Source organism: Pezoporus flaviventris, unplaced genomic scaffold (genome assembly GCF_033815535.1).
Source record: "Pezoporus flaviventris isolate CSIRO_AGI_PZ_B2104156 unplaced genomic scaffold, CSIRO_AGI_Pfla_v1 ptg000007l, whole genome shotgun sequence".
NCBI lineage: Eukaryota > Metazoa > Chordata > Aves > Psittaciformes > Psittacidae > Pezoporus > Pezoporus flaviventris.
In genome coordinates this window covers 21,916,995-22,205,352 of record NW_026892555.1, presented here as the reverse complement: position 1 = coordinate 22,205,352, position 288,358 = coordinate 21,916,995, and the positions used below count along the sequence as shown (strand labels likewise).

At 40.8% G+C, this 288,358-nt stretch overlaps 7 protein-coding genes, 1 long non-coding RNA gene and 1 other non-coding gene across 18 annotated transcripts; 5 read left to right on the top strand and 4 right to left on the bottom strand.

The window, feature by feature from the left end:
- The first annotated feature begins 26,249 nt into the window (after positions 1–26,249).
- Positions 26,250–63,070, top strand: MTDH (metadherin). Of its 3 annotated transcripts, XM_061448049.1 has the most exons (13): positions 26,251–26,763; positions 32,521–32,625; positions 36,921–37,002; positions 37,465–37,644; positions 38,781–38,849; positions 41,301–41,552; positions 43,647–43,733; positions 46,681–46,779; positions 49,072–49,196; positions 49,736–49,855; positions 52,654–52,773; positions 58,367–58,523; positions 60,178–63,070. In XM_061448049.1, the coding sequence occupies exons 1-13, from the start codon at positions 26,359–26,361 to the stop codon at positions 60,246–60,248; spliced, it is 1,872 nt and encodes a 623-aa protein (XP_061304033.1). In that variant the 5' UTR covers positions 26,251–26,358; the 3' UTR covers positions 60,249–63,070. The 3 variants fall into 3 exon arrangements, with proteins under 3 accessions (XP_061304034.1, XP_061304035.1, XP_061304033.1); XM_061448050.1 differs by lacking the exon at positions 43,647–43,733 and having other exon boundaries at positions 26,250–26,763; XM_061448051.1 differs by lacking the exon at positions 52,654–52,773 and having other exon boundaries at positions 26,250–26,763.
- A 16,458-nt stretch (positions 63,071–79,528) lies between these two features.
- Positions 79,529–141,161, top strand: LAPTM4B (lysosomal protein transmembrane 4 beta). Its single transcript, XM_061448048.1, has 7 exons — positions 79,529–79,639; positions 96,091–96,202; positions 103,101–103,174; positions 103,773–103,895; positions 112,910–113,008; positions 120,592–120,687; positions 138,888–141,161. Exons 1-7 carry the CDS (start codon positions 79,544–79,546, stop codon positions 138,960–138,962), a joined length of 675 nt encoding a protein of 224 aa, XP_061304032.1. The 5' UTR covers positions 79,529–79,543; the 3' UTR covers positions 138,963–141,161.
- LOC133266633 (uncharacterized) lies at positions 100,253–115,284 on the bottom strand. The gene is made up of 4 exons (XR_009742467.1): positions 114,202–115,284; positions 111,402–111,502; positions 107,913–107,975; positions 100,253–100,933 (listed from the first exon to the last, which is right to left on the bottom strand). It is a non-coding gene; the product is annotated as an uncharacterized LOC133266633 (long non-coding RNA).
- Positions 141,162–153,397: 12,236 nt separating the features above from the next.
- On the top strand, positions 153,398–224,796 carry MATN2 (matrilin 2). Of its 5 annotated transcripts, XM_061448029.1 has the most exons (27): positions 153,398–153,509; positions 162,509–162,676; positions 178,249–178,818; positions 183,008–183,130; positions 187,177–187,299; positions 191,622–191,744; positions 197,103–197,225; positions 201,125–201,247; positions 203,292–203,414; positions 205,136–205,258; positions 205,435–205,557; positions 205,899–206,021; positions 206,115–206,237; positions 206,451–206,573; positions 208,983–209,105; positions 209,200–209,322; positions 209,428–209,550; positions 209,723–209,845; positions 210,042–210,164; positions 210,304–210,426; positions 210,590–210,712; positions 212,886–213,299; positions 215,682–215,834; positions 219,796–219,867; positions 220,401–220,511; positions 220,757–220,852; positions 224,459–224,796. In XM_061448029.1, the coding sequence occupies exons 2-27, from the start codon at positions 162,523–162,525 to the stop codon at positions 224,509–224,511; spliced, it is 3,837 nt and encodes a 1,278-aa protein (XP_061304013.1). In that variant the 5' UTR covers positions 153,398–153,509; positions 162,509–162,522; the 3' UTR covers positions 224,512–224,796. The 5 variants fall into 5 exon arrangements, with proteins under 5 accessions (XP_061304013.1, XP_061304011.1, XP_061304014.1 ...); XM_061448027.1 differs by lacking the exons at positions 220,401–220,511; positions 220,757–220,852; positions 224,459–224,796 and having other exon boundaries at positions 219,796–220,291; XM_061448028.1 differs by lacking the exons at positions 153,398–153,509; positions 220,401–220,511; positions 220,757–220,852; positions 224,459–224,796 and adding an exon at positions 154,146–154,179 and having other exon boundaries at positions 219,796–220,291.
- Positions 224,797–226,214: 1,418 nt separating this feature from the next.
- Positions 226,215–232,343, bottom strand: RPL30 (ribosomal protein L30). The gene is made up of 5 exons (XM_061448045.1): positions 232,247–232,343; positions 232,109–232,159; positions 231,014–231,159; positions 227,597–227,727; positions 226,215–226,380 (listed from the first exon to the last, which is right to left on the bottom strand). The coding sequence occupies exons 2-5, from the start codon at positions 232,127–232,129 to the stop codon at positions 226,331–226,333; spliced, it is 348 nt and encodes a 115-aa protein (XP_061304029.1). The 5' UTR covers positions 232,130–232,159; positions 232,247–232,343; the 3' UTR covers positions 226,215–226,330.
- LOC133267393 (small nucleolar RNA SNORA72) lies at positions 226,606–226,740 on the bottom strand. The gene has a single exon (XR_009742758.1). It is a non-coding gene; the product is annotated as a small nucleolar RNA SNORA72 (small nucleolar RNA).
- Positions 232,344–243,320: 10,977 nt separating the features above from the next.
- On the top strand, positions 243,321–251,288 carry ERICH5 (glutamate rich 5). 3 transcript variants are annotated; one of them, XM_061448003.1, is made up of 3 exons: positions 243,321–243,971; positions 246,860–246,973; positions 250,593–251,288. In XM_061448003.1, the coding sequence occupies exons 1-3, from the start codon at positions 243,698–243,700 to the stop codon at positions 250,625–250,627; spliced, it is 423 nt and encodes a 140-aa protein (XP_061303987.1). In that variant the 5' UTR covers positions 243,321–243,697; the 3' UTR covers positions 250,628–251,288. The 3 variants fall into 3 exon arrangements, with proteins under 3 accessions (XP_061303987.1, XP_061303988.1, XP_061303986.1); XM_061448004.1 differs by lacking the exon at positions 250,593–251,288 and adding an exon at positions 249,018–249,734; XM_061448002.1 differs by lacking the exon at positions 250,593–251,288 and having other exon boundaries at positions 246,860–247,357.
- Positions 251,289–253,032: 1,744 nt separating this feature from the next.
- Positions 253,033–262,795, bottom strand: RIDA (reactive intermediate imine deaminase A homolog). The gene is made up of 6 exons (XM_061448005.1): positions 262,686–262,795; positions 258,990–259,095; positions 258,388–258,442; positions 257,532–257,600; positions 256,370–256,425; positions 253,033–255,499 (listed from the first exon to the last, which is right to left on the bottom strand). The coding sequence occupies exons 1-6, from the start codon at positions 262,748–262,750 to the stop codon at positions 255,437–255,439; spliced, it is 414 nt and encodes a 137-aa protein (XP_061303989.1). The 5' UTR covers positions 262,751–262,795; the 3' UTR covers positions 253,033–255,436.
- Positions 262,796–263,069: 274 nt separating this feature from the next.
- POP1 (POP1 homolog, ribonuclease P/MRP subunit) lies at positions 263,070–285,512 on the top strand. Of its 2 annotated transcripts, none has more exons than XM_061448000.1 (15): positions 263,070–263,247; positions 265,719–265,898; positions 266,707–266,882; positions 267,841–268,089; positions 268,649–268,736; positions 269,043–269,218; positions 270,872–271,122; positions 271,256–271,349; positions 272,130–272,241; positions 273,228–273,347; positions 279,046–279,161; positions 280,548–280,739; positions 281,602–281,756; positions 282,621–282,965; positions 283,790–285,512. In XM_061448000.1, exons 1-15 carry the CDS (start codon positions 263,127–263,129, stop codon positions 284,448–284,450), a joined length of 3,036 nt encoding a protein of 1,011 aa, XP_061303984.1. In that variant the 5' UTR covers positions 263,070–263,126; the 3' UTR covers positions 284,451–285,512. The 2 variants fall into 2 exon arrangements, with proteins under 2 accessions (XP_061303984.1, XP_061303983.1); XM_061447999.1 differs by having other exon boundaries at positions 265,716–265,898.
- The last annotated feature ends 2,846 nt before the right edge of the window (positions 285,513–288,358 follow it).

Below are 288,358 nucleotides of genomic sequence, written 5' to 3'. Positions count from 1 at the left end.
TCCCAGTGAGTGGTGCCGAGCTGACAACAATCAAGGTCCGTGTCCGTCTCCCCCCCCCCTGCACCGGGGCTCTCCCCTTCCCCGCTCCCGGAGGAATGGGGAGGAGGATCGAGAGAGTGCAACTCCTACGGGTTGAGACAAGAACAGTCCAGCAACAAATCACCACCGCTACTATCAGCTAAAACAATGATAAGAGAAAATAACAAGGGAAGAGAATACGATACCACCGGCCAAGAAAACGAGTTCCACCCGGAAGCTCCTGTCCTTCCGGGTAACTCCCAGTTACCCCCCACCCCGGGCATGACGTGCTGTGGTATGGAATACCTCCCCGGCTAGCCTGGGTCAGGCGCCCCGTCTCTGCTTCCTCACAGCTTCCCCTCCTCCCTGGCAGAGCATGAGCCTCACAGAGTCCTTGGTCAGGGTAAACATCACTTAGCAACAACCGAAAACATCGGCTTCACCAACGCTGTTCTCAAACTAGAAGTCAAAACACAGCACTGCACCAGTTAACACAAAGGAAAAAAAAAACATGACTGCTACTGCTGAACCCAGGACATATTCTTAAATGCAGAGCAATCCTACTGTATTTAAGAACACTGGATCCTATGTAATATGTTCTCTGTGGAAAGCTGTGAAAAGTGTTACGTTTTCACAAATCAAAAAAGAGAATTCAGAAACAAGATGAAAATAAAGAAATTAGAGTTTACAAAATAGAGTACAAAGTGGAGTAGCTTTGGATTGTAATGTGGTTTGTGCTAGTCCTGTAGGTGTTGGCTTCTCTTTGTTTACATTACGAAGGCTGTGTATACACTTCCCCCCATGTTACACATAACCCAAGTTTAAATGAAGCTGGATTCAATGTTAAGCATTGAAGTATTTAAAAAGGTTTCTCAGTTTACTGTATTAAAGTTTTTCTTGCACTAATGCAATTAATATTACCTTTAGATTGGAGTGTACATAAAACCACATATTTTAATTTTATTACTTTGTACTCAATTACATACAAAGAAGCTGGAGTACTGAAATCAAGAAAGTGAAAGAGAGAGGGACAAGAAGACCATAAACAACACAGGAGTTGTAGCAGGAGGATCTTGGAAATAAATTATCAGTAGCTTAAGAAGGTGAAGCAGTAACAGTACAGATGTACGGATTTGTGGCCATCTGGGCAACTTAATAGAGAAATGCTGAATACCACAGTTCTCTGTATTACCTCAGTAATGTAAACAGAGCTGTGGGTTTCAGAAGTGCAGCATGTGACTCCAAAGTTGTGGGCAGGCTGCTGTCAGAGACCATGGGAGGGCAGCAGCTCCAGAGAGCTGGGACTTCAGAAGTTCATCCAGATGCTGGTGGCACAGAAGGGGAGAGGACACTGGGCTCCAAGTGGGTCTCTAGTCATCAGAAAACATCCAAGGTGAGAAGCAGTCTATGTGGTTTCAGTGTTTTGGGGGTTTATTCTGATTTCTTCATGTTGTGATTCTTCACAATTTGTTTGTTTCTCCCTTCAGCTCATTTCAGAGAGCCTGTACATCATGGATTTCTGGAGAAGCCCATTTCCTTAATATTTATTGTTTGAAGGTTGGAGATCTAACCATAATTACTAGTGTTTCAGCCACAAAAGATAGCTGTAACTTCAAGCATTAGCCACGACCACCTCATCAGCTACAGCAGAAAGACTCACATCTTCCCCACCTAGGAGGAAAATTCAAATGGCAGCTTTAGCTGACTCAGGTCCTATGACAAAGACAAATATTAAGAGCAAGGGAGTCTTAAATCAGATCTAAGTACAGCAAATGCAAGAGAATGCAGTTTGTTTCTATTTTTGTCAAGATGTGTTGCATCTGACATAAAAGCTGTGTGTTGTCTATATGCTACGCACTGAGAGAAAGCATTCATGCTGTGCAGTTTGAGGGGGAGGCGGGGGTGTTAAGATCCCTGCATACAGGACAAATGGGGTCCCCTGGAGGGTGATAGACCATGCTGTAAATTCCCCACAGCTTCAACATCTGTGAAGTACATCTGGCCAGGTGATGCCAAACAGGGCAAGGTCCTCTCATACCACTCAAATGCCTGGAGCCGTGTTTTTCATACCTTCTCTTACACTTTCACTCGCACTGCATTGACACTCTCCACAACACCATAAGGAATCAGGCTGGGGAGCTAAAGCAGCACCCAGATATCTGCTTTTTTCCATTGCATGTTTTCTCTGAAACTGGCTGCCTGGTTTCATTCCCTCTGAGAGGGCAAGGGATGTCCCACTGCAGTTGTGCTGAGCCTCTGACAGGCCATCAGGCTATACACTGCCTGCAGCACTCTGGGACCCTGCCTCTCCAGCCTCTCATGCTGCATAAAGGCCAGTGCTCCCACCAAGATGTCTCAAGGGCAGCAGAACTAGTGCAAATCTAGTGAAAACTAGACAAAACTGTACAGTGACTGAGGGTAGCTCATTCCCACCAGCAGCTCCTCCAACTCTGGAAGCCCTGGAGTATCCTCAGTCCACACCAGAAACCCTTCATCAGTACGCTACAGAGTCACAGATTTTTGGGTGCTGTAAAGTTGGCTATCCCTTCTGCAGGTATTGTTAGTTCTTGCTTCCACTCTTTCCCCCTCCTCTATTTGTGTTTTTCAGGTAGTAAAAGGAAACAGCTCTGTTTCTGAGATGCAGAGGGATATGCAAATAGGAAGAGGGCCCCAGTTCTCACTCGGGTAATTTGGCAGGGTCAGGAAGGACTTCTCAACACAGTGTCAGGATTTTCTGCTCTGACAGAAATGTGGAGCTTTGATGTGTCAAGTGAAGAAGAAAGCCACGTTTTATGAAGGTTCAGGACAAAAAATTGACATATTGGCTCCCTATACAAGCATTTAAGACTTTATGATAAGCTGAATTGTACCATAGGCTGAGTAATGCTGCTGTTGTGCTTGTGACTCAGGATCCTTCTGAAGGATCTCTTCACTGCAGAGGTGACTCTTTGTTATAAGAGAAAGTGTGATAGCAGCAACAGCTTACCAGGGGTAAATGTTTTGGGTCCAGACACTTAAGAAGTCTTAAGCTGTGTATACACAGCTATAGAAACTTATGAATCTAGTTGTAGCAGGCTGTGCAGAAACAAAGCCAGATGCTGCTCCTGCCCTAAGAGGTTTACAACCCAGTTCAGGAGAAGACCAAATGGAAAGGGAGAAAGGAAAAATATTAAATAATAAAAGCAAATATTTATATAGCAGCTAAAGTCTTAAAGATTCAAATAAGATTAAACATTAAGAAGAAACACTTTATAAAGGTATGGATAATCTGGGAAAGATTGCTTGTCGAGAAATAGTATTTCATGCTTTTCAGTGATTCTGCAGATTTGTATCATTCCCAGCTGTCCCACAGGTTTCGTATCTGAGATCCTCTTCCAGAGAGAGTGTAAAAGAGAAGAGTAGTTTCCTGCAAGTCAATTCAGAAAAGATAAAGGGGTATCTTTAAGGCACACGCAGCAAACAGGCAGCCACAGCACAGTGGACGGCTGAAGGAAGAGCAGTGTTACAAGAAACTCGGTTACAAAGTGCTTTCACAGAAACTTTGCAACTCAATAAGGACAAGTTTTACAAATCTGTTTTCATGATCTGCATTTATACCTAGGGTTGATTTAAGCATTTATTTCAATTATAGCAGTTGTAGTACAAACTCATTCGCACAGTTTGGTTCCAACTGTTCTATTTTGATTAAAAAACCCACCATAATGAATGAGAAGTATCCATCTCTGTTATCTAAATAACAGAACTCTGAGACATCACAGTTACACTCTCAGCCTTGTTAATTAAAAAACTGCTGTTTTAATCCTCAGTACCGTGAGAAATAGAGTTACTGGTAGATAGACCTTTAAAGCTTTGAGGTACCTACCTCCCATGGGAGTTCCCAATGAAAGAGAATGTGGGTGTCTGATGATCAAAGTGCTTTGTGGCATGGCTGAGAAAACTGAGCCTGCCTCTTTGCACCCTCAGGTATTTGAACGAGACTGGCATTCTTCCTGCAAGCACTCAACTTGATGCAAATTCCATTGTTAATATTATGTGTTGAGTTGTGTGAGGGTATCAGACTGTCTTTTCTTCATCTTTCCTTGCTTCCATTTACACCCAACCTGGGAAATACTGTTCATTAAGTTCCAGCAATGTGGGGATATAGGAACTTTCTGCTTTGGAGATTCCATGCCTAAATAAACTGTCTAGACTTGACCAAATTCCAATTTAATTTTATGTATCAGATAGTATAAACAACTCCATGTAAAGTAATGCTGATTATAATCCCACAGTGAAACTGCCAGCAGTGCTAAATCAGATTTAAACCTCAATAGTTTCTCTTATTTACTGCTATTTTCCTGCTATATTCCTTCATGCTTTGGTCTGTATAGATGTATAGAGGTGAAATGATACATATGCTAGATACACCACTATTTATGTCACATCTCACTTATATGCTTTGATTCAAGAAGAAAGAAAAATAATGTTTCCTAAAGTCAAGACTGTAAAAAGAGGATTGTTTTTTCACTTGATGCATAAAAACTTCTATGTTTCGCCTCCCAGCACCTACAGCAATGAAGAGGGCAGAAGAAAAGAGAAGCAGATGTGTTTGGTCATTTTTCCCCATTTTTCTGTTTCTTTCCTTCCAGATACATGAAAAGGAAAGAGCCCACAATGATTACCTCTTAGCAAACCAGGCTAAAACCCAGGCAAATCTTGTGATCCTTATCAGGGCAGTGGCACAGAAGTACAGCTTTTCAGAAGAATGGACAGTAAGATTTTGCAAATAAGTATGGAATACCCCTTTGGCTAGTTTGGGTCAGGTGTCCTCTCTCTGCTCCCTCCCAGCTTCTTGTGCCTCTTCTCAATGGCAGAGCACGAGAGACTGAAAAGTGCTTGATAGGAGTAAACATTACTTAGCAACAACTAAAAACATTGGTGTTATCAGTGTTGTTCTCAGGCTAAAGTTGAAAACACAGCACTGCGCCAGATACTAATGAGAAAAATGGCGGCTACAGCTGAACCCAGGACAATGCTCCTAGACACTTATTTATAATCATCATTTGCTTCATATTCTTGATAGAAATTGTATCATGCAAGAAATTGTATCATGCAAGAAGACCTATGTTGCATTCACTGCCACTTGGGTCTCCCATCTAACTGCGCAAATAATTTAAAAGTGCTAAATACTAAATTCTTCTTCTTGAGATTTGAAGTCTAACCGTCCAATGATGTTACATATTGACATAAGTGCTACCAAACACTTCATGCTGTATTTCACACTGGCATGAAAGCTAGACTTTGCAAAGTGTTACATTTTCTCCTAGACATGCTTATCCCTGTTAGTTATGAAGCAGGAGACAAGACTAGCTAGTGGACAGTTTCAATACTTTACCTTTGGCATACACCTCATAGGAAATTTCCTTCGTTCTGAAACTCCCTAATTCTGAAACTCTTATGCCTTCAACATATATACTTCGTGTGTCACTCAAGTTTATGCTGGGTAACCAATGGAAAAATGGTCCTACGATCTGTCTGTGATACCTTCTCTATGGAATGGCTTCAACATTAAGCGTAATAATGTCAATAGTAATAATAGGAATAATATCAGTAAAGCATCATCTGGCATAGTCTAGTTTTGCCAAGAGACTTGCTATCATAATAAAGAAATTATACAGCTGTTCACAGAGCATTTAAATCTGTATTTACAGAATGATATTAAGCAGCTATGTAACATTTCCTATTAAGAGTGAAGATGCTGCCTGGGAATAATTCCTGTCCTGGCACAAGCCGATCAATCTCTAAAGAGTGTTTCACTGAAGAAAAGATCAGTAACAGGACTGAAGAATGTTTAAAACAATACTGGAAAGAGATGGCCTCCTAGAATACCCTCTAATCAAAACAACCCAGCCAGCTGGGACAAAAGAAACCCAACTCCCCCCCCCCCCCCCCCAAATTGTAAAAATCATTCATTTCTTTTGTATATCATTTTTAGGGTACCAAGGAAGAATTCAATTCTCATCTGAATGGCTAATGAATAAAAGCCTATGACGGGAGCTTTGATTCAGAAAGAGCCAAAGACAAATTAGTATGGAAAGCAAATTTGACATAATTCGTACAGAAGAGGGTCTTTCCTATCACACACCCCAGATCTGGAAAATAATTTACCATCTGCTAAATTGTGACTGTTTCCAAATATTAAGCTATTTCTTACTATTTCTTTTGTTTTTCTTTCCCCAGTTGGCATTTTTCTTAAGCAGCAGACAAAAAAATATTAGAATGAAGAACAGAGCTGTAACATTAGAGATCTCCATCAACTAATGTATTTTATGCTTCTTACACCATGAGGTGAACTTTACTGTAACTTCTCTGACTGTGGATTTATATAAAGGACAGAAGAAACTAATAAGTATGGTAGGATGAATAGCAGTGAAAATAGAGCAGATTTCAAGATTTACTGTGAAGTATTTCAGGGCTTTAAATCTGCTATACATTGGTCAGACTTGCATGAGTTGCTCCTGTTACAAAATGCCCGATTGACTTCAAGTCTGAAAGAATTCTGATTCGTTAATTCACATTACTGGTGGCAATTCATGTGATTCAGTAATGGGAAATATTAGTACTCAAATGCCATAAACACATGCCCAACTGAGAACAGTTTCCCCTAATTTTGAACAGCTAGATTACTTATCGTTACTTCACTTCTTTCCACCCCCCCCCCCCCCCAAAAATGCTTTACTAAAGAAAGCATATATACAGTGAAAAAGAAGCACACATAAGCATACACTTAGGAATTCTGTACTAACTAAAGACGTAAGAAATAAGGCAAATTTTAATCGTGCTACCCAAGATCGTTTTGAAACATGTGTCTTGAGGATTGTTATTCAGGTTTTAGCTCCTGTTTTACTGGTGTTTCAGGTCCCACAGCAGTCGTACGGATCCGAAGGATTACATTGGATAAGCAATATCTGCCATCTGCTGGAAGGATATTGTCTAGCATTAATGAGGCTGGCGTTACTTGTTTTGGTGGCCCAATACAAGAGAACTGAACTAATAGCATTCTAGAAGTTAAGAAATTGAAACTTTAGCTGCAGCATACCAAAGACCTTCACATGCTGTTTAACAGTGGAGAAATGAGTCACAGAAATTATTTACAGAGAGACCTAACAGAAGAGGTCTAGAGATTTGATCTAAGTCCCAATCCACTTTTCTATACAGTATCTGACATTGCTCCCATTTCAGCTCATAAACCCCACTAAAAACAGTTTTGTATTCATATTATTTCGACAGAACAATCTTCACCTAGCCACTCTGCACTACTGCACATTCAAACAGAAAAGGGTCTCAGTCTTCTTATTTTACATAAGAAGTAAAGCGTTAAGCTAACCTTGATGATAAAACATTTTAAAAAGAGAATCAAACCTAGTGTTCCTGTAATGGTATTATTGATGGCTACTGTTACACACATACATGCTGCATACTATTCACATTGAATAACTTTGGGATTTTGACAGAACCCTCTTATTTGGCTGTGCTTCATAATGCTCTTGAATACATTCCATTAGGCTTCAAATTCATATTTCCATGACGTGAATGAATGGAATGAAATGTTATAATCACCTCTGAACTAAAAGAAATTGCACACTGCTCTTGCTACTCTTTGGTAAGCAGTACTATGCTCTCTGATTTGGTTAGTACATTAGTGTGTTGCAGTTGGACCGGTCACACTATTATGACAATTATCAATCTCTTCTGAACCCAGAGCGCTGTTACCAGCTGCATGTAATTTTGCCACACATGAATTCTCAGTCTGGAATTTCCCATGCTGGATGTTTGCCTCTGGACAATTTTTTAGAAAACTTCAGTCAAAAGCTTTCAGCTGTTTCTGAAAACACAACTAAGAAAAAAAAAATACATTGTTTCGACCATGCTAAAAACTTCTGGAAGGCTTTTCTTTAAATAGCTTTAACACATTCATGCTTTGGTACAGAGACTTCCTGTTTGCAAGCTGGGTGGTCTATTTATCAAGTATTAACTTCTTGCTGTTCTCATGAAATTTCATCAAAATTTGGTCACGTTATAGACCTTAGAGCCTGTGCAGAACAGATGCTTTCAGCAGAGACCCAGTCCCAGAGACCATCCGCTGAGGCAGGCTGCAGCCTCAAGCTGAGCTTTACTTTCCCCACGTTTCTGACTCCAAGCTGTTGATGTTGCTGGATGAGGTCTGGGTGTGTGATCTGAGAGCAACAGTCACAACACCAGGTCTTGTTGGTACAGGAGAGAGGAAAGGGGATCTGGCCAGGGCAGGAATGCCATGGTTAAGTGTGGGTGGTGTGGAAGCTCCAGCATGAGAGAGGAAAGCTGGAATGGGCTGTCAAGGTGCTGAGAGCAGTAGGATCGGAATAATCAAGAGGAGAAAAAAGGCTGGGGTGGGTATCTTAGGATGTAGTTTGAGATGGGATTGAGATGAAGCTCTATAGGAGTCTGACAGTAAACAAATAGGTTGGTAGGAATGAAGTATGAAAGGGATACAGGTTTAATTAGTGATCCGATATGGTGAAAATGGTGGGAAATGCCTAGGAAAAAACACTGGAAAAAGAACCTAAGATCAGATGACAAATCTAAAGGAGAATATCAGAAATCATTGTGAATGGGGAAGCTGAGGAAGAAAGACTAGGTGAGGAGTTGTTAAGTAGAGAAGAACCACAGAAATAATATGGGTGAGCCAAGCATGGAAACATAAGCTGAGGAATGCAAAGTGGCCAGTGAAGGAGACAGGAAGGGAGTAGAGCTGGGGTTTGGTTGGATCAATGAATAATGCTAGCTTGAGAAGCCTGTCAGACTGAGTATTTATTCACAGGCATTCAAGGCCAGGTTGGACAGGGCTTTGAACAACCTGGTCTAGTAGAAGGTACCCCTGCTCATGGAAGGGGGGTTTAAACTGGTGTTCTTTATGAAGATGGGGTTCCACCCCAAATCATTCTATGATTCTATGATCATTTATTCTAAGACTCCTTGAGCAATATGGACATATGTCTTAGTGGACTATACCTGAGGCATGGGCTTGGCATCCATAGCTGATGTCACTACACACACTCTTTTCCTCCTGTTTCATTCACTGACCTGCTCTGATGATGCGTTTACTGCTAGGGTAGTAAAGGAAACCATGCTTGATGGCCAAGAGGTGCTGTGAGCAGAGGAGGCTGAAGTCTTTCATTTCAGTAAACATACCACCTATTAAAAACATTATGTTTTGACTTGGTTATATCACTTCCTTCAGAAAGGTTGTTCATGTGTGTGTATGCATGCATTTCTGTTTGCTTACCTTTTCCTCACTGAGTGGGAGGGAGATGAAGGAGGAGACATTGTGGTTTATCACTTCAACCTACTGTAGAGCTGCCTCCCTCGTTCTTGCATGCTGCTTTAAAAATGAACCTCAAGTATTTTCATGTTTTTTGTGCGAAGAGAGCTGAAAAGCATAAGCTCATGTTTAGAGAGTCAACACATTGGGAACCACAGGCTGGAAAGGCCAAGAAGAGTGGGCAGAGCTGTGGGCAGCTGGCAGTGAGCACCAACAGCTGACTGGAAGTCACTGCCTTTCTTGCACTGGATCATGTGAAGATTCCACTGTGTCCCTGGCCATACACTAATTTTGTTGGGAAACCTAATCTCAAGAATTCTCAACCCGTTTCCTCGTAATTTTCGAAGACCACAGTGGTCTCAGGGGCACTCTACTGATAGACAGTTAGCAATCCATCGGTTTTGGATTTTCACTATCATGGTTAGAAGTTATGTTGTGACTTCAGAAATAAACCAAATGCCATTCTCTCATGTGACAGAGGAGCAGAGGAAGGAAGTAACGCAGAGACAAATAGAAGCTTTGCCCCTATCCATTGAGGACCATAGTGAAAATGCCTGTTTCCATGACAGTAAGAAGAAATACAAAATATATATAAGACTACAAGAAACTCAGTCATTTGTAAAATATTAGGGATGAGTGGATTTAGAATTGGTACTAACTTGTTCCACCCTAAAAAGCCACACATAAAATCTCTAATGACCTGTAAAAAGTGTGCGTTCTGCTAACTAGGAAAAAAAAAAAAAGGAAAAAAAAAGAAAAAAGGATTCAAGTATTTGAAAATTTAAAATATTTCATGTGTATCTGGAGTATAATTTTAAAAGAGCCTCAATAAAGCTTCCACAACTGATCTTCAGTCTCCTTAGACTGGATTTAGAACAAATAACAACCCATGTTATTCAGTGACAGACAAGGAAGTCTTTTAAACCAAGTGGGTGATGTGTGTACTTAAAGGCTTCCATTGCTCTCTGGTGGCAAAGGTTCCCAGGCACCAAACCTTTCCTGAGTGGTTAAAAACAGCTTTTTCAACTTTCTCTAAATTCTAAGCTCTTTTCTTTCATCTTTCTCAGTCCACACTCGCCTGTTCCCGTCTTGGGTTCATGTGAGTGCAGAGTCCTGTGGTATTGCTGCCTAGTGCCCACAAAAAGCTATGCTGTGCAATAGCAGCTCGGTCTTATGTGCTTCAGCTAATTAATGTCAGGAGGAACAAAATCAGAAAGGAAGAAAAAAGTCATCTTGAAAATACTATTTTTTTTTTTTTAGGATCAAAAAATTATTTCACTCTGCTGTACTGGTGTCAGGAAGACAGAATCCAAATCAGGCAAATACACTTCAAATGTGGGGTGATGTATTTTATTCCCCAGGCACAAAATTTCTCCCTCCCCCTTTTAGCTGGCAACATCGAGGCAGAGTAAAAATAAAATCTTTTGAGAATCACTTGGAACTTGCTGCTGCCTCTCTGTAGCCGTTTCTGGATGTCTGAGCTTCAATTCACAAGCACATGTCAATACAAAGCCCCATATTGAGCTCAGTGGGATCAGTGGTGACACTTTTCTACTGGATGTGATTTCATGGTTTTGGCAAGTCTTTATGCCTCTCCACCAAGAAGTATTTCAGTTCCTTGGTCTCTGGGTAGTTCACCTTTGTTTTAAACTCTTCCTACTTGTTATCATAAGGCCAAATTTCCAAAGCTGCAGAAGTGCTAAGTTGGGAGGGAGGCACAAAAGGAGCAAGGGCGTGGCAAGCATTTCTAGAAGAGGGCACCAAGTACCTGTGTAGAGGACTAACTTGTGCACAGGACTCAAGCTTTCTGCATGCTGTACCTGTGACCAAGGATAACATGACCAAAGATTATACCTTTAACAAATACTTTTGAACCAAGTAGAGGGGATAAGAGATACTGCCAAGATTCATCATGAAGACAGTAGGGTCTCTGGGACAGGAACTGTCTCTTTGTTCTGCTTGTACACTACACATCTTAGTGGGCTCCTAAAGAGAACTCACTGCACAGTACAAATAATGAGCAGCTGAAGAACTTGGTCAATCCAAAGATCACTTAAGCAGTTAAATCATGGCCCACTTTTTGTTCCTTTTCTACTTTTTCAGCAACACCTAATGTTCAAAATGTGCAAGTCTAAAATGAATTTTATCTAAAGTCAAGCTGAATGGAAAAGACTACATGTTTTCAACACTGTCAGAATTGTTAATGCAGAATGAAAGCACAAGCATAATCAGCATGCTCCTCAGAATGCAGAAAGTGTTGTGTAGTCCTGCTATTGTTTTTGGTGGCTTCTGGCTGAGAGGATTAACGCAAGGAAGGCATGGAGAACTACACCTGTCCAACACTTTGGTCTTGGCATTTTTCTCCAGACCCTGCTCGCCTGGTTTTTCTACTTGACATCACAGTGCAAAGTTTTCTAGGTGATCAGCATACATTTTTCAGTGCTGGATAACTGTTGACAGTCTTGCAGCAGACAAAATTCATTAACTGTGTGCAAGTTTGGAAATCCTGTTTTCTAATGCTTTACTACAGCATCTTAACCACATCCAATGTTCCTAGTCAGTGACTTCTCATCAAACTGTCACATAATTGAGTAGGAATCCTGCTAATACAAGGCAAGGAGCCATTTTTAGTGTTATTATTGTGTTAATGCACATCTCACTTTTCCCTTGTACCCTACTATATTGCAAGTAATTGCTACCATAGCTGATGAGGGGACTAGATAAAACGTTTCCTTTTAAGTCATCCCAGCCAATTTCCTGACAGATTATGTCTCTGACTACCCTTCCTTCTTCTGATCTGCCCTTTTGCAGAACCACAGCACCTTCTCTTTCCTGAGAATTAAACTACTCTAGTTTTCCCTTTCTTTAGAAGACGGCTCCAAAAGCTGATTTGATTTCTGCTGTAATTTTTGAGGCTTGGATAGTTATCAGCCTAGACCGAAAATTTAACCAGGATGGAAATGAGCCAGGTGCTCCCTATCAGCTAAGACAGATACAAGATCTCTAAGGAAGAGCCAAAAATGGAGTACATTAAGTCAAATTCTCTTTATTTCAGGATGTTTTTCTTGTCTAACACATGTTAGCAGATGGAGCCTCTTTCATACTTTTCCCAGCCAGACTGATCCATTTAAGTGTTTGGGTCCTTACAGCAGTAACTAAAAGCAATGTTGCAGAGGTGCCCCAGGGCACCTCATGAAGGGGACACCAGTGTATCTGACACCAAAAAAAAATTGTAACGACACACCAAAAAAAAAGAATTGTCTTGCCCTAAAATATTTGCACTCTAACACAGACAGGATAAAAAGATGTAAGATACAGATGGAGTAACTGGAGTAAAGGCTACCAAACTTTTAAACTATATTATATTTTAGTTCTTGTTTCTTGTTCAGTTATATATATTCTAGTAGATTATGTTTAATTAAAAAAAAAATCCGAGAATTATTTACAAGGACTACAGAATTAGAAAAGGACACGAGTGCATGCCTAACTGGAATGAAAAATGTGGCAGGATCCGGGGGAAGTGGAAGGGCTAGGAAGAAGGCAAGTCAAACAGATGAGTTTGCAGAAATGGCAGCAAAAGAAACAAGGCCAGTAAGAACAAAAAAAGAGCTAACATCCACTCTGGAGCACACAGTATGCCATTTGTGCCCTGCTGAACAAATGAACCATCCACTGGCCTTTTCAAAAATCTCCTCTCTTCATTACTGCTTGAATGCTACTGCAAGAAATGCATTGTTTCAGAATGATTTAACCAAAAGAACTTTGGAAAAAATAGTCACCATAGTAAGAAATGCTTTAAAAGATTATCCAGACATCAGCATTAGGAGTTACATGTAACTGCTGGAGGCACTTTGGCATCTGCATAATTGTATCACCTTGGATTTTAATAGGAGTACACTGTCTTGTAAAGATTTTTAGGCATTTGTTATTTCTTTCCTAATGCACATGGACTGCTGATATCCTGAGAATATTTTTTTTTATTGTTCACTATAATTCCCTAAAGAATACCCCACACTTTATGAGAAGATTTGAGAGTATGATTTTAATACAGGAAATAGAGTGTCTATTTTAGACACAGTAAAAATGAAGCATCAATTGTTGAATGGTCTTCATAAACATCACATAATAAACCTAAGTATCATAAAAGTTAGTCCTTATGTTACAGGACTGCTTTTTCATTATTATTTTTCTTTTACTTCACAGGGACTTTACAAACAAAATGGAGAAAATGAAGTCAAGGGAACATGCAGAATTTTCTTAAAGTCAAAGGCCGTAGGCCAGTGAGACGTGCTGATAGCACGGAGACAGCACAGCTGCATGCAGAAAACTGGGAGGCTGCTCAGAAATTCAGTGTGCAGTCTGCTGTGTTTGCAGCATACTGGTTCATAATCATGAACATGCTTGGAAAAATATGTGGAATTAAACAGCTGGGAACTTTTAGATCTTCATTTTTTTAATGAAACACTTAGGCCTGTTCACCTTTTTGAAGCCATAAAATGCTTCTTAAAGTTCAACATACAGAAGAATTAATTAATAGTAGATACGGTAAAATCGAACTAAAGGGGAGTGTTCATGAATTTGAGTCAAACTGCTGACTAGCAGTTCTACCTAAAAGACAGGATGGAAAATCCATAATAGGTTGAAACAGTTCAACTTCTCCTCAATAAAATATTTCTGTTCTGAAATGTCAAAAGGTTTCAAATACAAATTTTTGTTTCATAAGAACATTTTCTAATTTTAAGAATAGCCTGAGTTAAAACAAGAAGACAACTAAGCAAAAGACCTAACTCTAAGTGAAACAGGAAAAAAAGGCATGTCTCACAGTTTGGACAAAATTGTTTCTGCCTTCTCACACAGGAATTTTTGCTATTGTCCCCATTGCTCTGGTTTAGCTTTCAGCCAAAAATACCTGTTACTTCCTATCTTTCTGTTCATTTACATACTGATGTTCAAGCTCTATAATGTATTTTGTCAGTGTAAAATTAACTGTTTTCTCATTATTTTTTGATACTTAGAAGGCTGGAGCATATGGCATAGAAAGAGAATTGGCTTTGGTTAGCCTGGGGAAGAGAAGGCTACAAGGAATTTAATTGCTGTCTTCAGCTAACTAAAGAAGAGTTATAAAGAAAACAGGGCCAGGCTTGTTTCAGATGCGCACACAGAAAGACAAGAAGCAATGGCTGCAAGCTGCATTACAGGAAATTCCAGCTGGATATAAAGATAATACTTTTCACAACAAGAGTGTGGCCAAGCACTGAAACTTGAAAATAGAGAACCTGAAAAATCTCCATTTTTGGAGAATTTTGAAACCTGACTGGGTAAGGCTGAGCACCACAATCAAGCTTCAAAGTTAGCCTTGCTTTATACAGTGGATGGGAATAGATGGGTCAGTCTAACATAGTTTACTCTGTAATTCTAAATATGAATGTTTTGCATAGTAGTGCTCTGGTTTAGATCAAAACCATGCACAGAATGATTGAGTAACAACTACATGATTACCAAAATGTCTGCCAGCTAATGCACAAAACTTCACAGAAATCTAGGTGGTCTTTCACACTTTACTTTAGACTTTCAGGTTGAGCTTGGCTACTGTTTAGGAGGAAATTTTCAAAAGGGAACACTTCTAACACATGTCTACCTTGTGTTAGACAATTTAGATAGGTCTATTTATATAAATAAAAGAGGGCAAAGAGAATATTTGAATCATTTATTCTGAGCATTCACAGTCCTTAACCACTAGTTTGCATTCTGGGTTTGTTTTGGACCACTCCAGCCAACTTCCTTACCAAAATTCAGGCAGCATAATCAGGGTAGTTTACTGTAAGCCCTGCTGACAAGGCTTGGCTTTGCCTGACCTACATTATCTTCATGTGTTGAAACATCTTCACAGACCTTATAGTGCACAGCAAAGCATACACCCATTAAAAACCTCACTCTGGCAAGCTGTAAAACAGCCTTCACATTGTTTCAGACAGTTTGACCTAAAAAAAAAAAAAAACTATTAAAAAAAAAATAGTTATCTGTTAGGGTCACAGGAACACCACATGGTACCCAAGTGAAACACAGAGGAGGAACCTTGGGTCATTTGCTGACGTGCGTAGCTCGAGAAAGGATGCCTTCAACACCGGAGCTGGGGGGGGAGATCAGCGTCGAAGAGCCTCAACTCAGAGCAACAAGAGCCACCGAGGGAGCCTCAAGTCCTCGACAGGACCTGCCCAGGAGCCGGCAGCTCAGCTGACGAGAGCGAGCAGCTGACTCACACGGGGCGGAGCCTGAAGCAGCGGCACCAGCCCTGACTGGGTAAAAACCTGCCCCAGGGAGCGCGAGCGATGAATCAGGAGCGTGAGCCCCCAGAGCGGGTGGAGGCAGTTTGCGCGGGCAGGCGAGCGGGATGGCGAGCACTCGTCGTATGAGCAGGGCCCGGTCCGGGAGCTCTGCTCTGGCTGCCCCGGCATTGGCCGGTGTAGGCACCCAGACAGAGCCGGTGAGAGGGGAGGCTGCAGTGCAGAGCTCGGGGTGTAGAGAGTGTCTGCACTGGTCTGGTGAGGGGAGGGTGCGCAATGGGCAGGGCTGCACTCGGTGCTCCCTGGTGGAGGTCCTCCTGCAGCAGGGGCTGAGCTGCGGGATGCTGTTAATAGACTGCGAGATGTCAGGGAAGCTGAGAGGAAGCAGGAATGCTTGCTCCTGGCCCAAACTGTGCAGGGGCCTCGAGCTTCCCCTCTAGCTCATGAAGGAAAGAAGGAGGCCGTTAACCTGGGAAGCTGGGAATTAGTGACAAAAAAAAAAAAAAACAACAAAAAAAGGAGGAAAAGGACAATTAAAAGCAAGAGGCTTCCTCCTAAATCTGTTGACCCCACGCAGAACCGCTTTCCTGTCCTGCAGGGGGCTAATGAGGAAACGCACTCGCGTCAGAAACAGCCGGCTGATGCACTGGTAAAGATTTCTACTGGTGCTGCCAGGAAAAAGCGGCGGGTCGTAGTAGTAGGGGACTCTACACTGAAAGGGACAGAAGCACTCGTCTGTCGGCCTGACCCCGTTTCAAGGGAGGTGTGTTGCCTAAAAGGGGCACGGATCAGGGATGTGGCAGAGAGGCTGCCTGCTCTAGTAAGTCCCACGGCCTATTACCCACTTCTGGTGACACATGTGGGTGATAGGGATATAGACAGCAGTGGCCTGGAGAACATAAAGGACTACAGAGCCCTGGGGGAGGTGGTTAGGGGCTCTGGAGCTCAGATAGTCTTTTCGTCAATTCTCCAGGATACAGGGGAGGACCTAAAAAACGCTAGGAGGATTAGCCAGGTTAATAAATGGTTAAAAGGGTGGTGTCATAGTCAGGGGTTTGGGTGTCTTGAACACGGGACCCGAGTTTGTAGGCCAGGTCTAGTGGGGGCTGGTGGAGCTGGTCTAAGGAAGGGAAAGAGCAGTTTCGGTAGGAGGCTTGCCAGACTGGTCAAGGAGGCTTTAAACTAGATGTGTTGGGGAGGGGGACATCATTCCATCCCAACACACCCAGTCAGTTGCCAGCACCTATAATAAATGCTTGGAGCAATGCAGATATACCCCAGCCGCTCCAGCCAATGAGGCAGCTTCAGTTGGAGCTCAGCTCAGATGCCTCTGTACAAATGACCATAGCATGGGGAACAAACAGGAGGAATTAGAGATGTGTGCACATCTATGGGGGTATGATATAAAAAACATTGCAGAAACATGGTGGGATGGCTCCTATGACTGGAGTGTTGGAATGGAAGGTTACAGGCTCTTTAGAAAAGACAGGCCTGGCAGGCGGGGAGGGGGGGTTGCCCTTTATGTTAGGGATAGGCTGGAGAGTATGGAACTCTGTCTGGGGACAGGTGAGCAGTCCACAGAGAGTTTGTGGGTCAGGGTTAAAGGGAATATAGCTATGGGACACATTACTGTGGGGATCTATTACAGACTGCCTGATCAAGGAGAACCTGCGGATGAAGCACTCCATAGACAGATAAGAAAAGCCTCATGATCGCAGGCCCTTGTTCTCATGGGTGACTCCAACCACCCTGATATCTGTTGGAGGGACAGTATGGCCCTGCACAAGCAACCCAGGAGGTTCCTCGATTGCGTGGAAGACAATTTCCTTCTGCAAGTAACAGAGGAGCCAACAAGGAGAGGTGCCATGCTTGACCTCGTGTTCACCAACAGGGAAGGGCTCGTTGGAAACGTGACGCTCCAGGGCAGCCTTGGATGCAGCGATCACGAGATGGTCGAATTTGAGATCCTCAGGACAGTGAGAAGAGCGTGCAGCAAGCTCACTGCCCTGGACTTCAAAAGAGCAGACTTTGGCCTCTTCAGGAACCTGCTTAGTAAGGTTCCATGGGATATAGCCCTAGAGGGCAGGGGGGCCCAAGACTGTTGGTTGATATTCAAGGATCACCTGCTACAAGCTCAGGAAGTGTTGCACCCCAACTAGAAGGAAGTGCAACAGGAGGTCCAGGAGACCTCCTTGGATGGATAAGGAGCTGCTGAGGAAAATTCAAATGAAAAAAGAGGCTTATAAAAGGTGGAAGCAAGGACAGGTGGCATGGGAAGAGTACAGGGATGTTGTCAGGGAAGCTAGGGACCGGGTTAGGAAAGCTAAGGTCCAGTTAGAATTAAACTTGGCTAGGGATGTTAAGGATAACATGAAGGGATTCTACAGGTACATAGCAAATAAAAAACAGACTAGGGAGAACGCAGGCCCCCTCAGGAAGCTCTCAGGAGAACTGGCTACACAGGGTTTGGAGAAGGCTGAGGTTCTGAATGACTTCTTTGCCTCGGTCTTCCCTGGCAAAGGCTCTGACCGCACCACCGAAGTCTTGGAAGGCAGACGCAGGGACTGTGAGAATGAAGACCTTGGGCCCACTGTAGGAGAGGAACTGGTTCAAGACCATCTTAAAAATCTGAACGTGCACAAGTCCATGGGACCTAATGAAATCCATCCACGGGTCCTGAAGGAGCTGGCGAATGAAGTTGCTAAGCCACTGGCCATCATATTTGAGAAATCATGGCAGTCAGGTGAAGTTCCCGATGACTGGAAAAAGGGAAATATAACCCCCATTTTCAAGAAAGGAAAAATGGATGACCCAGGGGAACTACAGACAAGTCAGTCTCACCTCCGTGCCTGGCAAAATCCTGGATGGCATGCTAAGGCACATGAAAAACAACAAGGTGCTTGGTGACAGCCAGCATGGCTTCACTAAGGGGAAATCCTGCCTGACCAATTTGGTGGCCTTCTATGATGGGGCTACAGAACTGATGGACAGCGGTAGAGCAGTTGACATCATCTACCTGGACTTGTGTGAAGTGTTCGACACTGTCCCACATGACACCCTTGTCTCTAAATTGGAGAGACATCAATTTGATGGATGGACCACTCGGTGGATAAAGAACTGGCTGGATGGCCGCATGCAAAGAGTTGTGGTCAATGTCTCTGCGTCTAGCTGGAAACCAGTAACGAGTGGTGTCCCTCAGGGATCGGTGTTGGGATCGGTCTTGTTTAACATCTTCGTCGCTGACGTGGACAGTGGGATTGAGTGTGCCCTCAGCAAGTTTGCCGATGACACCAAGCTGTGTGGTTCGGTTGATACCCTGGAGGGAAGGAATGCCATCCAGAGGGACCTTGACACGCTTGTGAGGTGGGCTGATGCCAACCTCATGAAGTTTAACCATGCCAAGTGCAAGGTCCTACACCTGGGTCGGAGCAATCCCAGGCACAGCTACAGGTTAGGCAGAGTAAAGATTCAGAACGGCCCTGCAGAGAAGGACTTGGGGGTGTTGGTCGATGAGAAAATGAACATGAGCCGGCTTCAGTGTGCACTCGCAGCCCAGAAAGCCAACCGTATCCTGGGCTGCATCAAAAGAAGCGTGACCAGCAGGTCAAAGGAGGTGATCCTGCCCCTCTACTCTGCTCTTGTGAGACCTCACTTGGAGTATTGTGTGCAGTTCTGGTGTCCTCAACATAAAAAGGACATGGAACTGTTGAAACAAGTCCAGAGGAGGGCTACGAGGATGATCAGGGGACTGGAGCACCTCCCGTATGAAGATAGGCTGAGAAGGTTGGGGCTGTTCAGCCTGGAGAAGAGACGGCTGTGTGGAGACCTCATAGCAGCCTTCCAGTATCCGAAGGGGGCCTATAGGGACGCTGGGGAGGGACTCTTCATTAGTGACTGTAGTGACAGGACAAGGAATAACAGGTTAAAACTTAAACAGGGGAAGTTTAGATTGGATATAAGGAGGAAATTCTTTCCTGTTAGGGTGGTGAGGCACTGGAATAGGTTGCCAAGGGAGGTTGTGAATGCTCTGTCCCTGGCAGCGTTCAAGGCCAGGTTGGATGAAGCCTTGGGTGAGATGGTTTAGTGTGAAGTGTCCCTGCCCATGGCAGGGGGGTTGGAACTAGATGATCTAAAGGTCCTTTCCAACCCTAACCATTCTATGATTCTATGATTCTATTCAGGATGAACACAGCCCATAAGTTAAAGGAGAGTCTTAAGCAGTGTGGATGTAAGGCACCTCAGGACCAGGAACTGAAACAACCCCTGGGATTATTTCACTGAGCACTATGGATATACATACCATAGACAGTGTGTTTTTTCAGGGAGTCAGATTTCAGTGAGTTTTAAATGAGACTGTGGTTTTTAGTTTGTATAGGAATAATTTCAATCTTAGTTTTAGTAGTAAACTTAGAGGTAGATTTTAAAATCTGGAAACCTTTTTTTCCTATTTGATTTTCTAAAAAGACTAATTGGCATATAAATTCTCACATTAAGAATAACTAAGAATGCCAAATCAAGTACCCAAAAGTTAGGAAATGCCATCTCTAGCACTGACAGTGCAGACGGAATTCATGTATGTTCTACGTATTATTCATAGTTTTATAACTGACTGGTGGGTTGGTTGTTGTTTTGGTTTTTTTATCCTCCCATGGGACTATACAGCTTTCCATTTACTAAAAAGGGGACTGAAAAACCATGATATCCTAGCTCAGGCAAGGGTTTGGATTTTCTGGGTTTCCAAGAGTATAGCTGCCCAGAACAGGTCTTCTCTTCGGCAGACCTCACAGCCAAGGGTGCTCAGGCTTAACAGCACCCTGCTATGTGAGCCATGAGGAAAGCAGGACTAGATGAGGCTTCCTGTGGGAGCTCCAGGTGTGCTGCATCAAAAGCTCACTGAAACAGAGATGTTTCCCGCTGTGACTGTAATTTCCCTGAACTGTAGTTTTCTGAGAACATTTGGTATTTTGGAATATTCTTATCTACCACTAGGTCAGAATGACAGAAACTAAGCTTATAGCAAAATTATTTAGAACATACAGGAATAACTGAAAGAGCTTGAATATCTCTACACTTATGTCCCTGCTGTTTCTGTCACTAGATACCTCAGGTACTAACAGTGCAGGGAGAGCCAGCAACGTAGACTGCAGTGCAAAAGGCTAAATGCCCAAATAAGATTGCAGACTTGGATTCTGTAACTGTATTGCTAATAAATGAACCACTTGGTGCCATCTGTATGAACAGCAACCACCTCTTGATTAAAATGCTGTATTAGGAAAACTGTCTCGCCTACCAAATAAAGCTGTGAAAACTCTCCAAAGAGAAACGTTAGAAGACCTATCACAGGAGATATTTCATGTACACTTGAAAAAAATACAGAAAACAATTTCATATAACCAGTGATATGAGCTAATAGGCTCATAATTTCGTGTTTGCATTCAGTTAATATAAAGGGGATTCTTCTCAGCTGGGTAGCAGGTCTTTGCATATTTATTTTTCTCAGTGCTTAGGGCTGATTGATAGAAATTTGAATGTGAACAGTCTGCCAAAGTGTTCTTCACCTCCCAAGACACTCAAGAGCTCTATCAGTCATAACAACAATTTAGCTTTGATGACTAAACACTATTTATGTCAAAGGTTTAATGAGAACAGACATCCTTCGTACAGAGAATTAAGTTTAAGATTTTTGTCAGAATGTTTCTCTATTTGAACTACATGGTTATGCACAAGAATGTGAACTATAATGAAAAATTATATAAAATTAAGAGATACTTTGAAGAACATAGTATTCCTTAACAGTGAATTTTGATTTAGGATTCTGTGTCACCTCATAAAGCTGATCATGTCAACAGGAAAAAAAAAACGAAGTGAACTTCCAAGGTTAAAGCAGGACCTGGATTATTCATCTAACTGAACTGTCTTCTTCCTTTCTCCTTACTTGAGCAAGAAATCCTTCCTGAAGCACTGCATCAGAGAAACTAAAATTGTTCAGTGACTTGCTGAAATCATTTACTACTCTGATAACAGAAGGTTACTGAGCATTAGCCCAAGTCCCCCAGCCACAGCCCAGATGAACAAGTCCTCAGGGGACAAAGTGTTTTTTGCAACCCACACATTCCCTCAGCAACCCCCAACATGGAACTCTGCACTTTGTCTTTCTTCCAACCCCAAATTCCCCAGACATTCCCCAAAATATTCTAGCCATGACAAGTATGTCCTCATGTCACCTGAAGCTCAGGACAAGGTCTCAGCCATGGCCTAGGTAGAAAAGATCTCAGGAGAGAATTCTTTTGAGACTCCACTCTTCCCTTTGGCAGCCCCTTTCTGGACCACTAAAATGGAGCTCCCACTCTTTGTGTCTTTTCTAACTTTTACCCCAAACCTAGGTGTCAGGTGAGGTCTAGCCCAACATCCCCAGCCACAGCACAGGCAGGTCCTCAGGGGACAATCATTTCCCTGTGCAATCTCTTTCCAATCCCAGACCAAATGAAGCTCTAGGCTTTCTCTCTTCACCCAAAGCTGAACGTAACCAGATCCCTAACCACAGGTTTGGGCTGAGACTTAGCCCAAAGCCCCTAACCAATAACCAGATAAGAAACTTCTCAGAGGATAATACTTTTTGCATCTCTTTTCCTATCCCATTCCAGATGGGGGTCCAAACTTTGCCTGTTCCCTGTCCCTAAGCCTAACTGTAGTCTCAACTTTAACAACTGATACCAACAGAGATACCAACTAGCCCAAGACCCCAAGCCAATGATGATCAAATTCTCAGAAGGCAATTCCTTCAGCAACCCTTTCTCAGGATGACTCAAGATGGGGGTCTAGGCTCTTCCCTGGTATAACTCTAATTTAGTCTGAACACTGGAGCTTTAGCTCCACGCCCTATGCTAGCACCCAGATTAAAAAGATCTCAGGGAAGAATTATTTTTGCAGCCTACCTCTTACTGTGATCGCTCCTTTTCTATCCCACGCAAGCTGTAGTTCTGGGCTTTCTTTCTGCCCCAGCCATGTGTGTAATATTAAGATGAACCCTAACCCAGACATCAGCTGAGTGTCCCCAACATGCCCAGACATGGCCTGGCTGAAAAATGTCACAGGGAAGAATTCTTTTCATGACCTACCCCTCTCTGTCCACTCTTACTAGCTCCACTCTAACTGAATCTCTATGCGTAACCACTCTCTTGCTCCTAATCCAATCGTTGACTCTGAATCCAGTCCTCAGCCTGGGCTGAGTCTTAGCCCAAGGCACCCAGCCATGACCCAGATATTAATAATTTCTCAAGGAAAAATCTGCCTGCAGACTACTCATTGCTTTCCTGGCTATTTGTTGACATTGCCAAGGATTGTAGAGTCAGGGATTTGTTGTTGTTCCCTCCTTCAGGATAAATACCGAGTATCCACCCTAGTATTTTCAAAGGCTTATGTACTGAGTCCACCTTAAAGCAATTTAGAGTCATGATCTGTGTGACACATTATAACTGCCTATTTGTTCAAGATTTTTCAATTTCCTGACACAATAGAAACACTGAATGTGTTTTGTTGGGATTCTCCTTATTTAAATGCTTAATGGGGCTTAATTTATTTCTGCTGTACCCATCTGACTTCTAAAGAATGTCTAAAGCTGCAAGATACATGGCTTCAATATTTTTTGAGATAATCATGAAACCATGTGGAATAGGTATTTTGAGATCTATGAAACAATAGTTCCTTTTTTGTCATGCCATGCCAAATGGAAGGTGCCGAGTTTCAAATATGGTTGTGGAAAGGTATTATACAGGGCATGTCTAATAGTAGTTGTGGTAAAATAAGGAATGTTCACAGGGACAAGAGAGTTTACATTAAAAGTAATAAAAATAAAATTGAAGCTTTGTCTTCTCTCTTTTTGGTTTTGTCATTAATTTCTCTTTTGTAATGTGTCGTTCAACCTTTTGCTGTAATCCTTGGGAAAATGGCATGAGAAAGATATTTTATGTTCAGCACTGGCAGAAAGAGACCCTGGAGTAGCTTTGATCAAATCTATCAAAGCATTTGAAGATTAACACTAGACGAATCATAGAATCATAAATTCATAGAATGGTTTGGATTGGAAGGGAGCTTAAAGCTCGTCACGTTTTCACCCCCCTGCCACAGGCAGGAACACCTTCCACTAGGCCAGATTGCTCAAAGCTCCATCCAACCTGGCTTTGAATAATATCAGTGTTGAAATTAGTATGACATAGAACGTTTGCTTTATTTGATGAGTACTGCCAGTGACACGTTTATTCCACCATTTCTAATGAGTCAAACTTTCTTCAAAATATTTCGATTTTCTACAAATCAGATGCCTATTTATGGCTCTCATTAGTTCAGAATAAGAAGATATTTATTAGTTTCAGATTATCTTGCTCCAGCAGCCGAATCAAAACGAAAGTAGCTATTTTCAAGTGGGCACCTGCTGCCTTTTGGGATTTTCCCATGTAAAACTGTTTCCTACAGCCGCTCGCCTGTTCACGAAACTGCCACTCGGTGGTGCCAGGGTGCTGTATTTAAAAAGCTTCAGCGGGTCTTAGTCATTTGTATTGTGGAATTCAACCCCCCTTGGTTCTTGCTGTTTCTTCAAAATTAACAATATCTATTGTTCAGTGGACTCGGTTTAAAAAAAAGTAAAAAACTCCACTGTAGCTGAATGATGCTTTCAAATTTGTTAGGTTTTTTTCAGCTAATGTATTTAGAAATGAAAGTATGTGGTCACTGTTTCACCAACTCTATCAATATAGAGCAACATCTTAAACAAAGAAACTACTTATATAATAATTTATTTGGCATGTTAGGGTAGCTGAATTGTGCAACAACCAGTACAATAGTAATTAATATTTCCTGAGAAATGTGCATGGTCTATGCTAAAGCATAAAAGGCTTAATAACAACAACAAGTATTATAAGTATTATGGCTTTGAATAAAATAACTAAAAAATCTTTTAAAATATATATATATGTCTACCAGTAAAATGCTCAGCCCAAGCAGAGTTGTTGTGACCACTACTTCCTTTGTCCAACTGAAGTAAATTAGAAAATCAGGACTTGTCTGCCTTGTGGCATCACCAAAGATATTAGAAGCAATTTGAGAGTACTTTACTAAAATACTTTGAAAGCAGTAAAAACATACAAACACTTGTATGTGAAACTTGACTTTTGCCTTCACAAAATAAAGCAGTTATAGGAAAGCAGTGCAAGCAATCACTGTGCTGTTTAAACAAACTGATTTTATCTTACATGTTGAATTTCAAGTATCCCATACAGATTTCAATCCACTAAACCCAGATATTTGTCTAGCAGGCTGAGAGGAGTATTTTTTACAATTGCTCATGGAAAGCACAGAATACATTACTTTCCAGCAACGCACCACTGCAGAAGCCCATGGTCACTATGAAGCCACTCAACAATGCCAGCTCTGAGGTTCTGATAGCTCAAATTCTGCAGGAACCCTGGATGCTGAGGCTGGATTGATGAAAAAATCAAGACAAAATCTTGCGGGCAAATTTTTTTTGACTCATTTTTAAAGTACGTGGAGAAATATCATTTTGGAGTTCCAGATGTCAAAAGGCTTCCCATCGTGATACACAGCTGTATTTTTCATGCAGCTGTTTAATTTGACATATTCATACAGTTTGTGGAAGTTAAGAACTTACAAAATATGGCTTGTAAATAAAAATCTATGTAGTTCTATTACCTTGCAATAAGCAAAAGTACACTGGGGTTTTGGGTTGGGGTTTTCCTGGCAACATTTTCAAACACCTCTGCAGAAGGGATGACCTCTGGCAAGCCCTGGTCCCGGCCTCTGAAGCCTGACAGGAAGGGTTATCTACCTGCAAGTCCCGAAGCCCCTGCTATGGCCCCAGGGCTGCTCCTGGAGTTACACGGCGGCTGAGAGCACCCACAGACCAACGGTTACCGTGTCCGCACCGCAACCGCCCCTCTGGAGCAACCGCAGGCTAAAACAGAGCCGAGTCATGACCGTTACTGTGGCGATACACCCACGCTGATGCGGGTGCAGCAACGCCCTGTTAGGGCAGGGACGCGGATCCGAGGCAGTCCCAGGGCGCCGCGCCGGGCGGACCGGGGGCAGCCCGCTCCGCGGCACGCGCACGCTTCCGTGGGGAGTGCCCCCGAGGGAGACACCAGCGTCTGCCGAGAGGCGCTGACCTCCGGCCAGCAGCCACCTCAGCCCGCCGGGAGACGCCCCGGGGTCTCCCGCCCCGACAGCAGGGGCCACGCAACCCCCGGCCCTCGCCGCTCCCTGGCTGCCACGTCGAGGTTGCCCCCAGCGCCCCCCCTCCCCTTTCCCCGCACCGCTCTTCTCCTTTCCCCGCGGCCGGCGCCGCCCTGGGCTGGGCTGGCAGGGGGAGGAGGAGTAGGAGGAGATGGGCGTTGGGGAGTTCTATGTCCGCCCTTCAGGCGTCAGCCTCGCGGTGATGGCGGCGGCGGCGCGCTGCGGCGGGGCGGTGACGTTGCGTACATAGGCGGAGGGCGGGCAGGAAGAGGAGGAGACCCGGGCTGAGGCAGTTGCGTCCCGCCGAGGCTGTGCTTGTGTCCTGTTGTTTCCACCCCCCGTCTACACACGCCCCCGGCGGCTCCGGTTCTGGGCGGGCGAGCGGGACTCTCCTGAGGCTGCGATGCGGTCAGCCTGAGCGCTCCTTCGCCGCCCCGCCCGGTTTGAGCCTCTGCGGGGCAGGGGACCGCGATGGCTGCGGGGAGCTGGCAAGAGGCGGTGGCCCAGCAGGCCGAGGAGGCGGCTGCACGGGTGCGGGACGTCCTGTCTGGCGGCCTGGGCCTGCTGCGTGCTGAGCTGGGCCTCGAGCTGGGCCTCGACCCGCAGAGCCTGCCCACCTGGCTCGCCCTGGTGGTACCGGCTGCGCTGGGGCTGGGACTGCTGGGGCTGCTCTTGGCTGTGGCCTGCGGTGGCGGCCTCCGTAGGAAGCCAGCGCGGAGCGCGGCGGAGAGGAAGAGTAATGAGGCGGCCGGCGCGGGCCTGACAGCCGGCGGAGGCCAGGGCAAGGCGGTGGGGCCGAGCCCCGGGCAGCTGCACCTGAAAGGCGACGAGCAGAGGAAGCGAAACAGGAAGAAGCTATCGGAGAAAACGGCGCGGGTGAGGGGGGCTGCGGGGGCCGCGCCGCTCCGGCGGAAGGACGCGGTGGAGTGCGGGAGGCGGCCGGGTCCGGGCGCCCGGAGGGAGGGGGCATGAAAGGTTCATTGACGGCGACAGGATGGGGACGGCGGCGGCGGCGATTGTAGTGGCACCGGCCGATCTCGGTGGGTCCCTTGCGGGAAGGCGAGGGGGAAGTCGCGTTTGGCGAGCGACGCCGAGCGCCGGGTGTGCCTCTCCCCAGGCCTTGTCCCTGTGGCCCCTGCTCGGTGAAACTCCTGCCGGGCAATAGGCACTGGTGAGAAGAGCTGGAGGCCTGGCCGCAGGGTCTGGAGGCTATAGAGCTCCTCCCCCTGAACCGCTGTGCTGCTCACCTGGGTGCTCTTTGCCCTTGGAGGCGATGGGGGGGTCTTGACCGCTCTGGAGCTGTCATGTGTCGTCTGGGTTGCTCTGTTGCTTTGAAACCTGGAGGAGCAGCGCGCACATGCAGAAATTATATGTTAAGAGTCCAGGGTGATGAGAGAAAAGCTCGTTTCTTCTTAGAGGCTTGTTAATGGAAAGACTAATTACACGAAAATCATAATTTTTTTATTATTATTTTTCATCGAATGCTTTCAGGGTTAGGAGCAAGTAGTGGAGACCTTAGCATGGCTTAGAATTTCAAGCCAGGAGTTGCAGTCCAGGCAGGTGTAGACTATTGGAAGCATCATTGTAAAGCTCCATAAATGCTGTGATGATTCAAACTTGAGTAAGGCTTTTCACTGTGTCTTCTTGGTGGAACATGTTAATGTCAATCTTGTGAGCTTGCCTCAGTAGGAATATGTCTGATTTAGTTGTTCAGTAAGGATCATCTCTTTTAATAAGGAAATCTGTGTCTTAGCAGCCCTGCAGAAACAGATCATTCCTGACCTTTTTTCTCAATCCTCGGCACGTTGTGTGGGAACTTTTCTTCTTTGACAGTATGCTTACACTTCATGAGAAAATTAGTAAAATGTAAAAATTATCAACTGCCTTACTGTATTATAGTCTGGGGGCTCAAAAGGATTGCTTCTATAGCTTTTGTATTGTTAGTATGTTTGTAATCCTATTTATGTCCAAATGGATTATAGGAATGAAAGTGCAGCAGATGTCTCCTGCCTGTTACAACTGCATCTTTTAATTATATCTTGCTCTATAAAACATGGATTGTTTCCCTAATGACCAGAAAAGGCAGAGAAAATGGGTTTGTACCTTCATTTGAGTTTGTCAGTGTTAAGACTTGAGAAGTTAGGGTATGTTTTTTAGTGAGAATTTAAGGCTAGAGTATCTTACAAGAAGAGAAGATGCCTGTGTACAGCACCAGTCTGTCTTTGAGCAGTGAACTACTGAAGTTTATTCTGGAAGTTGCAAGAGCCTGAATGCAGAGTACCAAGAAGAGGAAGCATTGTGAGTCAATCTTTGCAGTGTAGCTAGGTCTCCATTTTGGAGAAGGCATGTTGAAGATGCAATTTTTTTGGCCACCTTTACCAGCAAATTCTTCAAGATTTAGTAGATCTATTATGCCTTCTTGAAAATGAAGACTAATCCTAGAAACAGTTTAATTTTCCTTATTTTATTTTCTTTAAACTCCAGTATGAAAACAAAGCATGAGCTCTTGCAAGTCATCATTGAAGATGTTAAAAAAAACCCGCCTCAACAGAAGATAAAGACATAGATACACAAACTTGACAATGCTCTGTAGTGCAGGGCTTCATAAAAGCAAACTTTGTATTAATTTTATATAGAAATTAACTGACATTTTGGTGAATATGGATACTCATGCACTTTCAAGCTTGGTTTGTTCAAGAATAAAGGTAAGTAAGTCTATGTAAGAGCAAATCTTTCCATAAAGAGTAAAATAGTTTTTCAGCTGTCTGTGTTGTTAATATGTTTATAGCTGGTTTTGTAGTACTCTGTTCATTATTTCTGTGTTAAAAAAAAACAACCTGTAAACAAAAAAAAAAGGTACCAACTGAAATCATTAACTGCGGTGCAAATAAGTTTATATGGGTGGCAAAATTTAATAGACTTGCCTTATGCTCATTTTCCAAAAGAAGTTCACAGAGACCTATATTAGCATGTTTCCCAACCTTCACATAATAAATTCTCAAAATAATATTGGAAATCTGAAGATGCAGCAAAAATTCATACTGATTGCTGCCTAGTCATTTTTATCTTGTGTTTCTGTGCACTTACTGAGGTTCTGTGAAGGGAAAAGAGTAAGCCTGTTATCAGTAGATTTACTACAAGGTTTGATGTGCCAGGGTCTAAATTTCCATTGTGGGCACTTCAAAAAGCTTAGAGCAACTGGCCTGTAGAATTAAAGAGCATGCTACAGATGTCTAATTAAAAGCTGTAGGGTTACTTTAATACAGAATTACTGAGCTCATCGTATGGCAGGTAATGCGTAACTCATCAGGATCAGAAGTATTCTTCATTGTACCCTTTCTGAGGAAGAGTATTACTGCTTTGTTTTGCATGTGGCTTTATTCAGTTTCTGTATAGGTAGGGTGCAACTCACCTAATATTTTTAGTAAAATAAGTTTAGTTGAATAGCATTGCATTGGATGGGTACAATAGCAACTATGAGATCCTGTGTTTATTTGCTGAGGAAGGCGGGGAAAAAACTGAAATGGTTTAGCATTCATTTAGACTTCTTTTTCTTTCAAAAGTTTACTTTAGCTTTAATTTTAATTCCTCTCCATTCTGAATAATTGCTGTGCTTCTCAAACCTTCAGTAGATAAACGTGAGACTGCTTTTATGTGCATTGTATTCAATCTGCAAAACACCACAGAAATTTGAGAGTGCCTGTTTTGCATACTGTACTAATGCTTTAGAAAGCCACTCATGCCATCTGTTTGTGGATCCAGAAAATACCAAATTGACTATGTTCTTGCTATGGTTTGGAGCACACCTGGACAGCAGAGGCTACACTTTTTAGTAAAAGCATTTTCATTCATTTGAGAGTTTTCTTCCAAGCAGACCAAGTAGCGCTTTTCAGGCTATGACTGGTTTATGCTTATTGCACTTCAAAATAGACCCCATAAAGACTCTTTCATACTTCCAGCTGATACTCACGTGTTGGGTTTACATATATGTTAATTGTCAAATTGCAGGAGAAGCAGGGCTGTAGCATTCTTCACTGCTCAGAGAAAAGTTTCTTCAGAGAAGCTTACAGAAAATAGTACTGGTAAACAGAGTCTTTCATTTGCCAAAGATGTTCTAAGTAAGCATATCTTTATAATGTGTAACTAAGGACTTTAGTTAATACAGCCTTGTAAGACTCAAACGCTAGCAATTTCATTACTGCCATTTGAAGTTGTGAAACTGAGGTATCTGTTGCACTGTACCATATTTAAAGAACAGCGGTTTTTGTTTTAACAGTCTAAGCAAAACTTATTTTACTTCTGGATTATCTTAATGCCTTCAAGTGAATGTGTGTGAAAATGTTTTATTTAAATACTGGGATTTTAAGATCAGCAGACAAGAAATGTGTTCAAAAATCAGTTAGTGTTATTAACAGCACTATTTCTGCCTTGTTGCACCTTCCCTGTAGCTTTTGGGTTGAGGAAATTAAAATGACAAATAATAAGTTGCACAATTTGAATGAATTCATATTGCCAGTGGATGTTTAAGATATTACTATCAAGTTTTAAACTTAGTCTTTTTGGCTGTAGTTGTTTTTTAGAAGAAATGTTTCTGAATACTATAGCAAGCTTTTTTTCTTTCCTGCCTCTGTTACTATAATTTGTATAACCAAAAATGGTCATATGAATTTTTGTTAAAATTCTGTGATTCATCTGTGGGCAGAAAATGGATGTCGAAAGCTTCCACTGAAAAGGAGACTGCTACAATTCAGGGATACATTTGGGGAGAGTTGTCTCAAAGTTCAAGTTTTTAAACCTATTTCTAATGGTTGTTTACATGATAGATGATCAGACAGCATTTTAAAAGAGTCATGTGGATGAATTTTTCCAGAGGGTTCTTAATGGACATGAATTAATTTATTGTTTCAGAGAGAGAGCTGAGGGTTATTTTTTGTTTTGATTCATTTTTAAATTAAAGATTAAAACTTTAATCTGTTGAATTTATGAGAGTAATTAAAAAAGTAGTTTTCGATTTAATATATGTATGTAAGAACAAAACAAGGTACAGAATTAAAAAGGTTAGTTGGCTATAAAGATTTTTTACACAAGTCCAGTATTGGATGCAGCAATCTGTTATCTAACTCTATGGATAAATAACTTAGAAATAGTCTATCTCCAGCTTAAGATCTTAAATGTCACAGGTATCAATGTGAATTGAAAGACATCATGCTACTAATAAAATTGCTATGCAGAATCTGGAGAAAATAGACGGGTTCCAGACTGATTTTTGGCAATGCATTTTTTTCAAGATTGAATTATCAGGTCTTCAGTATTGCTGTGGAATCAACTACTGTGAGCTTTCTTTGAGGGGCGCTTTTGGAGTTTTGGGACCCAGATCTGTAAGATACGCTTCATTTCAGAGCGCTCATGGAAACGTGCTGCATCTTAGATACGAAAAAGTCTAGTTTAAACTGGTTGTTGCAGAAGAAGAAGGTTTAGGTGACCTGATCTTTCAATTTCTATTAATAGTTAGAAAATAAGAAGTTGGCATGCTGTCTAACTTCAGTAAGCAATACTATGCTACGCAGCGGTGAAGTCGTGCCAAGTCAAGCATAATATAACATGGCAAAACTTAAAAACCTGTACTGGTTAAATTGAGGATCAGATCTGGTATTTGGAGGAGTAAGTCACACAAATTTGTACATGGCCTTTGTTTTAATTAAAGGCAATCAGGTTCTTGTGATGCAGAGTTAAAATAACTTTGAGGTTTTTAATAAGAAGCGTAACTAAAGACAGTTTAGGCTTTATTTTAAAAGGAACTGCAGAAATTAAAGTAACTATGAAGTAGTTATGTATGCTTAATGTCTTAATTTTCAATCTTATCTGAATCATCATGAATGGGATTCAGTCATAGCTTTTTGTTAACAATAAACTTTACTTAAAATATTATTAATATTTTTGCATAGGGAATATGTGGGTTAGGGTGTATGCCTTTGTTACTAAAGACTAATTTAATAACTGCCCAGAGTTTTAACTTTGTATGTTAATTAATACATGTTAATTTTCTTTCCTTTATTATGTGAGGGGAAAATGGTAGACTAATGTAATACCTATAATCAACTCTGTCTGAAAAGAACAATGGGATGTCATGCTTAGTCATGCTTCGTGTTTGATTACTATGAAGTTCTACTATGAAGTTTAACTTGTGAAGGTAATGAGCTCTGAGGGATATGCATAGGTAGAAATTGTTTTAAGAATTCTGCCCGTTGCTGAACTGCTGCAGTGTGGTAAATGTGTTCATTTAATTAGATAATTTATGGCACATACCACTGTAGCTGTTCTGAATTGGTTTTCAGAACCATTGCAGTCCTTTGTAGCTGTTCTGAAAGCTGGTAACTCCAGAAATTTACCTTTTGAGAAGCAATTCCTGTGTTGAACAGTGTTGAGGTGAAATGGGGAGACCTCTTTTCTTTTGTTTCTCATTTCTGTCTTTGGTAAATACAGAAATGTAGTAGATATTTTGAGCATCAATCTGTGATTCTGTCTGCTTTACTCATTAATCTTGTAAGCATTTTTCAGTCATCAGATAGTTGCACTTCAGTGAGAGTCTGCTTTCTCCAGATTCATTATTATTCACACTTACTGTTTACACAGCCTAATGGACGGTCTTTCCTTGATGTATCTGAGGATGAAGTAATACATGCTGTCCGTAAGGAAAATATAAAGCAGCCTGTGGACACAGAAAAGAAGAATGAAAAGGTCAGTTATGGATATGAAATGACAATGTCAAAGTTTATTGCATGTTATTTCAATAGCTAATAATTCTGTTTTTGGTTTGAAATCTTGTTACTGACATGAGTGAAGAGGCATAGCTCTTACTGTGAAGAGTACTAATCTGATTTAGTGCTGGAAAGAGCTAAAGTAGTATTTTCTTTTAAGTCATGCCTTATCATGGAATGCTTGCATGAAGCAAACCCACCTTCCCACCCCCCCCACTAAATACTGATACCCCTGTTCACCTTGTGAAGATGTTAAGCCTGCAGAAATAAAGTTTGTATTTCATCTTGTGAGCTTCTCTGGAGGTGCAATGTAATGCTAGTATTGTTAAGTGGCTTGTAGTCTAACAATTGGGGACTGCTACTCAAAGGATTAAGACCATGTGTCTGCTTATTTCTTTTGTGAGATGTATCCATTAGTGATTAGAGTTCTTAATTTCTGATGACAAATACAGGCTTTGAAGTCTGGTGTGAACTTTTTGTTAGGCAAATTTAATAGCTACATGAAGAACCTTTTTTAAAAGCTTGGTCTGTAGCTTTAAGAGGTAACCATACTAATGGCAGTGGTTTGGGTTTTTTTTTCACTGTGAGGACTTGTATCTCCTGGCCTTATCATAAATGCTATCATTTGTAGGCAACATGAATATATTTATGATAGGCCTTTGACAATAATTTCTGGTTTTGTCCTTTTGCTAACGTTGTGCATGAAATGTTCCTGCTGTCACAGATTTCTGATTTATTTTCTTGAACAAAATGGGTTTGTTCTAACTGTACTGAGGAGTATTGGAAAAATAAATGATTATGCATAAACAGCCAGAAAACAGTAGTTGCATGATGTAATTTGTTTAGGTTATTTGAGCTTTGAGTTGACTATTCTATAATAACTTCTTCTGGAGATAGTATGTTGGCTAAAAGACTGTATCCTGTTACTTGGCTATAGGGCTCTAAACATTTTTAGCACTGGCAAATAGACTTTTCTGTGAAATGGGTTTGCCTTAAAATTTCATGCTGCACATTTCTTTCTCTCCTCCATGTGTCACACATCAGATGGATTTTGTGGTTTGTTTTGCTTTTGGGTTTTGTTTTTCAAGATCATAATGAAATTTGATCTTGACGGATTAAGTATATTTTTCCTTTCAACTTTGACTTTATCTCAAGCAGGTTTCCAAATAGGTATGGTGTTTAAATACTAAACTTGAGTTTTACTTTAAAATTGCAAACATAGTGACCTGAGTTTAAAAATACTGAGTTGAAGCTGCAGCTCCAGGAAATCAGTATCACTATATGGATAGGCAGCTTCTTTAACTAATTAAAGGGTTTGTATCACTTGGGGAACCCTGGGCAAGCATGATTGTTACCCTCCAATTAAAAGCATGCCCAAGAACTTTCTTTAAACAGGTAACTTCACAGCCATTCAGTTATTTGGTTAAGCCTCTCAGGGCATCCATTGCATTTGTAACATTATAAACCTACTAAGAAGATTATAAGGGGTTCTGTGTGTCTTTGTGGGACAAAGAGCTTGGAATGGGTGCTATAAGTCAATGTGGAGTTTAATTAGTATGTGCATGTGCGTAGATCTGTGGATATATGTATAATCTATAACCTGAAGAGTATGTTGGGGTTTTTTTTTGTGCTTGAATATATGCTTTTAATGAAAATCGCACTCCCTTTGTGTTTCCCTATTTCTTAGCTGCTTCAGGGGTATGAATTTCATGCATGTTTTTCAGTAATTTGTGTCTTCTTGTTTCACTTTGGGGGGGGGGGGTGGGAAATTTTGGGTAATACCTGGATTGTGACTGTGGGCTTATGATTCTCTTGACACTGAATAGTCTCTTTCCTTCTTTCCATTTTAGTGACTCGCACAACTTAGGGTTTCTTGGTTGGGTTTTTTCTGGGTTTTTTTTGTTTTCTTTTAGTGCAAAGGACTGTATCTAATAATTAATTCTGCATGAGATTTGGGATGTTAAAACTATTGCCCGTTCCATTTGCAAACACACAATTGCTTGAATACGAGAAATAAAACAGACTATTAGGGATGAGGAAGAAAGGTGGTTTTTTTCCCATTGTTTTTGCATAGAGGACAATGCATCTTAACGACTGCGGAGTTCCTCATGTGCTCTTTGGCTGGTGGCAGGGCCAACACTGGCAGCTTTCTGTGTTGCAGAAGGTGACACTGAGTATGCTTCTGCAGAATCACTGATATCTTGATCAGTAACCTTTAACATCTCTTGCTGGTTTTGTCAGTTTTTACAGATAGTGACTGTTAACAACACTAAGTTTGGTAGGTGGAAATAAATTGGATAACTAATTAGGGTTCTGTGTTTTTTTTCAGGTAAGGTTCTAGTAACTCAAGTTAGGAAAAGTAAATGTATTTTCAAGATTTGAATTCCTTATCTTTTTAATAAGTGTTTGTTAATAAAACTTGCTTTTAAAACTGTTAAGCTTCCATGTTTTGTGAGAAGCGTACAATTTAATGTCAATACCTCTGTAGGAGCTACTTTAATTGTTTAAGAAACTGGAGGCATAACTGGGAGGAACAGTCATCTTAAACTGCTACCTGAGAGACTTCTGAAGTAGTTTCAGTTGTTCTCTTGGTGCCAGAGGACAGTTGGGTAGTTTACAGCTTTGTGGGTGGGAGATTCTAAGAGGTCAGTTTCTGTTCTCAATGTAGCTGAAAATGGGAGACGTAGGTACAAACTTGGTAATCTTTCCTCTGCTTGAGCTTTGAGAAGCAATTTGTAACTGTTTTTCATGTTGTTTTTTGTTTCCTCTTTTAATTCTTTCCTTATAACGTGTTCTGGCAAATAGTGTGGCTTGTTCATATTCTTAGAACTAATTTTTATCAGAGTGCTTTTGAAACTGTCCCTCCTCTTTTGAGGACTTTCTGCTTTCTCAGAAGTTAGGTTGCTGGTATGTTGGTAAAGGTACCCTACTGAGCAAATAAGATAATTCAGTTTGTGTGCATCTGTATTGTGGGTCTCTTAGTAAACCATGAATTAAGACAGTTCCCTAACTGTTGTAGGTGTGCTGGCACAGGATTGCATATAAGCAGTGAAATTATCTGTGGTGCTGCACTATCAAGCTATACTGCTTTCAGTACTTACATTGAAGCTACATGATACTTTCGGGGCATGCTAACTCAAGAGGCATATGAACTCCATGCAATTGTAGGCCCATTCGTTATCAGCTGCAACTGGAGTAATAATTTAGCTTTTACCAGTTCTGAATTCTAGAAAGGTTGTTACATTCTTCTTGGACATGTAAGACTAGAATATCATACAGTTTGAACTCGGGTGTAAAGCTGACAATTACTAATCTTACTCTGACAAAAGCATGGATTCCAGAAAGACATCCAGCCATCCTTAGAATATCCTTATTTGAATATTCCAGATACAGTGAATCAGTGAATAGTTCCCCTTACAACGTTTGAACGGATAACCATCTTCCTTTTAAAAGCCTGGGTTTTTTCTCATTCAGGTTTATCTGATGGTTCTTACATCTTTATACAATAGTGAAAAGCTGTTGAGTCTAGTTCTTTGGTAGTCAGGTCAATTTGCTATCACTTAGCTTATCAAAAGATTAAACTCCAAGGTTTTCTGTAATATACTCTCTCCCAGTATCTTTGGTCATTTTTCATCTTTTTTTCTCAGTGTTATCTTTATAACACTTTATATTGCTAACTGTTTGCAGAAGTAGTCATCTCTGTTCCTCTTTATTTATCTCTGCTTGTATAGCCAAAAAGCCATAACTGGCAAAACCTTGGAAAAAAATCGTGTGTATCTATTGCATGGACCCTAATCATTGTTCCTGTTTAGAAGTCATTTTCCAAGCTGGAATTCTCTTACCCACTGTTTTTTAAATGAGTCACTGACATTATTTATTTCTCCATGTATAATTTTATACTTGCTTCTGCACAAAACAGATTTTGCCAGGGTGGGATCTGCGTGCCAAAGAGTCCATTTTCCTCTGTGACTGCGATTCCCTCAGCATAACTTCTTCCACCAGGCTTTATGATCTGTAGCATAAGTAGTTGTTCCATCCGCCTGCCATTTTTGCACTGCACAAGTCTTTCATGTTGATTCAGTGGTATTATGTTTAGCAGTTAGTATTGTTTAGTACTCCTTTCAAGGGGCTGTCCGTATAGAGAGTTGTTCAGGAAAATGTTTCAAGTTTACTCCTCTGTTTTTTTGGGGGGATTAGGGGAAAGAAGGAATTCTAAATCACTGTGATAAGTGATCACTAAGTAATTATTAAGATAATGTTTTATTTTTATTCTAGTCAAAGAAAAAAAAGAAATCAAAGGGAGATGCTAAAACGGTTCAGGATATGTCACGTCTAGATGGAAAGGAAGTTGATGAAGGTACTGAAAACAAATGCACAAAAATGCAATTAGACATCTTTTGGGTTAATTGCTAAATAAGATTTACTTGTTTGTGCTATATAAAGAAACAGTTTTATCATAATATCATAGTTGTATATTATATCTGGAAATATGACCTTTCAAACAGCAGTATTTAATAGCTTCAGTTGATTTTTCTTTTTTTTTTTTTTTAACTTACAAAACCTGAGGAAAAACTGTGAATAGCAGGGCCCTTGTTCATGTTTTGCTCTGTGAAGCGAAGTATTACCGTACTGCACCCAGAAAAACTTGCTTTTGGCCAGTTGTTCATGTTTTCAAGCTAATATTGAAGCTGACTGCCACATATGTGGTTTTTAAACTCAGCCTATACTCAGACTTAAGCTTGATATGAAACAAGCTAAAATTCTTTCTTTTTTACTCTCTAACATATTTAGTGATGTTTTCATTTGGGGAATGTTTTAGGAGCCTGGGAAACAAAAATCAGTAACAGAGAGAAACGACAACAGCGTAAGCGAGACAAGGTGCTGACCGACGGTGCCTCAGCAGAATCAAATCTCCAAGGGGTGGAAAATACAGTTACTGTATCCATTGAACAGCTGATGCCTACAGCATCACTTCCGGTTGGTCTCAGAAAAAATAAAGGTATGGTGGTCCATAGGTCTGTGAATGTGTTCTAGAAAAATAACTTTACTTGAATGCTTAAATAGTGACTCTCTTTGGATGTGTGGTTAAGTATATTTAGAGGTGTAGCTGTTGAGGCAATTATTTCAAGCTGTATAAAGCTGCTTTTCATTGTGCAAAACTCCCCCTTTTTTTTGAGCCACACTTACAGGGAGTCTCAGGAAAGAATATTCTGGAGCAAGTGGCTGAGACACTGGCCTCCGCGCTCAACCTCTGTCAGTAGCTGCACAGCTGCATGGGCCCATGTCCCCATTCCTTCCCTTCTGTTCTGCTGGCTCTGCCCTTTATGTTTCTGGAAACTTCAAAGGCACCCTCAGCATGACTGCAGGCAGCCAGCTAAAAGTTTCAGATGCTTCCTTGTGGGAAGGTTATGCCCATGAGTTCTCCTTAGAGTTCATTTACTGCTTAACATGTAGACAATTTTTTTCCAACATAGATTTAGTAGTACCTATACAAAACCTGTTCATACTGGTGGAGCCCATCTGGCTGAGAATTGGTAGATCAATTACTACAGCCAAGGATTCAATGAGGAAATGTTGGCTTTAGGCTCTGTGGTTGCTACTATTTCAGAAAAAAAACTGCATGGGCTCATTTAAACTGTGTGTAGGCATAGGAATTCATATTTGGCTGCTAGTGAGAAATGGTTTAAGAAGCTAAAACAATCTGAAAACAGTGTAGCTTTCTAACGGCATTCAGTTGTTTCTAGTGTTTTCATGGTACAGTAGAAATTAGAAATAGCGATATATTTCTGAAATACGTAGAGCTGCCCTTTGCTTGAAAATGACAACCTCTGTTTTAGATTTGTGCTCTTCATTCTTGGGAAACTAGCTAGAGTTGTTTGAAATCTGTGGTTACTTCGTTTATAGGGCCTAAATCTTTTTTGAGTTCATTCTGTGTACAAATAATAAAAATTGGATAATTTATTTTTATCGCTGAGTTTTCTGGAAATGTCTTGATTTACTTTGATGTATGCATAGTTTGGGCTTGTTTGGGGTTTTTCTTAAAGTATCAGTAATTATGTTCTTTTTAGAAGATTTTTTCAGGTGTTGCCATTTGGGAGGGGGAATAAAACCATTCTGTTTCCTTCTCTTAATCAGGTGATGCTCTTCTGAATGCGCAAGTTAGCAGTTCTAAACCTGCAAAGGGGGAGTCATCAATTCCACAAGGTAAAGGCTTTCATTATTAGGCATCCATAATAACTGGAAAAGTGCTTTACAGAAGTGAAACACAAATTGTTAGTGCAGGGTTTTGCGCAGTTGCTGATCTGGAACTTTATTATGCAGCTGGCTTTTTTGGTTATTCAGACGTTATACTTCTAAGTTGTGGTTATTTCTTAACAGATTGAACAGTCTTATGTGTAGGAAAAGGATTCAGTATCTAGAATTTTAAGACAGATCATTTATTATACAAATGGTTACCTACGGAACAGCAAAGCTTATTCTCAAGCTCTGCTTAAATTCTTTATACTAGCTTTTCAGATTTTTTTTTTTGTGTTAATGAATTATTTGCTCAAATTAAAGCTTCAAATATTGATAACTGCAAAGAGCTCAAAAATACCAGTCCTGACTATTGCAGACCTTGTGCTTGCTTCAGATTGTATACATGGGTAACTCAGTTCTTTGCGTGCTCCTTTTGAAAGGCACACTAAATATATTCATTTTGAAAGTACTTAAATGTATGTTGATAAATACACATGACATATATATCATACACACATGTGAAAATATTTGGCTATTTTTAGATTGTGATCAACTGGTGAATCTTAGCTGTTCTCTAATAAAAGATATTGCTGTAGTAATACTTGAAGTTAATTAGCTTAGTTAATAAATCAAGATGGTTGCTTCTTACTCATAGACAACATTAATGGTGATGCTGTAAGGAAAAGTAGTTAGTATAATTAAGTCAATAAATGAGTTATTGAAAGAACCCAGATCCAGAAAGTGAATTGCTTTTTGCTAGTTTTTCAGAGCTTCTACTTTATGTGCAAACTTCCTGGACCATAGTACAGAAGGAGGAACCTGTATTCTTCAGGCATGCATAATGAGAGGGCAGGAGGCAATAATGAAGTTTCAGTACGGGAAATTGTGGCTAGCCGTGAGGAAAAAAAATTCTACATAAGATTGCTCAGAGATGCTTTGAATTATCAGCCTTTATGATTTCCAGAGCTTCAATAATGTCAGTAGGATTTTGCAGCCAGCTATGCTTTGAGCAGAAGGTGGAATTAGGTGACTTCTGGACATCCCTTCCAATCTCAAGTTTTCTGTGATTCTGTGAAAACTTGCTTATTGCATAGAAGGTAAATGTACGTGACGGGAGAGTAGTATGATAAACATAGGATGATCAAGCTTCAAGATTTCTGCTGTCTTTTTGCAAAAATGCAAAAAGGTATTTTTCTACCAGCCGTGGTTTGGTTTCTGTCTCTTTTTGCTATTTTTATTGTTGCCATCCGCTGAGACATCATATTGTCCTTAGAGGATGTTTATTGACACAATGTTAGTGCTGTAGAGAAAGGGCAGTGCTTTTAGCTGCAGCAGTGCTGACCTTATAGATGCCTGTATTTGGAAGTGATTTGTTTTGAGAAAATCTAGGGATATTTCACCTCAGCAATTAATTCCTTGCCAGTGAGGCTGCCGTCAGTGTGGCATGTTCATGCTGCCTGAGCTATGAGTTCATTTGAGGAAAAAATACGTGGTATGTAATTTTTGTTGGCATATGATACGTTTTGGCTGACTATTTAAGTGTGACCCTTGCAGTATGCAGATATTCTTAATTATCTGTAAATCAGCAGTTTTTCTATTGTTTACACTGCATCTATAAAAATAGAGAGGATTTGATGATATACAAAGCCCTTTGAGAAAGCTTTGGGATATATAGGAGGTCAGGCTGGGTGCACCACGCGACCATTAGGATATATAATATTAAAAAAAGTTTTATAATGATCTTCTGACTTCTCTCAAAGTATACTTTAAACTTGTCATGGCTAGTAAATTCTTGTGGTCTTCTACCTTAGTGTAATGTCAAATATATTGCTTATAAATTATTTTGAGTGTTACCATGATTTTGTAAACTCTAATCTTGTTGGATGCTATGGTCAGTATGGTAGCTGTGCTCTTTGTAAATCCTGTGTAGCGTTTAGAAAGCATTTTCTAATCCTTGCTCATTTCTTCTACTTCCTGCTTAGAGAACAGGAAGTATGCAGTTACGGAATAGAAATTTCTTTCAATTTACTGCATGGGGGTATTCACAAATCATTGCCATACTCTGAGATAAATTACCTGTCAGTGTTGAAAGCACCCCCACCCCTTTTTTTTTCTAATGTAGAGGCACTGGTTCACCAAGATACCAGCCATATAAAAAAAGGGATGCAGGAAGGAGAATGCAGTTTAGTGCTGTTTTTTCCTCACCCTTCAAGTTAGTAGACAGATGGTGCATGTCATCTGAACTGGAAAATCAGCTGAGATAGAGCAGCAGCTCTTCTGTATCGCACTGGTGTAGCAAAGCTGCTGTTCATTTGTACTTTTTTTTTAAATTTTTAAGTGTATATGCATATAAGTCATGTTTTCATTCTTCATCCAGTTCTTATTTTATATAATGCTTTCATTATGCCTGTATTTAAGTTTCTCCAGGATTGAGTGAAAGCCATACAGTAAATGGAGGAAGCTGGAATGAGAAGTCTGTAAAAATCTCCTCACAGATTGGTGTAGGGGAGGAGAAATGGACATCTGTTTCTTCAACTGGAGCTGGGAAAAGGAAGACTGAGACATTGGCTTGGGGCCAGGACACTGGAGATGCTAATGGAAATGGAAAGGATTGGGGTGTAACCCTGGTGGGCAGGCCCTGGAAAGAACGTTCTTTGTTCACACCTATTGGTAAGCTATTCCAAAGAAAATGTTTTTCACTTAAACATTTTTAGATAAGTATATTTTTTTAGTAGTGAATCTCTTAAAATAGTTTAATGTTTATATATTGTAGAAGTATCATGGAGTGGTTTTGTGAACTAAGCAGCTTTTTGTTTACTGTTAGTTCTAATGGCTTAATATCTTTACAGTATAACTGTAAAATAAATAACTAAAATAAAATTATTTCTGAGAAGGAATCAGACTTTTTATACCCCTTTACTAAAATTCTGAAAGCGATTACTAAGTAATTTTGAAGTGTAACTTTCTTCTTTAATTAAAGCCTTAAAACCCAGGTTATAAGTCTGTTCTGTTGATCCAACATGGTCAAATCAACTGTGTGTGTTTCTGGTGGGTGTTTATTTAGGCTCCAGTCACAGATTGTTCAGCTCTCCTGATATCTAATGTTACATTGTTTTTCTCATTAGAAATTGTTTTCAGTGTTCTCTGGTACAATTTTTTGCCTTCATAACTTGTACTGTCCATAATAATAATGAAAGGAGAAGTCTTTGTTTTTCTTTGGGCAGCAGTCCTGAACGTAATAGTAGATGCTGCAGTATGGTCCCTCCCACTGTTCAGTGTAAGTGATCCTAGTGTCTTATGGAAAGCACAGTTTCTCTGTAGTCAGCAGTGTTGCTTTAATCTAGACCTCTCTTATTTGTCTCGCATATCTTGAAATGGGTTTCCAGAGACTGAACTGCTGGAAGTAGATGTGAACTGTTGCCAAGTAGAGGGAAAGGGCTTTATTCATATTCCAGTTAGCTGTATTCTGCTGTATATTCTAATAAGGTAGTTCTTGGTGACTTTGACAAGCCCGTTGTTGATTTTGTTACCAAGAATACATTGTGCCTGACCACGCAGACTTGCTTCTGGTAAAATGGAGAGTTTTGTGAGTGAGGGGAGAGCAGTGGATGTCTTGTATGATGACTTCAGTAATGCTTTCAACTCTGTCTCTCACAATATTGTTGTATCCAAGTTAGGATGGTCAAAAAACTGGCTCAAAGGAAGTTTTTGATGAGTTCTGTTCTACCTGGAGGCTGATAACAAGGGGGATATTGCAGGGATATGCAGGGCTGTCCTGTCTATGTCCATCCTTATAAATGACTTTGAGAAGACAGCAAAGTGTCATTCACATCAGATTCCCAGGTTACACCAGAATTGGAGGTGCAGGGGAGAGCAGTTGATGCCGTCCAGATCAGGGGTGCCATCCAGAGGGATCTAAACCAGGAGGAATGGGCCAACAGGAACTGAGGAGGGTCAACAAGGACAAATGTGAAGTGCTGCACCTGGGTAGGACTGTCTGGAGAGCAGCTCGATGTATAAGGGGTCGTGGTGGACACGAAGCTAGACATGAACCAGCCATAGGCCCTGGCAGCAAAGGACAGCAACAGTATTTTGGGCTGTATTAACAGGAGTCAGTAGCTTGGGGATAGCGATTGTCTAGTTCTTCAACCTCATCTGGAATAGTCTGCCCAGTTTTGAGCACCTGCCCCTCCAGTTAAATAAATCCAAGTTATTACTCTAACCCATTGTTACTTTTGACACATTAGTGCTACTGATTATTTCTGCTTATTTTTTACCTTGCACTTAACAGGCAGGTGTATCTTAATTTTTAAGCAGCATCTCCTATTTGTCAGAAGTTGTTCTGAGCTCAGTTGTGGTTTTTAACATATGTCCAGTTTGCTTCAAGCTAGGTTTCATCTACAGAGTTAATAAATATGCTTTTCAGTAACTTAAATTATTACAGTAATGGAAAGAATAGTTATAGTGTGGGGCTCAGAACACGATTTATCTTTCCTTTGTGAGAAATTTCTGTATGCAAAATGCTGTAGAGGGAAGATCTTAGAAAGCTTGAAAATTGTTTTAAGCTGAGCATTCATACAGTCACATCTCTCTCAGCACTGATTATCTGATGTAACAACCAAAATAATGCCCTCGGTTGTGTGAAATGTTAAAATGGCTGGAATGTCCACTTTGGTTCTGACCCTATTCACAGTTAAATAACTTTTTCAGCATTGCCAGCAGTGTCAAGTTTGTTTTGTTTTTGTTTTTTCCCTTCCCCCACAGCTGCTTGGAATGTGGATGCAAGGATTAATACCTCTGAACAGAATTCTACTTCTTTCTCTTCCTTTGGATTAACTCCTGGAGTTTCTGGTATGTATGCCATGCCCTTCCAAAGATTTTTTTTTTTTTTTTTAATTTCCACACACACGCACTTTCTTATACTCCACCAGGTGGAAATAGAATTTGCCAAGTGTTACTGATGTGCATCTTTCTCATTGTTATTCAAAAATCGTACTGGTAGCTGGAAACAGGTGGAAAACATGTTCTGTGGAAGTCCAGAAAGCTTTTTTGTTATGTTGAAATTACGCAGTAAAGTAACTGTTGTAAATTAATAATCAATAGGTAGATCAATAAGGAGGTGATATTTCGTACTTAGCCTTCCTGTTCGTGTGTTAAGTCTAAATAATGGGTATAAGAGATTGCTCAGTGTTGCTGTGTCTCAGTTTGGAGATCTCAAGATTGCTTTCTAAGACACTCTTACCCTGATCTTCTGGGAGATTTGTTATTTTATGGTTGGGTTTTTTCCCCTTCAAGAAACCTATTTTGAAAGTAATGCTTCAGTTTCATAGACAGGCTTTGAAGTCTTCAGTTTCTGTATGTCGGGTGGGAAAGCTGAGCTCTGGGGTTTTCTTATTTGCAGGGTGAAATTGCTACAGAGTGCAAACCTGGCTTTATAACAAATCTTGTGTGTTAAACTACTGACATAAATGCTGCAGTGAGTTATTATACGATAAAGGGATCATACGTCAGGTTTTTTGCTCTTGCTTATTCTAGTTAATCTAATGATCTTGGCGTGGACATTTTCTTCTAGTAAGTAGCTGGTCCAGTGCTGTTGCATTTAGTCTGTTTACTTGTATTGCACTTCACAGTTTTAACTGTGGAACTCAATATCAGTGTCCTGGCTCATGCGTGCTTCATTCTTTGGGCACATATGAGCCATGATAACAAAGAAGTTATAAATACATGCCAAGGTCCAAAGAACTTAATGAAATCTTACAGACGCTCTCTTAAAGAAAAAGATGAAACAGTGTTTTATAATAAAATAACATATCATAGAATAGTTAGGGTTGGAAAGGACCTTAAGATCATCTAGTTCCAATCCCCCTGCCATGGGCAGGGACACCTCACAGTAAACCATGTCACCCAAGGCTCTGTCCATCCTGGCCTTGAACACTGCCAGGGATGGAGCATTCACAACTTCCTTGGGCAACCTGTTCCAGTGCCTCACCACCCTCACAGTAAAGAACTTCCTCTATATATCCACTCTGAACTTCCCCTGTTTAAGGTTTATCCCATTAGCCCTTGTCCTATCACTACAGTCTCTAATGAAGAGTCCCTCTCCAGCATCCCTATAGGCCCCCTTCAGATACTGGAAGGCTGCTATGAGGTCTCCACGCAGCCTTCTCTTCTCCAGGCTGAACAGCCCCAACTTTCTCAGCCTATCTTCATATAGGAGGTGCTCCAGCTCCCTGATCATCCTCGTGGCCCTCCTCTGGGCTTGTTCCAACAGCTCCATGTCCTTTTTATGTTGAGGACACCAGAACTGTACACAATACTCCCAAGTGAGGTCTCACAAGAGCAGAGTAGAGGGGCAGGATCTCCTCCCTACCTGCAAAGGGAGCCACTTGAATTCACCTTCGGTCTTGAGGCTAAAACTTAAGAAAGTGTAGTTAATAAAGTGGGACAAGGCTGAGCTGAGTTTCATCTGCAATATTACCATTTGACTTTAATTGAAAGAGAAGTGTGAAAGCAGTGAAATATATTCAGCATCTTTGGTGCCCCTTAGCCAACAATGTTGTAATGCAAAGTGACCACATGAATAAATATTTACTACTTACTTGTGGCTGGCTAGCAAAAAAAATGAGAACATGTCGAGGCTCATGTCATCTGAGGTATATTTTCATAGAATCATAGAATAGTTAGGGTTGGAAAGGACTTTTAGATCATCTAGTTCCAGCACCCCTGCCGTGGGCAGGGACACCTCACGCTAAACCATCTCGCCCAAGGCTTCGTCCAACCTGGAGCATTCACAACCTCCCTTGGCAACCCATTCCAGTGCCTCAACACCCTAACAGGAAAGAATTTCCTCCTTATATCCAATCTGACCTTCCCCTGTTTAAGTTTTAACCCATTACCCCTTGTCCTGTCACTGCAGTCCCTAATGAAGAGTCCATCCCTGGTTGACCTTAAGATCACTTAGCTCCAATCCCCCTGCCGTGGGCAGGGACACCCCACACTAAACCATGCCACCCAAGGTTTTGTCCAAATTGGCCTTGAACACCGCCAGGGATATTTTGCAGAGGTGGTTTATAAAATAAAGACCCAGGTAGTTATTGCCCTATTTAAACTTCACTTCCAAAGTAAGTCGCAAAGTAAGAAAATGACTTTTTTTTTTCTTTTCAGTCTCACAAGTAATGTTTTTTGGTTTATTTTTTTATTTTAATAACATTGTTTCTATTTGGGAATGTTTCTTGGTTTTTTTTTTTTTCCTCAAAATAATGGTGTTAGATGTCTTTAAATCTTTCTGTTATCATGGCTTTTATTGGCCTTAGTGTTATTTGTCATGCTGCTTTTATGTTCCTGAAAACCTGTATCTGAAATGACAATTGGATTCTTAGTAATGAATAATTTAATTGCTATATCTGCAATGTAATTACTGGGGTTTCTTTCTAGTACTGTTCATTTAAGCTCCCTGTAAGTGTTCTTACTGATACGGGGTAGTAATATTTCATTGTATTTTTTTCAGTTTGAGGAGACTGCTGAAAGCCTTATAGACTGTTATTATTCACCCTTACCTCTTTTTTTTCCATATTCTTCTCAGGACTTAATTTTGTCTTCCTTCTTCAGTTTCCTTGTTTTCTGAATATATCTTAATTTTCAAAAGCTTTGTAGTTTTCCTGTCCTGTGCTGTTCATAGAAGCAGATTTTTTTTCTTTGAGCCTTCTGTCTTCTTTTCCTACTTTGATTGGATTTTTTGTCCAAGAAAACTCGGGGAGCTTGTTAACATACAAGTACAATTTTATTTATTCCTTTTCAGGATCCAACAGCGAGTCAGTTTCTCAGGCTGGTACTTCTGATTTCCAGTGGGATTTAAGTCATGCTCAAGCTCCTGTTGATGACGAATGGTCTGGGTTAAGTATGTTCCTCTAAAATGTTAATTAAGAAAATTTTGTTAATTACCATTACTTTGAAGTGTAGTTTCTTATATTAGTTACTTGTATTTAGCCAGTTGTGAGCATCTGAAGAGAAACCTGGAATGCTTTACTGCTTTAAAGCTAATCGACTGTTTGAAGAAGCAGGAAGAAGTGTTTTGATGAATGATAACAGAAAATGGTTAATTTTTAGGAAAAATATTTAGGTATTGAAATGCAGAAGTGAAAGAGAGCTCATGCATTTTAATGTGCTTCTGGCTTTTGCTAGAAAATCTTAGTAATCACTTAAAGCAGTCTTACTGCAAATGATAAGGAAAATTTACTGCAAGTCTGCAAAAGACATATTTAGCAGATTGTATTTGAGTCACACATTTTGCTTTTACATGCTTGTACCTTACTGAAAACTTATGTGACATAAGACTCTTGTAATTGATCGAACTTACTTTCTTATTTAGCAAAAGTTAGGAAGCTATTATATGTATGGAAAGCATATGCAGGTTAGAAATCACTAAAATTACTTGGGAATTGTAGCAAATCAGTGTTTACTCTCCCTTTCCCCCTCCCTGCCAATTTTAAAATATTCCTGTAGTTCTTACCACAGTCTCTCCATAAATTGGGCTGTAGTGTCATAAAGTTATAGCCATTCCTAAGTATTTGTTAAGGAAACATTACACGTGGAGAAAGCTTTTAGCCTTAAATTCACTTTTTGTTCTGCTTTGTAATTGACAGCTTCTTTTCAGTCAGATCTAAGAGTGTTCGAGAGAAACTATTTAGTGCCTCTCATTAGGTCATTGACCTGAAAAATTGTTCAAGAAGTTGGCCAGAAAAGCCACCTTGCATGTTACCTTCTCGGAGAACAGCTTCTTGTTTAATGACTGCAGAAGTGGAATGGGTTGATGCAGTCCTTAACTGCACAAGTTTTGGCATGCCTGCTCAGATACCAGAACACTTTGAAACTTCTCTTTTGTCTTTTATCCTGCTTAAGGATAAGGGAAGCATATTTCAGTTAATAATTTGAAAGCAGTCAGTTTTGCATATTATCAAAAGCATAATTCATTCACATTTCTGAACATAGAGTGTTTATGGCTATAGCTTCTGTTAATACAGTAATTTGGTCATAGGTGTCAGTTAATTAAGTGTACATGAATAGAAATAGGGAAATAATGGATGTTTAGGCCGATGTAATGCACAGATTAACACCTTGTTGCACTAGCTGGTTCAGACAAGGAAATTATGTACAAACACTACTAATTTTATTAGTTTTTTTTTTTTTATAAGCAAGTAGTGAAAGAGCAGTAGCTGTGAAGTGTTATGTTGGGCAGTAATTGGCTTCTTTCAAATCGGTGAATTTTAGTGTCCAAAGTGTAATTGAAGTAATATTTTTATATGAAAGCAAGAGGTGAAAAAGGCTAATAAGTAATCTTAAGGTCTCTTAATGTATTTTTTGTTTCATAATGCTTGCCAATAGATTTAATTGGTTTTATTACTGCTTTTCATTTCGACTTAGTTTTCACATGTTTAATCTGAATCCTACTGTAGTTGGCAGACCAGGTTTGCTGCTTCTCCTTCAATCTGGCATAGACTGAGGCTGAGAAATATTAGTGATGTTAATGTGAAATGGTGTTCTGTTTTTAAAAGTGGCTTGTACTTTCTACTAAACAGAGTCTAAGGCTTAGTTTTTCCCTTCAGATATTTTTTTTTACGTAGATGACACTTTAGATCTGTCATTCCTGTGTGACAACATAGATATGTGCCATCATAAATGAATGACAGCAGAATGAAAGGGGGACTTAAATGTTTTAGTTGGAGAATAAAGGTTATTAAAAATGGAAAGTGTTACCGAGTCAAAAGTCATCTTGTAAGCTTTCCATTTCCAGATATGACTTGTAAAGAATTCTTACGAAGGTAAGATTGATCAGTGTTATAGCTCACCTTAATTTTTTCACAAACTAGGAACGTTTAAGAGAACAACCCTTAAATTTGTCGCTCTTCACATAGTCTAGAAAAATATCTCAAAGCGATTGCATCTAGCTAGCTGCTGCTGTTTGTAATAGGATAGCTCTGTAAAGTAACTGTTATACTCATTACTTACAAAAGTCTTCCACCTGTCATTGAAATCTAGTATTTTTCCCTCATAAATACAGGAAATTAATCTTTATACCTTGATACCAAGAAATTATTTTATGCATAGATTCTCTTTTTTTCATTTTTAAACTATCAAATAGCACCTGCTAAAGTAAGGAGACATTCCTAAAAAATCTTTATAATCTTTGTAGATGGACTTTCTTCAGCTGATCCCAGTTCTGATTGGAATGCACCTGCAGAAGAGTGGGGAAACTGGGTAGATGAAGAGAAAGTTGCTTCTGTTCCTCAAACTGAAGAGATCCCTGATGTTCAGAAGGTAAAAGGTGATATTTTCTCCTTAGCTCCAAGTGTTTGACCTCACCACTGCCATTTCTTAGTAATTTAATGGTGGTGATAAAGGTAATCTCTCATCTCTTTTACACTGATAAGAGCATCACAGTTCTGTTAATACGTACACAGAGAAGGAAAATGCTGAATGTTGTTATTCAGAAAATAGCCACTTAGCTCCCTATCATGTCTTACAGTCTCACCATATTAAAAGGATTACCTTATCATTGTAGACTAAGAGAGGGTTTAGATTTCTTTTCATAAATTCTTCATAACAGTATTTAACTCTCTGTATGAAAAACAGCTTTTCCATGCCACCAGTGCATGATGTTCTGTTCCTTTTTCATTCTCGGCTCCTGTACCTCTATTACCAGGTAGCATGTTTTCCTAAAATTAACTGAACAGATAAGATGGTATGCATTTATACTTTCATATGCAATTAAATTCCTTAGAGCTAATTTGTTTAGTCTATAAAAGGCATGTTTCATTGCCAGTTTAAAGGCTAATACTTTATATTCCCATATGAAGGCTTCAGATAATGAAAGAGAAAAAGCAGAGCCTGTTCTTCAGAGTTCTACAAGTGGCAAATCCAAGAAAAAGAAGAAGAAAAAGAAGAAGCAGGGTGAAGAAACTAACTCTCCTGCACAGGTAAATGGAATGAAATCTCGATAGTCTGAAATGCAATTGTGAGAAATTCATAAAATCACATTATTTTTGTATATTAGTGACTAAAGCAAAAATTATTTGGGGGAAATTAATTTCATTATGGTATTGGATTGTCTACTGTTGTTTCTTAAGATTTAATCCTTCTCTTGCTAGTATTTCCTTCAATTATCCCACATTTGATTCGTTAATTCGACATAGTTTTGCTGGATTTTGGGGAAAGTAGTTGGGATTCTGTACTGTAGGGTTACTTCCAGGAGGAACTTTCTCTGCATGGGAAACCTTCTTCTCATGTCCTTTGTCCAGCTGCCTTGGTGGATATAGCTAGCTAGGAGAACGAAGGAAATTTAAGTATTCTCTTAGGCTACCTTAAAGTACAGTTCTGGGAGAATATAGTGGTTTTCTGAAGTACTGTTGGAGCTTGATTTATACGAAATGGCAAGTATCAGTGCCGCAGGCTCAGTAGATGAAGCTGCTCTGTGAGTCAGATTTGAATTGGATAGTATTTGCAGACTGAGGATGGTTGGAGTTTTGTGTTACTTAAATAGCTTTTTAAGAATTATGTTGAAACAGATTTGTAAAAATAGGAAAAGCAGTTTGCACTTCATTCACTTGGCAATTGACTCATATTTGAATAGACAAAAACCAAGTACTTTCCTAGTAGGAAAAAGCTTTTAATAGCCCATGCTCAGAATACAGTCTGCTTCTGCTTGTAGTGACAGTCATTCATAATTTACATTATTTACAAAATATTAAATGTTCTGTTGAATCTATGTGAATTGGAGAGAGGCAGAAAGCGTAACTTCAGCTGTTCTCACTTTGAATTTGCTTTTTATGATTATCATGTTTTCAGTCTGAGATTTTTAATAAAACAGTTTTAAAAGACTAAATTCCTATTACACTCTTTTTAACTCTTTAGAACTTTTAAAGTTGTGTGGAGGTGGGTGCTGCTGTCAATTCAGAGTGAGATTTTTTTAAGCAGATTGAAACTGAGGGTACTAGGACTGCAGCTTTTTTTGTAATTGAAATCTGTCACATTCTAGTATTAGTCAAGATCAATAGGTTAGGATTATTTGTTATTTGTTATATTGTTAAGGTATTTGTGGATGTCTTGCATGGATGCTAAGGTCAGTGAGTGCATTCTGAAGTATTTTTTTTCTCCATTGCTTGTGAGGTGCTTTTTAGGTTGTATATGTCAAACGGAATCCTACTGTCCATATTAACATAAGCAGATTCATTTATTCTATCCATTGGTTTCTAATCATTCTGATTTTGTTGCTTTTTCCTTTAATCCATCAGTCTATGAGATCATCAGTTGAAATAAGAGAATTTCTCTGTATTAAATTTTTATGAAAGATTGGTTTTGGTTACTTGACAGGAGCAGACAGAACTGCTACTATTGCATACATTATCCTTGTTATAGTAGTTCAGTAATTTAACTTGCCACTTCTACTTCAGACTCACGTAAAACCTATATATTTATCCTCTGAAAATGGAGCATGTTCATTTAAACAGCATTGTCTATCTCACTGACACTGTTCACACTGACATTTGTTGAGTTCAGTGTTGGTAAAGGCAGTGGAAGCTACCTTCAGAGCTAGGTATAACGCAATATATATTCTTTCCTGTCAAGAATCAACAGACTGTGACTGCATTTTCACAAGGTTCCAGGGGAAGTAAGTGAAGGAACAAAGTTTCAGGGCTACTTCCAGCTTGAAACTGCAGATGTGTTCTATTTACTGTTTACCACCACAGGATTCTTCTGATGCTATAAACAAATACAACTATTTGCTCATCATCTGAAATGAAAACTTTTCACTATTAAGAGTGTTTAAGGGGTAAAGGTTGAAACTCTTGGATACTTTGGGTAATTCGAGTTTCTGTATCAAGATAATTTATTTTAAAGGCATCATGGCAAACTAAATAGGGTTGCAAGAATCTTAAAGCTTAATATGTAAAAAATGTACAGTTTAATATGCAGAGCTTGCATCCACGTATAAGAAAGCACAGAATTGGGAGCAGTCAAGTCTCATCACGATACTTTTGCAAAGTTTTTGGCATAACTTCCATTTAATTTTGCATCTTACAATTTCACAGGAGTGTGAAATGCAGTTAATTCACAGATTGGGATTTTTGCTAGTAAATTGCGTGAAGGGTATTGCTCTTGGGATATCACTGCATCCTATGGGTATTTTTGTAATGTGTTGTTCTATAAATTTTGAGTGTTAGCATGAGCTAATATTAGCCCACTACTTAAAATTTTTATAGATAGATTTTCTTAGTTACAGAAGCTGATTATGGCAACAGAACTGATGTGCAAGGAAGAAGAGTTAGAACTTAAGAAGAGAAGGCTCCAGGGAGACCTTGGAGGAGCCCTCCAGTACCTAAAGGGGACCTACAAGAAAGCTGAAGAGGGACTTTCTACAAGGACACGTAGAGATAGGACAAAGGGGTAGTGGTTTTAAAATGAAAGAGGGGAGATTCAGATTAGATACTTGGAAGAAATTCTTCACTGTGAGGGTGGTGAAACACTGGTACAGGTTGCCCAGAGAAGCTGTGGATGCCCCATCCCTGGCAGCGTTCAAGGCCACTGGGGCTTTGGATGGGGATGGATTGGATGGGGCTTTGAACAACCTGGTCTAGTGGAAGGTGTCTGTACTCATGGCAGGGGGGTGGAACTAGATGATCCTAAAGGTCCCTTCCAACTCAAATCATTTTGTGCTTCTATGAAATTTACTGTAAACACAGGCTCTTCCCCCCCCTCTCCCATCCCACTTTTGTAGGACCCTGAAGAACTGGATAGAGAAGCTGGAGAGGAATTTCAGGAGGATACCTCAAAAGTTCAACCACAGAAGGAAATAGCTTTTTCTCTGAAGACCATAAGTACTAGTGAACCAGCTAAGGTAGGGATACAGAATTGGATTTATGTTACAATTTCTGATTTGGAAATGCTCAAAGTCCATTGAAACATTAATTTGTGTATGTAGAGTTACAGTAAGAATACTGTTTCAGGCTGTATGTTTATGAATATAGAGGGGATTGAGAGGTTGGATTTTAGCTATAGGTCAGTTACAAATTTTAGAAAGGATGTCTGCTTTGAAGAGGAGTATCTTCTGAATTAGTAGTCATTTTTGTGACTGTCAAATTACTTTCTTGTTTGAAAATTCAAGCAATCTGGAAACCTAAGAACTAATAGGTCAAAGTGCAAGACTTAAGTGTATTTTATTGTTTCATTGCAACAGAATGAAGTGTTACTAACTTAGTATATTCTGAAATAAGTGCAGTCTAAATTTGATTTTTAATGGCTATGCTGAGATTAATAAATGTGTAAGAAAAGTTTCATCTGAATCAAAGCATAAACTGTTTGCTTCAGCTCACAATTTAAACAGATATTCTAGACAATAGAAGTTCTCTTTAATCTCTCTCCAACAAGCAGCTTTTAGATACCGTCATCCTACAAGCATCACATTATAGGAAGAAGTATCATTTAATTTTTCTAGTGATACTGGATTTGTGTTCCATAAAGAGAGAACAATACCAGTGTGACAGCAGTTTACTACCACAGAATATCTGTCAGAATATAGAGGTTTACTTTTTCATTGCTAAGCGTTTGCTTTGTAACAGTAATAAGGTCTTCAGATTCTAATGAAAACATTAGAACAGGATCTTTTATGAGAGACTTCAGGTTACCAAAGGAAACTACAGGAAGTGTTCATGGAGAACATGTGCCTTGAAAAGCACATTCAGTTGTACTTTTAGGTTATTCTAAATATCTACTTCTACATTGAAGTACAGCCTTTACTGTAATTGTGTTTAGGTCCAACCCGTATTCAAGGTTAGCAACAGCTGCCTCTTTTCTCTGACTAATGCAGAGGTGGGTTTTGTGGCTTTTTGAAGCTGTATCTGAAAAAACACCTATATGTGGAAATGGCCTTCTTCCTGGCCATGTGTGGGTTTTTTAAAACTTCAAATACACTGTTTTGTGTTGGAGGCCATATCTGAAAATGCATAGTCAGAAATCTCATATTTAAATTGTGATTTGAAGGTGGTTTCTTTGACATCTAGAAAGAGGTGTACTGGTGCATCCCAGAAGGCTAGCTGTTGCTTGTTTAGAAATGTAAATTGATTTAAGAAATATTCTTCAGCCACATGTAATGATTCCTTTTATCTGCAGTTTGATATTTTACTTTTTCTCACAAGGTGTCACTACTGCCAAAATACCAGTCAAGTTTTAGTACACTTTGCTCAGTTGTTTAGTGTTCAGAACCATTCCTAGTTAATTTGCTGGCATCAGCTTTGATGTAGAGCTGCTCTGTGCGCTACTTTTTGGAAGCTTGATTGCTTCTGTTACCCTTGAGTCTTAAATTCTGTTTGCATGTGTGCCTCTGTATAGCTGTGTTAGTAGCAATTTTGTGAAACAAGAAATTACCTGTGTGAAATTACTTGGTGTAGGGGCAAAGGACACATAAAATTTTTATTATCAACATTCTCTGGAACTTAGTTGGACTTGATAAAGGACAAATTGTGCGTTGTTGTATCTGGCAAGGCAGATGATCTGTCAGTCTTTATAAAGTATCTTTGCCAATAGATTGGGCTTCGTTGTAATTTCACACATGCAAAGATGCTTTCTGATATTGTTCAACTTGGCTGTTCCAGAAAGTTTTGGAAACTTTAGAAACTTTAGAAACATCTGTGACTGATGTGTGAAATGGGTGACTTATGTTTCCAAGGCAGATAATCTAGTCTTGAGCAAGTGCTCCAAAACTTGAGAACTAAATATGAGGAAAAAATAATTGAATGCAAATAAGTTGTAAACCAAAATATAAAGACCAGCAACAGCTGAATGTTGAACGCTTTTGGTGGTTTATCTGGCAGTTATATCATTCACATATATTGGACTGTGTGGCAACCTTTGCATTTTATCAGCAGGCCCAGGTTTTAAATTAAGAGATATCTTTGAAAGTCCTTTATTTCTGACAATTTCACAAGTCACTACTTCATTAATAAATTATAGAATTATAACTTTATATTCTCAAAAGGTCCCTTCCAGCCCAGACCATTCTCCGATTCTGTAAAAAAGGCTTTATTCGTCGTCTAAGTTTTCCTTTCTAAAATGCTTTGTTAGCACAAAATATCCTAGCAAAGAGTAGAACTCAGTTCTTAATGTTTGGTACCACAATCCACTTCCCTCCTCCAAAGTTCACACAGAAGTATGGTATTTGGGAAAATGTCCACATAATGCTGTAGATACCTGTATTGTTACATTTGCAGTAATACTGCATGCTTCAGTATTCAAGCTGCAACATGTTTGTTAGTCAGCAGTATGTCATTAAATCTTAAGTTTCTTTACTTGCAGTTGGAGAGTGACTCTGTCCTAATGAAACTATGGTGCCAGTGACCTGAACCAATTATCTTGCAGAACTAGGAGCTTTAAGAACTCCTCCTGTTCTACACACCACATCCATTTTGTTAGAGTTCATGTTAACAGGAAGGGGTTCTATGATAACAGGAAGGGATTCTATAGGTGCATTGTGAATAGAAGACAGATTAGGGACAATGTGGGCCCTCTCCAGAAGCTATCAGAAGAGTTGGCTACCCTGGATTCGGAGAAGGCTGAGGTTCTCAACGACTTCTTTGCCTCGGTCTTCACTGGCAAATGCTCTGACCACACCACCCAAGTCTTGGAAGGCAGATGCAGGGACTGTGAGAATGAAGACCTTGGGCCCACTGTAGGAGAGGATCTGGTTCAAGACCATATTAAGAACCTGAACGTGCACAAGTCCATGGGACCTGATGAGATCCATTCACGGGTCCTGAAGGAGCTGGTGAATGAAGATGCTAAGCCTCTGGCCATCGTATCTGAAAAATCATGGCAGTCAGGTGAAGTTGTCGACGACTGAAAAAAGGGAAATACAACCCCCATTTTCAGGAAGGGGAAAATGGATGACCCAGGGAATTACAGACCAGTCAGTCTCACCTCTGCCTGGCAAAATCTTGGGGCAGATTCTCCTAGAAGGCGTGTTGAGTCACAAGAAAAAAAAAAACAAAGTGCTTGGTGACAGCAAGGGGAAAACCTGCCTGACCAATTTGGTGGCCGCCTATGATGGGGCTGCAGAACTGATGGACAGGGGTAGAGCAGTTCATGTCATCTACCTGGACTCGTGTAAAGCGTTCAACACTGTCCCACACAACATCCTTGTCTCTAAATTGGAGAGACATCAATTTGATGGATGGACCACTCGGTGGATAAAGAACTGGCTGGATGGCCGCACACAAAGAGTTGTGGTCAATGGCTCAATGTTCGGCTGGAGACCAGTAATGAGTGGTGTCCCTCAGGGATCGGTGTTGGGACCGGTCTTGTTCAACATCTTTGTTGGTGACGTGGACAGTGGGATTGAGTGCGCCCTCAGCAAGTTTGCCGATGACACCAAGCTGTGTGGTTCGGTTGATACGCTGGAGGGAAGGAATGCCATCCAGAGGAACCTTGACATGCTTGTGAGGTGGGCTGATGCCAACCTTATGAAGTTTAACCATGCCAAGTGCAAGGTCCTACACCTGGGTCGGAGCAATCCCAGGCACAGCTACAGGTTGGGCAGAGAAGAGATTCAGAGCAGCCCTGTGGAGAAGGACTTGGGGGTGTTGATCGATCAGAAAATGAACATGAGCCGGCTTCAGTGTGCGCTCGCAGCCCAGAAACCCAACCGTATCCTGGTCTGCATCAAAAGGAGTATGACCAGCAGGTCAAAGGAGGTGATCCTGCCCCTCTGCTCTGCTCTCGTGAGACCTCACCTGGAGTATTGTGTGCAGTTCTGGTGTCCTCAACATAAAAAGGACATGGAACTGTTGGAACAAGTCCAGGGGGCCACGAGGATGATCAGGGGACTGGAGCACCTCCCATATGAAGATAGGCTGAGAAGGTTGGGGCTGTTCAGCATGGAGAAGAGAAGGCTTCTTGGAGACCTCATAGCAGCCTTCCAGTATCTGAAGGGGGCCTGTAGGGATGCTGGGGAGGGACTTTTCATTAGGCACTGTAGTTGATAGGACAAGGGGTAATGGGTTAAACAGGGGAAGGTTAGATTGGATATAAGGAGGAAATTCTTTCCTGTTAGGGTGGTGAGGCACTGAAGTGGGTTGCCTAAGAAAATTGTGAATGCTCCATCCCTGGCAGTGTTCAAGGCCAGGTTGGACGAAGCCTTGGGTGAGATGGTTTAGTGTGAGATGTCCCTGCCCATGGCAGGGGGGTTGGAACTAGATGATCTCAAGGTCCTTTCCAGCCCTACTAACTGTTCTATGATTCTGTTCTATGTGTAGCTGATGATTGCTGGTTGATTAGACATTAGAATTGGCTAAGCTTAGAAATCCTGCAGGATAGGAGTTGATTTTTACCAGCATGGTTGATCCTAAAAAAATTGATTACCGTATTTTCAGTAGATTAAAAGAAATACTGCAATTATCGTTATTAAAAAACATTTTTGGCTGATGTATGTCAAACTCCTGTACTCATGGAAGGTTAGAGAGATACCCTCCAGATTCCTGTGTGGTTTTAATAAAAGATTTTTGCTCTTTTTTTTCTGGTTTTGCTATATTTTTGAAATGTTTACTGCAAGGGAAACAGTACTAACTGGTGACTACAGTGTAGGATCTGTGTAGAGCCACATCCAGGGCTAGGTGTAGGCTTCACTGTTTTGATAGTTCCAGGTTCTGGCTGTTGCGGCACAGCTATAGCCATGACTTCTTAGTAACACTGTCAGGTTTGGGGTTTATCGCTTGACTGAGGCACTGTTTTCTAGTATTTGAAGGCTTCTAATATTTGAAACCTTTTTGTCAGTAGGTTACCTGCAGTGGAATCGTACGTTTATGTTCTGATTTTACTATTGGAATGTCAAAATGTTTTTTTTAAATTCTGATTTCTGGTTTACTGTACTTCAGTGCCATTAAGTGCCACAGAGTGAGCTACTGTTACATCTTGCCTCTGTTGTGGGAACGTTCAAAATAGGTTGACCAGATAATTGGAAAATACAAGTATCTTTTGGCAATTACTCCTCCAGTAGTTTCCACTGAAATACTTTTTTACTGCTCTTGCAAATATCTGGTATTCTAATATCAGCATACAGAGGGTTTTGAGCAGCGGATAGGAATGACTTTCTAAATGTTATGTTTAGAAAGCAAATGCTTTCTAAATATTACAAAATTTTGGGTTTGTATTGTCTATTTAGGCATACACAGTTTGCCTATTTGCCTTGCAACCCAGTGTGTAAGCTTCACTGTCTTGCATCTCTCCTGAGTATAAGTTCTAGAGTCTTTTTGACACTAGATGGCAGTCATAGTCTTGTGGCCTTGAGCTCAAGTTGTGAAGTATCTTAATATTGGTTTAATTTTTCAGTGCCATCTTTCCAGCAGCTACTAAGTATACTGCCAGAATAACACTGTATAAGAATGTTTTACTGCTGTATGACATAGTAAACCTTTGTCAACTTCTTTCTGCATTTCAAATAGCCTGAGGAGGCTCCTTCGCTTGCTGTTTCTACTGAGCCATCCATAATTGTATCAGAGAGCGAGTCTGACAAGATCGCTTCCCAAGTGCCACAGATGCTGCCAGAGACAGATGTTTCTAGTCCCAATATTAAGCAAAACAGTGTGCCTCCTCCACAGAGTAAGTATCTCTCGGTACAATTCATTCTTTTTAATGCAGCATGTACTTTTTGTCCCCACAGAGCATATATAGTAGGAATGCTTTGCACTGAGGTCTGGGGCTAGAGGGCCATATCAGGTACTTTTGTGCTTACGTGCTTTATGTGCTTCATTTATGTATCTTTCCGTATTTTAGCTTTTCTTGAAATAATTTGACAAATGTGTTTTCACTGGCTTCATATGCTTGAGTGACTGAAAATGTCTGTTGGCCTTGTCTGGTCCTTAACAGACATTTGGACTTACTCTTTGCCATCAGGACTGGGACTCCATGCAGTGATTAAGTAGTTCTGCCAGCGCTGTTTCTAAAGGCCTGCTTGCGAGTCTTCAGTGAAACAGATGGGTACTAACATAGCAGTTGACAGGATGTTTAGCTACCAAAATTTGGAAAACTTGGAAAAATACAAGCAGTTCAATATTCAACCTACTGGGTGTTTTTTTTAATTGTTTTTTTTTGGGTTTTTTTTTTTTTTTTTTGCTTCTCAGCTTATTAACATCTTTTTCCATATGCTTCCATGTCATAATCATGGAGGGAAACAGTTGCTGGTATGAGAGTAGAAAGATACTGGGTGATGCAGTTGTTTGTTGTAGCTTAACAGCACATACTTCAGATTGAACTACTGCAGGTAGATTGCTTTTTAAAAATATGTTGTGTCCAAAGATGTCAAACACATCCTGGTGTACTTAGCAAAAGGGCTTGTACCAGAGTACGTACCCCACAAGACAGAAAAATTAGGAAGGCAGGCAGGATGCGGAAAGTGTTGCTTAAAGGTAAAAGTCTTTGAATTAGACTTTTCAGTGAGGTTAATAAATACTGACATTTTGTAAGAACTTCCTGGCTAAGTGTTGAAGTACTGAATCAGTTTTTAATGACTGCAGAAGAAACTAGATGATTTTATAATATTAGTTTCATTCAACTGCACTAATTGGCTTCTTGGTTTTGAATATATTAAACAGAATCTTTCAAACCACGTGTTAACTTAAAACTTTTTGTTCTGGTTCTTAATATGAAGGCTTTTCTGATTGATTCATGCCTCGGCAATTGAAAAAACATCTTTTATGTTCAGCATATAAAATATTTTACCCCATTTATCACTTCTGGCAGACAGCATGTTTCAAGGCAGTCTATTTGAAAAAATAATATACGTCTTCTTGATTTGATTAAGGATTCCATGGAACAACATCCTCACGTAGTTCATTGTTCTTAAAAAACACTCTTTTGGAGTGTTACTTATTTAGTGGTTAAAACCAGCATAATCTGATAAAAGTAAACATTTAATGTCAACTGTGTACGTGTATGGTATTTCCAGTAAGCTGAAAAATAATGACTCTTATTGTCAATAATATTTACAAAATTAATTACCTTTGTATATCACTATATACTTGTGGCATAAAATAATAGGTTGAAATTAGCAAACATTGGTTTAGATGCGTTTCAAATTAGACTGTTTGGGAGAAACAGATGAGTATAACTCTCCTTCAAAAATCATGCTAGTTGATTGCTCTAAAGTACTTCATAAAATATATGGGGTGTACTATCCAGCATTTTTAAAGTCAGTTCTTTGTAAACTTTCTCAGACCTAACACTATAGTTATGTTGGTTTTTGGTTTTCTTTTAGCAAAGTCTGAAGAAAGCTGGGAATCCCCCAAACAAGTTAAAAAGAAGAAAAAAGCAAGAAGGGAAACGTGAACTTCCTGAGATGGACATGTGTTGCTGAATATTGTCATGAAGATTATGCTGTTTATGCAATAATTTGTGAACATGTACAGAATTTTATATAAATTTCAAACAATTTTTAAAAACAGAACTGCTGTGAACACAAACGTCTTTAAAAAGGAATCAAAGGAAAGTAACTCATATAGCAAACAGAACATGCTACATTTGAAAGACATGCTGAAGAGTCTGTTTTTCCAACTTTTGGAGAGAGATCTTGATTTAAACTGGTTTTACAACACAGTGCCCTGTTTACAACAGATTATACTCTCATCTACAACTGTGGAGAAAAGATTAATTTCAAGGAAGGGTATTCTGTAAAAATGTCTGTACAATAGGGGGTGTTTCTTGCCTCTCTTAGGAGTGATGCATTAGAAGCACAGAATGTCAACCATTTGAATTTGTTTCATGCCTAAATGAAAGTGCTTTGATTAAACATATAATCTGCCATATCTTTACAGTAAGTTGGTTAGCAAGTCTGCTAGCTATTGCAGCAGTCACAAGTGCAAATCATTAACCATTTGTACAGTCAGACCTTCATGGTTTATTATATGAAGTTAACACAATAAAACTGTTTTGGGTTAAAAGTTTGAGAATGTGATTTGAAACTTAAGTATGGTTCATGAAGTTATTTTTGATAATGTCTATTACCTTACTTGAATTATTGAAGATAACAGTATATTTTTAAGAACGCAGTAATGTGCATAAAATTGGGTTTCTCCTTCATTCCGTACAGTTCTTGGTTGAGTCAGACTCCCATCTAAAACTGTATTCTTTCAACTGGTAAACTCATGGAATCAATTGAAATCAGACGTTCCCTTCCCTCAACGCTTTTTGACTTGCCATACCCCGTTCTGTTCTGTCCTACCCAGTTCTGTTGTTCTCTATTACTAAAACTCTGAAGAAAGAAAAGTGATGGGTTTTCTTAATTATTTTTTTTTCACTTGCAAATTATTTGGTGTTTCAGAGCTCTGTTGGAGAACTGGAGTGGCTTCAGACAGCTTTAATTGACATTGTCAAGACCAGTTATCAGGAACACATTTTTTTTTTACTGCCTTAACCTGTAGTATGTAGAATGTGTCTAGACTTCTGGACAGGAGTTAGCGTTTTATATAAAAAAAATTAAAACTCGTGCAAGTATAGCAGTTATGAAATAAAGACCATTTCCCGCTTGAAACTGTTAATTAAAATGGTGTTTAAGATGTGTTGTCATTTTCAGGCACTGTGTAATTACATGGTATCAAACTGGCAGATGTGTTTGTGTCTGTAAGGTGCATGGTCAGCCATGTACACTGTAAATAGCCTATACAAAATGTGTTTGATAAGGATGGTAACCAACATCACCTGGTAAATGCAGTTAAAGAAGAGCCAAGATTTTTTTTCAGTGATTGGCTTCTGGTTTTGTGGCACAAACAGAATTGTTAGCAGCTGAAACACATGGTACTGATCAATGATTTTGTACTCTCACTGTATTTGACTGCAGTTCAGCAGTATTGCAAGGTGCAAATATTTAATGCAGCGAGCTGGTTTTAATTGTACTGAAAATGCACTTTGCTAATGGAGAGCTTTTCTACTAAATGGATACTAATGTGCACAGGAATTATCCCCTGTATATCAGAAACATAAGACACTCTACATTGATTTGTTAAAATAAATTGAGCATATTGACAGTATTGATTTATTCACTGGTAGGGAGTAATGCCTGAGACTGATACCTGTCAAGATTCATGTAAAATAAATTTAGAACTGAAGTACAGCTTTTCAAGGAGTATCTTAAGGCAAACACAAAAATAGGATATTACAAAATCATGCAGAGTCATTTGCATGTAAATAGTATTATAATTTTACTTGTCGTCTTCATAGTAAAGATGAAAAAGAATACCCTTCGAATTCAGGTTTGTAATGTATGTCTGAAATGTCTGTTTCCAATCTGTATGTTGTGCTATGAGCCTCTTTTGTAGAAAATACCAAGATTTTATGTAATGAGAGAGACTGCCCCCAGGGGCTTTCACTGCATAAAGTGTTTTTTGTCCTCTTGAAGATAAAGTTGGTGATATTTCTGGGTGAGTCAGCTTGAATAGTTTGTCATTCTGGAGAAAAAGAAACAAACTAGCCAACAGCATAGGAACTCTGCTAATTAACTGCTGCTATTAAGAAGGATCATATAAATACATAGCCTCCTTTCAAAATGTTGTTACCTATTTAGCAGCGCCTCTTACTCTTTTCTTAATGTGCAGTTTCAGTGTCTTAGAAAGCGAAACTTGCTTTATCTGACATTCATTAAAAGAGGTAGTAACTGTATAGCATATTGTCTATAAATAGAAGTTTGGTTATCTATGTACTGTCATGTTTCTATGACTCAAGCAGTGGTTAGTCTTAATGATACACTGAATCCAGACTTTGGTACTTGGATAGAAAGAGAACACCATTTAAAGAAACTTAATCTTTTTTTTTTTCTTTTTTTCTTTTTATTTGTTGTTGAATGCATGGAATGGTTTCATAAATCCAGTATGTTGGGCTCTGGAATTATTTGTATGCATAATTTAAACCTGTTGTGATGATGTGTAATTGGATAGTCATGGCATATTTTTATTTCTGTTGTGGGGAGGGAAAGGTGTACAGAATTCATATGTGTTTGTTACGAAGGTAACAACTGTGCATTGGTTTGGAGGGGGTTGAAAAATGTATTTCTGATGCCCTTTTAGAAGTCTAATGAAAAAAGTGCAAGAGAAAAGCACTACTTTAATATTTACTAAGAAAGAATGTACATATTAAAAACATTTCAAACTTTATAGAAATACTTCTGGTACTGTTGTGTTGTAACTGAATTGCATCTCTTTGGAAACTGCCTTATTAATAGTTCCTAGCCATGGGATTGTCCTGTGAGTAAGGCTTTTGAGAAATGCAGACCTCAGAATACATGGTATAGCAGACTTTCAGTTATTGTTAATCATAGTTTGACTTGAGTTGGTCACCAGTCAAGATTTCAGTTGTTAAAAATGCAAGTCTCTTGCAGCCACTTGTACCTGAGAGTCTCCTTCTGGTGACCACTGAGTGCCAACGAAGGACAGAGTTTCAGTTTTCTGGGCCAGTACTGAAAGATTTCTCCATTGTTCTGCTATAAATGAGGGGGAGGGAAGCACTACAAAGCTGAATTTCTTCTGAAGATACTACTAAAATTATCCTAATACTGTTAAAATGGCACATGAATTGATTCTTTAGGAACCAAGAGCTTCAGCTGAGTGACTTCAGGTGGGGAGAAGGACCAGAAAGGGCTGCCTGTTCTTAAAGTAGTGCAGTGTCACTATGGATTTTCTTCCCTGAAGGACTAACAGAACTGCTGTGAATTGGGATGGATGTTGGGAGCAAAGTGGAAGAGCATATATTTTTGTCTGATGGGTGGGAGTTATTGTTTCCTGTACTCTGTGTCTTGTTGCTGTTAGTGGTTCGCAGACTGTTCCTGTTTAAATTTGGTTGAATTGCTGAAATTGTCTGGTTTCCATAGTGGGACCTTCCAGTTTAAGAAACTCTTGAATTTGCATTCTTTTAAATATGTGGCTAGTTCTACCAAGCTGAAGGTTCACTGAAAATTCATTTCTTTACTGAAACTATGATGTCTTTAATTTTGGTGTATTCTGGAAAAGAAAACTGTATTTAAAACTCTTAACATGAAACTCCTAGTTTCAGGGTTTCCTACAGTGCTCTTAAAACACTTAGAACATCTGCAGCTCAAAGCAAGTACATTTTCTGTCCTTATTGTGGCATCAAGTAACCTCTTAGCTTGGCTCAGCATTTTTAATTCAGTTCACAGCAGAGGGTAAGGCATGGACCACTGAGAACTGGATCACCACAATGAACTCATAAAACTGACTTGTTTGAGACTGTTCCCTTTTTTCCTTGGGGATATCAAGTCTCTTACACAGTGTTTCCACTGCTGTTCAGTAAGCTCTGGTTCAAAGTGATTCCTCATTTCAGATATCTGATGAAGTATAAACTAAATACTTCACTGAGAACACTGTTTTCAGAGGGTGTTATGACTAAAGCTGCCACAGCTTGTTTTCATGCCTACTATTTCCTTGACCATCCTTATCTACGTAGCTAGCGAACAAAGCTGGGCCTTGAGCTACATCTGCAAGTGAAGCTCTGGATGGGAGGTAACTCCTCTCTGATGTGATAGGGTAACATGGGTTTGTTCGTGGACAGCCAGGCTTTACTGTCTCTCTTCAAGAGATGTGCTAGATTGGAGATGGGTGTCACCTCAGCGTTAGCCAAAAGGAGCTCTATGAACTGATGGTCCCTCTGCTGCTGTGGGTCTGAGTGGCTGGGTGTAGGTGTATATCCATGGAGATGCACAAGCTTTGCTTCTGCTCTTGAAGTCCCTGAAGGCATTATGAGAGACTGGTAACCTTGTTTCACCCATACACAAGGCAGTCACGTTTGAAATTACTACAGACTTGAGTTTTCCCAAGAAGGGATGGATTCCATGTGAAGCTTCCATGGAGCCTAGTGATAGGTGGATGTTGCCATGTTCCAGTATTTAAAGGGCGGCTACAACGAGAGCAATCAGCTATTGGAGTAATCTCCTCAGGAAAATGGTGGATTCTCCAGCATTGGACACTTAAGGTTTGACTGGTCAGGTTGCTAGGCCACTTTGTCTAAACTGTGCTTTTGCCACAAAAAGTTGGACTAGATGATCCTTGAGGTCCCTTCGAACCTGGTATTCTTTGATCTCTCATTACTCAAAGCAAGGCATCTTTCTGAAGAGCTGAGCTACAGGCTGGATTCTAGATTGGCTGCAAGAGTTAAATCATCCTGATTTAAAATTACTTATAGTTCAAGCTAAATAGCTAAAAAAGGAAAAGTAATTAGTTTGCTAACGAACAGCTATTCCCTATATGAATTCCCTATTTGTATACACTGATTAGGTATTTCCTTAAACTTTTTTTCATTGCCATGAAAGCTGGGAGAATTGCATTACAAAAGTAATCCATGCCTTGGGAGCTCAGGTATTTCAGAGAACTCTTGTTTTCCTCATCAAAACTGACAGACAAGTGATGATTGGCAAGGTAATCTCTTCCTGACTGTAAGATTGAAATATTCTGACATCAGAATCTAATTGGCCAAACTACTTTTGCAGCCAGAATGCTTTCCTTAGAGCTCCAGATCTTTATCCAGTCTTGGGGTGGGGAAAGCTTTTAAGATAACTGTGGAGCTCTCATCCAGATGAGTTGGAAGATGGTAAGTGTTCCTCATACGGACACCTGTTTTGCCCAGGTAACCAAGGGCCCACTCTGTGCCCGCTGAGTTTGGAGCTATATGTTCTGCTTTAACTGAGGAATCGTGAAGGCTCTACAGGAGGTATCTCAGACTAAGCATAAACCAGTTTACATTTGAATGAAGTGGGATTTCCCAGTTCCCATTTTTTCCAGGAAAAAAAACCAAAAACCCAGCTATACTTAAGTAAGCTATACTTAAGCTGGCCATTGTTTGAATGCAGTAAAATTATGAACTGTGGGGTTTTCTGTGGTATGCATAAAACACACCTCAATAGTTCTGTTTTCTGTCAATCAAATCCTGCATGGACTTACCAACCTGGTTTTCTCTAGAGTCTTGTTTAAGACTTTGAGAGGTCCATGTGTTCTCCTACTGCTTTAGACTAATGCAGTGTTAAACATCAGTACTCCAACAGTCCAGATGCTTCTGAATTATAGAAGAACGTAATCCATCAGTATTTACTTTTCTGATAGCACAGGTGGCAGAAAAAAACCTGTAAATTCAGTGAAACAAAGGCTGTAGTCTTGGCCCAACTGAGTTTTGCCAGGGCCAGTTTAGGACAGGGCAAGCTACCTTGGGTGCCTATTTCAGGTCATCTGTTAGAAGTAACCCTGCTGTGCCAGCATCATCTTTCATTTGACTCTTGAACTATTCTGTTCCAGTTCTGTCTCTCGGTTACCCTGGCCTTTAGCTTTGCTGCAGAGCTAGAGTCTTTCAAGTCCTTTGAAACTTTTTCAGATAAAACCCTTTCTCCATGCTTGCTGCACAGTCTGAGCAGCTACTTCAAGAAAAAACAGATCAGAGACTGTATGGTGACTCACATGCTCTTGCAGACCAACCAGCCAACATCCTACAGCATCAGTGCCCATTTGCCTGTACTTAACCTGGCCTGTCCCACTCACCTCCAGAAGGTGCAAGTGTAGCTGTTAAGTAAGGCTAAGACTGCAGTGGTACTTGACAGGTGTCCTTACGCCAGCTAGCTCTCCAGTATTTCTGCTATGAGTCAAGTCTGTGGCATGTGTAAAGTAGGGTTAATATTGGGGTCACTTTAAATATAAAGACTTTTGCAGTTGACCTTAACATTGGGGGAGTTCCCCCTTCATAGATACCTTTTTTTCCTGTCACTGTCATGCCTGGATGATTATTTCTAAAACCTTTAAAAATCTTAATTGTAGTAGAGATTTGCAATGTTTTCTTCCTTTTTGCTGGAATTCTCTTCTGCAGTTTCCAGGGACAGGGGTTCAAAGAGCTGTCTCCTTGGAACTAATATGATAATTCCATTAAAAAGAAAAAAAAAAAAGGAAAACTTGTCTCTTTCATAAGCAAAAATAATGATACTCAGACTTGACATGGGGATTGAGCATTTCTAAATAGTAGTAACAGGAAAACAGATTTAAGTGCTTTTCTGGAGTGGGCTCAGGATACTCAGCACTGGTAGAGCTGAGCTGGAAAATCAATACTGTGCTATTTTATATTCATGTACTACAGAGATGCAGTTCAAAGTCACCTAAGTCATGCAGCCTGCTGTTAACCATGGAACTTCTTTACAGTGCTTTAGGAATGTCTCTTTTACTGCAAGGCTTTGCAAGGCATGCGGAACAGCAGATTTAGTGATTGGTTTTGTGATGATTAAAACACTTTAATGTTGCCTTAAACATAAAAAAAATTCTTTGTTGGCTGTGACAGAAATGTGTAATTGAAGGTCTCCAAAGCCCGGCATTTTAGTGTCTGAGGGGCAGGTTTTACACCACATGGTTTGGATTTCTGCAGTCACATCATACAAACACTAGGCTATGAAAAACTTGGTCAGAAGTCATGTGTCACATCAGAAAATAGCTTTTTGCCTGTTCACTTCCAGGCAGAGCATCTGTCATGTAGCACAAGGTCAACATGCGGAAGCAGGATTGCAAGCACTTCACTTTGCATTAATAATTCTATCACTTAAAAATCTTGACTTTGTGCTAGTATGCCGCTGGGATTCATCACTCTGCTGTCAGAGAGCATTGTGCTGGAACATTTTCTTATGTAAAGACTTAATGTAATGCTAACATCTCTTGAGAGCACCACACGTTGCCTTTCGCACACTGTTTTACTTCTGCTTTCTGTTGCTGCTGTATGAAGGACATGATATGGTTTGAGGCTTTAAACTCTTTAGACTTAATCATTCAAGATACTTCTTGAGCAGTCCACCTCAAAGGAGGTATTTTGACGAGTTAACTGGAGAAAGAATTCCCAACTGCAAATTGTGTTCATTATTTATGGCAAACCAGTGGCTCAGCTCTGCTCCAAATGAGCTATTAGCAGGGTGTTCTGCCAGGGTTTTAAGGATGTCTTCATCAGCATGGTAAAACCTCTCAGTGAGGGGTGCTGACTATCTCGCAAATATGAAGGTGTACTGTGGCAGTTAAGTGGTTTAAGAGCTCATATACACTAAACATCAAAAGGAAAAAAAATATAAAGATTTACATCGTCAAAGTAATGCTTGGTTTTGAACAATGTCATGTTGGTGTTGTGGTTTAAACCCAGTCAGCCAGCTCATTCACTCCCTTCCCCCCCAAATTCTTTCCCTCCCCCTACTCCTGGAGGGACAGAGAGGAGAATCGAAAAGAATACAACTCCCACAGGTTGAGATAAGAACAGTTTAGTAACTAAGGTGTAACACAAATCGCTACTGCTACCACCAATAATAATAATGATAAAGGAAATAACAAGGGAAGAGAATACAACACCTCACATAACTCGCCCCCCCCCCCCCCCCCCCCCCCGGCCCAACCAAGCACCGACCCATGCCTCCTCCAACCCCACAGTCCCAGCCCTTCCGGGTAACTCCCAGTTCCCTCCTGGGCATGACGTGCTGTGGTATGGAATACCTCTTTGGCTAGCTTGGGTCAGGTGTCCTGTCTCTGCTTCCTCCTGGCTTTCCCTCCTCCCTGGCAGAGCATGAGGCTCACAAAGTCCTTGGCCAGACCAAAACATCATTGTTACCAGCTCTGTTCTCAAGCTGAAAGTCAAAACACAGCACTGCACCAGCTACCAAGAAGGAGAAAAATGACTGCTACTGCTGAACCCAGGACAGTTGGTGATCAGTTATTTTGATGTTGGAACTGAAAAATTCAGATGCTGAGAAGCTGAGCAGTGTTGGGTACTTCACTGAAGGAGTCTGCAGTAAGGAAGCTGCAGAATGCATAACAGCAGCATTGTACTGTTACATACCTACTGACTTGCCCCACCAAATTTTACTTCATTTCAGAGCACTCCCAGAATCACTTCAAAGATTGACTGAATGAGATGCTGAGTTAGTACTAAATGGGAGGTACTGCTCTTCAAAGTGACAAACATGTATGTATCAGTCTGATCTGCCATTTCTAACCACTTGTATTCCAAAGGTTTGTACACAGATGTTTGACACTGAGTTGCAGCAGAGATGATGAGTTAGAATTGTGTATTACTGCAATTAAAACTTCTCTGTGCTATTTACTGAATACCAATGAGAGTTGGGAGATCTCTGCAATGTTGGCTCAATCAGGATTTCCCAAAGTTGCTTCAGACTATAATCCAACGTGTTCAGATGTGCATGCCTATAATATGATTTACAGTCCCAATACAGTAATAGACTTTACATTGATAACCTGTATTGGAACACACAGCAGAAAGCAGTGTCATTGTGAGATGTGTTTTTGAAGTGATGTTTACACGGCTTTTGGGGATCAGTTGCTGAGTAATGCTATTTCAGTAGAATTATATTGGTATTTACGATGTCGTTTGCTATACAAAGTGGAGGATGAAAAGTTAGGCATATAATTTAAACTATCAATGTTACATGAAGTCAGGTCGACGGAGCAGTTTGCCTTAGTCGATGAGGAATGGGTTAGAGACCAGTTGAGCAATCTGGACATCCATAAATCCATGGGTCCAGATGGGATGCACCCGCGGGTGCTGAGGGAACTGGCGGAAGTCATTGCTAGACCACTCTCCATCATCTTTACCAAGTCTTGGGAAATGGGAGAGGTGCCTGAGGACTGGAGGAAAGCAAATGTCACTCCAGTCTTCAAAAAGGGCAAGAAGGAGGACCCGGGTAACTATAGACCGGTCAGCCTCACCTCCATCCCTGGGAAAGTGATGGAACACCTTATCCTTGGTACCATCTTAAGGCATATCAAGGATAAGAAGGTTATGAGGGGCAGTCAACATGGCTTCACCAGGGGGAAATCATGCTTGACCAATCTCTTAGCCTTTTATGAGGAAATAACACGGTGGATGGATGATGGCAGAGCGGTGGATGTGGTCTACCTTGACTTCAGCAAAGCATTTGACACAGTCTCCCACAGCATCCTCACGGCTAAAATGAGGAAGTGTGGTCTGGATGATCAGGTAGTGAGGTGGACTGCGAACTGGCTGAAGGAGAGAAGCCAGAGAGTTGTAGTCTATGGGGCTGAGTCTAGTTGGAGGCCTGTAACTAGTGGAGTGCCTCAAGGGTCAGTACTGGGACCGGTATTATTTAATATATTCATCAACGATTTAGATGAGGGAATTGAGTGAACTATCAGCAAGTTTGCTGATGACACTAAGCTGGGAGGAGTGGCTGACACGCCAGAAGGCTGTGCTGCCATCCAGCGAGACCTGGACAGGCTGGAGAGTTGGGCAGGGAGTAACTTGATGAAATATAACAAGGGAAAGTGTAGAGTCCTGCATCTGGGCAGGAACAACCCCAGGTTCCAGTATAGGTTGGGGAACGACCTGTTAGAGAGCAGTGTAGGGGAGAGGGACCTGGGGGTCCTAGTGGACGACAGGATGACCATGAGCCAACACTGTGCCCTTGTGGCCAAGAAGGCCAATGGCATCCCGGGGTGTATTAGAAGGGGGGTGGTTAGTAGGTCGAGAGAGGTCCTCCTTCCCCTCTACTCTGCCCTGGTGAGACCGCATCTGGAATATTGTGTCCAGTTCTGGGCCCCTCAGTTCAAGAAGGACAGGGAGCTGCTGGAGAGAGTCCAGCGCAGGGCAACGAAGATGATTGAGTGGAGCATCTCCCTTATGAGGAAAGACTGAGGGAGCTGGGTCTCTATAGTTTGGAGAAGAGGAGACTGAGGGGTGACCTTATAAGTGTCTATAAATATATAAAGGGGGAGTGTCACGAGGACGGAGCCAGGCTCTACTCAGTGGCAAACAATGATAGGACAAGGGGTAATGGGTACAAACTGGAACACAAGAGGTTCCACTTAAACCCGAGAAGAAACTTCTTCTCAGTGAGGGTGACGGAACACTGGAACAGGCTGCCCAGGGAGGTTGTGGAGTCTCCTTCCCTGGAGACATTCAAAACCCGCCTGGACGCATTCCTGTGTAACATTATCTAGGTGTTCCTGCTCCGGCAGGGGGATTGGACTAGATGATCTTTCGAGGTCCCTTCCAATCTCTAACATACTGTGATACTGTGATACTGTGTGATACATCTGTCATGAGGAATCCTAGAACGACATTGTGGACATTTGGAGGAGCCTATGATGAAGAGAAGCCAAGAGTGGCTTTGGTTTCTATAATTTGAAGAGCATCAGCAGCCTTGATCTGAGTCTCTTTAGAAGAGACAATATAAAATATAAAGTACTAGAGAGCTTCAGTCTCACCCCATGCACACAAACTCATGGTACCGGTGGGTTCATTTTATGCAGTTTTTAATCTGGGTTTCCTAGCTGCATTTCCCAGTACATACAAAAGATTTATAGATTGGAACAAACTTCATCCAATGAAATTTTCTGCACCATCAGCACCATAAAGTGTTTTCCTCACTCTTGAAGTCTGTGCTGCATCTCTGCACCTCATGAAGGACATACCATAGGCCTGTAATTATAAACAGTGTATATAGAAGGTATGCATATAAATATACAAAATGTTGCGTGTACAGTACTTGCAGTTTGCCTCTGCAGGGACTGCAGGAAAAGGCAAGTATTGGCTGTGTCTGAATTCCTATCATGTGCTCAGCAAAGCAACCATCAAGGGGATTCAGGACAGGATGCTGAAGGGTGCAAACACAGATGACATTTTTGCATTTAAAGCCACCACGTCCTGTGGCATATTCTGCAGGCTTGGCTGGCAAGGAAATGAACACCACTGGTGACTCCATATTAAGCAGTAGATGGGTGAATTGGTAGAGGATGTGGCACCTGTGAGAAAGTAGAGTGCTTTTCTTATCACAGTAAAAAAATATTACGGGTGGAACTACCAGTTTCTGTAACGCTCCTCTTCAAACCTCTGCCTGTGGTGAACACTGATGAGAAGTGCCCTGGAGTTTGCTCAAAAGTCCAGCAAACTTGAAAGAAAGCAGGAAAAAATAGCTCCACAGATATTCAGATTAATATCTAGCAATAGATGGTGATGCTATTCAGTTTCTTCAAAGTTGGTGATAGCTCAAAGCTCAGGTTTTTGGCTCATATGGCTTAATGCGCTAAAGAATAAAGTGCACCTGGGGAAAAGTCTGAGCAGGCCCCGAGTGAAATGGTGAGTTACCTCTTGAAACCTGACTAGCATCTAAAAATACAAAACTGGGAAGTGTTTGCTGTGTAAGTTACTGGCAGTAATAACCCATAAATCACAGTTATGGAAGATGTGCTGGTTTAATTCCTCTTGACTGTACTTAAAAATCAGTGTTGGTTCTCAATAGGTTGGAAGAAAATGATTTCTCACTAGACTGAGATTGACAGTAAAAGACAATGATTATGACTTTTCATAGATACAAGTAAAAAACTAATCTAAATATGTAAACAGATCATGTTCCATGAGCAAAACGGGGCGGGGGGGAATTATCTACCTTTTTTAAAATTGAGCTTTTAAAAGAAGGGGCAAAACTCATAATTGCATAATGAAAAAGGAAATAAAGTCTGGCAACATTCCCAGAGTTGAGCCATACTCAAATGAATCCATAAATTAAACATTAACTAATCTAACTAATGGAACTAAAAGGAAGTAAATGCTATTTGATGTATATTAGCTTTTCTTAGAAGGTCTGCCTCTTCTATCAGTCAAAGACCTGTGACCTCTCTGACCACAAACTCAACACAGTATTAAAATCTGTCACTGAGATTTCCTCTGCTCAAGCAATCTGGCAAGCAGTGAGACACTGCTGGCAATACAGCAGCTTATTTATCCAGCAGCTCCATCTCATCCTCATATGCTGTATTTCATGTTCTATAAATGGCTACAGACTATGGATAAAATGTCCCAGTCAGTTTAATCCTGTGTCCAGCATAAGAATTCAGGCAAAAAAAAAACCTCCAAGTGTGACCTTCCACTGGGTCTCTGTAGTAAAATGTCAAGTGTAAATCCTGGGATGTTTGAATCTGAGCAGTGGAGAGGAATGGGGGGTACAATCTCAGTACTGTGTCCATTGATTAAATAAATACTGTTATGCCTGATGCCTGCCATTTTAAACGCTTATACAAAACTGTCTAGATCCCCACGCTAATAAGAGAAGCAATAAACATACTTAAAGGACTGGAAGCTGTGTCTGATGAGTAGAACATTAATTCATGAGTTTACCCAAAAGACTTGGAGAAGACTTCATTGTAGAGCAGACGCTACTAGGATACAAGTTGCTAACGAGCTTATCAGCCTGATGGAAGGAAAGAATGAGTTTGAGTTGGATACAAGACACCTGTATTGTATATATACTGTGGTTATCAATTTGGTTGATACTGACTGGAACCAAGCTGCCAGGATCGGTGGTGGTATCTCTGCTTTTCAGTGTCTTTAGGCATGCTAAGCCAGTGGAGGGGAAAAGCCAAAGCTCTTCTGCTCCCCTGGGCATAAGGTGGGGTACAAGGTTCACTAGCTCTGTTCATCTGGGAAAACTGAAGTTATTATAGGAATTCACAGACTTTTGAGACAAAAGGGGAGAGAATTTATTGCTAAGGTACTGGTTAGTGGTGTAGAAATGCTACAGGGTAGAAAGTTTCAAAGAATAAATATGCTCTTAACACATCATACTCCATCTTCAGATGTACTTTTCACACTCTGACTTTATATAATTTCATGTATTCATCTCAAGCATTTTTACTAATATCAGTTCTCTTTAGTCAAACTTGCATTAGCACTTTTAAAATTTCCATTAAACCTGCACATTATTACTAACCAAAAATTATTTATGAGAGTGGGCCACAGGCAGTACCAGATGGCTCTAACTCCAGTGTAAATACCTTCTGCACACCAAAACTTCAGTGAGGGGAGCTTGTGGCAACCATGGCAAATGTGCTTAAGAAAAGAGCAGGAGCAAGGGAGATGAAAAAGGGAAGGGACACGAAAAAGTCACCTGAGGAGAAATGGAAGGAGACACTGCTGGCGATGTGATGTACTTTTGAAAGGAGGTGCTCCATGCTGGAGCAGGTACACCTCTAAGGAAACTGCAGCCCGTGGGTAGCATATTGCGTCTGACACTGAAGGAAGGTTTCCAGCACATGTTACCAAATTGCAAATCTGCAGCCAGGCAATTAGTGAGATAATCACCTCACCTATTTTTGAGGTTTCTAGTGAATGCAGCACAGATGGCTTCTTATTATCCAAAATGTTAACACTAACCTTCGAAGCTATCATGAATGGGAAGGCCAGAAGGAAAAAGAGCTGGGTCTCAGTGTACTTCAGAGTTCACCAGCCTTCTTGTGAGCCCTCTCCACAGGAAAACGGAAAGGCTTTCAAGTTAGTAAAGGGGAAAATGAAGGAGGCAATAAAATGAGCTTTTTCTTGGAGAACATTTGAGCTCTTGGCTTTTCCAGTTAACACAGGCAGCTTATCCAAATATTTTACTGATATGTTGTTTTAAAGTCAGCAACTTTAAAACAGAATTATGAAGCTGTGGGCCAAGGAAACTAGAGTTACAATTGCGGATTACTATCATGAAAACTAAAATGGGTAAGTATACCAGTTGTCTAAGAGATTAGAAGTGCTGTCTTCTATAAGGCAAATCATGACAAAATATCCCAGAAATGAGCTAAAAAGTCCAGGCATTTCTCTCAACAACTTCTTAAAGGTCAAAAGAGAATTGAGAAAGAAAGGGGGGGGGGGGGGGGAGGGGCAGGGGGAATAAATGAATAAATAAATAACCCAAAATCCACACAACAAAAAAAGACCCCAAATACACCACCACCACCCCACCCCCCCCCCATCCCAGTTTCTCATCCACTGTTTAGTACTGAAACATGAGAATTTGACTAGCTCTGTGTGAGCAGTTGCACACCAAGCTGAGTCTTCACAATGGCTCTTACAGGCTTCTCAGGCTTCTAAAGTGTGCTCTGACATGCTGGAGAAAAATACTATTCTCATCCTGATCTTCTTTACACAGCTCAGAAGAATGAATGACCTTGTGAACTCATTTTTACTTGTGGCAGTAGTCCTATTCTGTTGCTTGTTGGCCAGTCTTTGTGGCAGAGATAGCATCAGACGTTTACTGAAGGGTTACTTTTTTGAGAAAGCAGGATGTTTTTAAAACTTGCATTAAATGTTTCTGTAGCCCTGAATATGTGAAGCATTTGCAGCCATCCTGAAACACAGGCTCTGAAGCAAGCCAAACAACAACTTTGACTCTTAAAATGCCTCTTTGCTAAAATCACAGTTTCCCAATGTTGTCACCACCCTGTGCCCAAGGACAATCCCCAGACCCTGGTTTCTGGACAATGTTCAACCCTTTTCTTATCTTGTCTTAACCTGGCCAAATGCAAAGCAATTAACAACTTCTTTGCTCACTCTGGAGCATGCGGCTAATTCTAAAAGCAGATGTTTTCCCTTGAGCTGCCCTTTAGTGTATGTGCTGTGGGTAATGCTGGGCAACAGTGTAATTGAATTATTCAAGTCCAAATGAACTATACTCCACCACCTCTGTAAGTGCAGACAGAAGATGGGAATGATAGGCAGCTTCCAAGCCACCAGTCCTCCTGCCTTGGTTTCAGCCCAGCCAATAACTCAGAACCACACAGCCGCTCCCTCACTCCCCCCTTTTCTTCCTCCCCTGCTACCGGAGCGATGGGGAGGAGAATGTAACTCCCATGGGCTGAGATAAGCACAGTCCAGTAACTAAAGTATAACACAGATCACTACTGCTACCACCAATAATAATACTGATAAGGGAAATAACAAGGGAAGAGAATACAACTGCTCACCACCTGCAGACCAATACCCTGCCTGACCCGAGCAGCCCTTGGGGTAACTGCCCCCAGTTTATATACTGGGCATGATGTGCTTGGTATAGAATACCTCTTTGGCTGGTTTGGGTCAGGTGTCCTGTCTCTGCTTCCTTCCAGCTTCCCCTCCTCCCTGGCAGAGCATGAGACTCAGAAAGTCCTTGGTCAAAGTAAACATTACTGAGCAGTAACTAAAAACATTGGTGTTAATCAGCGCTGTTCCCAGCCTGAAAGTCAAAAACACAGCACTGCACCAGCTACTAAGAAGGAGAAAAATGACTGCTACTGCTGAACCCAGGACACCTCCTAAAGCCGTCTTGCTCAGATATGTATCAAAAAGGTTGGAAAGAAGAGTACCAATAACCAATTTTAATGAAAGCACAGGAAAAAGCCAAATGGATCAGAGCATCCTCTGGCAGAGAAGTTGTACCCTGGAGTGAAATCGTCATGGAGGATACATGAGCAGCACGGAGTACAGAGCAGCAGTGGGACACAGGATATAATTGTTTTTCTTAACAGCTTGCAGCACAGAGAATTAGCAACAGGCCAAAGTTGGGCTGGGTCCTTCCCCACCTGGCTAGCGCAGCTCTCGGGATGTGCTGCAGCTGTATGAAATAAGCTTGTCGATTTACAGCTCTGCTCTGGTAAGGAGGGGCATGGGCCGTGAGTCTGTATTTCTCTTCTGGATGCAGCCTGCACAGTGACCTGTGGCTGAGCAAGGGCTCTGGTGTTGGACTGCCACCTCCCTCTCTCTTCACCAGGAGTCTGCAGAGCTGTTGCTGTCACATATTCCCATTCCTCTCTCCAGCTGAGGTTGCTCCTGTGCATTAACTTTTCCCTCTCCTTAAATATGTTATTCCAGAGGTGCTACCACCATTGCTGAGGGGCTCAGCCTTGGGCAGCAGCAGGTCTATCTTGGAGAGAGGTGGCATCGACTCTGTTGGGCACCGTGGAAGCTTCTAGGAACTTCTCACAGATGCAACTCTGTGGCCCCCCTGGTACCAAAACCTTGCCACACATACCCAATACAGTTGGTTATAAATCAGGAGTGTTACATGAAGCCTGATGTTTCGTGATCTTTCCCATCAGTCTTTTTGAATGGAAATTAATAATTATACAGGAAACTGCTCTAGAGTAATTAGTGTTCACCTTCTCGTTCTTCCTTCCTTTTTCTTCTAAGGATATCCAAGTTAGTCATTTATGGGAAATAGTAAGCAAAAGAAAACATGCAGTTAATTTCTCCTTACAGAGATGAGAGCTGTGCTGGGGGATGTTACAAGCAGCTACTGCCTCCAGCAGCTCCAGGGCCCAGGGTTCCTCCAGCCTGGCTGCTGGAGCCCAGCTTGTTGTGCCCATTCCAGGCTAATGGATGTGGCCACTGTTTTCCTGTTTGCAGGCATAGGACACCAATGGGGATGGCTACACAGATGACCACAGGCATGGTGCTGCCTTCAGCTGGACTTGTAGAAGACTTAAGTACACACCAGCCAGTCCAGCTTGACCTTGGCACGTGAATACCACACACACCTCACCAGTTTGGGGCAGGTACAAACTCACACTGCCCAGCAGCCAGCCCCAGGCACACAGGCTATGTGTGACCTGTAGTCCCACTCCAGACACTGGCACTGAGCCCTTTGCTTGCCTCACACCAATGCCCGAGTAGCTAGCCCTTACTCCATGCAGCCGTCGTCCATCCATTCCCCACCCCCTCTGTGGAGAGTGAGACTGCACAGAGGGATAGTTAAGAAAGGTTTTATAAGAAGAGAGGGTGATCAGACACAGGGCTCCATCAAACAAGTGCACTTTACATGCAACTGACCCCTTTTATACCTCTTTCTGTCTGATTTCCTCCCTTGCTCCTTCCCCATTCTTTTCCTCTTATCATTCCTCCCTAAGTTTTGTACCGATCAAATATCTCCAATCCTCATGTTCCTCTTGTTTGACCCTTCTTATCAGACAAAAATTCCAGGTGACACTCTCCAAAGCTGAGCCTGGAGCTCTTCAATGGCCCATCAATCAGTAACCAGAGACTTTTGGTCTTTGGCATTGTCTCAATTGTCACCTGTCCAACAGATTTGCTCTGTGTATTCTTGTTTATCGCATCCCCCTTTGCCTACTATCCCCTTTGTTTTGAAAAGATCAGTTCCTTGGTCAGATAACCTTCATGAAGCACATTCTTTTACCTTCTGTGCACACTTACAAGGTGAATATACAAGGATTTAGTCTCTGACTTACTTACTTTCTGGTGTTACAGGACAAGGTCTCTCAAGGTTACCAGTGAGATAATCCGGACCACATTGCTTGGGATTTTCCTTTGGTCTCTTGAATATTTGCTTTGCCAATGTGGATGTTTCATTTTACTAGAATTTTATTGTCATTTTTGAATATGAATCTTAAAAATACAATATTTGGCTTATGCATACAATCTAGTCAAAATCGTAAATTCAGTGCCAAATGGCTTTTCTTTTTATGTACAAAAAAAAAAACAAACAACCCTGAAAGTTTTATAAGGACAAGCCAAGAAGAAAGGTTATGTAAAGTTGCTACTTAAAGTATTTTTAATTTAATTTACTATAGTGGCTTTATGTGTAGGGATAAGGCATAGTTAAAAATGCTCCTCTGTGCCAAATTAGCTTTTATCTTGGAGTTCCTGTTCTGTGCGGATGTATATATGAAACAACGAAGAGCCCCAAAGCAACCATATAGGGAAATATTTGAGTAATTTCAATGTTATATTTTGATGATAAACTCTGGGATTTGGTAGGAAGCCAAGATAAGACGGCAGTAAATAAATTATTCTTAGGGTCAGGCTGGGCATACAGATTTCCTGGGAGAATTTTCTTTGTTATTTCCTCTAGAGAACGCTACAAGTCTCAGATAAATAAAGTATGAAAAAAGTCAGCTGCTTGGGAGGAAGTTTAGCTTCTACCCACACACATCAGTGCTGGAACACACTGGAGAGTCCTTCCCCCAGTGCTGTTTCCCCACCTCCATCAGAGCAGTAACTGCATGTAGTAACAATGAGATTATTGTTAATAAATTTATCAGTTACATGAGGCAACTCCAGCCTCCTTAATAACTGCAACTTTGGGAATGGATTGGGAAGGCACTATGAAAGACGATAAATCACAGAATCATAAAATGCCAGGTTGGAAGGGATCTCAAGGTGGTCCAATTTTTCTAGGCAAAGCACGACCTAGACTAGATGTCCCAGCACCCTGTCCAGATGAATCTAAAGGTGCCCGCAGCTCATGACTTCAGACTATGGGGCAAATCCAAAGCATTCCATGATCTCCTCCACTATTACCTTTCTTTCTAGTGAAATGGAGTGTTATTTCTGTTGATTTGCCAGTCGAGTTGTCAGATGAGCTAGAAGCTTTCCTAAGGAAGCACTCTCTGGGTCCACTCTCACCACAGTAACTCCAGGCCCAGCGGTGCCTGGGAAGTGCGGTAGGACAGCGGGAGAACTGCGCCACGCCACTACCGCGCCATGCCGGGCACAGGCAGGCCAGGCTGTCCGCTCCCTCAGTTCCCTCAGCTCTGTGTGTTAGATTCCTTCCGTGCTTTGCTGTGACTGCTCCAGCGCTCCGGGGCCGGTGCCCGTGCTGCCACAACGGGATTTGGAAGCAGCACCTCCCCTGACCCTGCGAACCCCCCCGCCCACGAAGCCTCCGCCCGCCACCACAGCCTGGACCGGGTCCCTCCGCTGTCGGCCCCGCCCGCTGGGAGGGGCGGCCCCAGCCCGGCCTGGCCCCGGCCCCGGCCCTGCCCCGGTCCCGCCTCCGCGGAGCCGCGCGGTGAGAGGCGCGTAGCGGCGCAGAGTCCCGAGTTGCCGCGGAGATGCAGAGCTCGGCCTGGACGCGCTTCTACTCCAACAGCTGCTGCCTCTGCTGCCATGTCCGCACCGGCACCATCATCCTCGGAGTATGGTACCTGGTAAGCGCCCCCTTCGGCTGTGCCCGTCCCATGGGGGTCCCCTCTCGGCGCCGGCGGCAGCCTCCGGTGCTGCTCCGCGGAGGAGCTACGCGGGGGAGCGCCCTCGCTTCCGCGCTGCTGTCCCCCGGGTGTCCCCCGGCGAGGTGTTCGGCCTCTGCCCGAACTGGGAAACGAGCGGTGCGTGTGGTTAATGGCCGGGGGAGAGGGGCAGGAGGCAGAGCGCCGGCAGGCTCACCAGGGTGTCATGCGAATTGCTCTTTAGGGGAGGAAAATGTAAGGGATGGAGATCCCCGGAGAGAGGGGTTTCCCCCCAAACTTCGGAGCGGTGTTTGTCGACCGCAGCTCTGAGCCCCCGCTGCTGCGTGAGCCCCAGCAAGGCTGCCCGGACCCTGACCACGCTGCGCAGAAAATGTTGGTTTCTCATTTCTGACCGCTGCTTCTTGAAGTTGGGTGTTCTCGTCATTGCTGTCCCTTGGTTGTCAGATAACTGCTTGTCAGTAGTATCTTGGTCTGTCTGGCAGGGAGCTCTCAAACCTTCCAGGCAGCTGCTATTGGGTACTAGAAAGACTTCTTTCCTCTGGCAGGGTTATAGGACATGAGTGAAGAATGGACCCTTGAGGCACAGTTTTAATGTGTTACCATCGAGCCCAGGGGTTGCTCGACACCCTGTTATTCAGCCAGGGCAAAGACTCGGTGCAGAGAAGGCACATTAAGCCCTTGATTCTTCTCCTGTCTTTGACAATCATTTCCTCAATCCCTTGGGTGGCAATGCAGGAAAAGCAGCTTTCCCAGAGCCGGCCCTGCCATAGTCACAGGATTTGCAAGTGTGTCATGACAATAAAAAGAGTGGGTTCATGGCTGTGGGTTATGTCGATGCACTTCTCAGCCTGCTCAGTCTCTTGGTATGGGAAATCAGTCTCCCTCTGACAGCAAAGGCCATGCAGAGCTGTTTGCCAAGCATCATTTTTCAAACAACTGCAGATGGAAGCAGATTAGACCCGGGTTTATTTGCTAACTACTGAAATTCCCTTCAGAAGCAAGTGAAAAACGCAGGGCTGCCCTCCATTGTAGGACAGCTCATTAAATAAATTAAATCAGTGTAATAAAAAGGCTAGGTTGACATTTATGTCCTAGACATCATATAAAATCTTCCATGTCCTATAAAATACATCTTTCACCACTGAGAAAATGGTGCATTAGTTGAACGATTTCTTCCTCCTGGTTTAATAAAATAGGAGTTAGATGCAATATCCACAGCCTGTGGTATCTGGTATCAAAAAAGACGCCCCTCTTTGCCTGGCTGCAGTGAAGTTTCAATGAGTTTTAATACGACCTGAAAGGTTTTGAACATTTCTTCTAGGATGCTTATTATTTCTTTCTGCCTTCAGCTGAATGAAGCCCTTTCACGTTGGCTCCACAAAGGCAGGGATACAGATAATTCAGCTGTTCAGTGGACCTAAAGATATTTGAGAAGAGGAAAGTGCATCAGCTGGCCTTAGATAAAAAGAAGAGACTGACAGCTTTTTAGACTTTGTTACCTATTGCATTACTAACATTTAAATACCAGTGCCCAACTTGACACAGTATTTTTCTGCAAAATCTGCTTTTAAATTCTCTAGCTAGCAGGTATTTCCTGATTTACACCTCTTCCTACTTGGCTTCTTTTGCTTTCATAACTTCTTCAGGGCGGATTTCTCAATGACTTCAAACTGGCAATAACTCATAACACGTCAAGGTGCATGTTTCTTTCTGCACTTTCTCTACAATTACAAATGTTTAGATTTTCGAAGTTAACTATTAAGAATAGAAACTTAGATGCATATTGATAACAAAGGCTGAGTCTTTTTGCCAGCTTACAGAGTTAGGAAGCAGTAAGGAAGGGATAAGGGATAAGCAGTAAGGAAGGGATAGCTACTTGAGTAAATAGCTCCCCTGGCTGAAAGGATTGGTTTACAAAGTCACATACAAAAATATTGCTTTATCTCAGAAGAGCAATTATGATTTGATGCCATGTTCCATCAAGGGTTTACATAGAAATAGATGCCATTTTTTGCCTGCATTTTGGGTGGTTCTCTTGCCCCAAACCACATGTGAGCTATGAACATTGCCTCAAATAAAGTTCAAACAAAATACCCTTTGATTTTTCACCATGCATACGTGTATTCTTTATACTGTTTGACATTATGCTTTACAGGAAATTACTTGAGGAAAAAACATCCCTCTAAGAGAATGAATAGTTTTGGCAGCCTTTTAAAATAACATTTTCACACGTTGACCATTTTAGTATAATTTCAGGAGGCAGAATTTCATGTCTGAGTAAATGTGGAAAAAATAGTGCATCTCTCCAGGATGGTATTTTAGCTCTTTAGTTTTAACGTTTTAATTGGATGTTTGGGATCCTACGAATAGTGGAGAGAGTGGGGAGCTGAGTGCAGGGCTGCATGATGAGAGCACTTTCCCTCACAGGTAAGGGGAAGGAACACTGTGTGCACTTCCAGCACAGACCCAGCAGCTATGGACACTTACAATGGTCCTGTAAAGTATCAGTAGCTGGGAAATAAATATTTAACTTTGCTCTATTTTAGAACATAATGGACCTCAGAATGCTAATGTTTCTATAGCTACTGTGATTCAGTAGTTTCTTCTTGGTAGAGCCATAGCTACTCCATCTAGAATATTATAATTCAATACAGCATTGGATGATATTGCAATGTGGTATGCCAGAATACAACATACACGTTCTCACCGAGCACTGAGGTACTTCAGTGTCAAAAGTAACTTGCAAAGGGTGGGGAAGCCACGGGAAATTTCCTGAAAAGAATATCTCATCAGGTTGCAGGACAGCCCGCACTTCAGGAACTTGTGTGCTGCCTTGGGGAGGAAAGCTTAGAACGGGGTGCTATAATGCTGAATGCAAATGTTATGCTGAAGGTTAAAATAGCAGTAATAAGGCTGGCTGGGGTAATATTTATTTCAAACCCTGAGGACCAATTTGGTTTGGCTGGTTATTTTACTTTGGTCTGTAGCCCATTGGCATAGACTGTAATGTATTATAACATGAAATCAGAGGTCTCAAGTAATAACAGAGAAGGCACAAAAGTCTTACAAATGTCATATTGTTAAAAAAAAAGCCAAAACTGGAAAATTAGAAAGTCACTTCCAGCAGCTTAGGTTTTGTTCCAGACAGTTGTATCAGCGTGCTGTTCCAGGCAGGGACACCACTGAAATGAGCCAGCTTCAGTTCTGATCTCCCCTGGGTGCCACAGTACAGGAGAAAGCCAGTATTTTTGTCAGTTCCAAGTGACCCAGTCAGTACTGGTGAGTCAGAGCTACATCCCCATCGGTAACGGCATTTATAAACACAGCATGTCTTCTTCCTGAGGAAACGGGCTCCGCTCTCTTTATCTAAAATACAAAGAAGGAACAATGCCAGACATGCTGGCAGTGTTATGGAAGGATTTCCCACTCTCCTGACACATGGCAGTTATGCACAACCCAAGACCCCACCAGCACCACCTGGGATAATGGGAATTATATGCCATTGACTTGGGTGGGAAGAAGATGAAACTTTAAGACATCAGCTCAGAAAAAAACCCCAAATGTTACAAGAAGGAGCTTTCATTTTGAGCTCTATGTGCCCACTGCTGCTGGCTGCAGCAGTGCCCTGGGCAGGGGCTGCTCCTGCTCTGGTGCCCCAGGAGCATGGCAGGAGCCACAGGAGCTGTGCAGCCCCGCTGCCTTCCCCAGGGCCCTGGCAGTCAGGGGCTAAAAATAAAACCCTAATGGAAGGCCGAGAACCTTTTATAACCATGCGTTACTGCATCGTGCAGCTCCCTTGGAAGGACGTGTGGTAAGAAGGGAAGTGGAGTGAGCCGCAGCTCTTAGCCAGGGCAGCTTTAGCGTTTGAGCTGCTATTTGTGGGCAGCTCATCATCAATTGCTAGTAGTGGCATGCCAGTTCTGGGTTTCTCTGAACATGCAGTTGAAAGCACGCATAATCTCTACCTGCATCCCAGGCAATTTTTAATAGGAGAATTGAATCCTAATGGATGAAAAAATGTGCTGTCTGTAATGTAAAGTGAAGGAAAAGCACTGTTTGCTGTGGCCTCATTGATTCACAGGTTGAACACCTTGCTGAGATCAGTAGAGTACACTTGACCCGATGTCAGAAAAAGACTCAAAGTATATCTTTTGCAACTTATTTACCTATTTCAAGCCCTGTGCAAAGCAGCATTATGGCAATGTGCTTAAATACCAGTTAGAAGATTGCTGAAATACTGGCTTACTTGGCAGGGAGTAGAGATCAGCTCATGTAAGGAAAATACACCTACACTGGGGTCCTTCCAAGCTACTCTGTACCTCTTTCTGCAACCTTTGCACTGTCTGAGACAGCTCACATCAGGAAGGAGCTGTAAGTGGAGGACCCGTGAACAGGGGGGAAAGGCCCTTTCAGGGAAAACAAAGAAATTCTAAGAAAAGATGAAGTTATTACTTACTTTCAGACATGTGAGAATTGGGAGATTTTGAAAAATTAAAAAAGACCTTAAGTTGTGAAAAGGGAGAAATTGCAGCATAAGAAAGCCTGATGTTAGAGGGAATTGGAAACTTTGTTATCTGAGAGCCAGGTTGCGGGAATTTGCATGAACACGAGTATGAGGCCTTGTGTTTTACTTAGAAAATTAGTTTTCTTTGCTTTTATATAGAATGAAACGGGCTAAGAATAAAGGATCTCCAACTTTATCTCCATATGAATGATCATAGTATATCAGCCAACTCACTGAAGGCTCTGCAGTGACTGAATATTTATGTCCCAGTGCCATGTCTATAAAATTATCAGTAGTTTTTCTATTGTCTGTACTTCCTTTCATAAAATGAAAGCTGAGACCTTGAAAAAAACAGTAGCATTCTGAAGTAAGTCATTGGAGACTTCCTGTGCACATGCTTGCTCTTTAGGAGAGTGCAGAGAAAACTTGAAATTCATTATGAATAAAGAAAAATATGAATTCAACTTTCAAAAGCTTCCCTGTATAACTGATGTACCTGTTGAAATCCAACTGAGACTGAAATCAGAGGAAGTTCAGAGCATTTGCTCTTGCAGTGGATCACATCCATTTCATTATCTTCTTCAAGACCAGCAGGAAATAAATGACTGATCCTGCACAAATATCTGCTCAGGGCCTGCATGGTATTTCCTTAAGAAACTGAAAATATTTTAGGTGTGATAGAGTAAAGAATAAAGACCTGCACTGATCATTACCATGAGCACAATGTATCTTGTCTGAAGGACCTTCTCAATAACTACATTCTGATTGTACCTTATCTAGAGGGACAGAGTTAAATAACATTACAGTTAATTTCTTCAAGAATGGCTTCTGGAGAACTTAAAGAACTCCTCCCCACCATGCCCATGCCCATGCCCATGCCCAGGTTGGTTTCTGCAATACAGGATCTTCTCCTGCCTCCTTTCTCAAATTCATGCTTCAGGCCCTCTTCAGTTAAATTACAAAATACATGGGAGGAAGTTAAATTGCACAATCAATAAGAGAGCTTGCAAAGACTGTAAATACATCTGCATGACAGAATCAATCCATGAACAGCCCATAAAGATTATCTGGAAAAAAAAAAAAGGTGGATTCATTGGTACATATCCCAAGTTACGTTTGTGCTTTCTGTTCTGAATAAAACCAGCCAAGTTTGTGTCTGCTGTGTTGCAGAGAGGAGCAGAAACAGCACTCTGTCAGTCTCCAAAGACTCTGTCATGCAGCAGTGTTTTCACGAATGTTTTTCTTTTAAAAACTTTCTAAGTTGTTGAAGGCAAAAAAATTCTTGTAAGAATCTTCTGGACGCTCCATGCATCTACTGTTTATTAGTCTGCAGCACAACACAAGGATTTCTGTAAACATCTTTAAGCTTTAATCCACTTACATAGTCAGTTTTTCTTATATCCTCAAATACCGCACTGGGATTTTTCACAGAGTGTATGACTCTTTGCAGTGATAGCTGATAATCTGCATCAGTTGTCCAGCATAATGACACAGTTATCAATTTAGAAAATGCAAACCTTTGTTAAATACCCTTCTTTTCTCAGTAAGGCCTTCAATTGGATAATAAATTCACTGGGATTACAGGGAACAGTTGTCTCCCTCCAGTGAGAAAACAGATGGTTGGTTGTAAGAGGAGCAAAATTTACATAAATGCTTGTTAGAGGAAAGAAACCCATGAAGAGTCCAGTATGCTATAATTAAATTTGCGGTTTATACAAAAATCATGAATGTATTTATGGAAAGGAAAGGAGGTATTGCATTAATCAAGTAAAATGTGTTTAGAAGTTCTGTTGAAGGTTTAATACGTATCTCCTAGTGAGCCAAAGGAGAACACATTAAGCTTCATAAACTGATCATTGATTAGACTGACGTCAGTGAAAATGCAATTAGTCTTATATATTCCTGGACATATGTAACGGATGTTGCAAAATAGCCAGGAATTAATTTCCATGATTGCTTTCTTTTTCTCTGGTTTTATTGTGAGGCTTACACCTTGACTGTAAAACTATGCAGTTTAAAGTACCCAAGACTTGAAAACGTGCACAGGAGCTACTGTGCTGTTCTGCAGCTGGGCTTAAGGTTTAAAGCCCCAAATCTCCAAACAGCAGAAGAGGAAGAGAAAAACCATGCTTGTTGCTGAAGGTGCGAGAGAATGTTCCTTGTTGATCTGAGGTAGCGAATCTGCCAAGAAGGCATCACTGAAGAAGCAATCCAGACTTGAGCCTTGCACACTTCCTGGACCTCCTGTGAGTCTCTTTCTTTTGGATGTCTGCAGTCAGCTCTGACTACCCTCACCCTAGTCATCTGCCTTAGAAGAGTTTTTTTAAAGTGCTGTGGCTATTTCTCATTTCATTGCTGGCTTGTGCTGAGCAAGGCCTTGTTCTGTCAGGAGATATATTAAGCTACTTAAAACAGACAGGACAAATGCTTTGGCAGAAACAAAGGTTTGTGGAACATTTTCATCTTGCAGAGGTGTATTTCCCAACTGTGAAACAGCTGTGCCCAGAAAAATTGGATCCATGTGATCATGTTGTTTACTATTTCAGTAATTATCTGTACTGTACCATCCTTTGTGTGTGCCCACTTCTTCCTTGCATAACTAAATCCCTGCCTTGGGTTACAAAGTGATGGAAGGATGCAGTTTATTACTGACAGCGTGTTGTGGTTTAAACCCAGCTGATAATTCAGTACCAGGCAGCTGCTCACTCCCCCTACAACCCTGGGCAGGATGGGGAGAAGAATCAGAAGAATGTAAAACCCACGGGTTGAGATAAGAACAGTCCAATAACTAAGGTACTATATAATTCTACTAGTAATAATGATAAGTGAAATAACAAGGGGAGAGAATATAAAACTAAAAGAGGAAAGGAAAAACAAACAATAAGCCTAAGTGATGCACAGTTCAATTGCTCACCACCAACAGCCTGATCTGAGCAGTGATCTGCCCTTCCATGTAACTGCCCCCAGTTTATATGCTGGTCATGACATGCTGTGGTATGGAATACCCTCTTGGCTATTTTGGGTCAGGTGTCCTGTCTCTGCTCCCTCCTGGCTTCTTGTGCCCCTCCTCACTGGCAGAGCATGAGACTGAAAAGTCCTTGATCAGGGTAAGCACCATTTAGCTAAATCGTTGGTGTGTTATCAGCATTATTCCCAAAATAAAGCCAAAACACAGCACTGCACCAGCTACTAGAAAGAAAATAAACTTCATCCCAGCTGAAACCAGGACACAGCTCTGGTCCCTTACATGGCTTCTGTGGATCTTGGCTTGGTGACTACGTAAGAATAATTGAGCAAAGGTTTGGTGTGTTTTGGTGGTTGGTTTACTGTTTTATTTTTAATTCAGTGTGCATATGTGGCTTGTGGTCCAAAGGTGGGGCACACTCCTCTCTCACCAGTAACAATGTCCAAAGTGGCTAGAGGTGAGTCTGAGCCCATACAACATTGTGGGCTGGTGTGGGTAAGACGTGCTGGCCAGCGCCATCTGCCTTGGGCAGCCCAGCGTACTCACAGCTGTGTTGACTGGCCCTTCCTCTGTCACATGCCCCCACTAAGGTTGAGAGCCACGGAAACTGCCACAGCTCCCATCAACATCTGCCCTCAACCTTTCACAGTCACCTGCAAGACTCAAAAATCCCTTTTTGGAAGTCAAGGGCAAACACAGAAACCAAACAAATCCCAACTGACCAATCTGAACAACCCTTTTTCCAATGAGGTTTTAATGCATACCACTTCTTTGCTGGCTCTTCACAGAATCCTGAACCCAGATGTGCTTTGGTAGAAATTGTGAGCTGGTCTGGCAATGTTATAACTTGAACATGGGTACATGACTGTATTTCCCCAGAGCTCGGCAGAAGACCTCAGCAGTCATTTTCGGGACTTTGCTCAGATACAGTTTCAACTCTCTTTAAATACAATGTAAAAATAATGAAGTAACCACTGATTAATTTGCATAAAACATCTTATTTCCTCAAACTATTTAAGGGCAAAAATTAAGTATGTAACACATTAAACTCTATCTCTAGGGAGGCAGAAAACTCTAGTGGGCATCCTGCACCGTCGGTCCATCTATTTTTTGTCATATAAATGAAGTCATTACCGTGTTGCATTAATAACAGACCTCTTGTGGTTTGGGTTTTAGGACTGTTAAAAGGCTGGCAGTAGGCAGTAGTTGAGTCATTTGTATAGGGGAGTGCTGATAAATTATGCTGGACTTCCTATATCAATTTAATCAGGATAGTCTTTAAAGTTCAATGCCCAGTGTCATTTTAATAATCAAAGTTGAAATTATGTATAAGTATGATGAAAATATCTTATGCAGCTTTCTATTATACGCTCTCTGTAATATGCTAGTCTGAGCCTGCCTGGATCATTCTTTGACTTCTCATGAGTAAAGAAAAATAAGCAACAAGAATTGCAGACTCTAGCCTGTCTTCTCCAGATTAAAAAACACAGAAACTTAATTGCTGCTTCTCATCTGCCTAATGCAGACCCTATTCCAGTGCAGTATTTCAGGTAGCAGCCAGAAACATATCCTTTGAGAAGCCACACAGGGAAGTAAGACAGAACAACTTGTGTAGGAGCAACATTTTCTTTTATTCTCCTGTTATTTTAAGGCTGGGCAATAATGTGAAGCAGGAAGGCTTATGTTTTGTTTTTAAGATGCTTTGTAATACAGTTAAGCACTTGCATCTCCTGAATAAACAACTCACCCTTTTCTGTATTCCTCCAACCTTTTGGCTTCAGTAATAATGTCTGATCATGAATTTCACTGGTGAAAGGGATGAAGGATTTTCTTTTAATCCAACTTTATGTGGCTGTCTTTCTGTTTAGTCTCCAGACTCTTACGTTTCATTTGGAGAAAGATAACCAAGCATGGCTGGGTTTTCTTCATTGGACCATTCATTAATTTGTGTATCACTAACACATCTGCTGCTTGTCCCCCAGCACTGGAGAGTTGAAATGTTTTCAATGGTATGAGGCAGAAGGCTTACATAGCAGAGAAGAGGGGAGTATCTACTCTTGACAGCCAGGGTTCTCTTGCTCCTGCTTTCCAAAAGTTCAAGCCACTGACTGAGGTGTGCTCAGATGTAACTCAGGGTCCTAGCGCCCTGAGGAGGAAGGTGACTGAGTCATCGCCATGAGATCTGTAAAGAAAGTTGGGCACGCAGAGGGGACACCTTGTTCCTTCTCACATTGTTTGCCTACTCTCCACAGCAGTCAGACAGCTGGAAAACCTTCTTTGCTAAAATTGCCTCCTTGTTTCCTCTTTAATCAGAATTCAGGGGGAAAAAAAGGAATAAATCGATCAACCCAACAGACTTTGCCTAACAGAGAGAGAGAACAGATAGAAAAATCTGCCTATACAGGGTAATAGTTCATAAAGCTTAACTCATCATCAGTGCTAACAGAGAAGTTTGAGAAAGGCACCCCAGATAGTGCAAATCTGCTCTGTCTTGGGTTAAACCCTGAACTTGATATTTTTTTCCCTTTTGTAGGGTTCTTGTGTCTTTCTGATGAACAAGTGCTCTTGCTTCGATTAGCATCTCCTACGCTAAAAGAAAAAAAAGCAAGAAAAATGCAAAGAACGTGCCAAGTGGGAAGGCAAAGGTGCATGGGGAGAATTCAGGATGCTGAGATAGCTTAACTATATGTTTTCTGTATGTTTTATTTTCTCTAACAGGAATACTAACTTCAAATGTCCAAGTACTATAAAATATTCTTCTGTTGTTAATTTAGTTTCAAGGAGCAAAAATAGTTTAAGACTGGGCTTTTGTTTCTACAGTTTCTATAGAGAATGAGCGCCTACAGTCATAAACTTACCCTGAGTTTTTTTTAAGGGAGGTAGATGGCATGGGGATGTTGCTTGAGACTTTATTCAGTTTTATTGAAAACATTTAGTATTTCTTACTAGTAAAATTAATGCCCTTGGTGATTTGCTTCAATAATGACTCTATAGAGGACAACAAACTAAACACTGCCAGTTTTGTGGAGTATTAAAAACACATTAGTGTTGTGTGTGCCAGCTCACAACCTGGCCAAGGTTTAGGAGCCTTGGTCAGCAGCATCCCAGGATGGGTCACTGTTCAAAGTCCGTAGAGAAATCTGCTGTTATTTGATTCTCAGTCACAACTGTTTTTGTTCAGAAACATTATGTCATCTTTCATCTGGTAGCTCGATATGGACTACAGAGTAAACTCCATTGATGTTTTTGGTAACCCACTGGCCATATCAATCACAGTATTATAATTTACTAGTACAGATTACATAAAGTTGGCGGGGTAGCCCAGAATAACTGTGTTTTCATTACTTTTTTTTTAATTATTATTTGCTCTATCATTAAATCAAAGTTTATCTTTGCAGTTTTCTATTTTTCTCCCCTTATCTAAAAGTATCAGGGTTCACTGTCATTAAACCAGCTCTCCAACAAGGAGCAAAGGCTCCTTAGTTAGTTCTCTACCAGTGCAGAGATTTAAGGAGTGTGCTTAAATGGATTTATCTTGAGTTCAGTGAGGCTGAAAATAGACCCAGAATTGAAAGTGTGCGTAAATTTTTCACAACAGAGACAGCATCCAGACTGTTGGCTTCAGTTATAAGTTGAATCTTCAATATGAATAAAGCTAGGGGGTTTTCCTTACTTTTTCCTACAAATACAAGGATTTCACTTCACTACGTCGGGAAGTCTTGGGAGAACCATAGTAGAACATTTGTAGAGGGGACCTTCAATAGAAACATTGATGTATTTTTAGTACAGTGTGTCAAGTTAAAGTAAGCTTAGTATTTCCTCTTCCAAAACTTCTTTATCAGAGCAATTTTATTTCAGCTCTTGACTGTAAGCTGGAGGAAGGTAGGGGAAAATTAAGCCATTATAACTCCTGACAATCCTTCAGTATTTGCAGATATCTATGTAAGTTGCTGGCTTGAGCATTTCACTGCTTGAATTAGGAATTGCCTAAAGATCTGTCAATTGCATGTTCTTAGGAGATAGTGGAACTAATTTTATTTTAGATAAACTGGGATAAAGACCATGCAGCTACGTTCCTGTGAAGGGTCTGAAATTACAGTGGTACTCAGTTTCTCACCACTTGTTGATGCAGTGATTCCTGACACCTTCCTTCCCCTGCACTTTATCTCTGTGGATGACCACAGTTCACTTGTGATCTATGGAACAAATGATATGGAAAAGACAACTCACTTGTTGGTAGCAGAGGTTTGAATTTTAGTGCACAATACAGTTTCCAAATGCTGGATGCTGTCTGTGGAAGACATGAGGTTGCTTCCTTGTATCCTAAACACTACACATTCCCTCTAGCAGAGCTGCCTCATATCATACCTAAGCTGCTGGTTCTTTATTGTGGTAGAGATGGTAACAACAGCAGTGGCTGGGCGTGCCAGTCAAAGGCTCAGCACCTGCTGCCTGCATGCACCATCTCTCACACAGTTGTTGATGTTTAAAATATCTTCTACTCAAATCTGAAATGGTGTTTGTAAGCCCAGAGCAGGAAACCAAGTAATGCTCCAGTATTTGCACTACGCATCTCCTCCATAGTATTTCCTGTTTCCCCCTTTTCATTATACATTCTGGAGTCTCTACAAAGCAGAGTTATTTTCCTCTTCTATATTGATGAGAAGGTGGATGTTTTCCACCTAGTTGCCAGACAAGCAAGATTTGGGGATTTTTAAAATTATTATTTTACTTCTGTATCAGGATAAGAGGACAGTCGGGCATTTCTAGGGCTTTGTGTGGGATCTTTGTCCAGTCTTTTTTGGGGGCACTCTGGGCACCATTCTTCAGGGCCTGAGCCCAGGTGCAGGTCTGGGAGCTGATAACGGGGTCCACCAACAGCCCCCAACATGGCAGGTGATGAGCCAGGGCCAGGGGCCATCCAGGAGGCCCAACTGGTGCAAAAGGGGATGAGACAGGGGCACAGCTGTAGACAAGCTACAGCATGCATACAAGAGATCCATCCAGAAAGCTTAGCTGGAGACCAGCACTCTAGTGCTGCCACTGGGACAGTGACTGATGACCCCAGGCTGATCTGAAATGGGGTCCTGGACCATGGACAGGGGTGTGGGGAGGTCCATGGTGGGACAGGGTAGGGTCAGTAAGGCCTGTTAGTGCCCCCAGGCTCCTCTTCTATCACTCTGGGTAGCACCATGGCCCTAACCAGCAGCAGGACCCAATGGTTACCGTTCTGACTTGATTGTGCAAAATCTTGCATTTTATTCTTACCACTGAACACCACCCTGTTACATGTTTGTGATCATGCTTCTGTTTCTCCATCCATAAAAAGGAGGATGGCAGGTCTCATTGGGAAGGTATAGGGCTTAGCTGCTTACTGGAACTTTGCATAATAAAAATGCTTTCTAAGCATTGTTAATTAGTTATTACAGCATTTGTTGCTGATGGAATGTAAAGCATCTTGCAGAAATATCCCTTTCCTTTTCCTAGAACAGAAGTTTCAACTCATACAGCTGCATATATCTTCGGGGAATCTCTTTACACTCTTGTCCTTGATTATGTGTCCTTGGAAGATGCTCTATCTGTAAGTTTTTAGACATATTAGTTTTATGCATTAAAACATTTTTTAAAATTCAATGGTGGCATCAGTTTCAAAGCAAAAGGAAAACCCTAATAAATAGAATATACACAACGGTACACACATTTTTTTCTGGAGAAAGAGGATGAGAAATACACATGGTTTATTTCACTTGCACTGCTGACAGCATAGTTGAAAGGTGCTTAAAGATCATTATGAGGATCTCAAGAGAACAACCTGATAGAACAGAAAAGTGATGCACTAAGGAGCATTAGAGAGATTCCTACTGACTGCAGCAGGCTTCAGATCAGGCAAACACAAATCCGTGTCTTAAACAGAGACTTAGAGGCAATGCTGACAAACACGTAATCTGAGTCTGGACGTAGCCAGAGAAAGTAGAGTGCCTAGGTCAGTATTTTGTGAATCTTCCTGGCTGTGTCTGTACAAAAGATGCCTTTAAAATAGCAACACTATATATGTTTATAGTTTCTGATTGAAGGGTTATTTTCAGTACTCAAGTAACATATTTATTACTGACATATGTCCTCTAGCTTTCTGTAAAGCATATAAAGCTATGCATAATGTTAAATAACGTTGTTTGTTATTTTATGCATGTGTAATGTTAAAAAATGTAGGATTTATAAAACATAACTTTGAATATTGACAATCATCTGATCTGTCTTCAAAGACAAGATGAGCAGCTATGGCTGCAGTCTTCCCAGCACAAAGCCATTTAACTGTTCTGTGGAAAAATGCATTAATGAAGACCTCTAAGCCCCTCCAGACAAACTGTTCTGCTATCTGATTGTTCTTATTATGCAGCAAACTGCCTAACCTAGATTTCCTTTTGCTGTAACTTAAATCTGTTACTTCACTCATTTCCCAGCAGATCTGGAGGAAAGTCTATTGCCTCCTTTTCCTTGCCTTTCTGAACAAACAGACTGAAAGCATCTCCCTACGCCACCTTCTTGCTAATCAAGCCCAGTTTTTTCCCTGTCAGTCACACTTTCCAGGTGTCTCATCACCCTGTGTTCTGTGCAGGATCTTCCCCAGCGTTTTTCTTGGAACATTTTGAAGGACTTTGAACTGGACCCTGTCTGCAGAGGCCTTGTGGAGGGCAAGTGGGAGGATGAGTTGTGTGTCAAATACCTTTGTTTCTGCAGTACTGCCCACCACCATGTAGCTGCAAAGATGAGCTCAGGGGATGGCACAAAGTCACATTCAGTTTATTCATTGTCATACCCAGACTTTTTCTGGGGAATAGCTGAGGAACTGTTACCTATTCAGTTATTTCTTCTCTTCTGTAGCTGTCACAAACGTGATGCTCTATGCTTGTTGGTATTGAATTGTGCTCTACTGTCTGAATTCTGCCATACCTGGTCAATTTTACCTCCTAAAGTGCTTACAGTTTGGCATTGTCTGCAAATTAAAGAAAGGTACAAGTCACATGTGACTTGAAATACCAAATTTTTCAATGGTGCTGGAAAACCCTAATAGATACATCTTCCGTGCTGACTGTGAATCCTTGACAACTATGCTTTCATTACAACTATCCAGCTGGCTGTGCACTCACCTTCCTGCACTTTCAACTAAACCATGTTTTCATAGCCCATTTATGAGAATCTCATAATGTCAAAAGGCTTGCTAAGATGCAAAGAGATGATCACTACTGGTTTTTCCCTATCCACAAGGCCTCTGAGTCTGCCCAAAATGGAAAATAAAATGAATTTAATTAGAACTTGCCCTGAACAAGCCCATGGTGACTGTTGGTTATGACCATACAAATTTGAAGTACTAAAATGGGGATACTACTTGATTGTCTGTTCTTCGTCTTATTTTATGCTTAATTGTCATAATCTAGCTAGAAATTCTTTTACATGGCCTTCCTGCATTGAAACTAATAAACTGTGCTTGCTCATTCCCCATCTTGTGAACTCAGTCTATTCTCAACAGTTTTTCAATGACAGTTACTAACAGATCTGGGGCCAGGTAAACCTGATGGAATTTGTCTATCAAAAAGCATTTATCTTTATGAAATTCTCTACCCTGTTATGTCATATAATAGCCTGTGTTCCTTCACCTTTCTGTTGCTGTTAGTAATCTGTGAGAACCAAAGTAATGAAAATCCATCTTTCCCAACATACTCTATTATGCCAGAGAGAGACTTCATCAGGGACTGTAGTGATAGGACAAGGGGTAATGGGTTCAAACTGAAGCAGGGGAAGTTCAGGTTAGATACAGGGAAGAAGCGCTTTACTGTGAGGGTGGTGAAGCACTGCAATGGGTTGCCCATGGAAGTTGTGAATGCTCCATCCCTGGCAGTGTTCGGAGCCAAGTTGGACAGAGCCTTGTGTGACATGGTTTAGTTTGAGGCGTCCCTGCCCATGTCAGTGGGGTTGGAACTAGATGATCTTAGGGTCCTTTCCAATCTTAACTGTTCTATGATTCTATTATCAGCTTTCTTCTCTCTGTTTTTCTGTTCATCAGTTATCTTCCTAGTTCTGTAGAATAATCTTTCAGCCAGGCTGTGTTATTTCACACTGAGCAATCTTCTTTTCTGCAATTAGCCCTCTTTGCTTAAAGCGATATGAGCATTTTGTTCAGATTTGTTTTAAAATATAGCTCTTGGCTACATCTGTGTTCCTCTCACAGCTGATACTTGACAATCCGCTTCTACTGAATCACTTGATACTATATTCTTGTGTTTCATTCACTTATTTCATTTCATAGCCAAGGCCTCAACATATGTGATTGCCTGTCTTTGCCATATGACACAAGAGCATGTGCATCAGACATAGGGCTCACATTGCCACCTACTTCTGTCTCCACAAGGCCTCCTCACTTAGCAGCTCATGTGAATCAGCTCATCACTCATGGCCTCTTAAAATATAGCCTCTTCCATCAAATCAGGTCTTCTCTGATCTTCTCTGATCTTTCACAAGGTTTGTCCCCAATTACAGCTCTGCCATGCTAATAATCCTTGACTGCAGCACTCATTTGTAATAATCTCAAAATGATTTGTTTTGATTTATTTTAGTTTTTGCAACAGAACAGACTGAAGTGGATGCGTTAACATGTTTATAATCTGAAAGAGCAGCAGCATCTTTTATGATGCTGTGGGGAAAATAGGAATCAAAAGGGATAGTCCACATTTTGTTTCATTTTCCTGCCATGGCTCGGGGAATAAATAGGTCCTGTTTACACAAACCCAGAAAAAGTAATTGCAGCGTTAGTTAGATACTACAGTTGTACAGTTTGAAAATGGCATTTACTGTGGTTGGCATGGACTGCGGTGGGTATATGTTGCCCAGGGGTTTTTCATTTATAACTTGCACAACTTGACCCTTTTCCCTTTTTCCTCTCTGTAGATTATCAATTCAGTGGTATTGCTGATTCTGCTGAGTGCCCTGACTGATCCTGACCAGTACCATCTAACCAGTGCTGAATTAGGGGGTGAATTTGAATTTATGGATGATGCCAGTAAGTACGAATTGCCTGAATACTAGCACTCATTGCTTCAGTTTTATGCAACTGTCCTATCATTTCAGTAGTTACTGTCCTTTAATTATTGCTTCACCTTGTTATCTTAAAGATATTTTCATTGTGAAAGGTGTATTCATGGCAGAGTTCAAACTCATTACCTACTAGTAACCTTGTCTGCTACCTATTAGTAATCCATGTGCTCCCGGCTTGGCAGAGGCCAACCCTTGACATGGAGATGTTATCCCTGAGCATGATGCAAAAAGCCCCAGGGGACTTTTGCTAGACACAGCATGATATGGAGTCTCTGCACATCCCAGAACTGTGTCCTGAAGTGCCTGCACAGGCGTAAGAACCCATAGTGCTTCTTATGTAACTGGCTAAATATGTTCATTCATGTTGTACATATTTACACACCTCCCATGTACACATGGCAGACTTGCACAAGCCTGTTGTAATAGATGGAAGTACAAATATTAACTGCATGGTCATAAGCATATTAGAAATAACACAGGATGAATTCCTTCTCTCATCAAAGGCCATAATAGAAAATCTTCATTATAGTTTCAGGGCAGAGTGAAGTAGGCCATTTATGTCTCCTGAAAAAACTTCCTATCCATTGCAAATGTCTTTTTCTTCCATGACTGTTTCAGATTATTTGCTGATGTTTGGTCTGTTGATTTGCTTTAACCATTTAATTTGTATCCAGAAAAGTTCTCCTTCAATGTGATTTTGATATTTTCATTTCTGCTCTCAAGATTGTTACATTCAACATTTCTCACAGTAATATGAAACAAGGTCTTCTGCTAATTACACTGGTGTCTTCCTGCTCAGAATCACACCCATCCACAGCAAAAGGCTCTAAGTCCTTCAGTAAGAATATCAGTAAGAAAAGGAATGGCCCCACACATGAGAAAAATAATTGCACCCATAGTGGGTCAGAGCTGCTGGGTATTAGTTAAGGGATGCTTATTTCCACAAGGTCTTTATTGCAGATATGTCTAATTCAATTTATTAGAGGGCAGTTGCTACTTTATTGTGTCTTCATTGAAAAACCACCTACAATTTCCAACTAAAAATCTTTTTATATAACTGGATTTAAGAAAGTAAGGACCATAGCAGATACAGATGGGCTCCTAGCTGATTCTGACATATTAAAACTGACTGCCTTGTCCTAATTCTCAGAGATTAACCTTGGTAATGACTGTCTGTCAGTGTGGTTTTATATAGCCGACATCAGAGGCCTGCCAGTGCCCAAGGCTTTAAAATTGTAATTCTGTTTTGTAATGCAATAGCTGTCAGATCAAGTACGTTGGGGATTTCCAGCTACACTTGAAAATTTTATTTTCTATATTATTTTTTATCGAGGCTTCCGAAGTGAACCCTGCAAGACTGTAAAAGGATGGCTTGTGGGCCAAGTGACCTCATTTCTATTTGGTAAAGAGAACATTCCACAGGCGGTTAAATTATGAATGAACATTTGAATTAATGTCTCCTTTTATTTTTTGCCCCCCCCCCCCCCCCCGTTTTAATGCCTTACTGAGTAAAAGCAGCTGAATCAAGCGACTGGCTTTTATAGTTACTGGAAATAGCTGGCAGGAGATAATTTTGTTCTTTTTCAAGTATAACTATATTTGTTCAAATCTGCAGAAATGCTTTCTGATAAAAAACGGACAAACTTCCACTGTCCTACTTTTGTCTTTTTTCCAAGAGTTTCCCAGGTTAGCTGCATGTGCTGAAATTCTTAGATATGAAACCATGCGTATGAAATACAGGAAGATACATCTATTTTTATGATAATGAAGGTCCCAAAGTTGTTATCTATAGGTACTTGTGTTGACAAAAAATAATGATGGAAATATTAGTAACCATTATTACTAATTTTGATGCTCCTATCAATAGCAAGCAAAAAAATAATTACAATCGCCTGTGAAATTGTCTCTCCCTTTCCCTCCCTCCTGCTTCATAACAGAGCTGAAAATATGATCTGGAAATAAACTTATCAGCTGAGTCACAGTAGTGGAATTACAGCTAACTTGAAGTTTATGACAGATTTCTCTTGACTTCCAAGAAACCAGGATTCCCCCAGTATTTGTATTCATATTTATTTCTGGCTGTTCTCAGGCATGGTTTATGGAGAACAGTCAATTTTCTGTTTCAGCAGTGGGAAAAACTCCTGCCATGCATAGAGCCAGAGCCAGTGTAGTGTAAACTGCTTGAAAATGCCAGTGCAGCATCAGTTCTGCTAATGGCTGCTCAGCCTAAATTTCAGGATTTAGCGTGGTTCCCAGTATGTTGCCAGAGGCTCCAAAATGCCTGTTTGAATAAGGAGAGAAGGAATTTACCTCAGCACTTAAAAAGGCCTGTAGGTTATAGCTTTTCCCCTCTACTTTAGAAAAGGAAACAAGATGGGAGGGAGAAGTCTGCCAAGACCTGCCATACGGCAGATGGAGGTACTGGAAGACACCAGTGTGTGTGGTTTGGCTGGCTCTCTGAGATGTACATCTAGGAGCCAGGGAAGACGCTGGGTTTCCTCCTGTGCTGCATATTCAACTAAGCCCATTTAGTCTCATCTTTCTTTTTATTATTTCCTTAGGGCCTGAGGGAGTTTATGAACTAGAAGCTGGACTAGGAAGAAACAGAAATGTCTGAGCTGCCCAGTGTTAATACTGCTGCTGTTAAAAGACTAGTAATCTCTGGTCAGGAGATGGAAGAGCCCTATAAATTGTTTCAACTCCTCAGAGGGTTTCACCTGAACCTCCTGCTCAGCTTCTCTGGATTCTGACATGCCAACAGCCCAAACAAGCAGTGAATGTTGCTTAGTTATACTTACTGCCGTCACAGTTTCACACATGTGTGTGATACTTCATAAGCCATATGAAAAGGACTGAAATCCAATGTGTGCCCTATCCTATGTGTGCCCTATAGAAACTGAGGGGAACTTTGACACTGATGTCAGCAGCTGAGGCCAAAATCCACCCGTGTCCCTGCCCAGGCAGGTAAGACAAGCAGAGGTTGCAGGGCAAGGTAATGTGATGGTCTCTCTGCTGCATGTGACATGCATCCAGGGCTTAAAAAGATTAATCAAAGCAGATAAATTTAATAAGGAACCTACAAACAGGAGGCCTGGACTTGTGCTGGGGGTTAAATGGAAGTGGTAGAGGAGGTACCCTTCCTGCCCCAATCCATCACCACTACCCAGGTAGCATGAGCCCTATGTCACACACACAGGGAGGGGAAAAAAACTAATTCCATGCTCCAGTGTAACATGTTCAGGGCTGCATCTTCCTCTCTAGCTGTATCCCCTGGAGTAAACAAGCTGGGTTCAAAGGTGCAGCAAACCCTTTCCTTCTCATTGGCCTCCTTCCTTTGCTGGAGAGAAAATGCCACCGCCACACAGGTTGTGACCCAGGAGGCTGCAGGGTGGCTGGCAGCAGCAGGACTGAGCTTGCACAAGCAGTCTGGAGGAGAATGAGGCAGTATTCCTTAGCTGGCAGTAAGGAGGCCAGGCTGCTGGATAAGTAAGGCTAGGAAGGTGGGCAAGACTGCCTGAGGATTGTAGGCTGGTGATCAGCAGCTTTCTAGCCCCTGCTGTTGGAGCTGTGAGCCAGTGATTAACTCCAGGGCTAGGGCAGTTGACGAGCTGGAGGATTCGAGGTCTCCATCACTCCACACAGGTCCTGGCTCAGGGACTGGCCTCGCTGGCTGCTCCTCTCTGTCCCCACAGCACCCACCACCAGCCATCTCTAGACAAGGAAAGCGTAAGGCAAGGAAATGCTTGTGAGATGGGTTTGAGGGAGCTCCAGTTGCAGAGCTTGCTGTGCACAAAAGCACCCCATGGCAGCAGCTCTGCCCAGCCCCAATGTGGTAGGAAGGATCTCACTGCAAGGTATAAAAGGAAAAAACCCACCCCAAATGTTTTCTTTAAATCCAAGCAGAAAACTCAAAAACTGTCTAGGACAAGAGGCTGTATAACCATTGCAGTGGTCCAAGTACAGCCCTTCTAGCCGTAAGTGCAACAGACAGTACAGCATGGCTAGAAATCACACACCTCTGTTAGCTTCTCAATTAATGTGCTATGTATCTAGTTTTGTTCTGATCAACTGAAGCTGACACAAATCAAAAACCCAATGAAGCCTTAAATGAGAAAGAACCAGCTTAAGCCAACTAGGATTTGGCACAGCAGAGCACAGCTAGAGGGACAGTGGGGATGGAGAACATGAATATGTCAGACCAGAGCCTCAATGTCAAGTTTACTGCAGTTTGCTAGGTGCTGGCTCTGAAGCAGTACTGCTGTGGTCACAAGCAGGGTGAGGTCTGTGACTGCTGCATCTGCTGCAAATGACAATGACAGCAGCTTGGGTACAGTGAGTAGGTGGCTGGGATTAAGAAGGGACAGAATAAATACATGAGCAGTGCCTTCAAACTGGTGGTTAGAATGACAATATTGATCCAAAGAGCCTCTTTTACAGGTGGTTCAGTTGAGGTTGGTGGCTACAAGCAGCTATTTCCACTTCTCTCCTTTTCTTTCGTTACCGCAATTGTACTTGGTCTATTCAAAATCGTTTTGATTTCACAGGATGTATGTGGGTAACCAGAGTAAAAGACCACACAGTTATGTGAAGAGGCTTCAGTACTTTTAATTGATACAGGTTTCTTTTGTGGGTGCTTTTTCCTCTTGAGGGCAGAATTTAGATCACCTCTAACAAGCACAGCACATCCTTACAGCTCCTAAAAAGATGGAGACTGGTTATGGCAATGCAGTTCAGATGCCTGTGCTGGATTGTCTAGATTCTCTACGCAGTCAAAGAGGAGAAGGAAGTGTCAGTGAAGAGCAATTTGGGATGAAGAGCATTTTGGGATACACTGAGATGCTATCCCCTCCTGAATTACGAGCAGGGAGCCCAGCTGCCTCTTAATGGCCTTTCCAAGCACCCACAAGCCAAGCTGCATAAAGCCACCAGGTAGGAAACTGGGTGCAGGGGTGTAGCTAACCTCAGCACTGAGTGCTGATGCCTCTCCTGGGTGAGACCTGCTACTTTTGACCATAAGACAAACATTCAAGCAAATAAGGTCATCTGGACTTCAGGCCCTCATCAGACTACAGTGATTTAAATGTGCTCCTCCAGGAGCCCAAGAAAGGGGCCCCATCCATTAAATTAGGAAGTAGCGCACAATAGGGCTTCTTCTGTTTCATTTGAGTCCCTATACAAGGACAAAATCTAGGGGCAAGAGAGAGAGAGCAAGAGGCCTGAAACCCAGACACAGGAAGTGTCTTGGAAAAGAGGAGACCTAGGTACCTTGTTTCTTGATCCTGCTATTGGTAGGCATGGTTCACGAGGAGCCTGTAGCCTAACATACATGTTATGCTGGATGATGCCCTTGCCAGCCAACAGTCTCTTCCTGCTCATTTTTCTGCCAGCTTCACAAGTCTCAGGATCCTCCCTTCATCAAGGGCCAGCAGAAATCTGGTTTAGTGCTGGTAGAAGCTGTAAGACAGAGCAAGGTTTGTGTAACCTCAGGCAGAGGGGGATCAAAGTCTAGCTCCTTTACTTTTCTACATGCATAATTGTACTGGTAGGCTGGAAAAAATGACAGACAGGACTTAGGGTCTAACCCTCCTCTTCAGCCATAAGCTGGTGAACCTGCACTGCTGCCTGGTAGGTCCACAGCTACCAGATCTGGACATTCGATGGAACTTTGATGAAGGTTTCAGGGCACCTGCTCAGAACCTCATTTTGATGTAGCCAGAGAGGTGGAAGGACTGTCCCATGCTGTGGGATGCTCCTCATCATGTGCTGGATTGGATGTTGTGTCAACTCTGTGATCAAATGGAGGTATCTTCACACTTTGAATGCCTCCAAAGTCAGGCAGTGATGGGTAGTGAACAGCCTGAACATTGTCATGTATTTGTGCGTCTCAAATCCACCACAGGTCTCACAAGGCAGGTAGTTTAAACGCACCTGGTGGCAACAGTGTGAACAGCATGTTCCTCACAGGTACCGGGAGAGGTGGGATCTCCAAAGTGATGTCCTCTGTACCTCAAATCCTCTCTCCTCTTTGTGCACTGGTTTAGCCTCAGAAAAGTAGTTGCAATGTTCAGTTGCGTTCTTAAGCTCAGGTTGGACTCAGAAATATACTTTCAGTATTCTGGCTATGGCCTGTAATAATGATATCAATGATATATGAAAAGATAAAACATACATTATTTTTTCCCCCAGCATCTCCTTCCAGCAATTTGTGGCTTAGGAACTTCCTGTATCTAATGAAAAGTTCAGTGAAAGCTGAGCAGCAATAGAAGAAAAAAATAGAGTCCTGTAATTACTCCAGCCAAAACCTTAAAGAATCTTTTCCTTCCTCTACTACTTCACCTTTCCTGACAGTTACACATCTTCATTAATAAACTGTATATCTCTGTAGTATTCTTGGTTGAAATAGAAATTTCCAAGATGTTATTTCTGCTCTACCTCTGCCTCTACCTTTTCCAGAGTTCTTAGAAATATGCAAGCAAAGATACACAGCAGCTACTAGTACAAAACCAATCTGTAGCATGGGAAAGCGGACACTTTCTGACTACAGATGTCGTCATCACCAGCAAAATAGTTTTCTTGTCAAGACTGCTGCTGATTTTTTTTTTTTAAATCTTCAGAAAAAACAAACCATTCATGGCATCTCCACAACCTCAGAGAGGCTGCAGAGTCTTGCACAGTGTAATCACTGTCTGTGCTTCTCATAAGAGCCACAGATTTCCTCCAGCAATGGCTTAATATGCACCTGACTCCCATCTCCACCTGCTTTCAACCCTGCTCTTTATGATGCTCTGCATCAGGTAGAGGGCAAAATAACTTAACCAAGCTCTGAATTTATCTGCAATCATTTTGATGTGTTTCTCTTCCAGATATGTGCATTGCCACAGCAATTTCTCTTCTTATGATTCTGATCTGTGCAATGGCTACATATGGCGCATATAAGGTAATTCATTATATTTGATGAAGACCTGAATCAAGTGAAATGTAAAACCCTGTAGAAACAAAATTAAGAAAATTGCTTTCTAATGATGTCTTGCTTAGTTGTTTAGCTCAAAACTGAGAGGGGAAAAAAAAGTCAAAGAGGCAGCAGAACTGATTGATTAGATTGAGGGTATCCCAGGGCCCTCTGCTGCAGGCAGGAAGAGTGCCCAGTTGTGTTGAGTGGCTGCAGTTTCAAATATCAGTAAGCTCTGGGCAAACTGGGAATTCAGAGAACTGAATCTTGTACCTACCAAAGTTGAGGGATGATTTTCCCCATTCACCTGCCAAGCCTGTGCTTTGTCTCAGTATTATTCCTATTGATTAGGAGAGAAAAGTATCATGTGGTTTCTAAATATCCTAGTATAATGAGTTGTGGGCTTACACCACACATATTACTGCAGTTCAGCAGCCAAACTGGATTGGCCAACCTTTTTGGCTGAATACCCTATTTCTTTTAGCTGATCTAACACTGCATTGTGTCAAATATTCCTTACAGTTTAGTGCAGAAAGACATAATATCCTTCTATTTTAACTTGTGGCTGTTTTTATTTCCTTTTTAGCAACATGCAGCTTGGATCATCCCTTTCTTCTGTTACCAGATCTTTGACTTTGCTCTCAACACGTTGGTTGCCATCAGTGTACTCGTCTATCCCAGCACAATTCAGGACTACCTCCACCAGCTGGTAAATCACTCGATGTTCACAAGCCTTTAAGGTGGGGGGAAGGGGGGAGAAATGTGCAACGTGCACTGTTTGTCCTCTATTTCTAGCCCACGATTTGCTGTTGACTTACTATGCAGTCCTTGAAAGTCCTCTCAGCCCTTGCTGTTGTGTGTTCAAGAGCCCTTGCAAGGTTACATTACTAGCTTATTACAATATTTGGGCAGACCTCTGGAGTTCTGCAATATCGTGGAAGCTCTCAACACCACTTCATTTAGAATGAGACTCATATTGCGAGATATAGATAATAAATAATTGCTTTTGGATTTAGAGTTATTGTGTTCCTATACATAGCTTATTTTTGGTACTATTTCAAGGATGTTTTCTTGCTCCTTTTAATTCATTTTGTGGCTTTAATGCAGATTTCATTAGGCAGGAGTTCAATTCAATGTAGGTTTGGTTTTGCTAAAAAATACGTTTGGATCCTGTCTTAGGGACAACCAGAGGCTCCCTTATTGCTGTGGTCTGCTTTGGCCAAACGTCCATAGCCGTTGTGTAGACTTACAGGGTATGATTATAATCACCTAAAGTAAAGACAAGAGCCCGTGACCCTCTGTCTCATCACAGGATTACATGCCATGTCCAGCAGGGTTCAGGTGGAGCAGGAGATCTCTTGAGAAGCCAACACTGCAGCTGTCTCTGAAAATCTGCCTTGAAAACCTGAATATAGATTATCTTGGCTGTGAACTTTGTTATGTGGGTGGAAAAATAGTTAGGGCAGTATAAAAGGTGTTCCACAGGTGTTCCCCAGGGCTCAGTACTGGGGCCAGTCCTATTAGTATCTTTATCAATGACCTGGACAAGGAGATCGGTTGCATGCTCAGTAAGTTTGCAGCTGACACAAAGCTGCGTGGGAGTGGGCTTGAGGGTAGGAATACTTTGCAGAGGTGTCTGGACAGGCTGCATGGATGGGCTGTGGCCAATTGTATGAGGTTCAACAAGGCAAAGTGCTGGGTCCTGCACTTGGGCCACAACAACCCCATGCAATGCTACAGGCTTGGGGAAGAGTGGCTGGAAAGCTGCTCAGTGGAAAAGTACCTGGGGGTGCTGATTGACAGAGCTGAACATAAGCCATCAGTGTGCCCAGGTGGCCAAGAAGGCCAAAGGCTTCCTGGCCTGTTATCAGCAATAGTGTGGCAGCAGGGCCAGGGAAGTGATTGTCAGCCTGTACTTGGCACTGGTGAGGCTGCATCTGGGCTCCTCACCACAAGAGACATTGAGGTGCTGGAGCGGGTCCAGAGAAGGGCAACAAAAGCTGGTGGTGGGTCAAGAGCACAAGTGTTATGAGGAATGGCTGAGGGAACTGGGGTTGTTTAGCCTGAGAAAAGGAGGCCTAGGAGGGACCTTATTGCTCTCTACAACTGCCTGAAAGGAGCTTGTAGTGAGGTGAGTGTTGGTCTCTTTTCCCAAGTAACAAGTGACAGGAAAAGAGGAAATGGCATCAAGTTGTGCCGTGGGAGGTTTAGGTTTGGTACTGGGAAAAATTTCTTCACTGGAAGGGTTTTCAAACACTGGAACAGGCTGCACAAGGAAGTGGTGGAGTCACCATCCCTGGAGGTATTTAAAAGACGTGTAGATGTGGCACGCACTTAAGAACATGGTTTAGTGGTGGACTTGGCAGTACTAGGTTAGCGGTTGGATTCAATGATCTTAAAGGTCTTTCCAGCCTAAATAGTTCTGTGATTCTATGAATAATAGATAATAAGAAACAGCAAGCAGATAAGTAGCCACACAGATCTGCTAGAAGAGGCAATGTGTCAAGCCAGAGGGAGCTGGGATGTGTCAGAAGCCTGTTATGCTTCACCAACACTCACCTGCATTCACAGCTGCTGGTACACTGGAAGAGCAGCAGAGGAATAATTCAAAAGGTTCTCAGAGATATGAGTGGAAAAGAGCAAATTATGGCATCTTGTCAAGTGCTTGAAGCTGGCACTGCCACTGGCTGGAGCCCTTCAGCCCATCATTTGCCTGCAGTTCCTTTCTTCTGCATCAGTGCCAGCCCTGCTCCTGTGGCAGCACAAGCATGTATTTGGCTGCAGGAATTCTCCCCTCTTCAGAGCAGGAGTTGTAACCAGGTTTTACTCAGTCTTGGTCACTGTGGGAGAACATGAGGGGTGCAGGAGCAGGCTGGGAGCTACACACCAAAAAGCCCCTGCTCTTCTGCTGAAAACCTAGTGCTACATCTAAAGCTGGCTTACTAGAAGGGCAAAAAGCATCTGATTCGTCTGCTAAACATCACTGTTGTTCCTGCAGATAGAAGAAATAATAGGCCCTTCTGTAGCAGGCTTGGAAGGTATTTGGAACAGTTCAGCAGAGCACAGCGTGAGCCACATTGCTGCTCTGGAGCATTAAAATCTCTGGTTGCACAGATCTCTGTCTCGCTGTTGTAAATCATTTTCTGGACTGGTAATGAAGTGCCGCAAGACTTCAGGAGCACTAAGCTGTCAGTGCTCAAAAGGGCAAGGGGGATTTCCAGGATAATTATAGGCTGATTAGCCTGACATTGCTACCAAGCAGAATAGTAAACAGGAGGGCTGAGAGGAAAGTCAATTGGTAGAGGATTAGACTGGAGGAATATGATTAATGGTTGCCAACATGGTTTCATGGAAAATCAGTCCTGCAGGCAAACTCATTTTCTTTCACTGACAGGATTACTGTCTTTGTCAATAAAGATGGGCAGGGGCATAATAGACTTCCATAAGACATTTGACATTGCAGCATGATGTTCAAAGCAACAATAAAACACTAGATCGATAAAGGATGTATCAGATGGATTAGGAAAGTTTAGCTGGCAGACTGCAATGGGTTATGGTCAAGCTGACCATCTGCCAAAGAGTTTCTGTTTTGGGTAGAGGAAGGTCTCCAGGAATCGGCAGTAGGTTTCATGCTCTTCCTGACTTCCATTAATAAAGTTGATACCAAACAGGCAGTTCACAAAGGCTAACGTCAGCCTTGGGAGAGCTTCCCCAGGCTCATTGTCTAGAGCAATCGAATTCTCTAGCTGGAGATTGCAAGCAGGAGCCTAATCTAATTGTTCTGTGTCATCCTCTGAAAGACCCTATCCCTACATTGCCCAAAGTGAGCACATTGGCATTTCACAGAGGCTGTACTTGTGACTTTTCCCAGCAAAATCACTTCTAATATAACCCATGGCTGACACAGAGATTAATGACAAAGTAAATAAGAGTATGGGCAGAGCCATTAATCAGTGAGTTAGAGTGACTGAGAGCCCGAGTTCAGTCACTAATGGGTGCTACACTGCTAAAAGCAAAGAAATGTGAAAACACGAGGAATACGGATGAGCATGCTATGGCAACTGTACCTGGGATGCAGTGACCCTGTAAGTAGTCTAGGGAACTGAGTGTCAAAACAAGAGTACCCAGATTTTTTTTTTTTTTTGCTTTTTCCAGAAACCATTCATAGTATTTGTGGACAGATAAAAACCAGCAATTAATAGTAATAGAGAGGAGACTTCCTTTCTCACTTGGTGACATAGGTTTCATCTGTCTGTTTATGGTGTCTGTTTACAAAACAATGCTTAAAAGTTAGCGAACATTTAGAAAAGTTCCTCAAAAAACTTTATAAAATCTGGATACATTGAAGTATGATGAGAGACAGTCAGCTTTTCCTGCTTCCTTTACTGAGAAAGGTGACCAAGAGGTGGTGCCATTAGAGTTTTCGTATGCAGAATAATGAGGCATTAAAAGGCTGTTTAAATTAGATGTGAGGCACAGTGAGTAGCTAAAACCTAGTCCAAATTAAGTTCATTTAGAAACAAGAAGTTTCTATTTTACCATTCACAGTGGAGATTAGTGATTGGCAAAAACTAACAAGAGCTGTAATGAATTTTGTACAGTTAATGTCACCTGTTAACAAAGTTTTGAAGCTGTTCTGCAGCTGCTTTGAAGCTGTTTATGCCTCCTGTGTCTTGGCTGTGGTCCCAAGCACAAGCAGCTCAGCAGGAACCCCTCATACTCTTACCTGGAAGGGCCACATCAGTTGGCAGAAGGTTGTTGTGTTTGGTTCAGAAGAAATACACTGTGTCTGAGGGGGAAAAGCAAAAGGGAGAGAAGATCAAATTCACCAGTATCGGATACTCACACACACAATGAGATGAAGCTAAAACCAAGCTTTTCAAACTTTTAGCAGTAATGCTGTCATTGTAGTCCTAGCACTCAAACATTGTTAAATGAACAGGCTTGTACCCATGAACTTGTTTCCCTACCTTTTAATAATGCTTATGGTAGATAAGTTTGGCATCTGAAACACCATGTTTAGAACAAGATTGCAGTCAATACCTTTGTACCCATAGGTGAGACCTGAGTCATGCCAGCTGGGTGTGATCCTTCCTGATGATTTATAAATAAGCCCTAGAGTCAGCTTGGCCTCACCCCCTTTGCAGAGGTCTGCCAAGGCAGGCAGAAAACAAGGGTTGTATTTCTTCCTGGCATTCATATAGTTTTTGTTCCTCTAAAACTGCTTTGAATTTGGTGCATGGTATTTTAGGGAGCACAGCTCCATAAGGGAAATGAAAAATCCTGACAGTTTTTCAAATCTATTATTGAATATCTGGAAGAAGGTATGCATTATGTGATGGAATATATTTGGCAGTCTTAGAAGAACATTTCTTTCTTGCTCAAAGGTGAAAACCCCATGTGTTTAACAGTTTCTACTTCCCTATGTTAGTGTTTGGGATTATGTTATCTATTCACTTTGGTGCACATCTCCTAGATTTCAGTCTGTCAGTGATGAGTTACAAGCTGCTTTCAAACCCTCCATGTACTTTTAGCAAGATGATAAATAAGTACCTATCAGTAGGTGAGGCAGAGCCCTAGCTGCAAATGTTGCAATTGTAAAATACAGAACATTGTGTTCACAGGGTATGTGGTAATGTCAGCCTATACTGGCTGCTGATTTCAGAGGCACAACTGTCTTTGGAAACTTTTTGTTGCCTTTTAATATCCAATTGAACACAGGTGTGCCACCTAATTCCCATAAATTGCAAAAGCATCTCAGCATGAAGAGTCATGTAAAATAAGTAGATGTTATAAACTTATAAACCTCACGTTTGAAATGTGTGGCGATGATGTGGTGAAACTTTCTGAGGGTTATGTTGGACATCTTGGTCATTATCACTGTCACTAGAAAAACAAAAACCTTCACACATGGTAAATCCAGATTGTGTAAATCAAAAATGATTTTGCTTCCTGCAGCAGTAATGATCTAAAGCAGTTTGACTTAAAGCACATTTCTTTAGCGACACTAGATCTTTGATATATGGGCTTTCTAAAGTCTCTAAATTAAACACTTCACCTTCTGTCAACTGATAACAGTATTTGAAATGAATTGAAGCAGAGGTGCAGAACAGGTGAATCTGCAACCGAGTAATGCAAACTTGGTTTTTATTACAGTACAGGCCTATGACAGTTCATCTAAAGAAAATTTTAGAGTATAATAAATAGCTTTTCTACGGGACTGCCTCCAGTGTTACTGTTTAACAATTCAGGTGGTTTCAGTCATGCTTTTAAATCCTAGGGGAAATATCTAGAGAATGTGAAAGACATTAAACCTAAAGAAATGTTTCCTATAAACTAAAGCTTAAATAAGGAATATCCTTTCTGACATTCTTAATACCATTTTATAATTCCAAAGGAGTCCTACTAACTTCTAGCAGAGCTTTAAAAGTTCTGCAGACACATTACCATTTTCTTTAGGGTTTGTAAGATGCAAATACTCAGAGGATTGTAACTGCTGAATGAGAATCTGTACCATCTTTTTAAATGGATTTTTGTGGTCCAAGGGAAGAAAAGCATTATGCAAGCAGGCTGAGGGAATGACAAAGTGCTTCAGCCTTGAACTTTCCTTCTTGTGCATTTCTACAATATTGATGCAGTAGAAATATGATTTCCATGCAAGTTTTAGATTCTTTTTAGGTCCCTAATAGAGCTTTTTTATGTATAATTTTTTTAATGGAAAGTTTACCAGGTATATTATGCATGCTGGCCTCTTCATGTCCATGACAAGGTTATAAATGATGCTTTAATTATGAAATTAGCATGCCAGTGCCACACTACTACAACAACATCTTGTTTGTATGGGAAATTTCATCATGTCCTGCTGCAAAATCACTCCTATATTTCCAGTGAAGGGCTTGATTTTTCCTTCCCAGCTGTATTTCAGTCTTAGTTCCATCAGACCTTGCACAGGATTTGACACTGAGCTTTTCCCAGACGTCGCAGCACTGAGCCGGTGTCCAGGGCCTTCCAAGCAGCAGGATTTCAACTACTGGTCTCCCAACAGAAGAGCAAACCCTGAGCACACAGGCAGAATTTTTCTTCCCACCTCATACACCTACATCAGTGTTTAAGCTTATCACTGGAGTCAGCAGAATTCAATGGGTCTATGTTTCATCTGAACCACTGTTGGTACTCATTTTCCATGAGAGTCAATGTTATGTTCGGAGCAGTTGCTGCTATGGGAGGATCCCAAGGGTGAGCCTGGAGCCAGCCAAGATGCTTCCCACCATCTTTCCTGCTTCACAAAAGCCATAGGATTTATAAATTACTTTTCCTACTGCACTGAAGGGATCTGTGGTTGTGAGTCAAGATCAGACTGCTCATAGGCCAGCCTGGGCAAGCCAGTGTTAGGCATCTTCTGGCTGGCAGGTGCCACCAGCCGGGTTAGCAAACAAAGGGACTTTCTTCCATGTTGACCTGATGCCCTTGGGCTATTCACTGATGCTGTGAAAGCAAGGTCTCCCACACAGCAATCCAGGAAGCTCCAGGAGGGACTGCTTCAGTTTTCCAGCCTGCACCCAGAACTCCCGGACACCTGTGGTGGGGGTGACCGCTGCATGGCTGCAGCACCCGCTGCCTTGCTGGGGCTTGCTTAAACTTTGCGTCACTTCAGGACAGAGTCGCAGAGAGCAGAGCCTGAAGGGGACAAACCTCAGCATTTGTTCCTCATGTGCTCTCCTGGCTTGTGATTCTGGTGCTAAATTATTGTGCTTTCACCTGGAGCGCTGCTGCTGTAAGGAAGGCCAGGCGCTGCTCTACAGCACATGGTGCTCCTGGCTTACAGCTCATGGCTCCAGCATATGTTCCTTCTCTTCAAGGTAGCAGGAACTTTCTTGGTCATTTTCCTGCCCTCTTCTCGGCCCCATGCAAATTCCAGTTGAGCTGACATCTGGAAACAGGCCTTTCGCTTATGGCCAAGGCCCCAGCAAACAGTCATCCAGTGTTTGACTGATGACTGGTTCTCAGAAACCAGTGTGTAGGAGGACCACAGCCTCACTAGGAGTTTTTATTACGTTCACAAAATAGCTCGACTAGTTTTTTAATGGTCAGTCAGTATAAAATAATCATGTTGGAGAAGTTTCATTGTAATTGTCCTTAACTGATTAAACTTTCTAACCGCGTGCATGGCCTCCCTCCTGCAAGCAGGAGGGCAAGCTGTGGCGTTAATACTTACATTTTCTGCATATAAGGTTTGTGTTTATTTTTCAGTTCATCTTTTCTTGGCATATACTCTTGCTTTCTTCAACTCTGGGTGACCGCATCCGCTATATTTAGCTATAACCCTCTGTCAAAAAAAAAAATTAATTAAAAAAAGAAGAGCAACTTACTGAATTATACCAAGCTAATGTCTTATAAAAGCTGTAGCTCAACAAAAGATAACATGATAAAAACTCCAGCCATGAAATTCAGTACAGGAACAGAAACATTGCTGTCAAGAAGCGGAAAATGTGCTTATGTAACATTATCTGCAAACGGTTACAGCTGCTGTTGATGTTAACCACTCTGAACAGGTCATGGACACGCTAAATAAAGAGCCATTCTCACTAACAGCTGTCCACAAAAAAGAGATGATTTCCTGATTCACTGGGCTGAGTGCTGGTATAAGGGGTGTTAAGGGGTTACTCTGTATTTACATCATCATCGCCAAGAATACAGTTATAGCTTGGTCTAGTTAATTGTCCTGACAAGGATGCAGAGCTGGCCTGGTTAAGTAATTAGACCTGTAAGGGAAACGGGAGTTGTGTGTGGAAGGAGCTAATGCATTCAGTTATAATGAGCTACTGTTGCAGCAAAGCTATCTTTTGTGAACAATAGTTTATTCTAACCGAAACAGGAACTTGTGCCTTGCAATATTTCAAAGCGATTTGGAACATGCGTTTTAGAGGTTGTGTTTTCTTGAAGTAATAACAAGAACTACAAGGCAGTAAAACATCTTCAGAGGCAGTTTTTCAGCCAGTGATCTTAAAGCATTTCACAATTGTAAATCACTAGAGCCTACGCTAAGTGGGAAGATTAGTTTTGTTACCTCCATTTCATGTATGAGATAAGAGAAGGACCTGGGGCACATTTCAGTTTGAAATCATGTCATTGCTCCACTGCAGGACCCATGCCTACTTGGGGCACGCACTCAGACAGCAGCACTAACAAGTGTCCTGGAGAAGTAGTCCAAATTTAGCCAAAACAAGATGGAGCAGAATAGACCAAATGCCTTTTGATCAAATATTTAGGTGAAAGGATTGCAGTGTCCAGCTTTTCCTGCTATGATTTTCTGGAAGGAACTACCACATTGGCAACCAGTGACAGTATAATGATTACTTAATAAGTACAGGACTTGCCTGCCATTGCCCATGATGGCAGGTTTTCTGCTGCAAAGCTCCCCAAGAGATGTCCTTTGCTGGTTTGTGTCAGATACAAACCCAGTCTGCAGAGAGGAGAAGACAGCCCATGCCACATACAAAGCAAAAAGTAAATCCTCAGCCCTTCAGGAAACATTTGGCAGCTGAGCCTTCCTAGTGTGTCCCAGCCAAACTCACTGAAACTGTTTTTTGGTGTGACAAGCTCCTTATTTAGTAGATCACAGAAAGTTTTGTAAACTGTTAATTATAGAGTGCACTAATTGAATGGCTCCTGAATGACTTGTGAGATGAACTTACAGTGGTTTGCTTCTTTTTGCTTATGCAGCCCACCAATTTTCCCTACAAGGAAGAGATTATGTCTGTGAACCCTACGTGTCTGGTTGTGATTATCCTCCTGTTCATAAGTATCATTTTGGCTTTTAAGGTAAGTACATTACTGTGTATAATGTCTACTCCTGGTCCTGGATGGAATGTCCCTTGCTTGGGGGGCCTGGCTTTAGAGAGATCTGTGGAACTGCAGACCAGGCAGCCTGACAGCTCTACAAAGCATTATGGAAAAAAGGCAGAAAATCTCATAGACAAACACATGAACATATAGGCCTCAGTGGGGAAACATGATGCTGTAGGGGCAACTCATAATATAAATCCTTTGAAGGAGCAGGTTGTTCGGTGGGCAAGGGAGAGCCTGCTGATACAGACTTCTTGTTTTTTCAAAAGGTCTGTGGCAGAGTCTGTCATCAAAGGCTTTAAATACCACCCTCAGATGTGTAGGGACAAGAGGAAAGGTCATCTCACAGACCATAGCTAGGAAATAGAGAATAAGGATAAATCACTGTTTTTCACAATAGCAAGACTCATGATCATGAAAGACCTGGGAAGGGGAAGGAAATCTACATCAACACTTTTTTGCAATGTCATTCAAAACAGAGAAAACAGCCAAGAAAGCTTTGCAGAAAGAGCTCATGGCACTGAGTGACTGGGCAGTGAAGTGGCAGAGAAGCTCAGTGGTGACAAATTCCAAGTGGTGGGCACAGAGGAAGCACAGTCTTGTTTTGCAGACACTGCAGTAGACTCTGAACTGCATGACCACCTGGAAAAGGGATCTCATAGCTGTAATAGCTAGACCTGTGAAAATACTAGCTTACTGCTCAGTTCTGATCAACCAAGTAAATAAAATGCTAAGAATATTAAGAAAGGAATAGAAAAACCAGAAATCTAAAGATTTCTTTGCCAGTTTTGATGCCTACCACCTCTGGAAGTATGCGTTTACTTCTGGTGCCTTATCACAAAAAGGATGTTGTAGAGCAGGTAAATAGATCCAAACAATCCCTCCTGGGCAGGACAATGTAAAGGACTGTCACACCAGGCAGCAAAAGGACACAGGGAGTGATGATTTAGTTGCCGTTATGTAAACCTCACGGGTGAGGCTCTAGCTGTGGTAGATACCAGATAAAGGGGAGATGTAGCATCACCCAGCACAGCTGGAAAGGCCTCATGTGAAACCACTGCACCCACGTTTCTGGTCCAGCAAGGTCCATCCCCACCTGCTGTGCAGGGCAGAAGTCCAAAAGGAGCTCAGAGTAAGATCACACAAATCATCATATGAAAAATAACTACCTGTTGCTCAACAAGTCCCTGAGCCTTGGACCTCCTGCAAAGTACACTGGTACATTTGCCCTCTTCTTGCACCCTCCTGCAAGTTTCTCACAGCACAGTGCTGCCGCTCTTGTATTTCTTGTGTTGGGTTTTATTTCAGAATAGCTCTTGCTCTGTCTCTGCAGAGCAATTACGCGTTAGACTAGAGAAGTCCCGAAGAGCCACAGAGACACCAGGGATGTTGCTTCCAGACAACACATTTGACAACATGAACAGGGAAAGTTACTGTGACAAAAGAGGTAGATTAGATTATTGAAGATACTTCAAAATTGAAGGAAAAGAACCCAAAACCAACAAACAGGGTATTTTAAGGTACTGTTGGAAGTGATGTTCACTTTTTTCCTGTCATTTAGAAATATAATTTAGCCTTCTGGCTTTATGTGTTCACAGCCATATAGCTGATTTTTTTGCACCTTTAAGAAATATGAATGAATGTGATAAACATGTAGGTGTGTCAGGTGCCACAAGGGATGTGCTCTTAAATTTCTCAGATGCAAGCATTAGCTCATCTTTACTCCAGGCTGGGCTGGTATTTTGTTGACCTAAGTATGGCAGCGAAGTCCTAAGCTTATAAAGAAAAAGTGGAGCTAAAACTGGCATGGCAAAAATACTTACTACAGAAGAAAGAAACCTAAGAAATTAATAGCAAAAAAGACTAGTTTTGTTTTAAAGTGGCGAACACATGTTTTATGTTTTTTCCAAGAGTATATGTGGTTCATATAATGCTCATTCTAGTAGCATATTATCATGCAAATGAATCACAAAAAATATGACTCATGCAGAAACACATGCTAAATTATACTTAGCATTTTCATTTGAATTTCTTGTGTTCCCAGAAGAGCTGCTATGCAGATTTATGTAGTCTGCTCCATGAAAAGAAAGCTGGACACTATGAGATGCATCACACTTTATCACTGATAGACTTAACAGATGGTACCACATTTATGCATTGAAACTGAAAAGGTACTGTGAGTAAAAATATGCTTGAGCTCCCTCTCCCTCTGGAGTTCAACTAGAAATAAGGAGAGAAAACAAAACATTGTAGCCTAGGAAAAGCTACAGTAGTAAAAGCTGCATTCAGCTGGTGGGAAATACAAAACAGAATCACGTAACTCCTTAGAAACATTTGGCGTCATTATGCTTTTGTTTTGAGTGAAGCTACATGTAAAGGAAAGCACTGTTGAGCAGAAACCAAGATATAGCAGTATAATGTGATTTTGTGCTTTGCAGTAGTGGGATTTCAAAAAGGGAAGGGGGACAAGAGAGGGTAGCAAAAAAGGGAGCCAGCTAGCTACATATAAGCACTTGTCTTTTTAGTCCTTAGGATTTACTTGGATCTGAAGCAGCTAATGGATATTCCAGGTGCTTTCATGCAGAATCTTTTTCAGGGTAGACCAAAATGTGTTATGCCATTTACTGTGTTTGTTTAGAAACTGAACCAGAGTTACATACTATGAAACATATGTGTTTCCTATCTGGCTGAGGAAGGGCATCCAGCAGCACAAATGTATTTATATACATGTACACAGGATTTCAAACAGCATATGGCCAACACGGTTTTTGAGTAGTGCCTTGCTCTGCAGTCGGTTTGGAGAACAGGGGCTTCGTTTCCTCTGGCCAGTCCCAGCTGCTGAGACAGAATGATTGATGCTTCAACCTCTCCCTCCTCACCCTGGGCAAAGATCCCCAGGCCCAAATGATCTAAGCTCTGGTGAGCACAAACACAACTAGAACAGGTTTCCCTGACTACTCTGCAGCTGCAGAGTACTGGACTCTTCTTGCCATTCTTTTGCTGGAAAGGAGATAAGAAGAACTAGTTGCCAGTGGGACAGCTAAAAGGTATTCCAGTTCAGTGAGACAGGCTGGTCTTCACCAAATGGAATATTAACCCTGATCTCCATAATATGCCTATAACCTGCATGTACAAGGTGTTGAGCCTGGAGATGAGACCACTCTGCATGTTCTGGTGTCATCAGCAGATGGGAAAGGATAATGTAGAATGAAGTTCTGTGCTCACCCTGAGACTTTTCATGCCCATGGGGGATGGCTCCTGGCAGGGAGAACCCTGACCTGCAGCACATCACCCCAGTGTCTGCTACCTTCCTGCACCGATGATGGAGCAGCAGTCGGGGCACAAAAACAGCCCTACCAGCCAAGCTCTGATCCCTGCTCCCAGGGGTGGCCAACACAGAGCCATGAGATTGCTACCTGTTCTAAGAAAGCCTGGGATAGGTCCCAGTACGGGGCTTGCTGGTGGCAGAGTTCTTATAGGAGAAGCATCTCTAAAGCAAGGGTCATTTACTTTAAATCATATATGTGTATGTGTGCCTTGTGAGCCAAGAGATGATGTCCTGGCCCATAACCATTGCATGCTAGTGGTTTAACATCATTAATTCTTGCATTTCTTTACAACTGCAAAGAAATGCAAGGTTTGCAGCCTTTTTATACTCACAGGATAGTGAGAAGATAAGATTTAATTGCAGATTTCATCAGCACAGCAACCCATTGTTTTTCCTGCAGCACCAACATGTGAAATACACATGGCTGACTGGTCTGCCATTAGCATCCGTCTGAAATCTTCATATAAATTTTGTTTTGTGTAGAAATCTTTATCTCATTTTCACCAGTTACTGCAGACCAGCCCAGCTCTGTAAATAGAAAACTCACAGCAGATGGAAGAATAAAATGGGACTTGGTGCAGAAAGCTCCAAACCCAAGGGAGCTCTGTCGGGTCTGTGGCATTCACCCTGCGCTTGCTGCTAGTGAGAGAGCAGCCCAGAGGGCTGCTTTGACCCAGATAGGCAGATTTCTTGCTGTGTTACAAGAAACAGCAGGATACAGCAGCCTCTAATTTCCACAGAGATGCTGGTCAGTCATCTGGTCAGACACATGTCTGGTGAGCAGAAGTTGTGCAGTACATTACTTCGTTATGCCACTTAACAAGTGCATATGCAGTAACAACAGCAAGAGGCAGGGTTAGAACTTTTTGTGGGTTTCAGTTCCTCAGGGGTCAAGTCATTTCTCACCATTCAAAGGGGAAGACTGAAATGTAGTAGAAGCAGGCACAGTGCCTGTTTCCACATTTAGTCCTTCTTGTGCACCCTTCCTTTCACGTGGTGGCTGCTTGAGGCTGCCCCCAAAAGATGGTTGTCAGCAGCCTGTGCCGTGGTATGCGGGAACACCCGCAAGGGTGGATTAGGCTGCAGTGGTTTAATGCCTTTACACAGGACCTATTCCAAATGTGAATATTGGTCTCCTGAGAGAAAAATTGATGTATTTATATACTGCGTGTCCAGCCACACATTTTAAAGCAGTATTGGAAAGCTCAGCCAAGTTTTTCAGGAAAAAATTGGTAACTGAGTCAGCAATCCCATATAACGGTGCAGCAGCATCATTAGAAAACAATGATTAGGAACAAGTTTAAAGAAGAAGTTACAGGTTGAGGAAAATGAGTTTCCATGACTCATGATTTGCAGGCCAAAGCCCTTGGACAAGTACATGCTCCAAAAGCTGCTGCAGCTCGCAGCTGTATGTGGGTCACTGTCTCGGAGCCAATTAACTTGGTGTGTGCTGGTTAATGACCTCTTTAATTCAAGGGCTGGAACGGACCTCACCCACTGAGAAACAACCCGTGCATGCAGGATCAGGGCTGATTAGAGCTAGGGCTCAGAGCTGGAAGAGCTGTAGGAGTTCTCTGTGGGGTTAAATGTGTTTTATTCACCACATGTAATGGAATTGGAGCATTTAAAAATAAATCTCCTGCTAGCGTCTCCCAGATAAGACTGTATTATCTGAAATGGGGCTTCCCTCAGTTTGGATTTTGACAGGAGTATAGAAATTGGCCTGCAAATAGGGTAGGCTTAATGTAAAGGGTGTCTTACAAAGTCAGGCTATATCCCCACAGAAGATTACTGTATTCAGTCTCTGTTCTGTACTAGTTCTCATGCCTTTCTTAGCACATAGTATCTGAGCATTGAAAGCTACTGAACAACTTATTGCTATCTATAATTAACAATGGCATTTTATTTAATTCTGTAAAAGATGCAGTTTTCCATGCATATGCCTTTGCTCCACTTGTTTCAGTAGCCTGGGGCAGGTTTTAGTACCTTACACTGTAGAGTCAGTCTCACCTTCTCTTTGGGACTCTGCTGCTCCAGAAGCCTTTTGCTCTCCCCATTTGATGGTCAGAAGTACTAGGAAGTCTGCAACACCTCCAAGTCACCCAGGCTCTGTGAGATGCCTTAGAGAAGAGGAAGCAAACTTACTGGATTTCAGCCAGCTCAGCCCTGGCTGAAAAACCTTCCTGATCTGCAAGCGAGCCATCAGTGAGTCATGTGGCATCCTGAAAAACACAGCTCATGTGTGACAGCTCTGGAGAGGGAGGAAGCACGGGGCAGCTCAAAAGGATAAGAGGCTTTAGGAAGGTCATCAGTGCAAGTGAGTCATAGAAGTATGACTCACTCAGTGAGGCACAGATGCAAATCCAATCGGCGCTGGCAGTTTAATTTGCACACGCTATGTGTGCTGTGCAGAACCTACTGAATAAAAATATAAGCTGGGCACTAGGAGGTTTTTCTCCTCACCACTGTCATGTGTGACTACATGGGAAGCAGAGAGCTCCAGAGGGATCTGCTTATTCCCACCAGCCTTGTCCCTGGCATGCTGAAAATCTGATTCCTGCTCCTCCACATGTGTTACTGCCTCCTGCCTTTCTTCCAGTCACTTTGCACACCTCTGCTGGCCAAACTGGAATCTCTCCTGCTGGTGAAGGAGATGATGGACATGAGCACTTCGCCCAACCAGTTCCAAAATAAGTGGAGACAGCTAGTTGTTTGGCAGGGAGCAGCCACACCCAGAGCCAAGCGAGCTCCAAGAACAAAACCAGTGGAGTTTACGATTCTGTGGTAGGAGTATTGCTACAATAGCAGTTTGTTTTGCTTTATACTGAAAAAAAAGGAGAATAATTTGTAATAGTGGTTAAAAGGTTAGAAATAATGTCAGATTTCAATTAAAACTTTAACACAGGCATGTTCCTCTAGACAGGCAAGAATAGGAAGACCCCTGACATTCCAATCATATAGAATACATTGATTTAATGTCAGATTAAGTGAAACAGAGTATTAGAACAATCAGCTGATATATAGGATCATCACAAAATCATTGGCCAGGTCAGGTCAGGCCAGGCCAGAAGACAAGGAGGGTTTCCTGTAATTTGCTGGGTGATTCTTCAGTCCCCAGCATGCTTGTGCTCTTTTTAGTGGGGTTTGCTTCCAGTTTCTAATACCGTTAACCCCCAGTTGATGATATTTAAACATCCTTCCCCTGGAGGAATTCAAAACTGATTTCTGTTCACTTTTTGCTGCTGTTCCTGAGAATTCTGCATCTGCAGTACCACCTCTTTTGCCACAGTCTAACTTGTGCCTTCATTTTATGTAGTAAAACTCACCCCTGACAGTATGCAGTGTCCCATGCACAGTAACGCAGTGCCTGACTGAACTCATCTCTGTGTTTCTGGAAAGGTGTAAGAAAGAAAGACAGCATATGTGACCTGCTCATTTAAGGAAAATGGGGGTTATATACACAAAATGATGTTACTTTAGCTATATTCAGGACCAAAGAAACCTCTTCTTTTCAAATCGATTGGTCTACCTGAAGAATATTACTACTACCTGTAATATCAAATATCTGGAATAGTAAATTTCATTCAGGTAGGTCTAGGCTGCTGCATCTCTGCCTAGATGGAGCAGCTCATAGTGCAACACAAGTATCAATAACCACAGAACCATATAATCACAGAATGGCTTGGGTTGCAAGGGACTTTTAAAGGTCATCTAGTGCACCCCTCTGCTGTGGGCAGGGACACCTTCCGCTAGATCAGGTTGCTCAAAGCCCCATCCAGCCTGGCTGTGAACACTTCCAGGGATGGGGCATCCACAACTTCTCTGGGCACTGTGCCAGTGTCTCACCACCCTCACTGTAAAAAGTTTAGTCCTTTTGTCCAGTCTAAACCTTTTCAGTTTAAAAGCATTGCCCCTTGTCCTGAAACTACAGGCCTTGGTAAAATGTCTCTATCTTTCTTAGAAGCTCCTCTTATATATTGAAAGGCCACAGTAAGGTGTCCCTGGAACCTTCTCTTCTCAAGGCTGAACAACCTCAACTATAGTTATGAGTAAAGGTGCTAGATTACTCACAGAGCCCCTACACATACTTACAGTCAATGCAACCAGCAAAGTGACTGTCCCTTGCTTCTAGCAGGCTCATATGCTTATTTATATAAGAACAGAATTGCTCTAACAGAAAACTGCATAGTTTATTTTTCTGCATAGAATAATAAATCCCTTTTCTTTTCAGGGTTACTTGATAAGCTGCGTGTGGAACTGTTACCGATACATTAATGGCAGAAACAACTCAGATGTGCTGGTGTACATTACCACCAACGACACTGCGGTAAGGAAGTTAGATCACAAACATTTGTCTAATATTATATGTTTAATAGCTTTATTTTACATTAAATTCTGACTCCTTAGTTAACCATATTAATTCTTTTAAGAGTCATAGAATCATAGAATCATCCTCATCTGTTGTTTATGTTTAGACTTGAGATTCAACAGACTGGTGTACTGTGGTTACAAATCACATCTACTGCTATAATACTGCTTTTATTTTATGCATATAATCTGTTAAAGAATCAGTGTTAAGCGTAAACTACAGTTTACCTTGTGGCCACAGGAATGGCCCCCAGTTCTGAGCTCTTCAGCTGTGTGATGGTCTGGACACTGGGGGGGAGACTGATTAGGACCCATGGATGCCATAGTATATATGTGCTGTGAAATGTGGATTTCACTGTAGAAACTGTCATTTAGGACACTCAACATGTGATGTAGTGCTTTACACACTCACAGAGAGGAGCTAAAAGGCAACAAAAGTTCAGGGATTCATCTCCCAGCACATGATAGGCTTTGTATAGTAAGGAGGCAGAATAAGAAAGGGGGTCAACATGAAAGGAATGAATAAGCAGGTTTTAACCTCAAAGAATGGAAGGTTCATTTTATAGAAAGTTAGTTATGACATGGGTACGTGCACAGCTTGACTGCTAAGCAAGGTCTTGCTTGTTGAAGAAGGCACTGAAGAACACAAGAAGAAAGAGTCCCTGGAGAGAGCTGGTTCTGTTTGCAGCAGTATCTCCGTGGAGCTGCTCGGTTCCACCCAAGCTACACACTAGAGCTGTGCCAAATCGGTCCCTGGGGTGACTCCACTGGCTTATGTAATGAGGGTCTTTACATCATTTATGTAACAGAATGAGAGCAGCATGAACTCGGTCCTTTGGATCATCTGGGTAAAATTTGAGGATTGCCTTCCTCAGGTTTTCCTAATCATGGGTGGTCTCCACACACTGAGGTATTAAACCTCAACTTTAAAACCACTGGAATGAGTATTCCTTTGCAGCTGCAAAAAAAAAAAAGCCACTTAGAAAACCATTACAGCTTTTGCATGAAAGCTGTAACTCTTGCGTAGTTATTTGTCTTCAATACCTGGAGCTTTAAGAAAAGCGTAAAAGGTTTTACAGAATATGACAAGAGTTGGCAACCAAGACATTTAAGTATAAAAATACAGGTTTATTGAAAGCTAAGAAGTATTTACTACTTTCTTTACTGGGATTTACTTTGAGTAAAACCAGGAGGTTTATGTGAAATGATTTTGATAGCTCTTTTGTTCAGCTTGCGGGTAGCTGTAACTCATCTTCAAACATTGCTAACTCTACAACCCACAGAACTGGCAGGCTCGGTGGTGGGATGGTGTCAGCTGGATTATTTTGCAAACTAAATTTACTAAGGCTTTTTAAAAGCTACATTAAAACCACTTGCTGCTTTGGCAAAGGAAAATACTTTGGTTTTCAGAGATGCCTGGTTAACAAAACCTCTCTTGGCACTTTTGTAGTTAGCAATCACCGAAGTGCTCTCAGCTGCCTCCTCATCTTTAAAGTACTTGTGTTTCTGTGCGAATGGAAGCCATTTTATCTCATTTACAGATGACATATTTTTGCAGTGATAGTTTAAATTAATTTTGCTTATCTTGATCTTACAAGACAGCTACAGAAGAGGCAGGTTTTGAGAAATGTTGTGCATTCCTAGCTAGTGGCCTGACCATTTGGCTCTTCTTTCCTTAATATTCACGCTGCCTTAATTTGAATATGGTCTTGCGTTCAGATATGATGCATCTGTGGTTCATTCTTTCTACATCAGTTAAATGAGATGAGATTAGGTTAAATCCTTATTCTCCACTGTGGATCCAAAGATTGTTGTTCCCTTCATTTGCCCCTTCAAATTAGACTCAGATACTTTTTTTCTATGTCTACATTGAGAGACATCAGCAAGAACTCCTGTTCAGATGACTGTAAAAAAGTAAGCTCAACACAATGGATAAAAATGGTTTCAAAAATGAAGTGTGGAACAACAGGGCCTTGAAAGTTGAGTGCTGAGGATCTTTGAGAGTTTAGGACTCTTGAAGAAACCTCATGAAATTTTGAACTGCTGTGATAGATCACTGCTGTCTGTTGAATTGTATAATATTCCTCCAACACTCAAGTGTACTTTTGTATTAAAACAATGTTTTCTTATTTTTATTGATGCTGGGAAACTTCTTTCGCTAGGGCTCCTTCACACAGACATGCCTCTGAATTCTAGACTACCAGGTTCTTAAAACATGTGGGTCAGTCTCTGCTCTCTGTTTTGAAAGAAATGTCTCATTTTTAGACTCAAAACTGCTACATGAATTCCAACAGAGCTACAGCTCATTTCTGCAGGGCATATTCTCATCTTCAGGGATGGTTTTTTGATATATACTTATCATCATAATTGCTGAAAGAATACCAGTCTGTACAAATGGAGGTGAAAATCTAAGTTTAATTATGGGACTGGGCATAAGAGCTACACTTAGACTAACAAGTTTTAAATATGCCCCAACACTTCCAAAACCTAGAGATCAGATCCCACCTAATATCCCTTGTACTGCGTAGTAATTGACGTATCACATCTACACTTTACACACAATTTTTTTAAGTTATTAGGTTTTCAAGTGCTAGACACTGTATTACAATGAAAAAAGAATTTAGAATAAAGTTTAGATATAGGCTACAGTATGGGTTAGTTTACTGCCAAGCTTAAAAGATCTGGTTTATATATTTGCATGATTAGAAATTCAGAATCTTTCTCCAGTTACATTAATATTTTCAATGGAGCTAAGAAATTTATTACTCAAATGCTTTATTATTGTGTCTTCTAATTTTCTGTGGGAGAGCTATCTTTGAAAAATAACTTAAAACTAAAATGTGTATCTTAGTTCTATTATAATTTGCATTCAGAGGAAAAAAAGAAATCTCTACCTTCAATAACACATCATCAACTAATTCATCCTTGAATTCAAAATTCTATATACCTGGAAGATTTGTACTGAAAATGGAAAAAGAATGGGTAAGCCCCTCTCCTCTACTAATTCTAATTACACACAATTTAATAGCCATAAACAATTACATTCATGTTATGGCTATTTGATGGTTGTTGTGTGCCATTTTTTTGAAGGGAGACATGTCTGTTGTAAAAGAAGACATGTCACCAGCAATAGCTATTTTTATCTCTGGTCTTTTAACACCTTGGCAAAATCAGATTCTTGGATCTTCCATTGCCAGATAAATACAAATTTACTTATACCTTCATAAGGATTATTATTTTCCCTCTTATAACTTTTGAACTAGAAGTTACCTGTTTTACCTGCTCAGAAACCTTGACAAGTATATCTTCAATTTAAATGGAAATAGGACATTAATGACTGAGCTTTTCTCAAGAAGAACAGTCAAATCCTTACTAGCTGGGATGCTGTGGCATGAGAGGCAGGAAGGATCCACAGTTACTTGCTGGCTGCAGGAGCTGTGAACCCTTCTGAGATGTTTAAATTACAGGTCTCTTTCTTAGGAAAGTAAGAAACTTCTTTAATATAGAGTGCTAGGATTTGGTTCAAGAGAGTTAGAAGTTGTGATTGTATATAATTGGTTCTCCAGTCCAGGAAGCTGTTCTGAAAATTGTAACTGGATTATCTTTTGTTTTACTGTATTTCTTAATTTACCACTGGGAAGGTGGGTAAGCACATTTACACATCACATTGGATGTAATTTGATTAGGAGAATGGACAAGTCCTTAAGCACAGCCGTGCAGGCCTGCTTTTTTGTTCCTTGGCTCTCTGCATTTAGGAAGTCTTTGGTTGATCTCACAATTAGTTTCCCCCATTCCTATCTAAAGCAAATCCATCGTGACTCTAAATTCATGTTGGGAGCATCTCAACAGCAGTATTCATCTGTTATCTTCTTGTCTGGTGGCGTGGTGGAAATCTACTGATATGTCCTTCCAAGAGCTGAGCTTTTGTGTTTTCTGTCCTCATAAAGCACTGCTCTTTGCCAGCACTGGTCGTTGGCACTCTGCTGCATCTGTCGTACCTTCTCTCATGCTCCTCGTGAGATGCTCTGTATAGACCCCTCTCTGTTACCAGACACCAATTCAGTAATACTTTATTTTTAACAATATTCAGCTGTCTCTGCCTTCCTACTGACTATCCAATTGTAATACCACTAAAAGCCATGGGAACAACTCAAGTGTGGACTGAACTGGGGAGGAAATTCCCAGCACTGAAAGTTAGTTCCCCCCAGTCAAACTGGTTCTTAGAAATAATGCTCATAGATCTGAATTGTAACTAACCTGATAGATATGGTTATCGGCTGCCAGGTAATCTGATTTTTTTTTCACTCAGTGGTTTAAGCCATCCCTTTTGCAAGTGTGCCATCTGGAAGAAAAGGGCATCCTCCCCACTGCAGGCTCTGAATGGGATATTCCTGCTGCCCCTCTTAGGTGAGAGCTCCTCCTCCTGTGGTCCTTGATCAAAATTCAACTTCACATGAATGTACCTGTCTTTGCCCAAAAAACAGACTGTGTTTGTGGAAGGGGGGACCAGGAGGTACTACTGGGCACGGGAATGGACCCCAGCTGGTGGAAAGACATGACCCCCTAGTGCTCCTGGGGCTGATAATGCTAGGACCTGGGTATCCAGCTGTGTACCTTAGTCACAGCAGAGGCTCTTAGAGATATGGTAAAATCTACCCCCTCTAAGTGTTCTTCCAGTATTGCTCTCCCCTCATTTTCTGGAGATATCTGTAGGAGATTTTGGCATGGCAGAAAGGTAACTCCCCTGCAGTGAACCGTAGTAACCTGAAGATTATTTTTTTCCACTTTCCCCAATCTGGGATTGCTTTTTCCTACCAACTGCTCAAGCACACCATGGATGAAGATTAGTTTTCTGCACTAATTTAAACTGTGACAGCAGTACCATGGAAATGTTCGTCTAATTTGGTAAAAAATGACAGCTTCTGAGCTCAGAAGATAACCCAAAGTCAGCCACTTTGTTCTCTGGAGCAGGAACTGCTCCTTTGTGTTCCTGGACAGCCAGGGGATTTCATTCTGTTTATTTTTAACTCTCACTGAAGCCAATCAATGGAAGTTTTATCTTCGGTCATGCTGCCAGTGGGGATAAAGCATAAAGCCGTAAATCTCTCTTCAAAGTGGGATTTAGATCCTTATGTACTTTATCACATCACTTCAGTAGATTCTACCTGACATAGATTTAGTTGCAACAGTTAATAAGTTACTTGGATTTTCAATGCAGATGTATTCCTTCTGTGGACATGAGATCAGCTAAGTAGCCTGTAATTAATCTGTCAACACTTTTGTTTGCTCTCCCTTTCTCAAAGCAATAGGAAACCTATTTGAGAAGTGCAGGGTTAGGTCTTTCATTCCTGCTGGATGATTCCTCTGAGCAGAGGAAAAATATTCTTTGATAAGGTTGGAAAAAACATTCTTTGTGTTATTATGTGTGGAAGACAATTTGTTTGGCTACTGGAGAAAAACCCTTAGACTCATGCCAATTAAACAGACTGAAGCAGGAGATGGCGCCCAGAGACAGACAAACCATGCACAAAATGATAGGCCCTTTGGGAACTATGATTTCCAGCCAGTTTTGGGATGGTACATGTTAAGAGTAGAAGACAACTTGGAGAAGGATACTGCTTTAAAGATAACTTTCCATAACGTGGCATAAAAATCCTACAGACTTGGCAGTGTTCACCAGGTAGCTGGTGGTGTGCAACAGTTTGTACGCACAGCATTGTTACTGAGCCACTAGATCAGAGACATCTTTCTCCAGTGAGTAGTAACCATGAGCATACTTTAAAGTGAGCAAACACCACAAATGAATACCCCTGGTGTGACTCGCTCTCTGAGCCCTTCTCAGGGCCTCCAGTTGAGTCCAGGCAGAGGAGGTCTGACCTTCCTTAGTGGAAACTGCCTGGATAGACCTGCAAGAGGGAAAGCAGGTAAAACAGGAGGCAGAGAAGAGGAAGAAGAAGCAGGAGCAGAACTGCCCAGAGCTGGAGGTAAAGGAGGTGGTTAGTTAGTAACCACATGCAGTAGTCTACATGAGACCTGGGAGTGTGGTTTAAATGCTGGATCTGTTTTTCTGCAGAATTGTGCTTGTAACATTCCCATAGCAATGTCTTTAGCCCAAGAATCTTCAGAGGACTCAGGCTTCTTGTGGATGCCAGCTTTCATGTCTTGCTTGTATGTGTGTGCACTTCCTCCTCTTCTGTTTGTTTTGCATAAAAGTATCATGACAGTCTGCATCTGCCAACAAAGAGCTATTCAGCTTCTCCAGCGTTTCATGTTTTACCTCTAGTAAGTGCCATCCTGTGTCAGTTGTTCTTCAGTCTTAGCAAAGAGAAGGCCTTTTCTTTTTTCTTTTCTCTTTTTCTTTTTTCTTTTTTTTTTTCTTTTTTCTTTTCTTTTCTTTTCTTTTCTTTTCTTTCCTTTCCTTTTTCATTTTCTTTTCTTTTCTTTTCTTTTCTTTTTTCTTTTCTTTTCTTTTCTTTTTCTTTTTTCTTTTCTTTTCTTTTCTTTTTCTTTTCTCTTTCCTTTTCTTTTCTTTTCTTTTCTTTTCTTTTCTTTTCTTTTCTTTTTTCTTTTTCTCTTTTCTTTTCTTTTCTCTTTTCTTTTCTTTTCTTTTCTTTTTTCTTTTTTCTTTTCTTTTTCTTTCCCTTTCCTTTCCCTTCCCTTCCCTTCCCTTCCCTTCCCTTCCCTTCCCTTCCCTTCCCTTCCCTTCCCTTCCCTTCCCTTCCCTTTTTTTAACTTTCCCCACTTTATCATCTATACTCTGCTCTTTCTTCCACTCCTTCCTGGTTTGTGAAACGATTTTGTCCTAAAATCAAGCATTTCCTGTGGTCTGAATCACTTCATACTGCCTGTTTGATCTTTTGCTTAGCGCTATTTGCTATCTTGTTATGTCTTACCTATTACAAGGTAGCTGCTGTCAGGAGCCAGCTGTGCTGTTTGGAACAGTGACAATTTGGAGCAAATGCCCTCTTAAATTTAAAAATAAGATTTCCAAAACATTTTCATTTGTCACTACAGTCGTTAAATTTACTTACAAGTTAAATTAAAAGATCAAAATATACATTTTAATCTATTTTCCCCAGTAAATTTTTATCTTGAACACAGAAACTGTATTTATGTTTGCAGCTCAAATACTGGGATTATTCTAATACATAAAATTCCTAAGAGATTTGCAATAGGAATAGACAAATCTGTTCTCAGTATTCGTAATTAGATTAAAAGGAAGACATGAAATGGGGATGTGTAATTTAAATCTTCCAAATCTCTTTGGATTCACTAATTGGGAGTGTTGCAATGTGGGATGAAACAGAATGTTTATAAATTTGCAGTGTTTCTTTACAGACCCTTTTTTCCTAGCAGGGTTGATTCATTACCATCTGACAGCTGCTGTTTTGTGGGCTTCAGAAAACGAGTCAAAGTCTTCAGTATAATTCAAAGGATATGCATCAGTGCTGCAAAAGCCGATGACAACTTAAATCCCTGTTGCCAAGGATGTATGGGTGTTAAGCTGAGCCATGTGTGAATTTTTCAGGTCAGGTTCAAATTGTAGTTCCACTGTGCAATGAAGGATGAGGGAAGCCTGAATTCACCCAGGCAGGTATTGCTCAAACAGGGAAACACAGCAGGGTGCAAGAGGCAAAGTCTCTGCAGCAGTTAGCCATGTTGTGGCTTTCTACTATATAGTTGGCCCACACTAGAAGCCCTGCCCTCCTGCAGAGCTGCTCTTCCCAAAGGCGGTCCTGCTTTCAGCTCCAGCACAAGCTCATCTGGGGTCTTTGCATCAAATCCCCTCACACAGTGCAAGCCTAGCCTTTGCCAAGCAGAGGAGGAACTCCTCACACATCCCAGTCCCTCCAGCCATGAGCATCACTGCTGAAACTTACCCAACACCACAAACTAGGCAGATGCAGAAAGAACGTCAGTCATCAGCTGGATGGAGGGAGCTGTTGCAGCTGGTGGTTCAGTAGGTGGCATTGTCCTCTTGGATATGGTGTGAAAGCGATGCTCAGCTCCAGGGAGGAGCACCCTGCTGCGGTTGTTTTGCTAAAGATGAGACAATAATGGGGAGATCTGGCTTCCTGTGGTTATTAATGGTTTCTGGGGACTTCTGAACCATTCTTTCAGTCTAATTTCAGTTCACTTTAATGGCTCCCAGAGCAACTGTGCTCTTCCCAAGTATCCCTCAGGACTTTTTATGGACCGTTGGCTGCGGTCTGTCCCATACTGCAGAGCACTTTTTGGTTTTGGTCCTCTGTCTTAAGAGCAGTGAGGAAAGTAAGGTCTGAGTTGCCTAAATACATTGTACAAAAAAACCTGTGCCATTTTATATGGAAGTATTATGCCTTACTTTTTAATAGTGATACCAAAAGAATGTGTTTGCTTGTTTAAAAATAAAAATTAGTTGAAAAATTTATATGGAAGACAGTAGAGATTGATCATCTTAAAATCCCAGATCTTACTGCTCCCAAATGTTATAGTGAGACTTCAAAATCTATCATCAAACTTTACAACTGGCCCATCTCTCTGGTGTAGTGCCCAAAGACTGACATTGGGTCACCCAATGTCCTTAGCCATGTAAGGGAAAAACAATGCTTTTGGTGATATGAAGATAAGACAGAAGGATTTTCAGTAATATCTGTAATGCAAGCATGGCTGTGATAACCACACTTTAGGGGAGATAACCATTCCTATTAAACCATTTGGCTGCTGTATGTGAGCTGTTCCTAGGAGCTTGTATTGTTTATTCTTGTGTGGGATACACAATGTAATTGTAAGAGGAGATAAGGTTAGAAAAAGATGAAGGTTAGTAATTAAAAAGTCTGTTGGAAGATTAGTGCTCTGACACAGTCTCTGCACTCAGGATAACACATCACATCTTTGTTACACAAAGGATACTTCAGGTTTTCAGTATAAATGACCTGCAGGCAAACACCCCCTGCATGTGCTCATCCAGAAAACTCTCATTTTGAAAAAAAAAAAGTAAGGAAAAATTGAAAAATAAGTATGTTCTGTCCATACAAAATCATGATGTGCAACTAGACATGGAGCAGTAGAGGGCTGGCCAAGACACAGGAAAGACTTCTGCGGCCTGAGGTGGATTATCCCTCCATACCTTTGAAGGGAGAAAGTAATTACACCATTATTCTGGATGACTTTTATGAGGTTGCACATGATGGAAAAGTACAATAGCTTCCCGAATCCAATTTTCTTCCCAGGCAAGAGTAATCACAATCTGTCCCTAAATATTGCTGTGTCCTACTAATATATGCATTTATTCCTGTATCTGGAGTGCTGAAAAGATTGTGATGCTTTCTTACAGAAATCCATAAACTCCTGTAAAGTTTCTTAAATAGCGTTTTGGAAAGCTGGTGGCTTGGAAGCTTGGCAGCTTGGTCAAAGGAAAATAAAACATACCAACTCTAACTTTGCACAGATGGTTTTGCAGCCTACTTTGCTGAATGGGGTGATAAATTATCTCAGAGTTATTCTGCTTCCAGTTACTCCATCTGTAATCATTCTAGTGTGGTTTCAAAAGGAAATGCATGCATATAAACATGAAAATACTTCCTGTCCACATTGAGGCAAAGGTTTCTTGGGATTTATTTGACAGACAACATATCATGAAACCCTTAAATTGTAACTAACTAGGACATTTTGGACAAACTTTTCAAGCAAAAGCATATGTGCTTAAAGCAAAGTAAAACATTTCTCATTTCACATGAAAGATAATTTGGCTCAGATATGAAGCTTTGGCCCTATACCCAGGGCTTTTTCATCTGGGGACAGGGAAAGGAGAAAAAGAAAGATGGGAAAGGTATTTTGTAAACATTTCTCTCTGATTTTCTCAGAAACGGTTGCTTTGACTGAACTCATTTGACCAGAGCAGCCATTTACATTGTAAACAGCCACCCCTGAAGCATATATTTATAAGCACTTATTTATAAGAATTGCTTCTAAAGGGCACTTGAGTTCATCTGGAAGAACACCTAATTGCTGCCCTCTTGAGCAATGAAGGAAGCTTCATCCAAATGGAGGTCATCTCTCTTCCCAGCACCCTCCTGACTGTGATACTTCTTCACATGCCTGGTCTTGGAGCTCTCTCTTCAGCCGGGACCCAAAACTGTTTCTTTGTATGAAGAAATTAACTGTGAACTACACTACAGGGGAGCAAGGACCTTTAGCAGGATGAAAGAGGGACAGAATAAAAGAGAACATGATAGAGGTCTTTAAAGTAATGAGTGGCAGAGGAAGTAAAGGAGGAACAACTGCTCACCATCCTAGCAAAAGAACCAGGGTAGATTCAATGAAATAGCTAGTGGCAAGTTTCATAGCACACCAAAGAAGGCATTTTTTTATGTAACACCTAGATTAGCTGTGAAACTGCTTACCACAGGACACTGCAGGTGCTGAAATTCAACATGGATTCAAATGCAGGCTAGGAAAATCAGTGGAAGAAAAATTCCTGTAAGACATGACCACTGATTCAGCAAGTCCCTGACATTCAAATTGCTACCAGTTTGAAGAATATTCTGGGCATGTCGTGACTATATATGTTTGTACTGCTCCTCCTTAATTTCTTTCGTTGTTCTGGTTTACACTTCTCTTTTTCATCATCCTTCACTAATTGCTGTGGTCTGGATGGACCTTTCACCTGATCCAGTAGGGCTGTCCCTGCATGCAAGTGGTTTAGCTGCAGTGTAATGAAAGCTAATCCCTACTTCTTTCTTCAGTGCTTATCTTGTATGCAACATTTGAGTGCTTCTCACCACAGAATAATAATACTAGCAGTAGTAGTAGTAATAATAACAATACTACTACTACTAATAGTTTCTTCATTACTAGGAAAAGCTCTTTCTTCTCCTGAGGCCTGTCAGTCTTCTCATACAGTCAGTTTAAAGTGTGTTTTCATGTTAAGGGCTTAAAGAGAAAACTGAATTCTAATGGATTTAGTTTTAGTACTTCCTGACTGTTTCAGTCAATCTCTCCCATTGAGTGTACATGATCTACTGTTCTTCAGGGCCAAATATTACTACTTTTCTGAAGTTATCTCAGAGATGACCAGATCAGGTGACCCAAAGGTGCAGTTTGCACCTCCATTTTATGAACTGAATTTTTAAAGTATTAGATATTAAAGGTAGTGGAAGACCTTGGGTGAGTCACTTCTGAGTCATCTGAAAAGCCTTTGGGCTTAAAAACTCTTGGGCACACATTATAGAAAAAGCACATTTCTCCAGAAGCTCTCGATAAACGCGATTTTTTCCCACCCTACATAACAGAAATGTTAGAGACTTTAGAAGAATGTGCCTCAAGAAAACCAGTATATATAGTAACTGCCAGAAAACTTGGTACAGGAAATAGAACATGGAATACATTGATAAGCTTATTTCTTTTCACATAAAATACAAAATTCATTATGTAGTCAGTGAGTCCAGTGCTCTTTATTATGCATAGTACTGAAGGAAAGAGCTGCCACCTGGTGCCTTGGGTCTCCAGCACAGAGCTGTGCTGAGATCTGGATTTCTTAACATTTTAATCAAAAAACACACCTTAACTTTACATTTTCCTCCGTAATCTCAGAGTTCTCACAAGAAAACCACGTTGTCAAACTTGACAGGGAAATGTTGCAAAGACAGGATTACTCTCAGCCTTTCCTGCATACAGAGTGAAGCAATCAGCCAGCAATAGCTGTTTATGCACACAGAAATCTTCTGTTTTCCCCAGATGATCTCCATAATATTTGCGTAGTCAAGAACCCAACAGAACAGGAGGGCTGTTGGGACTGTTTTGAACTGGACAGGTGGTCACATCAGCAGCCTTCCCTCCAGAGCTGTCTGTAGACTCACTGCTAGCTTCACCGCAGCTGAGCTGGGTTAGATTGCAGTTAATGGCTCCTCAAAGCACTGCAGCTGTGGAAGGAAATTCCACTCCTCTTGGCTGTGTGGGTGACATGAGAGCAAGGAAATAAACATAAAATTAGTAAATGTGATTGTGCACCATTAAATGCTCTCCAAAATGATATTGGATTGGTATAAATTGGGTGGTCTCATGGAATCATTGAGGTGAAATGAATCCAGAGTAGAGGACTGGTGCAACTAGGCATGTGCTGTTTAAAACCTCATCTTTCAGTTGTGTTGTTTCTGAACCTGGTGCATCAGCGATGTGCTGCACCAAGGAGAAAATTCTTCCTATTTAGGAGAAGAAAGGCATGTGGCGACTACTTCAGCCTGCAGCTGTGTCAGCATTCGTCCCATCACCAGGCCAGGGGCTGCATGTGGGACAGAGGCTCCTGGATGAGGAAATAGCTGTGGTTCAGCACTTTTACCTGTGAAACAGTCCAGTGCTGGCTTTAGTATGCTGTCACCATCTGCTTACCACTATTCACTCTGTGGTTACTCTCTCTCCCATTTTCAGTAAACAGAGTGTAAGGCCTGAACCCACTAACACTTTGTCTGTGAGCTATGTGAAAGAAAAGGCTCCTTTGGCCCTCTCTCCTTTTCCTCCCCATGTATTCGCATGGGTGTCCCATAAAGATTCCTGGTAGGGGGTTGGGTGTCTGAAATGTAAAGATCACTTCTGCAGAGGAATGATGTGTAAGGCATGCATAGCTGTGATGAAGAGGTTGGGGTAAACATTTCCAGGCATAGGCTGAAACTTCCGCAAATATATTTTTAGTTCATACGTATTTCCATGATTTAGTCCCTGTCTCATACAGTCATATGAAAGTTTCATCCAAGAGAGCTTTAAATCTGTTTTAAGGTTTCCCAATACCTTTTAAGATGTTTCAAATAATATGCCCGATCCACAAATGGGAGATCTTCCTAAACACAAAGTCAAGCACTTTGACAAAACTCAAAAGGTCAGCGACAGGACCAGGATTAAGTTGCAGTGGTGATGACCCTAATTCCTCTCAATTACTCATGGTTACCTGTCCCTGTCTATATACTGTGTATTGATGCAGCGTGAAGTCCTTCAGCGTAAAGGACTAGAGTTTTATTGAAAAGCTAAAGTTTGAGAAAGCAACCCGAACACTCACTACAACCATCTACACCTTCCATAGACAGCTTGAATCTGTAGCTTTTTTGGGATTATCAAATGCATTTCTGTTCTAGAAGGTGTTAGAGGAAAGTATGTTAGAGCTGTCCCTAGCAGCGTTTATTTCTAACAAGACATCAGCAAGGTGTTTTGCCATGGAGACATATAGCTGCCAGACAAAATGCTGTTCAAACTCAAAGCTGCTGTGTGGCAACTGTACCGTTCTACACGGTGAAGAATACAAATGGCTTGGAAAGAAGTGATCCAAAGTTTTCTGGAGACACAGGAAGATTTCTATTGAGTTCAGTGAGTTTTGGATGAGACTATCAAGAATGTAGAAATAATCAATGAATCAAATATTGAAATTTACTCATACAGGACTAAGCACATTTTCTTTACAAATGTCCTAGATACCAAACAGATCTAAGAGTTTGAGTTCAAACAGCAATAATGGCAGCAATATGAGGAAACTTGTACATAAGCTGAAGAAAGAAAATTTTCCACTGGAAGTTCAGGTAAATGTGGAAATCAGCTGCAAAGGTACAGAGTCACTATTAAAAGTCAATTCCTCTCCAGAAAAAAAAACCTTTTGGGCCAAGATTAATTTCAGGCTGTTTGAATATACAACTATTTGCCTGTTTTTCTTCTTAGGCATATTTCTAAGCAATGTTTTAAAAAATTGCTCTCCAAAGCTAGATTAACCAGGATGTAGAAAATAAATGACAAATGCTTATATTATCTGAATATGTTATAGCTTTTGGCAAACCTGTATGGTAATTATTTCTTCCAGAAAAGGTCATCATGTATCATGTGGTTTATAATAGAGAGATATTTATGTAATACAATTATTCAAACCACTTGGATGACAACAGCTAAGTCAGGACCAGGATTCCTCGTGGGTCAGTTCTGGATTATTTCTGTGTATTATACAACAAGACTGCTTATCACAAAATGCCTAAATGGTGTTGGGAGCAAAGCCCAGCACCCGGGGCTCCCTGTCCCACTTAAGCACCTAACCTGTCCATCGGGCTACATAGTCACATTTTCTCCTATTTTCTTTCTTTCCTCGTGGATTCTTGCACACTTGGCTTCACTGTGACAACGGGAAGGTGGAAAATGGTTCTTCCAACCTGACTGAAAACCTTGTGTCTGGAGCATTCATATGGCAAGAGCTGTGGGTTGAACCCTCTTGGTCTGGGAGCCCCTACAGCTCTGATCTCAAGAGTCTCTGTGCAATGCTTATCACCAGACAACTAGTCATGTCAGCTCCTCCATTGGCTGCATAGTAAGGAATGATGTTAAAATGCTACATGGTTCTTAAATACAACTATAGGGGTTTTGAAAGAAGTCAGGAGCTTCTGTCCTTTGGATTTTAGGCATCTTATAGTACTGACCCCTGCAACCATCTAAACTCGTTTGCTGGTCTACTGATAAAAAGCCAGAATGTCTTTTCACAGGGATCACTGAGTTCCAAAAATGGGGGTCCTTCATACCTACGTTTTGTAGTAACTTGCCAGTGACAATCTCAAACACACTGTAAACATTAGTCCCAGAGCATCCAGGGGAACTAACATACAGTTTTCCCAATTCACAACAAACAAGCAAATGTAGTGCCTAGGAAGCAATGCATCAGTTGCCCTAGTGGATGTTGTACCCTGTGGATACCATGGACGTAAAATATGCATATTTTTGTTCTTCATGAATTATTTTAGACTGCATCCATTCTAATTAGGTTCTTATATAAGACTGAGTAGTGAGTTTATGTTTATTTTTCCAGTTTCTGAATTCACCCTTTGGCTCAGTGACTGGCTTCCATTTTATGTGTCTGGAGAGTAACATACTGCCTGAATAACTATGCTGGTTCCTGTCCCAGGCATTTACCTGCTTCCATTAAACCATGCTGAGATTTAAAATTAACACAAGAGAAGGGAAAACCACTCTGATCTAGATTTTCATACCAGATACTTTGGTATAAATTCAATGATTAAAATTCTAATGAAATTCTCTTTTCCTTAAGATTTTTGTAAACTGTTAACCTTTTCAACAGTGAACAGTTAAAAGCTGAGATAATTCAGGTTTTATTGTATTTTTCCCTTTTGCCAAAATTAACTTAGAAAAGTTGATTTAATTGAGAAAAGATGGAAAAATTGTTAAGGGAAAGTAATGTAAAAAATAGTTAAAAGGTAGTCTTACAGAGGCAGAGTTGCAATATTTGTAGTTCTAGAGTGGTTGCAGAGTTATCAAGCTGTTGTGAAAGCTGAAGGATGATAATTTAGACTTATGTTGACAAATGATTAAATAACAATAATAAAACCACACTGGCTGAAAGCTGAACAGTTATATTAGTTTAAAAGACTTTTACTATACTAATGACATGAGATACTTGGGGTTCCAACCATGTATTCCACAAACCCTGAGGGCTTTCTTCCGTGTTTTGTCCAACATCTTCATTCACCTTACCCTTTGTTTAATATCCTGGTGATATTTCTTTGTCTAACTCAGACACTGTTAGGCAAAGGTAGTAATTTTGAATTCTGCTCATTCTACACTTATTTTGTTATCACTGTTGTGTTCATGCCAGGGTATGCAAGATCAGGAGACTGAAGTATTTAAACACAAAAATGTGTGGGGAGTAAACCTGTAAAGTCATCACTGATAGAACTGTTCAGACAAATAACCTTTGCCAGCAGTACAGTGACCCTAAACCTTACAGACATTTGCAAATATTTCCACTGCAGATATTTTCTTGTGATGAGGCATTGTCCCAGGGTTCCTGGGGACATGGACCCATGTAAGAGCTTTGGGTCCATAGAGCAAATCAGAGTGCCCACCTCAGAGGAGGTAAAAGACTCGCCAGAAGGCTGTTCTACTAATAAACAGATTTTGTTTCATACTGGAGTGAAGGGAACGAAGACACTTACTCATCTCAGTAAATCCTCTAGTAGACCTACTGTGAATGACAGCAACCTCAATGCTGAAGTAATAACACTGATGTAACTACAGTAGTCTTAGCACACATTGACCTAAAAGATGATCGGAGCGCAGGAAGAGGTATTGTCCTTTATTAATCAGCTCATAGACCTGGAAGATGGACAACTTTTTGGATTGCATCTGTTGTTATTTCTTATCACACCTGATGGACTCTGAACCTGAAAGAAATGGACCACAGTTTGGGGTTTAGGATTACAAGAGTTCAGTAAGACAGCTAAATCTTCACAAAGTGAACTCGATTCATTTTCAGAGTCATCTGTAGAACAGATTTAATTACAAATTATATTGCTTCATAATCAAGTAATGAACATTTCAGTACATTTGAGAAACTAGTGCTTTTTTAGTAGCACAAGGATTTTACTAGAAACCCTATTATTAAACTAACGATCAGTGCTAGGAAGAGGCTCTCAATTGTAGTGTTTTTCAGTTTACATGGTCTAGCGGTTTGATTCGCCAAAGTTACATTGCAAAATATGTTTATTATTTTTTATCACAATGTTTATTTGAAGTTCCCTGTGTTGTCCTAATTTCACTAGATTAGTCAGCTGTGAACTGTTTGCACCCTTTAAAGTTGATATAATCTATTAAATGCATTTTTAAATATTTGTATTTATTAAATACAAGGGTTTTTTTATTATATTTTTTTATTATATTTTTTATTATACAGTGTGCATAGTGTTTTGTATTTACAAACTCAAACATATGGTATTAATAAAGAGTGATGGCCTGACAATTTTCTTTTCTAAATAATGAAACTTTTTTGATTAAGGGCTGAAGATGCCAGGGTAACCATTCTGTAATCTAACAAACTTGCACAGATGTACTTGAACACATGCTCATCAACACGTCTGTAAACTCACATAAGCATAATTGTGAACTATCCTACAAAACCATGGAACTATCCTACAAAACCATGATCCAAAGTCTATTTAAATCTATAGAAAGATTCCCACTGATTTTGTTATGTTGTGGATGAGGTCCAAAATGGATGATTACAGATGCTTCTTTGCAGGCAGGTTTATCAACTTCATTAGGAACATGTGACATCCTCTCATGGTGAAGCTTCCATTGACTTTATTGAGATCAGGATTTTCCCTATGCATGTTTAGACAATCAGCTTTATGTACTTTTCAATGACCAAGAAGCAATAATGATAAATCTGGAAATTCCATCATGAATAATTGATCTTCAGCTGCATAAAATATCTCTGCCAATGCATTACAACTGATATTCTTACAAAATACTGAGATATTTTAGGGAACATACACACTCGTTCTTCATTCAGGCATCTATTTTATCCTCAGTCCCTGCTGGGATTCACAGACCAAGTGCTCCTTTGCCTTTTCACATGCAAGCTAATTAATGTTAGTGCTGGTGCCATCAAAAATTGCACAATAGCTAGCTTTCTTGCCTAAAGAAGTAGAAGTCTTGGTTCCAATCTCTTCTCTGCCCAGTGTGGCCTGAACTTGCATCTCCCATGCCCTAGGAAGCTGCCTGGACTCCTATGAATGGGGATGATATATGATTAAAGCTGCCCTAATTTCTATCAGATGTTTAAGTATTCACTGAAGTGCTTTTGGGAATGTAGGTCTTCCTTCTTATGGCTGAGTGCCCCAGAAGCACAAAACTGGAGATTTATTTAGACATTGTGTAATTTGTTCTCCATTTTCTTTTTTTATTCCCCCCCCAAGAAATTATTAGCTATTCCAGGGAGAGCTCAGGAAGAGAAGTTTTCAGGACTTTTCTCACTCTGGCTTAGCAGTTCAAGCACTCCTCCAGAAGACATAATTTAAGCACTCTTGACAGAGGAGAGCTGCAGAATAAGCAGCTACTGTCACTACCAGGCTGAACAAATTCAGGTACCATCAATGAATGATCTTTGGCTGAATCAAGCTGTCACTGGAGTCAGTAAGAAATGAGGAGAAATCACATTTTCCTTCATAATGAAAACAGTCACACAAATTGAAAAGGAGGAACTTCAGACTAACAGTGTTTCATTTTCTAACTGTCTGCTCCTGCTTACTAATTTACTCTTTTTTGACTATTTTTTTAGGCCAAGGCCGTAAGGGTTTTCTTTTCGGTAAATTTTATCAGATAGCTTCTTTTTAAAAAATATAACCTTTTTTTTCTTTCCTGCAGGTCCTGTTGCCACCTTATGATGATCCTGTGAATGGAGCTGCTAAAGATCCACCACCACCTTATGTGTCAGCATAAGTGACAGAGTGCTGTGTACCTAGGGAGGATAGCTTTACTTTTCAGACATTGGAGCAATAGTTTGACAATTCCACTTCCAGGATACAACCTCTGTGGGTTATACATTGCTGGTTCGCTGACATATTGAAAACTAAACTGTATCATTAAAATTCTGTAGATAGTTTTAATAATTTGCTGCAGTAGTGTTTCAGAAACTAGTGAACTACTTTCAGAACAATTCTTGGTAGTGCTACGGTTAGGGTAGTCACTGAATAGCTTTTTCCACCATGTCTGATACGCAGTGATTGATCGAGAACATAGAACTTTGCATTCCCAATCACGTTGAGAGTGTAACTTACTTTTTTTTTTTTTAATTTGTGAACCTTCCAAAGCATTACAAATGTGTTTCTCAGATGCCCACTTTCACCTTCAGAATACAGACCAAGTCCAAAACAGTGACATTCCACTTCGTTCCTGTTCTGCAGGGATTTATTAAGTTGTTATACTATAAAGGATGATGATTGCAAGAAGAAGAATGATTCTTATGCACTATCCATACACTTATCAACCTGGCTAATGGGAAACAAATTTAATTGGGAAGAATAAGTATGGGAAATAAGAGTAGACAAAGCACTCTGGTGTGTAACAAGCCAGAACTTGTGGTCTACATGGACTCACCTTGTCCCAGCCTACAACCGTTTTAACACTTAAAAAAAAAAAAATAGTTCTTACCAACTTTTTGTAATTTTCTTTTCCTGCCTGTACACCTTTTTCCTTCCCACGAACCTCACAAATAGTATTGTGAGGTCACAAAATCCCTACTTTTAAAGTCCCATGGTTAGGTGACAAAGCTGCAACTTTCACACTCAATATGCAAATGTTTTTCCATTGGAATGTGCCTGTAAATATCACAATGTTCTGCTGAGTGTGAACTCAATTATGCAGATTCTAAGATATATGTTCCCAACCTATGGGAAATTTATGCATGTAACTTCCTCAAGTATCAACAGAAATGTTTTGCATGTTTCTCATATACATCAGTGTGGAGATTTTAGATTCCTTTTATGACTGAACTGGTTGTGCTGGGAATCTTTCCCATGGGACTCATCCATCCATGAATGCTTGCTTGAGGTATTTATTTATTCCCCGGAGAAGTGCCTCCTGCACATGTAACTTTTTGTTGCTGATGAAGGTTCTACTTTTAATTGAAAAGGAACAAGGAAGGGAATATAATGTGTGTCTCTACCTCTCTTGGTTTCCCTCTGTGTTGTCTCCTCTGCTTTTGGGGTGACTGAACAGGTTGAAGCTAAACTGATGCCACTGCACACCACCCCAGATAAAGGGCAGTGCAGAGCTGAGCCGCAGTGCAGAGGGGCACCAGAAGAAACCTTGCTGCTGTGTCTCCTGTGGCTGGGCTGGCATGTGAGTTCACACCCTCCCTAAGGAGGACACGCGTTCTCGCCCTCAGTGCACTGACTCCATTGTGCAGAATGAACAAGAGTGCAACTTTTCCTGGCTTTTCCTGGAAAAAGAGCTTTCCAGGGGAACACAGGAACAACTCTACATGGAGATTGCAACTGTGACCTGTCCTTGCAGAGGCCAGGGAAGGAAGGGCCAGACTCTGCCTGCCTCTTCCACACCCCTGGGAAAGGCAGATCCCCATCTGCTTGTTGGAATTTTACTTTGGGGTTCATCTACTTTGAGAACAAACTAAGCAATGCTTTTGACTGAACCAATCCTGAAGTCCATCCATTGATCTCTGTCACAGTCCTATTGCTTCCTTCAAAATAACTCCATGTATTATTATCTCATTACAGTTATCTTCAGGAATGAATCTGAATTTGGGGGTTGGGCTGGCTGGCTGGGCTTCTGAGCTTCATTTTCTTTCATTCTTGACAGATTTGTGAAGGATTTTAAACAGTCATCTGCTTGAGAAAAGCCAGTTGTAAATACATTGCATCTGTGTACACAAACTTCTCTACAATAAAAGGGTGTTTCCTCAAAACTATGGAAATCACTTTACTGGTCTTCCAAGCACAAACAGATGCAAATTCTTGCCCAATCAATCTGACATGGCCAGATTTTCTTTGTAAATGACCTAAACAACAGTTTTTTCTGTCTACTCACCAATCCATTCACCAGCTTTCCCTCCATTCTGTATAAATGGAGAACAGACCATTAGGTTCTATAATTTACTGTACAATAAAACCAAGAGATAATTCAAGCTTTTAGCTCACTGTCCAGAATTGCAGGCAGTTTTCCAGGTTTGATGAAGTGTGTAATGCAGAACAGGGCTATACTGAACTGCACAGAAAGCTGGGGCTTCTTTTTCTCCACATCATTATAGGGATAATGTTGTGCTAATTCACATGAAATTTATGTAGGCTTTAGCTTGTCTTACTAAAGAATCAAGACTTCTTCAATACATACCATACGTGCGTAAGTGCGACTATATGTGTCCTGCGAGTACTCCTAATACCTTTTGGATTTTGTCCATTTTGAGTTAAAGAGGGCGGGAAGGTTATGGTACCAAACCATGACCTTCCTGCATGTACTGTAGATAGACAGCTGAGGCAGCTGGTGACAGGTAGGAGGGAGCTCATAAAGTAATGTAAGTTCAGCTGTACAGATGACCCATGTGAGAGATGAGTTCCTCCTCTTCCAAAGAAAAACTAGGTTCCCTGTGTTGCATGAAGAGACATGAAATCCAGCTGAAGGGTTTTTATCCTCAGTTGTTGAATTAATTTTCCATGTCTAATGCTCGGAAATTCACACCACAGCTTTTTCTGTAATTCATTTTTAATAGTCATCTGTGGCACAGAAATCCATTAAAAACTTGGCTTCTTAAGTTTCCTTGCTTTGGGAACTGCTTGCTCCTAAGAGTGCTTTTTTCAATATTCCTTGCATTTTTTCCTGTCTCCCAGATACTAGGAACATGTGCTTATCAAATTCTCTCCTGCTTTCCTTATCTTCAACTCTGATACAGAAATAATTTATTTCATTTATAATTTCTAGTAACTTACTTAAGAGTGGAAAAAAAAATATTTTCAAGGTCTGTTGACATGGAACATCATAAATATGGGGGAAAAAACAGCAAGTGGGAATCTAAACCTTGATAGTGCCAGAAATGTCAGTAGATCTTTGCTGAAATATTCTAAATTTTTGAAGTATCTGTTACAAGGCACTGAAGGCTTCACAAATCTTACACATACTAAGGCACAAATCTGTGCCTGACACTCTTATTCCTGATGCAACAATGCAACTTCCCTTTGCTGTACACTCTTCCATGCATCGCGTTGGAGAAAGCAAAGGAGAATCAGTAGTGGCAACCCAGCGCTGTATGGCTCGTGCTTCTAAGTACATACCATTTTCTAAAACATTATTTTAGGTGTCAGCCTGTCTGTACTTCTTTGAGAAAACCTCCAGTTCTTAAAAACAATTCAGACTTGATATGTTACCAAAGGCCATGTCAGATCGATTAATGGCCACAGAAAAGCTTGGCAAGGAAGCAGAAAGAACAATAACTAGTCTGAAACAAATTCCAAATTCTGCACTTGCAAAATCAGGCATTCCTATGGGGCCTGTTGGCCAAAGTATAGCAACTAGAAGGACATCACAGACAGTGTTAACAAATTTTTGGTAATATTAACAAGTCTGCACACTGATGCTTGGGAATATGCAAGATGGAAGACTTGGCTATTGGTAAGGGCAGAATGGAGAGAAGAGTGGCAACAGGAACAGAGCATGGGAGGGCAATATTCATGTATGTCTTCTAAAGAGCACAGATAGCCAGATCAAGAGCATTGACAGGGTTCACTGCTACAAACCCCGCTGGGTCAGGAGGAAGTAGAATTGCTCCTGTAACCTGTTACATTAGCTGCTACACCAGTTCTGTTTCAGATTTCTATTGCTGTAGTGGATGATACCTTGGTCTCACTTGTAAAGCAAAGACATCTACAGATGTATTATTTTAAACCTGAAGGAATATTGGTTAAATTCCTGCCACACTGTCTAGTCTGACAGACAACTCCAAGCTGCTTCTCTGGAGCTGCTATATCCTTAGAGGCTGCTCTCTTTAGAGGTTTTCTCCTTAGAGGCTACTCTCCTTAGAGGCTGCTTTCCTTAGAGGCTGCTTCTCTGGAGCTAAGTTATATCCTTCCCATTTACATATCTATATTAGCTGCAGAAGTTGCAGTCAGGTACCATCAAAAAGCATTTCTTGCAAAATCTCAGTGTCTATGATAGGGAGGTGTTCCAGCACTATCTCAGTTCACAGCTCTGAGAAATCCAAAACAGCAGCCATGGTTATCTGAAGGGAGGCTTGGCTCTGATAAATCAGGATTAGAGTTCTTTCAGAGAAGGACTCTGCTATGTGTAAGTGATGTCTCCACACCCATGGACTTGACCCAAAACAGTTCTGCAACGTGGCCAGTTTTGCAGCTAAATTGTTCAGCAGGGTGTGGAAGCCACATGTGTGACCTTCTGCCTGCAGCCTGAGTCTACCTCCAGCAGAATGGAATACTGAGGCAACGGGAGTGAAAACCTCATCGTCACCCAGCCAGCAGATACAAAGTTATTTCAAAGCAAAAACGCAGTTCTACAACTCTATCTTAGACAACAAGCTACAACCGTAGTTTATTTTAAAGGAAGAACTTCTTTTCTTTCAGATTATTCAAATCTTTCTAATGGGAGGGTTCTCAGAAAGTCGTGAAAGGTTCATCTTGTGTAGCCAGGACTGGACTTAACTAATCAGTGGGAGCAGAGGACACGGGGTCGCTTGGAAGGCTGAATAAACAGCAAGGAGATGAATGAGGCATGGAGCAGGGCTGGCTACTTGGCTTACAGGAAAAGCTAGAGAGCCAGCAAAGACAGAAGAGCTGTGAAGCTGCTCTGAGAGGAAGTCATGGCAGAGTCTCTGCAGACCTATCAGAGGACTTCTGTTTGCTCTTTGAGGTCAAAATGACCAGCAATAGCAGGGATGAGCTTTTAGCTTGTAAGCTGTGCTACATTACAGTACTTGCATGCATCCCGCTAATAACACTATCAAACAGATTTCTGTTTTCGTATAAACTTTGCCCAAGTATCCAAATGCTTCTGGGTTTTGGAGGGGTTGAGAGATTTTTTTGAGATTCCTTCTACTTCCTCATCAGAAACTCCTGTTGATCACCTGTAATTTTGAAGCTGTTTCCCCCTCCAAAGTGCTCAATTTCAGGTCTCTTCATTGCAGCAGAGGCAAGGATGAAATTAGAGACAGAGGTCCAGCACTGGTAGACTTTCAGCATCAAATCTTTTGAGGATCTTCAGTGTCAGGATGGGCAAGGTGTTCATAAAAATACAGATGCCATCCTAATAAGACAATCTAAGGATCATAGATCTTTCAGGCTCCTCTCTGGGCCAGAGGCAAGCACAAACAGGTGTCCTGTCCCTTACAGAGAAAAGGTGACTGGATAGACAATTACTTTTATAGTTGTATTTTGTGCATCACCAGTATACCAGTGTAAGACTGCCAGATAAACAATAAATTGTTGGGACACTCTGAGATTGGTACTATCTACTTGAATGCTGTCATTCTTGGCAGTATCAGATGCACTCATTTGAGGGCAGCAAGGGCAATGAAAGTAAAGGAACAAAGGCAAGAGTTGCCAATTAGTTACAAATATTCATCTTTTGTGAGTTCAGAAAGGCTTCTCCCCATCAGACTGTTAGAAAATTGGAATAGGTTTCACTTCCTTCACTGCATTAGAGCCAAGGATGAAATTAGCTTTATCAATTGCATAGGCCAGCTTAAATTTCCTGCAATTGTGAGATCCTGCTTTTTCCTTCTCATAAAGTCAAAGCAACTAAAGAAGTTCAAAATGCTTTTAATGAACCAGACTAGTTGTTGTTTTCTTTTTTGTTTTTCTCCAAATTATTGATATTTCTTCTTTTTTTAATGCAAATGTTTTCCTTTTAAAAATAGATATTTAGGTATCTGTCATATCTGTGGCCATATTTTCATCTTAGGAACTGGCTGGTTTCTGTTCCAAAGGTATATTTTCTTTGTGCTTTTTAATCTTGTGAATTAGCATTAAAAAAAGCCCAAAGCACAACATAATACATCATTATCTTTTGGTTGTTTCTTCTTCTCCTTGCAATGCAATTTTTCTGCCTGGATAGAAAGTTCCAACACAGTAGTTTGAACAAATAAAATACAATAAAGGCGAAGTATCATTATGCTGAACAGACACTGTAAGCTTCTTTGCTGGAGCAGGTGCAAAGAAGGGCAACGGAGCTGCTGAAAGGTCTGGAGCACAAGTCTTATGAGGAACAGCTGAGGGAACTTGGGTTGTTTAACCTGGAGAAGGCTCAGGGGGGACATTACTGCTCTCTACAACTGCCTGACAGGAGGCTGTAGTGAAGCGGCAGTCAGTCTCTTCTCCCAAGTAAAAGCGATAAACTGAGAAGCAACAGCCTCAAGCTGCATCAGGGGAGGTTTAGATTGGATATTGGGAAGAATTTCTGCACGGAGAGAGTGGTCAGGCATTGGAACAGGCTGCCCAGGGCAGTGGTGGAATCACCATCCCTGGAAGTGCTCAAAAACTGTGTAGATGAGGCCCTCGGTGACATGGTTTAGTGGTGGACTTGAAAGTCCTTCAGTAAAGGTTGGACTTGGTGATCTTAAAGGTCTTTTCCAACTAACTTGATTCTATGATTCTAAACACTCCAGGGGTCTAGAAAATCAGACCCCCTGTGAAAAAGTGAAGCTCAGAAAAACTTGTCTGTAAGTGTCCTATTCCTATTAGCACTGAGCAACATAACAAACATATGTTTCCATAACTGCTGCTGTGGAGCAGCAGCAGTTAGATGTGAGCTACATTTACCAGCTAGAGCTGCCTTATGCCCTTGTACAAAAGGCTGCATGGGCAGTACAGTTCCAGTCTTGCTGGGACCAGTTCATTTTACACAAGCAGTCTACGGATGAGCTACAAAAAGGGGTGTGTGAGAAAAGGGGGGAGGTGAATGTTTGAGGAAATACAGCTTTGCCTTAGGGATTATGAGAGCAGATAGAGTCAGAAGCTGGGAACGTTTCCAGATGTGATCCTCGATCATGTCTGTGATGTCTACACACTCCCAACCTATGGTGTCTTCTCTGGACATTTTTTAGTTTCTAACTGGCATTCCTGCATTATACTTATCACAGATAACAAAGTAGATAGTTGATTCTTCCTTGCTTTTGAAGCTAAAAGAAATTTATTAATCCTTCTGAGAGTGTGTCTTTTCCCTTGGAGTTGAATTCAGTGGCAGTATTAGCAGTATCCTTTTACTACCTATCCAGGTTCAACAAACTGTACCCAGCTGAACACCACCCTTGGGGACTTTCTCAGGTCACTTCCTACCTACATTTTGCCATAATTCTGTCATTCAGTGCAATACTCAGAAAACTGATAACAAAACACAGGACAGCTTGAGGACACAGGCTTTGTCAAACTATCCGATTTAAAGCGGCTATGAAATGGAGCAACATGAGATCAAGAGTAAACATTACAGACATGGATATTCCTTAGGCACTTTACCTCATACAACACAGTATTTTGACTAGGGAACTAGAATGATATAACAACAGCACTGCACATATGAAACAGACTGCAAAACAGCTGATCAGCCTCTGCTGTATGTGAGCAAAGAACACTCAGTGAGTGAGTGCATTTCAAGAGAAACTCTGCAAGGATCAGGTTTTGACTCCATGGTGCTTAAAATTCTTCATCCATGACTTTAAAGAAAGCATAAATCATCAGTGAAGGAAAAAAAAAGAAAAGATTCTATTTTGCCTATACCTTAAAGCTGTGAATAATTCAAGCAGAAAGTTTAAAAAACCTTGGAATGGGTTAGCAAAGGGCTGAAAGAACCATTAGAGAGTTGGAAAATATGCCATCAACCAAAAAATTCAGGAAACGCAATGCCTTTAATAACTGAGATTTAGGAGGTGACTTAAGGACACCATATAAGTACAAAACGTCAATAAAAGGAGCATAGGGTGACCAGCACAAGGACTCACGGAGAGATGAGCAGACCTGCTGCCCTTCCTCAGCTCCCAAGGTCCTCCTCACAGCCCTGGCAGCAAGGACCAGGCTTCTTGTCTTATGGGTGTTGGAACAGGATTGGCAACAAAGGGAATTAACATCTACATTTCCTTACACAATTTCATGACATTTTCCCACAATGGGAAAAACCTAGGTGTTGCAGGACCAAATTTTCAGAAGTCAAATATTTTTTTGAGATGATTATTTTAAGAAACCACCAAAATTTCTGAACACATGTTTAACTTGAAGACCATAAGTTATCTTTAAATCTAAGTTCAGTGCAAGCTTCGGTGCCTCCTATTAACTTCTCAAAATGGTTCATTCACAAGCCAAATTTAACTGGGAGTCACCATCATAGCTGTACCATAGCCAACAGAAGAAATGCTTCCAGTACGCAACATTTAATCACCACCAAACTAGTTCATAATAGCCACAGTTCTCTGTATTAATTGACACACATTACCGTGATAGCCTTTTAACAGAATATATTTCATCTGGGTCATTCAGAGCCAGGCAAATTTCACTAATCATATTTTCTATATTAACTTTTCTTAAATGCAGACCAGCATATGTGTGTAAGAACTGTGTTGACACTTGCTGTGAGACAGTCTGCTTCCTTTATAAAGTAGTAGTATCATCAACTAATTTTATTAAAGATGAAATCAGGGTAAATCTCAAGTCAGAACTGATCAGTCAACAGTTGTTTCTGCTGCAAATGATACGAAAAAGCACCCAGGAATCAGGCTGGATAGCCTACCATTTGTTTGCTTGGCATCTGAACCATCAAAATTTACGTTGATGTCGTTTTCACTTTTTAATCTTTGATCTACGTAGTTCTGTATGAATACTGCTAGGTCAAGAGCCAAACTGCCTAAATTCTGCCAAAGTTGTAGTTCAGATGAAATTTGCGTCCCTATTTTGAGCACAACACAGACATTACCTAAGACTCATGAAGAACCTTGTTATTTTGCTTAAGATCCAGACACGGGTGAAAATTCAAACACATCACTATGCTTAGTATATTCTTCATTGTGCAAGGACTGATTCAGAACTAGCAACTTGCATGCTTTCTGGATCACGTTGAAACATCTAAAAGTCCAGTTCCTTGTATATGTGATTTCAATTTTGTCCCAGGAACTGAGTAAAAAATTACTGTCTTGGATTCTGAAGGAAAGAGGAGTTGAATTTAAGCATGGCACATCTTAAATTACTAAGGGAAATGCTGAAAATGCAGTTTTACTGTCCACATATTGAAAGTTACAGCAACAGTAAAGCCTGTGAATATACTTAGCAGAATAGCAATCCTGGGACAATTTTTCAGCTAGTTAAAATAGGTGACTGCTGTCCACAGGTGAGTTCAGTATGCATTTTATCAACAGTATGTAACTTCATTTAGTCCCACCTCAGATGATATCATAGATCACAGGTTTTTTTCCCCAGGAAACATTGCCCAGGATGGACAGTAATCATAACCTACCACACAATTCTTCTGAGGAAAAGGAAGAAAGGATGTAACCCCTATAAGAGGCAAATGCTTGCTTTTCAGGTACCAGTTGCAAGAGTTCTTATTTTCTGTTTCCAAAATATACTGAAGAGCCAAATGGAGTTTCTAGGAGAATTTCTGTAGGAAAACATTTGTTAATTGCAATATCTGGGCTTCAATAAGCAAAACCTTTTCCTCCTGCCCATTTCTCTAAGCCACTGCAGGTAACTTTAGCTGCTATCCATGGCACAGTAAGGTGGAGCTCTGCAGTGGGACAGCAACAGCAAAGCAGAAAGGGCTGAACTGAGACTGTATGATGTTTGGCCATGCACACCAGTGAGTTATTTGCCTTTTTCAGATGCCTTAAGTATAATACGTCAATCTTAGAATTAAGTAGAAAGCCAGCCAAGATCCTAATCCTCAAACACCTGGAACTAAAACACAGCAAAATCAACACAGAAGTGTGGGAGAAGAGTAAGTGCAGGCTCTTTACAAATTCATAGTCCATCAAACTCTTTAATCTGTTTCAGTTTCACTGGTTTTATGTTTATACAAGGAAGTTCACAAACCATGAACATTGCTGTGCAATTCACGTATCATCAGTCCATCACTAACACTCAGGTGAGTCCTTTCTACCACAAGCAACAAATAAACTTTGCCATTCATCTGTGTTTAAATCTTTACTGAATTTGTTTTTAAAAAGCAGCATGTTCCTTGAAATACGGAAAGTGACAGCTGAAAGGAAAGGGTGCATGCAAGAAAATAGTATGGGTTTTAAAAAAATCTGTTTCTTTTTAGAGGCTATATAATGTACCATGTACAAATTAGAATCATTTTAAGTGTCAAGGAGGTGGCTAGCTGTGGAAGAAATGCTCAAAACAGTAAAGAAAAGTTATGTGCATGCCTGAAGTAGAAAGGGGGAAATAGCAAAAGGATAATGTTTTTGGGGGGGGAGATGATGAGAAATAACATATTATCTAACTCTTAAATAAATAAATAAAATTTATTAAATAAATAAATCTTTTTCTTCAAGAAAACAGATTAGATGCAGACTTGAACTTTATACCCTTCTCTTTTATTTAAGTGATTTTAAGTGATGTCAATGGAGAATCATGAAGCAATTGACAATTACTGACCAACTGTAACATACCTGCTTTACATGACACTACTTTACACATTTTTTTAACCACAACAGCCATATAAGCCAAAAACCAGAAATCTGTCTTGTCCTTTTTAGAAAGCTTGGTAGAGTAAGAAAAGATTTATACAGTTTTATTTTCAAGCTACTGTAGAAATTTGAATATCCAGTTGTAACTAGAAAGAACTTGCACTGTATGGTTTTTAAGATACCAAGTACCTGCTGATCAGTGGAGACAGCTTCATTTCAATGCCCAGGAAAGGGCATATCTTTTAATTATGTAGTTAAGGACGGTGCTTCCATTGATACACTCCAATTTGTATATGCATTGGAAACTTTACTTGATTAATTGCACTGCAGTGTGGCTTATAAGCCCTGTGAGTTAATATTACAAGTATATTATAATATTTCCAATCAGAAGGCTGTGGGATACAAACTTCTGAAGTGATTTAAAAGATATGGTTTGATTTCTCTGGTCAGTAATAAAGACAACAATAAAGAGTAATAAAGACACTTAATTGTGTAACAGCTTTATGATCTTATTTGTAAACATTTCAAACCTTGCATGTCAATAAATAAAAAGCTAAATTCCTCCACTGGCAAAAGCCGCAGATTTTTTTATTGAACGAACAACTATTATTATGTATTTCTTTCAACTTTTTTTACAAAGTTCTAAGTATTTTCTTGTTTGCAGTACAAGCTAACAGAATTTTTATTATCTAGGCCTTCGATAAACACGTCTTTCTTCTTCTTGTCTACCCAACAAAAAACTTTGCTGTTTTAAAGTATTTTATTATAGTCAACACAGATGAAGGCAGGATAATAAGCAAAAGCAGCAGCAACTACAAGCAAGAGACATGAACTTTAAAACATGCTCATGTCAAGGGGAGCAGACAATTTCCATCCCAAATGACAGCACAGGCATCACACCAAATTTTCTTAACAATTGGCTTGAGTCAGATGGTGCCCAATTAAAAGCAACTGGAACAACTTGATTTGTTCAAATGCCATCTCAGCTTTTATTCTTACCCATGTAGTAATAAGAACTTCAAAACAAATTTTGAAGCAAAGAATAACTAAAAATTTTGTGAAATAAGTGATAAATGCAGGATTAGTTTCCCAACATGAGATTTTGCTTATCTAACCTGCTTTTTTTAGGCAAAGGAAATTCAGTGGACCTAATGCGTCTGCACTTCAGGAAAGCATTGCCACAGTGGAAATTACTAATTGAAATCGGAACTAGGAGAGCTAAGTATGGACCTAACTCATGGATCTAGCTCTTGACAACAGGAAAACAGGTGAGGGAGCATTCAAAGGGGAAAGTTAGAGAAAGTTATTTACAATTACTGAAAGATCACTTTGAGAATCTTATTTAACTTTTTAATTAATGAAATTGGCTGGCAAAAGTGGATTTTATTTTTTTATAAAACATATAAGATTCAATAGGCATTGCACACAAGAAGGAGGACCTCATTTGGAAACAACCAAATGATCTTAAGAATGAAAGAACTTCAGGAGACATGGAATACCACAGTATAAAATGAAAGATCATGTATCAGGTAGGATTTATTCACTGGCAAACAGGTGCAGCTGCACACATAAACTGAACACAAAGATGACCATCAGCCATTAACAGTAATGAGGCCACTGAAAATGATAATGAAATCCTAGACCACATCAGGAAAAGTATTTTCAGTAAATAGAAATGATCTGGTGAGAGCTCGGATGGCGTATCATGTTCAGTTTTGCCACATGCACCCACAAGAACTGGCTGAACACATATACAGCAAGAACTTGCTTGTAGAGTGAAACAAGAGTGAAGGCTGAAAGAGAAAATTATTGCTGTCACTAAGTACACTAAGCAAGCCTTGAAGAATAAAAAGAGACGTTTAGGTTGAAAGACAATGTTAGTACTAGAAAACAAGTATAAAAAAGCCATAAATACATTTAGGCTGGAAATTAGTAGGAAGTGTCTAACTGTAGTAGGAAGGTCTGAAACAAACATCTAACAGCAGGAGGAAAACCAATTCACTGCTGTTTTACTAGAGCACCTGCTTTTAAGATAGAATGTACTTTCTGAACTATGTTTTTTACATTATGTGGTTGCCTGTGACAATTCAAAAGCAGCCTACATCACTGTGTGTTTCTTCCAGACTGAAAACTATCCTGCCAAGCACTGAGAGAAGTCAGGAAAGGAAAGCAAAGACTCAGAAAGCTTCTGATACCCAGTCAGCGATCTTAAGATAACTTAATAATTGACTGCAGATCAAAGCACTGCCTGATAGAAGCCTCCAGCTTTGTCTAACTTAGTACCTTCCAACTTTCCTCTACACATTCTCCCAAATGTTGACAGACTGAACGATGTCTCTCCCAAAGCAAAAAAGAAGTCACACTGTGGAAGACAGAAGCTCATCACTTGAGAAAGGACAAGAGGCAAAGAGACAGTGAGAGCCTGTAATGTGTGGAATACACTGAACTTCTGGTATGGTATTAAATAAAAAGCAAAGTTCATTAACAAAGTGAAATAAAAATCCCCCCATCCTCTAAGCTGTTTTTTATGAGGCAAATAGATGTTTTATCAAGCTTTCTCACTGCCATCATACCCTTTCCTGCAATCTCCAGCTGGGATACTCGCCATGTGTTCAAGAGCAGCAGGCTGCATGGGATCTGGGAAGAGCTAGTGTTAAGTTTTCTTCTGGATAAGTTGGAACTGAAGCCACCAAGCCAAGCCCCTGCAAATTCACATCATTTTCTCACCACAGCGCTTTCTCTCCTGTCTTTTGTCTTCCTCTGGCAACTCAGCTGGTGCCTCAAGCCACAGCACAGTGAAATCTCCAGGGGTATAGATTCTGTGTTTGAGTTGACAGAGCATTATGGACTGTGGCCTCTGCTACACTACAAAGGATGAAACAGAACAGGTGAACTATCCTGCACTTGGCTTTGCTGTGTTTGCTATAGTGTGTATCAGTGTTCACCTGCCTTTTTAGTTTTTCCCTTTCCTCTAGATACAGAAGAGGTTCAGGAGCCAGGGCTCAGAATGAAAGGTGGGGTTAATCCAGCCCCTTTCAGTCTGAGATTTGCTCATCATTTACACCCCTCTTCTTAAAGATTAGATTTTGTACACCTGCCTCACAGACAATTAATTGTGCCTTGGAAAACTTACCCAAATTAGCTCTGTTGATTTCTGCGGTTTGTTCACCATCCCAGCAACTCCGGGGGATACAAATCTCCTCTCTCAGACCATGCTGGCACCTAATGCACTGGTTTGGCAATTTTACCCCTTTCCTGCTGGACGTGACGGTAAGCCTGGCTCACCTCTGTCATTTGGAATGCCTTTCACCGACGTTTTTTCCCAGGAAAGAGAAATCGCAGGAACAAAGCAGGAATTTTACTTTATCTTGTTCATACACAATGAAAACGTAAATATTGATACAAACCCCACAGTCAGCTTTTTCCACCTGCACTACTGAGTGCACCGCTGCTGTGACAGCAGGGAAGCGACAGCCCCTTCTACCTGGCCCATTTATTTCACGCCGCCCGATGCGTATTCCCCGACAGAGGCTCCGGAGGCTCGCCGCGGTGGCAGACTCCCGCATGATTCACCGGGGACTGTTTGCCTTGGCCCGGAGGTCCTTGCGCGGGGAATGGGATTTCCATTCCCCAGCGTTTCCCTTGGTCAGCTTCCCTGGAAGGGAGCGCTGGCCCGGCCCAGGGAGCACGGCGCTGGCCGGGGATGGATGCGGACGGCCCTGCCCTGAGCCGCCACACCAAACCCACACCGCTCTCCTCTAGCGGGACCCCGCGTCCGACACTCCCCCGCAGCTACAGGAGCTGCCTTTGCAGGGCAGGGAAAGGTCTGACGGGGAGGAACCGGCGGCTGGGCCGAGGTGCGCAGCGGGCGCGGAGCGGAGGGCCAAGACGGGACTACCGCAACCGGGAGCCTGGGGAGGGCAGGAGGAGCGGGGCTGTCAGGAGGGAGAGTGTCCCCCGTCCCTCGGAGACAGACGGGAGGGAGCGGATCCCGTGAGGGCCGTCGCTCCAGTTTCTTCCCTAACGGCAGGCGGGAGGGAGCGAAAAGCCAGACCGTGTCCCTCACACGGGACAGGCGGGTAGGAGCGGGACCGCGTCCGTTACTCGGGGAGAGAGGGACGGAGCGGGACCGCGTCCCTTACACGGGGCGAGCGGGACGGAGCAGGGCAAGAGCCCGTGTCTCTCACGGGCAGACGGAAAGGAGCGAGACCGCGTCCCTGACGGTGGCGGAGGAGATACGGGCCGCTGCGTCCCGGGGCCGTGCAAGGGCAGGGCCGGCTTTGAGGGTCTAGGAATGGCAGCCAGTGTCTCCCTAGCGGGCCGCCCCTTCCTTTCCCCTCAGTGCAGCTGAGCTGGGCTCCTGCTGCTCGGGGAGGGGGCTGGCGGGAGGCGGCAGCTCCCCTCAGCCCGCAGCGCTCCTGGGGGGGGTAGGAGGGGGAGCGCTGTCCTAAGCCGCGCCGGGCGGGGAGGAGGCGCTCCCGCACTCACTTCTGGCCGCCGAGCGGAGTGGCCCCGCCAGCCCCTCAGGTAAGCCCGGCTCTGCAGCTTGCTCTGCCGCGCCCCGCCTCTACCGCCGCCAGGCCGGCCCAGGGCGCCACGCCCGGAGCACAGGCCCCCCCGCTGCCTCACTTGCCGCACGCCGGGGCTCGCATCGCTGACACCTCCGGGCCTGCAGCAACTTCTGCCCCGGGGTCCCTGCCCCGCGGCGGCCGCACCCCAGCCGCTCCCCCGAGCCAGCGGACTGTCGGGGAGGGCTCCACGGGGAGTGGGGGCTGCACCGCGGGCGGCAGGGGCCTGATGGAGGGCGGGGGGCCGAGGCGAGGGGCCGCGGCGCGTTCTGGGGCTGGGTTAGGTGCTCGCTGGGTCCCGCTGGAGGGGTTTGCTGCTCGTGTTTCAGCAGCGGGGGAAATGTTTCGTTTTCCTTTGGACTGCATGGTCTGAGCACTCTCCTCCCCGTGCATGCTTCAGGAGCTCATTTAACAGTGTATGTGCTGTAAGGGAAGAGTGCACTGTATTTTAAAATCAATGCAGAATCAGAGCCAAGCTTTACCTAGACTTTACCAAACTTTACTTTTTTGTTACTGAGTGGCCTGCAGGTGTATCTTTACCAGCTTCCAGCAGGACGGGATGCAGTTTATACCACCTGCAGGTAGCTGTCCACTGGAGTAGTCACCTTTACCACGCAGGTGGGAGCTGCCTGGGCTTCCTGAGAGCAGTGCGTTTGCTGGAGATGGGAGAAGTGGGGATGGTTTGCTGCATCTGATATACTTACCCTTGAAACCCAACCGAGATGGTGCTCTTTAATCTCGTAAAATTTGCTGTGGCATCTCTAATGATCACATGTTCCTTTCAGAAGAGTTCTTTCATGTCAGGCTGGCTACTGTCACTGTTTAACCATGGGTTAGTGTTGACCAAGAGGGATGAATGCAACATCCAGATTTATATAATGCTTCCTAAATGCTTGGGTTTTCTTCTGGGGCCGTTACTCAAGGGGTGAATGATTCTGACTGAGACCTGAAAAGGTGACATGCTGTGTTACGTGTCACAGCTGTGCTACTATCAGGCAGCTGACTACTTCAGATGAAATTATCATACTGAATCCCATAATAAATTCTCTGTAAATCAAGAACTTAATATCTTTTCCCTAAAATCCTACAAAATCTTTCCTGAGTGGTAGACTCCTCACAGAGATGTGTCAGCTTTAAGCACCAGATTTTTAAAAACTTTTCCTCTGTAGTGTATATCACTATGATTATAATTATGTTCATCAAATTAAGTTTGATTTATTTAATATCTTAAGAAAATGTAGCACTCAATTACACAAGGCTGCAGCTAAGATCCTCAACCTTGCACTCAATACTCACACCTAATTACATGAGTCTTTCCATTGACTTCACTGGGATTTCTCATGGCAAACTAACACACACTCTAGTGCTTATGAGCTGGGACCCTGGGACCCAGCTGTGTAATAGTAAAAGATGTTTGAATCATCCAGGCAAACTAGGGAAAGACTAATCAGATCTAAATACTCCCCCTTGATTTACAAACTATCTCCAAGGGAGGGTAAAACACTAAGCACTGCTATTTAATTATAATCTGGGCATCATTAACAAGCTCCTTTCATATTTTATACTCATTGCCGGACTGTGTTTTCTTTATGAGCAAGGAGTATTTGGAATGGAGTGGTTTTAATCCCCGAATTATTATTTTACACTGGTGCTGGTACTGGGGTCAGTGTGGGTTTGCAGATAAGTTTTAGAACTGATGTATTGGGTTTTGTTAAGAAAAAAAAAAAAGCCTTTCCATTTGCAATTAGCAGTCTGTTATGGTTTGCGACTGTGCTTCACAGACACAAAACTAAGCAGCCCACATATGTATTATATGTCATATAATATATGCTTTTATATAAATACCTACTCTTCATGGTAGAACTGAAGTTTCTCAGTTTTCCCATGCTACTCTTCTGAGAACATTGTGGAAACTCTGATGTCTAGATCAGATTTGGAACCAGAAAGTGCAAATGAGTCTTCCCCAAAGATAATGAAAAGGCCTATTGTCCAAGAAAATCCTGACATGGAGATTGATGCTGTCATAAAATAAGAATTCCTGCTGCTAAAGCTTGCTGTCTGACCACTGGAAACTATGCAGAGTAAACCATACTATGGGTGCACTGTTCTACAGCATCACTGTTAACTTGTATATGATGTGTCTGAAGTGACTGAAATTCAGCTTCAGCTCTGAGCAGGGCTTGGAGCTGATGAGCTACAGAGGTCTGTTCTAGACTTCTATAATTTAGTAGTTGTTCTGTGACAGTGATAGCAGGAAGTCTATGATTTAAATGAGTGACTTACGTAAAAATAAGTAATGGATCCCTTAATGCTCTTTATTGCATTATAGTTGTAGAAAATTTAATCATAGTAGTAGTACATATACACTAAGCCCTTTAGATAACTGAGCCCATTGTGTAAAAGTCCTACTGTGATGTTTACATCTCACAACAAAATTCAGTGCTCATCTTTGCTCTTTCTGATACATTCTACATTTCAGTGTGCAAATTCATAAAGATGTGTATGTGCTTATCTGACCTCTGTACTTGGATAGGCAAACTGTTCTTCCACCATCCCCAGTGCTCTTCTAATGTCTTCCAGAATGTGTTTGCCCTCTTGTGTCCTGTAACACCTTCAGCTACACTCTGCATATGGGTACTCATGTACAGTGTTGGCTTTGTGGAAATGCTTGGCTGACTACCAGATGTTGTCATTCACCTCCGTTCTAGGAACTGCTCTATAATGCATTTTGGATCTTCCCTTTACTGTTTCAAAATCTAAGTTAATTTCCATTGTCACATTTCATTATATTACTTCAGGATACAACTCAGCTGAGAGCATTTGTAGCAGTAGTCAGAATAATTAGGTACTGATGGAGTTTCTTTCAGTTGCAGATCAACTAGTACAATGCAGAGGCACCTCTCTGCATTGTACAGAGCACTGGAATAGCCTTTTAGATGCTGAGGTAGGAATATGTGCTGGATGAGAAGGACCATATGAAAGAGCAGGAACCAAAGGTTGGAAGGCTGTGAATCTGTGGTTGTCATCCTGCCCCATCATTATGCAGACATGTCTAGAACAGGCAAATTGCCATCACATGCTAGGATCATGCCCTTTTGCAGACACAAAACATGTGGCCATAAAACTTCCTGTCAGGAAGGAGACCTTCATGGACCCATTCAAAGAATTTGACCCAGTCTTCTTGTGCTGGAGTACACAACTTCTGGTCCTTAAGCCACTGTAGATTTGGATTACTCTTAGTGTCTGGACACTCATTATTTTAGATTGGTAAAAGACTGATGTTGCCAAGTCAACAGTTATATTATTGTGGTGGCTTGCTCTGCTACTATGAAAGCATTTGGGTTGTCTGCCTCAGACCACACCTGCAGTAACAACTGACTTTGAGATGAGTTTCTCAGATTCATCTGATACTACTGATAGCATGAATAAGTTAGACTCTTAAAAGGAGCTAAAGAATGTGTTAGCAAGGACATACCAGTCTGCTTTGCAGGACTTGATGTAGTAGTGGGTTATATACTCATGTGCATATAGTGCCTGCCATCAGGGTTGAGGAGCAAATAAGGAATTTACAAACTTGGAGCACCTGCAGCCTGTTTTCTTCTTCATTATTATTTGGTTATTTGGTTATCTCACCAATGATTATTAGTGAGATGCAGTTAACAGCCATGATTTAGGGGAGTTCTACCTGTCCTGTGTTGCTGAGCCTGGTGAAGCCCTCCTTGAGCAGCAAGGAGCAGCAGAAAATCCAGTGTGTCAATTGGTGGAACAGGATGACAGCAGAGCACTCCTTTGTAAGGCTGAAGGCAAGATGGTGCTTCTTGCAGATGTGCTAAATATCCTCCTGATTATGGCCCCCTGCCCCAATGCCATACCTGCATGGCTAGGGATGGGTATGATATTGGACTCTGTGGGGCTATATAGCTATTTTTCAGAAATGGAAAATGCCTGTGTCAGCAACTGGTCCAGAAAGATGGAGGAAATTATTAATACTCTATGTCCTGATACCCATACCACACAGAGTGATTTTATGAGTAACGGACTAGTAATGCATGTGCTGGTTTGTGGATAGTAAAGTATCTTGGAACAAGTTGTAACTGATAGTTAACAGGGCTTTACCGTGCCTGATGTCCTTGGGTTTGTATAATTTCTGAGGTGATGGGATTGAGAATGAGGTATTTTGTGGCTTTCATGTAATAAGAGATCATTCTTTTTCCAAGTAACTCACTGTGCTTGCTAACTTGGGGACACAGACTCTGATTTTATTGGCTTGCACAAATCACTTGCTGTTCCTTTAACTTGAGTAAAAGTCTTTTGATTTGATCACAGTTTCTTAAAAATGGGTACATAATAGGGAATGCTGAAAGAACTTCAGAATATTTTCCCCTTTTATGCACTTACATTTTTTATAACTTAAAACTACTGAAGTTGGATCTGCCGACAGCTTAATGAAAATAAATGGCTGTTTCTTTTAACTATCAAACAAGGAAAACTGATGGCAGCTTCTGCGGTGGTAATAACTGCTGCCTCTGCTGTTTTTTCTTGTCTTCCCTTTCCTTCCCATCTATGATGAGAAATTACATAGGGTTCAAGAGAGGGGTTATTATCTGTAGTTATTAAAGGTGTTGGTGTTCCAGGTAACTGCTGAGAATTTCCGCTTCTGTGCATTGTGCCAGTTTTGGTGGCAGATGAAGAAGGTGGAGATGTAGGGGTTTGTGGAGTTCATGTTTCTGATTTAGCCTTGGAAGGGAACTTGTACTGCAAGCTGAGGAAGGAGACCACCCAGAAGAGTGGGAGACATGAGCTGAAACATACTGCTATGCTTTCCAATTTCTTCTTTAGCATGACCTGTCCAGCAAGAATAAGTACATTTTTAAGGTACCTGAATGAAAAAAGGTGGCCTTCCAGACTAATGGGAGGGTTTCTGGATTCTGTGTGAAAAAGCTTTTCCTGAAGTAAGAGATGGAAGGACACTGACTTCAGCATAAGCTATAGAGCACCACTTTGCTCTCCACATTATTTGAGAGTTATCGTAGTGAAGAGGACAAACCTTAATAACATGCACAATGCAGTGGAGAAAGTCATTGATTATCACCATTTACACTCAATATTCATCAGTGTCTCTGTCCAAAACAGTTATCAGTCCATTATGAGAAGACTACCATGGACAGGTATTTGAAAGGGTAGAAAAAGGCTTCTGTTTTCGAGTGCTGTCCAAGAAAGAAGATAAGTATTTTAAAGATGAAGTCCTGATTTCATTTTTCAGTATTCTTACACTGTACTTCAAGAAAACTGAAAATCCATAAAAAGTATTCTGTTGCATGGGTGTATAGCTAAGCAAAGCAGAGGTAAAACTGATTAGAAAACATCATGGAAACGTCTAGCTCTTGACCAGCAGTCAGTTAGGGAGCAAGAGAAGCCTGAAAAGAACAGGAGAGTCTGTATATTTACTTTCCACCTTCTAGGAGAATCTCCTCCTTTATATCTTCTAGGTAGCTGCAGATACTGCAAGCAGCCCTCACTAGATTGTACTGTGAGCAGCAGTTACTTGTTCTCTATTAGCAGCTTTTTCACATGTCCAGTAGAACAGTGTGCTGCACTGGCTACTCCAAGGTTGCTGTGAAAGCCCTGCATAGAACCCTTATCTTCCCCTCTCCATGGACGGAAGCTAGTGGAAGCCACTGCATCTGGTGTTTAACCTGGTTGAGCCCTATGGACTGTCACACCTCTTCTTGGTGTCCTTTGCTTTTGAGGTGTATGGGCAGCAGGTAACCCCCAGTGGTGTAATACTGAATAATCCTCCTGTGGCGGCTGGAATTGAAGTGCTTGAAGGTAGCCACAAAAGTATGTGTAAGTCTGGTACTTTGGGAGTGTGTTCTTGGCTGGTAGACCAAGGGTTAGCCAGCATGAGAAGGCTGTGCCAGCAGCCTGGCTTAGCCTGCTGAGAAAATGAGGTGTTAAATACCAAATGTGGTACAATAAACACCATCCAACTTCTAGAGTGAAGACAGAGGACCTTGCAGAAGACCCAGAATATAAATAGAGAACTATGGGAGGACTGTATGTGGAGAAGCTGTGCAACCACAATATTACTGGTCATGTGAAAACGTGAGCAGCAGTGAACATGAATATGTACATGGAATAGAGCAAAGTACAACAAGTCCAAACTATCATCACCTCAGGAAGGCAGCACAGAAACTTTCAGTGTGGATGAAAGGGTACAACAGGCTTGGATCAGTGTCAGCTCTTATCACATACACAGCCTTTGGCTTTGGGAAGGAGGGATGAGTTAGGGAACTGTTAACTATGTAACAGCCAAGTAGGCCTCTTGACCAAACTCTCATTCCTGGCTCCTGTGACAGAATCATAGAACCATAGAATAGTTAGGGTTGGAAAGGACCTTAAGATCATCTAGTTCCAACCCCCCTGCCATGGGCAGGAACACCTCACACTAAACTATGTCACCCAAACACCATGACAGCCTTGATAAAGGAGCATATTTCTCTATGCTCCTTAGCTCTCTGAGCATGGCTTCTATGTTTCTGAAACACTGGTGCTAAAACTGGCATGTGTCCTTGAGGTCTGTTTGCCTTGTGTGCTGAAGGAGCAGGCCAGGCAGAGAGAAGGCCCCCTTGCACAGTGCTGTGGTTGTTGATGATATTCTGGGAAATGAGGAGACAACCTGGAGGAAGTTTTCATTGGTAATCTCCAGCAGTAACAACTGTTGCCTCCAGCAGAATGTTGTCCCATTTTCAGTGGTGCGTGCTGTTTGCAGTGTCCATTTGTTTCTGACTAGAGCACTTGGAAATACTCTACCAGTAATATCATCCAGGTGTCCATGCTGCTAGGGCTCCAGAAATTTATTTTTTGTGGCCTCTATTATAAACACCAACTATTTACATCTCTTTCCTAGTTTGAATGTCCTTAAATTATATATTGCCTGTTATTGGATACTATTGAATGTTTAAGCAAAGTTGGGCATTTTGAGTGCAAAAACTCAGTGCATTTTGTTCTCTAGCATATATACTGAACCGTGTGCTCACATTTGGGGATGTTGAGTAGGGTACACAAAAGGAAAAAAATAGATTGATAGACCAAAAAATAGATCAGTCTGTAATGATTGTGTGAGACAGACTGGAGAATAATGTATAAAACCTTTTTATTAGACAGAAAATATTTACTCAGAATTTTCTTCACTGGATACCTCATGGTGGGGAAAAAATTCTCTGAACAGCACCATTTAGTTGTCTTCTGTTACAGATCTGTGATTCTGTCTGCTTATCCAGTGTAGGACCCTACTGAAATTGTTTTCAATGTGCTAGTTACTTAACCAAGAATTACTGCTAAAATTTCTACTGCTTCTAAAATTTCCACTCAGTTTCAGGTAGAACAGTTCTTTGTTGTGAGAGCAGGTAGTTTTATTCATCTCTCCTGTTAGCTCCTGTTAGATAGGAACAATAAGTTTTGGGGGAAGGTAGAAGGAATCACCATCTGAGGAAGCCCACCAACAGGGGACATGGCCAGAAGATGAGCCCTTAGAATGTTAGTGTTAGCTTTCTCTTTGTGGACAGGGTCAGCTGTGGCTTTTGATGGTGTGTTAACCAACTCGTGGGCGGGAATCATCTCTTAGTGTAGGAATTTTGCCTGTCACCTTGTTCCTCTCTATGACAAAATTTCTCCACAGTCTATGGCAAGCTCATTACCAGTCCTCAGAAGTTTCCTTGAGTAAACAAGATTCATCTTGCACTGTTATCTTCATGCTGGCAACTATGGACAGTCTCCTGAAAAGGAAGCATGAGCTGTCACCAGTTTGTATTTATAGTTGCTGTTTCTGGAATATATTCCCTTCTCTTGTGTCAATACTCCGAGATTCTCTGAAGCAGGTATCCCTCAGGCTACAAGAGCCATTAAACTTCTGAAAAAATGCAAAAGAGGGCTGAGTAGAATAATGAAAATGGATTTGTGTGCTCCTCAAGCCTGTTTATGCTCATAGATTGACTGAAACGAGGTTTCTTTTCTGCTTTGAAAATACATTATTATTATGAATTCTTTAAAAAAATGATACATTTTAACTATTCAGTTTGAACTTCAACTAGTAATACGAACGCTATGCAAGGTCTCCTAAGTGCCACTTTATTATGTAGATCTTTCTTGACAGTGTAGGTATTATTCAAGCCAGTGTATCTGCATGTTTGTATGTGATGGGAGGGAAGCAGTGCAGCTGCGGCTGACATGGTTACAGTGGATCTTTTTGTGTAATCAAAGAGCTCATCTCCTCTCCCTTATTGCAGTTTCACATCCTTGAATGTCCTTCTATTTCTTGAAGATGAAGAAAATGATTGTTTGCTTCCTTCTGCTGTTTGGACACACTCTGCTTTCCACTATCTTTGTCATGGCAAAAGATCTCCCTGGACGACAATTCACCCAAAGAAGGGATATTAACTCACAATCTTTACTAGGTAAGTTACAAAAATACCCCCCAAGCCAACCCACAACCAAGCCAAACACCACCACCAAAAGCCATCTCAAATAAAATTATAAAAGGCATGAGCAGCTGGCCAAACTTGGCTGAGTTAGGTAATAATAAAAAGAAGATTGCCATTTGCAATGAATGGAATATGAGGAAGTTTGTTGACCAGTTAGCAGCTGCTGAAAAAAGGTTTTTACTTTTGGGGTACTAGATCTACTTTATGTAAGTGGCATGAAATAAATACATACAGGACTGTTGTCTTGGGAAAAAAAGACCTTATTTTCACTGTTTAGAGAAATTACATATTGGTCCATGGAGGCTCTGCCAAAGCTGCCTTTTACCATGCCAACAAGTTTTAGCTGTCTGTATGTATGTTCTCTGCATAAAGATAATTGAATGGAACTCAGTGGCTATTGAAGTAAGGCTTATCATTACATGACTTGATGCTAATCCCTTTGTTTTGTCAGGTTAATTTTATTTATAATGAGTAGATCATTTTTCCTCATTTTTTCTCTTTTGTCAAAAATCTGGGGATGGAATCTAGCAGTTTTAGCTTGCAGCTGTCATATTTTGAAACATGAGGTTCATCTCTCTCTTGTTGATCATTGCCTGTTCATCATCAGGCAGTTTACTGGTCAACTTTTTCATCTGCTAACAGTTGGTGACTTAGAATCATTTTCTTTTGCTCATTGTTTAAATTAATTGCCAGATTATGAAAACAGCATGGATAGGGTTTGGACACAGACCATCATTAGAGCTTTGTGATACACATCAATAGCAGATCTAATCTGATATCTCTCTCCAGCCACTGGGAGATGTTAAGTGGCCTAACTCCCTGTAAAGGTCACCTAACCTAGCTGAACATGAGGAATTTGAAATTTCCTGCAGATATATTGGGGAAAAAAGAAGAAGAAACATGAAAGATTGTGTGACAGAGAGGGGAGCACCGAGTTTCATTAATGAAACTCTTCTCCAAACAAAACATCATCCTTTAAATATGTAAAATTCCATAAAGTACCATTCATAACGTCCTTCATTGACTTGAAAACCCTGGTTGTCAGTTCCTATAGAACAAATTTAAGCCAAATGACAACAGATTTCCGTTTCTTATTCACTTTTCTCAAAACTAATAGATGTGGTCTTGAGACACTTGGGGTTTTGCAGCTGAAGGCTGAAACCCACAACTCTGGAGATCTAGTCCATTGAAAACCATGGATGTGGAACAGCAAAGAGAAATACCTACATTCACGCCTTACTCAGCATGACTCTCAAACTTTCTAAAATCCTCAGTTCTAAAATGTAATTAGGTAGCATCCCCTCCTGAATATTTTAGGATCCCCAGAAAATAGCCTATGTAAGCTTACTACCTTAAGAAAACAATTACCCATCTCTCTAGAAAATGAAGGCAATTGCAAGGTGTTATGTGGAGAAACTAAAAGGTGCCACATTTCCTTGCTTGCTTTTTCTCTCTCTCTATTTTTTTTTAATTGTGTTCGTAGCCTTTTTTCATATTGTAAATAGTGGAAAATATATGAAAAGAATTAGCACATGATATAAATCAAAATGTATAGATAAAATTATTTCTTTCCTCTTTCAAAAGACAAGCTATTTGTGGTCCCTGCATTTGGAAAATTCTGGATAGCTGTTCAGTTTGCCATGTACAGGATGCAAACAGTTTTGGCAGCTCTGGCTGGAAGAACCTTTTCAAGACATTAAATGATGCAAGAAACTTGGGACATTCTCTAGTCCAGCCCATAAAAGTATGTGGCAGTTTGGAGTCAGACTCTTAGGCCTTGTGTTCTTTTGCAATAAATTAGGTCACCTGCTTCAGATTCAGCAGTGCATATGAACAGTGGCATGGTGAAAACGTGCCTCTCTGTAAAGAACAGAATGTGTAAAATGCATGCCACTCTGCTGGAAAGCTGCAGTGTTCCTTAAATTACATGAGATAGAACTGGGCCAAACCATGATCTCAGTGGCATTGAGTCTATTAACTTAATAAAATCACTACAGAATTGCAGTAATTTAACAGGCATTAGAGGCTGTCCCCTTCTACATAGTATGTATATTATAAATAGTGGTGATGACAATTGCTGCTGTCATGGAAAGATGTGGTTGGCAGGCAGAAGCGAGCAATACAGCTGCAAAGAACCAACGGATACCTGGAAAAGTAATAAAAGTTCAGGTTGGGTTTTTTGTAGCTTTGAATGGAGGTCTCTGTTTTTAGGACTAAAATGAAGGAGTATGCTATGCAAATATTAGTTAGCATTCAAATATTTCTATTCATTTTTTCTTCATTTTGCCAATTTTTAAGACAAAAGCATACTGCTGTGATAACTGTTTACTGGTAAAATACTAGTAGTGTCCATGTAAAAGTCACTGCTCCAGGAAACTGACAACATACATAAGCAAAATGAATGGATGAGAAATCCCATGGAATTGTCCACACACAGATAAAAGTACTTTGAGATGTAGCTTTAGGTGGACTTAATTTTTCAGCAGCCATGTCCTAATACTTCATAGATTTGTTAATTGCCTTATTAGGACTAATAGTTTAGACATTTTAATGAAGGTTTCAGAAGGAATGAGATTCTCTCTGTTTTTTTTTTTATCCCCCGTCTCTGTTAAGCCTCAGTATGTGTTGTTTTAATTTAGCAGATCTTTGCAGAGTTTACTGTTTAAAATTATTATTGCTATATCTAATGATTTCCATTAAAAACATCTGAAATCTTTTGTGCAAGGATTGATTGGACATGCAGGTTTTTTAACTCTTTGTATGTGGTCCTTGACAGCTAAATTGCTTTGCAGGTTTTTCTTTCTTTAAACACGGAATTAAATTTGAAGTATTTAAAGGTTGTCAATCATACTAATTTAATTAAATTTGTCATTATTTTCTTAAATCTTTCTTACAGCATATTAGTTGTAGAACATGTGCAGTTGCTTTAGAGATAGAAAGTATACCTGTATTTCCCAAAACAACAGGATTTGTATTAGATTGCTGGAAAATATTGATTTAATGTCAGTGTACTTATGTTCTAAAGGATCATTTCCATAGTTTTAAAGATCTTGTGAAATAACAGAAAGAAATAGGGTGCTCCATTTGTCTTCCTTGTGGCAGAGGGTGGTTGCCTCTCCCCTTGCATGGTATATGAACTAAATTTTGCCTTCTCTTTCCCCTCATCAGTAATTTAATCCTGAGTACTGGATCCTTGGCCTTACAGTGATTCTGTAAAGGAAATTAACCTTTTGTTTTAGAATATTATCTTTTAAAGGCTTTATCAGCACTCTGAAGAATTTTTACTTAACTCTCTGACAAAACCATTGCACCTGCTGGGCACAGCTGCTTTGTTAGATTATACACAGATCACTGAAAGCATGTTTTGCCATCTTAGCACTGGTTTTTGGATACTAAAGAAAAGCAGTAATGGAAATATACTTGCTACATGGTTATAAAGATAAAATTATGTCTGTTACATTAACTAATTCCATTTGGATATAACTGAAATAGACTTTTGCACCTGAGCAGACTGATGAAGACCTGTGTCAGTTACCCAGAGTGGTGATTTACATACCATGATTTCAAGGCCATGGTCAGAGGTCCACAGCATCTTTTGGCAGGTTCCATGTTCACAAGCAGTGTGTGCCCAGTCCTTGCAAGATGTGGCTTTTTTTTGGTGTTTGATGTTGGGAGGGATTTTGGTGGAGCAGATTTGGAACTTTTGCGTTACTGCATCTTAATCAAAGCAAACCAAGATTTCAGTACTGTGGAAAAAAAAAAAAGGAATAACAAGTTTTTGTGATTTTGGTGGGTTTTTTTTCCTCTCGGTGAACTCTGTTCTTGTAAACTGGGCATGTATTTCAGGTCACATGGGCATATTCTTTTGAAGAGCTCTGATGTGGATGCATAGGAATAATTGAATAAGCTGTAGAATAATATTCTAAGAAATATCATTCCTTCTGTTCCTGAGGAAGGAATACCTGGTTTTGAAAATAACTATTTATGTGAGAAGAAAAGCTAATTTAGGGGATGTTCTTTTAGATACTACATGATACCAGAAAAAAAGAAACTACAAGAGATTTACTGATACTGCACAAAATTGAAACAGAGAGGGGAAAGGAGGCCAAGAAGGAAATGTACTTGGCTCCTGTTTAGCAGAAACTGCTGCTGAATGCAAATGTTCCTCTGTGTGTTTAATTATATTTTGCAACAAAGTATGTAATGATTTATCTCTTGGTTGTACATATATGATTCCACTAATAACATGAAGGGAAGCAATATAAAGTACACTGAGTGCTCACTAAATTTATGAATCACTCTCACTACAGTCAGTTAAAATTATTCCAAACATTCTTCTATCATAGAATCATAGAATGGTTTGGGTTGGAAGGGACCTTATACATAGTTGAGTCCCAACCCCCTGCCACAGGCAGGGACACCTTCCACTAGAGCAGGTTGCTCAAAACCCCACCCAATGTAGTCTTGAACACTGCCACGGATGGGGCAGCCACAGCTTCCTGTGGCACCCTGTGGCAGTGCCTCACTGCTCTTGCATTAAAGTATTCCTAATATCTAATCTAAATCTCCACTTTTTCAGCTTAAAGCCATTCCCTCGTGTCCTGTCACATGCCCTTGTAAAAAGTCCCTCTCCAGATTTCTTGTAGGCCCCCTTTAAGGTATTGGAAGGCTGCTCTAAGGTCTCCCTGGAGCCAGGTTAAGCAACCCAGTTCTTAAGCTTGTGTGTGTGTAACTTCAGGACTCAAGAACAATATCAGGGTAACCATTCTGGGGTTAATGTGGTATGAAGGCAAGTATGTGACGAAAGTGAGTCTGGTCAGTGATGCTTGTGTGGAGTGCAGATAAGATTTCTGGTTAGTTTTGGTTGCAGTCATTGTACGTTTGTACACTAAGAGCTGGCTGCAGATCTCTAAATCCTGCTAATGTGGACTGTTGAACCAACATGCAATAACTGCTTCAAGAAACTCATTCATATCTTCAGCGTATGTGTGTATGTGTTATTTCCTCACATAAATGCAACCCTGCCAAGTATTTTGTCCTCAAACATGTTAAGTAGACTCATAGTAACTGAAGTCTGCATTGCAATTGAAGTCAGAATTGTATCTTGGTAACTGCATTTTGTGTTTGACATACTATGTTGGTAGTATTTTAGGGCCACAAAAATTATCAGAGGGATGGAGCACCTCTCCTACAAGGAAAGGCTGAGAGAGTTGGGGTTGTTCATCCTGGAGAAAAGAGTCCAGGGAGATCTTACTGCAGCCTTTCAGTTCTTACAAGGGGCCTATAAGACAGACGGGGAGAGACTTTTTAGCAGGGCCTGTTGCGATAGGATGAGGGGTGATTGATTGGTTTAAACTAAAAGAGGGGAGATTCAGGCTGGATGTGAGGAAGAAGCTTTTTACTGTGAGAGTGGTAAAACACTGGCACAGATTGCCCAGAGAGGTGGTGGATGTACTGTCTCTGGAGACATTCAAGGCCAGCCTGGATCTGCTTTTGAGCAACCTGATCTAGTTGGAGATGTCCCTGCTCATTGCAGGGCGGTTGGACTAGATGACCTTTGAAGGCCCTGTGCAACCCAAACTATTCTGTGATTTGATTACATCAAAACTATTTCAGTCGGTAGGTAAGGGTAGGAAGAGGTTGTAAATTACATCTTTTGAATAACCACTTATTTAGTTAAAATATAACCAAACTTTTATAAAGATAAAAGGTAATCAAACATGTACCCATTTAGACTCTCTCTAATCAAAACGTGAAATTTAATATTAATAGAGATGTGTTATATTTGGAAAGAGAGCAAAGCATTTTAGTCTGTGAAATCACCTGTTTCTTCCTTCTGAGGTGTGTAGGTACATCTTACAGTCATTGTGCCTCAAGGCAATATTAGCAATTGAGCGCTTTGCTTCCCAGTAGTGATTATCCCAATAGCTGAGAGGTCTCCCATGGATTTTGTGCCCTATCTTGAAACTTCAGCTTTCATTGTAATCTCTCAAAATAGCATTCACTTTTAAGCCTCTTAATGAGCTACTCAATAATTAATGTTATATGGGATATAACTTTCTAGCAGCAGAAGAAATTTTCTTGTATTTATTTTATTTCTTGTCTTTTCTTTATTTTGTGTTTCCTCTAACAAAGCCTTCTTCCATCCTTCCTTTCTTCTGTCTTCTCTCTTCTCTTTGCTTTGTTTTCTTATCTATCTTTTATATTTCCCCCTCCCCCCCCCTTTTTTTTAATTGATTTGGAAGTTTTCCACAAGGAGTAAAGAATAGCTGCTGCTACAGAAAAAAAGTCGTACTAAATTGATAATGCTCTTTGTATTTCTGAAATTGTTTGCTACACCCCCCACATATTACTGTGAAATACCATTTTTGTTTGAAAAAGTTTGCCTTGACAGTAATTCACTGAGTAAAATTACAAACTGGTTTTATGTGTGTATTCTCAAAGAGCTCAAAGCCTCCTCTGTGTATTTTGTCTTGAAGGAAGGTCAGGCCAAAAGAAAGAATACTGAATGCTCAAAAGTAAGGTGGTTTTGGCTTCATTGTTAGTACTTTAGCTTAATAATTAAAAAAGCACATATGTGCAAAATTAACTTGAAAATCCTAGAAAAAGCATTTGCATAACTTGAGGAACATCTTATTTTATAGGCATGAGTGGGTAATAGGACACTATTGTGAGTTAAGACAACATGCCTTTAAATTGATTTGGAAGCTAGAAGACACCGTCTACTTACTTAAGTACTGCTGAAGTGGTAGAACAAATGGTTTGCCAGGGGGAAGGTTGGACCACATATTTTGGGGTGAGAAGGGAATGGCATATTTCACTATCCCATGGTGCTGTTTCTGAAACTATTCTGGAAAATAATCTAATCCTTAGACCATTACCAATGGATAGAAATATGAGGTGTCAGGTCAGCTGATCAATGAGTAATGTTGAGGTTGCTAACAGCTTTCCCTGTAAACAAAGGCATGGTGACTTCAAAAAAAAGTATGGATAGGAGTTTTTAAAATGCTAAGCTAATGCCCTGAAAGCAGAACAGCACAAACTCATTGAGGGCACATATTTTCCACTGAATTTTCTACACTGCTTCCAACAGTTATTTACTTTGTCTGTTTGTTCCTTCTCTAATAATTTCTGTGTCCTTCCAACAGTACCCCAAGCTTTAGTGTAGATGTTATTGATGCCAGCACTAGCATGGTGGCATCAGGATGCTTCGTCCTTCTGTCCAGGTGTTTCCTTGCCTACAGGGGAAAGCAAGACACTCCCTGATCCTCCTGACCATGAAAGCAGGTTTTACTCCTGTCAGGAAACCCAACAGTTTCCATCTCAGAACAGCTGAAATATGTAAAAAGAACTAAGAAACTAGAGAGTATCCCTACACCATAGTTTGATTTATGCCAGAGATGGCACCAGTCTCAGTAAATAAATGAGTAAATACTAGGAGTCAGTTTTGGGACTGTGGAATTAGAGAGACTTCATGTTAATAATGACTTTGTTAGTTTGGAAAGGACGACAGGGAAGGAATAGAAATAGTGAGGTGAAATGAGAACTAGATAATGGACCCTCCTGCAGTTACTGATAAAGAAGCATTTGCATGTAGAAGGAAATGGGAATCTGTAGGCAAGAGTCTCCTGCTATACAGTTCTTCTAGAAGTTTTGGAAGTTCAGGAAAGATTTTGTCAGAGGCAATAAAGAAATGTCTGGAGGCTCTGGTGCATTTAGAAATTGTTCCCAGATGAAGAAATTTGTAAGGAGGAATGGGTGAGCTGCCAAACTCATAATGAATCTTTGTGTTATGGCCAAAGAACTGTGAGTGTGGGGAAAGGCTCAGAGCAAGGGTGGGGCCAGGGAGTACGGGGGCAGGTCTTGGAGTCAGGGTCTGTCCGGACCTGGCAAGAGGTGGAGTCACCTGCAGAACCAAGTGCAGCATGTATATATGCCAAGAAGGTGGTACTAAGCAGTTTCTAATGTTTGCTTCAAAACCCGAAAACAATACCCGAAAAGCACCATACCATCCTTTTTCTTTGAATCAAAATGAGAAAAAAGAAAAAGAGTGATAACTAACTTGCTCAAAATATCTCACTAGAGCCAAGAAATGCTTGGAATTACTGCCATTCTTCATTTAGTCTAGGCAACAACCACAAAATGTGTTTTCCAAACAGGAGCAACATTATGCTGTGTGCTTCATGCTTGATCTTTGCAAAAGAAGCTACTGCAGTTTCCTGGAAGGTGTATGTAGGTAGATATAGGTATGTCTTTCTTCCCATCTTAATGTTTTACTTTTTGGTATATTTATGAATTAATTGCAAATTTGAGTATTCTTTGCTTCTATGATTGTAGGGTAAGATTAAACCTCAATGAACTAAGAAATTATCTGGAAATATCAGAGAACCTGTCAAACACAATATTTCTGGCTGGATCTTTAGCTATGGAAAACCATAGTTCTGGAATTTAAGAACAAATATTTGACACCTAGCAGGTTCATACATTTTGAAACAAATTTGGTAGGAGTTATACTGAGATTTGTAACGAAAGAAGTTCTAAAGAAAAGAGAGGCAAGTAAGGTTGAGGGCTAGAGGGGAAAAAAATGGCAAAGAAAGAAGTTTAAGAAGAAGTTTTATAATGTGCTAGCTGGAAGAATAGTATTCTTATTTAATTCTGAGTGAAGACTTCTGTTACTTAAAGATAAAGTCTAAAAATAAATCTGGTGTTATTGCTGGCAGTATTACAGGACATGTAATATTTTTGTATATACATTACTGTGAAGTGAGTTAAGAAACACAATATATTGAGTCTTAAAATTGCCATTAATGCATTGCCTGCTCAGGCAATAGTTCTTCTATGATCTCATTATTCCTTAACCGATCTCATTCTTCCTTTTTGCTTAAATTGTCTTACTCTATATAACAAGAAACTTCATGGAACTAATATTTACTTGTTATGAATTACTTTTTCAATGTCTTAACTTTCATGTATTATTTAGCTGCCTTTAGCATTTATCTATTCACATGTATTAGGATAAAGACATACATAGCCAAATAAGTAATAACCAGACTTAAAAAAGTATTAAGGAGTCATAAAGATGCAGGACAACAACAGAAAATAACTCAGTTTTAAGCAGTGATCTTTTCAAGGGAGCTGGCTTGCAAAAACTTTTGAAAAATCACCATCTGATACATCTGGGACCTTTGAGTATGTTTGGTTTAAATATCCCAAAATGGAAATGTTTCAGGAAGTTAAGCAGTGCTAGGGAATATTCTTGGGCATTGGGATTCCACTGTTATTATTGCTGTTTAATTGCAGGAGCTGTCTCTGGCTCCCAGTGATTAGCACTCCCCAAGCAATTCCTTCCCGTGGTTCAGAGGCTACAGGGGGATGGGGATTATTCCCAGTAGACAGCTTGCATATAACCACTCAATTTTAGAGGAAAGGTGAGTTTAATATTGTGAATGCAGGCCAGCTGGCCTCTGAGCGTAGACAATATCTTAGACTGCTCTCTGGCACTACACCAGTGGTTTGAAATGGTCTGTTTTGGTACTATTCAATACCCTGACCTTACAAAGTGTTTACATCCACGTTGCTTATTAGGATGGGTCCCTGGCTTGTGCCCGTATCATGCCTGGGGATTGTTTGAGAAAATGTTAATTGTCCTAGGACAAACAATACTAGGAACTGTTCTAATGATTTTACAGCCTAGAAGAGTCAATTCCAATGCCCAGGAAAACCCTCTGATGCTGCTTTAGTTATATTAAGGCAATGTATCATTAGTTAGAAATAAGCTGAGAGGGTACAAACACACTCTCAGAAAAAGAACCTTGGTGGATGAGCAAAGTCAGAGCAGTGAGAGGTTTGTCAAAGCCAAAGTAGGTGTTCAGGATTGCATGTCATTTGCTTTGAGAAAGGAGTCAAAGGAAACCCACAGGGATCAGGGAAAAAAATCTAATAGAATTTTCAGCTTTAGGGGAAATTAAGATATCTAATGTGAAGTATTCTTTTAAGCTTTATGTATCTGGCTGTAATTGGATCCAAGCAGGATTCTTCCAAGTAGAACTGAAATTTCCTTGCATTTTTAATTTTGCAAAGGTGGCATCACTGAAACTGTCATTTACAAACAGGATGTTGAGTGGGGAGGAGAATTTATTTACTGTTGATTTGACCTTGCCTTGCCTTGCCTCTTCTGTCCTTGTCTTGCCTCTCCTGGTCTTTCCTTTGGATAATAGAGCTTACACGGAGGGGGTTTTTAACTTTTGCATTGACAATACAAAACCTCTGCGGACTTAGAATCAGGTTTATGGATGAGTAGCTCTTTCGATGAGAATGTCACTTTTCATAAACAGAGTGGAAGTGAATTACTTTTGGGTATGAGGATGTTTATAGAATCATAGAATAGTTAAGGTTGGAAAGGGCCTTAGGATCATCTAGTTCCAACCCCCTGCTGTGGGCAGGGACACCTCACACTAAACCATGTCACTCAAGGCTCTGTCCAGCCTGGCCTTGAGTACCACCAGGGCAACTTCATTGGGCAACCCATTCCAGTGCCTCACCACCCTTACAGTAAAGAACTTCCTCCTTATATCCAATCTAAACTTCCTCTGTTTCAGTTTTAACCTGTTACCCCTTGTCCTGTCACTACAGTCCCTAATGAAGAGTCCCTCCCCAGCATCCCTATAGGCCCCCTTCAGATACTGGAAGGCTGCTATGAGGTCTCTATGCAGCCTTCTCTTCTCCATGCTGAACAGCCCCAACTTTCTCAGCCTGTCTTCATACAGGAGGTGCTCCAGTCCCCTGATCATCCTCATGGCTCTCCTCTGGACTTGTTCCAACAGTTCCGTGTCCCTTTTTATGTTGAGGACACCAGAACTGCACACATTACTGCAAGTGAGGTCTCACGAGAGTAGAGTAGAGGGGCAGGATCACCTCCTTCGCCCTGCTGGTCATGCTCCTTTTGATGCAGCCCAGGATACGATTGGCTTTCTGGGCTGCGAGCACACACTGAAGCTGGCTCATGTGAAGTTTGCCATCCAGAGGGACCTTGACACGCTTGTGAGGTGAGCTGATGCCAACCTCATGAAGTTTAACCATGCTAAGTGCAAGGTCCTACACCTGGGTCGGAGCAATCCCAGGCACAGCTACAGGTTGGGCAGGGAAGAGATTCAAAGCAGCCCTGCGGAGAAGGACTTGGGGGTGTTGGTTGATGAGAAAATGAACATGAGCCGGCTGCAGTGTGCACTTGCAGCCCAGAAAGCCAACCGTATCCTGGGCTGCAGCAAAAGAAGCGTGACCAGCAGGTCGAAGGAGGTGATCCTGCCCCTCTACTCGGCTCTTGTGAGACCTCACCTGGAGTATTGTGTGCAGTTCTGGTGTCCTCAACATAAAAAGGACATGGAACTGTTGGAACAAGTCCAGAGAAGGGCCACGAGGATGATCAGGGGACTGGAGCACCTTCTGTATGAAGACAGGCCGAGGAAGTTGGGGCTGTTCAGCCTGGAGAAGAGAAGGCTGCATAGAGACCTCATAGCAGACTTCCAGTATCTGAAGGGGGCCTATAGGGATGCTGGAGAGGAACTCTTCATTAGAGACTGTAGTGACAGGACAAGGGGTAACGGGTTAAAACTTAAACAGGGGAAGTTTAGGTTGGATATAAGAAGGAAATTCTTTCCTGTTAGGGTGGTGAGGCACTGGAATAGGTTGTCCAGGGAGGTTGTGAATGCTCCATCCCTGGCAGTGTTCAAGGCCAGGTTGGAAGAGGCCTTGGGTGATATGATTTAGCATAAGTTGTCCCTGCCCATGGCAGGGGGGTTGGAACTAGATGATCTTAAGGTCCTTTCCAACCCTAACGATTCTATGATTCTATGATTCTATGATCAACATCCCCAAGTCCTTCTCCACAGGGCTGCTCTGAATCTCTTCTCTGCCCAACCTGTAGCTGTGCCTGGGGTTGCTCCAACCCAGATGTAGGACCTTGCACTTGGCATGGTTAAACTTCATAAGGTTGCCATCTGCCCACCTCACAAGCATGTCAAGGTCCCTCTGGATGGCATTCCTTCCCTCCAGCGTATCAACCGAACCACACAGCTTGGTGTCATTGGCAAACTTGCTAAGGGCACACTCAATCCTACTATCCATGTCACTGACAAAGATGCTGAACAAGACCAGTCCCAACACAGATCCCTGAGGGACACCACTCATTACTGGTCTCCAGCTGGACACTGAGCCATTGACCACAACTCTTTGTGTGCGACCATCCAGCCAGTTCTTTGTCCACCGAGTGGTCCATCCATCAAATAGATGTCTCTCCAATTTAGAGACAAGGATGTCGTGTGGGACAGTGTCAAACGCTTTACACAAATCCAGGTAGATGACATCAACTGCTCTACCCCTGTCCTTCAGTTCCATAGCCCCATCATAGAAGGCCACCAAATTGGTCAGGCAGGATTTCCCCTTAGTGAAGCCATGCTGGCTTTCACCAGCCACCTTGTTGATTTTCATGTGCCTTAGCATGCCATCCAGGAGAATCTGCTCCAAGATTTTGCCAGGCACAGAGGTGAGACTGACTGGTCTGTAATTCCCCGGGTCATCCATTTTCCCCTTCTTGAAAATGGGGAAAACTTCATTTGCCAGCTCCTTCAGGACCCGCAGATGGATTTCATCAGGTCTCATGGACGTGTGAATGTTCAGGTTCTTAAGATGGTCTTGAACCAGATCCTCTACTATGTTTGCCGAAGTTGTGATAAAGTTCCCTGTTTAAAATGAGGGTTGGTGAGAGGAAGAGGTTATAGTTTCAAGGGCAAGTGCAGAAGCATGCAACTGCTTAAAATGTGTCACTGAAAGTTTATCTGAGAGGATGGGTGTTCAGATCTGTTAGTCATTACTGATTGCCATTCCTCAAAAATTCCAGCTGGAGTTTTGTTTAAATAGAGTTTTTATTTTTCATGAAGCCCATCTCAGCTATATCAGCTTTGATAATTACAAGGTTATTAAAATTGCCACCAAATCAAAAGACAAAGATTTTAAATACATTTTGGAAATATGTGTATTTCTATAGATAGAATTTTGCTGGTGAAAGCAGTTTTGAAATATACTGTATTATATCCAGACTGATTTTTCTTAAGTAATTTAGCACAATGGGGTGGGTTTCTGAGACTACTATCCACTAATGCTGTCCAGGCTTTTTCCCACCAAGATTCATGCCTGATTTCAAAATACATAACTGAGTCTCTTCAGCCTGGGATCCAAATCTTTATACTCAAATTAAAAAGATTCAACGCCATGGGTCTAGTTTCAACTTGTTTTAAGGGAAATACAGTTACAGTCATTTTACCTTTCTCTGTCTTTCCCCTCATACACACACACTCACACATATTCTTAGGCTTTTTTCTGTAATTATCTTTCTTTCCCCTTGCTCTGCTCCCACAAATCATATCTTAGTGTTTTCTTTGTATTAAAATTGTGCTGGAATATTGCATGCTATATTAGTAAAAATAATTAATAATCAGATATACCACTAAGATATTGAGATAGAAAATAGTTATGTCAGGATATCTGTATCCCATTAGAACTGGAATTTTGTTTCTGCTCAATTTGGCTTGCATTCAGTATCCTCTGCTTTTGAAAGAATGAGCAACCCGAGTATATTCCTACGCTTATGAATAAAGCCGTACTGTAGACTGCACATGACTAAATCCAGGCAGTCATTTGTATTGTCATCAAAGGACATTTTTATTCTATGCCCACGAATGTTCTTGGTAATCTATGAAAGAGGCTTCTGAGTTAGCAAGTGAAAACAGGCATCTTTCTCACCCTTTTCCTTGGCAGAAGTACATGACTAGTGTTCAGCAGCAGTCACCAGTGAACCCATGTAAAGGCTTATTAAATCTTTGATTGGCCCACTTGTGCCATATGACATGACCTTTAATTACACAAATACTACTTTTCCACCAGGCATTTGCCTCATTCATTGCATAAGAGAGATGAGAGTGAGCTGAGAATTGAATTAGGTTGGGCAATAAAGGGAGATTAGTGATATCTCAGTTTAGTAAAATGAGGACACCACTGCAGTTTGATGAGCAATCTTGCCACCTTTTATCTTTCAAGCCAGGGAGACACCTAGCTACCTCACAGGTTTGTTTGCAGCCGTAGAAATTTGAGAGCATGAGTGGAGGCACTGATTCATCCGTCTAATCCAGTGTCCTGTCTCTGACGGTAGTCAAAAGTGGTTGCATATGAACGACTTTAAGAGCAAGACAGTATTACCTGCAAGTACTCTCCCAGCTGCCATGCTTTTGTGGCTCAGGGATTTCCTAATCTGGAGTGGTCTTTGATGTGCTAAACCTCAGTTGATTTTTCATCACCAGTATCCTGTTGAGCCCTTTAAAGTCCATTTGATCTTTTGCCACATGCTGCCTACTGTGGCACAACTCATAGCTCGCTTCCCTTTGCTTGCTTCAAGCCTGCCATGTGCTGGCTTTCTGTGAGTGGTCCAGACAATGAGACCGTAGTCCATTCTCATCATGCAACTCATCCATAAGTCTTACATTCTTTCAAAAAAAGAAGGATGCTAAGCAGACACCAGAGGATGCAGCGGGGGTCCCAAAAAGCTGGTAGTATGCCCAGAAAGCAGCCAGCCTTCACTTCTGCTGTTATTCATGGTAGCTTGGACTATCTGCCTGTGCAATAGTCAGATATAGATGTACCCTGTATTATTTCTGCTTCAGTGGCTCTTGGAAACAAAAAGACTGCTGATGGCTGAAACAGAAGATTTCAGGAAGTGTATGTGCAGTGTTTTGGCCAAGTTGAATGCTGCTGCAGACAACAGGATTTTCTCTCTGGTGCAGCCACAGAATTTTTGTGTGAGATGCTGAATTAGTCCAATATATGAGACTTTTCCCAGATGGCCATTAATTATGTGTTTGAAATCATAGGGTTTGATTTACAGAAGTGCTGATCACTCACAGCTGCAGTTGATGTCATTGAGAGCTGTACTTTGAATATGCAAAGTACTGATTAATGCCAAGTTCCCTGAAAAATCAGACCCTTCACATCTTGCATCGGTCACTGCAATCTACAGATGCTTTTAACCTAAATTTCTGTGTGTTCTGTTTTCCCTGGTACCTCCCTCACTCATCAGAGTGTTATTCTAAGTTCTCAGGCACTACCACAAAAAGCATCACAGTGCATCCCACTCAAGTTGTAACTATGTAATTTGGAGAGGGTTTCCATTCTGCATGGTGTATCTCAAGCAAAATGACATAACAAAGTACAGCACAAATACATACCCATTCTACTGCCATTGGTTATTCTGGGGACTGATCTCACCAAAAAAATAAAATATGTAACATATACTGATCATATAACAGGCAGCTTTTGCTCTTTACTAGAGGAGAAATTTGTATTCCTACGTAGCTTTAGTACTGGCATCTCCTGTTTTTCCTGTATTTTCCCAGCACTTGTGGTTATTGAGACAGCATGCTTGAAGTATCAGGTCAACCTAAACTGACTTGCATTTTGAAATTCTTGTGAAGTATTTTTGTTTGCATTTTGCCTTCCAGAAAATACTTGCAACAACAAACGCCTGGACCTGGTCTTCATCATTGACAGCTCTCGCAGCGTACGTCACTACGACTTCGAAAAAGTGAAGGAATTCATTTTAACCATCTTGAAGTTTCTGGACATCAGTCCTGATGCCACCCGTGTAGGCCTGATTCAGTACGGCAGCACAGTCAAACAGGAGTTTTCACTGAAGACATTCAGGAGGAAGCAGGATATCGAAAGAGCAGTGAGGAGGATGATGCACCTGGCAACTGGCACCATGACCGGACTGGCCATTCAGTATGCAGTGAACATTGCGTTTTCAGAGTCAGAAGGAGCTCGGCCTCTGAAGCAGAATGTGCCCCGAATTATCATGATTGTGACGGATGGGAGACCACAGGATCCAGTGGCAGAGATTGCTGCTAAAGCACGCAACTCGGGAATCTTGATTTTTGCCATTGGAGTGGGAAGAGTAGATATGAACACACTGAAGTCTATTGGCAGTGAACCACATGAAGAGCATGTGTTTCTGGTTGCTAATTTCAGTCAGATTGAAACACTGACATCTGCATTCCAGACTAAACTTTGTGGTAAGGATTTTATCTATAGTTTTGAATGCAGAGATGAAAGTAAAACATGGAAAAAAATATGCATTATAACTAAGCTTTTTTTTTACATGAAGTCTTGTCTGTTAGAATTTACTAGCTAGGCAACATTCAGGACAGCAGTCATATATATGGGAAAAAACTAATTCGACTGCTGTGTGCCATAAACAGTGATCTAATTCCTAGTGGTCATAAGCAGTGAGGCAAACACACGTATCATGATTTTCCTGTTCATTGCATAATAGCGATAAATTTACAACCCTCTGCTATTTGAATATTAGATAAGTTGTTTCATCTATTGATTTTAAATGTGACCTCTCTTAGTACTAAAACTTCAAATTGATAAATGGTCTTTTGGTTATTTAAATAAATCTCTGGAGTGCGTGGATTCCACTTCCAAAGCTTACATATTAATTCTATGCAAACAATTACCTCTGCACATGCCTAGTAACTGGAAGTGAGACACAGAGACATGGTAGGGGTTCTATTCCATCCATTTTAAATATAGAAAATAAGGAAAAGGCATTACAGTGATACCATTTATTCATACAATAAATATTTTAATAGGTATTAATTTACAACACAGAAATCGCTTCCATCTGTAATTTCCTGATAAGAAATTATCTTTCACAAATACCATGGCATACATAATTAATTTTATTCCAATCTGAGCACTTAATATAGCTTCTTATTTATTTCTGAGACAAATCTGAAAGATCTTCATACAGATTTGGCATTAAGCTGAGGCATTTTCGGCAGAGTCCAGAAAAAGAAGGCCTGGTGGGATTGAATGCTCACTCATCTCGGGGGATGGTTATGCCAGAAAAGAACTGAGACTTATTGTCAGGATAGTCTGGAGAATTTTCCTTACTTGGTCTTTTCCAAAATTGTTTCAGGCTAACAGGGCTCCAGCTGAACTGCGTAAACACAACTCCATCACAGACATTCATCAGATAATAGACTTTTTTCCTGTTTCTTCTTTGCTGTATAATTAGCTGGCATAGTAAGATACATTTAAGAACCAAGAAAGAGTAAACTAAACATGGGTTGAGAGTTGAAATGGAATGAACAGCAGATGCTTCAGAACTTCATCTTACTGATTTTTTTAATTGCATTTTAGAAATAAATCCAGTGCAAATACCACTTACTCATTTTTTCTTTTCAGGCTAGGCAATGCCGAGTAAATGTATTAGAGTTTTATAACTCACTTTCAATCCAAACACATGTGATCCTCAATAAAAATACCCCCCTACAGATGAAGGAGTATGGAGGTGACAAAGTTTGCTGCTGCCTCCTTCTGTCAGGCAATGCCTTCGCTACATTTGCTGTGTCAGGAATTGAAAGTGAGATTCCAAAACGCACTTGACCCAGGCCCAGATGCAACAGAGAATTTAAGTTCTTAGATTTTTATAGATTTCAGGTTAAGGGACTAAATTGCAGATAGGATCCTTAATATTTTATTGAGTCTGGGCTGTGAAGCAGTGTTCAGCTTGCTGAATTTCAAAAGAGCAATCTAAAAATCCATAGCCTCTGCTTCCTAGAGCACCTACATTCCTCCTGGGAAATGTGGTTTGTTTTATTAAGTCCTTCCCAGTGTGGACCCAGAGGCAATATCATTGTAGTCAAACATCTGGACATCTTGTTTCTTTGCTAGAGCTATTGAATACAACACTCTGGTCAAGTCTTCTGGCATTGCAGTCTGCTGCGCTTCTTGCTGTGGGAAAAGACCGTGGCACCTGAGCTTTCCTTGTGCCTGGATTGCCCTTATGCCCATGGAATATGTCTTCATGGTTTCTGTGAAGATTCCAGGTTTCTGGCCAGCTGCTGAAGCTCTATGGGAAAAATAAAAAACAGACCAAGTTAACTACTGCTTACCCATGTGTGGCAGAGATCACCCAGTGCCTATCAGCTATATTCTCAAAAGAATCCAAATAAATTGTGTGTGCTCCATCCTCTGCTAAATCAGACTTTCCCTACAGTTGCTGTGTCTGGCTGCTAAAGATGTAGGGGTGTCAGAAACAGCAGTTGAAGCCAGGGGAAACCAGCAGCCTCTTTTAATTACCAGTCAACAAGATAAAAGAGAAGCAAACAGTATCCTGGGAAATCAGAGGCATGAGGAGTGAGATGAGAGTGGAAAACTCAAAAGAAGATAAACAGAAATGGGGATGGATCAGTCAGGAGCATATAAAGTCTCAAATATTCTCTTGTAAAGTGGTGTCATCCCCATTTTACATTGGAGGAACACCATTGCAGCTGAGAGAGCCCTGCATTCTTGCAAATCCAGATACAGGTGTACCTATGCGAACACATGAATCTCACACTGAATCTATGAAGGTTGATGCTTGCTTGAAGATGTTAATATTATTGTCTTGCTCAAAATCAAATAAGGATCCTATGACATAGGCTGGGCTAAAATCTGATTCACAAGGCTCGCATTCAAATTCTTCAACTATGAGTTCACCCTTTCTAATACTGCTGTCCACTGCTGAGTCCTCCTGCAACAAATGAGGTTGCACAAATGACACAAACTGATGACCAGAGTATCACTGATTCTTCAAAATGGGTGCAACAGAGACACTTTGGAAAAAATTTGTGGTAGTGTATCAGAAGATTGGTAACAGATGGTAACTGAATTCTCAGAAGGGACTGAGTGATTAGGGTGCCCATTATCGAATGCTTCTATTTTCCCTTTTCATTTCCTAGTACTCTGTTTTGCAACCTTATGTTCTTTTGTTATGGGAGGACTGACTTTGCAGTAATAGTCTATAGATTTACACTCTATAGCTTTAGTACATGGTGAGATATTCTGATGCTTAAACTACTGAAATGAATATATTTTTCATTTGTCATATTTGAAAGTGCTTCTTTGGTCATAAAAAGCAGTACCTGATGTTGCAAGCTGGTGACATATAGCCAGGAAGAAACGTCTGTTTAGGGAGTATCTTCTGATAAACTTCATTTTCAGAATGGCAGAAAGATGAAAAGAGAAGTCCAAGCAGGTCTGTATTCGTATAAATAAAAGTACTTGAGAAGTTTTATTATGGCAGAAAATCATGAGATCCAAAAAGCTGATTAAGAAATGGTGGTTTGCGTATTTGTATGCATAGCTCTGTTAACCATTCCAAAGACCACATATTTGGTATGTATCTTAAAACCATTTTTTTTTTTTTCCCCCCACAAGTACCACACATACCACATATTAAGTTATTTATCAGGCTTCTGTTGTGGCTCCTGGAAGATTACTGTTAATACCTATGCCATAAATCTTGAGCTTTGTTGACCTAGCAGAATAAGGAGCGCATCAATCCATAATTGTTGTTGTGCAAAATAGATTATTTTCCACACAGTGTTCCCTGTGAAGTCGTTCACCTATATTACAGCAATGCTCCTGTGAGAAGAATAAAATCCAGAAGATTTCTTAGTTCCCAACTACTCAAGAAAAATAGTTCAGCAATGAATTTGTCAGAATTCTTTTTCTTTTTTTGCTGTCTCAATCTGTTGCTTTTTATTACTTGCTGTTTGAGATAAAAAATGCAAACATTAAAATTAGACTCTAGAGTGTAGCTCAGCTCAGCTCCCATTTACTGGAGCTTGGAGGTGCATGACCTCAGTATTGCCATATATTGCTTGTAAGTTTCTCACTACTAATAATTGAGCGAGTCGTTTGATGATTCGTCATCAAGTTGTTTTCTAGTTATTCTTCTTTGGTATTGTGCTGTGTGGTGATTTTCTTCATTCAAGATACTGAATGTCCACTAGAACAGTTTGTACTTAAATTCTACTTATTTTCTACATTTGAACGTGGTAGGTTTGTTTCATTGTCTTCTTGGGACCAGCAAGTAATTACTGTTTCCAGATACTCTACTGTTTATTTTTGTTTTGTTTATATCCCCATTTTACATGAAATTTCATGTCCAAAAGCATGTCACCAATGTCAACCAGACAGAAAATATCTAACTTCATAGGGGTTTTTTTTTAGGAATAAATATATAGTATTGTTTGTTAAGGATTTTTTTTGTAATCTCATAGGTTTAAGCTTCCATTTTTGTCTTTACTGTCAACTCTTAGTTTGAAACTTACGAATTGCTTCAGTAAAATCTTCTATACTTTTTATTTATTTTGGTTGTGACCACAAGTAAGACCAGAAGTTAATGTTTTACTTTTTTTCTTTCAGTGCCCCATATGTGCAGTATAGTTGAACATCAGTGTGATCACTTCTGCATAAACACCCCAGGCTCCTACCTATGCAGATGTAAACAAGGATACATTCTGAATGCTGACCAGAAGACTTGCAGCAGTATGTTATCTTTCTTAACTTTTCTCTTTCATGCTCTGAAAAAGTGCTTAATATCACCTACCCTTTAGGGGCTGAGCTCAATGTATAATTAATGGTAATCATAAGAGTCTAAAAAGGTGAAATTTTAATTATTTTTTTTTTGTTTTGGATCATTAAAGTTCTTACAAACCTTTCTGAAATGCATCTAGCTAATTTTTATAAACAGCTCTTCAGAGGTACTGGATAAAACTGGATAAACTGGATAAAATTACATTTGAATTCTATTGATGTAGTAGGTTCAAGAGTGAAGCAATAATCAAAGACAGAACTGTTTTATCATCTTGCATGAGGTGAATCTAACTACTTTAGTAACTTGTCTAGATAGCAACCAGTGCTAAACAGTACAGAAAGGTGCAATAAACCCCATATTAGAGATCTGTGAAAAAATTTGCCATTCTGAAAAGCTCTTCCGAACTGCTGTTTGGAGCATAAGGGTTTGCAACCGTTCAAAGAATAGTTTCAAAAGCCTTCTTTATGCTCTCATTTCCTTCTTTAAAAGGGTTGATTTTTTTTTTTCAGTTTTAAATATTTAGCTTTATAATTTATAATAATAAACTTTTTTCACTCTTTGATCTTTGTAGCAGTATTTCTTTTGTCCAGTTTGACTTGCTTCCTAGTAATTAACAGCGGACTACATTAGATGGGTATGCCAAATTTATTTCTGTATCCACCATTATTTTGAAGAAATCATGTAATACTATTTTTAATTACTTGTGGAAGATGTACTTGCTACAAATGTAGTTTCTTGTCGTGTGACAGTGTGTGGATTCAAGTGAAATTTGACAAACTGATTTTAGCCAGAAGCAAAATCTTGGAAAACATCTCTCAAAACATTGGAGGAGACAGTCATGGTGAGAGCATAGGACATACCCCTCACGACTGATAATTTAGAGTTAAGGTGAAGGATGAAGGCTCAAATCCTGTCCTTGTGTTTGAACTCTCATGTTCCACATCTCAGGAGAGTGCTGTAAAACAATCAGATATCTTGGGATCACTTTTGCTTTGTGTTGTATTCTGTATCAGATGCTTAATGACCACTCAGAGTATCTGAGGTGACTCTGCAACTTGGGGATTAAAGTCCTTGCATGTGCAGTGGGAGATTTCCTGTGATGTCAAGCTACCGGATGCATTACTTTTAGGAATCTTTACTTTCTAGTCCTTCTCAGCAGCATCCTTCACCAAATGTAGACATTTGTCGTATGCATGTATGTAAATCACAAGGGAATGTTTTGTGTTAGATGGAACAAATTAAACATTTTCTTTGGGGTTTGGTTTTGGGGTTTTTTCCCCCTCAAAAAGGCACAAAATTTTTTCCCCTATAAAGGAAATTTCAATCCAATCTGGAATGTTTCATAATTATGTAGTTTAGCAGCTGAGCCAAGACAAGAGTAGTGACAAGAACAATTTTTCACACAGCTTGTTTTCTCTGCTTCCGCATATTTGCTATAGCTTTTCAGAAAGAGGGTGGTCAGAATCCAAAATGATGGCTCCAACTATGTAATCACATTTCAGTAATGTTCTCTAACTTGTTCTTTTCATTGTGTCCTTCTTAAAATGCTTCTAATTTAAAACTTTCATATTCTTTGAATCTTTCTTTTAAACCCTCCTCATGCTATTGAGTTTATTAAAGAATTTCTTAGAAGGAATTCTTTTGCTTTTGCCTTTCTAGAAATTATTTGAAATTCAGAATTTCTTTTTAATTTCCTCTCACACATTGTCCCCATCCTTATGCCTAACATCAGTTTTGACTGTTGAATTTTTTTGTGTGAGTCAATTAGAAAAAAAATTAATTACAAGTACAAAAAATTCCTTCTTTATTGTGTCACCTTCCTTGTTGTGTTACATTTCTATACTTTCCATCAGCCAGTAGTTCAGCTTTTGGGTACTGACCTGCTTCAAATTACAGGTTAATTTCAAAGAGAGTTCTGGAATTGTCTGTAGTTTTCCTCCTGGTGACACAGTAGCACAAGTGCACAGGAGCCCTCAGTCTGGTCCCTTTCTACCACTTTTCAAAGCCCATTGCTGCATTGCTTGACTTTTTTTTTTTTTTTCTATTTTTTTAGCTATGACCATCTAATACTATTTTTCCCCACTTACCTGTCACACATGATTTGCTTGACTGTGTACTTGCTTTGATCACCGATCGGATGATACTAGATTGCAGTTTGCTAAATATGAAAAGGAAATGAGTCATTCAGTGTGTTTGTAGCCTACTTCTAATGGACTTCTTTCTACATTACCAAACTATGAAACAGTTTTAGCAATTAGTGCTGGAAATCTAATATTGAGAGCCATCAGACTGGCCTTAAATGTGTTAGGATGGTGCAAATCTTTGGTGAAAGAGGGAGGTGACGCAATAGCAGTTTGGACAAGGTCACAGCTTTGTGTCTAAAAACTTCCCTGAGAAGTAATGGAGTTCACGAGGAAAGGGGACCAAGCCTGGACAAACTGATCAGCTTATTTCTGGAGGTAAGGAGAAGCACTGTGAGCAAAATCACCACAGTCTGTGGCCATTTTAGTTACCCTCACTGGCTGCTGATTAAACAGGATGTATTTATCTAAGGCTTGGATGTCTTTGTAGCTCTTTCATGATCAAATAGTTTCTTTATATATATATTTTAACAGTTTCTAAATTAAACAGTGCAGAAAAGATGACAGGAATGTACCCAAAGTTATACTGTTTTCAGTCTTCTATTCACTTTTTTTTTTTTTAACGTTGTGAGGGTACACCATATTAGTATTCAGTTCTTAAAAATCCTTAACCAAATGGCTTCAATCAGCAAAGAACTGACAACTTAGTATTAGGTTGGAAAAAGGTACATTTGTCTTTTGAACAGATGATAGTTCAGTTCCTTGGTACATTTCATTATATCATTATTTCTAAAAAAGTATTTCTGTGCATTGAAGAAAGAAAATCTGCCATACCTGTGATTTGTTGAAACATTGTTACTTTTATTTCATGAAGACGTTTTGCATCCATGCAAAGGATGCTTCTTTCACGTACTCTGGTGTAACTTCTAGAGAAGAGTGGTTTTGTCAGATAATGGCCATTCTTTACTCATTACACCATATTTGTTTAACTTAATCTCTTCCATTCTTCTCTAGAGATATTAAAATCTTACATTAATACACAAAACAGTACAAAAGAGGAGATGGAGCTGAAACAAGCTGAAAAATTATCTTTTTGCGGGTGTTTATACTGGAACAAGAGAATTAAATGACTGTTTATGCTGTTCATCATGCCGCTTGATACGAAGCAGACAGCTATAAAAGAAAATTCACATTTGCTTGGCTAGTTTCCTAAACATGTTCCAAAAGCCTTTTTGTAACTGTAGAAGACCACTATGTGTTGAGCAGTCCTGATCCTGAGTAACACAGAATACTCTGCTTTCCAAAGATTTCACTGGGGAAACTTAAGAGTTCCCAGAAAGCTGTAGTCTACTGAAAAGAAAGCCCAGAGTGCTTCATTTGGCCAGATGCTGAACTGACCTCATTTGACATAGTAATTTTTCTAACGAGATCTTTTGCTTGGGAGGGGTAACTTGCTATGGTATTTTACAGAAAATTGAAAAATTATAAAAGAAATTAAATACCCCCAAGGTTTTTTGGTGTTGTCTTTTCCTTTCCTTTCCAACCTTGTCATCATTTCTCTAGGAGGGTTTTGAAAAAAAAAAAGACACAATTAAACACAATTATTTTTTTCCCAAAAAGCCCTGAATGCCCTTCAGACTTTTAGAGAAACATACAGTCAAGCAACTCTGCTAAGCACCACTGGTCCATCAATAGTTGTGCCTTCAGCTGAAGGAATGAGCTCCTCAGTTTGGAGTGATTGTTCCTGCTGGCAGAAGACTTTCACTGTGTGACAGAACATTGGCATGTTCTGTGTTAAAATGAGCTCATATCTAAAGAGCTGTTCATAGCTTCCTGAAATTTAGCTTTGATTTATAGTCTGCATGTATGTTATAAAAAGTCAAAGAATTTCATACTCATGCAATTATGTTTTATAGCTCAGGACCTTTGTGCTGTGGAGAAACATGCATGTGAGCAGATTTGTGTGAACACACCTGGGTCTTACGTCTGTCAGTGTTATGAAGGCTATGAGCTTGATGCAGATGGAAAGAATTGTATTGGTGAGTGTAAGTTTAGCAATTCACGTTTATCTCTTGACGCAAACCAAAGGGAAATTCAATAAAAATCAATATCCAGTTTAGCCACAGACATTGATGTCAATGGGAAGCTCTCTTCTCTGTGAGTGGTAGATAAGGATGAATGTATATTGGCATGTTTGTAGGCCTTTACTGATAATGAGTGGTGGCTTGGGAAAATGGTTCCAACTAATTTCACACAGAAAGTAACATTGGTGTTTTGAAATAACATACCAGATGTTTTATTCTAGATCCTTGTAGGTGGCCAGCGATGTACTGGCATGATGTATGTGGCCATTAAAAACTGAACAAAGCCAGACAAACTCAGTAACTCCTTTTCAGACAGAAATTATACATGAAAGAACTTGGAAGTAGACAATATCTTGCCAATTCCTATTTGGTTTTGTGGTCATGCCAGGAGAGATTTCAAACTCTTTTGGGGAAGATAACTTTAAGCAAAGTTTAGCCCCCCTTAAAAACCCATCCACTATGTGCCTTTCATTTTTGCTATGGGCAGTAAAGAAGCAAACATCAGTTGAAGAAATACAACTCAAAATAGTGAGTGTGGAAATACATTATAATAATTGTTTAACATAAAACTTACTTCCTTCTTTATTACTATATAAGTATCTCACACTTCTTCCCCATTTAAACACAGTAAATACTTTTGGTATAATCTTTTTGAAAAGTCCTTAGCCTTCTCATAAGCTTTTCATCCCATGCTAGATTTTGGGAAAATATTTGTAAGCTAAACAATGTTTGAAACTGTCTGCTCAGTGATAAGTATGGCTGGCAGAGCTGTTTGCCTTTTTAAACAGCTTTTCATTTTAACTGCCCTTCTTCCATGTGAACAAAATCCTGCCAGTTCAGGCTTGGTGCTAATAAGCCATTCTTTCTCCATCATGCTGCTGGACACTGTCTCACCACTTTCTTGGCGTTGCTGGACATGCTGTCCTCTCTTTTCTGGCACTGGTGGTAGACTGTCTCCATATTACTGCAGCTGTTGGGCTTTGGATCTCCTCTCCTGACAAGTTGTTGGCACCTCTCTGCAGTCCTGGCACCACTAGATTTTTTTTGGCTGCTTTCTAGGTTCTTAAAAGTCTGCTCTACTCTTCCTTCACATGTCTTTTCATCCTCCTTATGCCTTTACTTATTTTGTCACCTTTTCTTTCTAGCCTTTTCTTCTACCCTTCTCCTTAACTTACTTTGTTCTCCTAAGCCTGAATAACCTATATAAATATCACAGGAGTAAAACAGCAATGTAAGAGAAAAGTGACCCATGCTGTCCACAGTTCAGAGAGGGCAATGTAAGCACCCAGAATGCAGAACTGGTAACTGGAAGTAAAAGATGGCTCTCACCATTTAAGAAAAATAGGGTGGAAGAAACATGGGGAGATGACAACTGAATTAAATGCTTGCTTACTAAAAAGGTCATTAATTTATCCTTTAGAAAAGTTTCTTATTGAAATAGGCATGGACTAACATTAAAAACAGTGAGATCTCTACATATTCACATTCTACTATATGTCTCATGACTCAGTACAGAAATACGAAAATAATAAAACTTAAATATATTAGGAAATTATTATTCTGCTTTGCTCTTATACAAACTCTGTATATTTTGTGCATACCAACTAAAGGATTACAGTACTTCAATATAAAAAAATATAAATTTATAATTTTTCTCAGTCTTTTCAGGAAGATTTAACTCCATGGACAGCTTACCTACTTGCTGACTGGAATGCTGTTGACAAGTTTCCCTTCTAAGCAAGTACCATGGAAATGAAATATAAACATGAAAGTGAAATGAATTTGTAGGTCAATTAATAGTGCCAGCCTGCAAGGCTAACCCAGCCTGAAAGTAGGGCAATTTGTATACAAAAATTACTGAAAGAGGGAATACTTAGCTCCAAAAACAACTGTCAAGCTAATGTTCTGACTTCTTAATTGTGTTACTGGAAAGGCATTATTTAAATTGATATGCTCATTATTCTCACATTTCAACAGATCTACTTTTGTGGACCCCTGAAGATTATAAATGGGAAAAGAAAGCCTGGAAAAATTAGTTACCTATTTTGATGTTGGGCTTGTTTTTTTTTTTCGTTTCTGTCCACAGCACATTAGCAGCTATATAGCGATAAGAAGGCACAGTACCTCCCTCCAGAGATTGTAATCTGAGAGTGCTTAGGTTCATAGTTGCTCAGATGTTGATAATAAAGCATTCTAAGGCCTATCTCAAACAACAAAGCTGGTGAAAAGGCTTGACAGAGCAGGTGTCAACTTTGGGCTTATGTAGTTTCGGGGAAATGGAGGCTGAAGGGTGACCTCATTGCTATCCACAGCTTCCTGAGGAAGGGAAGTGAAGAGGGAGGTGCTGAGCTCTTCTCTGTGGTGTCCAGTGGTAGGACACGTGGGAAAGGTTCAAAGCTGAGCCAGGGAAGATTTAGACTGGATATTAGGAAGCATTTCTTTACAAAGAATGTGGTCAAATACTGGAACTGGCTTCTAGTATCTGGTTGATACCCCAAGACTGTCAGTATTTAAGAGGCATTTGGACAATGCCTTTAATGACATCCTTTAACACTTGGTCAGCCTAAATTGTCAGGCAGTTTTACTAAACAATCATTCTACTGGATGTTCCAGCTGTTCTATCCTATCTTACTCTATACCATCCCATTCCATTTCAGTCTATTACAGTCTAGGCTAAACTTTATAATCATTGTCAGGCAGTTGCAAGTATTGTGGTAGAAATGCATTTTGTTTGAGTTTAAATGTGGGGAGGAGGTGACTTTATGTAGCAATCCATATGGGCTGCTTCCCAGCTATGATGCAGGGTAGAAAAAATTATATATTCTTTGGCCTACTTATTTCTTAATGTGTCTTTGAAAACACTTGTAAATGTGCATGTGGTCAGAATTAATTTAAGAGGAAAACTGAGTAATTGTATGATACATTATATCCTTGAAATATATATTCAATAAATATGTTTCTATATTAAACTATTCAGTCTGGAAACAGGAAGGTGCTTGCCAGGAAAACGGTCTCACACAGTAGCCCATAACAGGTCTAATTTAACTTGATTCAGCACAAATATTTTGAAGGGTTAAAAGAAGCTCTTTCAAAGTAGCTAAATGGATTATCTGCTTTCCTGAATAGATGACCTTGACCAAATATCTTAGCACACCTGAGTACACTCATGGTTTGCAAAGGCAGGGCTACTGAAGAAGGAACTGATTTCATTAAAACAAATTACTGCTTCTTAATTCAGGAGGCTCAGCAGTATAAAGTAATGAAAAAATTACTCATTTGGCAGAGAAGGGAGCTTGTTTCATTAAATGTCTGTGTGAAGTTGAGCACATTACTGTTTTCTACAGAGATTCAGGTAAACTTGTCTAATGTAGGACTGGCAGCTCTATGGGGACAGGACACCTGCTTTGTGACTAACCTAATTTCTTCTCAGACTTTCTTTGTGATGAAACAGCTTAACCTGCAAAGAGAAGTTAAACGTTCTGTTTTTTTTTTTTCCTAGCACTTTTTAATGGGCTTTTCTGAGTAAACTCAAAAGCATTACCTTACTACCCTTTGGCAATCTATCTTGTAAATACAGGTTTGTGCAATAAATGACCAGATTTATGAAATAAGGGACCAGACTAGCTATGATATTTTACTTCTCTAATACAAAAAGCATTATATAAGCAAAATATCAGTGTTGAATACCAGCCAGAAGCTCTCAGGCTTCATAGCTGCAGCTGCTTTGTACAGGATGAATCTAGAGCATATTAAGGGGAATAAGTGTACTGTGACAGTCCTCATTGTAGAAGGTATTGCCATGGGCCTGCTATATACTTAGGCTATGGGAACAGCTCTTGAGAAGTAATACAGAGGGAACTGAGGAAAAGTAGAGTAATTCCAGGACTGGGACAGGAGAGACAGAAGGCAAAACTAAATAAATTAAACTTTGCTGTGCCCTGGCATACAGTGTGACCATCTGGACAAAGTTACTGGCTTTCAAAGTTACTGGGTTTCCAGATCTGAGAAAACATGTTGAGAAGGCTCCTGATAATCTGAGAGTTGATAAATGTTCAAAGGGTAGGGGAAATGATCCAGGACTCATATCAAATCTGATTTACCAATTGGTATTGAAAGTGCACTAATTTTTTTTTCAGAAAGGCTCTTCAAGACAGAAATTATACCAGGTTTTCCTTTCTTTTTTATAGATACCATGTGTAACATGTACCACAATATCTATGCATAATTGTTCTAATTATGTTTTTCTAATTGTACCTGTTGGTCTTGTTCTTTTTCAGTTGTAGATTACTGTGCTTTGGATAATCAAGGTTGCCAACATGAATGTGTTAACACTGAGGACTCGTATTACTGTAGATGCCACCCAGGGTTCATTTTAAATCCAGACAAAAGAACTTGCAGAAGTAAGTTGTGATAAAGTTTAATTATGAACAGTTCGTACTACTTCTGTCATCTTCTCAGCTATAACACTCCCATTGGGACTGGGAAAAGTGGATAATGCATCAGGTATAGAAAATGGCATGCCCTGGAAGCCAAAGGTCTTGAAAGCATTGCAAGTTGTTTTGGTGGGTAGGTTTTTTTTGGGGGGGAGAGGCTAAGGATAGGGCTCCCTCCTATGAGGAGGAAGCTTTTAACATGAAAATAGGCTGCTTTTCAACAATGAAAACCCAAAAGTTTGTCTTGCATAGTCTTTTTGATTATCCAGACTTTTCAGTTAGAATGTCATCTCCCTAGCAGGGTAAACAAGTCTGTACAAGAGAATTTATAATCAGCTTGGTTTGTAATACAAGCTAAAATTAAATAGAGCAGTTCCACAATCAGAGAACAGAAACATTGCTGCCTATTTTCCCATGTATTTTTCTCAAGAGTGAGTTTTTTGATAGTGAGCTACATTTCTGGCAACCTTAGTATCTACTACCAAGCTTCAATATTTCCACCAGGTTATAATAACTTCATGACTTTGTTTGCTTGTTGTTAGTCAAATTTGATTGATACCAGGCTAACATGCTCAAAAATCACCAGAGTTAGGCGTGGATATAAAGTAGAGGGGACTGACAGACCAGAAAGTACTCTTGCCAAAGCTTCCTGTAGTTGGCAACACAAACTAGAGCCTCTACAATGTTTAATGTCATAACTCACTTTCAGGAATGTGAAGCAAAACCCTTAATACACCTTCCTAGTTACCTTTCTTCATAAATATGGGCCTTGTTAAAGAAATGTTACTATTGTGTCTGTAAGCAGACAAACTCCATTAGTTTAGGTGAATGGAACTGCTGATGCCAGTGGTGAATTTAATCCGTATCATTGAAAAATATGTTCACGCATTATTTCTCAAAAAAATACATCGATATAGAACTGCATTTCTGTGCTGTTAACAGCCTTGCGAGCATTTCAATGTTTATCATGAGAGACTATGTTAAACCAAAAAACTGTTTTGTTTATTATGCTTGGTATCTATTTAATTTAATTTTAGCATTTGGAAAGGAAACATTTAATCCAGGCTGTAGATCTGACCTTACAGTCACAGGAAAGAGACACACTTCCCCAAGGCCAGAGTACAGTTTGTACTGGTTCAAGGTGCTCATAGATTGTATGAAGTTACTCATTTGTCTAGTACCTGTCAGATAAAGGGCTGGAAATTCTCTTATACTTCCACATCCATGTGTTCTTGAAATCTTATTATAGTATAAGTGCTTTCCACTCCCCAAGCACAAATTTTTGTTAACTCATTCAAACTAAGTATGTGGATCTTATGCAGTGTTTTCTCCCCAAGTTTGAGCAGAGCAAAGACCTTAAAACTACATAAACATTTTATATGTCTTGAGTGGTTATTAACTTATGGTCTAGCTGTATGAATTACTTTAAACTTTTAAAATTGGTGATCCACAGAATGATGGAAGCTGAGGGAGTAGCAGGAAAAGTATTATTTTGTGCTTGTCCTGTCTTTATCCTCTTAGGTATCTATTGCTTGAGATAGCACTTTGGGCTATATAAACTCAATCTGACCATGTGCTGCTGTCTTTATCTTGGAAATACAGACAGGATCTCTGGAAGTCATTTATTCCAGCTTCCTCTTCAAAGTGGAACCACCACAAACTGTAGATCGAGTCAGCTGTGGTTTTGTCTAGTTGAGTCTTACAAACCTCCAGCGGAGAGTCCAAAAGGTCTGTGGACAACCTGCTCCACTGCTGTACTGTCCCTCTAATGGAAAACATTTTCCTCATGTCCAGTGGTAATCACCCAAGCCACAAGTGGTGACCTCTGTTCCCATTTACATTATTTGGCACTAGCAAGATGGTTTTAGTTCCAACACCTTTGAAATGACCTACAAGAAGTAATTGTAGGCTGCAATTAGATATCTTCCTTTTCACCAGGCTTATTAAGACCAGATTCCTCAAGTTCTCTGCACAAGTCAGATGCACTATGTCCCAGCAGCACGTCTCTATTGAGCCCTCTTCAGTTTATTACCTTTAACTGGGGGAGGAAGGGAAAGGATTATTCCAGAACTGGACTAGGTATGTCAAGCGCAGTCTCCAGCTGGCCTGGCAATACCCTTGTTGATCCAGAACCTGACCTGCAGACTGACTTCTCAGCTTGACCATGGCCTTCCTTGCCACTGTGACCCTGCCCAGCAGTCACTGGGCAAAAAGACAAAAGCCTATGAGTTGGAGCCCTCTGCTATCTGTTAGCCCTCTGCTATCTGTTTGTGCCCACCCAGGTGGGGTAACATAATCCATCACCACATTCCCATTGCCATTTCCCATCTGATCTTGACCAGAAACTCTCAGCAGGCACATCTATGGTTTCATATTGGATCTCTGTGGAATGGAGGAGATCTTTAATATAAAACACAAAAGTACACTGCTCTGCAGCAGAGTGCAGTCTGGGAGCTAAGGATGGCTAAGGATGCTCTGCAATGGAGTGCAGTCTGGGAGCTAAGGATGGCTACAAGACAAGCAGGGCCAGTAACCTCTCTGACAAGGCCTTTGATCCCACAGTATCCAAAGAAGAGGAGCAAAACAGGGCTTATGACAGTAAACAGGCTCAGCCAAGAGTCCGGTGATCACCAGACAAGTCCATAGTATCAAGAGAGGTCTCAGATCAATTCAAAAAGTCAAGTTAGCCAGTCAGCATATCATGATCAGCAAAATGGAAGGCTAGGCACAGACATAACCTATAGCATAGCTCAGGCAAGCACCAAGGGTGAGAGACTGACATTAAATGCAGCTCCCAAGCCAAGGGGCAGAGGCCCCAGACAGGCTTTTCACAGCTCTGTGCATTTCTGCCATGTTAACTGAATTCTGGTTTGTTTTTTGGTTTTTTTTTTAAATGCTTTAAATTAGCTTAAAGTTAAAAAAAATAAAAATTTCATTAGGTTGCAATTAGGGAAAAATCAAAGTGGCTGGACATGGGGGGCCATAGAAATTGATTTGAAGGAGTAGTCAGGGAGAAATGTCAGATCATTCTCTTTCAAGATGTATGTCCTGAATTCAAGCATAAATAAAACTTAGTAAGCCAGTTTTCCTTACACTTTATATAATCTATGCCTTACTAATAAAATAAAGGATGAATGAAGGAACTATGTAGATCTTAATTCTGTGAAAGTCAAGACAGCATGAGAGCTCTTCAGAGCAAAAGTATCCTCTAGCTCCCATATGTTATGAATCACGCTGCCTCTGAGTCAGCACCAACAACATGAAGAAACAGACTTCAGACCACTGGATTTAAAATGTTTGTAAGTTTGAAACCTTTAACATAAATTTCTTATGTTTGGCTTACATACTGAATCTCAGGGATGATTGCCAATTAGCCAAGACTCACACCCATGCCAGATCACATCTCTGCATCAACAAGCAGTCCTGGGTCTGGAGTGCCAGCTCAGGATAATCTCAGCATCCTGGCTTTCTTTTCTTAAATAGAAAGTAAGCTTTCATGCTTATGGCTACAAAGAAAATCTGGAAAATGTCAGTGTTATCAGTATGGTTGTGCATATCTGACAGATGTTTTCCCTGGGAATTACTCCAAACTTCTTACAATAAGATACAAGGAACAAGGTTCATGAGAGCAACCCTCCAAACACCAGCAGAGTACTCTGTGTGTAGCTGGAAGAGAGCAGCAAATTCAGATTATCAGTGAGGCAGGAAGAGATCATTCCTAGCTGCTACGTTAACTATTAAGAGGTCTTCTGCCACTCTTGCTGCTCCTCTCAGGAGGATAGATGTAAGCTTCTGCTTGTACTTATGGGTGCTGAGCCTCAACTGTTCTTCTTTAGGGAAGGCCCCTGTCTGAGTTGTGAGCAGGTTCACATCACCTATAACTTGTGGAGAGGCCTTCTGTTAGCATACTTAATGGACTGTCTTAATGAAGCCCTGTGAAATGTGTTTTTAGTGTTCCCAGGATAATAGCCTCAAGTTTCCAACAAAGATACATGTTTTTCAGCTCCTTGTGGTTGTCTTCAGAATCAGTTACCCAGGAAAAGTGTGTTCTGCACACTTCAGTTAGCAGGAATTTGAGCAGGTGACTGCGACACAGCTCTGAGAAGGTCCAGAAGGCATACAGCTATATTCCACGTGGCTTTATGGTTTCTGTCTCTCCAGTGCACTCTTGAACAAGCCATATTTTCTAATTTTTGGGGTTTTATTAAACAGATAAGATCCCTGTTATGTCCATGTCTATGTACATATGCTGTCATAAAGAGGTTTGGTAAAGGAAATGTTCTATAACACATAGAGTTCATAAATGGTAAAATCCCCCTCTCATGTTCTCTTAGAAAGTCACATTCCACTTTGTTTGTCCTGAAAATACAGGTGGTTTGTTATTGCTAAGGGCTTTCATCATATATAAAGGCTCAATTGCATTATCCTGCCACATATACAAAGAAAGAATAGTTCCTGCCTCAGAATGCCAATTACCTGTGGGAATAATAATTAGCCTCTGAATGTCAGTTTTCAGATTGTGTAATGAGGTGTTCAAAAGTGCCTGGATGTCTTTAAAAGCGGGACTTGCTTGATTTGTTACTTTTTTATCTATTTTTAGCAGTGCTGGGAGGTTAAGACCATTCTTTTACTGGTATAAATTATTTAACTCCACTGATATAAAACTAAGTGATGGCCAGACACTGCATCTAAATGAATGTCAGGTTCTTTGACTTCATCAATAGTAGTAAACACTATGTGGTAAATGCCACAGTGCTTACTGCACAATTACCTTCCTTTTTAATGTACTTTATATGCAAGTTGTAGCTGTTTCTAGACTTTGCTAATCTTCTCTTTCATGAGCATTTTAAATAGAAGAATTGTGTAGCAACACCCAGAGCTGTTAAAACACCAATGCGATGACCTAATCATCCTGGTTTGGTCTTATGAACAACATTCAAAAACGTGTTTGTGCATTAGTACCTATAGTATCTAACTTGCTCTGGGTAAAATAAAGAAGCAATTTTGATAAGGCAATGTATAGGACTTAGCTGCAAAATGTTAAGGTATATTTAAGATTCTAATTTCGCTACTGAGTGTAGTACATGTGCTCTCAGAGAATTCATTGAAGTACACATATCAGGTGTATCCGAGTATAGTAAATATTTGGAAAAAAGATTTTATTTTCATATTTTGAAACAAAATGGCAAAAAGTCAGAATGGTGCCTAGGAAAGAAAAAGAAAAAAAGAAAAGGCTAAAGAGAATAAAACATAATAACTGGATTTTTTACCTAAATTATTTCTGAGGAATAGTACTCCTCGCTGACATTTTTTTTCCTCATTTAGGACCAGACTATTGTGCGCTTCAGGACCATGGCTGTGAGCAAGAATGTGTTAATACAGACAATTCCTATTTTTGTCGATGCCAAGAAGGGTTTAGACTTAATCCAGATAAAAAAACATGCAAAAGTGAGTAATTCTTTGGACATCATAAAGTTCATCTGCTTTTATTTCTCAAACCTGCTGTAAATGGTTTCCCTTCTGAAGGGATGAAAGTTTTCTCTATAATTAAAGTTCAAACAATTGTTTCTTTATAAACTTGAATTTTAATTGAGCCAGTCATGCTGGCGAATATACTGTTGCTGTTTTGTAGACTAGATTGTATATTAGATGTTTTCTGAAGAGATTTATGGAAACCTGAGGAGTAACAAAGGAGTGGCTCAAAGCCAGTAAGTTCATTACTTATTTGAAATTTTCTGACCTTATCTGGTAGTGACATAAACAGCTGGAAAAAGAAAATAATAATTATTTGCTTTGCCCCATTACCCATTGCCCCATTGGCTTCCCCAAGAACAGATGTATTTCATTAACTTGGGAAAGTGCTGGGTAGGTAATGTAGCTATTAAAATCAACTTAATGTCACACATGAAACCTCAGTTTCCTAAAACAATTGTAAAAACAGCATCAGCAATGTAAGGGTTCTAAACCAATCACACATACTATTTACTTTAAAAAGTCTTCTGTGTTACAGCCCTTCTTGAGTAGGGGCCTGGAACCACAGCAGATTTTCAATGTAATGTTGTTAAAGTTTAAGGAGGATATGTTCGGTAAAATGAACTAGCCTGATCTGGTGACTCAGTGGTTGGAGAGGAGAAATGTGTTGCTGATATTTTATGAATAGGAAGCTTGCTTGGAGCAACATAATTATATTTTAGACGCTCATAAAATTTATCTTGTTTTGGAATTGTATTTTCTTTCAGTCTTAAGGACATGTTCTCATGAAGCATCTTTGTCTGCACAGTGCTGTTTTTACAGCAATCCATGCTATTCTGGTTTTTATTATCTATATGATATTTTAATACATTCAGGTTCTTATAGATTGGATGTGCCTTGGTAAGTATAGGAAAAAAAGAACAGTGTTGTGTAAAGTATTCATTGCCAAGGATGTAGTTGCAAACTAAAGCCAAATTATAATTCCCTTTTCAGAGTTCTTAACCTTAGTGACATTTCCAGGATTATGCTCCTATTCTAAAACTTGTTATAAGAAGTCTCATGTTAGATAAGTTAGTAAAATAAAGCAGAACATTTGCAAATATGCCCTCTTTATAAATCAGGGAGAATGCATCACTGGTAAGTAGCACCAAGCATTCCTCCTTCACCATGATGCATGGCTTCTGATGACTACAGGAGCAGGCCTGCGGGAGCCAAAGCGAAGTCTTGTATAGCCAAATATTTGCAATCCACTCTCAGATCCTTAACTCACTGTCAGCTTTAGCAGGTGTCCAAAGAACAGAATCCAGTACTGTTTAAGAAAAGTGAGTTTTTCTAAGCCATTTTACTTCAGAAACCCTCATGGCTGGCTTGAATTCCTCACTGTTTTTCTCTCCACAGAAGTAAACTTCTGTGCTTTAGTCAGCATGATCGTGAACATGAATGGGTTGACATGGAAGAGTCATTTGTATGCAAGTGTCATCCGGGATACGCCCAATGACATGATGGCAATACGTGCAGAAATGACCATGTCTTATGAGCTGCAGTGACAAGTTACTGCAGTGGGGGGAGGTGTGAACAGAATGAGAAAGCACCCGTGGGTCCCTTTTGAGATCTTTCTGAGCTATGCAAGCCTATGTTATTGTAAAGTCTACCATGGCCTAGTGAAGTAATGCTATAGTGAGATCCCTGATCCAATAGAGAACTAAAGCATCATCTTTTCCAATCCAAATGACTGTGAATATGCGTTCAGCCAAGATGTCTAACACAAAGACAGTGTTGAACATCTGCATCTTTGCTATGGGCTATGTAAACTGCAACACCTGCCACAGGTGTATGCCAGTATGTGGAAAGATGTAGAGACTTCTGCCTTCTATATGTATATGCTTTCAATGATCTGTTCCATGAAATGTCCTTTTTTAGTAAGAATGTTACAAAACAAATGGTCAGTGTTGCACCAGAAAAAACAAACAACATTGCCCGCTTGACATCACCCAGTTTATTGAAGGTACCTTTATCACAGAGAACCATTCTACACATCATCTAAAATACCGGCAGCTGTTTCCCCTGATACTTATGTTTTTCCAAAGGAACACTCATTACTGAAATAAAAAAAAAATTGATAGTCCAGGGAGTAATTATTTCTAAATAAAATATTTGTGATAAAGCCAAATTTAAGGAAACTTGGATGTGTTGCAAGAGCTCAGCGCTTTTTAACTGTTATGATTTTAGACTATCACAAGTTGAATATCTAAAAATTAGTATGTCCCAAGACACTCGTTGTTTTTTAAAATACTGAGCTTTCCCCGTCTCTTTCCCTTCTTACATGTTTTTTTAACATATGTAATGAAGCACACAAAATGACCAAATTTACAGTATACTCATTTCTAAAGCCTGATATTTAGCACCTTTGTGATTACACTACTCCTTGAAAAGATTCTCCATGAGAACCTAAAGTATTAAAAGATTCTCTGTGAGAACCTAAAGTATTCAGATGTTGAAATTCACATTAGTATGGGTGTTTGTATTGTAAAAGACAATGCCAAACAGATGCAATTTTTCACAGAAAATACTGGGGGGGGGGAGGTAAATCTGGGTTTTTCTCCACATTTTTTTGTGCAGTAAGAAGTTACACAAGCCTCTTCATGATGATGTAAACTCTTGGAAAAAGGAGAATGTTCCAGCTGGAACTTGCTTTACCTAGTAAAATCTGACACCATGGCTTCACTTGTTCAAGCCAACATTATCTTTATCTATGTATAATAGTAAATCTGGACCCATTACTGCAAACTCATTGCTTAGTTAGATAAACTAATAAACAGCAATATTTAGAACTAAGTAATTTTACATTAAGGAGAGATTTTTTTTTTTTTTTTTTATGTAAGCAAAAGCTTCAGACGTGCTTGTTCACATCTGTAAATGATTTGCAAATAGAGACATACGAGGCTGCATTTGTGTCTGAGGGACCTCCACTACTTTTGATCAAGTTCAGCTAAAGTGATTTTGGACTGTATGACTAAAAATAGCCATTAACAAGTCAGCAATAAAATATTATGAGGAAGTTCAGTATAAAGTCTTTTTCCTAATATATGCTTTTTCTGTACTTAAGGAGTCAGCAGATTACACAGTACATCTGCAAGTGCACGTATCTCACACTACTGCTTTGCTGTCCGTTCTGTGAGACAGCATAGTTTTTAATTCCAGTTCACCTCTCTCTCTGTCTTCCCTTACCCTATCACACAACCAGTTGCATATAAGAAAAAAAAAAAAAGTCCATTTTATCTTGGAATAGGAATAGGAAAATCAAAGAAAAGGAACACATTGAGACACTCTCACACTCATCATTTGTATCTGTCCCCCACTAAGCTTTAACTGCTTGAACCTGTTGGCAGGTTAAAGCTTTAAATTGATGATTTCTCATCCTGTTGAAAAAGAATTTACTGTGTATGAAATAATCTAAAAGCCATAATTCGTATTTCAAGAGTTACTACTATTCATACTTTCCCTCTGAGAAAATTTTATGGTCCTCAAAAGAGAGTCTTTCTTTGTAAAGCAAGCAAGTATGATTCTGCAGGTAAGAACAGGCAGGACTTCAAGGTTCTCCCTTCACTTCACATTAGATTCCTTTTGTGATTTTTGGAAAAGGGGATCTGCACTTCATCAGGTTCATTATCTGCCAAGTGGGCTGGTTGTATTCATTTCACTTAGGTGTTGTTAATTAACTCAGGTTACTCAAATAGGTGGGCGTACTGCATAAATAAAAAGCTGTACTGATATTTTTACCTTGCTCTGCAAAGGCATTGTGTACTAACTAGTGTCATAGTGCTTGTATCTAAGGCTCCAGTGTGATTTCTTCAATTATTAATACAAATCAATAGGAGTGGACCACTGTGCTGAAAGCAGTCATGGCTGTGAGCAACTGTGCCTGAATACTGATAGCTCCTATGTCTGTCAGTGCTCTGAAGGATTTGTCATCAATGAGGACCTAAAAACCTGCACACGTAAGTGTTGTGAGAACTTCCTTGATTTCAGCTCACCTGGGAAAGGTTTCTGGTTTTGTACAGGGAAGAGAACACATCTTCAATTTGTTCTTACAGTCTGCATTTTGAAATATTTAAATAATTGTTTGAAAACAGAAACAGACAAAATGGACTTAGGAGAGGGTACTTGTCAAGATAACTGTAAATCCTTACATAGAAAAGTTTTGGAAGATCTGTTTATCCCCAGGTGTCGAGGAAAGTTTTTCAGTCACATGACTGACAGGTCATCTTGACAGCAGCATCCCCAAGCAAACTGCTTTGCATTTTCCACCGGAACCTTTAATGAGTGACCAGAAGTTGTCCTGACAGCTTTCAACCCTTTAAAAATCTAATGATCATGGCGAATCATTGCAGTTTCACAAATAGCTGAATTGCCTCCTTCACTGGAAAAATAATATGTAGAAAGTGCCAAGAAAACAGGAATGGGAATACATTTTGCCTGTTGACTTTTCCTGGACCTCTTTGATGAGATGGTTTGGCCATTTTTTTCTACAGATTTTAGAGGTATGGTATTTTTCAAGCTTGTTGAGTGCTGGAGCAGCTCCAGAGTTTGCTCTTTTTCTTACGCTCCAGCAACACAGTTTTAATAGAAGCCAAACTGCAAGTGCTCAGTCACAAAAATGATCTATTGAGAAGTGAGGCAAATCAGCAAAGGCAGTTTCTTTGTCTTTAACCTTGTCTTTGCCTCCATACTAGCCTTTTTACCCTATCCAATACCTTGGCAGACTTTGCTTCTGCCTGCCACTGCAGTTCCATAGACAGGGACAGATGGTAATGCAAAAGGAAAACTACTGTATCTGTAACAACAGGGTCTACTAGAAGCAATTTATCTAGACATTTAACTGAAAGAACCACTGGAAATTTAGAAACAGATGAACTACGGAGTTTTATCAACTTGCACATGGAAAATCCCATTTCCTGTATATTTAAAAGAGATGGGTTTTTCACTCTTGACAACTTTCCTCCAGGCAGTAGTTGGAGACCTATCAGCAGCACTAGAACAGTGCTGTGGCTTCTGGAATCCTTCTGTGCAATGAAATTGAGCCATTTTGAATAGCTCCTCTTCTTGCCAGCACACCCCTCTCCTCATGAATATTTGAGAAAGAGATTTGTCCTATTCCTGAGCTCCAGATGAGCTGTTGAAACCTCATGGCCATTTTTAGGCTATCATTAAGAGAGTTTGCGCACTTGGGGATTTCCTAAATGAACAGTTGAATGGAAGAGATTAGCATTTAACATATCCCACTCCTAATAAGAAAACATCTGGGAATTACTGTTCTAGTGTCATACACAGGCACAAGTGGGAACACCTGAATGGTAAATGGATTTCTACTCTGAAAGCTAATTACAAAAAAGAGTGACACTCTGTGTGTTGCCAATGGACAGTAGCAAGTGCTGCCTGCAGGATCCCAGGGGTCCTGTGTCTTTGTATTACAGAGAAGAAATTTGAGATGAGAAATAGACTGTATTTGACAGTACTTGTCACTTGCAATTCTTTGCAAAAGCTTGACTAGTCTAAGCCAAAGCTCGCTGAGGTCCCTGAGAAGTTTTCTTCTTGCTGCCACAGCAGCTGGGTCATGTGCATAAGTGAGTTCTGGGGACTGCCATCTTCACAATTGGACACTTAGAGATCGTATTTAAAGAAGAATGTTCACAAGATTGTTTGTCACTGTCCTATAGAAAATCATTGCTAAAGTGTTTTGCTTTGTCCTTCTTTTAATTCCGTTTTTAAGTACTGAGATGTGGACTCTGTTGAGCCATGTTACACATAGGAAAATATGATTTCCTAACTGTGCTTAAAGTAGCCAATGGGAAGTACACCACAAGACCCTCTTACATTTTATTGAAGCTGTATGTACTTTATCAAATAAGGAACTGGATTGTCAGTTAAGCAGTTCAATATATTTGTATTTACTTGCTTATATGCCATTCAAATACTAGAGATGAAATAATAATTGATTCATTATTTGTTAGATTTTTTTAGTAACTTGATTTGCTCCTACAGGAGTTGACTATTGTGCTCTGAATGATCATGGCTGTGAACATTTGTGTGTAAATGGTGACAGATCTTACACTTGTCAGTGTTTTGAAGGATACAGGCTTCGTAACGATGGAAAAACATGTAAACGTAAGTTATTATTCTCAGAGTTAGATTTTTATTACACACATAGAAGAAATCTGTAAGGTAAGATTTAGTTGCCTAAATGTTGCTGTCCATGCTCAAGAATTCTAAAAGTTCATAGTTTCTCCCTTGGTGTCATATTTGCCAGTAGTATGTCAGTATCTTGGGTATGCTAAGGTGTCTAAAGTGGTACTGGATACATAGTTTTAGGGACCTGACTCATACACTAAGTGTCCGTACCATTTAAAATGTGGCCCAAAACTATTCTATTCATACTTACATCCTGATATTAGACAGCTGTAATTTTCTTCTCAGGACAAGGCAAAAATCTATGATGTTTCTAAAGTCTTATACAGCCTGAAGCTTGCAGCATTATTAATAGAAAGTTCATTTTATCCAGCATGAGATACGGATGATTGCAAAAGAGATGTCATAATTACATCACGTATTTGACTACATTGTGCAGTTATGATGTGTGGCAGATATCAAGAAAAAATTCATTGCAAGTTTCCCTCAATTTTTATAGCTTTGATCACTAAGTGATCAGAGAATAATCATGGATAAATCTCTGAAAGCTATACAGGTGTCATGTATTTTGTAATTGTAATCCCAATAATATCCACAGATCTTATCAACATCTGCTGTTAAAAAACATCTACAGGGGAAAAAAGAAGTCATCCAGATATCATCATGACAAATGAAAAGCTCCTTAGTCACAGTTTGTGTATAGTAACAACACCATACTGCAGAGACTAATTCTGCTTGACTCAGAAAGTACTGACACTCTAAAAGCAAGTGAAATGTTCTGTACATGCAGAAGTTCAGAGGGATCTAGATAGACTGAAGCACTGAGTTCTGGTTAATGGGATGAATGGGAACAGGCTTTCTAGAGAGGTGATTGATGCCCCAATCCTGTCAGAGGTTAAGAGGCATTTGGGCAATGCCCTTAGTAACATGGTCAACACTGAATGAGTCAGGCACTTGGGCTGAGGATCATTCTACATCCCTTCCAACTGTAACTAAACTGTTCTGTTCTATTCTGGCCTTGCAGGAAAATAAAGGGTGTGGGGAAGAAAGTGAAAGCAAGATTTTAGTTTATCTAATGCTAATTAATAGATGTTATTTTATTTTGAAATATGAATTGTATCTGAATTCTGTATCAGAACTGAGCATCTGCTTGCCCAATCATAGCTGACAGCTTCCCAGAATTTTACAATAGATAGGATCATATAATTTGACTTTCTCACTACCCTTAAATACTACATACACTGAAATTTTGTAATCCTACTTTACAGAAAAATGGTAAACACCTTCTGAACTTAAGAACAGAGAAAACAAGCATAACTATTTCAGGTTTGAGCAGGTTCATTACTGAAGATAAAAAGATGGTGATAGACAGATCTGTTTCTCACCAGAAATTTGAAATGTGGATGTGGGATTTAGGTGCTTTGGAAATCCCTGTGGGTCATGCTGGGGACATGTGAAATTCTACAAACTCTAGAACTGGAACAGTGCACTTTTCCTTAATAGTAAGGTTGTAAAATTAGGGGACAAAGATGTACCTTTTTGTTACAACAACAAAAAAAGACATCAAGTGCTATAAATTATTTGCAGGATTGAGTCCAGTATATCAGCAAGGACAAGAACATTCAGTAGCTGGGAATTGTAGGATTTAGACCATCTTGCCCTTAACTAACATGATTTTAAATATTTTAAATTATGCCCAGGTAAAAATGTCTGCAGATCAGTCAACCATGGCTGTGAGCATATTTGTGTCAGTACTGACAATTCCTACATCTGCAAGTGTCGTGAGGGATTCGTATTGAGAGAAGATGGCAGGACGTGCAGGAGTGAGTGACCAGTATTTACTGAACATTTTTGCATGTGCATCTGGCAAGTAAAGAACTGTGGGAGTTATTTTTCCACTTTTTACTGGGAAAAAAAAACCAAACCACTTTCTTTTGATTTCTGCATCTTTTTTAACATGTTTTCATTCAAAACCTGTGTTTATATCAATCATTCCCAGGACGAGACATCTGCAAATCAGTCAGCCATGGCTGTGAGCATATTTGTGTTAATGGAGATGACTCATATATTTGCAAGTGTCATGAGAGTTTTCTGCTGAGAGAAGATGGGAAAACATGCAGACGTAAGTACTCTGATAATTATTCATAAATCATCTACAGTATGGAGATTTGTGGAAGTGTTCTAACAAATACAACAACAGTTGACTGTTACAATATAGAGTAGTATTGGTATACCTACCAGGAGCTTGTGAGAGACTCTGTGGACAAAAATAGTATATTTTAATAGCCAAAATGATGAGGAGACAAAAAAGAGTCAAATACCAAGAGTTGTAAGTGTTTGCTGCCTAAAATTTTGCCCATTTCTTCCAGTGGTATCAGTAGACCTAATAAAAGCTATTACTTCTCCCTGCATGATGCATTAGCTGTAGATGTGCTTTAACCAAGTATCATCAACTGTTCTCAGATGAAGACATTTGCAGTTCAGTTGACCATGGCTGTGAACATGTTTGTGTTAATGCTGATGAGTCATACATCTGCCAGTGTTATGAGGGATTTGCACTAAGGGAAGATGGAAAAACATGTAGAAGTAAGTATCCGTATCTTTAATAGAATATTTCCTTTTTAATCTTTGTATTCATAGACATGTTTTAAATGCTGGTAACCTTGTAATTTTTTCCAGATAGAGATGTTTGCAATTCCGTTGACCATGGCTGTGAGCATGTTTGCGTGAATACTGATAGTTCATACATTTGCCAGTGCTATGAAGGTTTTATACTGACAGAAGATAAGAAAACATGTAGACGTAAGATATTTTATGATACTCTATTTTTTGCAGTCAGAGGTCTACTCAAGAAGCATATTGTGTTAGAGGTAGGTCTCCTTATAGAGGATTTTGCCCGACAAAAAAGGAGGGTACTTTATTTACTTACTAGGAGCCTATTACTTTTAATCTTTAAAGTATTGGAAATTTTCTCATTCATCAAACTGTAGTAAATAAAATCTAAATTATTCCTAGATAAGGACATCTGCAAATCAGTCAGTCATGGCTGTGAACACCTTTGTGTGAATAATGAGGATTCATACACTTGCCAGTGCCATGATGGATTTGTACTGAGGCAAGATGGGAAAACATGCCGAAGTAAGTATCTTATGAATAAAAAAATAAATTTTGTTTTCCTGTTATTAGGACATTATTCACTGATTCATAATAGTCAGAATGGAATATTGTTTTCTGTAGATCGTAAGACTTCTGTGAATTAACGACTGTTTGAACCAAAGACATACTTCAGAAAATTATCAAATTTTAATGCTTGAATGTAGCTTTTAAAATGTTAACTCTATTTCTAGATTGAGTGTATTGAGTTTCAATCTTGAGCATAGGATCTTGCTGCATTTTACATTGATGGGTTGAAGTTGTAATTGCCACTGAGTTGCTCTCTGTGTGTTCCTGCAAATCATGACTTAACCTGATCCTGCAGATCATGACCTTAACCTCTTAGCATATTCTTTTGTAAAGAATAAGCAGGTGAAACTCCTTCAGGCTCTTTGTATGTTTTCTAATCTTTTTATAAGTCTCTTCTGGTTCCCCTAAAACGTCTGCTATTTATCAGCATCCTTGAGGGGACACCAGAGTGGTACAGTTTTCTAGAAGGAGACACAGCAGGGTCCAAGGTAGAGGAATTATAACCCATCTAATTGTTATTTGAATCTACCTATCTTTTTTTATCTTTTATGCGTTTTTTTAATCTACCTTTTTTAATCCTTTTTTAATTAATCCTTTATTTTATCCTTTTTTTTAAACCTATTCTCTTCTACTGCTAAAGATAGCAGTCGGTCTGTGACTGACTAAAATATTCTGCTTCCTTGGAGTTCCAGGAGCTACTGAAAACTAACGCTAAGCATCCGAGGTGTTTTTCAGCCAGCTCTTTTACAACTCTTCACTGCAAGTTATCTGGTTTAAAAATGTGCGTGTTCAGTAGGTGCTGGGTGACCTACTTCTCAGCTAAGGAAACCGTTCACTCCAACAATATCATCAGTGGCTTATAAAATATAAATTCAGAACTGAATGCACTATATATTTTTAGGATCTGTAAAGAATAGCAATTCTACCATTTCTATCAAAAAACATTATTAAAATGCTTTTTGCTCCTAATTGTCGTTAAATATCTTACTCATACTATCCTTATTTAGTTGGCCATGCACACCCTTGACCTCTATCTTATTTCAGTATTTTCAAATTCCTGATATTGTCATGTTCAGTAAATGCTTTGAGCGTGCCTTTCTTTCAATCATTATTCAAATCTTACAGCTGATTTCAGTTTCAATTTCCAAATGAGGTTGTTTTCTAACTACTTTGGCATTCTTTTTAGATTATAGGATTAAATTTTTGAAGGGTATCTAGTAAAATAACCTTAAATAGTGCAATCATTCACTTCCTTTATTTATTTTTTTATTATTATTCCCCACATGCCAAAATACTGAGGCTCAAATTTGCCTTCAGTTATATAAAATTCATCCTTTTGAAGTATAGCCATGTCTGGTGCTGGCTTATATTTGATACTGTTTATAAACAACAAGTTGGGTCTGAGTTGCACACAGCTGTGTATAAGCAGATGCTAATTTTTATTTACATAATAATTTCTTTTTTGTGTGCTATAATGGGATCCAGTTTACATTACCATGTCTTAAATGTAATGCTTGTTGAGTTAGAAGATTGCCCTCTTTAGTGGTCTTTGGAATTTTTGTACTGGCATCATGAGACCTCCAGGTAACTTTGCTGAGGTTGAAGTTCTTGTAAAAATACAAATTTTTCTTCCCCACACATTAAGTATTTTGCAGAAGGCTCAGTCTGAACTTGGCTGTCAGTACTGTTCTACTTTCTATGTAAGGTAGTTCTCCATTAGCGATTGAGAGTATTTTCTTTAGTGTTGCAGTGAAAAAGAAATAATGAATGCTGATAGATGGCTCTGTTTCCTTCTCTACTTTCTCCCTATCTGTCCTTGAAGAGGTTTTAACCAACTGGTTTTAGCATTGCAGTCAGACAAATCCTCCCATCAATTTTCAGCAACACCAGTTGGGCTATTTATCCTCTTAAATGAGTAGTTCCTATTCTTCTGCAGTTTGTTTATGCAGACTCTTGGCACTGATGTAAGGATGTTAAAGAATTATTTTGCTTTGTGTTTGTGCTGTTTTGCTTAGTTTTATTTTTACAAGCATGAATTTGTGCTGAATGACTATACTAAATTATTCCTTCCTTTCACTCTGACTGCTCTTAATATAAAGTCTTCCTCCTTAGTGTAGTCAGATTAATCCTAAAATGACTTATTGACAGTGGGAGGCCATCCAAACCATGCAATTCTTTCTGCTCAGATGGTAAAGAACTCATGCTCTGTGTAAGCTAAGCTGTCTATCATTTGACTAGCTGGAGATTCACTTTCAGTTTGCAAACTTCCAACTTTCTTTTCTCATGGGATTACCCCCACAGTCTTGTATTTATAAAAAAAGTTTAACTAGCAAACCACATTAAATATTATCTAATTATTACCAGGCAAGGATATTTGCAAATCAGTCAACCATGGCTGTGAACATGTTTGTGTTAATGCTGGTGAATCATTTGTTTGTAAGTGTCAGGAGGGATTCCTGCTAAGAGAAGACGGAAAAACATGCAAAAGTAAGTAGTCTGATATTTATCAGCATACTTTGTATCTGCAGCTCATGTTTGTGTAGAAATGCATTAACCAGCAAGAGCTGTCATCTGTTTTCAGATAAAGATGTTTGCAGATCAGTCAACCATGGCTGTGAACATCTTTGTGTTAATACTGATGAGTCATATATCTGCAAATGCCATGATGGGTTCCTACTGAGAGAAGATAGGAAAACCTGCAGAGGTAAGTAGCATGAGAACTTAATTTGATAAATTTGATTAATTTGATGAAAACATAGAATCAAGGCCTCTGCTGATGCATGCTGACTACCAACTCTTCCATTTGCAGACAAGGATGTTTGCAGTTCAGTCAACCATGGCTGTGAACAACTTTGTGTGAATACTGAAGATTCCTATGTCTGCAAATGTCATGAAAAATTCATACTGAGGGAAGATGGAAAGACATGTAGATGTGAGTAGCCTTATCTATAAAAGTGTATTTTTATTTCAGGCTTTTAAGTCTTGTGGCTGTCAGTGTTTGCACACACGTATGTTGGTGAATTCCAACTGTTTGAGCAGGTTAGTAAGAGATACTACCTTTCCCCAACAAGCTTCACCTCACAAACTCCATCCACTCTCCTCAGATCAAGATGTTTGCAACTCAGTTGACCATGGCTGTGAACATATTTGTGTTAATACTAATGATTCCTATATCTGCAAGTGCCATGAGGACTTCATACTGAGGGAAGATGGGAAAACTTGTAGGAGTAAGTTGTTTAATCTTTGTTTTATACTTTACTTCCTAATCTGCTAATGAAACACACTGTGCAATTTGTGTCTTTAACATAGAATCAGCTTCTTGGAAGGGAGCTCCTTCATAGAAGATTATTGCAATAATTTTTTCACTTTGTGAAACTTATTGACATAGATAACAGTGGTAAATATTATTTTCATTATTCCAAGGTAAAAATATCTGCAAAGCAGTCAACCATGGTTGTGAACATGTCTGTGTTCCAACTGGCGATTCATACACGTGTCAGTGTCACAAGGGCTTTATATTGATGCAAGACAGGAAAACATGCAGGAGTGAGTAGCTGAAACCTTTATGGAAATATGTTTTTCAGTCATAAAAGAAATAACAGACTTAGTTGCACTCAAAGCTTGTTCATGCCAGTTTTGCATTTGAGAAATGGTCTAATAAGGAAATTCTCTTAACAATTCTCAGATAAAGACCTGTGTAAATCCATTGACCATGGCTGTGAACATGTGTGCGTTAATAATAACAATTCATACAGCTGTCAGTGCCATGAGGGTTTTGTCCTGCGACAAGATGGGAAAACATGTCGAAGTAAGTAACTCAATATGTTTGTCAGCCACCCTTCTCTGGCATCACTACATAAACAAACAAAGATGTTATACTCCTTTGTCATACATTATTCCAGTATCATGTTTGGAGTCTTTGAATTTATACATATGTTAAATACAACACATATAAATATTTCAATTTACAGAGAAAGATGTCTGCAAATCAGTTGCCCATGGTTGTGAACATATTTGTGTTAATAATGATGATTCATACATCTGCAAATGCCAGGAGGGATATGTATTAAAAGAGGATCAGAAAACATGTAGAAGTAAGTACATTTTATTTAGAAAGCATTTGTTTCTTTGATTTCTAAACTACTTAACCTCACTTCAAAAAATGCCTTACTTCAAACATGCTACGATATTTCAAAGCCCAAAACATATGTGAGTGTGATGGAAAATGTCTTGAATAATTAACTTGATTCTCTTGTAATCAAAAAACTATCAAATTGGAATAGTTGTTTTGGTATAACATCAAGTATGATAATAATAATTTTCAAACACGAAGAAAAAAAGGCGAAGTGAAATCTTGTCATCAAGGAATGTACACTTTAATCAGATTCATACACTGTGTTGCTTTTACCTTTATATACTCTATCTTAAATTATCTATAATAAATTATCTATAATAAATTAATTATTACTTCTGTTTACTTCTTTTCCAACATGACATGCTTAGAGTGTGACATACATTTATCTCAATGCCTCTTAATACTTGGACAAAAATTCTTCTACTGAAACACAATAAAAACATTTATACTCAAAATTGGATGCCTTAGCTGGGGACACTTACTACCAAAAGAATGGTAACGTGTTCATGGCTGATCCCAGTCCTAAGTAAACATTCACCACGAACTGTTGCCCTATCTTGACTTCTGCAATGATACTGAGGTGGCTCTGACACTCATATTCGTTGCATTTCTATCACTTTACTAAGCTTAGTCATCCTTAGATGACTGCAGAAAAGAATTCTTGGACAACAGTTTTAAAAGAGAGCTATTGTCCAAGATGAAAAGGACAAGCTTTAAAGCTGAAAATTCCTTATTCCTACACTGTCTTGCTAACAGACGTCTTCAGTAATTTCTGCAGTCAAAGTAATTTTTACTGCACAATTCTCTCTTGTACAGTGCTTACAGTATTCTTACTATACTAACATCAGAGATGAGTGGAGGTCAAAGTTTCTTTGGTCCAGACTAAGATGCAAATGTTGCATTCTTTAGTATGGCAAATTCTCCCTGGAAGTTACATTGATCAAAACAGAAGCTCAGCATTTCTGTAGCACAAGCCTACTAGTCTATGCCTGCTGGAGGCAATTGCTTTCCAAAATGCAGAACACCTGACAGAACGAGTCTGCAGCTTTAAAGACATTTTCCATTCCCTGAATTCCCTAACTTTGTCACAGATGCACAGTGCCTACAAACTGCTTTGATTTTTGTGTGTGCACTTGCCAAAAAGTATGAGAACTCCAGCTTTGTCAGTCTCCTGACAAACTCCCAGCTTTAATGGCTAAACCAGAAAGGTTTCATTTCAGCAAGACATAAGCCTCCCAGTAACAAGATTGTTAGAAAGTTATAAGCAAAAAGCTCATATAAACAATTCTGATCCATGTTTGGCAGCTAGGGACATTTCTAGAATTTACTCTCACCTATTTTTTTTAGTTATTTTTCTGACACTAGAGATTTAAGTTTGTGCTATAAAAACATGTGCATTGTCTGCCTTTTGTCCCCAGACTTGAATCTCATCCTAAGCTCTAGGGCAGCTGCCTAACCCTTCTCTTCTTGCTCAGTCTTCCCCAAGCTCTTTGGCTTTTGCCTCACTGTTCCCTGCTGTTCTAAATATGATGCCTAGATTTTTAACTTATATACAAGTGTGGCTTCACTGACTCATTTGCTTGTACCATCTTTACCTTTGTGCTACTTCTGCAACACAAATGCAGCTCAGTAATTCTCTTCCATGTCTTTCAGTACTGGTCATTTACACAAATGTAAAGTTAGCATACTTTACAGTATACAGTATATATAGTATATATATACACACACTATACTGCATACAGTACTTTACAGTATACATAATTCCAGGCCTATATCTGGAAGAAAATGATGGTAACTCTGTCTCTATATCCTAGCTATATACTTCAGTTATACAGTTCTCTCTACTTAAGTCATTCTTAATTTGCTGATTATTACATCTAGTTGTAGTATTCTGCAAAGCAGTATGTCTCAGTAAGTATTCATTGTCATGGTATTTTTGTTAAACTGTTGGTCATGGGTGCACTCTTAGTTTTCAATAAAGACTATACACAACATCTTCAGACACACTGGCAAAGATGGATGAGCCAGGAACATGATACTCTGATGATCTCTGAGTTTATGTGTAACTGGATCCCTTTTTCAACTTTGTGGAGATCTGTCATCATCTGAACACTCTGCTGCTTATTTCACAGGATGCACTGAAGGACCATTGGACCTGATGTTTGTGATTGATGGATCAAAAAGTCTCGGAGAGGATAATTTTGAAATTGTAAAACAATTTGTCTTGGGAGTCCTGGATACACTTGAGATTTCACCCAAAGCTGCTCGAGTTGGTTTGCTTCAGTATTCCAGTGAAGTTCGCACAGAGTTTACATTAAGGCAGTTCAGCTCAGCCAAAGACATGAAGAAAGCTGTGTCACAAATGAAATATATGGGGCGAGGTTCCATGACAGGACTGGCTCTGAAGCACATGTTTGAGAGAAGCTTCACAGAAACGGAAGGAGCAAGACCATTTTCAGCACATGTCCCTCGAATCTCCATTGTGTTTACGGATGGACGAGCCCAAGACGAAGTCTCCGAGTGGGCTGCTAGAGCAAAACAAAATGGTAAGGGCAGATGGTTTTGATTCCTTCTAAAAGACAAACAATGTTAGAAATAGAATGTAGTATATTATGGATGCGCTCCAGCATGTGCTAATACAGAGAGTGTTTGCCATAGCAGGCTGGCTAATGCGGTGACCACTGTAGCAGAACATTGGATCTTTAGTGTTCACAAGAGCCTTTGCTACAAGGCACGTATGTCATCCCTAGTGTGGGACCCATGATGAGTGTCTCATCTCTGAAGTTACATGCCATACACAGTTGGTGCTACTACCCACCTGGCATGCCATGCAGTGTTCCGAACATATCCATATATGGTGGAGTCAACTCGAAATTTTCAAACCTTTTCAAGAAAAAAAAGAATCCCTTTTTCCTTTGCAAACCATTTTCTATTTTGTGAGAAACTTCTTTAAGAATAAGGGCTGATGGCCCATAGCACACAGAGAATAGACAGACTTTAGAAGATGCTGCACATCTTTTTTTCTGTTCTTGTTTTATTGGCTTGATATATCAATCTTAACTCGATACATGATTAGTATAGCATTGGTCAGGACTGATACCTCTCTGTAAGGAGAAAAGGGAAAAATGTTGAAGGATATGAGAGGAGCATGTACTAACAATGGTGTTATTACAATGAAATACAAAGTGTTTCTTAAAATATTAAAACCAAACCCAAGGATTTCTACACTAACTTGTGAGAGCTGGGGAAAGTACACTGAGGATTTACAGGACTGAGAAAAAGAAATACAGGCCAACCTTGCTTATGCAAGCCATGAATGAAACATCAGCTCCAGACAGCTTACACTCACATTTGTAATATTTGCTACAAGCCAAATGTATCCCCTGTGTAATTGCAGTGTAGGCAATGTAGTAATGCTGAATATGAAATTGGCCTTGAATGCTTTAGCACTGATATCTCCAAGACTTTAAAAAAGCAACAAACCTCAGCACGACTGGCCCATTCATTACATTGAATCAGCTTCTGGCAAATGTTTTACTTTCCTGGCTAAAGTGAAGGATAGGCAGATTCATGACAAAAAGTAAGATGCTTATGTTAAACGTTAAACAGTTGGGAAATACCTATTTTATGATGTTACCAGCCCCATGGTTCGACAAAAAGGCTAAACTTGCAATTCAGTGAGTGTGTACCTGTTACTACCCTATGATAACAGAAATATCAAATCTCATCACCAACCAGGGGAAAAGGCAGCTTCTGCTCTTGAATATATAAAAGAGCTTGAAATACTCTGAAGCAAACAGTTGTATTATGAATAGCAAAATCACTACTAGCTGGGGACATTTTCTAAGCCAGAACTGATACAAAAAATGTTGTAACAGATCACATGTTCATGAGAATAAAAAAATAACTGCTGAAAAAAGTGTTATTAAAGATCACCATGTTTTGTATTCATTGCTTGTTTAAAATCTGTCCAATGAGAAGGCTGTGAACCACTTCCCTCCTTCCCTGCTTTCAAAATGAAGGAAACTACAAATCCTCATTTTCTTTTTCCCTAGCACCTCTGCTTGTCCCAAGCACCCCTGTTGTAAGGCTTTTTCTCTCCTAACTCCCCAAACCATTTCTTTTCCCCTGTTCTTCCCCTTGTAGGTCCGGGTGCGTTTTAACTGCCTCCCAGCCCCCTAGTGTCATTGAGAGTGCAAGAATCTTGTTTCAGTGTTCCGGGGATTTCAATGAACACTAAGTATTTGCATTTTTCTAAAATAAAAATTTACTGCAGTCTTGCAGGATTCTGCCCCATTTGCTAATATAGAGCAGGTTTTCCCATCAACCCAGTAATTAGCTTTATTGCACACACCCTACACAGACACACACAAACCAAGTACTTGCAGTGCAACTGTGAGAGTGATTTGTGCGATTAGAATCATGGAATAGTTAGGGTTGGAAGGGACCTTAAGATCATCAAGTTCCAACCCCTCTGCCATGGGCAGGGACACCTCACACTAAACCATGTCACCCAAGGCTCCATCCAGCGTGGCCTTGAACACCACCAGGGATGGAACGTTCACACTGTCCTTGGGCAACCCATTCCAGTGCCTCATCACCCTTACAGTGAAGAACTTCCAACTTCTGGATGTTTTGCAGTACTTCTCCTGGGTTCGTTTACTATCAGTAGTGGCCAAGCAAGAGTAATGTCTTTTACTTAAAAACTGTTAAATTCTAGCAGAGCACTGAGTTTCTATACATCCCAATAACTAAAGCATATTGAACATGTTCAAAACCAATGTTGAAGTAAATTACACAGCATATTCACTTACACTCTCCCTTTTTCTCTAAAACAACTAATGCTTGTATTTTCCTTTCCTTTTGCAGAGAAACAAGGGTTTAGAACTGCTGATGTAACAATTTTGTGCCATTTCTGTTGAATCTAGGTATAATTATCTATGCCGTTGGAATAGGACAAGCAATTGAGGAAGAATTGCTGGAAATTGCTTCTGAGCCACCGTACAAACATCTCTTTTATGCTGAGGATTTCACAGCTATGGAGGACATCAGTGAAGAGCTAAGAGCCCAAATCTGTGAAGGTAACAGTATTCCACTTTCGTTAGTTAGCAGAAGAAGGAATGCTTATAGAGCTTTTGGTGGCCTAAAAGGACAAGCATCATAGTACAGGTCATAAATCATTAGTGTCAGCATTGCAAGGACTAAGTCACGGTAACTTTTCTGCCCTTTAATATGTGAGGAATAATCTATCACCAGGTAAAGGTATATAATAATTGTCTTTATTTTCATAAAGTTTGCATAAAATGCACACTTCTGTACCCAGAAAAATCAATTGCTCCTTCCCCTTTCTTTTTCTACAGTTAAGTCAGCCATGCACTGAACCCCACCCTGCCAAAGAAACATTATCTACTCCATTAGGAATGTGGGAGAATAATCAGAAATTTGTAGTGTCTTAATGAGAATGAAAAAATTACTCTTAAGACCAGTGGCAAAAATCTAAACCACAGCAAAACAATCAGGAGCTGTTGTGCATATTTATAGAAGACTAAAAATAGTTCATTGAACATGCATTCACAGCCACAAAGAGTGGATCTGTGCTGCATAAGCTTCAAGTTTTGCTCCATAAACATGGAAGGTTTGCACCCTTCCTCACTCTGGCACAAACAGCCTCTATATAAACATATGCAGCTGAAGTTTTGTAAGGGGAAGGGGAAATGTGAGCTGGGATGAAAGCTGTTCAACCAGAGAGAGGACAGCATGCCTCTCCCACTCACGCATTCCCAGCAGTTGGTATTACTTGTACATTCAAATTGGTACCTGAAGCAAAATTCAGAGTGTCATTGTGTGAATAACAGTAGTCCTGTCATCAGAATTGTGCAAGATGATTTCATTTGCACTAGCTTATATTTGGTTGTTTTTCTTGGAATTAAATGCAAACAGGTTTTATTTTCTTCTTTAATGCTGCTGTGTAAAACTGCCTGGCAAGCAGCAGTGCACTTCTTCTTCATACAGATGTCAAGGAAAATTCTGGGAAAAAAAAAAAATCCAAGAATGTTTCTTAGCTTGTGTATTCCTTGTGTTTCAATCCTAAAACGTCCTGGTTCCATCTTGCTGAAATACAACTGTGGCAACATGAAACCAAGCCTGTTCAATTAACTTTCTTATTAGGCAGGTAATCTGCTGATGACAGCTTGTCATCTTAAAGCCTGGGGAGACATCAAAGCTATACTGGTTGCCAGACAATAATTCTCCCTCATTAGCAACCCCCAGAGCTCGGTGATGGAAATGCATCCTTCGGGTACCCACAGTGGTGGTCAGCAGCCAGGCTTTCTTTTTTCAACTACATTACTTGCCGTATGAAAAATAAGTAAATCCTGCCCCTCTGTGGCAGTTTCTAGACTACACCGCTAAGAACTGGGCAGAGCTGGTGCCTGTTTCTGTCCTCGTCTTTCACCACCAGGCAATCCCTCACACCTGTGAACTGAGGGCTGACCCAGCCTTGTTTTTCTGAACACTCCAGGACTAGCCATCACTGCTCACAACTCGCTCCAGCTGAAATTCTGCCTCCCAAGGCTGTTACACAAGTTGAAAGTTCTTTTTCCCTCTCTGCTCTGGTTTACTGTTTTCCTTCCTTTGCAACAGCAGTAATTTAATTTTCAGTACAGCCTTGTCCTTAGCTGAGGACTTCTGAGGCTCCAGAATGTGAGGGGAGACCCTCTGAACATCATGGCCTCCAATGACAAAGCCTCTCATCCCCAGTCCCAGTTGTGGATGGGCTGCATGTTACCAAGTAAAGCAGAAGCTCTCCAACTCTCTTTTGGGGTAAGGGTTTTTCTTCTGCTAGAAAGCATCAGCCTTGTAGAATGGCTGCTGATTACTATTAATTATTCTTGATGACTTGTAGTAAAAACAAGTAGTTTTCTCTTTTGCCTCTTATTAAAGAGGAATTCAGCTGGAAGATTCCCATTCATTGCCTTGGTTGATGTTCATTTCTTGTCTGGAAGCACTAACAAGGCTACAGCAGTGTCATACATAATACACACTCCTCATGATTGCCTCTTCACCCCTGTTCTGAGCATGTGCATTACGGAAACCTTTAATTACATGAGCACATACTATTTTTGTCAAAAGATCCCAGCACTGCTCAGATGACAGTACTCAGCAGCCTGCTGGTTAACATTCTGTTCTCCTTCCAAATTGAGATCGTTACCAGTGCTGCAAATAGCCACTGCTTTTGAAGACACGCTTTTTTGAAGACACTTTCTCACAGGCTTTTTTTAAACAAAATACTTAGGTTTTGTTACAAAACCAAACACTAAAACCAAACACCCAACTTTAGCATTGTTCCCCAACAAATTCGACTATTTATGTTCACTGCCCTGACTTCACCAAGGGATTTGGTTAGGGTTAGCAGCCTGTCACTACTTGTCTGACTTTACAGAGGTGACGAGATCAGACATCTTAGGGCCCCAAGCCTGAAGAGTTGTTTCTGAAATGCCTGGTTCCCAAACTGGAGACCTTCTGCCATACTTCCATACTTGCCAGTGTATCTACCATTTTCTTTCCCGTCATTACATATGAATCCTAATTACTTGTCTGTACCAGCCCAATACCCAAAGCTCAAGCTTTTCAGGTCTGTTCTTCTGTCCTTCCTACACAGCTTCCTAATTCACCTACAGCTCTTAAATGAGCTCTAGCGGAAGTCATTACCCAGGGTCACATACTCGAGGTTCCTTACCCATTTCTTCCCTCCTACATTGGAAGCCTCACCATCCTTGTTCCTAGCTGATTATTCTGCTGGACTCCTCACCCAGTTTGTCTCATTCCTTATGCTGTGATCTCACCCCACACCCCTCTGCCCAGAACTTTCTCAAAAATCTGTATTGCTTCTATCAGCTGGTTGCCATGCAGACTTTTTGATATGTTGTACTGTACTGTAGTTTTCTTAACGACTCATCTCTGTTCACTCCCTCTTCCTCACACTGTCATTTCAGCTCCACCCCAAGAGGGTCTCATCTTCTCAGTGCAGCTTAGGACAGCTGCATATTGCTGCACATCTGTCAAAATTCATTAGACCAACAGGGACCCCAATAGCTGTAACAAACCTGTGAGGCCAAGAGCATCTTCCACCTCCCTAGTGCGCCTTCATGGTGGGCCAGGAAAGCTTGCACCATCACCTTTTACGCACATTCACTTTTAGTGTAGCTGCTCTTGGTATATTCACCAAGGAAGGAGTCCCAGATGCTCCATCCACTCCCCTGCCATAGCTGATCAAGACTTGCAGTTGTTAAATGTATGCTCATCAGCTCACCTGAACCATTAAGCAGTCCGCAGTTAACTAAAGTTGAAGCATGAGCTCATTCTGAAGGAACAAAAGCTGCCTCTGCATTATCCTCTTCTAACAAGGGAGTAATGCTCAGACAGACTCAAGGTGGTTACTCCTACATATAAAATAGGTTTCCATTTCTCTCCACACACCTATCAACTAAGATTGCTATGTAGAGTCTGAAATAAATTCCTACATTTTAAAGGTTGTGCTTCATGAATTAGAAACTTTTTTATAACTATAGTGTATAAAATAAACTCTACTCCATCCTTCTCACCTAAGCACTCCCAACACCCTGATCAATGTTTCCCATTATAAAGGAGAAAATTGAAGGAGTAAGAAATTTCTTCTTTCTCCAAGCAGTTTTTAATTCTTGTTCAGTTCACTCCAAGGGACTCATGGGTGACAATGATTAAGATACAAGAATTTTCACTAAAGGACACAAAGTAGGTTGCTGTCATTTCAGATTGCTTCACTACTATTAATCTTAAGCACTTCTGGTTTGGAAGAGTTCTTCTGATAGCCTGAGTTGAAGGGTGAGTCCTGGAGTTTCCATGAACACTGGGCCTCTTCTGAACTGCAGAGATATGAGGAATTCTCCGTATGTTATGAGAGACAAAACAGCAAGTTATTGGTATGAAACATCATTTCTAGGGAATGTATTTTCATTGCTCCTTTTGTGATCTCCTTTCCTTCGGCAATTTCTTGTCTACCAGCCTTGAAAGAGTCAGCTCACCAGCAGGATCCATCATATGGGAGGATTCGTAAGACTGGTCCACAGCGTTCAGGTTGGCTGCTTTACCCCAGCATCCTGCTGTCTCCCCAATCATTGCTAAGTTCCCTCTTCACACTGCCTTCTGTACAGAACCCTAACAATTCACCTGTGAACTGTTTATCCCATTTCCCTTCCTACCCCCCTCCAAGGCACCCTCCTTTCTGCAACTCAGATCTACTTTCTGCAAAATATTGGAGATTCACTGTAACAAATGCATGGCTGCATGCTTTTTACACCATCCAAATGTATTATTTAATGGGGAAACTTGTATTTCAACACACTGCTTGGTATTTTAGAGCATGTTCAGCTTCTAAATCACTTCTGTTTCTTACAGGAACCTTCACAACTTAAATCATGTACACAGTAAATACAGCCTAACAGTTCAGTTCCTTTACTTCTTTATATCCCTTGTCCTCTAAATGAATGAGCCTCATTGCAATCAGCGAGATTACTGACTAATTAAGAAGTTGGTGCATTTGAGTAGAAGAAAAATACTGTGTAATTAAGTGGGTTTGATTTTTAGACTTTTGGGGGGGGTTCCTGCAGGACCTGAATCAACCACAATAGCCATCACAGATGTCATTGCCTGTCCTGATCTTGCAATACACCACAAGTATCTTTTTGAAGACAGTCACACTCACTCAACGAGAACAACAGGTAATCAAGTTATCTTTGTTTAGTATAATCCAGACTGCTCTTTAAATATGGAGGCCCAAGCGTTGGGTACTATTTCCCAGTATTTAAAAGATCTACCCCAAAGCATTCCTTTGGAAGTTTACAAGTTTTGAGAACAGGGAGCTCTATTAAACCTGCTCTGCATTTATAAATCCTTGTCATTTCCTCCCCCATCCCATTTGATTTATTCAGCATTTAGCCTGTGCTTGACTGTTTCTGTTTTTCAGCAAAAGCTTCGAAAGATAAAGACCAGTGCAAATGTGAAAACCTTGTGACATTCCAGAACTATGCAACCAATGAAGTAAGAAAACTCACCCAGCGATATATCCTTTCAGTATAATTCTTACATATAAGACAAGGGGGTCAGGTTAAAAGAAATTATAATTGTAACACATTAAGTCTAAGCTGTCTCCATAGCTCAAATCCATCTACTGGAATGAAAAGCTGAAGCACTGAATAATGTTAATCTCCAAGAAGCAAGGCTTTCAAAACTTGAAATGTGCATCTCCTCCATAGAAAGAACTAAATATTCATAAGGATCTTAACCTTTAATAATCCCTTGCAGTAAACACCTTCAGGACAGTAAATGAAATGACTGGTCAAATTCAAGGCTAACACTTTTTGCTTTGGGTCATTTCTTCAGATGGTATCGAAACAGCATTTACTGCCTACAGGAGTCAGAATCACAGAATCCTAAGGGTTGGAAGGGACCTCAAAAGATCATCTAGTCCAACCCTCCTGCAAGAGCAGGGTAACCTAGAGTATATCACACAGGAACTTATCCAGGCGGGCCTTGAATATCTCCAACGTAGGAGACTCCACAACCCCCCTGGCCAACCTGTTCCAGTGATCTGTCACTCTCACAGTAAAGAAATTTTTCCTGATGTTCACATGGAATCTCCTATGCTCCAGTTTACACCCACTGCCCCTTGTCCTGTCACTGGACATCACTGAAAAAAACCTAGCTCCATCATCCTGACACTCACCCTTTACATATTTGTAAACATTGATGAGGTCACCCCTCAGTCTCCTCTTCTCCAAGCTAAAGAGACCCAGCTCCCTCAGCCTCTCCTCATAAGAGAGATGTTCCATTCCCTTAATCATCTTTGTAGCCCTGCGCTGGACTCTTTCAAGCGGTTCCCTGTCCTTCTTGAACTGAGGGGCCCAGAACTGGACACAATATTCCAGATGCGGCCTCACCAAGGCAGAGTAGAGGGGGAGGAGAACCTCTCTTGACCTACTAACCACACCCTTTCTAATGCACCCTAGGATACCACTGGCCTTCTTGGCCACAAGGGCACATTGCTGGCTCATGGTCATCCTCCTGTCCACCAGGACCCCCAGGTCCCTTTCCCCTTCGCTACTGTCCAGCAGGTCAGCCCCCAACCTGTACTGGTACATGGGGTTGTTCCTGCCCAGATGCAAGACTCTACACTTGCCCTTGTTGAATTTCATCAAGTTCCTCTCCACTCAGCTCTCCAGCCTGTCCAGGTCTCGCTGAATGGCAACACAGCCCTCTGGTGTGTCATCAGCAAACTTGCTGAAGGTACACTCAGTTCCCTCATCCAGGTCGTTGATGAAAATATTAAACGGCACTGGTCCCTGCACCGACCCCTGAGGGACTCCACTAGTCACAGACCTCCAGCTAGATTCTGCCCCATTGACCACAACTCTCTGCCTTCTTCCTTCCAACCAGTTCTTGATCCACCTCACTACCTGATCATCAAGCCCACACTTCCCTAGCTTACCTATGAGGATGCTGTGGGAGACAGTATCAAATGCCTTACTGAAATCAAGAAAAACTACATCTACCACTCTACCATCATCCATCCACCTAGTTACTTGCTCATAGAAGGCTGTATGTTGGCTCCTCTTAATGACCACCTCATCCTTGATATGTCTAGAGAATACAGGGGATGTTTTTCTTCTGAACTGCTTGGTGAACCACCAGATGCAGCGAGTCATTTAAAACAATACTCAATGAGAAATTCAGAGGACTGAGATCTGATTAATTTCACATAAACAAATGTGCAAATAAAAATTAACTAAATGTAGATCAACAGCTTCCCTCCAAGTTTGTCTTTTCAAGGGAGCTGTCAGTACTGCAGCCTTTACACTACCTCTAACATCCACCAGATATCTCAGGACACAACAGCAGCAGATTAGCAAGACAACTTCCCGTCATGTTTTACATCATGCAGCAAATTCCTGTATTTTCTTCATTAAAGCGGTTTCTGCCCCTGCAAATATATAGCAAGACAACGTCTCATTTGCTATTTAAGTTTTCTAACCACGTGCAAAGCCAATAAGCATTTATTTTCTGCACAGAAAAATGCAGCAATGACAACAGCTTGTAACTGTGTGATTCCTAGACAAGAACAGCTTAAGAACTAACAAACCTGCAGAGTTAACAGGCTGTCCAGAGTCAGACCAAGAGCCCTCAGTGGTTGTGACAGCTGGCAAGTTGCTAAATATTGCCTACCAGTTCAGACTTCACCTCCAGCTGTTTTGTGTAGCTGCAGCAGGCAGCCTCTGTCTCACCTTCCCAAGTGAATCCTTCAGCTTAAGGAATCATGTTCTGATCATGTGACTGATTTGAATTATTGCATGCTAGAGTAGAATTGCTTCATAAAGAAAACCATCACATAAGTTTATTGTTAGGTGCTTCAAATGCTCATTAACATTTATACTTCCCTGACAGGTCTTCTCCAAAGTCTCCAAATAACTTCAGAAAAAAACCTCTAGGTCATTATCTACAGCTCCAACTTAGATGCTGAATGAAAAGAGACAACCACTCTTTCCCCCTTAAGGAGAAGCCTTGGGCTCCTTACTGTCATCTCCTGCAGTCAGGCTATGAGAAACTCTTGAGCTTAGGATCAAAGAAAACAGACCTTAGCTACATGGGCTTTTTTGCTTTACAATTTGAACAGGCAACCCTGTGATTTTGAGAGTCTGAAAAGAACTCAAGGTGATGGAAAAACTGTTGATGCCGAACCAGAGACCTAGGCATATGTATAGGAAGGAACAGTTCCAAGCACTTCTGCAGTACTGGACAATTGGTGCTTTGAACACAGAATTATGCAGTTGCTTCTCCATTACAAACCTCATTTCTCTGCCTTATCCAAAGAGCAGCCTAGATACTGAGTAACATACTAGTTGTTGACAACTGCAGAAGACTGCTGGCTAGTCCTCATCCCAGGGATCTGGGTGGGAGGGAGGAGGAGACCCGGCCACAAAACTAGCTTGTTACAGAATATAAAGGGGACCAATCCAAACTGTTAATGATTTGTATTGAACTACATTTAACTTTTCTATCAGTCAGATGAATGCAGTTTCTACTGCTTGAACTTTACGTCTGTAAACACCTACATAGAAAGCAGCTCAAATGATGCTAACATGCATATGGTGGGGCCAGCCCTAGATCCTGTGGAGCTTTTGCTCTACATCAGTTTGAAAACCACTGGCCCTACACTAGACCTCCTTAGGGCTGGAATGTAAGATCATCAGCAGTCATTCCTTCTGCAGCCAGGGAGCTCTGTACAGTTTTAAAAATCTGTTAGCTTACATATAGTTTTCTATGTGATGAAAACACTTTTTAAACACCACTGACTAGGGTAAGTATTTAGGGTTCCATTTAAAATAGCGGGAAATGGACAGCATTTTGAAATACCTGCCTTTTTGATAAGCTGCAGCCTGAACTCCACGTCAGGTATGCTTGTTAATGAACAGGGCTTCATACAGCTTTCTCAGCTGATCAAAGCAGAACAATAAAATACAGTGTGTATTCTATCAGAAACTACTGGGAGTCAAAGAAGGCAACAAAGACGAGAAAGAACTGCAAGTTTACAGCCCACAGCAATCAGGGAGCTGACACCACTTTTCTATTAATGCATCCTGTCAGTAGTTCTCTTTCCTTAACTTCTGTCTACTGGAAGAAATGACAAAGAGAATGGAAGACTTGGAAAACAGGCTAAAATACTGACCAACATCTGAAGGGTGTACTACACTGTATATTTATACATGCAAACTTGTCAGAGCTATTTTCTTAAACTGGTTCTAAGAAAAATAACAAATCCTCGTGTCTGAAGTTGAAAATATTTTTGATCCCTGCATCTATATACTATGTGTTCTGTCTTGCATTGACTGCAGATAAAAAAAAAGTCGAAAATTTTATATACATAAACAACTTAGTAACCAGCAAAAATTCTAACTAAGCAGAACTAAACTGAAATAAGCTATGCAAAACAATAAAATGCTGTTATTTTTTGAAGTGAAACCTCTACGTTTTGAAGTACTTTTAGGGTATGAATTTATTTGGCTTGCTTTTCTGTATTTCTCTCCTTCACTCACTCTGCTAGTATTTTAAGCATCCCTGTTTGTATAGATATATACAATTTTATATATATAAACAGAGAAGTGGGACAGCATTGTCAGCAATTAGGTTTCACTTATAGTCTTCAACCACCAGTCAACTACTGAAATCAGCTGGAAGTAAAAATACAAATTCATGTTGAAACTGTGATGAAAGTGGGAAGTCTGCTGGATTATCAGGGTATCATAATATGATGTTTCAAGTACTTTTTTTCTTACCACATTCAGACCATGTAACTTCTCCCTGCTGTTCCTTGCTCAGCATTAACCTTCCTAAATGCAACTAGTATTTTAATTATGAAGACCTTTTTTGAGCAATACAACTAGCTGCAGGCCTGTCTGTGCTTAAGACAAATGAAAACAGTAAACTGCTTCCAGCCATACTGGCCAACTGAAGTGCCTGAAGTTTCACTCTTTCCCCTCTGCAGCTAAGGCATGCTTCTGCTTTACCATCACACTAACAGCCACATCTAGATTTCACATAGCAATATCTAAGCTATCCTGAACTGATCCAAATCTGTAGTTTAATAGGTAGAGACACCCACACTTCTGACACACACTGGTTTGTCTATTATCTCCAAATGGAAATACACAGCTTCATCCATTCTGTACCTGAAGTAGTTGCAGCAAAACTAGACTAAGTTATCTCAGGTAAGCTCATGAGCATGCATGGATACAAAGCAACAAGTTTTGAAAGGTACCTTGTGCTTTGCCATACTTTGGCCAACAAACGCAAGTTCTGCAAGGACAGTGGTACATACTGGTTTTCACTAGGTGTTTCTTCTACTGCATGTCAGCAAAACACTGGCACCTCAATATCAGTAACAAGGTCCTGCAGTCATGATCTTGCACAAAATGGGCACAAATCTGTAAGACAGCAGAGTCCTCAGCAACAGTGACTTGAAGATGTTGTTAGAGACAGACAAGTTTGTATTCAAAATGCTAAAAAAGTGACCAATTTAAAATCAGCTTTGAGAAGTTAATTGACATTTCTCTTGGAAAGGAAGGAAAAAGGATAACTTGCACTAGTACTTTGTGATTGACTTGGGAGTGGGAATTTTTCAAATTGTAAGTAAACTGTATGGGATCCCCCACCAACATCTCACATCTGCTTGCATCTCACATTATGCCTTGTTTTTACATTAACACTCCAAACCCCAAAACCAAGGTAGTCCTAGCTTGCTGGTATTTGGCACCATACTTCCCATGATTATGTCCTCCTCCACTTACCTCTCGAGACCCACAACTTCTAGAGAAAGAAACAAGCAAGTTTTGTCCTGTGAAGGTTATTTCTAACAGAACAGGAAACAGCAGTGGTAATGAGTCTTCATTTATATAGTTTGTGCCCTAAAACCAACAATGCTGTATACAAATTTTTCTTAAAATGGATCTGTAACCAGTTTTATTGTAGAAATAACTCTTTACAGCATTTACTTCTCGCTGGTTTGTTCTGGCATGCTTCTGATGATGTCAGAGTCACCTGTAAAACAGAAATACATTGTTACAAGAGGACCCACAGAAAGATGATTTCAGAAGTAAGCCAAAACCAACCACAAAAACCTGAACACACAGATTCTACAAATAGAAAACAAGTTAAAAGAAACACAAAGACAGTCTGTTCAGGGAAAAAAAATAATCTGATGGCTTGGTAAGAAATACTTATAACTGTATTTTGCCAATCCACACACTTTTACAATAATTATGTATCTGTCACTAGCATTTACAAAGCCAGTACTAGAACAGCAATCTAGTCCTGGAGGACACAATGCATAGTTTTAATATAGCGAATGTCCAGCCTCCCCTGATCACAAGAGTATCAGGACAGTGAGAATATTCGCATTACATTACACAGCAATAATACTTACTTGTGGTTCCCACCCACTCAAAATCAAACGCGGAAGTAACATTTTGAAAGCAAAGTTTACAGCTAGTATTTACATATAAGCAAGCTAAATAAAGTTTTCTGAAGAAACAGCAAATTCAAAACAATTTCATTTGGGGAATATTTGGTGTGATTACAGAAATCATTAAATCCATATGTATGCATTCTGATCAACAAGAACAAGAGACTGATTCTTCTCTTAGAGGATTCCTGAAAGAGGATGAGAAGTCACCTCATTAGCAGTCTATATGAGGAACCTGAACACCTCTCTTGGACAAAAACTGCTACCAAACCAGAATAATTACAGACTTCCAGTTTCAGTAATCCATCACCCCTAGATCAGCACCACCTACATATAGATTATTTTTATATACATATATATATGTGTATATATATATATATATAATTCACATTCCTTTGCCTTACATTAAGAACAGTCAACAGGCTGATGTAAGCAGCAGGTTGCACCAGCTCATATTCTAGTTGATAGGCTCAGAAACACACACCATAAAGTTGCTTCCCAGCCACTGAACCCTCATTACAGACCAAAAGGTAAACAAAACTGAGGCTCACATGGTTTAAGCATTAAAAGGAGAGTACTGCAAACATAAGCAGCAGAAATTCCAGGTTCTAAGAACCTAGGACTCACAAACAGGATCTTGGTAAGAGGAAATGATGAGTTAAACCTGACAGACAGTTCAGCAAAGTGTGTCATCACACCTACATGTCAGCTGCTCAGTGCTGCTATTCATGGGTGAACAAAGGAACCACCAATACATAATTATTTGGTCACTATACTGTAGGAGAGACATACCTGGGTCAATGATAGCCAGTGTGCACACTCTGTAGTATTTCCCACATGCTGTGCCCAATTCAATGTTGTTGCCGCTATAGTGGTGGACGCCAGTCTTGGCGAGCATAGCGTAGTACTCAATCTCTGATTTTCTGAAATTCAAACACTAGTGTTACAGTACTGACACTATTCACTTTAACTGTAATACAGTGAGAGCAGCTTTAACTCCCACCAGTTAAACCTTATGCAGTTGTCCTTCCCACACAGAAGGACATCTGCTCCTTGCCAGGCATCCTCTGGCTCAGGAACCCTTATCCAGAAGTATGCTGAAGGTATGAAACCACAAACCCACTTCTGGAGTGCAAATCCTCGAGGCTCCTCCTACAAATGCTCGTTTCTACAGGAAAGAAGATTCAGAAGTTCCAGACTTCCAAAAGGTTGTAGGAGCTAAGCCAAAGTGCACAGACAACGACCATTATTATCATATCAAGTTCACTGCCCTGGACTTCAAAAAAAGCAGACTTTGGCCTCTTCAGGAACCTGCTTAGTAAGGTTCCATGGGATACAGCCCTAGAGGGTAGAGGGGCCCTAGACTGTTGGTTGATATTCAAGGATCACCTGCTGCAAGCTCAGGAGTGTTGCATCCCAACCAGAAGGAAGTGCAGCAAGAGGGCCAGGAGACCTCCTTAGATGGATAGGGAGCTCCTGAGGAAAATTCAATTGAAAAAAGAGGCTTATAATAAGTGGAAGCAAGGACAGGTGGCATGGGAAGAGTACAGGGATGTTGTCTGAGAAGCTAGGGACCAGGTTAGGAAAGCTAAGGCCCAGTTAGAATTAAACTTAGCTAGAGGTATTAAAGATAACATGAAGGGATTCTACAGGTACATAGCAAATAAAAAACAGACTAGGGAGAATGCAGGCCCCCTCAGGAAGCTCTCAGGAGAACTGGCTACACAGGGTTTGGAGAAGGCTGAGGTTCTGAATGACTTCTTTGCCTCGGTCTTCACTGGCAAATGCTCTGACCACAGCACCCAAGTCTTGGAAGGCAGATGCAAGGACTGTGAGAATGAAGACCTCGGGCCCACTGTAGGAGAGGAACTGGTTCAAGACCCTCTTAAAAATCTGAACGTGCACAAGTCCATGGGTCCTGATGAAATCCATCTACGGGTCCTGAAGGAGCTGGCGAATTAAGTTGCTAAGCCACTGGCCATCATATTTGAGAAATCACGGGAGTCAGGTGAAGTTCCCGATGACTGGAAAAAGGGAAATATAACCCCCATTTTCAAGAAGGTGAAAGTGGATAACCTGGGGAATTACAGACCAGTCAGTCTCACCTCTGCCTGGCAAAATCTTGGAGCAGATTCTCCTGGATGACATGCTAAGGCACACGAAAAACAACAAGGTGCTTGGTGAAAGCCAGCATGGCTTCACTAAGGGGAAATCCTGCCTGACCAATTTGGTGGTCTTCTATGATGGGGCTACGGAACTGATGGACACGGGTAGAGCACTGGATGTCATCTACCCGGACTTGTGCAAAGTGTTCGACACTGTCCCACTCGACATCCTTGTCTCTAAATTGGAGGGACATCAATTTGATGGATGGACCACTCGGTGGATAAAGAACTGGCTGGATGGCCGCACACAAAAAGTTGTCGCCAATGGCTCAATGTCCGGCTGGAGACCAGTAACGAGTGGTGTCCCTCAGGGATCAGTGTTGGGATCGGTCTTGTTTAACATCTTCGTCGCTGACATGGACAGGGGGACCGAGTGAGCCCTCAGCAAGTTTGCCGATGACACCAAGCTGTGTGGTTCGGTTGATACGCTGGAGGGAAGGAATGCCATCCAGAGGGACCTCGACACGCTTGTCAGGTGGGCTGATGCCAACCTCATGAAGTTTAACCATGCCAAGTGCAAGGTCCTACACCTGGGTCGGAGCAATCCCAGGCACAGCTACAGGCTGGGCAGAGAAAAGATTCAGAGCAGCCCTGCGGAGAAGGACTTGGGGGTGTTGGTTGATGAGAAAATGAACATGAGCCAGCTTCAGTGTGCACTCGCAGCCCAGAAAGCCAACCGTATCCTGGGCTGCATCAAAAGGAGCATGACCAGCAGGTCGAAGGAGGTGATCCTGCCCCTCTACTCTGCTCTTGTGAGACCTCACCTGGAGTATTGTGTGCAGTTCTGGTGTCCTCAACATAAAAAGGACATGAAACTGTTGGAACAAGTCCAGAGAAGGGCCACGAGGATGATCAGGGGACTGGAGCACCTTCCGTATGAAGACAGGCTGAGGAAGTTGGGGCTGTTCAGCCTAGAGAAGACTGTGTGGAGACCTCATAGCACCCTTCCAGTATCTGAAGGGGGCCTATAGGGGTGCTGGAGAGGGACTCTTCATTAGAGACTGTAGTGACAGGACAAGGGGTAACGGGTTAAAACTTAAACAGGGGAAGTTTAGGTTGGATGTAAGAAGGAAATTCTTTCCTGTTAGGGTGGTGAGGCACTGGAAGGGGTTGCCCAGGGAGGTTGTGAATGCTCCATCCCTGGCAGTGTTCAAGACCTGGTTGGACGAGGCCTTGGGTGATAAGATTTAGCATAAGGTGTCCCTGCCCACGGCAGGGGGGTTGGAACTAGATGATCTTAAGGTCCTTTCCAACCCTAATGATTCTATGATATACCCACTGGCCACATGCTGAACAGAGATCTGGCTGCAGTTAGCTAAGAAAATCAGTATTTTTTCTTAATAATTTAAAAAAAAAAATCAACTTATATTCTCTTCTCTTCTGACTTCTCGCAGGAGATTCTAGTGGTCAATACTATTCCTCAAGCACTTCTGGGTTCCCCACTAAAAGACTACCTACTGCAACAGTCCTGCCATTTGTCAAGCATCTGATACTGGCTGTCTGCATTTACAGTTTTTTAAATCTGTTGGATTAAACCTTGATGGCAACAAGGGCCCATAAATTCTACAAGAGAGATGTCACAAAGTCCGTAAAGATTTGATTCTCAAAAAAGCAATTTCACTGGCCAGGAACCTGTATTTGTAACTTTCACAGCAAATTCTGTGGGCTTCAAATACTTTAAATCAGTGTAAATCACCAGTGTTCCTACTTGCAAAATTATCTGCCATTACATTCCTATGAAAAAAAAACACAGGAATTCAGCCCCATTATACTTTCAATGACTACTACCAGTGTGAAAAGCTACCAGTACCTTTACTAGTGTGAACTCTGAACTGGAAAGCTAAAAAAGTGTTAGGAAGCATTTCAACACATCCAGACCTGAAATTGCCACACACCAAACAACCCATCACTTTTACTTCATAGCAGTCTGGAATATGCTAGCAAAGTACTCTGCATCAGAACTCACAGGAGCAATTAGCATGAAGTATACTCTGTATTTGCACAAAGAGCCTGTCTTAAAGAGTTTTTTCATACATCTGCTTACCTCAAAGCAGGGCAGTTGTTGGCTAGGATGACCAATTTGGCTTTGCCCTGCCGAATCATTTTCAGAGTCTGTTTGTATCCTAGTACATATTTACCACTTTTCATAACCAGCTGAAGCCTAGAGTTTATGGACTCTAGAGATTTTTTCTGAAAGAGATATAGAAAAGCATTACTGTATGGTACTTTATAAAAATAAACATAAGAAAATTAAAACATTCAAAATACAAGCAATCCAATTCTAATGATTTCCCTATAATTTGCAATACAGAGTAAAAAAATCCAGCCTACCATATGAGAAAGTTTGTGCATAAGAAGGTCGCTGATGCTTTATTCCCAGTTCCATAAAATTACCTCCTACCGATGTATCTTACAACAGGGAAATACACCTTAAAGCACTGTTGCTGGTATTTATGTTAACCAGGTGTATTTGACGGGCCTTTATCAAAGCTCAACTAATCAAATCCAAGTAAATACACCTTCTGGCTTGCAAATCTAAGGTTTGAACTATTCTTCTTCCTTGAGCACACGCTAATAGCACAATACTGGTTAGCAGAAATAACCAACGACATGCAGTAAGAGCTGATGCTCCCAGAGAGCATGGTGCTCATGACAGCAGACAAGTGCATTTGCAAAGATGAACATCTAACAACCACCACCTAACTAGAAAACCATACTTGTCAAGAGTCGCTCTAAGAGAAAGACAAGAACATGGCAGGAAATGCAAAAGCTGCTCTCCATCCTCAGCAGGAACCCAGCACCAGCTCCCCCTCCCTCCCGCCAGCACCGGGGTCCCGTGAGTAACCCGGGATACCGCACAGGAGGTAACCGGGGACAAAGTCGTCGGTGGGAGGCGGCCGTAGGACGCGGCTGGGGCCTGTGCGAGGCCAGGGCCCGAGCTCCGAGGGCCACGATCGGCGCCTCCGGCTGTGCCCAAGCCCTCGCCCCAGCCTATGCCCAATGCACTCCGCCTCACAGCGCCCCGAACCGCCGTCCCAGCCCGCGCAACACCCGCCGCTGCCACAGCCCGGCCCGCCGCCGCCACGTGAGCCCGGCCCGCCGCCGCCACGTGAGCCCGGCCCGGCCCGCTCCCACTCACCGTCTTCTTCGCGGCCACCATGTTGCTGCCTCGCGTCGAGTCGGGCGGTACCTGGAACACAAGGGGTACGGAGGAGGAATTATCACCCAGGAGCGGCCCCCGCACCCGCCCGCACAGCCCCGGCCGAGCCGCGCTCACCAGAGCCTCGCCGCCAAGATGGCCGGGCAGACGGAAAGGAGAGAGCTCCCGCGGCGCACCACGCTTCCCCGCGGCAGCTCTCGCGAGAGCCGCACACAGCTGACATTCATCTCCCTCCGGCTGCCAAGGCGCCTGCGCTGAGAGGTCAGCGCGGGAGGGGGGGTAGGGAGCCGTGTTGTGACAGGAGGAGCTACCGCCATGGCGGCCGCGAGGTTTCCTCCTTGAGCTCTCGCTTTCCCCGGGCGCACAGGCTTCCGTGTTCCACATAGCGAGTCTGAACGCCTTTTTCGCCGTCACGGCCTTACGGAAGACGTCGGGCGCTAAGGAAGCCACTTGCAGGGATTGTCCCAAGTGCCCGGAGCTTCCCGTTCACTGTGGGGCTGTCACTTCTGCCACAGGGTTGATGTGGGAAATGACGGTTTGGGGAAAACAAATTTTCTCTGGCATCACAAGGCACTGGAGCGACAGACACACAGCTGGTCTGGCTCTGTGTTTCCCGTATGTAAGTGCTGAGTATGCTGGCTTTCTGTAAGTCAGCAGTGCCTTAGTTTCACCAGGCCTAGTATTGTCTGCCTGCCCCAAATTCTGCACTGCAGTCATAAATAAACTGCCCCGATGAGATACAGCCAGGATTTCAAACATGAAGTATGACACTGAGCTTGGGAATGGCTCAGGGCCCAAGGCTGTGCGGTGGCCTTGGCCCATGCCAGAGCAGCTCACTCGTCTGCTGTGCTGGAGTCATGGTGCAGGGAGACCTCTTCCTGCGCCCCGTGGGCTCTGGAGCTTGCTATAAACATGGCTATGACATGAGGTTCTCAGTTTCAGCCTAAGAAGAGTTGTGGTCAATCCCATGGTGGTGTCCAGCCTAGGACAGACACCCAAGTTGGTGCAGTGAGCAGCAGCACAGCACCCGTTCAGCTGGCACCTGCTTGTGATCAGCAATATCAGTGTTTGGGGTAAGAGTTTTTGGGGACTCCCTGTGACACACACACACACACACCCCCCCCCCTCCCCCCAGGAGGAGGCCTGGGGGTCTACCCACAGGACAGCAAGTATTCAAGTATTCTGCTGATACCACCCACACTGCTCTTAGGACACACTGCACCAGAAGGGCACCCCAGCATATACCTTTTCTTATTAAATTACAGCTTTTCTGGACTTGCTTGGGTTAGCAAAGCATGGGAGTGTGTTGTGCTTGATGTACTTGTTGCCTTTAGGAATTCTGATGCTTTTGCCTGTATGGGATATATAGCAACAAACTAAAAAGCCAAGCCAAAACATGTTGTATTCTGTTATTCTAGTATGTTTACATTAATAAAGCTTACTTCAAATAAGGGAATAATCTGTATTCCCTTAGATTTATAGTAGTTTTTAGATTTACAGTAATGTAAATCTAAAATTTGTCATGCCTTTCTAATGGTATAGCTACCTCCACGGTTAATTTCTTCTGCTCTGTGTTAGAAAAAAATATCACCAAACGTAAGTGGAGCTTAAATATCCCAGATGGAACTCAAGCATTGGTCCATCTCTAATGGTAAAGTCCACTGGGAATAATTTTTTTAGATTAAGCATACAGAAATAATACATGTACTATATAAATAATAGCATAAAACCATTACGTTTTGGTGTGTCTCTATAGTCCAGTTTCATTTACTGAAACAAAATAATTTTCAGCCCTTTACACAGTATACTTAATTTTGAAGTGTACTTCAAACTTTTATTTTCTTTGGCAGCTGAAAATTAAATGCCATTCCACATCTCCTTTTCTTGTTCCTTTTTGCCCCAGCACTGAGGTGCATTGCTGATATTCCTACCATCAGATTGTGACTTTGATTTTAATTCTTTAAACTTCTACCTGGTTGGTTGTGGTCAGGTGAAACATTCATCCTTTCTTGTTGCTTGTCTACATTACTGGGAAGAGAGCATAAAGCTCAGTGAACTTCGTGAAGTCTTGAGCACGGTTCCTCTCAACTCTGCCGTGTTTTATGTTGTCTTGCAATATGTGGGAGCTGTGCCCGGCTCCGGCAGAGGGAGCTGTTGTCAAGAGCACCTTGCAACCCCTGCTCAAGTTAGGATGAGAATGCAATACCGCTCTTAAGGGTTTATAAAACTAATTCTTCCCAGTGATGTGGGTTTTTTTTTTTAAAAAAACTCTATTTCCTAAAGAACTTTTTGACAGATACTTTCGTTATTGAATCCCAAATTGCAGAAACGAGCACTGCTGACTCTCCCCCCAGATCTCCTTTCTGTGGCCATGAAGGCCTCTCCTGGGGGTCTGTGGTCCATAAAATGTCCTTTAGGTCAGCCCAAGCCAGATGAAAGCAACACTAAAAGGAAGAAAAGGCTTTGGCCCCACAAAAATTCCTTAAACAATATTATACAGCCACTGTTTGTTAAAAATCAGCAGCTGGGAGTGGCTGGGTGTTTACAATGCAGGTGTTTGAGAATTGAAGCATGGGGGAAGGCCCGGCAGACATCAGCCAGTTTTGCACCTTCCACAGGTGATACTGAGCTCCCCTCTGTGATGAGGCAGTGATACTGCAGAAATAAAAGGGAGGGAAGAAGCAGACATTGTCTCTATCTTCAACAAGCAAGTCTCAAGATGGAGAGATCCAGGGAGCACTTGGCAATCTCAGGGAAAGCAGTTACTTCTCCCAGCAGTAACAGCAGATACAGTGGCCACATCCAGCTCTCCTGCCTGCCCTGCCAGCAGGGCTTAGCCAGAGAGATCAACTCCTTCACAAGCTGAGTCGGGTATTGCTCTGGCTCAGGGGCTCTGCAGGCTGGTGCTGGTTTGGCAGGGAGGATACACATGCAGGGGATCGAGAGTACATGGGAAAAGTAGGGCTGCTCCTTCTCCCTTACTGCTTTTCCCACCCTGGCCTCTCTGCACTTGCCTAGTAAGAGGGCAGGGTTTCCAACAGAGAGGCAGATGATTTCATTCAGACCTGGGGAGTGGTGGCCTTAAAGGAGGTCTCTCACCACCCTCTCCCCTTCCTCCCCCCCAAAAAAATGCTGAAGAGATTGTGTAAGAAAGCTGCAGTTTAAGAAAGTGAGAGCATTGTGAGTAAAGTTACTGGTGGAGCGTTGACCTATCCCAAAAACTGGAGAGCAACTTCACCATTTTGGGCTTGGAGGAAAATTAAACCAACCCATTGTATCTGAGACGTTCTAACTGACCTAGAAGATGGAAAATATCTAAGATCATAACGCAGCCTTATTTTCTTTGAGTCTGGACATGCGATCACAGATTCCTCATCATGACTGGAGTAACAGTCTAATGGCCACCCTTCAGCTGGGGCCATAACTTCATGATATATTGACCTCAGTAGAGATAACAGCTGAAGGAATTCCCACCCTGAGCTTTTCTTTTGTTTTGTTTTGTTTTTTTCCTCACAGTTGTTTTTAAGTCAGGTCAGTACTTCATTTGATGTCTTGCCAGAGGTGGAAACATGCAGCTAGGGAGGGGGAGATGAAAGGGTAAGGCAGGGGGCTCCCGTGGCAGCACCAACACCAACGTATCAGTCAGAAAACAACAGTGCAAGCCACGGTAGAACAAGGTTCAATTCAAAAAAGACAACTGATCTTTTGAAAAGCTGGTTCTGCATCTTTATTTTACCAGTATGCCCAAGGCATACTGTTGATAGGCTAAAAAGCTGCAAAAATATAGTCCTGTTCTTTCTTATATTTTCAGTCCCATCAAAATCTCTTCACAGTTACACAATAAGGTTGTGTGAACACCTGCAGCCATTATTTTCTCCTTTTGCACTTGTCAGAGCTATTAAAAGTGACAGACTGTTCTCTGATAATGATCACATTTACAGCAAATGCAAACGTGTTCATCTGATTTTCACAGGGTCATGCACTGAGCCTGTCCCCTATATTGTCAGGCAGATGAATGCAGCTCTTTGTTTCAGATCTCTGGGAAGTTGGAATCCCAGTAATGCACAGGTCCAGTGGGTCTGGATGCAAACCTCTCCTCAGATACCTTTCCTTCCGGTAGCTTTCTTATAGGAAGGAAGGAAAAGAACTGTAGAGGAAAATTGGCCAAATGCAGAAAGGTTATCTCATTAGGGAAGAGGGAGAATCTTCAGGTTAAATACTGTCTACTGTGAATACCTCGGTATTTGCAAACAGTGGATATATTTTCAGCCAGTAAAAGGATGCTAAGGAGTATCTGTATATGCACATAAACACATACATTTGTATACCTATTATGTGTAGCTAGCTTAAATAGCGTGCCAGTAGAAGATACTGTATTTTCTAAGGGCCAAATTGTGCAGAAATCCACAGGTATAGATTTCTAAAGACAGTAATTAGTCTCATAAGAAGATCTGCAGATTCCTTCTTTTCCAGAAATTACAAGCTATGTCCTAGGAGCTAAGTTTCAAGGTCAGTGTCATTCCAGGCAAAACAAGACTAGCAGTTACAGAAGGCAGTTAGAGAACTGCAGTTCATAGATCAGCATCACAGAGCATCCTTCAGTTTGCAAATTCCATCAAATTTTGCAAATTTGATGTTCCATCAGTTTGCAAATTTGATGTTCCTTCAGTTTGCAAATTTGCATCAGTGGAATGTTTGGCCTGAATTATCTGTCACAATAAACAACACAGAATATTTTATTGCCTCGTCAGTACTGGTCTTTCTGCACAAAATAGAGTTGAGAAAAGGAGGCACAATTTTCAAAGGAAACTTCATGATTAATATAATTTTTTGAAAAGTCTACTGTGATTTGGAAAGCCCCAGAATTTGGGTCTGTCAGAAAGAAGATATAAATTTAATAGCTGCAGTAGGAATAGTATCTAAAATACTCAAAATTGAAGCAAGTGAGCTCTGGAATGAGTGGAACAAGTTTGGTCATGTGGTAGTAGCTAGGACCTTAGAGAAATCTTTATGAAGTTTGCTTTTGGAAGTGCATTTCTGCTTGTATATAAGAGGACATAGGTTATTTGTTTTGCTTTACCTACAGCTATCCCTGAGCACTACCTGTTTACATTTTATTTTACTTTCCCAACTTACATTCCTGAATAAAATAATTTTCCTTGGTCTGAGACAGAACGTGGCAATACAGCCCATACACTGAGATGCAGCCTTGTCCTATCATGGTACTTCCTATGTCCAGCTCAAGCACTGCCTCTGTTGTATCCAGTCTTCCTGCTGAAAAAATGCAACTTCTTTGCTCATGGGAGAAGGGGAAAAGACCATGAAATTGTTATTTAGTGCTTCTGGGAGTGACCTGACAAATAGCCCTTGGGTTCTCATTCCTTTCTCCACTGTTCAGTAAGATGGATGGTAGGTGCACTCTGCACAATATACCCTTTGGTTAGGATACAGAGGGGAGCAGGTACAAAGCTCTGCAGGCAAGAAAAGCAACTGAACGTAACTTTCCCTTTTCCTCAGTGCCCGGTGCTCAATGAATCTGCCCTGGTGGCCTGGCCTCCTTGCTTTGTTCTCTGAAAGAAAATCACAGAAAAAAGGTAGGTTACCGGGTATGTTTGATGTCCCTCCCTTGTGTATGTGCTGTCTGCAGGCAAGACAAGTTCCTTCACAAGCACAGGCATTTCTACTTTCTTATCAGTGGGAGCAGAGCTGTCCCAGTCAGCAGGCAGTAGGTGGGTTCCCAGATGTCTTGCATGTCCACCTCTGAAAAAGCATAAATGTTAGATATTACTGGAATTAACTTTTAAGTTGCTAAACCCTCCATTGTACTTCTGCTTTTGTGCTTACACAGCAGCTTTATGCTTTGGTAATGCTAAAATTACCAGCATTCCTAGTGTCTGGTAAAAATCTTTTACATAGTCACAGGGAAATCTGTACAGCCTATGTTTTTTTTCTGTTATTTTTAAAAAGTGTCCTAAAAATGAACTCAAGCTGAAAGACGGAAGTTAATGTGCTTAAACTTACATGGTGTATTCCCTCCTGTGTTGCTCCTTGTACATTTGCCAGGTGATTTCCCAGAAAACATGGGTGTGCTTGGTGTACATTGCGCCTGCAGTAAGTCCAACAGCTCCAGGGTACACCTCATATCCATACAATATGCACCTTACACGTGTCAGTCTCTCCCAGGGGTGCCAGAGTGTGTCACTTGTGCTGCAGTGACAGTACATATACCGTATAGTATACCCCATGTCCAGGATTTCTGTATGTCCTGAAGCCTGGCTGAAGTTAGTGCTATTGTTCCACCTTGGCTGTGGGACATCAACAAACCCTGGACAAATGTCCAAAGACAATATGATTTGTCTGGACAAGTTTCTTGATGGATGAAAAATGTTTATTTAGAACAATGGGTGATTAAATTTGAAGGTCATAATGAAACACATCTTGAGTGTAATAAATAAATGACACTGGACTTGCTTGTGCAAGCAAATATATGGCAAATATTCTTTATTCTTACTCTTTGGAAAGTTTCTGAGCCACCTGGACTTCCCTGGACATTTGCTGATTTGCCTACATGTAGATATGAAAATCCTAATATATTTTCTTTACTTTTAAAGGCTGATAGTAAGGAGGTGGCTTCTGAATCCAGAGGACCCTGCAGCGTGGGGACTCCTTCTTGCCTCCCAGCTGCTGAGACCCTAGAGGTGTTTCCCTCCCAGTCCCACAGGATGTTCCTGTTTGTGGGGAGGGTCAGTAGCAAGGGCAAGCCCCGTGTGTGTACAAGCACACACATCTGGTATGCTAAGGCAGAGCACTGCATTTAGCAGCACCTGCATGTACCACATACAGTGTTAAGTGCAGATAGCCCAGTGCTGCTGCTCCTCTCTGGCTTCTCAGGACTGGGGTTCCATGCAGAATCCCCTCACCTCAGTCTTAGGTTCACAAGCACAACCCACATTCATGGATTCTCAAATACCACCATGGCCTCGACGTCCATTTGGACCCTCTTACCTGGTGTACAGGTGCTAACCTGGCTTGCAGTTTGCTAGCCAATTCCACCTACACGTGCACACACACAGGGTTAGATTCATGGATCTCCAGCTGCTGTCCCACAGACCTGCAGCCCCTTTCCCGGCTGCTGCCACTTGGACTTTGTGACACCCGCACAGGAAACCGCCTGAAGGGCAGGAATGGACAGGACGGGTGTGCCGTGCCGGGCTGCGCGGGGGGGGGGGTGGGTGTTTTCAGGCGCCGTGGCCAGAGCCACCCCCTCTGCCCCCCCGTCTCCGCCGCTCAGCGACATCCCCAGCCCCTCCTTACCCCGCCCCGGCCGGGCAGCCGAGCAGAGGCTGTAGCGCTGCCGCCGCGCCATGGGCTGCTCCAGCAGCGCCCGCAGCCCCCGGGAGCCGCCGCCGCCGCCGCAGGGTGAGCTGGGCTGGGCCGGGCCGGGCCGGGGTGGGGACTGCCCGCGGGGCTGGCGCAGGGGGGAAGCCGCGTTGTCGAGAGCCGCCGGGGGCCTTGGTGCGGGAGGTCTTGTCCGTGGAGAGGCGCCGCGGGGGGCAGGAGTCCCTCGGGTTGGTCCCGGCTTTCAGTTCTGATGGAGCTGCGCGTCGTGAACGACCGCAGAATCATAGAATGGTTTGAGTTGGAAGGGACCCGAAACATCAACTAATTCCAACCCCCTGCCATGGGGAGGGGGACACCTCACACTGCACCAGGTTGCTCAGAGCCCCGTCCAAGCTGGCCTTGAGCACTGCCAGGGATAGGGCAGCCACAGCTTCTCTGGGCAACCTGTTCTTGTGGCTTGCCACCCTCATAGTGAAGAATTTCTTCCTGATAGCTAATCTAAATCTACTCTCACTTTTTTTCAGATGTTTCATAATCTGCTTCTTTAAAATGAATCAGTTACTGGGTTCTCCTCTCTGCAGCCTTTTATTTTTTTTTTTTTTTACTTTAGAGACAGGTTCTGCTGTTGTCCTTTTGTGCAACACTTTCTAAATTCAATGCTTCTGTTCTCCCATTAAAAATAATAGTGACCTAGCAGTACCTGACCCTCCAATCCTTCCTTTTTCTTACAAAATCTGTACATCCACCCCAAGACAGTTTACAGCACTAGGAACATTCTTGTGACTATGATTTGGCTCAGGTCACAGAGGGTTACTTTGAGTGCAAGGTGTGTTTGTAGGATGGTCTATAAGGGTATCTTTGCTATTCACTGGAAGTTAAATAAAACCATGTTTCCACATTCATCATATTTTGCTCTTTCCTCCAAGGGAGGTTTGGAAACACTTTTTAGAAGAACCTGAATGATGCAGTTACAGGTATTGTCCTCTCCAGAAAATCTTCATCCGAAGATGGATACATAAAAGTTGTTTGCATTTCATTTTACTGCATTTCTTTCCTGTGTACTTGAGTTCTAAACATCATCTGATGATAATATTCTGGCTGCAGCATTCGTGTTTTCTATAGGGGTTTATTTTTCCATTTGTTGCCTTGTGGTGGTGTGGTTTGTGACTGCAGAGATGGTGGCAGGTTGCACGGGGTGAGTGTTGTCTGTGCCACAACCGAGCCAGCGTACATCTGCAAACCGAGGAGCCCCGCTGGAAACGTCGGCAGGAATCTCTTCACACTGTACCTGCTGCCTTGTTCACCTGGTCAGCGTACCAGATTGCTCTGGCTTTCTGTCCTCTGCTGAAAGCTATTTGCACGGAATGCTGAAAGGCTCAGAGAAACAACTGAAGTAATTTCTGAGTATTTTTAGGAATTCTGTCTACAGGCCAGAATGTTCAGTTAGGATAGGTTAGGAAATGTACTCAATACATCAACTGATGTCATGGCAATGATGAAGTGCAGTTTGTAATTACAAATGAATGATCACCATTAACTGGGCAGGTCCCAGGCAGATATGTTAGTTATTTTCTAACTTAATTTAATAAGAGAGGATAATTTAAAAGAAATTTCTCTAAATGTGTTAATAGGAAAAAAAAAGGTATTTCATTTTCTTGCACCGGTGTGTAACTCACAAACAAGAGGGGCTTTTCTGAAAGGAAAGAAAGAAAGCAAAGGGGAAAATAAGGGGAAAATACCGTAGCTGTGGCCAATGTACATTCACTGTGCTTTTCATTGCTTCTCCAGCTGAAATTGCTACAGCAGGGAAAATAAAAATGATGAATTTAAAAAATAAAACCAGAAGGCATCCGAGGAATGTTGACTGCCACATGATGCTCATTCCTCTTGGGGGTAAAGGTATTGAACAGCTCACTGGGAGGATTTACTCTTTCCATATTAGAGAATTCTTTGCATTTCAGATGAGAGCAGAGGAATGCTTCCAGGGTTTTACAGCAGTGCAGGGCTCGCGGTGCATGGAAGCATTTTATAATTCAATTTATATGAAACATCTTGGTGAAAAGAGGGCTAGCTGGAAGCTACAGGGTTGATGTTTGTAGGAGCTGCAGGAGATACCTGGTAGTAGTGGGTTTGAATTGTTTCTTTTACTGGTTACACCAACTCAAAACTATGTATAAATGCTATTTTTCATGGCTCATTTATTTCTGTCTGTAGGTTACAAATACTCCCTGTCCACCTGGTACCAGGCAAGGTGAAGGCATGAGAAGTATCTAGAGGGTTAAAAATGTGAAAAGATCAAGTCTCTGGCCTCCGAGCGTACGCTGCTTTTTTCAGTTCCTGCTTAGGATAGCTTAAATTTAAGCTGTTACTCTGATTTGGTATCTGTTTCATGTTGAGCTTCATATTAGGAAAAGGAGTACCTGGAAGCCAAGGTGTGATAGAGATCTAGAGGAGGTAAACAGTGAAATAGATTTGCTGTTTCTTCTAACACAAGAACTATGTCTCCTGAAGAAATAACTAGCAGCAGGCTTAAAAACAGTCAGAATGTGTTTTACAGGGGTTTTAAGTGGGCAGTAGACCACATTGCCATGGTCATGGTGGAGGCTGAAAGTGTGAATAGACTGAAAAGGGGCTTTGGCAGGTTCATGGAGGAATGTCCCCTGACGGACTGAAACCCAGCTCCACAGGCTGGGACCCTCTGCTCTTTCCACTGCCCCTAGGGAGCCATCAGGGGCAGGGTGCTGCCCTGGGTGGGTCTGTAGCTGAGCTTACCTCCTTTTTTTGAGGAGGCAATAGCTATTATTATTGAGGAAGTAATAGCTATTCTAAATAGTTATGCCTTGTGAAGGGGTTGGTTTGACTTTGTTTGGTTTTACACTTTCTGGGAAAAATGAGATTTTACATATCCCATAGTCAGAAGTTGTTTTCCGTCCAGATTCCCTGTTCTCGCTCTTCCCCTGTCATAGCCGTCCTTCCACAGTAGGCATACCCTAACAAGGTGACCCTTACTGGGGAAGTGTTTTCTTGAATGCCTCAAAAGAACTGCAGTTACCTGAAGAGCAGCAATATTGAAGCCTCTGTTTCAAGAGCAGGTCTTACTACATTTTTTCACAGTTTATCTATGTGTGTATAAAGTATCATACAGTTCTGCTCACTGGCTTTGACATTGCTGTCACCATTTTCTCAGAAAGTACAATTTGTTCAGTTTTGTAATTATTATACAGATTTCATACGTGAATTTCCCAGGTTTTCACCCTGACATTCCCTTGCAGAAGGTTAAGTACATGCTCTTCTCAAACTGAATTTAGTCAGAAAGTTAGTAATTCGGTCAGATAGGTAGGCAGAGCTTATCTTGAGTCAGTAACTTTTATCCTTAAGTACCTGTCAGAGTAATTTTGCCATTTCTTTGTCCACAAATTTTGCCTGCCAAAACAGCTTTACTTAGTGAAGAAGTTGATGAAAGGATCAGAAGTTTTAATTTGTTTAAGCTTCTTGTTTTATTAGACAAAGAGTACTATAAATGGTAGGTTAGTATTTAAAAAGACAAACTGGTTTTTGTTTCAACAAGTGGGCACTGCTCACCCTCTGGAACAAGAGAGTTTTTCTAAGTGTTTTTTGTTCAGCCCCCCTGGAGACACCACCAGAAGTTTCCCATATACGGCCCATGCCAGCAGCTCCCTCCTGCTCAGGATGTTGATTCTGTGCTTGGCTTGGGGCAGGAAAAGGTGCTTCTTTGCATGCATCCCATCACCAGGAAACCTTCTGCACACTGCAGATGTATAAGGCAAAATGTAATAGGACATTGACCTGTAAACAGGTCAGCTCTCTTCATGTAAAAACGTATGATGTGCATCAAGCCAAAATGCTTGGTTTTTTTTTCTATGTAAAAGCAGCACCATCCTCTACTTAATATGCATAAGAACAGCAGACCTGTGGAGAAATATTGTCCATAGCCATGTGGGAGCTCTTTGGCAGCTAGTGCTTGTGGACGGTGGGTCTGGTTCTCACCTAGCTTACATGCCACCTCACCCACCAGTCATCCGTAATTCTCTTTTTTCTCTCCTTGCCCTGCTGTAACTAAAAGCTTCATCTGGTGAAAACACCCTGACTGCAGATGATCATGAAACCATAGCTGACCAGACACAGCTGGACCCAGTGGAGTGTGTGAGTCTTGCCCCTGAGGAGACAAACCTGGGTGAGCGTCTGCCAGGAGAGGAGCCTGCAGCCATGATTCTGGCCATGGAGGAGAAGATGGATTCAGTCAGTAAAAGGGAGGAGCCCGAGGGCACCGAGCCCCTGCCTGCACAAGAGGAGGAGAGCTCTGAGCTGCCAACTGTGTGGCAAGAGGAGAGCAATGGACCTTCACCTCCAGCACCTGGAGAGGATGCAGGAGCACCATCGCCAGGACCAGCAGAGGACAGTGGACTGGTGGACAGTGACAGCTCTATAGTGGAAATCATCAAGAAAGTACATATTACTGAAGAGGACCACCTCATTGAGGGTAATATTTGTGCTTCCATAAATTTAGGAGATCAAATTCTGCCTCCAGGGACTTGTGTGAGAGTGCATTTGACTTTACTGAGAACCTTGCATGAGCTTCTGGAGTCAGAATTTGGTCTGGGGAGTCTGTACAAGACAGGGTGTAGAAGGATGTGGCTGGGGAAGCCTCAGACTCACAAGTCCAAGCTGTAATAAATTTAATAAGCATTTTCAGTCACTATTTCTGCTATTTCATTCCATGTCCTTTTGGTTCTTTGCAGGTAAAATGTCCCACCATACCTCTCATTTAAAATGTAGTTTTGTGTAGCTCAGAAGCATTCTTTAGTATTTGCAGGGACCAAAGGCTCTATTACTTAGTCACGTGTTAATTATAAAGCAACCATCCCTGTGCACATGAGGCTAAAGGGTGCATGCCTAGATGCAGAAGAAAAAGCTCTTTGATGCACCCTTGGCATATCCTGTCTGTCCTAGAAGCTCGTCTACTCCACAGGCAGATAGTAGTAGTGACAGAACCAGGGGTAATGGCTTTAAACTGAAAGAGGGGAGATTTAGATTCAGTATTAAGAAGTTCTTCACTATGAGGGTGGTGAGGCACTGGAACAGGCTGCCCAAGGAAGCTACGGCTGCCCCATACCTGGCAGTGTTCAGGGCCAGCTTGGATGGGGCTTTGAGCAACCTGGTCTAGTGTAAGGTGTCCTTGCCCATGGCAGGGGATTGGAGCTAGCTGATGTTTAAGGTCCCTTCCAACCCAAACCATTCTATGATTCTGTGACATAGGGTTTGAAGAGGACTAGCTGGGGAGAAGGCTGCATGAGGAAGCAGTGGTGTCTGAGACTAAGCTGTTTCCATGTGCTGTGAGAGGGACCTTTAGCAGGAGGTGTGCTCATCTTTGAGTTAGTGCCCAGAAGACATCTTCCATGGACTGCACATGCAGGAGGTGAACACTTCAGGAGGAATCAGATTTCTCCTAAATGGTACAAAGCAGCTTGGTGCGGAATCAGATACTCCCTGGGGGAGCATTTCCTCAGGGAATAAGCAGGTGAGGCACATCAGGAGTATTTCTGTGCATGGAGAATGTGGCATCTGCAGCCTTTCTCACTCCACATTTGCCTTGAAGAAGTCAAGATGTGGGAGAAGGACTGATCTCTGTGAAGCTCAGAGCCAATTACATGCACTGCCACTGTGTGGCTTTGCTATGCGTGTCTCTGAACTGGCTATATAAATCTGACTCTTTGTATCCCAGTAGCTGAGCACAGTGGTTGGCTTGTCCTCCCATGTCTCTTCACAAAAAAAAATTTGAGGTTTCCTCTACATAAAACAGGCATCTATCCTTTGGAATAAAGTCTCATTTATGTAAGCAGTGACTGGGTGCTCACCTGCAAAACACAAAGTCTTGCCCAGCTGAAAACTCCAGTTTCATTTATCACCATTCCTGAACTGCAGGGCACAGTGCTGGAGGCAGGGAAGCATGCCCTGAGTGTTGTGGTATGACCTCATGTCCATGGAAACACATTTACAATAGACTGTTTGCCTGAAGATCAGTTATGGGGCTTTGACCACCAAATGGTTCATGCTGCTTGCATGAATGAAACAAGGCTTTTGGGGAAAAAGAGTTTTGCTCCTGTTTGTTCCAAGCTACAAGTAACATCTTGTGTGCATTATCTTTCCATGAGACACATGAGGAAGAAGGGACCTTCCAGTTTTATGTTGTGATGCATATGATACTTAGCATTTGCTTTGCTTTCCTTTATTCTTCAGCAGCTGTGCGAGTAAATTAATTGGGTAGGAGCTTCCCAGGGACAGCACAGCTTCAGCCAGACTGGCACGTTACCATGTTTTCTATTTCTGTTTTGTTCCAATTGCAAATAAAACTGCACACATGTAAAATAAAATCCAGGAAAAATAATTCAAACAGATACAACATTCATTATGTGTATTGAATAGAGCATCAAGGGGATTTTGTGAAAGCATCAGAACTTTACAGGCATGAGGCATGCATGTGGCTGGATGATGGAAAGTGACTAGGAGTATCCTTTAAGGTTTAAGGATCAGCTTTAACCTGAGGGAGGGGAGAATCATAGAATGGTTTGGGTTGGAAAGGACCTTAAGATCATCTAGTCCCTACCCCTTGCCATGGATAGGGACTCCTCGCACTAGATCATGCCACCCAAGGCTCTGTCCAACCTGACTTTGAACACCACCAGGGATGGAGCATTCACAGACTCCCTGGGCACCCCGTTCCAGTGCCTCACCACCCTAACAGGAAAGAACTTCTTCCTTATATCCAATCTAAACTTCCCCTGTTTAAGTTTTAACCCATTACCCCTTGTCCTGTCACTACAGTCTCTAATGAAGAGTACCCCCCAGCATCCCTATAGGCCCCCTTCAGATGCTGGAAGGCTGCTATGAGGTCTCCACGAAGCCTTCTCTTCTCCAGGCTGAACAGCCCCAACTTTCTCAGCCTGTCTTCATACGGGAGGTGCTCCAGTCCTCTGATCATCCTCATGGCCCTCCTCTGGATTTGTTCCAACAGCTCCATGTCCTTCTTAAGTTGAGAAATATATTTAGTCTAGATTTTAGGAAGAAATTCTTCCCTGTGAGGGTGGTGAGGTGCTGGCACAGGTTGCCCAGAGAAGCTGTGGCTGCCCCATCCCTGGCAGTGTTGAAGGCCAGGCTGGATGGGTCTTGGAACAATCTGGTCTAGTGGAAGGTGTCCCTGTCTATGGCAGGGGATTGGAATTGGAACCATTCTATGGATTCATTCAGGGGATACCTTGGTAAGGGGCATTGCAGAGCTGACAAAGCAAAATCACGTTTACAGAAATGAGCTGGGGCACTTGGTGCTTTTCTTAGTGTTCTTAATTTGATCTCTGTGGTTACTGTTCCCAGGTGAGACGGGAGAACAGGTGGAAACTGAGCTGCTCAGTGAGACACTAAGCAGGGGGTCTGAAACAAAAGAAGAAACAGGAGAAGCTGTGGATAGTGCAGCAGCAACAGAGATAGGTATGTTGACAGAGGAGGGAAGGACCATGTGGGTTATTGTTTAAGAGACAAAAAAGACTGCTGTTCTTAATGACCACATCTTGTCATACCCCTGCCGGTGTACAGCTGCTCTCTGCATTTCAACACAAAGGAGGGAGTCATCAATACTTTTATTTGCATTAAGAGATATTGGAAGCACTCAATTGGAAGTCATGCTTTTTACATGGGTTGTCTTTATATAATACAGGAATCTTACTGGTGATAAATTATCCCTTTGTTGGGAAAATGCCATGCTGGAACATACAGTCGTGGAAAATTAAAACCCATGTTAAAATCATGATTTGGATCATTATTATTTGCAGGCTTGTTTTTATGAGATAATGCCTTAATGGTGCTTTGTGATTTCCATTTCCATGACAGACAGTTGTTTTAGATCCCCTTATTCTCCTTATCAGCTGAAATCTGCAGTGTAGTGCTGGGATGAAAGTACAGTGCACAGCAAATGCAGTCACATGGTGGGAAGGAGAAATCACAGGCCAAATAAAGTGCCTTTGGAAAATCATCACACCAATGAAGAGAAGGATTTGAGGGGATAGGATCGTCTGTCTGGCAGTCTTGGAAATTATGTTCACACTTCTGTCATCAGTCTTTCTGCAAAAGTTGTTTTTCTTCCCCCACATTCACTGAGAGTGTGAGAAGGTGAACAATCATTTTTTCCTCATTTTCGCACTTATTTTTTCTGAGCCCATCACATAGGTATTTGCTTGCCACAGAAGGCAGAGCTTAGCCCATGGCAGTGCTGGAATGTGGAAAAGGATGAGCAGGGAATGCAGACACCTCTTTCCTTTCCCAGTGAATGTTACTGCAATGACTGAAATGGATCAGTGGCAGTTTAAATCTGGATACTGTTGTGTAAGGGAGACATTCTTCCATCTTGAAAGGATATTGAACAACTGAAACAAGATTCGGGGCAGGGAAGCAAGATTGCTGAAGGGAATGGAAAAGATCTTACTTTGAGAGAGATCAAAACCACTCAGAGCCTTCCCCCTGAGAGAGTATGACTAAGAGGATGTGAGCTGATCCTAGTGCAAAATAAATACTGCTCTGAAGGTAGCTGAGGTCTGTCTCTGAACAGGGGAATGCTCAATGACACACCAAGGGTGGTGAATTCAAAACCACTAGAGAGATTTACTTTTTTCACACTATATTAGCAATGTTCATGCAAATTTACTGTCAGGCTCTGTCACAGAGAATCACTGCAGTTGGATGTCTCTCACCTGCATCTTCATGCAAAATTTCCATCTTCTCTGTGTTCCCCATCCAGCCTTGTGGACTACCATTCACTATAAGGAAGTCTCATGTTCCCAACCTATTCTTGAAGGGTCTTCTGGTTGGAAAACAAGTACTTAGAGCTGGGATGGTCTGACACTATGATTTCTGCCAGTCAATCCCCTTGGGCACCATCTTTTAGCTATTGAGGAAGCCACCAAGACTTATCATTTCTCAGCTGCTGGTGGTCAACATATGTAGTTTTCAGGGGTTGGTGGAGGTTCCTCAGCTATCCTTTATCATGGAATGGAGTTTTTGCTAGTCCTGCTCAAAGCAGGGTCAGCAGGAGCAGGTTGTCCTGTTGGGTTGTGAACATCCCCAAGGACAGAGACTCCACAACTCTGGGCAGCCTTTGTCTCTTGTCCTTACTGAAGATTTAATGTCTGCTTCTGTGTCAAACATGACTGAAATTATCAAGTGATTTCAAAAGTTTATAAGAGAAAAGGCAGCAGGGTGGGGAGGAGCATAAGACTGGCAGTGTAACTGGATTTCACACAGGTGACATTAATGACTGTAAGAGGAAGACTCTGTATGAGTGCGATGGCAGAAGAGGGAGCAGAGCCAGTGGCTGCTTGTGGCTGTTTCAGAACATCCATACAGATCTGTGAGAAGAGCAGATACACCCTCCATCCTTTGATGCTTCCAGAAAATGTTCATTTTGAATTCCTGTAAGATTTAGTGGATATCAAGTTGTACCCTCCATTAATTCTTAAATTAATTTTTCCATGTGTTTCAGAGACAGCTAGGAACAAGGAATAGAAGTTACATCTCTATGAACATCCTCTTCTTAGGCCTGCTCTTCTCTCAGCATGAACACTTTCTAATGTTATTGGGCTGGGAAAATAAAAAAGCTTTTATGGATTGAGCCACAAGCCACAAACATCAGTAAGAGGTATCAGAAAAAGCTTTACATGATATACATTTTTTGAAGTCAAGCTGCCAAGACTTCAAGCATTTGGAATACCTGAGCTGTCACCTCCCTGCCACAGAGTGCCTTCTGTACACAGCCAGCACAGTGGGATAATTTTCCAACAGCAGAACAACTGTTCAGCTTTCAGTAAGGGCTTTTTCTCAGGTTCAGATAACTAACTTCAAACCTTTGAAACCTCCAACCAGCATTCTGTAGCATAAAGAATACACTGTAGCACTTTTTTTTTTTTCCATAGTAGTATGCAATTTCTCTTAGTGCTTGGACTATCAGCATATGGAGCTGCTGAAGTGCATAGGCACAAAGAGGACTGGAAGGTGAAAGTGCCCATTTAACCAGACTGTAACTAAATGCAGAGGTTAGTTTTCCAGCAAATGGAAGATCCACAGGGTGCAGTGTCCAGGACCCAAGGGGGTGTTTGCTGCTCACTCTCCCATTTTTAAAAATAGGTGAATTGAAAAGCCAGTAGTACAGTATGTGTGATGACTTAAGCAGAAACAGGGAGAAAAGGCCTTTTATCTGAGAGGGATGTTTTAGTTTTACAAATCCTAGCACACTTAAAATATAACTTCACAGCACTGCTGGTGATTAGTAACCTGTCTTTAGCTGTACAGCTCCTAATACACATTTTTGGTTTCTAAAGCAAATTTCTAAACAAAGACACATATAAGCCTGTTCCGAAAGGAGAGGTCATCTATTATATTTCCCTGCAGTGCAGTCCTCAGGAGCAATATGCTTCCAGGGACTGCCTGGGGTATTTTCCAAAACGCTAAATAATGATTTTGGAGCTGAAGCTGAATGGCAAAGCTTTCAAACAAATTTCCTGTGAAAACAGGCCCTCAGTATAATTGGTGCTATGGATCAGACAGAGAATAAAAATGTGTTCTGACGGTAAATATTGCAAAGGGACTATCTGTGTTACTGGGGACTGTTTACAGGATTCTCCGGCATAAGGAAGTAGAACACGGAGAAAAGGCCAGTTAGATATCTAACAAGGGCAAGCACATGTTGCTGTTTATTAGTTTTACTGTACAAAAGAACCTCACAGGAATCTTTATTCTCCCCTGAAAATTCTACAATCCCCTCAAAGACCTATATTTTGTGCTGCCTCTGCACATCTGACTCCAGCTGACTTCAAGTTGTTATCCTTGGCAACACCATAAACTTTAGAACCAAAACGAATACTTTTTTTTAGGGTTTTTTTGCTAGGTGGATGCTGCAGTTTTATTTTTTTATTTTTACTAGCTTCCTATAATAGAGATGTTAAAACAAGCAGCTTCTTCTAGTAAAATGATATTTTTGATATTAAAGCGGGAATTAAAATTTCAGACAGAGATAGTCAAACTTTTTGTCCGTATGTGCAAATCATTCCATGACAAAAAGCCCTGAGAGATGTACCATGCACCTTGAAGATCTGAGGAGTGGAGGAACCCAGGATGCCCCAAGAACTTCCACCTTCAGCTGCATCTCATGGTTGGTTTCCTCCTGCAAGCTGAAAATTCCACCAGCACCTATGCCAGTACAGCCCTGCTCCCAAACACAGGAGATGAAATCAGCATGGGAGCCATGCTGCCTACCTGTGTGTTAGATCATGAGCTGCAGCAGTTATATTGAACAATATTAAAGCATAAACCAAGAGGAGTTCAGTGGTAGAGAACAGCAGCAGTAATAGCAACAGAGGAAGCTGCACTTGGAAACAGACTATGAATATACAAGGGAGTCAAGAAAACTTGCTCACCACAAAGTCACTCTTTCTACCACTGGTGTTACAAGGAAGACAAGTAACAATACACATTCTTACCTCACTGTCCAACTTCTTCAGGTCATTAAGCCTGGAAAGAATGTAAGCCACTCAATGATTCAACAGTATCAGCTCTTCCTGGTAATCTTCAGTCCCTACATACTCTACAATTACAACAGATGAAAGCTATTTTTCCTTTCTCATATATGAAATATGTTTGATGCTGTCTTGAACGGGAGATGTTATATCCCCTAAATTACTACAAGATCAAATGCAGTTGATAGATGCATGCTGAACATCCCTGCCTTGAGAAATACATTTGGGTCTAGTAATCATGGTTTGTGTTGGCATAAAGGGCCAAAATACATGGAGTTATCTGCCTCTGCAAACTTGGGAAATCAGAGAGGTTGCCAAGGGCAGAAACTGGTCTGTGGATCAAGCAGCTTTCTCATGTTAAAGGCTGAGAAGAGGATATGCTCCGATGTCTGTGTTTACAAGATAACACCTCCAGAGATATGGCAATATATCTTAGTTATTGGTTTGGTTTTAAATGTAATCAAAATACAAAATAATATTCAAAAATGTTTATCAAAAGCTAGACAATCTTCAGCCCTTCACTTCATCCAAGGTAGAAGTAATCATTCCATGCGACAGGAAGCGCTGGGCAAGACATTTAGAAAGAACAAACTGAATTTCCAAGCTAACAGGTAAGTTCTGGTAGGAATTTTGTTTCAGTTACAATAAAGACAGCCCTAGAAGAGGTTACATTTGCACGCTGTCAGCTATATGCAGGCAGATATTCTCAGGATCCCAGATACGCAGCAATCTGGCTGGCGGGGACTGGCTCTTTCATTCAATGAGGAACTGCTTCCAGGTACAAACTGCAAGAAGAGTAAGGTGCTTGTAGCAGAAGATTGGGGAAGTTTGATTATATGCTTTAGCAGAGAACAAACTTTTATGAAAAGTAGGTACTGAAATTAATTTTTGCATTGTTTAATCTGTTGAGAATACAGTAAATTAAATAAAAACTGCTAAAAGAAACCTAGCAGAACATGCTGAAGTATTGCTTTACTTTCACACAAATAGAGGACCTGTTTTGTTGTTTTTTTTTAAGTAATGTGATTGAAACAAATTTTACGTGGTGAAATTAGGATGCCCCATGCTGAATTACAACTTCATATTTTGCATGCTAGCTGTTCAGTCTAGCAAACAAAAAGATAAAGTGTAACTTCCCTCTGGTTAAAACAGCATTTATTAAATGTTTGTGTACTTTGGTGAGCTAAGACCTAAGTGATAGCCATGATACTTGCTTTTCATAGGGGAGAATGATGGGGCTTAACCTTGTTGTTTTAAAGAACAGAATCAAATCATATCACTCTGCTTAAAAAAAATAATAAAAGTTTTAAACTTCTCTATGGAAGGCTCGTGGTTTATGTTGAGAACTTCTATGCTATAGCTGTAAATAAGAGAGTTTATTTCAGTTATTCTAGAATTCCTATAACTGAAGAATACATATTTAGATCCAAGCCATCCAAGAAACTGTGCAACTGGTCTCCACCTAAAAGCTAAAAAATCAGAGCCAAAAGTGGATTTTAGTTCTTGACTTCTTGCAGAATGGCACCTACTTACTGATACAAACATTTTCAATGGAAGTATGTGTTGCATCTTATTAGCATGCATTGTTTTTCAGGTGTTTCACTTACATTTCAGTCTCAGACTTTCCCTTACTGGCACTAGTGTATTTACATCACTTTGTACCAGTGAAGTCACCCAAGGGAGTTCTAGACGGGACTTCTACCAGCAAATGAACAAGAGAGCACATAAATAAAGAATACAAAATTGCCACCTAGTGTCAGGTTCAAGGTTGGCAGAGAGGCACCATAGCACAAGTCAGTGGAGAATAATGTGAGAGGGATGACGGGATAGCCATAGAGAGCATACAAGGCCAAACTTGGCTCGTGTTCAACACTGTGGAAATCTGCCTAAGATGAACTTTAACTAAATCCGCTATAATAAGTGAAATGCATTCCACAAAGCATGTGAGCAAAGATGTAACAGAGAAACACAAATACAAATCAGGAATCTCTTTAAATGTAACCCCATTTAATTTCATTATTCCTAATTAATTTTAGCTGACAAAATGAAGCAACATTTGCTTTGTGTTTTCTAGAAAGTTATATTCATGTTAGTACTGATCATGTTTTTTCTTACTTCTTGAGTCAGAGTTGTAGAACAACATTAATAGTATAGCCAAGGAGAGAGAACAGAGCAGAAGCCAAGGCTAATAAAGTTTACATGTAAAAAGTTTATATGCAGAGAGTCAGGTACCTTTCAAAGGTTGTTGCTTTTAAGTTCACTGTTTGAAATATCAAAAGCATTTTATCCTGCTTCTAATAAAAGTATCTGCCATTTTGTCAAGAGAAAGCAAGATAATGCTATAAAAAAATCCATACGTTTCTACATACTTGCTGTGACAACCTCATTGTTAATTTTTTTCTGTATAGATACAATTTACAACCTCAGTAAAAAGGAGAAATTGTCACTCACATCACAAGGGGTAAACAGGGCTGACTCTTCTCACAACTTTTCAAGTGGTGTTCTGGTGTATGCTAAAGCAATAACAGGAATGCATGAGAAATAAAAAACATAGTTACTGTAATAGTGCAGCTGAAGTAAAGGGAGCTAGAAAGCATAGCAGACAAGCAGGAAGGTAAGGAACCGTAATTGGGATTCTTCCAGTTTATCCAAGATAGCTGAAAACTTCCTGTCTTGAAGGATTATTTTAATCCTTAAACATTAGCAGATAGATAATAGCCTATTCTTTTGGTATGAATTATTTCTTACTGGATAAACAAGATAGATAAGGATTTTTTTGTAGTATGTATCAAAGCATAATCAGGAAAAGTTTGTTCCCAGAATAGACCAGCACAGTTTTGAGATGTGATTATACTTTATTCTCATTAAACAACGTTTGTTTTAATGTTTTGTTTTAAATCAAAAGATACTCAAAGTTGAACTGCTATGAAAAAGGTTACAGGCAGATAATTACAACTGATTTATAAAGTTAGCACTTCAGAAAAGCATAATTGCCTTCTTTTCTGAAGCTGTTATTAACTTTAACCAATTTAACCAATTGCTTCCATATGAAGAAAATATGAGTCTCAATAGTAATCTACTCTGTAAAGAGTTTAAGACAGTTGAGAAACAAATACAGAAAAAGTCCCCAAAAGTGAAGATGTACGCTAAGCAATTCAAGTGTTATTTTCCCATTTCTGTAATTTTCTTTCCTATTTAAAATTGTTACTGAAAGCCTACTATTACAAGTCATTACAGTTTCCCATTTTCAGATCAGTCATACTATAACTGCCATACATTCACCCAGATGTGCATTTTAATACTTGAATATCCAGTGACCATCATAAACTAAGGGCCCTGTGCTGCAATCAAGCTCAGCTCATTTTAGCAGGACCCCTGGAGGTTTCAGGGTGTGCTGGCAGACAGCTCACTGCAAGCTCATATTTTACAGGATTCAAGGCCACAGTCCAGAGGAAAGCACCTTTTCTTGGTAAGTTCTGGATAGGCTGCACCAATGGGCTATTGTATGAGGTTCAACAAGGCAAAGTGCCGCGTCCTGCACTTGGGCCACAACAACCCCATGCAATGCTACAGGCTTGAGGAAGAGTGGCTGGAAATCTCAGCGGAAAAGGACCTGGGGGGTGCTGACTGATGGCTGCTGAACATGAGCCGCCAATGTGCCTAGGCAGTCCAAGAAGGCCAAAGGCATCCTGGCCTGTATCAGCAATAGTGTGGCCAACAGGACCAGGAAAGTGATTGTCACCCTGTACTTGGCACTGCTGAGGCCACATCTCAAATCCTGTGTTCAGTTCTGGGCCCCTAACTAAAACACAGACATTGAGATGCTGGAGCAGGTCCAGAGAAGGGCAACAAAGCTGGTGAAGGGTCTGGAGACTAAGTCTTATGAGGAAAGGCTGAGGGAACTGGGCTTGTTTAGTCTGGAGAAGAGAAGGCTCAGAGGAGACCTTAGTGCTCTCTATAGCTACCTGAAAGAAGGATGGAGAAGAGGTGGCTGGTCTCTTTTCTGAAGTAAGACACAATAGGACAAGAGGTAACGGTCTCAAGCCGCACCAGGGGAGGTTTAGACTGGATATTAGGAAAAATTTCTTCACAGAGAGGGTGATTGGGCATTGGAACAGGCTGCCCAGGGAAGCGGTGGAATCACTGTCTCTGGAAGTATACAAAAAATGCTTAGATGAGGCCTTCAGTGACATGGTTTAGTAGTGAACTTGGCAGTCCTGGGATAATGGTTGGACTGAATGATCTTAAAGGTCTTTTCCAACCTAGCTGATTCTATGAAGTTTACTGATTTCAATTGTGTAACTGCTGATAGTCAACTGTAGAAATACGATGGAAGGGAAAAGTATTAAATCTAATACTGCCTTTGTAGAATAATCAGTCTCTATTATAGTCAGGCTGAAGCATCTTGGAGAGGTCCCTGAATGGCAATGGCTTCAATCTCAACTCGGGCACCCTGTGAGAAAACAATGAAGAAAGATATTAAAAATTTAATGTATCTATTTTATGAAGCAACTGGATGTATAACACAACCTTGTACCAACAGAATTATATTTAAGGGAAGTTATACTGCTGACAGTGGTATTACTAATTTAGCAATGTTAGGTAATTTTGGAAACACACTTTACTCCTACTTAAGTATCATAGAATCATAGAATCGTTAGGGTTGGAAAGGACCTTAAGATAATCTCGTTCCAACCCCACTGCCATGGGCAGGGACACCTCACACTAAACCATGTCACCCAAGGCTCTGTCCAACCTGGCCTTGAACACCGCCAGGGATGGAGCATTCACAACTTCCCTGGGCAACCCATTCCAGTGCCTCACCACCCTCACAGGAAAGAATTTCCTCCTTATATCCAATCTAAACTTCCTCTATTTATGTTTTAACCAGTTACCCCTTGCCCTATCACTACAGTCCCTAATGAAGAGTCCCTCTCCAGCATCCTTATAGGCCTCCTTCAGATACTGGAAGGCTGCTATGAGGTCTCCACACAACCTTCTCTTCTCCAGGCTGAACAGCCCCAGCTTCCTCAGCCTGTCTTCATACGGGAGGTGCTCCAGCCCCCTGACCATCCTCATGGCCCTCCTCTGGACTTCTAGTATTGTAGTCATTTTCATAAAGAAATGTATCTCTCATATTCAGATCTCATGTGTAGGAATAAGACTAGTATATTTAGAAAAAAAAAAACCTAAAGACTTGAAGAGTCTTCATTAAAATAATGACAATTGAAGCTGTTCCAGAATAAGAACAGCCGTCAGAATGTTTCAGATGTAAGGCATTTCAGAAAAAAACATTTTTTTTGTAGGCAGAAAAGGCACTTACTTTGGGCAAAGCAGCAACCTGATAGGCTGCTCTGGCTGGAAAGTTTGTCTTGAAAACTGTAATTTAAATAGAAACATCCATCAATCACTTAACTTTACCTGATGAAACACAGTTCAAAGTTATCTGTATAAAATACAGACATTAGAACAGTTTCAGGGTTAAGGCTACAAGACAAAAAATCTTCTGTGGCAGCTACTGGTTCCCCTTGGGTTTTATTTTTTTCTGGTCACTGACTGCTCTAACATCTCAGCAAGCTGCTACCACTCATCAGAAGCCAGCTACAGTTGTGATCTAGTGGCCAGTGCTAACCCGCACTGCTGTCACTGCATGGCCTTAACACCAACTTGGCTGAAAAAGAAAGACTAAATCAGAATGGTGATCATCCAATTAAAAACACCAGGGAGTGGGTGAGGGCCCTCTCACAGAAAGAGCAAGAGAGAGAAATAGGTGCCTGCCAAAAAAGTCAGGAGCAAAGATCCCCAATGTGCATAAAGTCAACAGGGTCCAACCTTACTCATGGACCATAACCAAGTCTTCGTTTCCTTTCAGATAGGGCCCACATTTTCCCTGGTCTTCCTTTTACCATCCATGTAGCTACAGAACTTTTTTATGGTTGCCTTTGATGTCCCTGACTATATTTAATTTAATTCTCTCAGGACTTTAGTTTTTCTAACCCTACCTTTGGCTGCTTGGACAATTTCTTTGCATTCTCCCCAGGCAACCTGTCCTTGCTTCCACCCTCTCTAGGCTTTCTTTTTGTGTTTGATTCTGTCCTGGAGCTCCTTGTTTATTCACATGGGCCTCCTGGCATTTTTGCCTGGCTTCTTCTTTGTCAGGCTGCATCAGTCCTAAGCTTGGATCCCTGAATACTAACCATACTGGGGACAATGCAGCAGAGGCAAGAGGTATGGAAGATCAACCTGTAGGGATAGCCAGAGTCGATCTTCACATGACACCGAGTTAGTGGGATGGTAGGACACCAATCCACAAGAAGTGAGGCTATGCTTCATCTGGTGTTTGCAAATTTTTAATGCTATATTTCTACTGGAATCTCAAAGAACCTGAAACTATATCATGTCAGTCATTAAAACACTTTGCTTAACATGAATATAATTTGTTCCACAAGCCATACTGGTAAAAAAGAAACAAAAGAGTTACTTACACTGCTTGTAAATATCATTAATATCATTGAAGTCCTTCATATCTGCCATCAAAACTGTAGTCTTCACAACTAGAAATTACATAATTCCAGTTATTTTACTCCTCAGACTTGTCTACAGAAGTTGAAAATCTTACGTCATAAATTTCTTTCACATATTCTAAACAGTTTGAATATTTTTGCAAACAGGTATTGACCTTTAGAGCTACCACCTAGAGAACCACCTAAGAAGTCTGAATACCTAGTATACAACAAAACTTTAGGGAACTAGACCTTCCTGACCAGCTCTAAAAATACCTGGTTTAAATTTCATTCTAAGAGTCTAAATTTCTTCTGAGAGTCACAGAACTGATAAGCAGATCAATTAAAAAAAGCTGTTGTAAGCCAACTGTTGGCAATAAATTACGTCATATAGTATCTGTTGCCAAAAGGAAGTCCATAAAAGGCCTGAAAATATAGATTTTTTTAATCCATGACTCCCCACGCCACCATTAATCCTGGTTTGGCTCCATTATTAGTGTCCTCCCCCAAAAAAGTACTGAAAGCACCTAGAGTATTAACACCACAGATTCTTTAGTCGGTTGCACTCCTGTCTATACCTGAGCTTCCCCAGTTAGAGTTAAAATATTAGTACCATGGGCAAAAACTTTTGGTGAAAGGCAGCTTTCCATTGATACCCATCAGAAAGACTTTCATGTTGATTTATTTATTTTATTTTTTAACCCAAACTCATGAGAACAACTGAATGTTTAGCAAACAGCTTTTTTCCTGTTTTGTTTTTTTTTTAAGATCACTTTATTTTTTTTTTCTTTTAATCCAGATAAAACCACTTGTTTGCCACCATCACAGCAGCACTTACCATTGCTGTAGTCACAGCCTGCAGCTTTCAGGATTTCTCCCATGTTTTTTAGAGCCTAGTGAAAAACAAGAAAAATCTTTCAACTATCAGCCGGGTTCTATTTAGGTATAGATGTAAATGCGAGTTGTAACTTGGTTACATCTATGTTATAGTGTAAGTTCACCAAGCAAATCTTCAACAGCCCTCCGTGGGTATGCAAAATCAGAAATTAATAAAAGCAAGCTTCCAATAGTACACAAATATTAAAACGTCTATTCACTGGAGCTGCATCATAAGCTTACAACCATCTCGTCCTTTTACCTCACACCACCTCTTTGCTGCTGCAGGAAGAGATGTTTCCCTGAGTCAAGCCAGGGTTTTTACTGAGGTCTGAACATAAACATCATTCTTTCCTATTTTCCTACATGAAATACAGACTCATCCCCTGACCTCCAAGTGGTTTGGGCAGAAAAAGAGTTAGGATGAAATTACTTCCTCCTGCTTTTCCCTCATCCTGGAGGGTGTGAAATATGCTCTCCAGGTCTCTTCAATTTCTCGTAAGTCCATGTTTAATTAAGCACATGTCAACTCCATTACAAGTTCCTTGCTAGAAGACATCTTACCTGCTTAGCTTCTTCCTTTGCCCCTCCAGAGACAAGCTGCCCAGTGGAAGGTTCTATACCTATCTGTCCTGCAATGTACATCGTCCGGTCTACCAGCACTGCTTGGCTGAAAACACAAGTGATATCTTAGGTTTAATGTGTCCCCATCAAAACATTTAACTACCTGAAAGCACATTACACATCATCTTCAGTAGTTCATAATAATCTCAGAAAGACAGAGGTTATGCACACACACGTCTGCACACAGATTCATACTTTCAATCTGTTTATGCCTTTGGGAAAGCTGGGATCCATGGAAGTGCATAGCTCTGTTTTTGAGGAAATAAACCCCGTTTCTTGCAAAAGCAGAAGGTATAAGTGCAGCAACACAACACTAAATTCAGCTACATAGCTTCCACACTGCAGATAGCGCAGAGGGAAGGCCGAGTAAATAAATACAGGTTTTGCACCTCCTAGTTAAGTAATCCATCCTAGTTTGAGAAGTAAACAAGACCTTGCATTCACATCTCAGCTGCAGAGCAATGAAAAAAAGAGAAAAAGAAAGAAAAAGCAAAGGAGGGATGATTAAAAAATTTCATGTTTTTCTTCTCAAACAGGCACCGTGATAGTGAGCTACAACTGTGAGGTGAAGTCCTGCAGTATTCCTTCAAAGTCATGAATTTGGCCAGGCAGCACAACACCTTGATCATTCCATTCCCAGAACAGTCATTCCCCTCTCACTAAATAACCAAAATGACCCACTGGCTGCGTTAATTCAGAAGAATGCAGAATTCAAGTTATTTGCAAAACACACAGATATAAATGTCAGGTGTGTTTTTGCTGAAGTAGCGTTGGCAATTATTAATGTCTCTAATTACCACAAAGAGATTAAAAGATCAAAGCAAAGATTTAAGCTACCTAGCAAATATTATGCAAACAACATAATTTACTTCTCCTCAGCTGGCAATTAAAAATATTTTACAAAGAAGTGACAAAAAGATTCTTTTGAAAGTGTCTGTGGTGTGTCAGCACCATTTTTTCTTATCGCTTCTTATTCCACAAGAAAATGCATTAACAAGCCTCTCAAGTTACACAAACTAGAGTTAGGCACCTCTCTGAAGTATCTAAATTAGGAAGTTAGCTTCCCTTTAATGTCAATGGGAAAAGACGAGGACTCTTCCAGAGAACATTTTTACTATGCCTCTTAATTGAGGTTGACTCAGCTGGGTTGTTCCAACCCCTTGACTTCATGGGACCAACCTAATTTCGGGACTCACTAAAATGATTGCAGTTAGGCAATCCAAACAGTGCCATCACTTGCATTTTTCCTTTTACCCCTGTCTTACATTCTTCTGTAATTTCATAAGGGGAAAAAATACCCAGTAAATTATCTGATATGGTAAATATCTTACATGATGATTATTTTTTCTATCATTGACTAACAAACCTGGAGTAAATTACAAAACTATACCATTTAAAGAAGATAAAGTAGCAAATCGTTTTCTATCTGATAGAAATTCTTGTGGATAGAAAACTTGTAAGAAGCAAACACATGCTTCTTTATTTTCTTTCCCACCATGTCCTGCTTTGTTTGAGGCACAGACCCAGAGGCCACAAACTTCTGTTTGAAGCACAGAGAACCATGCAACAGGAAGGTATGAGCTCTCTAATAAATAAATACAAAGGAATCATAAATAACTGGGAGGAAAAAAGCTGAAGCCTTCCGATACCACTGCCAGATCACTATCTGCAGCACTTGTGTTGGGCCCCCTTCTCTGCTCCTCAATTTCCTTCTCTTGGTACACTTACTAGTGGAAACTTCCATTCACTAAGACTAATAACAATTCACCAACTAAAGGGTATACATTTACTGCAGTCAAATGCATGCGCAAAGCTCAGAGAAACTTCATCTACACAAATCCCAATCACACTTTAACTGCAGAGGTATCCTGTAACTAGAGTCAATCATAGCTACTCATTAACCTCCAATTCAGCAGAGATCTGAGAGTGTCCCTAAAGTGCTTCAGGTTCCAGTGTGCCTAAGTGTATAACTGGACGGACATTACTACATTAGAACATCACCCATGAGAGATGGTGCCAAGAATCATGCTCTTTAAAGCCAAGGACTGCAAAGTTAATCAGATCTTTACAAGACTGATTGTTAATTAATACAATAACAGTATCTCTGTTGTGTCTTTTAAAAGTTTAATGACATTAATGATACACATATATACACATATGTGTCTCTTTATCTACCCATTGATCTCAAGGTACTGGAAATTGGATGCAGCAAAGGAAATACAAAAATACAGTAAAAACAGGTAACCAAAAAGCATCTGCTGCAGCAGAAGCAGGAATGCTGCTCATATGTCTCAGTTCTTCATTCCTTATTAAGCCCTCATTCCTTTGTTACCATGTTCAGACTCCACAGCAGAGACACAGCAGTCAGTTATTGTGCAACTTTTGCTCACTGGACTTTGACAGGTTTACTGAAAACTGGTAAGCTAAGTTAGTGATAAACTTATTGACATTAGACCCATCATACAACTGACAGGCAGCATAACATGCAGTATTTCATCCAGAGCCCCCAGTAAGCACAAACTGTTGGAGTGCAGTTAATCCACACAGAAGTGGAGTTGAAGTCTAGGCCAGTACAGCCAAAGAACTGTTGTCTTCCCATGCCTTAGAGGTTCTATGAGTGGTGCCAGGCCCCTGGCTGCAATCCATGAACAATTTATTGTTAACAGAAGTTAACCTTCATGTCATGCCTCTCTGCTTCTACATTTTATGTTTCTCCACCTTTATAATTCCTATACAGTACACAGAGTTTGAAGCTCAGAAAACTCAGTTTCAAAATAATGGGGATGAAAATGCACCTGAAAGGCAGTAAGATGTTACACGTGGAAAAGTTTAAACCAAACCAGTCTGTATTTATACTGGGAAAAGAAAGCCTGAAAGCATAATTAAAAATTCTTAGAAAATGCCCTGGTAAAGATTGCTTGATACTTCAAGAGTCTACTATAGCTACTAATTTTTTTTTTCCGCATCCAAATAGCAAGGAAAAACCTTTCTCCAATTAAAACTGGGATTTTTTTCTTACATTTGTAACCATTGCAGCAACTTACTTGTGAAAACATCAAACATTACCTATTTTTACAGCAGCTAGTTTTAGATTTAAAAGCATTTATAACTTGCTAGTAGTCATAATCAAAATAAGAAAAGTTTGCAATTCGCAGGCCGTGAACTCTCCAACTGCAAAGCACATCCTGGATTTGGCTCAGCCTTTGCTTTCCATCACCTCCTAAATGAGCATTCACTGCTAACTTCCCTGTGACACGTTTTTTTTCTACGCAATTTTCACTAAGAGGAATTATTCTTTCTGATTTTTTTTTCCTAATTTACTGCTTTTCACTAATCTCAGAATTATTTTCCCAAACTGACTTTCTGAGAGACATTTTAAAGCCCCACCTAACACGAACAGGACCATCCTGCCCCAGCCAGGCTGCAGCCCGCCGCTAGCACTGCGGACCCGTTCTTGCCGTCGGACCACCGGTGTCCCTGCGGGTGCCGGTGGCTGCTGCAGGGGGGGCTCACCCCCGCAACAGTTCCAGGGCTGCCTGACAGAGCCCCCTCCAAGGACCTGCTCAAAACCCATCTGCAAAACCTGCTCCCGCTCACTCCTGCTTGTACCAAGAGCTCTCCCTCGCTAAGGCATACCTGTAAGGACCCAGCGCAGCGGGAGCCTTAGCAGTGCTGATTATTTTCTTCACGATCGAAGCCATAGCTCCCACTACCGCCACTAGGACTCTCACCACCACACTCCCCTCTGCACCTCACCGCTACTGCCTATCTCGCCCCGCCCACCTCCTGACACACCGGCGCGCACCGTCCCCCTCCCACCCCGCAGGGGGCTCTGGGAAATGTAGTTCTTGGAGCGGTGGGTTGAGCTGCGCGCCTGCGCGGTGGTTGCGGTGGCAGCGTGCGGAGGCCGCTCCGTGGGTGAGCGGTGGGTTAGTGTTGGTGGTTACTCCGCTTGCGGCTGCACCTCCTGTCTACCCCCCCCAGCCGCCAGGGACCGGTTCGACAGCCTCCGCCGGACGGCTGCGGGGTGTGTTGGTGTGACCCTCCCCTCCCAGCGCCCCCCGGGCCCTGCTGGAGATGTCTGGGGCGAAGGAGAAGAAGCGGGCCAAGAAGATGAGGAACCAGCCGGCCAGCGTCACCCTTCCTGCGGAGCCGGGGCCCTTCCCCGGCGGCGGGAGCAGAGCCTGCCCAACCCCAGGTAAGGCCGGGTTGCGTGGTCGCGGAGGGGATGTTCATCAGCCGCCTCTCAAGACACGGTGTTCCCGTCCTCTGCGGCCGGCGAGGCGTGCTCGGTGTGGGGGCCCCTCAGGGTTTCGTCCCCTGCCGTTGACTCCTTTAACCCTGATTTTGCCATAACTGTCATTAATATGCGCTTCTCGATATCATCCCTTTGGTTACACGACAAACCTCTTGCCGCCTACTGCAGCTTCTAGCCTTAAAATTAATTCAGTGATAACACCTCATCCAGTGACTTCCCTCCTCTAGAAAGAGAAGGTCAGACCTGGGAGGCGCGGGACGAGCCGGTTTAGCCTGCTGGCCCTGCGATAAATGCACTGCTTTTCCATCAGATCCGCGTGCCCAACCAATTCTCCTTTTGGTGCTTGTGGCTCCTGTATCTGTGGAATAGTATTGTCTTGAGGTAGCAAGGCATTCCCCTAAAATAGCAGTGTTGCTAGGTCATTTCTGGTACACAGGTAACTTCTGCATCTGAAGATCCTGTATGCCACATGTTTTTTTCATCTTTGTTTTCACCTGCATCCTTTATGCTTCAGTTGAACTTTTGATTTCCATACCCCTTCCTCTTCACGTTTTTATTTTCTTACCTATGTTTCTGTGGAAGCAAGCACACATAAGAGCAGGGCCTGATACTGTGAGGCCTTCAAAAATTGACAAATTGCATCGTTATGGTTGAGCAAAAAAGTGTGTCACAGTATATTTAGGTGACTGAAGAGTTTCTGAGCAGGCAGAATGACACAGCAAATTATGGAAGAAGATTTTGTGATATCATTACAGGAGTGCAGCCAGATTAAACATTTTTCTAACTTCATATGTAGCAGGTAACTTCTAAGATGACATGGTTATGTGTTTTCTGTCCTGTTGAATAGCATGCATGTTCATCAGTATAACTTTTTTTGTAATGTATTTTGGTTTTATGGGCCTATTTTGTAGAAACAGGAGAAAAAAATCTAAATGGGAGTTTAGTGGATCTACATAGTACCTGGAATAATTTAATTTTTCTCTATATTAAGTCAGTCACTGCCTTTTGAAACAATCTTCCATCTTCTGATTAAAATATTTAGTTCCTTCATTCTTGCACAAATTTGATAATGAATGGTGTGTTTGTGATATGAGTTATTTGCTGCAAGTCACCCTCCCATGATTGATTTAGGTTGTAGTTCTACACAGATTTGCTGGCTTCAGCAATATCTCTTTCTCATCTTCACTGTCTGGACAGTGCTGCTCTCTGCCATGTGGAAAACCCAGATCAGGGAGTTACTCCACATAAAAACTAACTTCTGTTTTCACCCCATTTTTTTTTTTAATCTGAATTACTGCAGTTCTGCATGATGTGTGATTGTATCAGGGCTGCAACAGCATTGCTGCTGAGTATAAAACTTCAGCTTCATGCTTATTTGAAATGGAAAAAGGGGGTTCTTTACCATTTTAAGTTCATTCACCTCCAGCAATTGATGCTGCTGAAGGTGAATCTGCTCTTGGCTGTTCCTCATGCCAACAGGACAATGGTATAGGCTTGTTTAAGAAGCTGATCAACCTGAAAAATTATTTTTTTAATCTCTTACCCCATTTATTCTTACACACAGGTTGGTTTTTCCCTAGAGAAGCTCCCTGAACAGTATGGCCCCATGTTCCCTCATCTTGATGCCGTGGGTGGGGTGGTGGGAATGGCTGTCTCGGCCCCTTTTAGTCCAGTTGTGCAGCACAAACTACCTAAGAAGCGTATCTCAAGTCATACTAGAGATCCTAACCAAGATTTAACTGAATAGGTTGAATATAAATTAATCTTTAAATACGGACTTCAAGGCCCTCTTAAACTTGAAGTAATGTTTAGGTACTTGTCACTCTTGAAAGGTATGTATGTACTTCTAGAAGCTTACTGTAGACTTTTAGTTATTTAATTTCAGTATTGGTTAAAATGCATCAACCTGAGAAGTAGCTTATTTCACCAGCATACTTCTATCATGCTTACCTTATTTATTGCTGTAACAGAAGTATATGTGAGACAAGAATGTATTGGACTGGGGGGGTTGAGGGGTGGAGATCAAGGGGCAAGAGGCAGAATATTAACTTTACTTGTTTGGTACTAAAACCCTGGCTAGACAATAATAAAAATTGCTACTGATGTTATGTAGACTAATTTTTAGTCAGGTCTTTCCTGTTGGATCTGGTAAAGGCAAAGTCTGGATTGGGTACCAGACTTTTCAGACTGTGGAAAAGTTACTTAATCTACTGCAGGCTTGCTGCAGGTCAGTGCAAAATTTTTATTTCTTCCTATAAAAAAAAAGAATTATGATTTCTGATGGCTATTTTTGGTACCTATATTTATAGTAGGAGGAATGTGCAGTGCAGTCTTATGAGGAAAGAGTTGCCAGTTGCTTAAACTGCTTTGCATTCCTGTTACCTCTCTTCATCTCTTAAACCCTCCAGGAGATGCTCTTTCTGAGCACCAGTATCAGCAGCAGAAATTTTTGAATCGATCATCTGGGCCTTCTTACAGGAAAGACCAGTATTTTCCAAAAGGGCAAAATAGAGGAGAGAAAGGCAGAGGAAGAGGAGGATGTCAAGGAGGACGCCAGAGCGTTTCTGAGGAAATGCCAAGATACATAACAGGTTTGTATATAATAAAAAGGTCATAATTTGTGTGTCCAGGACAACTTGCTGGTGATTAAATTTGCTGTCTTTATTTTTGTGCAAAAGCAAAAATTAGAATTGATGCTACATTCTTCTGCTTTTCCTAATTTTTTCAAGCAGTTGTGTATTGGAAGGAATGACCAGCTGTTGTTTAATGAGTCCTTTCAGATTTCTGAGCTGAAAAGTTGCACTTGTAATGAAGGATACACACTTTGGTTTCTCTTTGCCAGCAAAATGAGTACTAAGAGTCACTTGCTTTTAATGTAGCCAGTGAAACTGATTTTGCCCATGATGTGAGTTAAAGACAACTTTCCATCTAACAAAATGTTTATTTGGCGATACTAGCCTTTCAGAATGTGGAGGTGTTCCTATAATAGATACAGTTACATAAGCATGAAACAAGACCAACCTTTGGATTCTTATTTGGTCATTTTAAACCAGTCTGTAATGTGATTACTGCTTTCCTTTTTCCATTTTTTTTTTATCTCTCTGAATTTTATCTTAAAAATATTACTAATTCAGTAAAGTACTTAATGCAAATAGGACATGTTAGTTATACCACAGCTTTAAGATTCATTCATGTGTAAGTATTTGCTTAATCCTATCTGTAAGTTTCAGAGTATCTAAAGAATCAAAATTTTTTCAGTAATCGTATACAGTATTTACTTCTATCTCAAGAAGACTGATGTACTGGGAATACTCTACTCGAATTCAGTGATGTATGTACAGTGTCCCCTTCTTTGATTTTTGCTATTTGTCATGCTCTGATGCATTCTTTTCATTCCAGTGTCTACTTTTGCTCAAGCTCGTGCTGCTGAGATCAGTGCCATGTTGAAAGCAGTTTCACAGAAGTCTTCAAACTCTATGGTTTTCCAGACTCTCCCGAGGCACATGCGAAGGCGAGCCATGAGTCACAATATTAAACGCCTACCCAGGCGGCTCCAAGAGATTGCCAAGAAAGAGGTATAAGTGTGCTTTACGGTAATTGATAAACTATAGAGTGAGTACACAGGTTTTCAGGCTTTGACATTTGGCTTCAAAGTGCAGGAGTGCCTCCATTTTAGATGGTGGTCTCAAGTCTCACTAACCACTTGGCTTTGTGATTATTCGACGTCTTGAAAAGTTATTAGAGTAGTGATGACAAAAAGGCCCACTGCAGGAGGGATTGTTCAGACAGTACCTTGGTCCCAAGGCAAACACCTGTCTGCTTTGCACCCCACCACAGCTGTAGCCTGCGACCCTGATGGCCTCAAGCCAGGATGGCCTATTCATGACCAGAATGATGGTTCATGTGTTACAGCTCAAACGTGGGAGGTATACTGGAGTTGTTGGCAGGCTGTGTGCAGCTTAAGACTTACTAACTGTCTGTTCCTGGTTGCTCCTGAAGCTCATTTTGTGGCAGTGTCACAATGCTGCTGTGGAGTTATTTGCTCCTTAACCACTATGGCCATCCTGTGTGTTTTTAGAAAAAGGTATAAAAAAATTGATTCAGTAGGATTTTATTGTGAAAGTCTGTCTGATGTTTGGCATTGATCACTGTTATCTCTGTGCACTTCTTAAAGTGATCAAGTCAGTTTGCTTGGCAAATTTTCTATGTGTAAAGGTTGACTTGCATTCTTTTTTTCCTTCCATTGACTTTTTTATTAGTTCTTTAGAGGCCTTACCCACTCCACCTTAAGTTCCTGAAGATAATTGTTCATGATTCAAAAACTGGATTTTAGTTTATCTATGGGTACTTTGATACACTTGTGTGGGTGGGGATTGTGCATGAATTTTCAAAGTCTTAGCCTTAAGAATTATGGAGAACTATCATCAGAATAAAGTCTAACCTAATACTAGCGCTTCTTGTATCTTTATATGTGTCAGCCTTTTTCTTCTGCAGAAGTTTGTCCTCCTTCAATATTGTCTCTTTTAAAAACAGGCAGAGAAAGCTGTACATCAGAAAAAAGAACAGTCAAAGACTAAATGCCGCAAAGCTAGAAGGCGCCACATAAATTTGGTAGCAGAGTTTAATCGCAGGCAAAGAAAGAATATTTGGCTGGAAACACACATTTGGCATGCAAAGAGATTTCACATGGTAAAGAAATGGGGATACTGTTTAGGAAATAGCCCTACAGAGAAGTGCTACAGGGCTTGTTACCGAGCTATGACAAAACACTGCCTTCTTCAGGTACCACCCTTACATCTGTTTTCTTTGTTATTTTACCAAGGTGAAGTAATCAGCTGTTCAGTTGTAATGAATATTTCTGTCTCTTTGAAGTACTGTTGTGTCAGCTGTTTATAACTGCTAAGTGTGAAAGGAGTGATTTTATAATAATGAAGGGCTGAAGTATCAGAGAGAGTAACATGAACTTTTGGAAGAGTCTTAAAGTGACTACAGCTGAAATACTATATCTTCAGTCTTCTCAAGGGCTAAGAGATTAAGTGAATCCCTGCATCATCTTCCTGATCAGGATGCTGTTGAAGACAGGCGCTTTGTTCCATGTCCTTTTTGGTCTGTTGGTTTGAGAGGCAGGTTGGCCCTCAAACAAGAAATGTTTGACAGATCTCCTATAACTAACAATTTGAAGTAAATAAAAAAAAAACAAAAAAAAACCAATCTCTCTGACACAAATTTTAGTGAATGAATGATTACTACTTCAGTATAAATTGTGAAGCTGCGCCTGGTACTTCATTGCCAGGCTCACTTTCAAGAGTTATTCTTACTTTACACTATCCTTTTGTTTCAGGATTTATCATATTATTGTTGCCTGGAGTTGACTGGTAAAGAGAATGAGCTTCTGAAGCCCCTCGCTCAAATATGTAGCATTGACACAGGTAAAACTTAGGTAGTGCAAAATAAAGTTAAGATTCTTAATAGACTAAGGGACAACCCATCCTTTTCCTTTTTTAATATCTCACCAATGTCAGTCATAGTAATAGAGTTGATACAGAGTTGTGATTTTTTTTTGGTTGAAAAACATAATTAAAATGTCTCGGACTAGGACTATATGTTCTTATTTTCAGTTGCTTGTTGCTTAACTAATTCTAGTGCAGGATTAGCCCACAACCAGATTAAATTTCAATTTTTTTATTTTTTTAAATGAGATTATTTTGCTTGAAAGTAAGGATCTTCTTCTTTAGGGTTAACATTTGGAGAGTCAGAATGTCTGTCTGGAAAATTCGAGGGTTCCGTGAATCTTTACCGAGCAGATCGCTATCCTGAGGACATGCTTGGTCCTGTTACATTTATTTGGAAACCCAGGGATGGGTCTGAAAACAGACAGTTGTGGATCTGGATGCATCCAGCTCTTAAGCAGGTATTTTTTGTTTCTATGTAGTTGAACTCTGATTTCTTTATGTGTTGTACATTTTTAATGCTGAAGATGCCTTCTGAAAAGTGCAGAAGATCTGGTTTGAGACCATCTGAAGAACCTGAATGTGCACAAGTCCATGGGTCCTGATGAGATCCATCCGCGGGTCCTGAAGGAGCTGGCAAATGAAGTTGCGAAGCCGCTGGCCATTGTATTTGAGAAATCATGGCAGTCAGGTGAAGTCCCCGAAGACTGGAAAAAGGGAAATATAACCCCCATTTTCATGAAGGGAAAAATGGATGACCCAGGGAATTACAAAGCAGTCAGTCTCACCTCTGTGCCTGGCAAAATCTTGGAGGAGATTCTCCTGGAAGGCATGCTAAGGCACATGGAAAAACAACAAGGTGCTTGGTGAAAGCCAGCATGGCTTCACTAAGGGGAAATCCTGCCTGACCAGTTTGGTGGCCTTCTATGATGGGGCTACAGAATTGATGGACAGGGGTAGAGCAGTTGATGTCATCTACCTGGACTTGCTCAAAGCATTTGACACTGTCCTACATGACATCTTTGTCTCTAAATTGGAGAGACATTGATTTGATGGATGGACCACTCGGTGGATAAATAACTGGCTGGATGGCCGCACACAAAGAGTTGTGGTCAGTGGCTCAATGTCCATCTGGAGACCAGTAACGAGTGGTGTCCCTCAGGGATCGGTTTTGGGACTGGTCTTGTTCAACATCTTTGTTTTGAAAGTTGGGGCTGTTCAGCCTGGAGAAGAGAAGGCTGCGTGGAGACCTCATAGCAGCCTTCCAGTATCTGAAGGGGGCCTATAGGGATGCTGGGGAGGGACTCTTCATTAGGGACTGTAGTGATAGGACAAGGGGTAACAGGTTAAAACTGAAACAGAGGAAGTTTAGGTTGGATATAAGGAGGAAGTTCTTTACTGTAAGGGTGGTGAGGCACTGGAATGGGTTGCCCAGGGAAGTTGTGAATGCTCCGTCCCTGGCAGTGTTCAAGGCCAGGTTGGACAGAGCCTTGGGTGACATGGTTTAGTGTGAGGTGTCCCTGCCCATGGCAGTGGGGTTGGAACGAGATTATCTTAAGGTCCTTTCCAACCCTAACTATTCTATGATTCTGTGATTCTATATAATACACCGCTTTAGGAATTAAAAGTTCGAAGATTGTTTCTGTTGTAATCATATTTGTGTTCTGCAGCTTGTTTTTACGAAGTTTGTACAGAAGCATTTGAGGTTTTTTTAATGTTGGAGCTTGTTAAAAGTTTTCTAGTGCTACTTGTTTTGGGATACATTTGCAATATGATGTTGCTTGATTCATATCCTTCCCACTGGCACCCCCAACAGGCTAAGTGTAGTCTCATCACAGAAAATCATCATCTGATACTTAAGTTATGAACTTTAAAAAGATAAAAAAGGTGAAATTTTGTGCAGTGTCAAGTTTTCTTATATTGAGTGAAAATAAATTCTTAGGAACATTCAGTATTGCTTTCAGCTTTTGGTAGCAAAACCTAGGCTTCAGCAGAATGAAGTTTATTCTGTTAAATCCATATAGGAAAATTGTAGAGTGTAATTGTAAAAACTGTGCTTAAGCTTTGCAATGCACTGCTTATCATCCTAACCCAAAGTTTTCCTTTTTCTTAAGGACATACTGGGAGAGTTAAAAGCAATTTTTCAGTGTTCAGAGCCTGAAGAAACCTATAATTCTGAGCCTGCTACAACATCGGTTCAAGAGGAAAAACAAATGGATGTTGTTCTGAGTATTGGCAAGAAAAGAAAGAAGGAGGATAAAGAAGGAGAAAAAGTTGTGCCAATGAAAAAAATAATTGGTGATGGTACTAGAGACCCATTCCAGTCCTACACTTGGATTTCGCAGACTACTGGTGTTGTGATCAGGTTTGTTCATAGTAGAAGTTAGAAATTGTGACCCATAACCTTTTAATATAGCTGAATTCTGGCTTAGCAGTACTGGGGGAAAAAATGTGTGTTGTACAATTGTACATGAATTTGAAATTTTCCTTTGTTTCAGTGATAGAAGCATGGAGATTCTCAGATTTAGACTGATTGGCCCATTGTCACACTCTGTCCTTACAGAGACCTTGAAAGCTGCTTCTCTACAAACAGTAAGAAAATTAGCCATCTGGATGTTACTGTAATTTTGATAAGGTTGCTAGAATGTGCAAGCTTGGTTTTGCTAGAAAGAATCGTAAACTATCTAGTCTTACTTGTTTATAAAGGTTAACCTATTTGTTTCTACTCGGTATTGAGCCTTTTGACTAACAGTGATCTCAGGAGGAACTCCTATCTGGATTTTAAGTGGGGGTAGGAAGAAAATAGAAGCAATGGTTCTGTTGAGTAGACCATGTAGTTTCTGCTGTAGTGATGTATTCTGCTGAGACGTCCAGAATAATTCATATTCTCTATGACAGACCATAGGTCATGTTTCTCAAGAATGAGCACCTAGAGTTAAAAAGCAAAAGATGTAAGGTATAGAAAACATTTGTGTTTTCAATCAAATACGCAATTTCACCAGGATTTAGTAATTTGTTCACTTCTTGTCACATAGCATCACTGTTATTTTAATGGGGCTTTTTGTTTCTTGCAGCTAACATGATGAGGCTATGAAATCTCTGGCTTTCTGTAAGAAATAATTCAAAAACAGAATTAGGAAGCATTGTGGATTGCTTTGTTTATTTTTTGGAACACAGGTTAAACTGAGCAGCTTATTGAGTATTACTGTAAAGTGGAGTATAGGAATTGGCTGCATAAAAAAAAATGATTTTGGTTTGAAACTTGCAGAGGAAGAAAACAACAATAGTGGTTAAGGCAAACTGAGAGTGAATTCATACTGGTAGAAAATACTGAATAACCACTTGACTTTAATAAGATGTGTTGTTTTCCAGGAAATGGCAGATTCAGAAACAGAACTGAATAACTGGTGGGTAGAAAACTGCAAGGACTCTGAAAAAGTATCTCTTCATCAGTGTCAAAGTGCTATCTTTGAGCTATTAGAAGGTATTTGGGCATTTGGGTGCTATGGGAGGATGGGGAGACTCTTAAACTCTGATGGTCAAAACAGTCATGTCAACTGGACATCAGTTTGGAAATGCTTATTTTTTTCTTGATCAGGAGAGTGATGCCATTGAGCATGTACATAGGTAGTTACTGTGGCACGTCAAAGATTTGAGAAACGTTACACTAAGTTTTTGTAAGGGAATTTTAATTTTAGTACAAACTTTTAATAGGTAAACTTAATGGATAAAATTAGATAAAACTTAATAGATGAATAGGTAATAGAATCTTGTTTGTTTGTGAGTTTAGATTTGAGATTGCTGATGGGGTATAGTCTGACATATACTCTCGGTCTCCCCATACACATCAAATTAAAGCACTAAGTTGTATAATACCTCCACCAGATAAAGTGGTAGGCTCCTACCCAGAGTGAAAGTATTACACCTTGCTTTATATGTTTCTTTTCTAATGAACAGTTGTATATTTGAGTTGTAAGGTATCATAAAAACACCTCCTCACTTTCTAGCACTGAAGAAGGTAAGGAACTGGCTTTGGTGGATCTCATACTGTATTCTCAAGCTATCCAATGTAATTAAGCAGAGATGAGGTAAAACTTAAAAAACCCAGTTTTGAATTTCCTTCAGCTGGAAGATAAATGTAAAACAAAGGTTGGCTGTTCTTTAAGAGGTGTGCCAAATGCAAAAGATAAATTGAGTCTGTAAGTTGTGTGAGAGTGATCTGATTTCTATGTTAAACATAAATAATTGCAAAGTAAGTCTTACACTGCTATTGTTGTCTTGCTATTGGACATTTAACAAGCACTGGTGAGTTTAAAAAGCATGTTAAGTTGAGTGAGTACTCTGAATTGCTTTTCTGGCTTACAGTGATGTCACATCCCTGCAGGTGAAAATGCACAAAATAATAGTGCAGAAAAAGATCAGAACTTAATTGGTGGTTTCATGGCAATGTTCATCTGTGTATTTTTAAAGGGATAAGTTCACCATCACAGCTGCCACCAGGTACAATACTGGGCCTCACTGCTGGAGATCCTCGAGTCAATATGCCAAAAAAGAAGACAAAAGCTATGCCAAACTTTGAAAAATACCAAGGTAAAATACATTGCTTATGTTATGCTTTGGTGGAACTGCCAAAGGCAAGAGGTGCACTTTCTCTGTATACTTTGTTTTCATTGACTGTCATCTTCTACTGATTGTCTCTTGCTGCTTTCCTGTAACATGGGATTTCAGAATGTTTCTTCCCCTTTCCAAAGCCCCTGGCTGAACAGAAACAGCTTGAAAGTTGCATAGGTTTTAGAACAACAACTGTGAGGGAGGGATATGCACCAAAGCTGGTCTTGTGCTCAGTGGAAGCCTCTGTCTGACCATACAGATGATCCAGGTTCGAATCCTGGCAAGGCCAACCAGGTGCTAAAAGCTACTTAGTAAGTTTCTGTTTGGTGTTTAGTCTTCCTGATGCCGTTTATCTGTCCAAGAATATATCTACTGTTTCTGGTTTATAGTCCTACAATAAAAGTTGCAGTTCTACTGGGGAAAACAAAAAAAGCCATTGCAAGGTTAGCATTGCAAATGACCATGATGCTGGTTATGTTAAAAAATGGAAGATGCAGTTATGACTTCTGGAACTTTAATTTCAGTACTGACTTACGGAGTATTCCAGTGCAAAATTCAAATTCATTTGGATGTGAATGTCCTTGAAAAATGTGGAAGAACATATACAGTGGAGTTTGTGTACAGTGCTGCGTAAGCATTTCCAATTAGATTGACTGGACGCAGACTGCGTCATGTAAAAGGAGAAGCATGGTAACCAGTTAACAAGCAGTAGGAAATAGGACAAGCTGAAGGTGTAAGAGACTTGAAAATACTTAATTTCCTTGGTGGTGTGTTTGCAGGACACAATAATAATCTAGCTTTTCCTTTCGCTTAAATCAGGTTGAGCACCTGTTTCAGTTTCTGTCTTTTAGCTCTCTGGACAGCTCTGTCATTTGGAATTTCTTTTATCCTCCTATTCTACCCTCTGTATCTAGAGCAGCCTTTATCCTGTTAATTAGTTCTGCTCAGCTAACTTTCTCATCATTAATGTTCTGTTGGAAATGATGCAGCATACACGACCTCAGCTTCGCTTCCTTCCTGCTGAGAAGTAAGGTGAGCTATATAGCACTTGTTTACAGATACTGGTTTGAGTTGGTAGAGGAGTAGGCAACTACAAGAAGCAGTTTGTCTCTTTTCATTCTGCTTGTCATGCCTGTGAAAATGTGTTCAAGAAGGCAATATCGGCAGAAGGCTTCTAGGCATTGGAAAAGTCTCATAGTAATTCTCTCCCACTATCAGAGCTGGTTGTCCCTCAGGAAGCAGGGCTGTGGTAAAGAGGTAGTGATGTAAGACAGCCACCTTCAAGACTGGGGTTATCCTTTGCTTGAAAAAAATCTTCTAAATCACAAGCATTCAGAAAAGCTGGTGTTGCTGGTTTCTTTCTGAGTGTTTTTTTTGTTTGTTTGTTTCATCCTGAACTTAAAACTGCATCTGTCCTCTACGATTTGTATTTGGGAGAAGGAAGAACGTCCTTGTTTAGCTAGCAAGGAACGGTGAACCACATGATACCTTGTAATTTGGGTTCTGCTAAAACAGTTGTTGTTACATACTACTGTGTAAGTTAAGTAGGCAGAAGGGATGAAAGAAGACAGGCAATACAGCTGTCTCCTAGTAAAAAAATCAAAAGCAGATCATAGTGAGTAGAGAAGGAGAGGGGGCAGGCTTCTTACATGAAGCAGGTCAGGAGAGAATAGGAGGAACTGATGGTTCAGCGGGGAAAATGGCTGCTGAGTGCCCTCCTAATGTTGTGTTGGAAATGTTACAGGAGCGTTCACGATCTCCTGCATGCTTATTACATGTGTAGTGGGGAAATCCTATGACATGGCAGTTCATCTCTTCAAGGCTGAAGTCTAACTGCCACTCTCCTGTCTTCCTCATAAAGTATTTCTAGGTGTTAGTTGGAAAGAGAGCCTATTGTTACTCTCCCAAGACTGTTGATCCTAACCTGGTTTCATAGTTGAATATGACAGCTATTATCGCTGCCTTAATGGGTCTTCTTGTTCAAGTAAAAGCAGAGAAGTGACTTTTTTAATTACTTCCCCAGGGCCCTGTTACTAGCCACCCTTGGAGTGAGATTATTGAAATATCCAGCAAGAATTTCATCAAAAGCAACTTACTCCCAAAGGTTATTCTTGTTTGATTTAGCATTTTTGCCAGCATTTTTCCAATCAGTTGTGGCCCCTCGTTCTAGTAGTTCCTTTGCCAAGAGTAACACAGGAGCAGACACCATCCTCCTCTTCAAATTATTGAATGGCAGTTTGTTTAATCAAAAAAGGAAGGAATTTAATCATAGCACATAGCATGAATCACTACAGCACTAGTGTTACCCACACTTCCACAGTAACCCCACCCTAAAAAAAGGCAGACTTCTGTAAGATCTGTAATTCATGGATGGTATTGATTTGGCCCTTCTGTCGGAATAAATCTTTTCACAAGCCTTAGAACTACGTAAACTTTCTGAGCCTTGGCTTTGATGTGAGCTTGCTTGGATGTGGTAATATTGTGAGCTGATCCTTATTTAAGAAATTTTAGTAATCATTCATTTGCCTTAGTGATGTGTCATGTTGATTGACTAATAAAAAGGATGTGTTGCTGTATTCCACACTTTTTTTCCCTTTTCGCTTCCTGGACATTCATATGCTATTATGGTTAGTATTAGGAAGATTAAAACAGCACTGCATATATTAGCAGGTTCTGTATGACCTTTAGCCTCTCTTCTTCTTTATGTTGTATAAGAGCTAACTGATTTTCTTAGGAAATCTTTACTAATTTAAAGATGCATTATTTATCAAATGAGTGAGTAGTTTAGCCGTCTTCTTTGCTTGTGGATTGTCATACATGCAGTCTATGAGCTGATACACATCTGTCATCTTCCCCTATCTCCCCCCCGCCTTTTCAGTTACTCAGACTCCTGTATGCATATGTATGTGCACAAGCTGTGTGTTACAGATACGTGTTGACAGGATTTAATCAAGGAACTATCCTCGTTTCTTCAGGCTGAAGGAAAGAAAATTTGTGAATAAATCACTTCTCACTGCCCTCTCAGCAGGTTTATGCCTTCTGGAAGTCAAGACTCCGGGTGAGCAGTCAGTGCTTACATGACTGCAAATTAGTGACGTTCTTTTCTCCATTTTAAAGAACACTTCTGACATTTTATATGCTTTTATTGTCTTCTGTTGGAGAATGCAAATTCCACTGCCTTAAATACTGCTCAACATGGAGTATGGCAGAGCTTTTAAACAGTCAGTGAAAGAGATGCATAGAAGGAGAATGCATCATGAAAGATGAGTGAGGTAAAGTTCTTTCTGCAGACACAGAGTCCTTGCTTGCAAATACACCTCTTGCAGAGGTTTAGGTATGTGGCAACAGTTGTCCTGGTACTATGCACCCCTATGTATATATGGCTCTGAAACTGCTCCCTAGCAGTGCTTATGTTTTTGCTTTTCCTGCTATTATAGAGGGAAGGAAAAAATTCAAACAGAAGAAATCTTACTCTTAGACCTGTCTTCTAAGACTGTTGAGATAACCAGGTACAGAAATCAGAGCAACAGCTTGAAACAGAGCAAAGCCTTCATCTCTCTGCCTGTCTAAGCAACAGCCAGTGACACCAGCAGAAGTACATAACATGCTGATTGTCACTGAGCTTTGTGTACTTAGTGATGCAACTGCCTATTTCTTACACTTATTCATCAGCAGGGTTATTTCCCTACTACTATTTCCCTACAGCGACCTTAAAATGTGGACTGAAGAAAACAGGAGAGAGGTAAGAAATAAGAGAAGTGGTGTGAGGATTTGGAATTATGATTTGAATTATAGTATGCTTGGTAGAGAGACTAAATTTCAAAGGGGATTGAGGAGAAAGAACATAGTAAGAAAAGGGTATTTTAAGATAGTGAGGAGGATATTAGGTGGACTGTGGTGATGGAAGGAGGCTGACTTAAAAGAGCTTTCTAAAGTGGAAAAAAAATTGTGCCATTATAGAGTACAGGAATTGTGAAGAACTGCAATGTGACAAGGACTGACTAACTGAACTGTTGTAATAGAAAGAAGTAGTTAAAGGAAAAAAAATAGCAGAGAAAGTTACAGTGAATAATTTACAGCTGAAGAAACTAGAACGTGTTTAAATAATTTAACATAAAGAGATTCTGGGGTTCACAAAGGCTTTCTGCGCAGAGAATGAAAAAGTCACCTTATGTTAGCTGTAAGTCTGTAATTTTCCCCATTGGTTATCTGTTAAGAGTCTGGAAGGAATTCCCCAGCACCACTACATACCATTTTGTTTCTGTCTTCTTTTCCTTCCTTTGAGGCATTGATATTTGCTGTATCTTCAGACAGAATGTGCCTTGCCTCTAGGAGCGTTGAGCTGTTGTAGATTCTTGCTCAGGTTCCTGTCCTTAATTCTTGGTCTGAGAACAAATTCTTATTCTCTGCTCATTGGCAGGGAATTGGCGAGGATTTTCTTTTTAGTTGTATTGTTCTTAATTTGAAGGAGTGCCACCCTAACCTGGTAATTTCTTTAGTATTTCTTCCTCTCATGTAAATGTAACTCGTCAGCAAGAATGCATAGTAAGTATTAGCTTAATAATACCATCAAACTGTCAGTAGTGCTGCCATATTTACTATTTCTTCTGGAGGATTTTGCAACTCCTAGTAATGGGGACATCTTAAAGATTATAGATTTTAAATAAGCATTGCAATTATGTTTGGCAGTACTTACTGTATTGAGAGCCCTCGAAGTCTTTATCAGCATTAACTGGAAAGATCAGTTGAATTGTCTTTTGAAAGACTGCTTAAAGTGATGTTAGAAACCAAAACAAACCCCAACACATTATGTTCTTTTAATATGTAAGACCTTGTAGATGACAAAATAAGCAGTAAGTTTCAATCACAAAACTATGACTAGGCTTGTTGTATTGTTTATTGGTAAGAATTACTTAAAATATGGATCAGCATGCATTGCATACTGTATACTGAATTCTTTTGATCCATAGGTCACTAAATGCCAGTATACATTCTCTCTGCTTTGGTCGGATTGTGAAGGTGAAGAAGAGATTGTTTTAAGTATTAAATAACCTGTCAGTTTTAAAGCTAAAAGTGTTGCCTATCCTCAGTAATGCACACAGCTGTTGGTCTGCATTGACATAAGCAAAGAATAATCCCTTCCTCAACATGCAGATCCTGAAGAGATCCAGAGTGGGAAGCTAGTGCTAAATAAGTAGTTGCATACTAGTCATACTCCTAAAAATATTTCCTGTATGTGCGTTTCTTAAAGGTAATCCTTGCTTCTCTTGTAAGTTTACTTAGGTGGACATATTTCAGGCTTTGCAATGTTGCTGTTTCTGATTTTCAGCAAACCTGTTAAGCTTCACACTCTGCCTGGAAGGTCAAATTCCAGAATATTAAAGGTGGCATGATAAAGGTTCAACTTACATTGCCAAAGGTGATATCATTTGTAATAAGAAATGTCTGTAAGAGAATTCTAGGTTAATGCTTCTAACAACTGTTTATTTCATATTTTGTATTTGGACAAACGTGATAATAAGATAGTCCGCAAGCAGTAATGCTTGTTCAGCATTTAATAGTCTGTTTTTTTAGTTGTCTGCTCATTGTACTTATGATAGTGAAGTGGTTTTGGTAGTTTGATACTTAAGCCATGAAAATTGTTTGAATTTTGTTTGAAGGTTCTCTTCTTTTGTAGATAATGATAAAGTTAGGCAGCTGTACCTGGAGGGTGTACCTGTAGAGTGTGCTCACAGCTTTATCTGGGACCAGAGCATCTGTAAGAACGTCACTGAAAATAAAATCTCAGAGCAGGTAACTAAGAAGGTGGATTGCCATGGAGAAAATGGCTAATGGTCTAGTGAGTCCATAGAGTGAGACTCTTGAAACTTGTGTATATCCAAGAGCAGTAGTTCGCTAATGTCATAGTATCCAGCTGCTGTGTTGAAGACTTTGAAGTTCTTGGAAGTTCTGTAGTCTTTGTGTAGTGTTCTTGCACAACCACTGTTTCTGATTCAGTTAAAAGAAAGCTTTATTTGGTTGTCTACAGGACTAAATAGTTGTGTATTTATTTATCAGAAGGGTTTGGAATTGGATTTTCCTACATCACCTTGGCTCATGTGCAGCATGAGGGGTGAAGGGATGAAGGGGCGCAGAGAGTCTCTGGCCATTCACTCCTCAGTCATAGCCAGGATGATTCTCCTGACAAATGAATCACTGAATTTGGAAGGAAATAAATCCCTCTGGTTCTGAACTGCACCACACTATGCTGTGGGTGTTCTGAGCAATAACCTGTGATTTGCAGAGAGCTTTAAACATGCTGTTACAGGTTTGAAATCTCCTATCTTGATGTTTCTTTTGACAATGGAGGAGTAACCCATAAAATGTATGAATAAAAAGGTGATTTAGTCACTAGAGGTGATAAATTTTCGGCACCATTGTAATCAAAATAACCAATATTTATATGACAGAAACATCTCCCTAAATCTCTTTATAAAAGTAAGTCCTGTGCTCTTTCAAACTGGCTGACGTAGTGTAAAAAAGGCAGAGTGCTTACAAAATACTACACTAGTGCATAACAGTTGCTACCACAATCTTTTTGTATATGGCAGTGTTCTTCATGCTGTTGTGAAATGAAGTATTTACCTTATGAAACAGCTGATGCAGAACTGACATTTAAAGCAGCAGTCTGATGGTCTTTTTTTTTTAATAAATGCCTTCTCTTAATGGGATACAATGAAATACAACAACTGGTGATTGGCAGTGCCTTGGCGTCAGCATGCTTTATGTGAAGCTGTTTCGTGACCAAATGTTCTTTCCATCTCCCTGGATGTAGTTCAGATTTGCTCCACATACTGACAGACTGCCTGAAAGCACCTGTTCAGTTTAGTCTTGTGCACAAATCTGTAAATACCAAGTTGAAATACTTGTTTGTCTTCCTTCATCTGTGCTGTGCATTTTTGCTCTTGAGTTTCAGTACCTGCTCTTCATCAAGGTCTATGGAAATAAGGGGAGAAAAAGAGTGCTTAGTATTTTTTTCTAAAAACATTTTTTTTATTCCTCGATGAAGGTCAGTTTGAGTATGTAGAATATTACTAGTATATTTTTCCTGTTTACAAGCTTACCTCCTGTGTCTTGGAAGGATATATGGAAGAGGGGAAAATGGTTACTAACTTACAGGAAATGTCTCCTCCTTCTCAGGATTTAAACCATATGAGAGCTCAGTTACTGGTACCTGGATCACACCTTGATTTGGGTCCTTGTGAATCTAAGATTCCCATACTGTTGGTGCAGCAGCCAGGGAAAATGGCTGGAGAAGATCGACCAGGATGGGGAAGTGGCTGGGATATCTATCTCCCAAAGGGCTGGGGCATGGCTTTCTGGATTCCTTTCGTAAGTGACTGCAACTTGCAAGTAAATAGGAGAAATTACATAGTTTGCTTCAAAAGAATTGATTTTAGAGAGTATACTTTGCATTGTATAACCAATTAACAAATCAAAATCTCACTTTAAGAAAGGGTGTCTGAACTGGTTGATGACAGAAGCTTGGTAAAATAAACAATAGCTTTCCATATATTCTGTTTGGTATAACTGTGCCCACATGGCGGTCTAAAGCAGGAAATCAGAGTGGGGACTAAGGAGAGAAGGCTGATGCTATAGCTGTTTGGTTTTGTGTTTCTACAGGCATATGCCTCTAAAGAGAAATTGTTTGGTGCCTGCTGCTAATCTATTTCTAGCTTGGCTATCTCCACCAATCTGTCAACAACTTGATTTGTGAGAGAGCGTAAAACACAAAATTTGAGTTAAGCATGAATGTGCTCCTCTGATGCTGTTTGGAGCATTCTGCTTTGAGTGTTTGGATGGAAGTTTTAATGTCTTTCTGCAGTTAAATTTGTGCTTTTAAATGTGCAGAGGATCAATAGCAGTGATACCTATTGTACAGTTAAAAGAAATTGGGCAGTGACTATGTCAAAGTAATATGACATTCCTGGCAACATAAAAGATCAGAACCTGTGAAATTCTGTTTGTTTTTTTGATAGTTTTTCAGAATTAAATTTAAAGATCATGACTAACATTTTTGTTGAAATTGGCATCTAGAACTGTGAAAACTATAGTTAAGTTTATTTTTTTTAAGCTAAAGTGACAGACTTTCCATTTTCTAAGGCAGTAGCTCTGGAGCATTAATGTTTTGTTTCAGTTAGGAACCTGGAATCAGTGCAAACATTGCTTTTTTTGGTTTTGGTTTTCATAACAGATATACAGAGGTGTACGAGTCGGCGGCTTGCAAGAGGCTTTAAAGCATTCTGAGTATCAAAGAACGCCTCACACTCCAAATGATTTCCCAGACTGCCAGGCAGGAATGCAGTTTGCCAAAGAACTGGAAACCAGTCTTCTTGAAAAATTCAAACGGTAATATTGACTTGATTGCAAGAATGAAATAATAGTAACAAAAAAGAATATTGCTTAAAATGCTCCTTAATTGTTGTGTTCATTAAGACTTCATTGAGATTTTTCACTAGCATTTTAAATCCTAGTAGTATAAACAAAGAAAAGAAACCTAGATTTATTTAACACAAAAGCTCTGCTAAACAGGGCATATAAATTAACTAAAACCTTCTCTTCCCAGAGATATGCTCAATTATAAGGCTATAACAAGGCTGTGTAGCAATAAAATAAAGCTATTTCAGGCTCCCTTAGCAACAAATGAGAGAGGAGATAGGGGAAGGCAAAGGCAGAATATCAAAGTATGTACAAAGTGCTAAACAATAAAGTGAATGAAGAGGTATATTTCAGCGTCCACTTCTTAAATACCAGGTATTCTGAAGTTTGCCTTCATTTTCCTTTTCACCCCTAACTATTCTATGATTCTATGATTTTCACTGCAATAAATACAGAACTCTTAATCACAAGTATGGGGTGGCTGGAAGTGTCCACTGCACCAGCCTGTGTTGGTTCTCCTTCCAGCTAGGAGGGGAAATAAAAGGTTAGAGGAAAAGGTGATGATGTCAGTCCCAGTAGATAGAAATATCCAGCGTGTCTGAAAGGATATGGTGGTCAGAAATACAGCACTGTTATCTAGAAGTATAACTTTAAAATTCTTGTTGAATGAGATTACAGAGGAAAGCACAATTAAATTTCTGTTCTAAATACTTGGTTTTGAAAACACAAAACATCATTAGACCAACAGGATAAAGTAGACAGCCTTTTGAAGTGCTAGGGACTGAACAAGAGCCCAGGAAATAAATATTCTTATGTACTTAATTTATCATTTAGACGTCCACCTGCAAAAAGGCCAAATTATATCAAGCTGGGTACTCTGTCTCCTTTCATCATTCCTTGGGGGCAGCTGACAAAGAACTGGGAAGAAAGAATGAAAGCATCAGGAGAATTTGTACGTCCTTCTTCCTCACACCCTGAGCACTGTGAAATGAAAGGGCATAGGTTTTGTGACCCCAAAGCAGAAAAGATAAAAGAAGCTTCCCCTAAGACTGGTGAAGTAGAGGGGACCATGGAAATAACAAGCTCTGAAGGTACCTTGAAGACAGAGGATGTTACAGGCACCCAAGACATCAGTGAGAGAAATGAAACTATGGCAAGAAGTGATTTTATTGTTCTCAGGTATGTCAAAATGATGCACACGTGTGAGGTGGTATTATTTTATGGGGAATTACTGAACTGGGGAAAAGATGAACTCAGCCTTGATTATTAAGATGAGAGAATTATTTGATCCAAATATAGTGAGGAGATTAAATAGTTTCATTGTGGATCAGAATTTGCAGTTAAGTAGAAGTCCTTTTCTGGCTTTTCCCCAGCAAACTTGGTGACTTGAAGTAAATTTCTTAAATTGTCTTAAATTTAACACTTGAGTTTAATGTGTTCTTGGAGTTGGCATATTCTGTCTTTGTTCCGGGGGGATGGAGCTTTTAGAAGCTCATACTTGTGATTTGAAAAATTTGCTAAATCAGCAAGTGTAAATCAGCTTGCATTTGCTTTTTTAATACATCATCACAGGTGGTTTTTGCACTACTTCAAAAGGTTTATAAAGAAAACAGAATCTCCTGCATTTCAATGCAACGCATGAGGGCAGCAACAGTGTTTGGAAAGTGCCTGAATGCAAGTCTTTCCTCTTTGTTTAGTTATCAGGGGAAGAAAACATTGGTAGTTCTGGACTGCATTAATGCCACTAAAGTTTTTAGAGCATTTGTGATTTAACAAGTTTTGCGGGTTTTCACAAGTAATGTGTCCTTCTGAAGGAATACGTTCACACAGGAATTCCACTCATCCATGTTTATGTGCTAAGAGGGATACAAATACTACCTTGGAAAGTTACAGGAAGCCCCATGTTTTTTTCTGATCACACTTTTGCAAATATGTGGGGCACTGTGTTTCTGTTGTACTACTTGTTACTAACTATCCTTGATGTTCTTAAAAATTTGTAATAGGAGCGAAAAACTACTAATGCAGTTATCAGCCTGGTGTTACCCCACTGCTGGAAAAGATCGGCGAATCCGCCTTGTGTCTCGACTGGGACAGAAGGAAATGACTGAAGATGTCTTTTTGCCAATCTTGATGAGCTATCCAAGGGCTCTCGTGTGGGTCAACTTGTCTCTCTTGAGAAAAGGGAACCCTGAATTACATGCCATGATTTGCATCCCAACAGAAGATGACTTGCTGCATCTAAGCAAAGACAAATTCTTCTGTGGTCCTCAAGAACCCAAACATCGTGATCTATTCAAGCACAAGGTACAGAAATTAAAAGAGGAGAAGAAGAAGAAAAAAAAGGATAACGTAAAGGTTCTAGAAGGTGACCCTCCAAGTGTTCCAGAAGAAGAAACAACTGAGGAGCATGAAGACCTCATTCTTGGTCTTTGGTCGGATGCTCTCCCAGATGTTACTTCCCACTGCTCCAGAACTCTCTTGGGATATGTTACTCAAGGGGATTTTTCATTGGCTGCAGGCTGTGGAGAAGCCCTGGGTTTTGTTAGCTTGACAGGGTTAGTTTATATGTTGCACAGCCAGCCAGCAGATAAAAAAGGGCTCGTTTTGTTAAGAACTCCAGGATCTTTACAGTACAGATTTGCAAGACTTACTATTGAGGTTTAATTATCATTGCAATGCAGTAGAATGCCAAAAATACCAAAGAATGTCTGTTTTGTCTTTTGTAGCCTATCTGCTGTGTCTCAGATTTGTGGTGATTCTGAGCCCCAGCAATGTCTTGAGGATTATGAAATAATTAAAATCTTTGTAACATTATTAATGAAAACAACTAATGCATAAACAGTATTACTTTGATGTCTGCATTGCTAAGGATTTTTAACAGTAACAGATCCATTATCATGATCTTCTTTATCTCTAAAGTGTATTGTTCATTTTCCATCTCAGAGCAGCAGATAATATAACAATACACAGAAAATCATTCTTCTCCTTTTAGAAATCTTCAGGTGCATAGGAACTTTCTAGCACACTTTCACATGTAACTGCATGCAGTCTGGACCAGGGTGTATAGCCAGTGGCTTTTCCCAATTCCTTGTGTCTGAATAAGTGTGGTTGCAGTGGAACAGAGCTACATAGCACAGAAAGCAGAAGGATACTTACTGTGGTGGAAAAGCTCTATGCTTAAATAAAATGCAAATTAAATGTAGCCCAGCTATATAATCTTGAATTATAGCAACTGGCACTCTTAAATAGGAAAGTATATCAGTCTCTCTAGTCTGAGAGAAAAAAACTGTTCTTGAAAGTTAATGAGCTTTTCAGATGAAAATTGCTGGTGATGGGTCAGCATACATTTTCTCTTAATAAAAAGGAGATATTTTGGTTCCTTAAAACACAGTATTTTTTTTTATGGAATGTGCTAGGATTGAAGGCTTCTTAATGTTATGGTATGGTTTATGAATGTTGTTTAAACAAAACTTGTATGCTGGAGGGGTGAGGGAAGGAAGGTGTTTGATTTGACTGGGATGGTGTGGGTTGGTTTGATTTGGTTTGGTGTTTTGTTGGGATTTTTTAATGATAGCCTTAAGTTTCCAGCCATTCTTGAGTTGTGCAGCTTGAGCACAAGTTTACAATAATACCCTGTAGTTTAGTAGCAGCATGATACAAATATATGCCAGTTGGTAGAATTACCCTGAAATGATCATGTACCAATAAAAATGTAATTATTCTTGATTGAGGAGTCGACTAGGCTTGATTTTTTTAAGAAATTAAGTATGAATCAGTTAACAGCTTTGTCTTTCTAAGTATCAGTCTACAAATTAATTCCCTCATTCACAGTTTTCTTTGAAAAAGGCCTAGGTGAGTAGACTAATGTTGGCTGGAGTTATTTGGTGGAGGAAGGATTTAGAGTGCCTTGCCCGTAATTATTAAAATTTAGGGCCATTGTTGGATTAAATATGGTACACACATGGGGAAGGGGGGAGAACCTCTCTGATCACAAGGGAAGTATTGAAGTGGGGATGGATTTATTTTTTTAGTCTCCAGAAGACCGATTTAAGAATGTGCACTGGTGGGATGGAAAGATGCAGCCTCCAGCACAGCTTGGACTGCAGCGCCATGAGAAATCGTGCTGAATGGCTCCAGCATCGTTCACCTTCGATGCACCTGATAAAGCAATCATCGTCCCAGAAAGGTCCTGAGAGGTATCTGCACGAATGCCGGCAGATGGCCCCAGAGGAAAACGCTTGGTGCTGCGTAGGGCGGGGATTCACACGCTCAGAGCCGTGTGACTGCTGCAGCCTGTAGGTATGTGAGAATAAGGAGCCCCTTAAACATTACAGCCTGGCTACTCTGATCAAGTTCTCTCGTGGTAATAATCCTGGGTTTAATGAACCTTTTGAATTGTGAGCCCAATTGAAATATTTCTCGGATCAGAGTTTCCATAGCTGTGTTTCATGGGAAGAAAGAAGGGGAGGTGATGTTTATATGGCTTTCTGCCCCTTCGCCTCCCTCATCTTTTTGGTAGATGCATATTTTCTTGCCTCAGTAGACCTGGCTCGTATGTGGGAAAGAAAGAGGAGAAGCCCCCCACCCAAGCTATCAGTTTTTTCTTTTCTGCTTGTAGATCTTTTGTTCACTGAATCTTTCCCAGGTTTTTAATTTTTTTAAAAAACATCTGGAGCCTTTTTTCTTTTCCTCCTGTTGGTAATTTCTGCCAGGTTTTCATTTTGACACTTCCTGTTACTTTTCTTTGATTTCCATTCTCTATTTCTGATTTATGATCCTTGTCTCTGGTGAGCCAATGAACAGAAACTGGAATCCAAGTGCATCCTGTTCTGTATATCTTGTAATATTGTTACACAGTTGTTTTCCTTTAAGTCAATGATTTATGCCTTAAGACTTCACTCTCCTTGTAAAATGCATTGCACGCCTGATAAGCTAAAAATGCTCAAAGCTCTCAGCCAAAGTTTGTCAGAAAAGTACTGTGACTTTATGTAGCCGCAAGGAAATTTTTATCTGTGGTTGTGATTTCCAGATTCTGAGCATCTCAAGGGTGACTTAGTCATAAAAACTGTGTCAACACCAAATAATCAAACTATGGATAATGAAACCTGTTATCTCTGCATCCGCTGGACAGAATGTCTCTGTTCATTATGTTGAATCAGGTGTAGTCTGTAGCGCACGTCTGTTCTTGGCCTGTATCTTACTGCAGTTACTATGTCGGTTAACTGCCCCAGAACATCGGGGTCCATTCCTGTAGGCTGATACATGAGTATTTTGGGAACGCAGGAAGCTCTTGCCCAGTGAAAGAAGCTCTCACAAGCTCTCTGGCTCACATGCTGTTCCTCCAGATAACTTTCTCAAAATGGATGCCAGCATGAGCCCATAGTTCCCGTTCCTTGCTTGGCAAGAGCTTTTGGATCCTGAAATGAAGCACAGAAGGCAATTCTGGCACTATCTGTAGCACTGTGAAGTTCTCAAATGCTAATGCACTGCTCCTGCAGCTCTTCCTGCAGCTCCCTCAAGGCAGTTGAGTAAGTGCTGTACTTGAGACTCACCTGGTGAAGAATCTTTTCCCATCTTCAACCATTACTTACATGGTGTTTGCCTGCTACCTTAAGACAGGCACAGTGACTAATGGACCTAGCAAGCTGAGGGGCTCATGGCTCCGAGGTAGGCATTCTTTACTATTGCAAATCCAGAAAATGAGGTTGCAGAAGAGGATGGTGATTACCCTGTGGAATGAGGTGAGGCGGGACCGCAGCCAGATTGTTGTGTGTTCGTTAAAGGCATTCAGGGCAATCAGCTTGTTTAGCAGGCTGTAAGTAATGGAAGAAGTTACCTGGCAGAAAGGCAGCTGGGGTTGTTGAAACAAATCTGGGAAAAGAATTGGCAGGGTGACAGACTGCTCGATGGAGGTGGAAGCCTTGGGGGATCATGGCACATGTAGACAGAGAGTTGTCAAATGCAGCATGACAGTTTTCTTTCAATACTCTAAACCTGGAAGAGCCAAATATGTCAAACCTGATCTATTCACTTGTCCATGTGAAGTAGGTAGTAGGAACAGAGCTGAGGGGAGTAGGCTACCAAAAGCAGGTTTCTGAAGCACTGACTGAGAAAACCAATAGCATTGTTTTATCTTCCAAAATTACAACATGCAGAAAACCCCCACCCAAAGACCCAAAGTCAAAGGATTCCAAATGCTTTTCCCAGAGGCTGACAATCTAAATAGCACCCACAGTTTACCTCTTGCAAATTCAACTCAGCTGTACTAAAATTCTTTGTGAGCACAGGTCTCATCAAATCCTTGCAAGAGCAACTTAAACTTGTACTGAACAATGAGAACTCTGGGCAAGGACAGAGAAGATGGGCTGAAACCATTTTGTGGCAGCTTTGGAAGTTAGAGCCTGCTTGACCCTGGACAAAATAAAGTTAATGAGTTCAAGGAAGTTTGCAAAGTAGGTGGGGTGACAAAAGAGCAGAATAGACAAACACAGCTTTCATTTACTGCATTAGGTCTCTTAAAGAAATACATTTTCTGCTGTAGCAGGAAAAATGCCTACACGGAATGGTTTTTT

Excerpts from the sequence above, each read along its gene's own strand:
- MTDH (XM_061448049.1), top strand. The coding sequence starts at position 26,359 with ATGGCTGCGGGGAGCTGGCAAGAGGCGGTGGCCCAGCAGGCCGAGGAG. Across the intron at positions 43,734-46,680 it reads ATTAACTCCTGGAGTTTCTG|GATCCAACAGCGAGTCAGTT; the intron begins GTATGTATGCCA and ends ATTCCTTTTCAG. Across the intron at positions 58,524-60,177 it reads CAGTGTGCCTCCTCCACAGA|CAAAGTCTGAAGAAAGCTGG; the intron begins GTAAGTATCTCT and ends GTTTTCTTTTAG.
- LAPTM4B (XM_061448048.1), top strand. The coding sequence starts at position 79,544 with ATGCAGAGCTCGGCCTGGACGCGCTTCTACTCCAACAGCTGCTGCCTC. Across the intron at positions 96,203-103,100 it reads TGAATTTATGGATGATGCCA|ATATGTGCATTGCCACAGCA; the intron begins GTAAGTACGAAT and ends TTTCTCTTCCAG. Across the intron at positions 120,688-138,887 it reads TTACCACCAACGACACTGCG|GTCCTGTTGCCACCTTATGA; the intron begins GTAAGGAAGTTA and ends TCTTTCCTGCAG.
- MATN2 (XM_061448027.1), top strand. The coding sequence starts at position 162,523 with ATGTCCTTCTATTTCTTGAAGATGAAGAAAATGATTGTTTGCTTCCTT. Across the intron at positions 201,248-203,291 it reads GGACCTAAAAACCTGCACAC|GAGTTGACTATTGTGCTCTG; the intron begins GTAAGTGTTGTG and ends TTGCTCCTACAG. Across the intron at positions 210,427-210,589 it reads AGATGGGAAAACATGTCGAA|AGAAAGATGTCTGCAAATCA; the intron begins GTAAGTAACTCA and ends TTCAATTTACAG.
- RPL30 (XM_061448045.1), bottom strand. The coding sequence starts at position 232,129 with ATGGTGGCCGCGAAGAAGACG. Across the intron at positions 231,160-232,108 it reads TGGTGGCCGCGAAGAAGACG|AAAAAATCTCTAGAGTCCAT; the intron begins GTGAGTGGGAGC and ends TATCTCTTTCAG. Across the intron at positions 227,728-231,013 it reads AACAACTGCCCTGCTTTGAG|AAAATCAGAGATTGAGTACT; the intron begins GTAAGCAGATGT and ends TTTGAATTTCAG.
- ERICH5 (XM_061448002.1), top strand. The coding sequence starts at position 243,698 with ATGATTCTGGCCATGGAGGAGAAGATGGATTCAGTCAGTAAAAGGGAG. Across the intron at positions 243,972-246,859 it reads AGAGGACCACCTCATTGAGG|GTGAGACGGGAGAACAGGTG; the intron begins GTAATATTTGTG and ends TACTGTTCCCAG.
- RIDA (XM_061448005.1), bottom strand. The coding sequence starts at position 262,750 with ATGGCTTCGATCGTGAAGAAAATAATCAGCACTGCTAAGGCTCCCGCT. Across the intron at positions 259,096-262,685 it reads GCTGCGCTGGGTCCTTACAG|CCAAGCAGTGCTGGTAGACC; the intron begins GTATGCCTTAGC and ends TTGTGTTTTCAG. Across the intron at positions 257,601-258,387 it reads AGGCTGTGACTACAGCAATG|TTGTGAAGACTACAGTTTTG; the intron begins GTAAGTGCTGCT and ends TGTAATTTCTAG.
- POP1 (XM_061447999.1), top strand. The coding sequence starts at position 263,127 with ATGTCTGGGGCGAAGGAGAAGAAGCGGGCCAAGAAGATGAGGAACCAG. Across the intron at positions 263,248-265,715 it reads CAGAGCCTGCCCAACCCCAG|GAGATGCTCTTTCTGAGCAC; the intron begins GTAAGGCCGGGT and ends TAAACCCTCCAG. Across the intron at positions 271,123-271,255 it reads ACTACTGGTGTTGTGATCAG|TGATAGAAGCATGGAGATTC; the intron begins GTTTGTTCATAG and ends CCTTTGTTTCAG.